Source organism: Typha angustifolia, chromosome 4 (genome assembly GCF_048772165.1).
Source record: "Typha angustifolia cultivar Huaian chromosome 4, ASM4877216v1, whole genome shotgun sequence".
NCBI lineage: Eukaryota > Viridiplantae > Streptophyta > Magnoliopsida > Poales > Typhaceae > Typha > Typha angustifolia.
Genome location: NC_133242.1, coordinates 535,551 through 801,115, shown reverse-complemented (window position 1 = coordinate 801,115; position 265,565 = coordinate 535,551). Strand labels below are relative to the sequence as shown.

The window sequence follows — 265,565 nt, the reverse complement described above, 5'->3', positions numbered from 1 at the left end:
AAATTCACAGAAAGAAAGATAACCAAAAACTACTGTCGTAGTAAGTAGTAACTAACTTCCTGATATTAATTCTGAGAGATGTACATTGTATATCCAAGTTACTGCTGACACCGTTGTAGAATTTGTGATAGCACAACAAAGAGGCAGATAAGAACTATATATCATATATTAATCTTTGTCTACTATTCTTGTATCATCTTCCTCCTGAGATAGCAGATACAGTTGAAACAGAGGAGGGATAAGACATGAGACAATCATCGAAACCTTCGTTTTGAAGCAACGCCAGAACACTAAAGCTCAGATAAGTAGGCGATAACTCAGGAATTGGTGCATTGCCATCCAAGTATTGCATCACTTGCCGCATGCTAGGCCGAGCTGAAGGCAATGGATGTGAACAAAGTAGTCCAAGTTTTAATACCATCTGTGCCTCCTCCACCATGTAGACTTGTTCCAATCTTGAGTCTAATGTGTTAAGGATCGAGCCCTTACGCCAATTCTCTACCACCCAATCCACCAGAACTAGGTGTTCGTCTTGTGCACTCTGCTCTACTGGCCTCCTTCCACAAACAACTTCTAGTATGAAAGCACCAAAGGCAAAAACATCAGTGAGAGTGGTTGCCTTGCCAGTTCTTGCAAGCTCTGGAGCGAGATAACCCATGGTTCCGACCACATGGGTGGTTTGCGGATCAGTTCCATGATCATATAATCTAGCTAGACCAAAATCACCTAATCTACCATTCATCTCACTGTCTAGTAGAACATTGCTGGCCTTAATGTCTCTGTGAATCACTACTTGCTCCCACCCCTCGTGCAGATATAGAAGACCAGATGCCACCCCCTTGATGATCTGGAACCTCCTATCCCAGTCCAGAGATGGCTTAGTGCTGTCATATAAGTATTTGTCTAAGCTACAATTTGGCATGAAGTCGTAAACCAAGAGCAGTTCTCCTTTACGCCGGCAGTAACCCAGTAATTGCACTAGATTTCGATGGCGAAGGCGGCCCATGCTCACAATCTCTGCTACAAACTCCTTCATCCCTTGCCTTGACTCATGAGACACTCTCTTTACTGCAACCTCCAATTTTGAAGTGGGTAGCACTCCTTTGTAGACTCTTCCAAAACCTCCTATACCAAGTAGCTCTTTGTCCTTGAATCCATTGGTAGCTCTGAACAGATCTTTGTACAAGAAGCGGTGGGGACCATATTCGACTTCCCAATCTTCAAGCAGCTCTGCGAATTTGACTCTTCTCCTCAGGACGAAGAAAACAACAGCGACAATCACTAGTACAAAAGCAGATGAAGCCAAAGGCAATGAAATATCCAAGGCCTTAGATCTTCCTTTAGGTCTTGTGCGAGGAAGGGAAGGTAATTTTGAGTAGTCGAGTTTTTGAGCAATTCCATTCATCTTAAAGCTCCATCCAAGAACATAGTGAGCTGTCAGGACAGAACCAGTTGAAGAGGAGAATCCAACATACATGGTTTCCAACAACACATTTGAAAGATTGACAGTGGAAGACAACAAAGGCTTACTGGGTTTGGGAATTCCTATAGGAGATAAGGTGACATTTACTTGCATCTTTTCACCATCATAATCCACCCATATTTGCATGGCTTTGCCACTGATAAGGGTCAAGTTATTAAACAAGCCAGTATCAGCAGCATAATAACCAGCTGTGTGTGAATTGTTGGATCTCAAGCCATTGATATCAATACCAACATGGTTATCATCAATATCATGGAACTCAGAGCTATAAATCGTATCAAGTTCAACGGCGAATACATGATTTGTTAGGTTGCCGTTGTTGTTTATATTGAAAAGGCCTAAGTACTGGCTCGGCAAGGCATTAGAGAGGTCTGTGGTTCGAGAGATCAAGAAGGCAATTCCATGGCCACTAAGGTCCACATACTCGGAGAGGATGGCGAAAACAAAGGTAGTGGAGAAGGAGAAGATTTTACCATCCGAGGAGTTCCGAAATTTAAGAGGGGAAGGATGGAAAGCGTGGCCCTTCTTCTGCCTTGTGTCGTTGGTCAGCCTTAGGAGGCCATTGGATGTGATTGATGCTATGCCATCAAGCTTCAGTTTTGCACCAGGAAATCCATTGAAGATTAATTCATCTTCACTTGCAGAGACTGCAAGAGTTAGGAGGAGTAGTTGGAGGAAGAAGACGGCCCAAGTCCTGAGGAGCATTGCTATAAAGGAACCTTTCAAGAGAAACACAGAGACAAGTTCCCTTTATAACTTAAAGGCAAGCTTTCAGACTTCGATGGATCAAACTTTAATTCAGTGAAAACAGTGAAAATGAATGAGAACGTGCGGCGACTAATGGGCTTTCAATCTTGATGGCTCGACCTTGTTTTTAGTAGGTGATCGAATTGAAGAGCCAAGACTTTAGGACAAAGAAAAGTAGTCTACAAGTCTACAATCTAAACAATTTTTTATTCCCTGGACCAGCCCAAGAAAAAGACAGCACTGAAGCTTCGATGAAAATAATTGAAAGAGGTCAAATACGGAGTAGACAATCCTGTGATCTAGAAAGAATGTTAATCAACTTCATTGCTTAGTTGCAATGAGCACTAGCTCAGATGGGTAAGGGGCTTATTGACATACAAATGGGGCTTATTGACATACAAATGCTCTTTATTAGCTCAAATCTCAAAGATGCTTCTCAGACCTATTCCACGATGTAGGAATTATTCATCAATCATGAAGTCTTCTTAAAATAATAGCGCTAGTCTCTTTTCTTACCGGAAAAATCACATCACCGAGTTGTGACAATGGATAGAGAAAGGATTCCTGACACGATATATCGTAGATTAAAATAATCCAGCAGCAGTGACAGAATTTAGTCATATGCACGCACTCTTAGTTACTTATTGAATTAAAAAAAAGTAATTATATAATAACTAAAGAATGACTTAGACTTACACTAGTATAATAATTATTATTTCTTTCTTCTTTCACTTCATACATCCAAATTGTTTTAGTAGAGTATTTTGTCTATTGGATTAAAATTTCACCAATTTATATTATAATAATAAAAAAAATTTAATTACTTTAACATTAACTTTATATCACATATATAGGGTTAGTCAAAAAGATTTGCACCCTCGTGAGGCTTGTAAACTCGGCTCTAATTCTAAATAAGCCGAGCTTATTTTCTTAACTCAAAAATTTAACTGGTCCAAGCAGAGCTAGAGTCAACTCAATATATATATATATATATATATATATATATATATATAGTTCTGCTTATATATCTAAAATTATTCTAGCACATAGTTGGTTAAAATACTTTTATCCTTACCCAAGGCAATATTATGTAGTATTTTAGATATAAGCCACTCTGAGCTGACCCAAGCCAACTTGGTACTTGTGCAAGCCGAGTCGAGCCCCTATTAGCTAGCTCGTCTCAAGCTCAGCCGAGCTAGAGCATTCTCCATCGTATAAATGTTTTCATTATTTAATTGTTTAAAATGACTGATGAAAGATGCATTCATAAGCCATAATGCCTACTAATCAAAACCTCGTATACTTCAACCATGTAATATTATTAACAAAATATGTACAACTATCAAAAATCTTGCCCCACGAAGAACTTGCAGAGACAAAATTAAGTTCAAAAACAAGTCCAAAGATTGAGCAAGAATTCCTAATTAGGCACAAGCACAACAAATATGGAGTTTCCCTGTTCTAAATTTTTGAAAATACATCCTATACAGAGAGATGAAATTAAAGGTCATGACATCATAGCCTTCGAGTTCTAGGTAGACCCACTAATTATCCAACTAGTCAACCAAAACCACTCTTCTGTCGTATGAACTTCCTTTCAGTCAGATACTAGTTGATGGCCTAGTTGACAAAGAGTACTTTCCTCAATCTATACGCTGGTCCAGCTCAGTGTTTCATCAATCATCTCAATTCATTTTTCTGTAGAGAGGCTGTGGGTAGATACTTAATAAGATGGCAAAGTTAATTACGGCTTTGAACGACAGGAACAATCTTCCGTAGATCATATCTCCTACCTTAATATCCTAACTATCATCTGCCCCCCGAAAGAACAGATCCAGTTGCCACCGAGGAGGGAAATGATGTAAGATTGCAAACGAAATTATCATTTTGAGGCAATACCAGACTGCTAAAGCTCTGGTAAGCTGGTGATAATTCAGGAAGCTGCATTCCACCGTCCAGGTATTGCATCACCTGGCGAATGCTGGGCCTAGACGTGGGCAGTGGATGCGAACAAAGCAGTCCAAGCTTCAGCACCATCTCTACCTCTTCCAGCACATATTCTTCTCTCAACCTTGGGTCCATTGTGTTGACAAGTGAACCCCCTCGCCAATTCTCTAACACCCAATCCAATAAAACAAGGGGTTCACCCTGTGCAGTTGGCTCTACTGGCCTTCTTCCACAGGCAACCTCCAAGATGAAAGCACCGAAGGCAAACACATCAGTGCCAGTACTGGCCTTGCCAGTCCTCGCAAGCTCTGGAGCGAGATAACCTATGGTTCCGACAAATCGGGTAGTCTGGGGATTGGTTCCGTGATCATATAATCTAGCTAGACCAAAGTCACCTAGCCTGCCATTCATTTCACTGTCTAACAGAACATTGCTTGCCTTAATGTCTCGGTGAATGACAACTTGTTCCCAGTTTTCATGGAGATAAAGAAGACTTGACGCCACTCCTTTGATGATTCGGAACCTCAGATCCCAGGCAAGAGTGGGTTTATCTTGGTCATACAAGTACATGTCAAGGCTACGATTGGGCATAAAATCATAGACCAAGAGTAGCTCTCCTTTTCGCCTGCAGTAGCCCAATAGCTGCACAAGGTTCCGATGACGAAGGCGACCGATGCTCACGATCTCAGCTACAAACTCTTTCATCCCCTGTCTTGATTCGTGAGAGACCCTCTTCACCGCGACCTCCCTTTTAGATGTGGGCAGCACTCCTCTGTAAACCTTCCCAAAGCCTCCTACACCAAGAAGCTCGCTGTCATTAAATCCATTGGTGGCTCTGCATAACTCCTTATATGAAAATCGGTGACTCCCATAGATGACCTCCCAATCATCTTGTAGCTCTTCATATTTAAAACTCCTCCTCATGGTGAAGAGAAGAGTGAAAACCATCATTAGCACAAAAGCAAACAAAGATGAAGGCAACCAAATTCCCAAAGTATTTGGTCTGTCTTTTGACCTTGCACGAGGGAGTGAAGGTAACTTTGAATAATCAAGTGATTCAGCTATTCCATTCATCTTAAAGCTCCAACCAAGAATGTAGTGTGATGTCAAGACAGAACCTGTTGAAGAGGAGAAGCCAATATACATGATTTCGAATAACACAGTTGAAAGATTGACGGTGGAAGACAATAGAGGCCTTTTAGGTTTTGAAATCCCGATAGGAGATATGGTGACATTTATCTGCATCTTTTCACCATCATAGTCCACCCATACTTGCTTGGCTGGGCCACTGGTAAGGCTCAAGGTTTTAAACAAGCCAGTATCATCAGCATAATAGCCAGCAGTATGAGACTTGTTGGATTTCAAGCTATTGATGTCAATTCCAACATGGTTATCATCAATATCCTGGAACTCAGAGCTATAAATTGTATCGAGTTCAATGGCAAATATATGGTTTGTTGTGTTGCCATTGTTTTCTATATTGAGAAGGCCCAGGTATTGGCTTGGCAAGGAATTGGAGAGATTTGAGGATGGAGAGATCAAGAAGACAATTCCATGCCCACTAAGGTCATAAGACTCAGGTATGATTCCAAACATGAAAGTGGTGGAAAATGAGAAGATGTTACCATTAGAAGAGTTCCGGAAGTGAAGAGGGGATGGATAAAAGGCGTGGCCTTTCATCTGGCTCGTATTGTTTGTTATCCTTAGGAGGCCATCTGATGTAATTGATGCTATCCCATCAAGGGTGAGGTTAGCACCAGTGAACCCATTGAACGTAAATTCACCTCCACTTATAGGGACTACAGGATGTAGTAGGAGAAGAAGGAAAGCGAAAATCATAAGAAGCATAGCTAAAACCCTTCAAACTGAAAGAATCTTAAAGAATAAAAGTGGTGAAAAACAGTCAAAGATCCATTCAGAATTCTAGGCTTCGATATTGGATGGAGAGGAGAGGTATTGATTCCAAATGTAGGAATAAAATTATGAGAAATGGACCCACTATTCAGTGTATTATGAACCTGCAAAGTTCAATCTTAACTGCTTTGATATCTGCTGCAGTAGATGAGCTAATCTAAAATTCAGACCTCGAGGATAGGAACAATAGTTAATCCCTGAGGAGGTATTGCTCCGACATTTCACTGGAAGCCAACTCTAAAAATAAAAGATTATGACAACCGATGGATCAGTCTACAACAAACTTAAGGGCCTAATAGAAAGAAATTGAGGTCTATAATCTTGTCAACTTAATATATGTTAACTCTAGTCATGGCTGGTTGAGTTGTGACAAGGGAAAGCGAAAGGAGTCCATATATAACATTGCACTTCATAAAATAAGATGACCAGAAATTGACCTAAAACTAAATATACAGAGGATCAGGTCATCCAACACGCATTACCTGCTTCTAAGAAAATTTCTTGCCTTAAGAAATCCAACTAAGATAAGTCTTTCCATTTTCTAAACATTTCTAAGAGTTATAACATAAAGATGAGAACATCCAGTAGAGCTTAGAATAGTTGCTCATGCTATCTGTATTGTCATTTTTGTCCCATAAAGAGCCTGTTTTCAGCATTAATGTGAATGGCAATGAACGGCTTCATTAGGTAAACTATCTACAGGTCAAAACCATAACATTACTGAGAATCATATGTTCTAAAATAGATTTGTGCCCATGAAGAAACGGAAGATGCCAAATTAAGCAAAAGAAAAGTATGAAATATTCAGCCAGAATTTCTAATTAGCCCTCAAATACATAATGGTATTCATTGTTCCATAGATGCCATTATCTTTGTGAATATGTAGCATAATAATATGAGAGAGACACAAATTACCCAAGAGAACCAGAAGCCAAGAGAATACTCGATTAGAGGTGCTACTCAATAGCAAAGAATGTGTTATTTACCAAATCAAGTAATCAATCATGCTAGTCATGAGGGCATTTATTGCAACACCTGAATGACTTGAACAAAGTTTTGCACAAATTACCTGTCTGCTCTGCAAGCATGTCCATCAATGTCTAGAAGATTTGCTACGGTACCGTGAGGTTGATGAGCGTTTACATTCTTATAGCATCAAAATGTAGAGGTACCTTACAAAAATAACAGAAAAAGAAAAGCACTCATAAAACAGATGAATTACTCTAATAGAAGAACATCCTTACAGTTAAAAATAATGTGTAGCAGACAGTGAAAATAATAGACCTATATGCCTAAATTTGATATAGTTTTTGAACCAGTTGGTTAGAGCTCAGACAAACGCTAACAGGATTTCTTGCTTTACCTTACTTGAAGCGTCTTAACTTTCTTCGATGAGATCCCGAATGTTAATTATAATTGCACTGGATAATCTTAACTCTTCAGACAACCTAGCATAGCCAGAAAACTTCCGACACCCCCCACAAGAAATTGTACAAAGGCTTGATTTCAAAGTAAATTCTCAGAATGAAGGACACAACTTCAGAAGATTCAGATAGGAAACAAGTATGGACATATGTGACAGTATAAAACACGACAAGATGCAAGGGATCCAAGACACATCTTATCCTCAATGATATAACTCAATAGAATCCAATATGCATGCTACAATATATTCAATTCTGCATTCATCCATGAGATGGCAGTATAAATGACTTCTGTAACGGATCCTAGGGAAAGAGATGAAAAAAAAAAAAAAATAGCAGCCTCACAATTTCGACATATATCCACGCCCTCACTTTTACATTATAATTGATTACATTTAGCAAAATTCCATGCCGTTCTCATTAGCGCATTTCCTCATACCACTAAAATGCAGGATATCAGTCGTCCCATTGCATGATAGCAAAACGAGAGTTGTAAACAATACAGTACTTCCCCTAGTTTCTAAATCCTTGTCGACGTTTTCTAAGCCTTAAAGAGGCAAATATAGCACTATATGAGATCAAAGTGACTCACTCGATGCTATGTTATAATTAAATAAATATGTAGACAGTGTGACGAACGAGAGAGAAAAGAGAACGAACTGTTGTTTATGGAGAAGACTAGCGAGACGAAGGGCCCATAAATCGAGAACTCAAGCCTTTTCTAGTCATATCTCTCTTTCTCCTCACAACCGAGTCGTTGGACAGGTGATAGGCGCAAAAGAGAGATTTGATCTAATGGCTCCGATTGAAGAACTCGAGTCGCTTCCAAGTGGCTACCTTCGATTTAATCACACCGTCCCTTCCACCCACCTGTCAGCCTTCACGGTGGATCCCTTGCCCGCTCAATCTGATGGACGGTTGAGATGGTCACCAGAGAGGAACCATGTAATTTTTTCCGCGTAACAAGAATCCGATCGGTCCATTTAAATCTTACGAATTCCTAATCATGAGATTGATGCACGATAAAGCTAAAGTACACGTGGCTACATGCCAAAGAACCACCCAAAATATTTTTTTCAAAAAACAAATTGTCCACGTGGAGTTTTGAATCGTAATCATGACATTTTGGTTCGAAAATCCCCATAACATATACGACAATAATATTTTGTACCATAATTTGGACCCAAAGTGGATCAATAATTCAGGAATAGCAATTAGATGTGCTCCCAATTATTCGATGTTATGGTGGTAGAATGAGACGTGTCAACCTAAAAACGATGGCTCGAGTCCCCATTCCACAGCCCAAAAGGCTGAACGACACACGTGGAAAGGGCGGGAGTCATAGCTGCTTACCAACACTAATCTGCCCAAATTAGTGGTCAAACTTTTATTGTGGATCGACTACATTACAAATACATGGCTAGCCCACACCATTTTGTACTAAATAGTATGACTATGGTTTGTCTCCATACGTATCTCACTCAATTAAACTCTTCTTTTTCCATATTTATATCATTTTAGTTCAAACATTATTTAGAAGTAATCTAAACAATCTACTATAAATGCTACTAGTTTGGTTCTTCTTTGGATTTTTATGGCATTGTCTTATGTCCTCCAAAATTGAAAAAGGCCCCATGGAACAGCCCTACCCACATGGATCTTCCTAAAAAGCAGTCAATGGATCCAATAGCTTCAATCTAGGCCAACTCCTCAATCAATCATGGAAGATGGATAGATCTTTCTGCATCTGGACAGTGGGGAAGAAAATTATATGAACTCTTAATTTCCAGCCAAAAAGTTTGGGATTTTTCACTTTTGTTGTGAAAGATAATGGTGGTTAGAGGTGGACTGCACCACTTTTGGCAGTCCTTGATTAGATCCAGAACAGTTAAAACGTTTCTTAGCTACTTGAAAGAATATATATATATATATATACATATAGTTAGAAAGATATAATTAAAACTAAAAATAGTAATAGGTGGTACCTAGTAGACATCAGTGAAAAGGTTCATCAATGCACTTAAAGTCTTGACATATATATCACTCAAAAGAGTGGAAAGAGGAGCAGAAAAGGGAATAGATGAGAAAGATGAACAAGTTCCTTTCTAAGAAACTACATCTCTGAGTACACATGTGGGATTAATTCCACACCTCCCCAAATCGTCCTGCCAATCTATGATTTGCTTGCAATGTGGAGTCTGAGATCACTGCAGGCTTTTAATCTTATACATTGATAGGACTTTTCATGGTTTGTACTACCTTTGTCGCATGCTATTGTCTGTACCTTGAAGGTATTATAATTCACTCTTCCATCTACACTAGCTGATGTACAATTGCAATCAATATTTCAGCTAATAAACTTTTGCTTTACATTATGTCACAGAAGCATTACAATTCGCACCCGAAAGAAGGGAACAGAGCAGGGATCAAAAACACAAAGAAGAGATCAAAAGAATCTCACATTCCCAAACTATATATATAATCTATGCACAAAAATCCATATGGGTATTGGTTCTCATTGTGGGCTATGGATCAAAGATCAAATTCCCACACTTGCATTTCCAGCTCAAAGGCTTGTAATTGGAGTGGTCATCAACTCGGTAAGCCAGTGTTGCAAAGATGTGCTTGACTCCAATCCTCAGTTGAGGGACTATGGGCACCTGAACTGCCTCACAATGCCCACATGACATGCATCTCCCTTCACATCTTGGTGGCCTTGATCCTATCAGTGCTCTCACTGCAATCTTATCTCCTCTGTCCTGCTTCCAATCAACCCATCACCCAGTAAAACAACTGAGACTACCAAAAACAAGTGTTTTGAAGGAATTTGGAAGACTGGAATTAATAAAAAGGGCTCACCTTGGCAAGCTCTAGTAGAGGAAGCAGCGATCTCCCTGCAATAGGACACAACACTTTATATAGAACTCAGAGAAGGAGAGAGATGATGGTTGGTTGAAACTTGAAACCGTCTTACCTCCAGATGAATAAACTACTTGAGTGGAGCTCAAGAGGAGAAGCATGGAGAATGTATTGATGCATTTTAATAAATGGCCCATTGTAATGAATTACAAGGGGAAATTAACAGGAAAACAGAGAGAAGAGGAGGAATGATGTTCTCCAAGTTGCTCCAGAGAGACAGAGAAGAGAATAAATAAGATGATGGCCAGGTACCAAATGCAGTTGAAATAGCTTTATAAAGAGAGTGCGAGACAGAGCAGCAACAAAAAGGACAAGAAGATTATAAAACCAAAGAATAACCTCAGGACCAGAAGATAAAAAGATAAAAGTAGAGGAGGAGTAGAAGGGCCAGAGTTTGTACATAAAATGTCATTGCAAATGGGCAAATGGGCAATAGCATTACCACAGTGGAGAGTATAAGAGAAAGAACTCGTGCTCAGATATAGCAAAGGTGGGTCAGTTGTGCGGAATTCCTCCAAGCAGACATGGAGTCACAGCTGTTTCCTTTCGACTGTACCAATTCCCTCACGCCAAAAATAATAATAATAATAATTCTCACTTCTATTCCAGCAAACAGAGAGAGGAATCTTTTGAACATATACATGCATATGCTATCTTTTGAATGTAAACGCAATGTAGCATCTTTTTTCATGAACAGCATAGTGCATGCTACTGCTCAAATGGAATATTATGCGCAGCTATATATCTTAAAATAATTTACACTCTTTACCATATGGCTTTATAATTATACATTTTTAATCCTTCATATGCTATCTTAGATTTTTTTTAGTTTTTTCATTACTGAAAAGAACAGAATATTCTATATGCAACATGGATATTTAAAAAAAGGAAATATAAGGGTCAAATAATAAATAATCTTGCAGTAACTTTGTTTTAATAATAATAAAATTAGAAGAGATTCTTTATCTTTCTTATTGGGCCGGGCCAAATTCGTAGCGAACATTGACTGGGCTCTGAGCCTAGGCCTGAAAATTTGGGTTAGAAATTTATAATGGATGTTCTTCATTTACCATTAGTGAATCATCAATTTGAAATTTTTTTCCATTACAACAAAATTTTGCTTTGTTTCGAGCATCAATGGGCTTTTACAGTATTATGAAAAATTACGATGCTAAATTAGTTTATTGTTCACAGAGGCTTTCTTTGGATACCTGATGCGCTTGATCTTATGAGTCTTGTTAAAGGCCGATTATTTAGTGCAAAGCTCTAGTATCTATCATAAAATAAAATTTCTTTGTACAGATTATGCTCCTGTGTTTATTATGATATAGTATGTTTTACTTGTGATTGTAGACCTTTTAGGGAAGGCATTTCACCATTGCTCCTGCATTTGCTGCACCCAAGTAGGTGCTTGCAGATTTTATGCTCTTTTATATTTTAGTTTTATATATGTTTTATAACCATTTTATGCAACTATCCATCTTTATAAGGCTATGTTTATGAGTTGCAAATAGGATTTTGTTGATGCGTGTACCATAAGATTGCAACTGATTCAATGAGTTTATATAATTTGTTAAGTTGTTAGGTTGTAACTGATTCAATGAGTTTATATAAATTTGCTATGAGATTGCTGTTTCTTTAGGGAATTCTCTGTAACAGATGGTCCTCTGCTGCACTGGACTTAACATGCTTCCTTCATGAAGGAACTAAGTTGCTTTTTTTTCCCCATCACAGACCATTTTCCTTTACTCCAAAGGCTCGAGCTCTCTCATAGAACTCAATTACTTACAAGTCTCATGAAACAGGGGAATTTAGTGCATAATCTTAGAATCTAAAGTCTTATATTAGAATGCAACAATGGGATCATGAGAGAGAAAAGAGCTCCAATATCCAAATACTAAGCTGAAGTAACCATCCACTTTAAGAAAGGATCTTATAACCAATATCTAATATTAAACTTCAAGCACTGCCGCCTCTAGTTTACTTGCAGTGTCAGTATATTTTGGTTGGTCGGTTAATTGGTCTCGTGCTCTTTTCTTTTTTCCTTAGATCTCACTTGAAACCAAGACAGGGACAAGGATCTCCCGAAATGTTATATATTTGGAGGTGGTTCCAGGGCCATTCACCCATCAGCCATTTGGTAAGTCTCTCTATTGCTCTTGCCCTCAGTACCTGAGCAAAATTTCCAATATCCTATGGCTGACACACAAGGAAATAGCTGCAGTGTGGAAAGTTCAAAGGTAAGCGTTATGTTTATTTGTCCCTGTTTACTCTAGTTCACAATTTGGTTCAAGGAGTTGGACCCATTGAGTCATTTAGGTTGAGCCACTTGCATTATTATCTTTTTTTTAATACAGTCTGTTTGATAAGTCCTATATTCATGGAATAGTGATAGATTTTGAGCAGTACATGAAGAAGCATGAAATGTGCTACTTATTATTATGAACCTTAATTAGGCAAGGAAGCAGGTCACTTATCTGATATTTGTAGAGGGGAGTGATGGTGCTAAAGAGTAATGCTAAACGGAACGTAATATCATGAGAACTAAAAGGTCAATCTGTTCATAATTTTTTCAACTCAACCAAATAACAACTATGCTGCATCTGTTTCTTGTTTAAAGCAAAAGGAGTTAAATTCTAGTTGCATTGCTGATGGAGATGAGAACATCATACTGAATCCTGACTTTGAGGATGGCCTGAACAATTGGTCTGGAAGAGGATGCAACATAGTTCTGCAGGACTCCATGGGAGATGGTAAGATAGTTCCATTAAGCGGTAAGCACTTTGTTTCGACGACCGGGCGGACACAGAACTGGCATGGAATTCAGCAAGATATTACAGGCAGGCTGCAAAGAAAGCTTCTTTATGAGGTCACTGCAACTGTAAGGATAATTGGAAATGTTAGCACATCTGATATTCGCGCTACGCTGTATGTTCAACCAGCAAACGGTCGTGATCAATACATAGGCATCGGCAAGTGAGTACTAATCCTCTGAAACATGTCAAATTATTCATCTTCTGCTTAACCAGAGAAGCATCCATATTTGCTTGCAGACATTCTATCTGACTATGTATAACTTTCGATTTTATCTTTCAGTCTGCAGGCATCAGATAAGGATTGGGTGCAGTTGCAGGGGAAATTTCTACTGAATGGTGTTGCTGCCAAAGCTGTTGTATATATAGAAGGCCCACCTGTTGGTACTGATATTCTTCTGAACACTTTAGTGATTAAACATGCACAGAAGCTCCCACCATCATCCCCTCCTGACTTTGCGGTCAGTTTATTTACATGATTACGAGTTTTTTTTTTTTCTGGTTAAGTCTTTGTCGTATCAGCTAACTCAATTTAATTGTATATTCTCAATTTGTGCTCTGAAATAATATACTCTGTTAGCTAGAAATTTGGATTGTCAATTGGTTTTTTGAAATGTAAGGGAAAGTTCTCCCGCCGTTTTCTCATTAATGAGCTCTGCTGTGACAGAATGTTCTATATGGAGTAAACATTATTCAAAACAGCAACCTCAGTGATGGCCTAAATGGCTGGTTTCCTCTTGGTCCATGTAATCTAAGCATTGCGAATGGCTCCCCTCGTGTTCTCCCTCCAATGGCAAGAGAATCTCTCGGGCAGCATGAGCCTCTAAATGGAAGCTACATCCTTGTAACAAATCGAACCCAGACTTGGATGGGGCCTTCCCAAACAATTACTGACAAGTTGAGCTTATTTGTAACATACCAAGTATCTGCTTGGGTTCGAGTAGGCTCTCAAAGAAATGGTCCTCAGAATATAAACATCGCGCTCGGAGTCGATAGCCAGTGGATCAATGGTGGCCAAGTTGAAGCTGATGATGATAGATGGTATGAGGTTGGGGGTGCATTCAGAATCGAGAAGCAACCATCAAGGGTCTTGGTTTACGTTCAGGGTCCTGCTGGTGGTGTTGATCTAATGGTTGCTGGGCTTCAGATCTTTCCGGTCAATAGGATAGCAAGATTCAAACATCTAAACAGGCAAACAGACAAGGTAGACTTCCTTGCAAATCTATTCCAATATAATTTGACATCAAAAGGTGTAATCCATTTATTTCTAATTTGTTTGGAAATTTACCCTTTTGGGTTCGACTTGGATTGACGACACTTACTTTAATTTGTTTGTCGATCATTTGATTTCAAACCTGAACCTATGCATGCAGGTGAGGAAGCGTGATGTGGTTCTAAAAGTTACAAGCTCGAACGGTGACGCTCTAAATGGCGCAATAGTGAGAGTGAAACAGACGCAGAACAGCTTCCCCTTTGGTTCCTGCATCATGCGAACAAACATAGATAACGAAGATTTCGTCGCCTTCTTCCTCAAAAATTTCAACTGGGCAGTGTTCGGGAATGAGCTGAAGTGGTACTGGACGGAGGCACAGCAAGGAGTGTTGAACTACACGGATGCTGATGAGCTTCTTGATCTGTGCAGCAAGAACGGCATAGAGGTGAGAGGCCACTGCATATTCTGGGAAGTGCAAGGTGCAGTCCAGTCCTGGGTCCAATCTCTCAGCAAGAACGATCTGATGACCGCCGTCCAAAACCGGATTAATGGTCTTCTATCGAGATACAAGGGTAAATTCAGGCACTATGATGTGAACAATGAAATGCTTCATGGCTCATTTTATCAAGATAGGCTGGGTAAAGACATCAGGCCTACAATGTTCAAGACTGCAAGCCAACTTGATCCCTCTGCCACACTCTTTGTGAATGACTACCATGTGGAGGATGCAGCTGATGTTAGAGCAACCCCTGAGGTGTACATAGAGCAAATACTTGGTCTTCAAGACCAAGGTGCACCTGTGGGAGGAATTGGAGTGCAAGGCCATATAGATTACCCTGTAGGACCTATTGTATCCTCTGCATTAGATAAGTTGGGGGTTCTTGGCCTCCCTATCTGGTTCACCGAGGTAGACGTATCGTCGACGAACGAATACGTACGAGCTGATGATTTAGAGGTTATGCTGCGGGAGGCGTACGCGCACCCGGCCGTCGAGGGTATCATGCTCTGGGGTTTCTGGGAGCTGTTCATGAGCCGGAATAACTCACACCTGATTAATGCTGAAGGTGATGTCAATGAAGCTGGCAAGAGGTACCTAGCACTGAAGCAAGAATGGCTATCACATGCTCATGGACATACAGATGACCAAGGGGAGTTCAAGTTCAGAGGCTTCCATGGAACTTACACGGTTGAGGTCTATAGCTTGAAGAAGAAATACTCTCAAACTTTTACTGTGGACAACGGTGACTCTCCTCTGGAAATTGATGTCAGCTTATCATAGACTTACGTTATGATGATTTATACTATACAGAATAACGAGCTCCACGCTTGACTTACAAGCTTGGCATGCTCTTGCTCATGACTATCAACAAGATTTATGGACAAGTTATGTTTGTGCAGTTTACAAAAGAAGAAATATTGTGATCATAATTGTTTGATGGTACGTCTCATATCAGCGAGATATGATGTGATTATGTATCAAAGTGTTTATTACTTCAAATCGATTATATCAACGGAACAACAACTTGAAGGAGAAAATTTCAACTTCTTATAGAATGAGATAATTTCCAAATTCACTTAGCTGCAATAATAACGACAAATTATAGGTAACATTACCAACTGCGTTAACATCACAAAAGAAGGGTATATGCATTTCAGAACTATAAATACAATCCAAAATAACAAAGATCAAGCATACCACTATATTCTGTGACTTCAATACTGCGTATGTCATGGAGCAAATCGGAACATGGTATCACCCATAAGTTGCCCTTCCATGTAGAAACCAGCAGCAGCATTATTCTGAGGACGGAACCCATCCATTACAACAAATTGCATGTCCTCTGATGGCTTCCAGTGCCGCTTCCTTTGGTTTATGAACCAATTGTTGATCTGCTTCTGATCAAGGCCAGTTAGTTCAGCCAGCGCAACCTTCTCCGTCTCCTGCAACCACTTCTAATATGCTAAAAAAAAGTTTGGACATGCATATAGCTAACACAAAACCAAAGACATAACAAGGACATAGTAAAGGAATGCATATATATCTACTTTATGAGTTGTAGAATAATCCTCCTGTATGAATAGGTAAGTAATTGCTACTAGCTACTTAAATTAAGCTGCTTATATATCTTGATCATTTAAAATGAGTCATCTGGCAGGAAATATATGCCAATGACCAAAGGAACTCAGATACTTATGAGGATCTGAGCTAGCGCTGGTAGCAATCATTGTAGTTATCTAAATAGGATAGGAATTGTGCTTGCGATAGTGTCCCAAGCACAATTAATCCAGTTTATATATTGTGAGAACATTAAAGTGAGGTATGTTTGCTCATACTTGCTAGGGCGAAAAAAAAAAAACATATCATAGAGGTATGTTTGATCATATCTACTACGGCGAAAAAAAAAAATATATCATACCGATGGATATGGCCATTTATAGTGCAGCTCCCACCAGTTGAGTAGCTTTTGTCGTGCCTCTTTTGGCAGCTTTCCTTTCTTCTTTTTCTTCGAAAGCTCTTTCCTGAGGCTACTTAAGCAGCCACTGTACTTCTTTAGAAGGTGGTGCTTTAGCTCTTTTTCCTCAGTGCAAGCATCAATCTCAGGGACTTCACCTTCTCCTCCGCTGCCATCCTCTTCAGAGGAACCAACTTCGCATTTCGCATCTGCAGAACCCAAACAATGACATTACCGAGTTTGAACTAGCCTAGAGCAGTTCCATAGTGACTTCGTTAGAACTTTAGGGTTTCTAACTTCTATAAGTCCAGGCAGAAATTTACTATTTTTGGAAATTTCCGATAAAATTTGTTTGTTTCAAAGGTTTCTACAGAAGAGAAATTTTATCCATCTATTCCAGCCTGATTAGGGCCTTCTAAGTAGAGATTCCAAAATCTAGTCGGAATTTTACTACTGTTGAAAAATTCACTCTTTCCAAAATATGGTTAGTCGTCATTCAGTTTTCTCCATGCATACTCGTGGTTCTGCAACCAAAATAGTTTATATAGCTTCAATTTGTCTATCCATCGTATGGATATTCTACTCATTGTAAAGCAGCAGAAGAATATAACCAACAGAAGCAATATTATCAGTTCTTCATTTGCTTCTCTACATCAGTAAAATGTTCCATTGAAATGTAACGACAAATACTTGCATATGGAAGTTACTTCGTGACAAATCATTTATTGTTATAAACAAAGCAATCAACCAGATGTCTCCTAAGAATATTTCAAGGGAGCTAGATAAGCACTCTTGCCAAATATCAACTTTTTTCATATACTTGCATTGCTATTAGTATTATATATAATACTTCTATCTGAACTCTCTACATGCATGAACCAGTTCTATAATTATCACTTGCCACAACAATCAATAAAAAGCTATGAAATTGTATGGTACAAAGTATTAGTTCAACCTCATTAAAGATAAGGACGAGCTGCATTAGAATATTAAATCACATGAAGCTAGTCAATTTTTTCACATAATTCCGTGCTCTACTGAGAACTAGCTACAAGAAATGGCACGCCTAATACCTCAGTGAATTTTTACCATTATCATTACAAAATCTTTTAATTAGTATAAATATTTATAGATGCTCTAGACTTTCACTAAACATTCCCATGTCCACGCACTGTATATCTCATTCTAAATAACTCTTTATATATGCTTTAAGAATGCCTGGCCTACCATTACACGTGTGGTGTATTCTCAAAGAGCTACAGCATGGCACCATTGACCGCAATGGCATATATGGTACTATAATAATAGTATAACTAGCTGGAAGTGTTGGTGGATGGGGGTGTTGGGGTGTTACTGATTAGAATAGCATCTCATGCATGTACAACCTAATGTTGCAGATAAATATACTCGAGGGAGAGAGATGGACACAAAGTTGATTAAGATAATAATATAAGATAAGAAGAAAGAAAAGGCAAGTGATGCATATATTCTCGAGGTAGGATTCTCTTTGGAACCCTAAAAGATGGCATTTGTCACTTGTCAGCACCAAAATCGCCAGCTTATTGCACACAAACGTCTGTTTCCCTCATAACCGACCCTATCTTATTAGCCTTAGATTATTCACAAGCAAAGTCCTTTGGCTATTATTAAACGAAAGAAGGAACAAGAACGAGAGGCCGAGACGTGAGCTATCTTTTAGAACTAAGTGCAGTATCTCTGCAATAAAGAAGAAAAGATTTCGGTCAATGCTTTAATCTGTCTTTCCATTCCCAACCTTGCTTGTAATGTGGGGAGCAACCTTTCACATCGGAAATATATATATATATACGTACGTAAGTACTTGGTTTTACCTATATATACTAGACCATTGCGTTCAAAATAGATACTAGTGCACCTCTCATGCATCGAATATATAATAGTATTATTGATATAAGTTATAATACCAGAAGTAAAGAAGCGAGCAGAAGCGCCATTGGTGAGAGAATTGAGTTGGGTTTCAACTCGTTTGAGGAAATCCATGGCTTCTTGGATTGGCCTCGACAGCTCTTCTCGGTACTTAATCAGCATGTTACAGTACGCCTCCTATATATAATAATGAACAAGTATGATACAATTAAAAGCTAGAAAATCCATTATCAATAATAGTGTAGGAAACGAGTCAAGATGAATACTACCATGAACTGGTCGAGCTCCGGGTCAGACGTAGGCTCGTGCCGGCGGCTCGGACACGACTCGACCCTTCTCGATATGGCAGTTAACCTCTCCACCACATCCGGTGGTGCTCCCACCTGTAGAAGAATATTAGGGCAAGAATTATGTACATATTATTAAAAAAAATTAACCTGGCTAACCTTTTGGCATTCCATGAAGGCAACAAGTAGGGTGGAATACTGTGGGTGAGACATGATCTTGGCCTTGATGGCTTCCATATCTCTTGGGGAGATCTCTTCTCCTACATGAATTGCTTCCCTTTGAGGTGGATATTGAGAAGGTCCAGCTTCGGATTTGAGAGGTTGTAAAGAAGTAGGACCGTAGCCGTAGTAGCCTGGTGGTGGTGCAACCATTCCAGGTGGTGGATTAGTTGATGTGCTTGTTGTGTTCGTTGTAGACGAAGGGTAGTATAAGAAAGAACCCCTTGAGTTGCCTCCTCCTCCACCAACACCACCACCACTACCACCAAGATGGATGAATTCCTCCATGTTTGGAGGTTAACAGGTGGAGAGGAGCCAAGAATTTTATTTGAGAAGGGAGACGAGGAAGAGACAAGAAAGAACCCTAGAAACCCAAATAGAGTCTCAAGACCTGGAAGAGAAGAGGTGGGGAGAAAGGAAAGCCATGTGTGGTGTCTATTGTCTAACTTTTCTTAATGTCAAATCAAGTAGAGGGGAGATGTCTGATACAGGTGGTGTTATTACACATAAAAAAGAAACCATTTTTACCACACACACACACACAAAATTAAAAATCAAGTAAAATTTCTCAGAGAATGACACAAAAAGAAGGGAGTTAGCATGAGATGATCTAACTGTCAAGAAGTTAGAAAGAAGAGGAGGCGCAGATCATGGAAGATACATAGCATGTAAGGTATGTTAGGGTTGCACCGTATGAGATCACACGTGCCATCATCAGCTCGTCTTCTTCTTCTTCTTCTTCTTCTTCTTCTTCTTCCTTGGAGGTTTAAGAGCTTCTCGTTGGGGCCTTTAAGATAACGAAGAGTAAGATCGATCGGGAAGGGGAATGTCTTTTGTTACTTGTTCTCAGAAAGGAGAGGGTTGGAGATTAGAAAGTTGAGCCTCAACCAAAGGGAAAAAGAAATCCTGTGGCAGTTCCGATCGTAGGAATTTCGTACATCAGGAACGTGGCACCTGCTAATTTGCTAGGTCGACTTATTTTAGGAGCTTTGTACATCATTTAATGCAGAGAATCGATTCGATCTATGAAGCACCAGGGTGTAACAGGTGTTCAGATATGATTTCTTCTGGCATTTAATGGGATTACTTGCTTTGTTTTTTCTCTTTTTTAGGGTGTGAAGATTCTTGGGAAAGTAAGAGGCTGCCATTTGCATCTCCACTAACGTTTCCACTGTAGTTCGCCCTGAGCTTTTAACTAATGAGCCTACCTATATATATACACACACAGGAGGAAGCTCAGCTCAGACTACAGGATGGTATTGTAGCTTATTAGAAACAATAGAAGAATGCTTGGAAATCTCGCATCCTTTTTGTTTTCTTTTCCTCGTCTACTTACCCTATTACGTTTTAAAGTACTCTCATGCATGGTAAAATACTTGCAACTTTTAATGTTACAGTGCAGTGCTCCGCAGTAGTTTTGAACTGGGACATGTTGGGATGTGAATTACGTAATTGATCCAATACCTCCATGCCATTAATTACCATCCATTACGTGGGACCCTGTATTACGGAATTATACTACACCACCCGTTACAAAGAAGTCCTACCCTCCTACGGTGGTCTCAAATTTGAATAGGCAAGGACATAAGACAGCGAGGTATATTTTTCGGTATATATAGGAAATATTAAACGCATGGGAAGTGTGATTCGTTACTTCTAGTTGACCTGTCGAGCTTGAAATTATGTTTGGATTAGTTATCTAACACACTAGTCGATTAGAAAAAAATAAATAAAGAACCAACTATTAAAAAACATATCGAAATCTAATCAATAGGTTTAGCATTTGGATTAGTCATCTAACACACTCATTAGCTTAATAATTAAGGACCGAAGAGGTGGCTAATTGGTTCCTGGAGGTCAAAGATCGAGTGCAAATTATAATAACGGTAAACAGTGTTTCTGTCAGTAGCCTCACGTGTTGAGCTAGAGAGAGAGAGAGAGAGAGAGAGAACTCAAGAACGACTCCTTTTGCTCGGAGCTTCGATCCCATGGAGAGGAAGAAATAAATAAAAAGAAGGGAGAGAGAGAGAAAAGAAGCAGTCCGTGTTTTCTTCTCGTCTTGTCCAATCAAACGACAGCGCCTCTTGATGGGCCCCACAAACATGCCATGATGATCTTTGTTCAAACTCTAGCATGTTTTTTTTTTTTTGAAAAGAAATGGGACACGTGTAGGCCCCAACACGTCGAGATGAACCTGAATTTAGTAGGTAATTTAATAAATATTGCCAGTGTAAAAGTAACGGTAGTCTGGTAGCGTGTCATATAGAAATTATAGGTAAGAAGAAAACACGATAGCTTACTACTTATAAAATACTAAAATATAATAATGCTCTTTTGAATATTATCTGCAGCCTTATCAACTATCCAGCGTCAAAAGTTGAGTTTATAGAATTTGACAAGCAGAATGTAATGATTAGCTTAAACATATATTTTTTTTCGATATATGTATCGATAAAAACACAATATTATATATTATAAATATAAATTATTTTATTCTCCTTTTTAATTCTTTTTACAGAAAAATAAAACACGTGTGGGTGTTGATGAAAGCGGCATGGCCCCGGGCCCGGGCCAGGGCCAGAGCCCGAGCAATCTGACACAGAGTTTAGACCGCGCGATTCGCGCGAGTTCTGTTGTTTCTAAATCCCAACCCGAACACGTACAAAAGGGACCGAGAACTAAACCCAGCACCCCTCCCTCCCCCCAGTGGCAGCTGGACCCACCACTATCGCCTCGAGTTGACCTCATTTGTCTTCCCTCCATTTGGCTGGCCCACCACCGGACCCCACTTCGTATTATCTCTTCTCTCTTCCTGTTAAGGATGGTACGTATCACTGGTGTGTGCATAGTCGAAGGAAGGAATTGGATTACTATCAGAATTAATCCGTCTTTAATGTGAAATCGGACCAATTTGCATATAAGACCCTGCCATATTTTATTTACGGAAATGGAACTGGGTCAAGAAGACCACTGGGTGACCCACCAATCACGTGACGTGGGGGAGCACGTACGACGGTGGGGCCAGTCGTTTCGGGCAAACTGTTTGGTGGCGGTCAAATCAACATCAGAGTTAGATGGGTGTAGACAGCGGCAGGAGCATAAAGCCATGTTTGGGCGAGATGACAGCGGGAGGTGTCAGCCCTTGCCACGTTTCGTTTCCTCAGAGGCTGATTTAGTACAATTCCTGCGTCCACTCGCGCAGGTGATTAGACCCAGTCCCGAGGCAGGCCCAAAACAGTACGATTTCGTTCATGGGCTATATGAAGGCCCATTAAGGATGAGGCCCATACCTATAAGTAAAAAACCGTGTACGAAAGTTTGGCAAGTTGACTCCAATAAAAACTATCGTCTCTTCTTTTCTTTATTTTCAATTTTGTCCAAAGTCAAATTTTGTTGCAACTTGCAACCGTTTTGAAAATGAAATTAGAGGAGATAAACTAGTTTCTCTCATTCTGTTCGGATTAGTAGCAAATAAATTATAAGGCGTTGTTGTAATCAACTACAACGTCAAGGACGCCCCAAGTATAAGAACAAGCACCATGTTCGTGGTTTTTTCTTCCTAGTTAGGATACCATTAACAATTGACAGAACTAATTAAACATAAGATCAAATTACGTCTACAGATGAGCTAAGCATCATCGCGTGTGCATCTATATGTATGTATATATTAATTTAAACCTAGACACTACCTATAAATACTCCCAACTCTCGCGTCTCCTTATTCTTCATCTAGGACTGGCTTCCAAAGAGAGAGAATATAAATAGAGATGGCTTTACTTTCCTCTTCCATGCTAGCTTTCTATTTAATCTTCTTCTTCTCCTTGTTCTCCACCACTACCTTCGCCCAAAACTCCCCCCAAGACTTTCTCGATCCTCACAACTCGGCTAGAGCTGACGTCAACGTCGGCCCGATGTCGTGGGACGACACGGTAGCGGCGTACGCGCAAAACTTCGCTAGCCAATTGGCTGCCGATTGCCATCTGGCCCACTCCGGCGGACCCTACGGCGAGAACATCTACTGGTCGTGGGGCGTCGGGACGGCGGCTGATGCCGTGAATTATTGGGTGGCGGAGAAGCAGTACTACGACTACGAGAGTAACTCGTGCTTGGCACCACCAAATGAGAGCTGTTATCATTACACTCAGGTGGTTTGGGCCAAGTCGGTGCAACTTGGATGTGCTACGGTTACGTGCAGTAACGGTGGTGGTACCATCATCGTATGCGACTATAACCCTCCTGGCAACTATAACAACGAACGCCCTTATTAGAGGGACCTACGTACTATGGCAATTTGCGTGCATATATATATATATATATATATATATATATATATATATATATATACACACACACACACAGAATATACCTAGTAAATGGAGCGGAACATGCACGCATGGTATATACATAAAATAAACATGCATGTTTATGTTTGCTCTTGTATCGAGTGCGTGGAATTAATATGTGTTTGAAGATCTGTTGGTTCCTCTTCTACGTCGTTTTCTTTTCCTTCCATGGCAGACTTTGTCGTTTGTGGTTTCCTCGTGATCTCAGAAATATCTTAAGTTCTTAAATAGTAGGTTATGTTTTATGAATAACAACGCTAAGCCCAAATAATAATAGGTTTTCATGGGCTCTAAGATGGCCCAGTTTCGGCCTAACAAATTGGAACGATGGAGGATGGGCTCATGGGGTCAACCGGTCAAGGAGGTGGTAGAGATAGACCGTTGATTGAGAATGCCCAGATATAGCACAATTACATTGGTTGGGCTGATAATCAGGAATTTTCCAAATCACACCTTATATATTATTTAATTTTTATGAGGATTTTGTGATCTTACCATTATATTTTTTTCAAAACTAAATCCTACCTCACTAAATCTAATCGCCTTCCTCAAAACTAAACTTCCCCTAACTAAATTATAAATTTTCTTACTCAAAAATAAACCCCACACCACAAAATTTAAATCTCCTTCACCAAACTAAACCCTCTTTTCCAAATTAAGTCGGCGAGACTCTTGCAACCTCGTAGGACAAACTCCTTCAACCCAGAGCATTAGGCAATAGTATCCATGGTTTGGAGAAAGGCAAATGACTAAGGTTAAGTATTTGAAAAATTATTAAGTATATTTAATAGTGTAGTTAAATTAACTCAAGGTGTTATATAATTTTCAAACAAAAGGGTCGCATTATAAAATTCGAAAAGAATGAGTATTAACTAGAAAATAAGAAAATATAAGGTTTGATTTGTAAAATTCTCTAATAATGATTTAGATATCTAACTATCCTTTAAATGAAATATGATTTAGATTCGAGACAAGTATTGCGGCGAACAACAATAATAATCACACATTAGTTATCAAGTTTAGGCACATATGTCGATGCCATGGTGTGGAAATTGGAGCTGATTAGATTAGCACACCGTAGCACGTACGTATCGTGCATGCAGTTCAACAATGCAAAGCGATCGACGGTGTGGCTCTAATAAGGGCGTTCTCCGTTAAAGTTGCCAGGCGGGTCATAGTTGCAGGTGATGAAGGTTCCACCAATGTTGCATGTAACTCTAGCGCATCCAAGCTGCACCGAGTTGGCCCAAACCACCTGAGTGTAATGCAAACAGCTCTCATCTGGCGGTGCCGAGCACGAGTTACTCTCGTAGTCGTAGTACTGCTTCTCCGCCACCCACCAGCCCACGGCGTCGGCGGCCGTGAATTCCTCGGTCGAGCCCCAGTAGATGTTCTCCCCGTAAGGCCCACCGGAATGGATAAGCTGGCAGTCGGCCGCCCTTTGGCTGGCGTAGTCTTGCGCGTAGGCCGCCACCGTGTCGCTCCACGACATCGGGCCGACGTTGACGTTAGCCCGAGCCGAGTTGTGCAGGTCGAGGAAGTCCTGTGGGGAGTTCTGAGCTAAGGTAATGGTGTAGAACAAGGAGAAGAAGATTACAAAGAGAGATAGGAAGAAGAAAGAGGAAGGTAAAGCCATCTATATTTCTCCCTATGAGGGAGTTAATCCTTGATGGAAAGGAAACACAAAAGGTTGGAAAACTTATAGGTGGTTACATTCTTTTAGCCTAAGCTCGCCATAAATGGATAGTTATCCTTTCAATATCCTCAATTATCGCTTGAAATGTTCAAACAATTGCAGAGCTATTCTGGCCGCATAATTTTCGCGATTATTGTGAGTCAAAAATCTATGATGGCTAAAAGTAATTTATTTTGGAGCTCTAATAGTTGACCCCTATTCTGTGTTAATAATCTCTATATACATTAATAACAACTTGGGACGATTATTCTTTGTTGGACAGCAATAATTGGCTTTTGTCACGCGAGCATTAAGTAGATGAATAGGATTTAACGAGTTGCTGATATTTTTTGAATTCTAAAGGAGTTCCCCCGAAAATAGCATTCAACTCGAATTCTAGAAATAATTCCATCTCATCTTGCTTGAATTATACAACAATGAAATACTATGATCTGTTTTGGTAGTACATCGATCTCTTGGAGTTCTCATATTAATTGACCAATTCTTGAAAACGTATTGCAAAATGAATAGGAAAGCCAACGATCACGTTCCTATACAGTTGGTTTTAAAATGATCCCTTTAATTTGTTAAAAATTGGCTCAAATTCAGTTTTCAGAAAAATTCAGCATGTATCAGCATTTCTGTGCCGCGCATTCGAACGCGCCCTGAGGGCGTTCGAACGCGGGCTCCAGACAGAGAGCAGTTGTGATGTAGGCGTTCGAACGGCCCCAGCCGCGTTCGAACGCGAGCCAACCTGAGAGCAGACTTTCTGCAGGCGTTCGAACGGCACCCTCCTGCGTTCGAACGCCCCTTGAGTTTTGCTGTATTAACACTGGGTGCGTTCGAATGCGCCCCGAGGGCGTTCGAACGCGACCCTGAAAACCCCCTTTTTCTGAACCTGACTATAAATACTAAAGTGGGGTTTTAGGACTTGGAGGTTGGGAAAAAACATTAATGAGGGTTGAGCCACCATTGTATTGAGAGTGATTAGAGTTGTTAAACTCTTTGTAAGTGAGAGATTTGCATAGTAATGAAGATTGCTCCGCCCGTGGACGTAGGCACATCGTCGAACCACGTAAATCTTGTCTCTCTCTCTCTCTCTATTGTCTCCATTATTGGCTTTGTTGATGCTTGCATATTTTAGGGTGTTAATCTGTGATTAGAACTTGCTTAGGGCTTTTCTAACACCATTAACATTCCTATTGGAGTATTTGTATGCTTTGCATTTGGTTGTCTTTCACTATTCCCATTTGAAGACATTTGAGGGTGAAGGTATTGCTTCCGCTTCCTTCACCCATTTGGTAGATTTGCACAACAAATTGGTATCAGAGCTATTGGTTTCAAACCTAGGCTATTGAAGTTGGGAATAGTGAGGATTTGAAGAAATTTTGGCAAAATGGGGGAATCATCAAGATCGGGCAAACTTATCTCAAATGCAAAGTTTGAAGTTGAGAAGTTTGATGGCACCAACAATTTTGGAATGTGGCAATGTGAAGTTATGGATGTGTTGTTCCAACAAGAGTTAGACATCACCTTGGAGGAGAAGCCCGAAGACATCTCCGAAAAGGATTGGGAAAAAATGAACCGGCAAACTTGTAGCTCCATTCGGCTTTGTCTAGCAAAGGATCAAAAATATTTTGTGATGAGGGAAAATTCGGCGAAGGGCTTGTGGAAGAAACTGGAGGACAAATACATGACCAAGAGCATTGAGAACCGGCTCTATTTGAAGAAGAAGTTTTTCAGATTTCAATACAAGATAGGAACGCCAATGGCGGAGCACTTGAATGGCTTCAACAAGTTGCTTGCTGATTTACAAAACTTGGATGTTGAAATTTCAGATGAGGACAAGGCATTGGTATTGTTGAATTCTTTGCCGGACACCTATGACCACCTCACTACTACCTTACTGTATGGAAAAGACTCAATCCATTATGAAGATGTTGCAAATGCATTAATTAACAATGAGTACCGGAAATTGGACAAGCAAGCTACTCATGAGTCATCTTCAGATGCATTGATGGTGAGGGGTAGATCTGAAAACAGAAAATTTGGGAAGAGAGGCAAATCCTTCTCAAAGTCAAGGGGTGCATCCTCAGATAGAAAGTCAATTGCCAAAGACCAATGTTCCTATTGCCGCAATAAAGGGCATTGGAAGAAGGATTGTTCAGTTTTGAAGAACAAGGACAAGAAACCCCAAAAGGCAAATGTGGCACATTCGGATGATGAGGACTCAGAAAGCGCCTTGGTAGGCTCGGCTCTTGCATGTAGCACGGATGAATGGATCTTGGACTCCGGTTGCACATACCATATGTGTCCAAATAGGAGTTGGTTCTCCACTTTTGAGAAGATCTCAGGTGGAGTTGTGTTTATGGGCAATGATAGCCCTTGTAGAGCTGAAGGCATTGGCACTATTCACTTGAAGCTCCACGATGGATCCGTCAAAGAGCTAACAGAAGTTCGGTACATACCGGATTTGAAAAAGAACCTCATCTCTCTTAGGGTCTTGGAATCAAAGGGCTTCACCGTTACTTTGAAGGGTGGAGCATTGAAGGTGACTTTGGGAGCACTAGTGGTGATGAAGGGCGTATTTCATTTGGCTGAACAAGTTTCTGGAACATTTTATAGGTGATATTTCTCATGGTTGGATAATGGAAATGTTGTACTTGCATGACTTCCTCGAAGGATCGATTCTTAAATTAATTAGGTCGTAAGGTCGGTATAAAGTTGATCGTCTTTGATTAATTCGTTGATCAGGTGGTAAGAATGTTTGATTTCCTGCAGAACTGAAGGGAGAGTTCCTTCAGTCTAACATACCTGGTACCTCATTATTTGGCTGACAAATTAAGTGGAATATTTTACTCAGATTTTTCTGTAGTAAGTTCCACCAACTGGCGTTGCAGATACGCTTCTCCCATCCAATGTGCATTTTTCTTAACAAAAATAAATAAATAAATAAATCCTGTGTGCTTTAGTTTAATATTGTGAAACAATGTCGATCAATCAACATCACATTATTTTCTATACCATCTTATTAATTGAAGAGCTACCTAACTTGTAACCTTTTAAACTGCCTATTGTATGCATTAATTAACGCCTACTAAATTAATTAAAAAAACTTGTGAAACGAAGGTATCTTTTTTATTTTTATTTTTTTTAATTTTACCTTTTAGCAATTTGTTGGCACATCTAGGTCATATTTCATTTTGAACGCAGCCTTTTGTCTTTTTTCTTCTCAAAACCGAAGGGTCGTTCAAACGGATTCTGGAAGGATATTATTGTTTTTTCAAAAGAATCATTGAAAAGGATAATAACAAGACCGTGGTTTTAATCCCCCAAAAATTGAATGGACTAAGATAAATTGTCCGGAGTGAATGGCCTAAAAATCCAATTTGGTCTTGATCACTATTTATTTTGTTTTGGAGAAGGTGATAAATCAATCGGATTTTATAGTTCCGCGTAACTCAAAATCCAAATCACATAAATTTTAATTTCCTCAAAAGAAAAATAAAACATATAAATTTGAAGAATAAAGAAATAATGTTTTATTCCATATAGATCTAAGCTTTACATGGATATGCTTAATCGAATGTATCCAAATATATATCCTTGACTCTACAACCTACCGCTGGTCAATTTTTTTTTTATATAAAAAATGAAGGTAATATATAATAAACAAGTTTGAAATATAGTAGTAAATGATTTACATGTGTATTACATTATTCGCAAATTAAAGGATTTAAATTAACAAGATGACACGAACAGCGAAACAATAACCATCTTTGTATAGAATCAGAATTTCTTTCTCATATCATCATAGGTGATAAGAAAATTGGCAGAGTATAAACTGAGGCAAAGGTGAACTAATTCCTACATAATTAAAGATGGTAATTAATTAAACTCGGTCTCTAGAAATAATTCCATCTCATCTTGCTTGAATTATACAACAATGAAATACTATGATCTGTTTTGGTAGTACATCGATCTCTTAGGGTTCTCATATTAATTGACCAATTCTTGAAAACGTATTGCAAAATGAATAGGAAAGCCAACGATCACGTTCCTATACAGTTGGTTTTAAAATGATCCCTTTAATTATGCGGTGAACTAAAAGTAAACCGACTATTTGATATCTCAACTAATTTATTGATATTTATCTTGATTAGCTTGGTTTAGCAGGATCTTCTTCTTTTTTTTTCTTTTTTTTTGTTTTCAAATGTTTTAATTGGTATATGTATACATAGCCATATTCGAATCAAAGTCAGTATTCGGTGCCGATATTAAACGGTAATTTTACTTTTCAAAAAGACCCACCGAGATGAATAATGAGCCATGGCCGGGCTTTATCTAAACAAACGAGAAGAAAAAGGATAGCCATCTATAAATTGCACAGGCAAAGGGGGTGAGCTTCCGTTAATGACGAGGCTAATTAATAGCAAGGTCTAAATCTTTCATATTCCCAATTTGTAGGTAATCGTTGCCGGCCCCTCGTTAGGGTATTAAAAATGAGTTTAATCTAACTCGCGTTTACTTTTGATCGAGCTCAGTTTAGCATTGTTCGACTAAGGAGTACGTTCCTTTGATATAAATTAAGACGGGGTTTGTGCCTAACAACTTGGGCCATGTTAGGCACAAACAATATAAAGACAGGGTTTTTCTACTTCTTCTTTCTTTCGTTTTTCTTATTTTTGGCAACCAGAAGTAAGTTCTAACAATTTGCTAAAAAGTAGGTCTGGTTGGTTTGAACTTTGCTATCATGATATTTCTCAATCCAAAGGCGAGATTGGCACGTTGGACACCAAATTTGACTTTAGATGCATGGACATTCAACTGTTTGCTATACGATACGAATGTTAACAATGCGATGAAACAGGTAAGGAAGCACTTGGTGATTTCTCTTGTTCTATGCATTCTATTAATCCTTTTGGGCTTTCCGTCAAAAGTATTGAGCTACGATAGAGAGAGATGTAATAAGCTAACAATTAAGATACGAAGTAGGATTTGCTTATCACTATTTCTTGCTACGTACAATGGCGGTTTAAGCTTGAAGTTAAAATAGTTAGTAGCAAACCAAATAAAGCTATTAGTTTCAGATCGAGCCATGCAGAAGCCGCCATCAAGTTGCAAGTTGCCTTTCGCGCGATTTTCCACGAAACGTGCTTGCATATATGCTTCAAAGAATACCATGACCACTTCAAAGAAACAATGGAAGATAATATCAAATTACGTACGTCTGCAAATGAGCTAAGCATTCTCTTGCGTCTGCTACAAGCACATTTTTCATTTATTAATTTTTATTTAAACCATATACACGACCTTGCACCTATAAATACCCCAAACTCTCCTCTATCTCTTTCCATCAGGGATTAGCTTCTAATTAAAGGGATAGATAAACAAAATAGAGATGGCTTTACCTTCCTCTTCCTTCTTAGCTTCCGTTGTAATCTTCCTCGCCTTGTTTTCCACCACTACCTTAGCCCAAAACTCCCCGCAAGACTTCCTCGACCCTCACAACTCGGCTAGGGCTGACGTTGGCGTCGCCCCGATGTCGTGGAACGACACGGTAGCGGCGTACGCGCAAGACTACGCCAGCCAAAGGGCGGCCGATTGCCAGCTCGAACACTCCGGCGGGCCCTACGGCGAGAACATCTTCTGGGGAGGGGGCAGCAGCTGGACGGCGGCTGACGCCGTGAACTCATGGGTGTCGGAGAAGCAGTACTACGACTACGAGTCTAACTCGTGCTCGGCACCACCAAATGAGAGCTGTGGGCATTACACTCAGGTGGTTTGGGCCGATTCGTTGCAACTTGGATGTGCTGCGGTTACGTGCGATAGCGGTGATACCTTCATAACATGCAACTACTACCCTCCTGGCAACTATGAGGGGGAACGCCCTTATTAGAGGGACGTTACGTTACGTACGTGCTTTGCAATTTGCATGCATGATGTGTCTCTATATACCTAGTGCATGAAGCACACCATGCATGCATGGTATCTTCTTAAATAAAACTAAGGGCAATAATGTTAGTTTCTTGTTGTTATGCTTTACTACATGTTTATGTTTGCGCTGGTATATATAATATCGTGTATTCGAATGCATGGAATTAATGTTTTAAAGAATAATGAGTATGGTTGTTATCATATCTTCTATGTCGTTTCATTTTTCTACAGTACCAAATCAAGCTCACAGTTCTTCATTCCCGTTCTTTATAATCTTTATTATATATTCTTCTTTCTCAGCGTAAAGCTTTTGAAGACAGAACCATAATATATATACTGTTGTTGCCGGGAAGGTGATACTAAATGGGATTTATCAGTTCTGCATAACCCGAAACACATAAATTTAAAGAATATAAGAAATAAATCGTCTTCTTTCAAAACCTAGAAACCCTCGCCCATTAAAACGGTGTGTCTGATATTTATAGCGATATTTTAGGAGTGACGAAATGTTCTGACAAAAGGTTTTCTTAGTTACAAGGAAGGACAGAACGTTGTTTGAAGAGGTCTAAGCTTTACGTGGATATACTTATTCGAATATATCCTAATATCCATCCTTGACTCTACTATCTACTCTAGGTCAATTCCAAATAATTGAAGGCAGTACATAATAAACAAGTTTGAAATATAGTAGTAGATGATATGCGTATACATTATTGCAAGTCAAATGTGAGGATTCAAATCATCTCACACGATGACACAAGCAGTAAAACGATGACCATCTTCGTATAGAATATATCAGAGTTAATTTCTTTCTCGTCTCATCATAGGAGATAAGAAATTGGCCTAGTATAGACAAAGCCAACAAAGGTGAACTAATTCTTACATAATATATTAAAAATGGTAATTAAACTCAGTCTCTAGATACAATTCCTTCTCATCTTGCTTCAATTATAACAACAATGAAATATTATGATATGTTTTGGTACTACATCGATCACTTTGAGTTCTTATATTAATTGACAAGTTGGTCTTAAACGAACCCTTTAATTATGCGCTGAACTAAAAGTAAACGGACTCTGATTTGATATCTCAACTAATTTATTGACATTTATCTTGATTAGCTTGGCTTAGCAGGATCGAAAAGAATTATTGGTTATATATATATATGGTCCCCTCCATATAGTCTATCTTTTATATACCTATGCTTCCATATGATAGATTAAATTATTTTTTTTTAAAAACCAAAAAGAGTATAGTCCCGATGAGGTGTATTAGGCTTTGATCGACGTCCCTAAATGGGGATTATCAGGCTCGTGATTCTGTCTAACTTCGTTTATATATGCCGGACTTAAGAAGCCCATAAGTCCATTAGATTCTAATGATGGTTTAGATTTTACACAGGCGTAAATTGTATCATTTTAAGTCCCCATTAATAAGTAGAATTAATCAAGATTATTTAACGAGACTACAGGAGACTATAGTTAAGTTCCACAACGATTTGATTTATTAAAAAAACACGCAATACTACATGTGGACTTTGTTATAATGATTAAAGTAAAACGAGCAATCACCATGAGTTTTTAAGTATATTAATTTTTTCAACGTATATCGAGATCAGAGGAGCTCGTTACATTAGCACATGTACCACAACACATACACTTGCTCCATGCATGCAATGTGTATCAACAACGTCGCTCTGATTTGGGGTGGGTCATAGATTCTCTCTCTCTCTCTCTCTCTCTCTCTCTCTCTCTCTCTCCCGTTGGGAAGTAATCCTTAACGGAAAGGAAACAGAAGAGGTTGGAGTAACGTGAAATCCTATTTATTCTCTCACCATGCGTATTAATATATTATACAACGAACAGTACGTTTCGGAATGTAATGGATTCTACTTACGTGCACAATTGACAGTACTTAAAAACTCAAAAGTCTGAAACAACGAACTCATGAGCAACATATATAAATATATATAACATTGCGATACAAGATAAATATCACTTTATTTAATAAATAGAAGCCACGTACACACTTGTCTTCGTGAATTTATTCATGCAGATAATTAATAGGCATGGTATTCGCGTTGGAGCTTATTTGACACACATCAACACATGCTCGATCCAAATCGTAGGTATATATTCCATGCATGCAAATTGCAAAGTACGTAACGTAACCTCCCCCAGCCCTAATATGGGCGTTCTCCCTTATAGTTGCCAGGTGGGGAATAGTTGCATGTTATGAAGGTTCCACCATTGTCGCACGTAACCGCAGCACACCCTAGGTACAGCGAGTTAGCCCATACCACCTGTGTTAAAATATTAAAAGTTAAAATAGCTTTTAGATCTGTAAGCTTAAAGTTAAAATAACTTTTAGAGTAATTAGAGGTGTAAGAGTAATCTCGATGAGTTAACAATTAATTAACCTGAGTGTAATGTTCGCACATCTGGCCCTCCACACAACTGTTGCTATTGTAGTCATAGTACTGCTTCTCTTTCACCCACAAATCCACGGCGTTGGCCGCCGTCCAGCTAGCCCCGGCTGGCCCCATGTAGATATTCTCGCCGTAGAGGCTGGTACCGGAGTGCTGTAGCGCACAATCGCCGGCTCTTTGGTTGGCGTAATCTTGCGCGAACGCCGCCACGTTGTCGTCCCACGACAACGGGCCGACGTTGACTTCGGCCCGAGCTGCGTTGTGTGGGTCGAGGAAGTCTTGTGGAGAATTTTGGGCTGAGGTGGTGGCCAATATGGTTGCAAGAAATATAACATAGAAAGCTAGGAAGGAAGACGAACGTAAAGCCATCTCTAATTAATAGAGAATATTGCTCTTTGATTAATTGGTTTGCTCGATGTTGATGAAAGAAAGCCTCGGAGTCGAGAGTATTTATAATGGAAATGTACTTGCTTGCTTGCTTGCGTTCGCAAACGATTCTTTAGTTTATTTTGCGAATATTAAACTTTATTGGATTCGATTCATTCTTCCTAGTAGCACGAGCTTTTGAATTTTAGGTAGTAAGAAGACGATAGCGTGCAGAACTGAATGAAGGAGAAGCACTTAACATACTTGGCATGCATTTGGCAGTATTTCATTTGGCTGAACAAGTTTCTGGAACATTTTATAGGTGATATTTCTCATGGTTGGATAATGGAAATGTTGTACTTGCATGACTTCCTCGAAGGATCGATTCTTAAATTAATTAGGTCGTAAGGTCGGTATAAAGTTGATCGTCTTTGATTAATTCGTTGATCAGGTGGTAAGAATGTTTGATTTCCTGCAGAACTGAAGGGAGAGTTCCTTCAGTCTAACATACCTGGTACCTCATTATTTGGCTGACAAATTAAGTGGAATATTTTACTCAGATTTTTCTGTAGTAAGTTCCACCAACTGGCGTTGCAGATACGCTTCTCCCATCCAATGTGCATTTTTCTTAACAAAAATAAATAAATAAATAAATCCTGTGTGCTTTAGTTTAATATTGTGAAACAATGTCGATCAATCAACATCACATTATTTTCTATACCATCTTATTAATTGAAGAGCTACCTAACTTGTAACCTTTTAAACTGCCTATTGTATGCATTAATTAACGCCTACTAAATTAATTAAAAAAACTTGTGAAACGAAGGTATCTTTTTTATTTTTATTTTTTTTAATTTTACCTTTTAGCAATTTGTTGGCACATCTAGGTCATATTTCATTTTGAACGCAGCCTTTTGTCTTTTTTCTTCTCAAAACCGAAGGGTCGTTCAAACGGATTCTGGAAGGATATTATTGTTTTTTCAAAAGAATCATTGAAAAGGATAATAACAAGACCGTGGTTTTAATCCCCCAAAAATTGAATGGACTAAGATAAATTGTCCGGAGTGAATGGCCTAAAAATCCAATTTGGTCTCCCGAAGATTTTGGCTTGGTCTATCACTATTTATTTTGTTTTGGAGAAGGTGATAAATCAATCGGATTTTATAGTTCCGCGTAACTCAAAATCCAAATCACATAAATTTTAATGTCCTCAAAAGAAAAATAAAACATATAAATTTGAAGAATAAAGAAATAATGTTTTATTCCATATAGATCTAAGCTTTACATGGATATGCTTAATCGAATGTATCCAAATATATATCCTTGACTCTACAACCTACCGCTGGTCAATTTTTTTTTATATAAAAAATGAAGGTAGTATATAATAAACAAGTTTGAAATATAGTAGTAAATGATTTACATGTGTATTACATTATTCGCAAATTAAAGGATTTAAATTAACAAGATGACACGAACAGCGAAACAATAACCATCTTTGTATAGAATCAGAATTTCTTTCTCATATCATCATAGGTGATAAGAAAATTGGCAGAGTATAAACTGAGGCAAAGGTGAACTAATTCCTACATAATTAAAGATGGTAATTAATTAAACTCGGTCTCTAGAAATAATTCCATCTCATCTTGCTTGAATTATACAACAATGAAATACTATGATCTGTTTTGGTAGTACATCGATCTCTTAGGGTTCTCATATTAATTGACCAATTCTTGAAAACGTATTGCAAAATGAATAGGAAAGCCAACGATCACGTTCCTATACAGTTGGTTTTAAAATGATCCCTTTAATTATGCGGTGAACTAAAAGTAAACCGACTATTTGATATCTCAACTAATTTATTGATATTTATCTTGATTAGCTTGGTTTAGCAGGATCTTCTTTTTTTTTTTCTTTTTTTTTGTTTTCAAATGTTTTAATTGGTATATGTATACATAGCCATATTCGAATCAAAGTCAGTATTCGGTGCCGATATTAAACGGTAATTTTACTTTTCAAAAAGACCCACCGAGATGAATAATGAGCCATGGCCGGGCTTTATCTAAACAAACGAGAAGAAAAAGGATAGCCATCTATAAATTGCACAGGCAAAGGGGGTGAGCTTCCGTTAATGACGAGGCTAATTAATAGCAAGGTCTAAATCTTTCATATTCCCAATTTGTAGGTAATCGTTGCCGGCCCCTCGTTAGGGTATTAAAAATGAGTTTAATCTAACTCGCGTTTACTTTTGATCGAGCTCAGTTTAGCATTGTTCGACTAAGGAGTACGTTCCTTTGATATAAATTAAGACGGGGTTTGTGCCTAACAACTTGGGCCATGTTAGGCACAAACAATATAAAGACAGGGTTTTTCTACTTCTTCTTTCTTTCGTTTTTCTTATTTTTGGCAACCAGAAGTAAGTTCTAACAATTTGCTAAAAAGTAGGTCTGGTTGGTTTGAACTTTGCTATCATGATATTTCTCAATCCAAAGGCGAGATTGGCACGTTGGACACCAAATTTGACTTTAGATGCATGGACGTTCAACTGTTTGCTATACGATACGAATGTTAACAATGCGATGAAACAGGTAAGGAAGCACTTGGTGATTTCTCTTGTTCTATGCATTCTATTAATCCTTTTGGGCTTTCCGTCAAAAGTATTGAGCTACGATAGAGAGAGATGTAATAAGCTAACAATTAAGATACGAAGTAGGATTTGCTTATCACTATTTCTTGCTACGTACAATGGCGGTTTAAGCTTGAAGTTAAAATAGTTAGTAGCAAACCAAATAAAGCTATTAGTTTCAGATCGAGCCATGCAGAAGCCGCCATCAAGTTGCAAGTTGCCTTTCGCGCGATTTTCCACGAAACGTGCTTGCATATATGCTTCAAAGAATACCATGACCACTTCAAAGAAACAATGGAAGATAATATCAAATTACGTACGTCTGCAAATGAGCTAAGCATTCTCTTGCGTCTGCTACAAGCACATTTTTCATTTATTAATTTTTATTTAAACCATATACACGACCTTGCACCTATAAATACCCCAAACTCTCCTCTATCTCTTTCCATCAGGGATTAGCTTCTAATTAAAGGGATAGATAAACAAAATAGAGATGGCTTTACCTTCCTCTTCCTTCTTAGCTTCCGTTGTAATCTTCCTCGCCTTGTTTTCCACCACTACCTTAGCCCAAAACTCCCCGCAAGACTTCCTCGACCCTCACAACTCGGCTAGGGCTGACGTTGGCGTCGCCCCGATGTCGTGGAACGACACGGTAGCGGCGTACGCGCAAGACTACGCCAGCCAAAGGGCGGCCGATTGCCAGCTCGAACACTCCGGCGGGCCCTACGGCGAGAACATCTTCTGGGGAGGGGGCAGCAGCTGGACGGCGGCTGACGCCGTGAACTCATGGGTGTCGGAGAAGCAGTACTACGACTACGAGTCTAACTCGTGCTCGGCACCACCAAATGAGAGCTGTGGGCATTACACTCAGGTGGTTTGGGCCGATTCGTTGCAACTTGGATGTGCTGCGGTTACGTGCGATAGCGGTGATACCTTCATAACATGCAACTACTACCCTCCTGGCAACTATGAGGGGGAACGCCCTTATTAGAGGGACGTTACGTTACGTACGTGCTTTGCAATTTGCATGCATGATGTGTCTCTATATACCTAGTGCATGAAGCACACCATGCATGCATGGTATCTTCTTAAATAAAACTAAGGGCAATAATGTTAGTTTCTTGTTGTTATGCTTTACTACATGTTTATGTTTGCGCTGGTATATATAATATCGTGTATTCGAATGCATGGAATTAATGTTTTAAAGAATAATGAGTATGGTTGTTATCATATCTTCTATGTCGTTTCATTTTTCTACAGTACCAAATCAAGCTCACAGTTCTTCATTCGCGTTCATTATAATCTTTATTATATATTATTTTTTCTCAGCTTAATTTTTTGAAGACAGGACCATAATATATATATATATATATATATATATATATATATATATATATATATATATATTATATATATATATATATATATATATTGTTGTTGCACAGAAGGTGATACTAAAGTGGATTTATCAGTTCTGCATAACCCGAAACACATTAATTAAAAGAATATAAGAAATAAATCGTCTTCTTTCAAAACCTAGGAGTGACATTGTGTTCTGCCAAAACGGTTTTCCTAAGTTATGTTTGAAGAGGTCTAAGCTTTACGTTGATATACTTAGTCGAATATATCCTAATATCTATCCTTGACTGTACTATCTACTATAGGTCAATTCGAAATAATTGAAGGCAGTACATAATAAACTAGTTTGAAATATAGTAGAAGATGATATGCGTATACATTATTGCAAGTCAAATGTGAGGATTCAAATCATCTCACACGATGACACAAGCAGTAAAACAATGACCATCTTTGTATAGAATATATCAGAGTAAATTTCTTTCTCGTCTCATCATAGGAGATAAAAAATTGGCCTAGTATAGACAAAGCTAACATAACTAATTTTTACATAATATATTAAAAATGGTAATTAAACTCAGTCTCTAGATATAATTCCTTCTCATCTTGCTTCAATTATAACAACAATGAAATATTATATGATATTTTTCGGTACTACATCGATCACTTTGAGTTCTTATATTAATTGACAAGTTGGTCTTAAACGATCCCGTTAATTATGCGTCGAACTAAAAGTAAACGGACTCTGATTTGATATCTCAACTAATTTATTGACATTTATCTTGATTAGCTTGCTTTAACAGGATCGAAAAAAATTATTGGTTATATATATGTATATATTCGTCAACACTTAGTCACTCTTGAAAGATCGCTAGAAATATATATTTTGGAATAAAACATTATTTCTTTATTCTTCAAATTTATATATTTTTATTTTTATTTTGAGAAAATTAAAATTTATGTGATTTGGACTTTGAGTTATGCGGAACTATAAAATCCGATTGATTTATCACCTTCTCCAAAACAAAATAAATAGTGATCAAGCTTTAATAGACCAAGCCAAAATCTTCACGAGACCTAATTGTATTTTTAGGCCATTCAATCCAGACAAATTATCTTAGTCCATTCAATTTTTTGAGGATTAAAACTACAGCCTTGTCATTATCCTTTTCAGTGATTCTTTTGGAAAAATAATAATGTCGTTCCAGAATTCGTTTGAACGAGCTGGATGTGCCAACAAATTGTTAAAGATAAAAAATTTAAAAAAAATAAATAAAAAAGATACCTTCATTTCCCAAGTTTTTTTTTTAAATTAATTTAGTAGGAGTTAATTAATGCATATGTTAGGCAGTTTAAAAGGTTACAAGTTAGAGAAATCCGAGGCAAAGGCTCGGGCTCTGATATCAATAGCAGCCAGCCAGTTAGTTGAACCAATGCCAGTTGACTGTGTGAAAGACAGTTAGTTGAACCAAAACCAAATAATTTATTGATATTTATCTTCATTAGCTAGGCTTAGCAGGATCTCAAAGTATTATTAGTTATATATGGCCCCCTCTATAAAGTCTCTCTTTTATATACATATGCTTTTTCATATGATAGATTAAATTATTATTCTTTTGAAAAAAAAAAGTATAATTTCGATGAGGTGTACTAGGCTTTGATGCACATGGATTTTAAAGTACTTCCCGTCAAAAGTATTGAGCTACGATAGAGAGAGAGAGAGAGAGATGTAATAAATTAACAATTAAGATACGAAGTAGGATTTGCTTATCACTATTTCTTGCTACGTACAATGGCGGTTTAAGCTTGAAGTTAAAATAGTTAGTAGCAAACCAAATAAAGCTATTAGTTTCAGATCGAGCCATGCAGAAGCCGCCATCAAGTTGCAAGTTGCCTTTCGCGCGATTTTCCACGAAACGTGCTTGCATATATGCTTCAAAGAATACCATGACCACTTCAAAGAAACAATGGAAGATAATATCAAATTACGTACGTCTGCAAATGAGCTAAGCATTCTCTTGCGTCTGCTACAAGCACATTTTTCATTTATTAATTTTTATTTAAACCATATACACGACCTTGCACCTATAAATACCCCAAACTCTCCTCTATCTCTTTCCATCAGGGATTAGCTTCTAATTAAAGGGATAGATAAACAAAATAGAGATGGCTTTACCTTCCTCTTCCTTCTTAGCTTCCGTTGTAATCTTCCTCGCCTTGTTCTCCACCACTACCTTAGCCCAAAACTCCCCACAAGACTTCCTCGACCCTCACAACTCGGCTAGGGCTGACGTTGGCGTCGCCCCAATGTCGTGGAACGACACGGTAGCTGCGTTCGCGCAAGACTACGCCAACCAAAGAGCCGGCGATTGTGCGCTACAGCACTCCGGTACCAGCCTCTACGGCGAGAATATCTTCGTGGGGTCAGCCGGGGCTAGCTGGACGGCGGCCAACGCCGTGGATTTGTGGGTGAAAGAGAAGCAGTACTATGACTACAATAGCAACAGTTGTGTGGAGGGCCAGATGTGCGGCCATTACACTCAGGTTAATTAATTGTTAACTCATCGAGATTACTCTTACACCTCTAATTACTCTAAAAGCTATTTTAACCTTAAGCTTACAGATCTAAAAGCTATTTTAACTTTTAATATTTTATCACAGGTGGTGTGGGCTAACTCGCTATACCTAGGGTGTGCTGCGGTTACGTGCGACAATGGTGGAACCTTCATAACATGCAACTATTCCCCACCTGGCAACTATGTGGGAGAACGCCCATATTAGGGCTGGGGGAGGTTACGTTACGTACTTTGCAATTTGATGAATGCAATATATACCTACGATTTGGATCGAGCATGTGTTGAAGTGTGTCAAATAAGCTCCAATGCGAATACCATGCCTATTAATTATCTGCATGAATAAATTCACGAAGACAAATGTTTACGTGGCTTCTATTTATTAAATAAAGTGATATTTATCTTGTATCGCAATGTTATATATATTTATATATGTTGCTCATGAGTTCGTTGTTTCAGACTTTTGAGTTTTTTAGACTATACGGTTTCTTACGTTCACCAAAGTTTGGTGAGAGAAATATTTCTGTCTCAACTAATTTATTGACATTTATCTTGATTAGCTTGGCTTATCCTTTCAATATCGACTAATATTGCTAACTACTTATTTTCAAAGTCACACGCTTCCATAAAAGTAGAATTAATCTAGATTATTTAACAAGACTAGAGGAGACTATAATTAAGTTCCACGACGGTTTGATTGTTAAAAAGGATGCAATACTACATGTGACATTGAAAGTAAATGGCGATCTCTCTTTCTCCATCGATGTATTCTAATCTTGTGTTCTTTTTCCGTTACAAATACTGGGCTACGAAGAATATAGAGAGAGATACGACTACCTATTTGTTCATCTCTTCATCTGTATTCACAATCCCTAGCGAAAGATAATTTAACGACAATTATATCTTCATCTATATGCATACAATCCAATAACTACAAAGTTATCTCTTCATATCTATCAACTCAACTCCTCAAGGTAATTCACAAACCCCATGGGAGGAGCTACGAAATAGTAATTGTGCATTTGATGCATTTATTATATCTTCCGGAATTATGTGATGAGCTTTTGACTAATAAATTCTTTAATAGCGTATCAAAGGCTCTTACAACGGGTTCTATATTAGTTAGTAAGGGGTATCGAAGTATCTGAAAAATCGGATATTATTAAGGCCGTATCCAATGCGTCTTCGAGGAAGCTGCAAGTAAGAGTCAAGCAATAAGATTGATGCCTTAATTTTCCATGACCGCGCTTACTAATACCTAGTTTTCCTCTAGCTATGGGCGTACCTAGTAAGCTGTAACTTCTCTTCTAGAACTTTTGTTGATCAAAGAGGACATGAGGCCACTATAGTTCATTAATTAGGTTTTTAATTGTCATTACCTAGAGTCTTTGTTCAAGTAAAATTCGTCTCCCTTATGTAGCTTATCACCATCAAATTCGACGGCATGGAGAATATGAAAAATGAAGCCTCGATCGGAAACGTCTCTTTAATTCGGCCTCGTTTATTTTCCATGGAATTGTCGCCGAGTTTGTCGTTGTTCAAGACTTTCTCTTAAATTTCTACATGTCTATGACACGACTCATAAACGGATAGAGCACGGAATGGTAGTTACATGCAGGCCATAGAAATTAAACTGCAACAGATTATCCCTTCATTTCCACGAAAGTAGTTATTATACCATGACCACTTCAAAGAAAGAATTTACTAGAGATAAGATCAAATTACGTCCACACAGGAGGAAAGCATGCATCCTTACTTGTGGATATATGCCCAAAACTCCCCCACAAGACTTCCTTGACCCTCAAAACGCTGCTCTGGCCGACGTTGGCAGAATTTCTTTTCTTCTTTACGCTCGCTCAAGAGAATCCTGCAACGATCATTTCATTCTTCGAGAAGAGCCACCCAAAGACTAATGAACAACAAACGGTAAATTTTAGGCCCAAAAGAGTGGCTGGGGAGCTCAGGAATATTGGCACAGAGGCATATATCAACCACTATAAAGGAACAAAATTCGATACATACATGATCTATGACACGTGCAAGGATATTGAAACTTAAACAACAAACAGTTTTTGCGGGAGAGAAAAAGATCAACTCGAATCATTTGTGAAAGAAGAGTAGTGATAACACAGCCTTAACTCACTTATTTACGAATTATGTAAATCAAGTTTATCAACGTATGTAGAAACCAAAGGAGCTTATTACATTAGCAAACCACAACGTACACACCTGCTCCATGCATGCATGCATGCAAAGTGAGCAACAACGTGCATGACTCTAATAAGGGCGTTCTCCGTTAACGTTGCCAGGTGGGTCATAGTTGCAAGTAACTCTAGCGCATTTAAGCTGCACTGAATTGGCCCAAACCACCTGAGTGTAATGCCCACAGCTCTTATCTGGTGGTGCCGAGCACGAGTTAGACTCGTACTCGTAGTACTGCTTCTCCGATACCCATAAGTTCATGGCGTCAGCCGCCGTCCAGCTGTCGCCCCCCTCCCATGAAGATGTTCTCGCCGTAGGGCCCGCCGGAGTGGACGAGCTGGCAATCGTCCGCCCTTTGGCAGGCGTAGTTTTGGGCGTAGGTCGCCACCGTGTCGCTCCACGATATCTGACCGACGTTGACGTTGCCCCGAGCGGAGTTATGCAGGTCGAGGAAGTCTTGACGGGGTGTTCGGATCTAAGGTAATGGTGGAGAACAAGGAGAAGAAGATTACAAACAAAGATAGGAAGAAGGAAGAGGAAGGTAGAGGCATGTCTGTCTATTAATTTTCGTTTGGAACTCTGGTAGAAATCATGGGAGTTATTTATAGGTGAGTTATAGAAAATTAAATGGGGGCCAACTAAGCCCATTTGTAGACGTAATTCGTGTTCGACGTGAGCTTAACGTCCCAACAAATGGGGGCTTCTTTGTGGACAATGTCTTTCGAACAACAATTGTCGGATTATGTTATATAACGTCATTTATTAATTCGTTGAATTGGACACTATGAGTTCGTTATATATATATATATATATATACATTACATTGAGAGAGTAAACCCATCCAACCCTGATGACGGGTCATAGCTAATTTTTCTTTTAATCTTACAAAATTGTAAATTTTATACCTTTAGTTTGATATTTTTTTTTGTTGACTACTGACTGGAATTTCTACTGTTTGACTCGAGCATTGACTACTATTGACTGCACCATTAGATGGGCTGGGCTGCAAATGGAGTCCATATCAGAGCTTGGCCCAAATGTTGTAGGAAATTATGTGACCCAAATATTTGCAAACAATTTAGGTACAGTGATCAGTGATGCAATGCCTGTGGGCCATTTTGCTAGCTGACGAGGTCTGGCGTGGCCTTTCATCAATATTGCGTCACGCAAAGTTAATTCCTGATAATAATTAAAGAAAAGATAGGGTTCTTTTGTAAATAGCCACCTAAGTACACTTTAATTTGAAAAAAAAAAAACAACCTTACGTTTTCAAATTTACAACTCGATCCGCCGGTCTTTGAATATGGTCAGCACGTACGAGATAATTCAGTCATAATCTTTTCCTTTTTTTTCTCATTCGTTTTGGATAATTAATTGGAAAATATAGATGGTTATTTGCAGTGAAACCCCTGGAAAAGATAAAATTGCAAACAACAACAGCATAACCAAATTTATTTATGAAACTAAAACACCACGCTGGGCCATACAGACAGACGTCTTCCCCGTAGGTTCCACCAGCTAGATCTTCTCGATGGCCTTATTTAGAGAGAGAAAGAGCTAGTGTAAACATTATATATAGCCTATGTAGCTATATAATTGACCAAGTATCTTCATCAAAAGGACGTCCCCCATTGATGTTACCAGGAGGATCATAGTTGCAAGTAATAAAGATTCCACCATTGTTACACACCACTCTCGCACATCCAATCCTTACCGAGGTACGCCACACCACCTGAGTGTAATGCCCGCAGACCTTTCCGGCGGCGCACGTGTTGGCGGCGTAGTTGTAATCCTTCTTCTCCGACACCCACAAGTTGACGGCGTCCGTCGCCGACCAGGCTTTACCGGAGCCCATGAATATGTTCTCGCCGTAACGCCCACCGGAGTGGATTAACCTGCAATCTCCTCTCCTCTGGTTGGCGTAATTCTGCGCGAACGCCGCCACGGTGGCATCCCAAGTCACCGGGCCGACGCGGTCGACGGCGCGGGCAGAGTTGTGGGCCCTTACGAAGTCTTCCGGAGTGTTTTGGGCTAGGGTGGTTTGAACCATGGCTACTGCCATGGCACAAATTAAAGCAAAGGCTAGGGTTGATGAGTACCCCATTGTTGAAGTCGAACACTATTGGATGGATGAAGTTTTCCTTTAGAAGGAAGGGGGTATATATAGTTGATGAATGTTGAAGAAGTCTAAGCTTAGCCTGGATAAACTAGTACTCGAATATACATACTATTCTCGAGTATAGTATATATCTACAGGAAGTCAATTTTAAAAAACTGGGATATAATAGTAAATGATACGCAGATATATTATTACAAGTTCCATGTGACGATTTACCCAGATGATCATAAAACTAATCCTATAATTAATGCAATATGAAACTTATTAGGACTCCTAATAGATCTCTTTATGAACCTAGCATAAACCAGGCAAACGTGAAATAATTCTCACATAATTTAAGATGCTTAGTTATCTCAGTATAAATGTACACACAATTCTATCTTACCTTGCTTCAATAATACAGTAGTGCACAAATTCTTGATATGATCGATCTATTAGCACAACAATCTCGTCGTACGTTCTTATCTTAATTAAAATTCTTAATTGACCAGTTCTCCTGAATGGTGACAAGAACTTGTACCAAAATAATTAGAAAAACCGCAACAATCACGTTTCTGTATAGTAAATTGGTCTTATAATCCTTTTAAATATGCCGAATCAAACGGACTCTGATTTGATATCTCGAGTAATCTATGATGTTTATCTTATCTTGACTTAGCAGGATCTGAAAGATATTAAATCATAAGTAACAGTATAATAGTATAATCCACCATAATATGCTATGTCTTAATTGTTAAGTCTTTCGCTTAACAACTTGCTTTTGGTCCCCTCTAATCCTCTGATCTAGTTTCTCTTTTCTATACCCTTTGCTTCCCTATGATCATAGTTAATTTGGAAACTAAAGAAAAAAAACTATACTATCTATCCTTCTTTTATTATTTTAATTTTATTTTAGCAAGTTGTTCGCCTATCTATCGGAAGTCAAAATTCGTGCCAACAAATAACTGGAGAATAAAAAAAAAAGTCGATACGTGGACGAGTAGCTATTGGTGCAAGAAATCTAGGTCTTGTATTAGCCATCCAAGAGACCACAGCATATAGTACTCTAGTCTGAACTTTTCCACATATATAGTTAATAACCGACCTAGCATTAATTTATTGCTTATAATTTTTTGGGCTAATCGCTTGTAAATGAATGAAACAATCTTAGTTATTTTAATCTAATTTGTAATATAGGTTTGGTATTGCATGTGATACGTATGTAAGTTTTTAGATAGTTACAGGTGTAGATTGCGTAATGATATCGAGAAGGTTCACTTGGTAAAATTTTCTGAATGTTATCTAGTTTGAATTTGAATGGTTTGTTCATCATGCAGTTATAAGAACGGGTTCCAAACATGAAACAGCAAAATTAAAATTATAGATAGATGCAGGAACTTTCTACTGCCAGGCTACAGATCATCCACTCCAAGATAGCAGAAACAATAACAGCATAACTTATTCGCCTTATTCGCTATAACACGTAATGGCCTAAGTGAAATACTTATTCGAGAGAGGTATAAGTATATATTACCATACCAATCTTCTAGCTATAGGCCTTGTTAGTAAGGGCGTTGCCCTACTATATTACCTCGAGGATAATAGTCACAGATAATAAAGATGCCACCGTTGTTGCAAACAACCCTAGCACATCCAATATTAGTGGATGCACGCCACACCACCTGAGTATAATGCCCACAAACTTTTCCGGCCGCGCAAGTATTGGAGTTATAGTCGTAGTACTGCTTCTCCGCCACCCATGCATTGACGGCATCCGCCGCGGTGAAGGCGGCGCCAAAACCTTCGAAGAGGTTCTCGCCGTAAGGGCCCCCGGAGTGCACCAAGTTGCAATCACCAATCCTTTGCTTGGCATAGTTCTGCGCGTATGCCGCCACGGTTGTGTTCCACGTCACCTGGCCGACACCGACGGCGGCGCGCGCGGTGTTGTGGGCTTTGACAAAGTCTTGTGGAGAGTTTTGGGCTAGAGTTTTGTGTACCATGGCTAGAGCCATGATACTAATCAAAGTGACGACTAGGTTTGATGAGCATGCCATAGTAGAACACTAGATAGATGGTGGATGATGTGCACCTTGTGAATGGAGTGGGTTTATATAGCTGATGAATGTGGAAAAATTGCAAACTTTGCGTGGAAAAATGGTTGCTTGGAATGATCAAAACCACAAACTCGTTTCTGGAGTACTGGGAAATATCCATGCGGAAAAGCCTAGAGAAGCTGAGTCTCATGTGGATTCATAGATAGGGGATTTTGTCTAGATACGTACCGTGTCGCTGTTACTTTTCTTCTAGATCTTGTTGATCAAAGAGGACTAATAAACACTTTCAGGAAAGTCCAACATTGGTTAATTATTAGGTTTTTAATTTTTCATCACTTAGAGTCTCAGTTCAATTAAAATTCATCTCCCCTACACGTCTAATCAGCACCACCATCTTCAAATTCCATGGCGTGGAGATATATGACAATGAAGGCATCCAAACCATCTCTTTCCCTCGTTCGTTATTCCATGGACGCATGCATCTTCAGGGAGGACTTATCACAGACTTTGGCGTCGAAGACTAGCTAGCTCTTTCAATTTCTTCGAGTCTAGGATACGATTTTATTTAACCGACGGAGCACAGAATAGTATATATACAGGAGAGAAACTATAAAGGAAATTCATCGTAATACCAGTATACCTATACCACCCAATCTATTTGGGGGGCTATAATCCTGCCTGGTTTAGTCCTAACTTAATCGAGATGGGGAGTCTATTCTTTGGCATCCTTTGATTGGGCCGGGCCTAGTTCTCTCTACATATGGGCTGGGCCTTACAAATATAACTTCTCAAGCCCGACCCGACTCGACCCGACCCGGTAAGCACTTTATCCGTTTCGAATTCCCCCAGACTCGGTCCAAGATAAAAACCAATCAAGCGGACTACGTCCAGACGAGTACGAGTGGGCCCAACCAAATCGCCACCCGTCGCTTCCCCCGTTACGATAGCCGGCACTAGCGCCATCTTAGTTAACCAGCCGCAAAAACGAAGGCACGAGAACAAAGAGAAGACGTCGAAGGAGAAGCAAATTAGTACGAGTTTATAAAGTGATCAATCGAGATTAGTAGTGGTAGTGGTAGTGGTAGTGGTAGTGGTAGTGGTAGTGGTAGTGGATGGCGGTGGAGTACGACTGCTGCGGAGTGGAGTTCTTCGAACACGTGGCGATCATCGTGGTGCTGGTCCTCTTCGCTGGTCTCATGTCGGGTCTAACCTTGGGTCTCATGTCGCTCAGCCTCGTCGATCTCGAGGTCCTCGCCAAGTCCGGCACCCCGCAGGATCGCAAGCACGCCGGTGACCGATCGATCCACCACCTCCTTCTTCTTCTCCATCTTTGGTAGATTCCACCAATGTAATTGTTTTTGTTTTCTTTTCTTTTTTTGTAGCTAAAATATTGCCTGTTGTGAGGAAGCAACATCTGCTCCTATGTACTCTTCTCATCTGCAATTCCGCTGCCATGGAGGTAACCTTTCTTTTAAACTCATGACAGAAACTCTGGATGTTCTTGAATTAATGTATTTGGATTTGATTTCTTTTCTTTTCTCCTGATCCAGGCTTTGCCTATCTTTCTCGATAGTTTGGTTACAGCATGGGGTGCGATTTTGATCTCGGTCACATTGATACTTCTATTCGGTGAGGTGAGCCTTTCAAGGTCACAAACATTCTTAATGGTTGCAGAATAATCAATAACATCCTAAAGATGCAAAATTTTCTTTTTTCTCTGTGTATAAACAGATCATTCCACAGTCTGTTTGTTCTCGTCATGGATTAGCAATTGGAGCAACGGTTGCTCCGGTAGTTCGTGTACTTGTCTGGATATGCTTTCCTGTGGCGTATCCAATCAGCAAGGTTCCTCCTATCCTTTTTCTAATGGGGCGCAGTTGTGAAGAGTTGAGTTTTCTCAGCAACAACTATGCATTGCAATGATCTCTGAATTCAAATCTTTAATTCTTTCAGTTATTGGATTATATGCTAGGGGATGGTCATGTAGCTCTCTTCCGCCGCGCAGAGCTGAAAACACTAGTTAAGTTGCATGGAAATGAGGTGACTTTAGGTTATCTAGGCTCATGGATTCTATTCGCTCTCTCTCTCTCTCTAGCATTCTATTGGAATCAAGAAGCTAATAATGTATTTGTGAATTCAATGCTTTCGATTCTGCGAGCAGGCTGGAAAAGGAGGGGAGTTAACCCATGACGAAACAACCATCATCGCTGGAGCACTTGAGCTCACTGAGAAGACAGCTAGGAATTCCATGACCCCTTTGTGTCAAACCTTTGCCATTGATGTCAACAGAAATCTTGATAGGCCAGTTATTCATTTGTTTCTTATTTAGAATCAAGGGAAGCATGATGGCCTTGTTAACTGAATGTTAGCATCATTGTCATTTATCTAATTTTGTGCAGGATTTTAATGAGAGAGATTTTGGACAAGGGTCATAGTCGAGTGCCAGTTTTTTATGAGAAAAAGACAAACATAATTGGAGTAATACTGGTAACACATGCATTAACACTCTGTTGGAATTGAAATTGTATGCACTTGTTGTTGTTTGCAGTAATGTTGCATCATTGTTTAGGTTATGACTGTTGTGATTTGATTTTGAACATTTAGTGTCAACTTCACTTATTTACTTGCCATAACAACTTAGTCACAGTGACCCCAGGAATCTTCTTTATGTAGGATGGAGTTGAGACTATACAAAACTAAACATGAATTTCACTAGCGGACTGATATGCAATAGAGTCGCTGAAAATTGTTAGACAAAAGAAGCTTACTTAAGCAAGTATTGGAATGATGATGATCAACAAAATAGATGAAATTATCATCCTTGCATCACTCATTATGCTTGAATATATATTGCCACTGTTGCCAAGTTTCTTTATCTATTGAAACAGTAAAACTTCTGAAAATTAGCAGCAACAATATAACAGTGCAGTGCCGTGATTTTTTTTTTGTATCCTAGAAGTATTCTAACATTTCAGTAAAATTTTGATAAGATGTGCATGTGTAGTCCCATAAATTTGCACATAAAGTGTTCAAATGCATTCATAACCTGATATATCCATAGTTGTTGGTATGCAAATGGATAGCTGTTTGTTCTAATATACTATTCATTTACTCATTGAATTCCAGGGGATCATTTCCCCAGATATTTTCAGCTCTGTGTTTTTCCAGTGATTGCTCCTAGGAACAGGGCCACAATATTACAGGAATATTTTATGATAAGGACACATTAATTTTAAGATGCTTAGACTGAGAATGCCGACTAAGATTGCTGATTTATTGAGCTATAATGTGTATTTTGTTCACAAGGATGAACTAATCTTTGATGCTGTTCTCTTTTAGTTCTACCATGCTTTTTAGTAGATGTAAATCTGTGTATACTCATATGTTCTGGAATGTCTTCACTAAATTATAGGTGAAGAATTTATTATCCATACACCCTGATGATGAGGTTCCGGTTAAGAATGTCACAATTCGCAAGATCCCACGGTATGGTTTTTAGTTGAAAGCGATCATACTTGGATTAGGTTGGTTTTGGTGGACATATACTTCATGATTTAGAAGATATATATATATATCTTTAACTGATTCATCTATATACTATATCTGTTGATTCGAAGGGTTACAGAAGACATGCCTCTATATGACATCTTAAATGAGTTTCAGAAGGGTCATAGCCACATGGCGATCGTCGTTAAGAAAAACAATCTGACTGAAAATAACAGCCTGGATGGTGGTAAGATACATATAACCTTTTATAGAGCTTACTTATATCTTTCCACGTGTTAATTTTGAGCTGGCTACTGTGGAACATTCAGGCTTTCTTTTGCTTGATCATTATGTTCCTAATAGTTTTCCTGGTTTTGCTCTGGAATACTATATCGGGACCGAAAAAAAATACAAGATTTGAGTCTAGACATTGATGTCGATCAGAAGCCTGTTGACAAAATGGTGAAAATTACCAAACCGCTGCACAGGTGGAAGAGCTATCCCAACTCTCAGATTTCTAGTAGAGGCAATAGAGTTAGAAGATGGTCAAGGGATTCTGCAGCAAATGTTCTGCATATAAATGACACAGACCTACAACCATTCAATGAGTACGAAGAAGCAATCGGGATAATAACAATGGAGGATGTCATTGAAGAGCTATTGCAGGTATTCTAATGAATCTTTACTTTATTATGACTGGTAGCAAATAAAAGAAAGAAAATTATTCATCTGCTATTTCTTATTCATGCAGGAAGAGATCTTTGATGAGACGGATGTTCACGAGGATCAATAGCATTCCTTTCTTCTGTTTTTTGGGGGAAATTGTGTGCTCTAAATGCCTCTTACTATGTGTAAGGCAGTATGAGCATGACAGTAAAGCTGATTTTTTTATTTCCTTTTCTTTTGGGCGAGAATTTATGTCCAGTGGTGGCAATGACTAGGAGTTTCATTTTCCAGAGTTAGTTTTATGATAACTTTTAGCTTCAGACATGTATATATATATATAAAAGCCCCACTGGGATAAGAGGTCAAAATGCCGGGTGCAACCAAAATCCATGTGTGGAATTCTAGCTCAAACTTAAAAATCACACAATTTTAAAGTTAATATGCGTTTATTTTTATTTTTTTTCTTCCATGGTTTCATTATTTACTAATCGATTAGATTTAGCTCTTTAAATTTATTATTTATCTTTTCTTTTTCATGCTCTTGGATTCTTTAGGGCTTTCACTGACTAGCTCTTTTGCCAAACGGTCGAATCAGTTAAATTCATCAGATGTGACCACATACGAATCTATTTTATGAACCGCTCCGCAGAAATCTTTTATGCGGACAGATGCACCTCCTTTTCCTCATCACTGCCCTATTTATTTAAATTTCTTGTCCAAAAAGCCGCTCCAACGGCTAGTTTCGGACCAGTGGAATACATTCAAGCCTCTTTAGATTTGAAACTGAAGGCAAATCTGGAAGAGGAGAAACCCCATAAGGAAATTACCCATTGAATAAGTTCCAAAGATCCCTTCTTTCTCTGGTTTCTTGTTTGCTTTGGAATGGAGGATCTAAGGCTAGACTTGATGAGGAAATCGGCAGTAATCGAAGAAGATGATGAGATTTACGAGGATATCGAGGCTCCGAAGTTCGTCGATTTCACCGTCCCTGATCGGTCTCGTCCAGACGATAGCTCTTGGTTCTGCGTTCGTATCGGTAAGTACTCCTCTCGCTTGGTTCTCTGAACGATTTGAACTGGGTTTTTACCTTGTGACCAATGAATTCTTTCTCTTTTCCTCTTGAAAGATTCAATTCTGATGCTAGGACACTTGAATTGTATATGAGATTTGTGACACTGAATTTTTCTGTTTAGGGTGCGACCAAAATCATGAGCAAGTCGACCCTGATGCTTTGCATAAACATTTCGTGCTTCGGGTTAGTTTGCAGTTCTAGCTATATCTTTTATTCTCTATCCTTTCCAATCATTTTGCATCTCATTTAGACCAAACCCACGAATTCAATAGGTGATGGCAGCAAGAAGCCCCAACGTTCGACTTCATAAATCTCTATATCGACAAGATGGAAGGTACCATCTACTAACCTGATTGCCTTTTTTATCTGAAAAAAAAATGTGATATGATCTAGAAAAAAAATGTAAAAAGGAATCGCATCTCTTTCAGATCAAGTGTAAAATGCCCTCATTCTGCACCTGCAAAGCCACCCAAGTGTAGAATTATGAGAGTGAGCACTGTCACTTCCATTCCCGAGAAGATGGCGAATGCCAAGATCAAGAATCACCCAATTTCCAGCTTGAGATCCACACCAGCCCAACCAAAGACAAGAGCTCAAGCCTCAACTGCAGAGAAGGCCTTAACGACGCCACGGAACAGAAAATCCCTAGCCAAGCAGGAGCCTTTTCTTAGTGTAAAGTATCAAAAGAGACCAATTGCAGCACCTAGAAATGGAACTGTCGTTAAGGCATTATTTGCCAACATGCCAAAGGAAGCAACTGAGAGCACTCCTCCTCCTCCTCCTAAGAGCCAAATCCCAGTGTCTGATGTCTGCACCAAGATGAAGAAGCTCAACTTAGCTAGCAAGAAGAAGATTGTACCTAGCCGATACCTATCTAGTACAAAGGGCTCCAATAGAGGTGAAGAATCGACAACGAATTTGAAGAAGACAAATTTGAGTTCTTTACGGAAATGTATTCACCCGGGGGTAGAAGAAAGGAAGAACAAAACAAAGATTCCCCCTTCTTCTAATACAACAGAATGTGCAAGCTCCAATGACTTGACAACACAAAACTTCAAAGAAGATTTAGAAAGTAAACATTTACTTCTGCGAGATCCCAAAAATGTGGAGCACGTTAATGAATTTGATGACGATAAGGAAAATGTTTCGGTTAGCGATAAAACCAGGTAAATGAGAGCATTATGACTTCATTGGTTTCCACTTTTTAGTCTTTGGTTGAAGATGAGACTAACCATACCAGGTTGATATAATCTGCAACCAATGAATAGGGTATGATAAATAGTTTCATTACTGCACTCGCAGCTTTGATATATCTACATTTTGATGATTTTCTCTTCATATCCCCGATAAAATTATACTTACTCTTGTACTGTGAAATGATGCCAGAGATGTGATTCCAAACACAGCGCATTATAAAAGTGAAAACTTGCAGTCCAGGACGAGTGAGAATGTTCCTCAAAAGGTTTTAAAGTTTATTCTTTCTTTTGTTCTTTCTTGCATATTAGCTTCATTATCATGTTCACTGTTTCTGAAATTTCATCATGGTGTAGGTAATAAAAGCACAACACAAGTCTCATGGCAATTCCGACAACGGGGGGAAGCAGAAGAAAACTACGAATCCAAAGCCTTTTAGATTAAGAACTAATGTGAGTTCCCTTTGAGGTTATATAATCAACTACTACATTTGGCGCTTTAGATGAATTTAACAATATAAGCTGTATTCAGGAAAGAGGGATCCTGAAAGAGGCAAATTCAGAAAGAAGGCGGCTTCAGATTGAACCACAGAAAGAGACTAAGACTGCGTTCGGGCATGGAGATGGAATATGCGTACGTTTACCAATTCACTATTCCCTTTCTTTCTTTCCACAAGTTAATTAAAAATATTCACTTGATGCAGCAAAATAAAAGAACATCTCACGGAAAGAGCAGCAAGCTAATCAAGCAAAGACGCAGTGCAACAGCAAGACAAGTAGAAGAAACCAAATTGGGTTCAAGCAATCTTCAATTGCAGAAGGTAGGTAAATGCCCTTATTTTAGTTCTTCAGTGAAACGGGATTTCGAACATCATTAGTTCAATACAAATTGCAGCTGGAGACTTGCAAGGAGACAGCAAAGGCGGCATCATCAAAAAGAAGTGTAAAGACTGCAAGGTTCTACTTCTCACAGTATATCCCGTGAACTTAATCCTCATATATAGACCTTAAATTGTCACCATTTCTTCCTTTCTTGCAGCTTGACATCAGGAAAGAGTAGACCATGTCCTCACATGGAAAAAGACGAGAGAAGAGAAAAGCACCAACCAAAACTCCTAAAGCCTGAAAGAGAAAAAGACGGCAAGTCTTGTACCAAAATCTAAAAGTGTGACTGACTTCTACTTGCCTTTTACGTTTCAATTGTTTAATTGAATTCATTTGTTGTTGGCTACTTCAAACGTAAGCTACACAGTATAATACAAAGCAAAAGATACTCGGGTTTCAAATGATTTTGGGCCCAATGGGCCAAAACACGTGCGAAGGTCTAGCAGAGCAGCGAACCATCTGGCGTGTCGTCCGATTGCCACGTAAAAACCTGGGCCTACGTGTACCAGCGTAAAGACAAGCGGCACATGGTTTAAGCTTTGTCCTTTGCTTCGATCCGGCTAATTAACCATTTAAACACCCATCCATCGCCATGATTCGGACATACAAACAAAACCTCATGTGCTCAGCCCACATTTTCATGTGGTTACATGCACGAATTATTAGTGTACAAGACCCAAACCGAACTTATTATTATACTTCAAAGAAAAAAATTAAGATCGGGTTAATATGGGCTCGAAAACTTCATCAAAAGTTTCTTTAAAGTATTTATAGAGAAGTTAAATTACGTGCTTCCCTTACCCACCTACCTACCTCCCTATCCCCCCTATTTCAGGTGTCGGTGGCTCTAATTTCTAACCATCATCTCTATTATATGCCGACACAATTTTATGCAACCCACGTTTTTGAATGGCTGGAATTGTGGATTTTTGCTTATCTTTACCCATTTTATCTGCCTATTTGTCGGAATCTCCAAATAAAATTTGAAAATTGGATATTAATTATTTGTATTTATACGAATCAAGTTGGGGCTAAAAATAAAATCGAGCAGTATCTCAATGAGCATTTAGATCGCACTTGCATGTGCCTTGTCGGAGGATGCGCTGCAATGCTGCGAGTCCTTAACCTCATCCGCCCACTTGATTGATGCTCAACTTCTCTCTCTCTCTCTCTCTCTACTTCTTTCGAACATTTTTGTTCAATACTACTAACAAATGAAAATTGAGTTGAATAGTTTGCGTTAGAGGGAGCATCTGCAAGTAATTAGGGCCAGCATAGTGGGGGCCATTTAGTAGCGAAAATTTAAACCCAAACAGGGAGAGGGCCAAAAGACAAAAGGCAGACAGAGACATTGGCACCACAACATCAACTTTATTAGTGCAGTGACTTCATAAACCCAAGCAACCAGCCATTCTTTTTTTATAACTAAATACTCTGAGCACCGACGCCAAATGCTCTCATAACAATGCGTTTCCACTTAATTATTATTTTTATCAAGCTTCCCCTTTCACTTTGATCAAAAAGATAAATTATACGGAATGGGAGGGACTAAAGTATATTTTTTATTAAAAAAAAAGAGAGAGAGTAAAATAGGGGGAGAGTTGACGTGCGCGGCCGCTGATTAAGCCCGGACCGGGGTGCACGACAGGGGCCCCTCGCCGGCCGCCGGCGCCGATCGTGGAGAGATAGAGGGGCGTGTAAACGACGGACACGCGGCGGTTTGCTAAGAGTTGGGTTCACGTTCCAATTGTAATTTAAAAAAGAGAGAGCGAGAGAGATGATATTGTTTACGTGACTGTAGTGTCTCAGCGTTATTATACTATTTTATGTGTATACTTATGTTATATAATAATCTTGTGTTTAGGAATAAAGGATGGCATTAAATGATGGTACGCTCTTATTAACAACAATTGTTGACGCTTCTACTACAACCTACGCCGATATAAATTTTTCCCCCAATTGACAAAAAAAAAAAAAAAACGAGTGCTTATTTGCAAATTGCCATGTGGAAATTTGCTCTCTCTTTTTTTTTTTCAAAATAAAAATATCAATAAAGCAAGACAATAATTACGTGTTACCTGTAACACGACCCGTGCCACTTTGGTATTTTAATTGTAGATAGGAAAAACAAAAAAGAATTTTGGATGACTAATTTGAATGAAAATTATATATGTTATGCTTAACCCTGAGATCCATCTTGGTCTTAATCACCGACAGAGAAAGGTAACCTATCTGCTGTGGATTTAAAATGTGAACAAAGGTTATTAATGACAGGGCGCGAAGGGAAAGGGTGACCATATCATTAATCGAATCAACTTTCAAGTTTATTTTAAAAAAAGTAGTAGGGTGCGATTTGTAAAAAGACGTTAAAAAGGTGGAGGACTAGGACTACGAATTGGCTTAAATGTGGGGTGTTTAATTCGAAATTTCCTTGTTTTAATCCTAATCCACTAATAATTTGCGTACGGTCAAATAAAGGTGGTCCTCCTCTTGCTTGCTATTTTCCATTCAAATTCTGTTGAGGAAAAAAACAAAGAACCGACCAAAATTACTCTTCTCCATTACCGAACTTTTACCTCGAGGAGAGGATGAGGTTAATTCGAAGCTAAAATGGTGAAGACGAAGAAGGAAGGAAACGTCGTTCTCGTATATACAAAAAGGTCCTCCATTTTCTCTCCCCAACCTAGATCACCTCCTCATTGTTTCCCTTCCTTGTTTAATCCCAACAACCGCGTGGTGATAGAAAGATCCCACTTTTGAGATAAACTACTCCATTTCCATTTCCTTCTCCTGCTCCCCCTTCCCTTTCCTCCACGGTAATCATGGGAAGGAAATAGTAGATAAAAGAGACCTTTTTCCCTTTAAAAATCGTTTTTTTTTTTATTTTTTTTGGGACCGATAGACGTGTTGAGCTGTTCTTATTCTTCTTCGAAGCCCTTCTTAAAGCGGCAGCTTGTCTCCAAGCTTCCATCTCGGGGCTGGGCATTTAGTCGAAGTCTTATGCGCTAACCTCTGAGAACAGAGATTGGTACATTTGATACTTGTAATGGCGCCATTCTTCGATTGGTGGGGGAAGGAGACCCACCGGGGAACGCCGGTGATCGTGAAGATGGAGAACCCCAACTGGTCGATTGCCGAGATCTCGTCGCCGGACGACGAGGACTACGTCGCCGAGGCCGGCGCCGGGGACTTCCCGGCGCGCCCGAGGAAGGGCGGAAGGGGGAAGAACGCGAAGCAGGTCACGTGGGTCCTCCTCCTCAAGGCGCACCGCGCCGCCGGTTGCCTTACCAACCTAGCCTCCACCGCCGTCGGACTCGCCTCCGCCGTCCGACGCCGAGTCACCGCCGGTAGGATGGACACCGACGCCGGCGCATCTCCGCCGGGGGAGAGCCCTGTACTCCGGAGCCGGTTCTATTCCTGCATCAAGGTCTTCCTCTGGCTCTCGGTTCTCCTCCTCGGCTTCGAGGTCGCCGCTTACTACAAAGGATGGCATCTCACCGCCCCTGACCTCCAAAACTTCGTGCTTCCTTCCTTTGGCGTCCATAGCCTCTTAGAATCCATCTATTCCGGTTGGGTTCGCTTCCGCGCCGATTACATCGCTCCCCTGCTGCAATTCCTCACCAATGCTTGCGTCGTCCTCTTCCTAATCCAGAGCGCAGACCGCTTAATCCTTTGCCTCGGTTGCTTCTGGATCCATTTGAAGAAGATAAGGCCTGTGGCCAAGGTGGCCAATTTCGCCGACGATCCCGAATCCGGGAAGCATTTCCCCATGGTGCTAGTCCAAATACCTATGTGCAACGAGAAAGAGGTAAGCTGGAATGTGAACTAAAGATTGGATTTTGGGAGTTAGCGTTGCGAGTTTTTGTCTAAATTAGCTGCCTTTGGTGGTGGATTTTGGATTTTTCAGGTGTATCAGCAATCAATCGCCGCAGTTTGTAATCTGGACTGGCCGAAGTCCAACTTCTTGGTTCAGGTTTTGGATGATTCAGATGAACCTGCAACGCGGGCATTGATCAAGGAGGAGGTGGAGAAGTGGCAGCAGAATGGAGCTCAGATTGTGTACCGTCACCGGGTAATCCGAGATGGGTACAAGGCCGGGAATCTCAAATCTGCCATGAATTGTAGCTACGTTAAAGACTATGAATTTGTCGCAATCTTTGATGCTGATTTCCAGCCAACACCGGACTTCTTGAAACGCACCGTGCCGCATTTTAAGGTAGAATTAGAGGGCATCTTGTTGTTGCTTCAACTTCTTTGTTAAGTAGTGAATTTGAGTTCTAACGAGATGCGATTAATGAAATTTGCAGGACAATGAGGAGGTGGGGCTGGTGCAGGCAAGATGGTCATTTGTGAACAAGGATGAGAACTTGTTAACCCGGTTACAGAACATTAATCTTTGCTTCCACTTTGAGGTGGAGCAGCAGGTGAATGGAGTGTTCATTAACTTCTTTGGCTTCAATGGAACTGCGGGTGTGTGGAGAATTAAGGCATTGGAGGATTCAGGGGGATGGATGGAGAGAACTACTGTGGAGGATATGGACATTGCAGTCCGAGCGCATCTCAAAGGATGGAAATTTGTTTTCCTCAATGATGTAGAGGTACTAAAAGACATCTTGGTAAATGGACTAATTTTTTGTTTTAGTGAGTTTTCCTAAATTGATTTGCCATCTTGGAATCTGGTGACAGTGTCAATGCGAATTGCCGGAATCATATGAGGCTTACAGGAAACAACAGCATCGATGGCATTCGGGCCCAATGCAGTTGTTTAGGCTTTGCTTACCAGACATTATACGATCAAAGGTACCATCAATACCACCATCGTTTGAGATGCTAAGTAGTAACATGAGGTGAAAGGCCACTTGCCAATGTTCCTTTATATTCTATTCTGCGTTATTCCAGTAGAAAATCAACCTCTCAGCAGACTGACATCTATTTATCTCATAGCATAGATGTTGTCATCAGTGATAGGGAACTGGCATGTATTAGCTAGATTAACCCAGCTATGCTTATATTCTAGCTATCATAAAATGTGTTCTCCTTTATGAAGTACTTAATCTATGATCAAATACTTAGCCTAGCTTTTTATAGATATCTGTTTCATTCTTATACTTCTTTTTTAAATGTAGTTGATGAATGTTCCTTGTCCTAACGCTCAGCACTTCTATTGCAGATTGCCTTCTGGAAGAAGGCTAACTTGATATTTCTATTCTTCCTCCTCCGGAAGCTGATCTTACCTTTCTACTCCTTCACACTTTTCTGCATCATCCTTCCTATGACAATGTTTGTCCCTGAAGCCGAGCTTCCTGCTTGGGTGGTTTGCTACATTCCCGCCGCAATGTCCCTCCTCAACATTCTACCGGCCCCAAGATCGTTCCCCTTCATCGTACCCTATCTCCTCTTTGAAAACACCATGTCAGTAACCAAGTTCAATGCCATGATCTCAGGCCTATTTCAGCTTGGCAGTGCCTACGAGTGGGTTGTGACAAAGAAATCCGGTCGTTCTTCTGAAGGCGATCTCATCTCCTTGGTGCATAAGGAGCCTAAGCACCAAAGAAGTGGCTCCGTGCCTAACCTTGATACCATGGCAAAGGAGCAAGCCCTTCCCAAGAAGCAGTCCAAGAAAAAACACAACAGGATTTATACGAAAGAACTAGCACTTGCCTTCCTTCTCCTGACTGCTGCAGCTCGAAGCCTGCTATCTGCCCAGGGTATACATTTCTACTTCCTTCTCTTTCAAGGAATCTCATTCTTGGTCGTCGGCCTCGACCTGATAGGGGAACAGATCGAGTGAAGGAACAGAAGAGAACACGAAGTATATGATCAGAAGGACTCTGCAAATATCAAATTAACTGCTTGTTAGGGGAAGGCTGCCTAACTTGGTGCTCCATCCCAGAACATCACCATCCCTCTTCCAGGGTTGTTTTTAGTTAAAGGTCCTCTCTTTAGAGGTGTAGATAGCTCTGCTTTTCAGCCTGCAGAAGCCTAATTCCTTCAGGCCATATTCTTTTGTAAGAAAATTTTGTTCAGATGGGACCATACATACAGTTCCACATAGTTTTACCTTTCTTCAGAAGTCTTAGAATAACCTTGGTCCAGATGCTGCATTGTGAATTACCAAGATTCCAAGGATTTCATATTGACAATGTCATATGTTTCTTATTTGTGCTGATCTCACTTGGAACAGTTGTTGTGATCTTTCAAATGGAACCAAATTTGAACATTCTGTGGGTCGTTGATAGTCATGAGGAGAGGGAAAGAAATTGTCATCAGTGTTGGTTGCAGGGTCTATTTTCCAGTATCATGTACTTGAAATATTCAACAGCTTATTTCAAAAGGATCAGAGCCTTTTCTGATGGAGAACTGATGTGCTTCATTTGGTATCTCTTATATTAGATGTACTAATTCTGCCACAGAAAGCTACAAAAAAAATAAGCCAGAGATGCTGTAAGCCTGTAACAACATCATAGAGGGAGCTTTCTACTTCTTTTTTCCAAAAAATAGTAGGGTCTCCTTAGACAAGTCCAAATGGCAGGGGTTGGATGGAATCAAGTTTTGTATATTACCCAAATAATGGTTCTAGACTATTGTTTAAACAAGTATTCCTATCTAATTACAGAATAAGTTTGTCTGTATTGGTCAAGACGATGATATCTCCAGCTGTATGTGTGATGCTTAGAGAAGACTATTGTCTTAATTTGCATCAGATCAGGAGGTTGATTTGTCTTAATCCAGTTTTGGGTGAGAGATTCGGTGGAAAGACAGAGCATTCTTATTAGGACTAAGTGGAGCATTTGCATCTTCCAGCTAATACTAATCACAGAGTTGGGTACAGCATGCATGCATCATCTTTTCTGCATGCTGAGCTAATTACCAATTTGCCCATTGGTTATGATCATTATCATCTTCTCATGTGATGACTATTGGCGTATGGACCATTCCACTTCGATTCCAGCTATCATCACCTCATTCAAACGTACGCGTGTAAGAAATTTGTATAGAATTCTTAATCAAGTTTCTTTTTTAACACACTAAGAGCTACAGATTTTCAGCCCTCTTATATATAAATACAAAATTTTAAAGTGAGTCATGCATAAATTAATCATCTCATCTCATCGAGCTGCTACTACACTGAACTAGACTCTCAAACTAAACGTTCTAATCTTCTATAAGCTATTGCGCGGCCCAATTGGACCAAACCATTGAGCTACTGAAGCTAGCTCCAAACACAAATACACAAGTGGTAGGGTTTTTTTTTTATGTTGTCATCTGACCATGCTTGGGCGGGACCCCATACTACCTACTGCCGTTGGATAATACCAATCATCTGTGGTTTAATTCTTAATAAGTGGACCGTTGGGTTTTTGGCTTCTCTCAAGTACATAGTAATGTTTATGAATATTATATCCCATGGATAGTGGGCTTAAGACAAAAAGTGGGGGCTATCAACATCAATAGCCTGGCCCATTTTAAACTATAGTTGGCAATAATGGTCCATTAACAGCCCAGGTGCTTTAACTAAAGAAAAACTTTATATGTTCATGTTTTACAAATCGCACCCTGCACTTACGTTTACTTACTTAACAGCCAAAAGGAAAAGTTTACTTAACTCAGGATTCGCAAATAAGGAATATGCAAGGTCGTAACTGTAAAGTATATCAGTAAAATATGTAGGGGTTAAATGCAAATTGACCACCTTTGTCGCTACTCGCTAGTAATGGCAAGAAGTAATTCGGATGAAGCCGAATGGCAAAGCCGCAGCTGATTGGGGACCGATGGCTCGCTTCAAATGCATGGAGACAGACAAGATCCAAAGGATGGATTCTCCCAGCTGTCAATGGTCAAACATCGGCCGTCAACGGATGACTGGACCCACGTCGCGCGGCATCTGCTGACGTGGTAGTACTTCCCTACTCCTAAAAGATTCGACGCTAGATCCCCTAAAGGCTGCCGTCCACCTGGGCATCAGTACGCGTCCTGTTTAACGCACCACATAATGTGACTCGTAATTGGGACCCATCACATGTTTGACAAGAGTTTCGTTATATATTTTCTTTCTAACAAAAAAAGATAAGCTTAATTTATCTAGTTATTACTTACATATTTAGAGTAGATTAGATTGCTTCTTTTATTAATATCGCTAACAAAATTGGATAATATCATAATCAAACTCTTCAATCTCTTCCAAATAACTTACTTGTGGTTCTCTGTGTCTTTCTCTCCGTGAGATCTTAAGGAACTGTCCACCAACTGTTTGATAAAAAGGTAAGCTAGGAGAATAATATTTGATAGGGTTAAGAGTCTGGAATTTTAGGTAAGAGAGGTAGTATCACTAATTACTACTATTAATGTATAGAAGAATATTATATGTTCTATGTAAATATTTCTTTTTAAGCTTTCGATTGTAGAATATATTTATTTCTCTCAAAAATATACTAAAACGTATTTTATTGAAAACAAAGAGTATATGAAAAACATTTTTAAATATAAGGGGAGCCAATTACTACTATTTATAAAAAAATTACTAAAAAAAAATTCTAAATCTAATACTACTCATAAGTTTTAATGTAAAAATTATTACTAATTTGCATAAAAATTATTTTACTAAGTCACTCTTAACTTTGTCTGTTTCAGATAAAAGCATAGCAAGAAGATAGATGTGGCGATACAAAACAAAATTTAGAATTAAAATAATTTTAATCCAGAGTGGGATAAAATAGATTTAAACTCTATTTTATAGTATTTGATAAATGTAGGTTAGTATTGCATCTGCAACTTGTTTAGAAAAATAAAATAATTTTTGATCCAGAGTAAGATAAAATATATATTTAACTATATTTTATAATATTTGATAAAAGTAAGTTGGTATTGCATCTGCAACTTGAGAAGAGATGGCTTGGATTGTTTAAGCATCACAACAATATCCTAAACAGTGAAGTGAATGAAAGACAACTAATAACAGAACTTTAAGGCCATGCAAGATAAGAACAAGACTAGGATAAATATTACAACTTCAAATAAACTACCTAATTAAAAGTTAGCAGTACTATTTCAGGGAGTGAAATCTTGGCCTCTACATTGCAAAACCCTTGTCCAAATGGCCCCAGCAGTGACAAAAAGCTAAAGCCACTGGAAAAGGATAGAGGCCTGATCCACCTTTGGAATCCCATGATCACCAATACTAACTGCAAACAGCTAAAGACCTACCACCCCATTCCCTCCTTTTTCCAATACATCATGCCCATCTCCTTTCGCCAGCTTCTTTAGTCCTTGGCCATGCTTAGGCATCAGTCCATGAAGCAAACAATGGCATATGAGCAATCGGCACTGTTGGCCTAATCTGGTTTGATGGCATCCATGAGCTCAATGGTGGAGGAGCTATGAGCTTTGATGGTGGCTTGGCAAAGAGCATGGCGAGACCACCGCGGTCGGGACTCTCTTCTCTAGAGTTGCTCAAGCTATTAACCAGGGACGACACATTAGAAGGATCGTCGGCAACATGTGCTGAATTCACTCCATCAACACCAACCAGGCCATGAAGAGCTGAAAAAGATTCATTTCGGAATTCACCACTAGTTGCTACTATATCCTGGTTATGTTCATCAGAATGCGATGGAGTTTGATGAGGAGATTGATAGGAAGTCATCTTCCAATATGAACCACTGCTAGGATTATCATCTGGTAAGCCTAGCTCTCTGCTGCTATTTTGGACTAGGGGAACATCACTCCGAGCTTCCACAACTTTGTTTCGCCTTGCAAGTTCACCCGACAGAAGCGTGCTACTTGCCATGATTTTTTCGACGTCATATCTTGTTATGTCAAAGTTTGTGACTGCATTCAGCCCACGGAATTTGATCGCCGCGACGTCATATGCTTCAGCAGCTTCCTCTTGTGTACCTGAGAGTTCATCCTCCAACTTGTAACACTTAAACATGAGGTGCAGAATGAGCCTTAAAGATATTGTTGAACACAATCATATCACGAGGCAGTAGAGTGCTTTTCTTTTTCACCTTTAATCTTGAAGACTAAAGTTTCGGTCAAACAAGAAGCTTAAGCTACTGCTGAAATCAGCCTTATGAAAAGAGGAACTAAAGACTCTTTAGGATAAGGTCTTGGTTTGCTATCAAAAGCATCAACAACATTCTCTGAAAGGGCCTGAGGAATCATTGGCTAAGGTTACTAACACTGTGATTGGATATCTGGTTTCCAATCTTCATAACAAACTCTGAATGATTTCAGAGGTCACACCTCAATGATGGAAGCATGCAAAAATATGCAACAAAGATAAACAACTTGTACAAATTGAAAACTTACTAAATGTTCCAAGATAAAGATCCTTGTTCCCGGATACCCTCCCTATTCGTGCTTGCCACCTTCCATGTTGGTGATGCCTAAGCACAAAGAGGAACAATAAATTGTTAACCAGAGGAGAAGATACTATCCGATACTGAAATAATTAGTGATATAAACCTCGTTACTCCACGGTACATTGAAGCTCCTCTAGAAAATCCACTACTTTTTCTGCAGGGAAACAAATTATAGATAGGATTTCAGAGTTAGATAATTTTAAAACAGTTGTATTAATACAACAAGGAAAAGTTAATAGATTGACCTTCTCAAGTGAGCAACATATTCTTGCCTAGTCATGTTCTTCATCTCTTCCATTTCGTCCTGATAGTCCTCCAACTGAAACAAACCATTCATAAGCAATGTTTAAAATAAAACATAATTCCTTCCAAAGAATTATAGCTTTTAGTGAAACGTCAGTTGATCAAACATACCGGGAAGTTGATGTGCGTCGAAGGACCCCAGTATTTGAGCGCCGCCAAATCATAGGCTCTCGCCGCTTTCTCTTCCATGTCATAACCCCCTGGAACCACATATTTAAATGGCTTTCTATAGTTAACAAGTATCCGATAGAAGATTACAAGTATCCGACAGATGAGGGAAAAGAAAACGAGGGCTCTTACCCAGATAAACTGCAAGAACACACGTTTCATCCATGACATCCCAAAGCACAAGCATGACAACCCAATTATAACATAATAGTTAGCAAAGCATGGACTTTTTGGAAATAGAATCTGAAGGATAATTAAGTTGGTAATGCCAGTTTTTATTGTTTTACTAACCTTGCCTTCCCTTTCTTGTCTGGCCTTCCTTCTTGCAACTATTGTCCCATAGATGGGCTTCATATCTACCAGTCCACCTATGCCTGTTGTAGATAGATTTCACCACTTTCTAATATCAGAATATGTTAAATAGGCAAGAAGCATTATACCAAATGTTAAATAGCAAGAGAGCAGAGAGAGGTATTACATTACAAGAGTAACATATGCAGACAGACAGTAAAATGATGCAAAAGAAGATTAATACTAACCTTGTAACACCTCTATACTGAGATGTTCTTTGGCCAAATGTGTCGATGGACTTCCTATGAACAGGCTGCTTCTGGCTTCCTTTCCCAGTCCCTCTCTTCTTACTTGCATCTAAGGTCATGTAGTCAGTCGTTGTAGCAGGAGAGGCGTGCTGTGGAGCTGTGACACAACTAGACTGTGAACCTGAGCTCATGGACAAGCTCAAAGAATGCAAATCCCAATAGCCAACATGACCAGATGTAATACTCCCTTCATCACTCATACCACCATTTGCACCAATGTTGTAGTTCCTTGAGACCCAGTTCTTGAGGCTTGGGATTCCATCATCAGCCATTGGTTCTTCCACCATTGTTGCCTGGTACATCCCATGGCCTGTGAGCACACCGCACTCTCCTTCCTGCAATGGCTGGAAGTACCTCATTGGCTGTTGTTGGAGTTCTAAAGGATTAGTTTGGTTGCCCTCAGAACCTGGGTTTTGATGGTAGTACATGCTGTCTAAGCTTAATGCCATTGCTCCCCTGTCATTGTTACCATACTGATGGGTCCCCATGTTAGGACCACCCCCTAAGAAGTCTTCCAGTTTTGGGGATGGAGATGGCACCATTCCTTCAACACAACACATTGAATAGAAAAAGGAAATGATGACAAGGGCTTAAGAAATGACCTTCTTGTTTGGAGGCCAGAATAAGCTAAACAGAGAGGAAAGAGGTGAGGCAAACCTTGTTCTGATGTGGTAAGGGCTTCCATAATGCAGAGAGACCCATCAGACTTGAGTGGCATGGAGGATAACTGAGAATAGTATCCTCCATTCTCCCCTACACCATAGCAGATACCAGAGCCGCCCAAGTGAGAAGAAGGGAAGTAGACGGTGGAAACAGAAGAGGAGACAGCAGACATTGGCTGGGATTGGTGATGATGGCTCTGATCATTGAGTTGGTGGTCTGGTCCGGCAGAGACCTCCATGTTCATATGAGGGGAGAGAGAGAAACCCAACCAGTTGTTATTATTGTTCATGGACTTCATCTTCCTCCACTACAAGAAATTTTTAACAAGATCCAATGTGAGGAGGCAGTTTCAATCATTGGAGAGTACACACTCTAATGATGCTTGCCATTGTGGTTTTCCACCATTTGAGACTTGGGTTTTTGTGTTCAACCAAAATGGACTCGCATGGTGGAAACACTAATAACAAGCTCCCTTGTGGAGTGTGAGTAGCAAAGCAAAAGCACTTGGGGATGATACCACTGCTAGTCCCTTTAAACTAAGCAAAAGGAATGAGTTCCCCCAAAGAAATGCTGGATAAATTCTACCCTCCTGCAATCCCATGGGGATCTGTGTTCTGAGAAAGACCATCTCTTGCTCTCTTTTCTTTCAAACCCATACATATCCGCCTTTTTGTTAATCCCCTTAAACCCCACTAAAGCCCCTGATTACAAGTCCCAAACCCAGACAAAGTTGCACCCCAAATGGGGTCTCAGAGTGGCCATTGTGCCAATAAAAAGACTTGGGAAAGCCCATATAATCAATGGAGAAGTTTCCTTTCCTTCTCTTCCTTTCCTATTTGTTCTTACTATCAAGAATGGGTGGTGATCTGATGGCCAAAACAAGGCTGCTTTTTTTTTTCAGTCTTGGCCATGAGATAGATTGATTGGCAGCAGGACTGTACAACTAGTCACTTCACAACAGTTGTAGCTCTGTGCAAGCCTATAGTGTCATTGAAGTATCTACCTAAATCTAGTCTTTTCTAGTGTAATTTATGCCACTAGGCCCACTGGAACAACTTCCTCTTTAAAAAAATAATAAATCAGAGAAGAATAAAAAACAAGGGAAAGGAAAAGAAGGTTGTATTAATTATACCCAATATTGATTTTTCATCGTAAAGGGAATGCATATACAAGAACAGGTGCGGTGGCAGAAAGGATAGAGATACTGGTTTTGCTATATGGTTACAATCCTAGGGGTAATTTGTCCATGGTTGCTTTCAAAGATTTTGAATGCAGTCAACAGCTGCAGACAAAAGGAGAGATGTGGGTCAATAGGATGTGCTCCATATATTCCATGAATGATGTAGAAGGGCCAAAGAGGAACTTGGAAAAGCTGCTGCTAATTAGGAGCATCAGTACAATTTTATCATCTCCTCCTCCTGCTCTGATGGCAAGTATACAACTTGCCAGATGAGCTGCTTGTCTCTATTTTGGTTACAAAATATAAAGATCTCATTAGATTCTCCAAGGGCTTCTCATTTAGTCTTGAAAACTACTAGTCTGGCTTAATCTATCTCTGATGCATGAGGATGTGCATGGTGTTAAGTAGACACATGCTCTTGTAGCATGATTGTGTAGTGGAAAAGGTGCTATGGGGATGATGATGAGGGGCTGGTTCTGAGGGAATAAAATATACTAAGTAACTGTCCTGCTCCACTTTGATTAATGGAATGATGAAGAATTCAAGATACCCAACAGCTACATCCCACACCAACACTTTTGTTTGGCAACTGTTGCCTCCTTAGTAAGGAGCAAAAAATACTAACATCTCCTTCTGCTTCAATCCATATCTCCTCCTTTTCTCTTTCACAAGTCCCTCTCTATGCTGCAGGAGTGGTCAGATTGGTTTAAGACTTGTGGCCTTTGTCTTCTAATGTCTTAACTTTCTCTTCTTTAGTAGCCGAGAAAGGCAAACGGTGATAATATATAAACAACAGAATGGAGTGTGATACCAAGTCTAAGAATAGTATTGTAGTAGAACAAGGACTTGTCATGCACTAAACTGTCCCAAAGTACCAGTCCACAGATGGCAGCAATTGATGAATGCCCTGCTTCATGCATCATCTACTCTCTCTCTCTCTCTCTCTCTCGCTCTCACACACACACACACACACACACTCACACACAGACGCACAGAGAGCTTGGATTTCCAATTAATTGGTGAAGTCAAGACGATCAGAATAATCCGTAAATACACAAGCCTAAGCTAAAACAAAAGTTTACTTATTACATAGAGAGTTATATAAATTCGAGTAAAGAAGTAAGGAACTTATCCCTAATGTGGGCAGGGGAGGGGTGGGGGGACCTCACATTGCACGTGAAGTAGCCAGATGGGAATACTGTGCCTTCTCTGATCCACACGTGTCTGCAACTCTGCGTGTGTGCTTAAACCAAACCCCCCAACTCTCTGGAATTCTTATAGTGAGGCCCACATAGGTGAGAGACTTAAGTAGACATGCTAATCCCAATATTTAGCTATTCTAAGAGTTTTTGTAGACTAATCTGAAAGTAAACTGATGAATTATCTAAACTCCAAAGTAGCTGGCATGCAAGAGGGGGAAGGATTCCTCACCAATTGGCACTGATGGTTCGATTCGAGTCCAAAATAGACAAACCCATTTGTCCATTTCAGAGGATCACACTGGTGGAGTCTCGTAGGGCTCTGAGATGGTAATTGGTGTCACATACACAGATCACAGATGAGGGCCAGAGTCTCTTTACATATGTGACAAGACAATACATAGAGAGCTTCCCACATTATGCACTAAAAAGTTATCATGCCCATACTAAATCAAGGAAAAAAGAAAGAAGATAAGATTGATAAATAAACAAACAAAAAGAAAAAAAGTGAATTGCGTGATTGTGATTTTTTGTAGAAGATCCAAGATGAGCTACATTAAAACAGAGAGGAGAAATGTCACTCTGTCCTTTTCATTGACCCAATTTGTCCAACAGTAGAACTTCTAAGACAACCAAATATCTAATCTAGATATGAACTGACATATAAAAAAGCAAGTGGAGGAAAACCCACAAGAAGAAACGAGGCTACAAACCCACCCAACCCTCTGCTACTATGCACTCTACAGTGGTGATGCATTTAAGTGGTTGTTCTTGTCTTTCACGAGGGTATGCAACACAGGATCTGAATAAAATCCAAGCTAGATACCAAACAAGGAGGTGCAAGCAGCCCAAAAAGAAAGGGAGTAAAGAGCTTTTAGATAGCAACTAAACGAGACCAACACCAGAGAGAGAGAGAGAGAGAGAGAGAGAGAGAGAGAGAGAGAGAGTGTGTGTGTGTGTGTGTCATTAATAGCACCAATTGGATAGTGCTAGGATAGGCTAGTTAAGGAGGCTCATATTGGACCAACATTTTTGAGTTTAAATTTCAATGGTATCAGTTTAACTAGGACATCCTCCTACCTCTTATTAAAGTGCTTCATTAAAAGCTTCTAATGCTTTTACATTACTAACTTATTCAATATTTGACTCTTTGTACAACAGACATTATTGAAGGTGCAACTTCTAAAGAGTTTTGGGTAAAATCCTCTCTGCATTAATTCTCACTTTCAGAAGGATGGGGCACAGCAAGATGGATCACAAAAATGGAAATAAGCCTAAGACCAGGAGCCTAATCCTACCAACCCTCGGAATTCAGATTGATTCATGGCGGTTGAGTTGTCTCCACGGTTAATTGCTTGCCTCCACATTCCCCTCTCTGCCATGTTTGATTAAAGGAACACGGTGGTGGGGGGAGAAAGAGACAACCTTCAATGCAAAAGTTGTCCTTGGGTCTCTGCTACAAGGCTGAAAATTTACTTGCTTTGTTTCCATGCTTATGCTTTTGCTTTTCTTTTCTTTCTTTCTTTTTTTTTTCTTTCCTCCTCACCCTTGTCTGCATCTGAAAATCCCAAGTGGCTTGCTTATTTGTTCACACTGGTCCTCAACCTCTGGTTCTTTTTTGGTTGTGGAACCTTCAAACAATGCCAAGTTTGGTCAAGAAAATGAACATGAATTGTCTTAGTGTTTTTCTTTTTCTCTCTGGTGCCTTTCCTGACATGATGCTATTTGAAAAATGGCCAAGTCTCTTGCCAAAGTAACAACACTAGAGTTCACATATTAGATAGTCTTCCCTTTCGGTACAAAGCTTGTAAAGAATACAGAGATCCACCTTCGAAGATGAATTGTAGTAGTCTAGATGAACTTTTAGATTAAATTTATAAAAGAACTAGAATTGTAAAAAATAGACTGATATCCATTTCCTCCAGATAAGACGGAATTGACAGTAAAGATAGAGGTTATATTGTTACTTTTTCTATAATACTCCACACCCACTATCTTCCTAGTTGGATGCACATCAAAGGAATGGAATATTAAGACCTTGAGTGAGGACACCTGAGAAGTGATCATGCTTCCAATTAAGTCCACAATTGCTGGCTAAGATTGTCGTTCTCTACGTGGTGACGTGCCCCTCAATCTTGAGCACTAACATGGTGTCTTGTCATTGCCCTAGTTGGCTTGGATATCATATATAAGTCTAGATGTAACAGATACAGAGAATTTTCATCAGATGGTAAGTTTATGCAAGCGTTAAAAGAGAGCCATAGGGACAAACATTGACAATTGGGTCATTCCATGCAGCCCTAAGAAATTGTAAGATTTTCTATGGGCCCATATGTCTCTAACCTATATGGACTAAGAAAAGATGTCACAATATGGTACTGATTCGTTCGATAGAGACTTTGGAATGAAATGCCATTGGCATTATCTACTTAAAACTAAATGGCACTGTTGATGCATCTTATGTTAAAAGAACTCACTAGCTATTCTCATGCCAAGAAGAAAACCCCGAGTCCATTCACTGCCCTATCGAAGAGTCTATTCCTGGCCAAACTTTTGCCTGTCATGTAGAGTGCATCAAACTCTTTCTAATGTGATCTAAATATCCAAAGATTGACAATTAAACAAGAAGGGCAGAGCATGATCAAGTTCAAAACCCATACAAAAGTGGCATGATGCACAACCATTAGGTAAACATGAACACAAACGGATGATTAGACTTGTTACACAGGAAAATTACAAGAAACACAAGGATGAAGCGCGAAAACCCTAGTTGTCGGACATATATTAATCATCAAACAAAATTAGTTCTAATCCTTTCTTATGAAGCCTATATCTCTATAACTCAAACCTGCCACCACAGAGTCCATAATAAGCAATTGCCTCTAACCAAAACCCAACCTTCATGGCAGAATATAGTAACTCACAATTTACAACCTGTGGGAAGGTGTAGATCAAACAGCAGGTGTATAGTGTGGCCGGAAACTCCCATATTTGCTGACTCATTCCGTATCCTCTTTATTAGCAACACATACACTGTCTACAGACAGACATTCTTCAAAGTTCAAACAATTATTTCAGCGATCAATCTAGGTTGACCAATAGTACCGAATAAATGGAATCCTATCCATCACTGTGGCTTCATCAGCAAACTACCAATGAACCATTTGAATCAATTTCTTAGGTAAACAAAAGACTTAAGAAATGGAGACATTTCAAGGGACCATCCCTGGGTATTCTGGCCTGTTGTCTTCAGGGTAGAAGAAGTTATCTGTCAATCAGTTTCTGCGACCTTAAGCATTCAAATTATGAAAGACATAACGGGGTACATAACAATTAAAAAATTAATGGTCCAACTAGGCCACCCATCAAAGCACGAGGTAAAGTTCAGTGAACAATAGAACACACTTATCAGAAGGAAAAGTCAAATAATTTCAATGGTATGTCGCCATAAAATAATCTACACTCAGGCTTCGGAATACCAGCTTCACAAAGGAGAGACCCAACACCTAGTGCACTTGAAAGTCATCAACCTGTTACCAAACACAAAACTTGGTTAAAAGTGTTATGCAACCAAAAAGTATAGGCAAGTTGTACCACATTTTCCCCACACAAAATTGACAACAGAAATTGGAGCAATTGATTCTAAAACCAGAAATATGGATAAAAAATACCAGGTATAAAAAGTTAAATATTCACTTAAGAATTCCAGACAGTATATTCCAGAGAATCCATTATACTCAGTTGTATATGGAAGTAGAATAGCTGAGGATGATAATTTATCCCCAGCCTTTTCCTTTCACAGTGACAAAGATAAATTGGGGATAAAAGTAGTTACTTTATCACCCTTCCAAAAACAATCTTAGTTGATACATCTAGCCAACTCAATAAATTTCTTCATTTCACCTATAGCAGTATGGTGCTATTCATGGATTAGAAAATCGGTCAATCATAATCTGGATCGAGATCGACCAGTTCAGGTTAGATCCATAATAGATTCATAACGGATATGGCCAATTCTTCAATTCTCTCTCTCTCCTTCTTCACTATGATAGACTTTTTTTTCTTTCCGGTTCTTCTACCCTCTTTCTCTTCACTGTGGCAGATTTTTTTTCCTTTTTTTCTTTTCATTTCTTCCACTCTCCCTCTTCTTCTTCACCGTGGTAGAATTTTTTCTTTTTGGTTCTTCAACATTCTCTCTTCAGTACAACAGAATTTTTTTTTTTCTTCTTAACTTATGATGATTACACAAATTTACGAGAACCAGCATATACTCATCAAAGTTTTGAGAAAGTTAATACTTCTTTTATTTTTAGATTTTATATGTGTGCAATTATTATTTTAATTTTTATCATTTTTTTCTAAATTTTTCAAAAAAAAACCTATATTTTTAAATAATATTTATAATTTTATGTAATTAAAATTAGTATGATTTGCATGCGGCCGATTTCGATCCCATGTTTTCAAACCTTGGTGCTATTTATGATGCAAGCGATGGTCAAAAGATAAAAACAATGTATTGTGCAATAAGACGACCCAAGTACAAAGGCACACAACCTCTGATGTTTTATAAGGATCAACTACATGTCAAGGATGTTTGGAAAAAGATAACCTAATAATACGTGATTAAGATGAAGATCGAGTGTCTATAGAACACTAGGTCAAAATATTGAGACAAGAGGTTAAAAGGTCATCAATATAGAATACTTCCTCCATTCATCGAACTGTTCAAGAATCAAGAGGTTAAATCGCCATAAATATAGATGTTATCAGCACCTTAGAGAAGCACAATCCTTATAAGATAAAGTTTTGCAGTTCTAAACAAACTTGAAAAGAAAACACTGTCCGATAGATGAAACAAGAGGAACTATAGTCACGATCATGATCCATTCAGTTCTAAAGCTTATGATAAAAACTTGGAAATGCCACGCGTTCAGGAGATGGAAGGATACAAAAAGGCTTAACTTCCACGTTTTCTTACTTGCACATCAAAAGATTCAAGGCTAAGCGATATGGATTGCCTGATTGCAGATATGCAACACATTGACCTAGTTCATCAGTAAAACTTAATAAATTCAAAAGCCAATGGGAAACTATACAAAATGTGCCCAATGACAGTAGGATTCAGTTAGATGGACACATTTAATTAAGCAAATTAGCAATTCACGTTCCTAGTCAATGCCAGAGGCATTTTTCAGAATGGCCTACAATTTATTGACAGTAGGATTTCAGTTAGATGGACACACATTTTATTAAGCAAATTAGCAAGTCATAATGTTCCTAGTCAATGCCAAATGCATTATTATCAAGTGCAAATTATTGAACAGAAATCACAAAGTAATCTGCCTCTTTCAACATAACCACAGATACTACATGTTGTCTATTGAGCGAAAACTTATCTCCTCATGCAACTAGGGTGTAGAGGATTGAACAAATAATTTGTTTGTTCTCCCAAAATATGTTAAGTGATCTAATTGGGAAAACGTTGCTTTTGCACAATATTGATTGGTTATACAAACTCATCCTGGTTACTTGGAATTACTTGGAAAAGGAGCTAGTGTCATCATGGAATCATATTACGATTTACAACTCTTCTATATTAGCTATATTGACAACCAGAAAAGTAAAAGAAATATCTGAAGAAAAAAAATTACAACCTATAAAGAAAAACTCTATCACAAAATAAGCCAAGTGAGTTGACAAGACCATACCAAAGACTGAGTTATTAAGCATCCAACTTGACAGCCTCCATCTGTGTTGTAATTGCTCCAGTAACTGTTGCTGATTGCACATCTTGGCCGGCTTGATTTCCTTTGCCATCACTGAAACTAGAAACCCCCCGATGACCACCACCAGGCACATTCTTGTATCCTCCTCCATTTACATAGCTTGAATACGTGGTGAGATTGCCATAGGGCATCATACTCCTTCTGGCCATCATACCATGGCCACTCCAAGGGCCCCTTGGGCCTGGAAACACATTTCCATAGTTTAGTCCACCATAGCTTCCGATACCGTACCCTGCATAAGGATATGAAGGAATAGGGGCTGACATATAGCCAAAAGGCCCAAAACCATATCTATGACCATAAGGTGGATATACTCCTTGATAAACAGCAAATGACGGCCCTATTGCGCCCAACATTCTAGAATTGTAACTTCCATCATTATGATTGTTGTTATTGCTATGGTTATTGCCATCCTTAGGCACTGCTCTCTTGACCTCTACCATCTTCCCATTCAATTCATGGAAATTGTTCTCTGTCACTACCCTCACAGCTTCCTCTGAATCAAAGGTAATAAAACCAAAGCCCCTTGGCCTCTGCGTAGAAGGATCGTACATCACAACCACATCAGTTATCGTACCAAACTTTGCAAAATAATTTCTAAACTCAGACTCCCTAATATTGTCAGGCAAACCACCTACAAAAATCTTCTTTAAAGTAGAGTGACTCCCATTGTCATTATAGCTGTTAGTGTTATCCCTACTTGGCACTCGGTTTTGATGTGGACTCTGATCTGGATATAGGTTTTGGGAGGATTGGTGATTTTGATTCTGTTCACTTCTTGGTATTGCTCTCTTCACTTCAACCTGAAAAGGCAAGATAAGGCATCAAGAAACCAAACACTAATTATCTGACGGCCCAAAGTTTGACAAGAAAAAATAGCAGAAACAAATGATGATTAATTATTCATAACATCAATTATGCAATAGATGTGATCCATATCTAAGTAAAACCTATCAAAATCGATGACAACATCTAAAGATATGCATGCATTACTTAGTAAATAAAATAGACTACGAGAAACATTAGAGGCTCCAAAAATGTCCTTTATTCAGAATGATGTCAGCGCGGGCTGGATTCTTAATTTTGGCAAGTAATGTTGCGTTAAATTATACTCATCAGAGGTCGAACATCGAGCATTATGATTTTCCTGAATAAATATAAAATGAAAAATCACGTCTTGAATCACAGGAAATCATAAGCTAAACAAGAATTTGGAAGAAGAGAATAGAGATTTCAAGGCATCAATTTGAAATCACCAAGAACGAAAGAGAATACAAAATAAATTTTTTATAAAAAAATGATCCAGTTTTAACATCGATTACACCTCTATCTCAAGAAACTTCAAAAATTTAAAGAAGGAAGAAACAGAACTAACCGTTCTTCCACGAATCACATGCTTTTCCTTCTCCTTCTCCTCGAGAGCTCTCTCCGCCGCCTGCGGATCCAAAAATTGGACAAACGCAAAACCCCTTCCGTTCCCGGTGTTCCGATCCCGCATAACCACCACCTCCTTAACCTCCCCGTACTTCTTGAAGTGCTCCATGAGCGCCTCCTCCCTCGTCTCCGACGAGATCCCTCCGACGAAGAGCTTCCCCTTCTCAGACGATGGCGAAGACGACAAAGACGAAGAAGAAGACGAAGGCTCCATTTTCCCGACTCACCGAAGCCGAAACCCTCGAGCCCCAAGAAACCCTAAAAAGGTTAGAGCGGGGGAGAGGAGGAGGGTAGTTAGGGTTTGGACTCTGGACAAACCCTAGAGGAAGTAGGAAGACAAGGGTTTTAGCGTTGGAGTGGGGTTGGGAGAGATCTAGTGGGGTTCTAGTTCGGGGGAGCCGAAGGGAAATAGACGGTGGATGTGGGATTTGGAATCTTACGGGTTGATTTGAACCGTTGATCTTAAGCGAACTGGATAGTTACTGGTCGTTATACTACTGCAGAGCTCTCAGTTTTGAAGATATAGAAGAAAAATACAACAGTTTTTGAGGATCTTAAGATTAGAAATTGCAATCTTAACCAAATATTCTCGTAAATTTTTTTTATTAATTCTATAAAAAAAAATATAAACTAACATTTTTAAATTTATAACGCAAACTTATACGAATTGTATTCGCTAATTAATGAAAATATAAGACCCTTTTATCCAATATCTTATCTGCTTACAGTACAGATAAGATGATAAGAATAATCCGATCGAGTAGATGGCCCAATAATATGTAGCTAAAAGGCCCACGGATTACATGGGCCTGGCCCAAGTCAGACCTTAGAGAAATTCTTACGCACGAGTAAATAGATAAAAGAAGAAGAAAAAAAAAAAAGAGAGTATTATTTACCAACATGTAGCCAGTAGCTATCATAGGTAGAAGATAATTATTTTAAACAAGGTTGTGATAAATAGAGGCCATGTGCAAAATGGACTCCGAGATAATAATTTTCGACGCCGGGGGCCATTAGGTCAGACGTGGGGTACTCCTCCTTTCGACACGTCGCCATCATCCTAGTGTTAAAATAGCTGTCTCCACTGCCACATGTCAACGGTATTCTCCGCCGTCAACTAGATCATGATGGGTCGCCATTTAGAGCCGATGATTAAACGGCAGCCGCACGATTCATATGCCCTGTTTGGCCCAAAGAGAGCACGGTGGAAGGACAGCCGTCGCTTTCCATCGAGATTCGCGTCGTATGTAGCTTCTTTTCTCTTTTTTTCTCCTATTTGTAGTGAGGCCCATTAAGCACAGCCGTCCAAATTGTGGGCCACTGGTGCATCCAAGTGGATTGGGCCCATTGAGTCTCTGGACTAATGGTAATTCCACTGAAATAAAATATTGGCAAGTCACAGAATAGACCCTATCAGTGATTTCCTCTTGTGTTAATAAATAAACTTTACACCGTTACGTTGGATTAAAATCACTTTTATCCTTCTAAGACTTTATTTTACATTACTATGCATCAAGTGCCCTCAGTCTTTTTTTGTATAAGTTGGACAACTGTTAAGTGAAAGCAAACTCATAATGTTTGTTGTCACATATTAGTTGGACCCCATCACTGTGTTTGACTTATAATCTGGATAATTAGATGAAGTGAGGATCTGAAGTTGGAGATTGTTGGGCCAAGTTAAAATCTGCATTGCTGGTAGTTTGATTCGTAATCCGGACAGAGAGCCAGTCTGGATCATGGTGTATCTATAAATCCGGACAGAAAGCCAGGTGGTGAACGAGATGGAATACAAGATCTGTGGCAGAAACCTGAGCTTCTAGGTTTTGACAATCTCAAACAATTATTCAGAACAAGTTTTTGGTTATTAGACCCGAGAGCAAGCAACATGTGATGCTACTAAATATCCAGCATAGCCTACTCATGGAGTTTTATATTTATTAGTCTCATACAAAGGACAAGAAATGTCTCTTAACATGCAACTAAATAACTAATGCTTAATCTAGTTTATCTAGTTTGGATGTTTTTAAATTTTCTTAATCTTTGGTCTCTCTCTCTCTCTCTCTCTATCTACACGCGAGACGCACGAGAGTGGCGACCTAAAAATGGGTAGTATAATAAATGGCCATGAGTTAAGTTCTGGAGGCATGTCTTGGTATGTGCATGCCACATCAGGTGATGTATGGATCTTCTCCAACATTCTCACACTAGTATTTACTAATACACCACCACTACCACCACCACCATTGAAAGGTTTAGCTTGTACCTTCACCTGTAAAATTAATGCTCCCTGTGCTACTGGTATTGATTAGAAGCTTAGCATTCTCCTCTCACTAGACCCTCGTGACCTAGCCATCAGCCATGGCAGTCAGTCCTTTTGGGTTCGTGGACAGTTGGACTTATTAGATAACAACACCAATTCAACTAAGTTATCCCTCGTGGAATTTTTAACATGACGAGCAGCAGTAGCATGAGAACATCCATAGCAGCGAGTGTCATTATACAGAGGACAAGATGATAAGATTTTTTTTTATTTTTTTTAATCTAATGATTAAGATCTTCTAGTGCTGCTCATTTTGACTTTTATACATGAGAATAGATCAGTGTGTAGTTCAGTTCAGGCGTTTTTCCTTTATTGACTTGATAAAAAAATGTCTTCCTTTAGTTATCCAAGCTCACCAAGATAACCTACAATATTGTCTCTCTTGAAGGCATCCTCTTCTCTTGTCTCCCCAAAAGAATAACGTCTTGCTTCTCTGTACTCAAAATCACACTAATATCCATCCCCTTCTGTCCTTGCTTCTCAAAGATACCAACGATGCTCACACTCCTCTCCTTGTCCGTCTCCTACTTCTTCTTCTTCTTCTTCTTCTTCCTCATTTCTCCCTCTCGTGCCTCATGAGCCCACTTCCATTGGTGCTTGGAATGGAGCTTGGTTGGGTGGTGGGCATGAATGGGTTTTCTGGGACCTCTTCTCTATGTGGTGATGTGTGTACTAACTCCATGGCTTCCTCAGAGACTGAAGCCAATAGGCAAAAGGGGCTCTTTTCCTCTGGTTCTGTGAAGCAGGGGAAGTCTGCTGGCTTTGAGGACCATGAGTGGAGATGCCTCAAGATGGCCAGGACTGGATCTTCTTCTATCTTCTCTTATGAACAACAGTTGCCCATGTTTTCGTCATCCAAATCAGAAAGTTTCTTGTTGAATAGTGATGACTCCTTGCTTGCAACGTTGTCACCAAGCTCTTGGGAGAATGCAGGTAAAAACAGAATATAGGGCCTGTAGGATTGCAAGATTCTGTCTTTTGGGGGTTTATTAGGTCTTTAAGCACATTGCAAGATGTCATTTTGCTAATCTAGTTTATTGCAATGCTGAGAGGGTTTAGAAGGAAATCTTTCATGGCATCCTATTGCTTCTTAGCCTGAGTCCTCTCAGGTAGAAATTGCCGTCTTTCTTTTTCTTTTGCCTCTCTACTGGCTATGATTTGAAAGGGAGAGACAGTCTAGAGCAAAATGGCGTTATGCACAGTATTTTCAATGTAGATGCTATGGGATACTAGTTGTTCTCCTTCTTTACAAAGAAATGAAGATTAGGGGCATGCATAACAAGGGAATAATATGAAGAATAAGAATGGCATTTCTTTAAGTTTGGTGTGATCTCTCATAGTTGCAGTTAGTCTTTTTTTTTCCTTGATTTTTTGCTTCATTATGGGGTTCTACTAAGAGAGGTGTGAGTTTAGTTTATCTAAGTTTCTTATGAAGCTGTAAAAGGAAGAGTAGATAGCAACAACTTGTGCGCTTTATGCCTTTTGATATAAATGCAAAGTTGTAGGCAAGTCATGAATGTTTCTTGTCTCTTGTATTTTTTTCGTTGTTATTTTTCCTTTCATTCCTACTTGCTTGTACATATATGATAGCCTTGAAATCTATGGCTTGTTCTGTATCAGGATTGGTATCTGGAAACCTTAACATTAATGTGCATGAAGTTATAGCTCGGGCCAAAAGGCCTTTCACTCCCTCACAATGGCTGGAACTGGAACAACAGGCCTTGATTTACAAGTACCTCAATGCTAATGCTCCAATACCATCCAACCTACTCACGTCTATCAGAAAAGGCATCAGCTCACCATTCTCAACAACATCTCTTGGAAACAATACATGTAAGAAGGCCCTCTTCAAGAGTACAAACTGAATATAGTGCATTAGAGCACATTTTGTTTCAACATTTCCTGTAACAGTTTCTTTCTTATTTCCTGCGTCTCTCGTGTTGTTGCAGTGAGATGGAGACCATACCAACTTGGCTTCTCCATGAATACTGATCCAGAGCCTGGAAGATGCAGGCGGACAGATGGTAAGAAATGGCGGTGCTCGAGAGATGCAGTTGCTGATCAGAAGTACTGCGAGAGACACATGAACCGAAACCGCCATCGTTCAAGAAAGCCTGTGGAAGGCCAAACTGGCCATGCCGGGAAGGCAGTGCCTGCCATTGCCAATGTACCATCAGCCTCCGTTGTTTCTGGCAGTAGATCATCTAGCATATCCACAATTCATCAGAAGAATAACTTGCAGCCAGGCATCATTAGTTCTCCCCACAGGCATCTTAATTGGTAAGATTAACACACTATTACTTTTCTCCTATAGTGAGACGATTTGGATAGTTTCTGCTTCTTAGTCAGCTTTATCATCATAATCATTTTAACCAAATAGTTATGAGACTGAGAGCTAAATGCAATATAATCTAAATGATCAACAGTAATTGATCGGCCATATAGACAAAACAGTTCTGGACAATTGCTGTTCTCATAACAAACAAACCTCTGAGCTACGTCATATTTGTGTTACAGATTTTGTATTGTTGTGCAGGAAACAAATAAGCGAAGAGAACATGAAGAGAAATGTGAAAGATTTTGAAGAGTCGACAAAGCTAAATTCTGTTAGCCTGAAGCCTGTGGATACCTTATCGCTGATACCAACAGAACCTAATCCATGTGACAAATCCTACTTTTCATCACCATCTTCTTCTCCGATGCTGCTGCCGCAGGAGCTACTTGCACTTTCACCACTTGAAGTATCAACTGAAGAGTGCAAGGTACACGAAGATTGGATACCATTCTATTGGAAGGCTTCACATGGAGGGCCACTGGGGGAGGTCTTAACGAACTCACATAAGCAAACCAGAGCTCTTGAGCTCTGAAGCTCGACAGTTAATGGCTCGGACTCGGTAGAAGACTAGCCCCTGCGTGTCATCAATCACCTCATTGTAAAAAATCAGCAGCAACAATGAGAGAACTAGGAAAGACAGAGTACGAATCCAGATACTCTGATGGAGTAACAGACATTTCCATGAGAGCATTGTTAATTCTAGGTCTATGTTCCTTAATTCTTTCTGAGTTTGAGCTTGTGATGCCTCGAAAGGATGAACAACTTCTGCTGTGCTAATTTGTTGTTTTCTTTATGTTACTACTTGTATCATGCAAGGATACAGTCGGCATCCTTGATGCACTCCGTTCATCTCCTGCGGCTATATCATGTATAAGATGTTGATGTAACTGTGGAATGCTTCTAAGTGCAGATTGCTGCCTAGATCCTTTTCGTATGTAAAGAATACAGTCTAGATGTTTGGGCCACTTTCAAATCTCTAGTTCAGGCTTCAATTGCAGAGACTATTTTGCTTGCTTATCATAAGATCATTATTAAAGAAAGCAGTCGGTTATCACTATCTGTGAATGATTGGGAACAAAGATAGATAAGAGCACTCTTTTATGCGCTAAAAAGCCTGACAACTCCACTGCATTCTTCTTGTTATTAACTGTTCACAGAATAGGATGGCATAGTACCTCTAGCTATAGTGGAATTCCTTGAAACTATTAGCGAAACTCAGTTAGGATACATCCATTTCGTCGGCAGTACTCATGCAACAGCAACGGCATCTCCATTATTAGGAAAGTTAAATGTTACTCTCTAAATTATCTAAAGGTACTGTCTGTGTCTGGTTCTTTGAGTAGGAAAAATGCATGGCAAAATAAGACTAAAAGAGTACTTAACAAAGCAAAAGAACTGCACTGCAATTCTAGGGGATGGTACTTGCAATGGAATGACAGAGGAACATACTTCTTAAGCTACAAAATGAACTGCTTCCTACAATTAAGTGGAGTAAATTTGTTAGGAAATGAAGACCATCTAATTTTTATATTCACATGACAATTCTTCAGAAAAGAAAAGAAAAAAAGTTGAAAAAAGCTTTCTAAGGATAACTAAAAGTTGAAAATCGATTAAATTTGTAATAGAAAGGGATAAAGGAGTAGGTGCTCATATAACATATTCTATGGGTATAGAAAAGAGTCCATCACTGCACCAGCACTTACATGCCTCTCGCAATCAGATGATCAAAAAGGTAATCCCGAAGGAGAGGAGGACCACGAACGGACCCCTCACTCGTCACCCACAGCCACAGCCTTTTACAAACGTCCCCAACGAGAGATGAGCAAAAGAGCTCAGATCCGGCGCTCCTCGGCAGGAAAAATAATCATACCTGGAAAGCTTATCAAATTAACACAGAAAAGTAAGGAGAAAACAAACATTTGAAAGAAATTTTAGATTTTGGAAAAATTTTGTCTACCCTGCTGAATTATACTCAATTTTTAAGAAGAAAATTGTTAAACTTTTTTAAGTTACAATATTACTCTTAATTTTTTTAAATTTTTTTTAAAAATTAAGCAAGTCAACTTATGTGTTAATTATATTACATGTAATTAATTCCAAATTACCTAAATGCCTTCATAATCTTTATATGACTCATTTATTAAATTATAATAAAATATATTCTAATAAAAAAAATCATTATTATATTCAATCGTCTTTCACCCTTTCATTTCATTATCACCACCCTCATCTTAATTCTTCCTTCTCTTCTATTCTTACCCTCCCTCACTTCTATTCTCTCCCTCCTCGAGTGAGAGCACTAGCATATGTTCTTCGCGAGCGAACTAGCTGTCGCCCCGTGTGGGATGGAGAGGCCCTAACAAGCTCACTTCTGCACTGCATGGGACGAAGAGGTTGTGGTGAGCTCGTTGCCGCCCCACATGGGACGGGGACGGGAGGCCACAACGAGCTCGTTATCATAGCCCTATCTCTCACATGCCAGCCGATGCGAACGAGTTGGGACGAGAGAGAGAGAAGAGAGTAAGTTATTTACTATTTTAATTTAAAATTTAATAATATTGTGACATATTAATTAGGTGTGTAGTTAGATATTACATGATTTCTATCGCTTACTTTTTTCACTCTACGCCTAAAGTTCAAGGGTGACATTGTAAATTAAAAAAGTTTAGAGGGTCTGTGTGAAAATCGGATATAGTTTAGAGAGTAACCATAATTAATTTTATGAATCCTTCTTATTACATTTTTGTAATCCTAATTCGAACGATTAGGAAATTAATACAGCCAGATTCTAGGCTCACTAACGACTCGCTGTGATTGGTTAATGAAGTCTCATGGGACGAGCTAAATGGGCCAGGTGTGGCCTTGGGCTTGGAGAAATAGAAATATCCACATAAATTGTTATATTCATTACTAATCCAATCCATCACAACTTGAAATGACAAGATACATCATTAGCCGCCTTAAGCACACAAAAGTTAAGGTCGCATTTTTTTGAGGAAATTAATTCCCAGACGTGTACTATGCTTCTTATATTCCTCTGTTTGATGGATCCATTTAATTATTCAATGACCACTAATTACAAATCAATTGCAAGGGAAAAGGGTAAGCGAGAAGTAAAGTCCACTTTGAAAACTATGTTTTGCAGTTCTATTTTGTTGGTCAAAGTTTGGCATTTATACGTCTCATTTGTTATTAGTTAGTCTTCTCAGCTTCTTGTGGACGTTTATTTGTCGTTTTAAATATGATATGAACTACTTGTATCTTAATGACAAAAGCAATAATGCAAAGTGGACAAGATTAGAATCCTTTTCCGCATAAGACATGTAAAGAAATGATGAACGTAGCTTACTAATCAAACCTATAATAGGACCTGGTAACATAAACTATTAAGTCCACAAGAACATTATACCTGTACATTGTATCTCTTTACAAGCAACTTAAAACAATGACTACATGTATAATAAACGGAAATAATTTTTTAGAGCCTCTCTAATTAGCTCTCCTAATTCATCTACGATTCCACCTAATTTTCCCTTAGTCTTCCCATTCCACAAAATACAAGTAAACCAAGTAGTTAGCCTTCCATATACGTAGACTAATAACAATTTTGATCACGTACGTATCCTCCTCTCTCATATCATATCATATATATATATAGTAGTGAAACATCCATAACTTTTTCCTTACAAGTTTTTGTTCCCCCACTTTCCAAAAAAACTACCACCAACCGTTGCCAAGCATGGATTGCATGATGGGATCTCCTCCTTAAACCACTTTCTCTCACTCCCATAAAATCTCCACCACTTCATTTCAAGACCATCAAGAGAGAGAGAGAGAGAGAGAGAGAGAGAGAGAGAGAGAGAGATGAGCCACCAAAGTCAGCAATCTCTAAGCGTGCCCTTCTCATGGGAGAACCAGCCAGGGATATCAAAGGTGGCGCCTCACAGCGACATAGAGGAAGAAGAGTCCCTCGTCATAAATGGGCCGGGACAAAAGCCCATCAGGCTGCCGCCGCCGCCGCCGTGCTCGTCGGACAGCCCAAAAGGCCCGTTCCGGCGAAGCTCGGGCGCGAAAGGGTTCCGGCGAGATGAGGACCCTTTCCTGGTGGCTTACATGGAATGCACCAAGAGTGTGAAGAAGCAAGGGAAGAAGGGAACTGGCAAGGAGAGGTTTGGGCTGTCGTGTAAGAGTAGTAGTCCGGTGAGGGAGGATACTCTGGTGAGGATATCCAAACGAGGCGAGAGTGTTGGTAGAGAGAGATTGGGGAATGGAGATGGAAGAGGGATTTATAACAGTAAGCATTAATGATTTGTTGGCTTTTAAATTATTAGTTTGTTTGTTATTAATGAGGTCTATGAGTGTGTTACTTAATTTATAAATTATATAATAAGATGAAAGGGTGGTTTTGGTATTATAGACATCATTCCCAGCCTAACAGAATGTTCATGTTTTACCTAACACAGGTAGTTTTCATAAAAAATATACATATTTTATAAATAAAATTTAAAAGAGAGAGAGAGGGTGTGATTTGCAAATACATGCCAGAAGCATAAAGGGTATACGGCAAAATAGTAGGGATATATAGGGTGCTATTGTAAGCTAGCCGACATTATCCACTAAAGTTATGCCGCCATTGAGGGTCAAAATGAAGCAAACGTGCATTGAAATCACCAACCCACCAACAAACATGAGCTCCCGCCCTTTCGACGTGGCGACGCTGATAGCCTAGTATATATATATATACAAGTTAACAACATAAGAGAGAGACGCACACCAAATCAACACCTAAAGCTAGCTCATACAAACAACCATGACACCACCTTTAACCGGTAATCATGTCATTAATTAGGTCAGTAAACTACCTATTATAATTAGGTCTCTTAATCTCCCTCCATCTAAATCAACATGAATCTCGACGTTACTTGTTGTCCTGTGATCCGGAAAAGTATCTCGTGAGAAGGAGTTTTGGTGGTATAAAGTTGTCGAAAACGAGGTAGAATGATAAATCCCACGTTAAGATTACGGATATTTACATATAAACCCCTTTATTTCACTCAAAAAGAACCCCGCAATTATATGAAACGCCGGTTTCGAAAACTAATTCAAATTTACAGGTGAAAAGGACGGTTCTCTCCTCGTCAACAAATTCAAATCCCTACGAGATGAGCGACGCCCAGGTCTGCTCGAATCCCGAGGCGTGCATCGACATCAGCCTTTGCAGCCGCCGCAATAGCAGCACTCGGCGAGCCGCCAAGAGACGGCGCCGGAGGCCGTCGGACTCGGTCCGGAGCCGGTGGTTCTCGCTGTGAAAGAAGAGGCACTGTTGAGCGACGCCGCCGAGCCGCGACGTCAGTTCTTGGTTCTCGGTCCGGAGCCGGGTGAGCCGGCTCCGGAGCTCCTCGAGGTGGCGCTGCTTCCTCATTCTGGATCGGCGCGCGGACTCGCGGTTCGACATCATCCGCCGGATGCGCCGCTGCTCGGCCAAGGAGAGGCCCGACTCGGGAGTCGGAGTCGGGTCCGTTTCGGGCCACGGGGTGCACTCGAACCCGGAGTCGAACTCCGGGTCGAGGAAGGGGAGGAAGGCCTCGTCGTAGGACTGCATCGAGAATTTAAGCAAGCTATAGGGGTAAGAAGGGAAGCGGGAGAAAAGGGAAGGAACAAGAGGAGGGGAGGAGTATTTATAGGCCGGAGAGGGAGAGAGGAATGATGTGGCCCACAAAAGTGTGATTTGCTGACATGGCGACAGTTGGGTGGTCGTTGGGTTTTATTTTTTTTCTCGCGGCGAGGAGGATCTTGTGATGCCACGTCAACGCATCCGAGTCATCCGGCACTGACGGCAATGCGACTCCAGAACTCGATACGAGCGTTCGTATAGTTCGCATTAAAGATGGAGGGCTAGATGTACACGATGGGAGTAACTGGAAGGTCGCATAGGAGGGAAGATCTATGGGTTCGTGATGTGGAAGGAACGAAGGAAGGCACTGGGACCCAACTGAGATTTAGCTTAATCACGAAGTAATTGAGGGATGGTGCTGGACAACACGTGTCAACTGCTTGCTGGCTGACACGAGTGAGCTGGCTAACAGGTCGGCCATCCTACAGGCTCGAGTTGGCACGTACAGTGGCAAGGGTATAAACGTAAATACACTCTTCCTTTTTCACTGTTAATTATATATAAGACTAACAATAGTTAGCGTCATTGGTTAATTGCATATTTAGCTCTCTGTTAATATTGCTCCCTACTTTAGGCTGAAGAAAAGACGTGATGAGATATGAAAAGATATCATGGGTTAGTGGGTGCCACGAGATCACCATGAAAGATTCGGACATGAAGACCCAAATATATTAATTACCTCTTCTTCTTCTTCTTCTTTTCTTTTTTTGTTCTTTGTCTTTCTTTCTTCCCTTTAGTTCTTCAAACTTCTAGTGGTTAAGTAAACTAGTAAAAGCTTTCTTTTAGGACGACCACTGTTAAGTGCTGTTCTGTTGGCCAACTACGTACAGCATTGCCACATGGAGGTCGACTTAGATAAGATATGTATATGAATAAATATATGTATATAAACATATAAAATTAAGAGACCAAGAGCAAAAGCAACACTAAGGAATGTTTAAAGTGGGAGATGATGGGATTATTCGGCTGTCTTAATGCGAGTACATGATTAGTAGTTTATATTAAAAGCTGTTTAGTTATAATACGTGTGGATAGGCTTTATTTCCAGGTCTTTATGTGTAAGAGGAGGCATGTGTGTGTGGGGGAGCTAAAGGCATGCAGGCAGACACATGGGATGTTTGAACGGCACGGTGATAAAGCTAGTTGCTTGGCCATGGGAAAAAGTTGAGCTTCTGCATGCAAGGATAAGTAGACTTCGTTCCCATGCATGTGGTCTTCAAGAGGGAGGGGTATGGATAAAGTGAGAGACTGGAGAGGGTTCTCTTTTTCTTTCGTTGTGTGCAACTTTTCCTTTAGGTTGATGGAGAAAAAGATATAGGCGTCCACTACTACTATGGATAATGATATGATATGATATGGCTACTGGCTTTAATGGTTTATGTAGAGATATGGTGACATCGAGACTGAGAGGGTATTCAGAAATTTCATCCCACATATGAATCTTTCTTTAAATTAACGCATCTAAGTCCTACGGTCTTAAACTATATATCTATATATATCTATATATATATATATATATATATATAGCAAGAGACATATATACCCATCAAGCTTTTATGTCGATCGACAAAAGACCCCCAAAGTTAAGAATAATGGATTGCTTAACTTTGCTTTGTTTCTTTCTTATTGACCAGATGCATTCCTCAAATCTGGACGATCTTCTTTTTCATGTCACCATTCATCAAAATTGTATGCTTCCTGGGGATAACTACCCACTTAAAACAAAGCATGCCAAAATTCACTAAGCGACTGTGATAACACATCAAATATGCATGACTATTAATTATAAACAGTTTTCTTTTTTTTTTAAAAAAAAAAATCTAATATAAGCGAGTGTCTGTGTGATAGCTAGAATGATCAAAACCATCTACCTTACCAAACTGTATACACACTGTTTATTCGTTTTTAAGGATTAAAGAATTCTCATCAGTTTCTCTAACCAATTCCCTACTCTAAAATTTAGAGAACAAAAGACTAGTCATTTCCTAATTTCTATAAGTGAAAATTCTTCTCTACATTAAAATAATTAGCACTGTAGTTTCCATATCCTTTAAAACTAATTAAATTTTTTTTTTCTCTAAAATATAAAAATGACTCTTTCAAAACTGTTACTTTGAAACAATTAATAGTACAATCTTTTCAGTTGTACATAGTAATGAAAGCCCAAACTCGAAAAGGCCCAAACTATAGCATAAGCTTTAGTTGGGCTCAATTATCCTTAGCTCTCATGTGTGTATATATATATATATAGACATAAAAATTATCAAAATAACTAATCAACTTGCGCTGGACTCAAATATAAATGAGTCTAAGCTTGAATTATTAGTATCGACAATTACAGTTCAACTTAACTAGTACTCGGCTCGAGTATAAATAAGCCAAGCCCGATCTAATTATAGGCTCCAAACGAAATCCATGCTCGATTCTATAAACTCAAAAAAAGATTATTTATTATAATTGATAAGAGCCGAAACGTGTGGACAAATGTGAGAAGGAGAACTTGGCTACGTGGCTTAGAATTGAAACGGTGTGCTCCTAGGAATAGGTTGGCTACGTAGCTTTGGTATCCAAGTGGCACGCAGGATAGTCGAATGAGATAGCTACTTCCAACGGCGATGGAGAATTAATATCACGTCACTGTTAACGAGCGTCGATGCTCTTCCGCCTTGTCATTAATTACGTTTAGTCTCCTAACAAAAAGGGTTTACCTTGTCGGCTTGACATAAATTAACCGATAAGAAGATGTATTGCTTTCAAGCCTCCCATCACCTTTCCGTAGGAATAATTATCGTAGCTTTACTTGGGCCCAACTCGTATGAATGCATTATTTGCCCTTTTTAGTACCACAGTGGGGTCGCTGTGCGCGTGATCGTCTCGTGGTTGTCACGTGATGGACGGCCATCCTAACGATAACTACGTAATTAATGCATCCATCCGATTGCAACAATTTCCCAATTAATTCTTTTTTTCTCTCTCTCTCCTTAATCGTGGATTTAGCACGTTGATACTGGACCACAACATAATTATATTCATAAAATTAAAATATATTAAAAAAAAACTGACCTTCTTTCATATAAAAGTTAAAAAAAAAAATATATATATATATATATATAATAGTGCACTGTAGGTTAATTGTTAACCGATTTCAAATTATAAAGAAATATTGTATAATATATTGTAAACGATTACCCAACTAATATAATAGTAACATCAGATGCTATACTATATATTTATATATATTATTCTTTATATTAATCTTGTTGTAAATATGTCACTTCATAGACTCTAATCGTGTAAACGCGGGTACAGAAAATAATAGAAAAGGAATCCTGTCAATCGATCTAGAATGATACGTTCTCTAGAAATTCGACGAAAAAGGAGACTTAGTCGACTTTCACGGCTAATTATTCCTTAATTAACGACTAAACAAACCCCCAATTTGAGGCTGTTTGTATTTATTAGGCTGGGGAGTTACTAATTAGGTTGGCTTGGATTAAATTAACTGAATTAATTTTCTGGCCAAAATCTTAGGCCCCACATTCGTCCAGCCTACGTAAACGCTGCAATTAAACAAAGCCACAAAGTCGTACGAATTTTCTGGTAATAGCAACGACACATTTCCCCCCTAAATTATCTTCCAAACGAATATATTTATCAGATTAATTACCCAAATCTCTACTCCCTCCCCGGCTATATATACCCAATTAACACAACCTCTTCCTTTGCCCAAACCAAATTAATCATGTCGAAGAGGATCACCCTGGTGCTGTTCGTAGGCTTCTTGCTCTTCTCTGTCTCCATGTCCGAAGCTGCAAGACATGAACCAATGGAACCCAGCAAGGTATATTAAGATTACCCAAATAAGGTTTTCATATGTCGATTTGATTTGGCTTATAACTTGCATGAATCATTGTAGGGTTTGGAGAAGGAGAGCTTTGGGAGAGACGAAGGATGCGAGGGAATTGGGGAGGATGAATGTTTGATGAGGAGGACTCTCTCTGCGCATACTGACTACATATATACCCAAGAGAAGCATAACTAGTGGCCGCTTTTTATTAAAAATTTTCGGATTTAAATAGGATTGCTAGTATTTATTTGCAATCCCATCTGTTCCGTATCTAATTTATATATATATATATATATATATATATATATATACACATCTAATAATTATATTATTTATTCGCATGGTTCTATTTTCTTTTTCTTTTTTAATTTCTTGTTTGATGTTTCGTGGAGCACCGAGTATAAATAAGCCGGGCGTGAGCGAACTAGCTTGTGCTTAGCCTTTGCACGATTGATTTTTAAGTCAGAGCGTAAACTAGCCTAAATTCGAACTTAATTTAAGTCAAATTTGACTCGTTCACAACTTATTTAAGCTTATCAAAATAAAATTTGATTAAAGCATGAAATTACCAAGAGATATGAGTCGCAAACTCGTCTTACAAAAATTAGGGTTTTTATAAATCACACCCTATATTTTGCATAGTTTATAATTTGCACTCCGTATTTGAGGATTTTATAACACGATCTCTTCCTTTCCCTATAATATTCATTTAACACCCTGAGTTAACTTAACCTAACCATAATTAAACTTAATGATACTAGAAAGAGAATATTTTGTTATAATCCACTATGTAATTTATAATATTTCTAAATTACTCTTGTATTTATCTCTAATTTTATTCATAACATGAATATCTTGTTTTTTTAAAACCATAGAGAATATCACCTAAATGCTAAGCCAATCTTAGAGCTTCCAAACTATAAGCCATGGAGATTTTAGAGCTTTTCAAATGCCAAGCTGATTTTATTGCTTGTGATCTCAAAGATGGGAATAAAGAAGAAAATTTGGAAAAAGATGGAAAAAAAAAAGAGTTTGAGCTAGAGAGATAAAGAAAAATAGATAAAGTTAGGGGAAGCAGGCTTGTACGTGGTGGGAATTTTGGGAAATTCTTGTGGGTTATAAATTTTGATATTATAATTTATGCGGTAGGGTTTAGATAAGAAGATTTAGATTTTGTGAGGATTTAAGTTATGTAAGAACTTTTAAAGGATATTTTAGTAATCTTTGAACTAGCATGGCTAATGTCAGTTAGCTAAAGTAATGTTGGGGTGTTAAATGAATATTATAGAAAAAAAAGAAAAGTCGCGTTATAAAATCCCAAATACGATGTGCGAATCACAAAATATGCAAAATATATGGTGTGATTTATAAAAATTCTAAAAAAATTTGATAGCGGGAGGTGAAATAAATTTAGAATTAACTATAGGGAAATACAAATAGTTTTTTCCTCTAAAATATCATACCATATATATAAATCGACAAAAAAAGAACAGTGAAATGATTCCAAGACTTTTAATGCTGTTAACATCGGAGATTATAGAGAGATATCCAAATAAGCATAGCATCTTAAGTTTCCTTGAATATGATGTACATGGAAGTGTGGGTGGAATCATCTTTTGGGAGATCGTAGAGTCAAGTTGTCATGAGGTGCATGTTACTGGAAGCCATTAACCATGCATGCGCATTGGATAAGCGGTGCGTGGCAGGCAACCACCACCATCAGATGCTAACTTAGTTGTCTGGAAACAGCCATTTATACATTTTTCATGTGAATTTTGTTATTATGTCGTCCATGATCATACGTTGATATATAGTGATGGATACTGGATACTATTTGTGTAGACCCATCGCCAGAGCTGCATGAAAGCTACACTTTTGCTGTTTCACCCCATCTATCTTCGGTAATTGATGAATAATGAGAACAGTGGATTTGAGAAACGTAGATTCGGTTAAAAGTAGGGTGCTATGTGCAAATTTACCGAAATAATTAGTGTTAGTGCACCGATCACCGAGTCCAGTTGCAGCAGTGTCTCCACCCGTCCACCGTCGCCTGTTCCCTCTCCTCTCTACTATTTAACCATCTCGATCTCTTCTTCTCATATATATTATTCCAAGCTGATACTTCACCAGATCGGTCTTCATGAAGACCACCACCCTCATCTTCATATCCCTTCTCCTCGCCGCCGCCGCCTCCGTCGCCACGTGTCGTGACCTATTCCATGGCGCCGGCTTTACTATCCCCGGATTCGGCGGCGGCTATGGCTATGGAGTTGGATATGGCGGCCCAAATGGCGGCTACGGCAGAAACGGCGTGGTGCCGACGTCGGTGGTGTGCTCAGAGAGGGGCCCATGTTACAAGAAGAGGGTGACGTGTCCGGCCAAATGCTTTACCTCCTATAGCCGGTCCGGGAGGAACTACGGCGGCGGAGGAGGTGGAGGTGGATGCAGTATTGATTGCAATAAGCACTGCCTCGGCTACTGTTAGTAGTAAATCGATGTTTTGACTTTTGATGATGTAGTGGTGTGTTTCGAATTTTAAGATCTGACGATAAGTGCGAAGCTTTTGTCAAAAACTATCGTAATGCAGCTAATTAAGATGCCACGAAATTATTGTATATATCTACCATTCTGATGCTTCCGAGTATAATTTTATTGCTTGAAACTATAACCATGTTGGGAATTTCAAACAAAAGAAGCAGATAGATGATATTTCTGTCGGTCTGTATACGAGAGAATAATGCTATGCCTACAATTAAACACTTCACAAATATTTTTGATGTTATATAATTTTATTTTGAACGTTTAGTTAGAAAAATCGGAATAGGTAAAAGTATTGAATAAGAATTGTATTTAATTGTAATTGGTGGGACATTACCATTTTCTTATTGTAATATAAACAGATATTTTTTTTTGTTATTTTATCCTAAAAAGATGAGATTATTAAATGTAAAATTTATGTTATAATTATTATTATCTTCTTATGATTGATTTCTAGAATGTAATTCTCTATAATTACACAATATATAAATACCATCACAATAGCATCACAATATTTTACTACAAATATATAAGAAAGCATCTGATAATCATCATATTAAAATGCGAGTGCTCGAATCTAACTGAGATAAAAAAAGAGTCATTCTTATATATCACCAAGACAAATTAGTTATTATTTATTTGAAATAAAAGAGTGAGAGAACTCGTTTCTTCATCCCAAACGGGCCCTAGAATTGCATCGAAGATGGACTCAGAAGTGGAAACGAGCACCATGTCGAATAGAAGGAAGGCGACAATAACTCCCCTCCTGCTGATCCACCGGGAGAATTCACACCAGGATTACTCTTCACGACTTCAATTAAACTGTTCCTCAAATCTGGCGGCGGCGACTCAAGCGGCAGAGGGTTCTCCTTAAGCTGTCGTTCTACATGTTCTGGTGCTCCGGTAAGCCTCTGAACCAGCTCGCGAAAGCCTCGCGGCTCCACTCGGTATACCTTCGGCTGCGCCGGCTGTGACGCCGAGAACCCCGGCTTCCTCCACGGCTTCGCCGGCGATCTTTGGATAGAATGGAGCGCTGGGTGAAACGACTGCGGCTGCGGCGGCGGCAGCTCTGGGGCTTGCACCATATGAAGAGGAAGAGAAAGAGGAGAAGTTTCCATTTGCAATTTGCAAAGGCATACAAACTAATGAACGTAGGAGAGATGGCGGAGATGATGATAAATATACGACACATGATGCGGTGGAATTAGATAGAGAGCATGACCCCTCAAGTTCACGTCAACGTGGCGGCTAGGTTGGCGACCACGTGGGTGCGCTGGTCAAAGTAAGCGAGATACGACTATGTAAGTCATCCAGTCCACGGTGTTCACACCAGCGGAGATGCCGTCACGTTGTCTTAGACTGAGTCAATTTGTGTGTATAATCTCGTATTACGCAGTAAGAGAATGTACGATTAGAAACCCAAACCCAAACCCAAACCCAATCCCAAACCCAACAATAGAGACAACGAATAAGTTCGTAAGCTGCTAATAATACATAGAAGAAATCGAGAAATACTTTAGACAAGCCGACAACTTGGGCCCCACGACGCCCCCCGAATAAGGGGCTCTATCGCGACTCTACCGGATTTGGATTTACACTGAAGCAAACACAACATTGTTATAGTAGGAGCAGTGATAGGAGGGTGGAGATGGCGACGATGATGATTGTAACAAGGAGACGACGATGATGATTGTAACAAGGAGGTGGGGGCTGAGAGTCTCTCCAAGAGAAAGAAACCCTAGCTTAAGAAAGGAGACAGCTGAAACCCTAGCTTAACAATGAGCCGGAACTGTTGGTATTCCACCCTTTGGACAGGGCCTTTTGGCAAAATTGTGGGCTTTAGAACGAGCCTTCTAATATGTTATACAGCGGAGAAGAGAATGCCAAAACTAGCCCAATCCATCTTAATAGGTTAACAGTATATTATCGTAAAAATATATATATAATATTAATATATCATGAGTTACTAGGTTAATTACTAATTAAATTAGACAAAGAGGATAACGCAGGCTAATATTTAAATTTTATATTTTTACTAACCGTCCAAAAATGATATAAACACAACTTTACTAGAGAAATTAAACTCGCGAACTCCGGTTAAGTTAATTTATGTATGTTGGTCATTGAAACTTTTAAAATAAAAATATGAAAACTCCCGTATTATCGGTAGCGACGGTTGATTTGATGAAATCTCACATTGGAGTCCAATAACAACACTAGTTCAGAAAATTATTATAACATATGCTCCTATTAAAGTTTTGTAATATTGTTTGCACGTGATCATGGAAAAAGTCCTTTTATCAATATCGAGCATCTTCACGTGGATCCTAGTCACCATTTTCTTCGAATCAGCGGATATAATTAGTGTATTACTTATGACGCGATCTATCGGGCTTTTCCGATAATTTTATCCACTCCTCGGCATCACATTTGATCAGGACCGTCGGAAAACCGACTATGTTGTCGGATTATTTGACCAGGCGTCATTAAAACCAGGGGAATCAATTTGCCGGTTCAAACTTCCAAACCAACCATGAAGTCAAAAAGCGTGACTAGGCCAACGTTGAATTCAAAATTAGCCCTTAATTCGGTCAATTCCTCTGCCTAACACTCACAATCATTGCTGTAATTTGGGGGGAAAAAAAAAACCATTTGTTTATCTTCCAAACCGAATAAATAAATAGTTGTAGTTGGCCCATTGATTAAAGTCAAATATGAAGCATTGGACACTATGAGCTCGTGGCGGTTGCCCGTTGATGAGATCAAAAGGTCCAACCACCTAATCTTGATTAGGTCTCGTCGACAAAACGCTAAACCCTGGGGCTATGAATAAATGCCGCGGTTTCAGGTATAGCGTGAGTTATCCGCGATACTTTTCGTCCTTATCCAGCCACCAACTAAAGAAAACTACACCGAATAAGTCCCCGGAGGAGAAAAAGTAACCGTCGCACCTACATAATTATCAACTATCATTAATTATTATTATTATTATCATTATTATTATTGGTATTGTTATCCCCACCAACTCATATCTCCTATAAACTTTATCCACTATATAAACGCTCCTCTTCTATTCCATCTCAAATCTTCGCTCGATCTCCTGATACGATAAACCTCTTTATCTGTGTATTGTTTTGTTTTGTTTATCCATGGGAAGCAGGGGCAGCCGGTGGAGCCGGTGCCTGAGGGCGCCGCTGCGAGTCCTGGGCCGTGCGCGGGACTTCTACGTGAGGAGCATGACCGGGTGCGCCGGTCACATGAACTACGGCGCGCCGATGGGGTACCCGGCGCTGGGATCGGTGCCGAGGAGTTACAGCATGAACAGCACAAGCGACGACGATCTGAGGGAGCTCATACGCGCCGCGTCGCAGCGGCGAGGAGGAGGGGGAGGGGGTATGGCCGGGCACGTGCCGAGGAGCCAGAGCGTCGCGGTCGGCAGGATCGACGAGGACGCGCCGTTGGAATTCAACGACCGGGATTTTAAGATCGGGTCGGATTTGCTGTTTCCGAGGAGCAGGAGTTACGCTGCTGGTGCCGTCGGTGGGATTAATGGGGGAAAGAGGAGGAATATTAGGGCATTCGTTTAATGGATAATTTGTGAGACAAATCAGTTCTTTTGTTTTTAAATTTTAAATTTTGAAATCGTTTACTTTAGGGATTAAACCGCAAAGTGGGCTAGCTCTTTATCTTTATCTCATGTTTACGATGTAGATAAAACGATGCTTATGGTTTTTTTTTTTTTTTTTTAAATTTTAAATTCTCTAAAGATTGAGTGCACACTTGGAATGGTAATAGCGTTATAAAGCCACCAACTTATAGTTGATAGCGAACGCTTCAATTTGTCTGGGGAGCAATAATTAATGCAGGCTGATATTTTGCTCGATAAATTCAACAACATCGGCATCTCAGTCAGTCCCAGCATCCACTGATAAGTAATCGTGCAGCGAATCAGAAATAACCTGTCCATAATCTTCTAGATAGAAGTGCGATAAGATACCCGCCACCTAATTCAATTTTGTGGCTTATACTACGTACGGCCGGGGATGCACTAATGGGGAGTGTCTGAACTCTACAGTCAGCCAATGTTGTCCCGACAGCAATAAAATTCTAGAGTCAAAATCCGCAGGTCATCCCGTCTGCCTTCCAGAAAGGAAGAAGATATGAACTGGGGACTGGAATTTGGAAAAAGATACACCAAACACGAGCGATAAAGGGGCTTTCCTAGGCATATATTTTCCGCCTCTTTCATCCTGACCATCTCTCTAACTTTGTCTGGTCTAGGTACTTGTAGATATCCTTCTCTTACTGCCACTGCAAATTCACCGTATTTGGCCTTTAATATTCTGACACGTGGAATCTCAACCCGGCTGAGGACCTTGAGAGTAAGTTTGCCCCAAGAGAGCACACCGGACCCACCTGAGCCTTCTAATTGCCAAACCACCTTCTTCCTTTGATAGAGTCCGAAACCAAGTGCTACCTAGCCAATAAGTGGAGATGGCTAGGCTAACAAGGTGGCATTGTTAAGACAAGTCTGTCGGTCATTGAGAGCAGACTTCTGTTCTAACCTGCCAGCTTCTTCTCTACTTTGTCGATCATCGGTCTGTGTTCCATTGCCTTGATCCTCCAACCACTTATGAGAATACTGAAGCTGGATTGGCTTAGCAAATATGGAAATAAAGGAAGTCGCTCGTGTTTGGTGGTGGTGCAACAAGCCCAAAAGGTTAGTGGCACGAAAAGCTGTCCAATTGGCCAACGATTACTACAGTATGTCAACTCCCTCCCGGCCACTAGAAGCGAGTCTATGAGATGGACCCCATCCTTAATTAGGGATGGTGAAACTTAACTCTCATCAGCCAAGGTTGGGTAACGGATAAATTTTATGATAATGGAATTATTTTGAAAAATATATATGTCTGGGTGGTGTAGTTGGTTATCACGCTAGTCTCACACACTAGAGGTCCCCGGTTCGAACCCGGGCTCAGACATTTATTTTTGTATTTTTTGGGGGGGAATTTTCGACCCAAGTCTCATCCTTTTGTAGCCTCACAGGCCAGCCCAGACAGCCCAGTTAGCTCATGCGGGGCCCACTATAAGGCTCACCAATCATACCTTCACACCTGTCACGTGAATATATGATGGGAGGAGGAGGGTTATAGGAAAAATATACCAAACCCGATAACTCTTGAAAGATCCAGGACAATGAAGGAGGATAGCCGGAGAGGGGTGGAAAAGATCTGGAAGTTTCCATCTCGGTCGCCTTTTCTTCTCTTTCGCTCATGCCGTCATAGACAAGGGAAGCAAAAATAAAATATATGAGGAGACTTCATGTATTTATTTAATCTAGGTCTTCTTTGAATCGATTCGAAGCTTTTGCATCTCTTTGGTGATCTCTGCTCGGTAACGATCTAATCTCTCTCTTCTTCTTCGATTAAGAGTTGGTAATTCTCTACTTTAATCTCGTCCTAGCTTTTTTTTCCTCGCCAGGAATTGATCCATTCCCGCGGATAATTTCTTGATTTCCTCTTCGATATCTCGCTTTTCTGTTTGTAGATTGATTCCGTGTATTAAATTTTCGCTTTGCGTGTTCGATCTTATAGACGACTTACCGATCCTTCCCTTTCTGGGTGGAATTCATCCATAGTACCTGTTCGGCCTTGATCGATTTTGGAATTCCTTCATCGTCTTGGAGATAAAGTTGGTTTAGCTTTTATTCGAGAGTTTGATTAGTTTTGATTATATATTGGTTAAAGGTAGGGTTCCTGTTTGTTTGTGCATGATTTCCTCAAATACTCTTTGATGTGTACTTCGTCAGTTGGATGTTTTTTTTTCCCTCTATATTTCGCTCTTCTGTTTGCAGAGTGGACTTTCGGATATAATTCCTTCTATGATATAATCTAAACGGTGCTTTATCTAATCACTAACTTACCTGCCTATAGAAAGGTGAAAATTTTCATAAAAGAAGAAGGTTTTTTTTTTTTGTTTTAATTTGAATTATTTCCTGCGCAGTATCATACATTATTCAAACTGGCTTCCCTGGTAATTTAACTATATATAATTATCCTTTATATTCTTTCTTGTTAATGCAGCGTATTGCTTGTGAGGGTACAAAGATGGCTGGTGGTTTTGGGGAATCGGCAAGCAGAGACCCCCAGAATGCATCTTCCTCTGGTAGTAGCAGCAGCAATGAAGCTGGGAGTTTTGCATGCAACATTTGTTTTGAACTAGCGCAAGATCCAATTGTCACTCTCTGTGGGCACCTCTACTGCTGGCCTTGCCTTTACCAATGGCTCCATGTCCATGCTCACTCACCCGAATGCCCAGTCTGCAAGGCTTATATTGAAGAGGAGAAACTAGTACCTCTTTATGGACGAGGAAAGAATCCAACTGACCCACGGTCTAAATCGATTCCTGGTGTTCAAATTCCAAATCGCCCTGCAGGGCAGAGGCCTGCAACTGCTCCTCAACCTGATCCTAACCAGTACCCAAACACAAACCCATGGTTCATGGGTGGGGCTCCGGATGCCAATGGTAGATGGGGAAACTACACATTCTCAGCTGCTATTGGTGGTTTGTTCCCGTTGTTGAGCTTCCAAGTGCATGGTTTTCCGGATGCAACTGCTTATGGGCCAGCTGCTGGATTTCCATATGGTTATGGTCATGGCCACGGCCATGCATTTCCTGGTGGGCATGCTCATGGATTCCCACGACAAGTGCCTCATGGACAGCAGGCGGATGTCTACCTAAAGGCATTGTTAATTCTGGTTGGTGTTCTTGTAGTTGCTAGCCTTGTTGCCTTTTAGATAGTTTATGCCATGCTTTGTTGCGAGCAAATAATGCTGATTTGTCCTTTTTGATTTCTGTATGCATTAATGTGCTTCCTTATCTACCTGCACAAATCTATTATCCTTCTTGATGGAAATGTTCATAAAGTGTGCATGTGCCGTGGCTCAACAGTTATCTATACTGATGTCATTCTCATTCTGCTTCTTGCTAGAAAATACACTCTGTATTTTTTGTTTGTTTAATCTATGAAGTTCTTGTTGTTTAATTAGTGGTTGACCAAGTTTGTTGCATATTGTACCATGACTTCTAGTTTAAACAACTTGATTTCCTACATGTTTATATGATGGACACTTTAGAGATTGAGGGACAAATATTTGCGGTTTCATTTTTACAAGACAACCACTACATTTGGCTGGTTTGGTTATTAAGTGTGTGAAAAAGCATTTTTAACTTTCAAGTACTTTCACAGTTTCAATACCAGAAAGAGGCTTTCTAGTATGATTGTAAATCAGTTTGTTAGTATAATATTCTCTTGGCATGCACATACATGAATGCGCACATATTTTGCCGCCTACAAGTTTGACATTTTGATTGTCTGTCTCTGGATTAAAATACCAGAAACTCGTAGGAATATAAGACATGTAAATTAAAGAACTATTCATTTTGTGATGCATGTGTGCTAGGTATAGTATAAGACAGATTATGCACAATTGCGAAGTATGTGGGCTTCTCTTACTTTTGAGCAATGAAGAAGAGACCAGCTGGGTCTCATATGGGCCTTGTTGCTGTAGGTTGTGATAATTTGCATGCATAAGTCATGGTTCTGATAATTTGGTTTTTAGACTTTTGTTCATGTCATCATGATTTGAGATGACTGACTGGTTAGCATTGTTTTACTGAACTAAAGCATCGCATCCTTCGTTTGCATGAAGTCTGTAGAGCTCAATTTTAAGTGAAAAAAAAATCTCAACGGAGATATTGAGGAGGTCTTCATAGTTATTTTACAAAACCTAGCAAATCCAGGATAGAGGATTATCTTTGAAGCCTTCGATACTACTTGGTGAATGAAGTATCTCCTTATTATTTTATTTTTTTGTCAAAATAGAAGGAAATGACAAGTTACATAAATTGTATTATGTACTCTTCTGTACTACATTGTCTTAGTGTTAAAATGACAACTGAAAATAGCCCTTATTCAAAATCTTATTCTATTTTGTTTATTGGATCTCATCATGGTTTCATGGTAATGAAAGATTTCCGATAGATGGTGCAGACACCAAGCATCTTGGGCAAGTTCTGCAGCTACACGCCTCTGCTGTAGCCAAATATAAAATTAACTGGACTTAATTTTCTTCTTGTGTTCATGATGAGCTGTGGCGCTAGCAAGTGCAAGTGAGATGTAAGATGTATGATATTATGTTTATGTGGCTGGCTTTTGTGACCATATGCTGATGGAATAGCTGAAAGGAAATTGAGAAATTCCTGGTTTTTGTTAAGTTTACTTGGAGGTTCTTATACATCTCTTACGTTTTGGGTCTTATACATCCCCACTTACAACATAATGCAAAACTTATCAAAGTTTGTATTTTAGTTATTACACTTATGTATGAAACATATTTTTTTAGGTGGTGTTTGGTCGTTTAGCTATGTCTACTTTTTAAAGGTCGCATAGGAAAGCTTATATCAATAATGTTTGGTTATATATCAATACATTATTACATTTGATGTAATATAAAAAATAATAAATTTAGAAGATATTTTAGCAAATGATTAAATATTCTTTACTAAAGGATGGATGATGAGAGGAGAGAAGAGAAAGAAAGAGAATGATTGAAATGATAGCATGTCTTTTGAAGGTTAAAATATTGATTAGCTGTTAGTAAATATAAAATATTGGATGGAAAGATGAGAGAGAAGCAGGTATTAATGAATGCAAGATTGGGATATGTTCTTGTTTGATTATTATATTAGTTTAAACTTTACTATAGCAGCACAAGCTTATGCTTATTTTTACTTCAACGTAGGGCCCTAATCTTCACACTGGTCTATAATTGGACGCCTTCTTATTTTGTATGTTTGTGTTACAATGTCTGAATAACTTGTGTGTGTAATAGATATTTTTAGATGCCTATGTACTTTCTGCACAAAAATTACAAAAGCTCAGTCTCAGGAGTCCCACCTTCCTTTTAGAATAGGGCCATTGTCCATTGTCCATTGGTTGGTGGACAGAGGGAGAGGGTTAGGCCGAGGGTGGGGGCAGTCTTCCATATGTATTTTCCACACCATGTACTCGTCTCCACTTACAGCTATAAACTTGTGCATGTTAATTATCAGTATATGCTTATCTATTGAAGGAGATTCCATTTGATTGAAAGATTAGTGTTATTTTCAAGTTCTACATGTAATCATCTAGATATGGAGATCGGTCAACGATGTAATAAGCAAGATCTGATGTCTTATCTCTCCAGATTGTCATTGACACGCTTCCAAAAGAATCAAGTTTTAAGAGTCCATTACTAGATTGGCAAACATTGTCCTCTTCCTCCATTTGCCTTAGTAGGCAGTCCATAGTCTCATATACGTACAACTGCATATGCCCTTCCTGGATATATATATATATATATATATATATATATATATATATGATTGTTATATCCTTTGTATTACAAGTTGACGAAGTACAAACACTCAACTTGCTTCATTCTTTTTGAAACTGTAGTGATGCTCCAAGTCAAATGTACATATTAATGCATGCCATAAGATTCCAAAACTTGGGATAAGACTCCCCTTCTTCCTACTTCGTTCGGCACGCGATGCACTTCAAAAATATCCAACCTATCCTGTTCATATAAGCTCATAATTTCCCAAAAAGAAGAAGAAAATAGTGGCAGGTTAATATCGAACAGATCGAATCAAACTTGTTATAAATTTAGTTCTTTGGGATTATAATTTATTCATATTCAATGGAATAAATACTCTGATACTCTCTCTCTCTCTCTCTCCCTCTGATAATTTATTCAAATTTGTCTTCTTTTTTTTTTTTGAAGAAGAAGAATAATAATGGATTCTCACCTGCTACGTGGACTAATAATCTGAGATAAGTATAAATTATGCACTAACTCCATCGAATTGCTCGTGCACAGGTTCTAATTTTGAACTAAACGCAAATAATAAAGTGATGCAACAAAAGGTCTATTCCTAGCCGTAGAGCATATATGCTCCTGTTTCACATAATAAAGAGACAAGGAGGCATAACAGCACATGGACTGTGGTCGATCTCCAAATGCATCAATTAATGTGGTAAGCATATCCAAGTATCCAACCATCACTCAATGCTAAACAAATCCCTCTCTTTAAGAGAGCCCATGCCCATGACAAAGAAGCACACCTACTTTATAAAAATAAATTTAGAAAAAAAAGAAAAAGAATATCACTTTCTCATGTACCTTGAAAGAATTTTACATTTCTTGTCAGAGGTTTCACGGAAGCTAAGCAACCCAATGCTACCAAACCTCCTCCCCTGTGGGATGCACACACTCGAAGCAAGAGAAAGGGGGAAGTCACTTTTTGGTGATTGGCATTCAAGAACTGAAAGATGTGCTCTTCTCAGCTACGAGTAGCCTGAGAGAAGACTGAACCCAGACCTAATTCCGAGTTCTGGTGATGTTTTACAATCTATAAAATGGAAAGTGACTTTTCATCTTAGTTTTGAAATTATAAGATGCAAAAGAGAGGAGTGGGCCAATCAGGAGTATGACACTATAACTAACAAGCTAAGTAGTTGTAGGAGATATAGTCGGAGGGAGAGGAAGAAGAAGGGGAAAGATGCCCTCTTTTGTGTTAAAGGGTCTTTTTCGCAAAGAAGTTTTTACTAGCACATGGGCACTTGTGCAAATTGGGGCAATTGACACTTGGTTTTGTTCTTATTTGAGACTTGCGAGAGGATTTATGGTGCATGCCGTTAATTTTCATAACCTAAATATCCGATCTTATTGGACGTACATGCAAAATTACATGCACGGTCAACCTTTCAAAACGGTCAATTTGGGCGCATAGCGAAGGACCATCCTGTGGGCAAATTAATAATTTCAAGTTCCTGTTACCAGTGGTAATGCCACGCGTCACGCGTTTCGACTTGTCGGCGTCCTATTTGGTTCTATCCCGTTTTCGTCAATCCTAAGCAGCCTAAGCATTTTTTTATTTGGGTTCTTTTGCAAATATATAATATATAATATTTTACAGAAAAACCTCCCCTCTTTCACATATTTACAACTTGACTAGTGGAAACCACCTCCACAGGAAACAAAGTTTCCATTAAGATAAATATCTTTATAAGATTGAAATTTGAGACAAATGCATTACTAATAAGCTAGTAAGAGCCAAAGAGGTGGTGGTTTGCAAATCTACATGTAAATGGAGAAGGCTATTTGTGAAAAATATGCATAAAAGATCATGCGGTTTATGACTTTATACTCAATTTTCCTCTCAACTTTGACTTCCCTACTCCACCCTCCCTCCTCTCCCTCTCCCTCGTATAAAATAATCCCAGCTCCCACTTCCCCCTTCCTCTTCCACTCCTCGACGCGATGGCCTACGCTCGTCTCCTCCTCTTCCTATTCTTCACCTTCTCCTCCTCCGCTGGTGCGCTCACCGCCGGCAAAAGCCTGGCATTCCACGAGGCCCCTCAGTTCTACAACTCCCCCAGCTGCCCTCCGCCTCTCCCGCCGTCCTCCGCAGCTGCGTGCTCGCCGGATGCGGCCGTCCACGTGGCGATGACGCTCGACGTGGCGTACCTCCGCGGCTCCGTGGCGGCGATCTTTTCCATTCTGTACCACTCCTCGTGCCCGGAGTCGATCCAATTCCATTTCCTCGCATCCTCGGCGATCTCCTTCCTCAACTCCACCATCTCCTCCTCCTTCCCCTTCCTCTCTTTCCAAATCTACCCCTTCGACGAGTCCCGGGTTTCGGGTCTCATCTCCACCTCGATCCGCGAAGCCTTGGATCGCCCGCTCAACTACGCTCGATCCTATCTCGCTCGCATCCTCCCGGATTGCGTCCGCCGGGTCGTGTATTTGGATTCGGATCTGGTTCTAGTGGACGACATCGCGGGTCTGGCCTCGACTCCGCTACCCGATAACACCGCCCTAGCCGCCCCCGAGTACTGCAATGCTAACTTCACGTCGTATTTTACGCCCACTTTCTGGTCGAACCCGGCTCTATCGATGACGTTCGAGGGGAGGACGCCGTGTTATTTTAACACGGGCGTGATGGTAATGGATTTGGAGCGGTGGAGGGAAGGCGGGTACACGGAGCGGATCGAGGAGTGGATGGAGCTCCAGAAGCGGATGCGGATTTACGAGCTAGGCTCCCTGCCTCCATTTTTACTGGTCTTTGCGGGTCGAATCGCGGCGGTGGACCATCGGTGGAACCAGCACGGCCTCGGAGGCGATAATTTTCGCGGGTTGTGCAGGGATCTGCATCCAGGACCCGTTAGCCTCTTACACTGGAGCGGCAAAGGGAAGCCGTGGGTTCGGATCGATGCAAGTAGACCCTGCCCACTCGACGCCCTCTGGGCCCCCTACGATCTTCTCCGCGCACCGTTCTCAATAGATGACAACTGAAATCACCACCGTTCCTTATTTTATTTTAATTGTATTTTACATTTTTTTTTTCTTTAACGCTCGACGCTCAAATAAAAAGGCTAATATATAATATCGGTTGATAAGGAGGAGATGAGGTGTAGATAAGTGATTGTGGGATGGACTCATGGAAGCAAGAAAATTAGTAATATTTTTTGACCTATCTTTTAATCCTTTGCCTTTTCTATTATTAGCATGGCCATGTGCAATGCATGTGTGTACCGAATCAAGTACATGGCAAATACTGAGCGAGGGGCTTCTCTCACAATTATTAGAGCTCTCCTAGCACATGCTCTACTAGTACTTTTAATATAACTAAGTATCCAAAGAGTAAAAGGTGGCAATAATAGTAGAAGCGGTGGGAAATTCCCATAATCCCAAATCTTAATTAGCCTAAAGTAGTTTTGATATCATTTTCCAAGCCATGTTATTGTGTCTCCTTCCAAATTTCCCCTCTCTTTCTAATTACGACCTCCTTTTCTTTGATTGGAGATTCCAGTCCGTTGTTTTCCCTCAAAACAATTTAGGGGACAACTCGTACAAATCCTCTACGGACTTCTTTCAAAACATAAGAGAGAGAAAAAAAAAGGAGCATCCGACTAAGATATGATCGGTTGTTATATTACTATCAATTAATTGGAAAACGAAGAAGGAGCCCACAAAGAGAGTGGGCTTTGCCTTGAGATGGACCACTAGTCCGCCCATTAATTTTGAAGGCCCAGGACTCCAGGAGGGATCTTAGTCATCCAAAAGACTAATTTGCCCTCCCATGCCTCGAGACTCAGAGTCTCAGTATGGCCACGTAGAAATCGGTGCCCCTATCCGCATCCGCATCCCCTCCTCACCTTATCCTTTCTCCAATGGCAGAGACCCGCGTCACTGCTCTCCTCTCCGATGTCTTCCCTTCTAAACCCCGCCAAAATCCTAATCGCACTCCCGATCTCCAAATCCAAATCCCCTTGCTCCCTCCTCTTCTCCGACGGTCGAATTGTGCTCCGGAGCAGCCACTCCTATGCCCTCCGAGTCGGATGTAAGCTGAGGACCTCCCGGGATAGCAAGAGGGAAACCCTAGCGAAGAAGGAGAAGAAGGAGATAGTCCTCTTCGATGCGGCCCCGCCCGTGTCGGAAGTTGCCGGAAATGGCGAGGCTTCCGATGGGAAGGGGAAGGTTGCTGGGATCCCGTCGTGGGGTTTCCTGAAGCGGGCGCCGAAGAGGGCCTTGGCGTTGCTCTCCAACCTCCCCTTGGCAATCGGCGAGATGTTTACTATTGCGGCGCTGATGGCTTTGGGTATGTTGGGTTGTTCTGTTTGTATTGTTCCCTATGTTTGATGATATGTGCGCAAAAGCTTGATATTTATGAACCCAATCTTAGTTTAGCTGAGCAAAGTACTTTTACGATAAAAGGTGCAGAGGAAGGGAAAATGTATTACTAGGTTTTACAATTGCTTATTCTTCCTCTCTATACTCTTCTCTCACCTTCCTTATAGTTCGACAGATGGTGATCTTATCAAGCTACCTCTTTTTTTTCTAGAAAAACAATGATTGTTGAAGAACTATATGTTAGGTAACATACCAATAATGTTATATTATGCCTTTAACACTATCATAGGGGACAGACCAATGATGAGCCATCAACCTACTTATTACTAGAATCTCTTGTTGAAGCTTTGGGACCATTAATTTTAATTATTGATTCTGATGCTTAGGAAGCATATCTGGGGAACTGTTACTTTGTTCGAATGAATAGTGTTTTGTTCCTATGTCCACAGGTACATTTATAGATCAGGGGGAAACACCAGATTACTATTTCCAGAAGTATCCAGAAGACAATCCTGTTTATGGATTTGTTACATGGAGATGGATTCTTGGTCTTGGGTTTGATCACATGTTCTCTTCCCCTGTTTTCTTAGGCATGCTGATCCTCCTCGCAGCGTCTCTAATGGCCTGTACCTATACAACTCAGATCCCTTTGGTTAAAGTCGCTCAGAGGTATTTTCTTTCTTTGATTTTGGAGTCATAAGCAGGAATAAACCAGTCAGAAATAACTAACTCAATTTTTTATTGTCCCATTGTGCAGATGGTCTTTCACGCAGTCGGCAGAAGCTATCAGCAAACAGGAGTTTGCAGATTCTCTTCCAAGAGCATCCATTCAGGATTTGGGCATTATCTTGATGGGTGCAGGATATGAGGTCATTTTTCATTTTTTATGCTCACTGCTATTATGTACCCTTGCAACTTACATACTGTCATGTCTATGCAGTTATATAAGTTTGCCTATTATGTTATATGAGCCCTTAAGAAGTCTTATCCTATCTCTACAAAATAGCTACTTGGGCTACTGTACTAAATTGCATGTTTCTAGCATTATCCTTCACATTGTGCCCATGATTTCTTAAGACAGCATTCTTCAGGGTGATCTTTTATGTATCTTGCAAAATGCTTCACTGTACTATCTGTTTTGGTGCTTTTTCCTGAAATTTGAAATGTGAACTAAAATCGCAACCAGCAAAACTTCTGAAATTGAAAGTCTGTAGGTTCAAGTAGAACAGAAAGTTAAACTGAGTAGTGGAAGCTTTGCTTTGCAAGAAGCAATTTTTCGGAGTCTGTTTTTAGTAAAATCTTACCACATTAGTTTCACAAGACAAATATTGAGGCCTCTTCTTGTCTTTGGTTGCTCTTTAATAAGTCAGTAATCGGTATTAATCTCAGAATGCTTTGTTCCTCGTATGGCAGGTATTCATTAAAGGGCCATCTTTATATGCTTTCAGGGGAATGGCAGGTCGATTTGCTCCCATTGGCGTGCACTTAGCAATGCTTTTGATCATGGCAGGAGGTACACTTAGTGCAACTGGAAGCTTTAAAGGTTCTGTAACTGTGCCCCAAGGACTCAATTTTGTTATGGGGGATGTAATGGTTCCTAGCGGATTTCTTTCTTTTCCACCACAAGTTTTCAATACTGAAGTCCATGTTAACAGATTCTACATGGATTACTATGATAGTGGGGAGGTAATGGCTTATAAACAGGAGTTACTTTCTTTTGTCCTCTCTTGCTATTTGGTGCTTGCCTTCACGAAACTTAAAATGATTCTGAATACCTCATTTGACATTCCTATGATGCATGATCAGGTTTCACAATTTTACACTGATATTTCACTATTCAACCTTGATGGTAAAGAAGTGATGAGAAAGACAATTAGAGTTAATGATCCTTTAAGATATGGAGGGATTACAATCTACCAGACAGATTGGGGGTTTTCTGCACTCCAAGTATCAAAAAATGGTGAAGGTCCTTTCAATTTGGCTGTGGCTCCCTTACAGATAAATGGTGACAAAAAGCTTTATGGAACATTCCTACCTATTGGAGATGCTGATTCTCCTAACGTAAAGGGAATGTATGTTAGATTTTTCTCTATAATCTCATTTCCCTCTTTTAAATAATTCCAGGTGATAAATCAACTGTTTTTGACCCTTCTTCTGTTTCTAAAATTTATCAGATCAATGCTTGCTCGTGATCTGCAGTCCATTGTCTTGTATGATCAAGAGGGCAAATTTGCGGGAGTTCGCCGACCCAGCTCAAAACTTCCTATTGAAATCAATGGTAACAAAATTGTGATTGAAGATGCCATTGGAAGTAGTGGTCTTGATTTGAAGGTGAGGGATCAAAGTAGTGCCTTGGTAGATAAATTTCCAAGATTAAGCTTCACTCTCTTTTCCCTTTCATTCCTCTGAAATGTGTCTTATTTTCAATCTTATCAGACTGATCCAGGGGTGCCTGTTGTTTATGCTGGATTTGGTGCTCTGATGCTCACGACTTGCATTAGCTATTTATCCCACTCACAGGTGCTGCATCTCTCTCTAATGTCTTATACTCATAAGTGCACATATATCTACATGTACTTTTTTTTTTCTCCCTTGTAAGAAGCAAAATTGTCCAACCATAAGATATGTATCTTTGCTCATCTTAGATATGGGCCCTCCAAGATGGGAGTACAGTCGTTGTTGGAGGCAAGACCAACAGAGCAAAGCTAGAATTTCCTCAGGACATGAATCGCTTACTAGATAAAGTACCAGAGCTGATTGAAGCTGATGAAATCTTGGATACTTAAACTGATTGATATAATTCATAACTCCAGTTGAGATCAAATGCCTTGATGCTCAGTTTGTTGCTGGGTCGAGTATGGAGACTATTTTTGAAAGAAGTGTTCCAGGTTACATTTTGGATCTGTCTCAGAATTTTTTAACAACTGTGCTGCTTGAACACTCTGGACAAAATTCAGCGCGTTATCTTCCACCGGAAGAATACACAGCAAGTTACAATTGTAACTTTATAATAGACTTGCTGCATGATTGCGAGGATCACCGTTGTATAATTTGTGGCTTTTCCAAATCAAAGCCCATAAGATATAGTATGGTTGTAATTTTTGGGCAATGGAAACCTATCTAGGGCGATGTAACTAGATAACTTTTTCTTTTTTCTGTAAAAGATTTATCCAGTCTAAAGTTATTGAATGTAATATAAAGAAAATTCCTTTGGCATACGAATTATACATAATAGTTTGTTTCGATGTACTTTGCCGTCGAGAAAATAATCACATTCTTCAGAAGTTTCAAGGATATGCATTTCGTCAATCTTTTTTCTTGTAGCATTGCCGGGGGGAGCGAGTAAATGATGAATATATTCGTAATTTATACTCGATATCTAAATCCAAATCAATATCTTAAAGAGTGACGGTATGGATCATGTTGTTTTGCTCTGTAATGGTGTAAAATTGCCAACTGACATTAAAACATAATATCATGAACATTCAAATGAGCATATCAGTGGTGATAACTAATAAGATTGCATCGCACCAAAGTAAGCAAAACAAACAGAATCATTGCATCAGCAAGCAATCCAATATCGATTTTGATGATAGAAAATGAGAAGTCAAATCTTGTTAAGAATTCAGAGAATTTCACATAGCTTAGGGACCTTCACATCGTTGCATGTCGAAAAGCACTAACAGATAAAGAACTCTGGTGCATGCAACAAATTGCAGACAAGCCAATTACCACCAAAATCCTGTACAATGCATCTAAAAATAAGAACAGAAACCTTAACGAGTTGTTTCCCTCTCTAGGAGGCAGTCAAACAGTATCTTCTGGTCAACAAACAAAACCTCTTCTGTTATTGTTTCACCCATCACTCAAACTTTTTTTTTTCTACATATTAAAGCACGACCAACTTATTCTAGTCCAACTGATCAACTTCTATCCAACTGCAAAGTTTGACCTTGCTTCTCAGTGTAAGGCCTTATGAAAGTCCTCCTCCACCAGACCTCAAAGGCTCTCTGAAGATTAGGGCAGTTATCGCCAACTTTCAAGAAACTTCCCAGCCATGAGAGCAATATAGTCTGCTGGTCTTCCAACGGAAGTGTCAGGATCGTTCGGCCAATTCCTTCTTCTGCAACTTTTCGGTCGAATGATCTGCAACAATGCTGCAACCAACTGTAATCATCAATCAGTGGCTGCAACCAAACATGCAACAGAAGCTGTCGGATGTCCTTTGAAGGAAGCATCTCTCCTCTTCCAATACCAACAAAAAGCCTAGCTGAGACACAACTAACAAGGTGACGCGACACAATTGGTATCTTTGAATGCAACCCGGCGAGCTCATTCTGGCTTGCCCATATGACTGCGAAATCATCGGCTATATGCCTATCGGCCAATATCTCAACCAACCAAACAAGATTATCTGCATCAAGAGCTATCTGCCGCATAACAATATCTTTGCTTTCCAAAGATGTATCAGCAAAATCATCATCAGATGCTTGCCGAAACAGAGCTAGCAGCGAGTCCAAGCAACCCCGACATGAACTGTATAAAGTTTCAATACATATGTCTGCTGATCCATTTATCCAAATGTTATTTTCCTTTAAGAGCTTCAAGACTAGAGATTTCATCTCACGTCGCCCTTTGTCCTCACTGCTTTTCAGCACCAGCTCCATGATACGTGAAAGCGTATCATTAGGGGGATTGGTGATATCGGAACACACTCTTTTCAATAAAGGACTGACTCCATAATTATCACTATGAAGATGTCTTATAGACGATATCACACTTTCTTCTTCTTCTCCAACCCACGGAACTGCTTCTAGGTAATCCAAGCATGATATTACACAAGCACGGAAGCCAAGTGATTCAGCAACCTACAAAATGCCAGCTTAAATCATGTAGAAAGGCTAACAAAATTTGATTTTTTGATTAATAACTAGACAATAACAAGAATCAGCTTAGAGCAATCTATATACTAAGATTGAGTCATACAAAAATTACTTTCCTGCTAAATGAAGTGCTCAATCTATATATTTAGCCAAACGCAAACAAAAAAAAACTTTTCTCAGCTAAATGGAGTTTTTACAAAGTCATAGATCCTATTCAAGATAATTCAAACATGACTCCATATTGTGGTTAAGCACTTGAGTACCAAAAAAAAATAACCAGTAGCCCAAATAAAAACATATCAAATTTGCAGAATATGACCCAACAAGGGCATGGCAGCCATTTGTTCTGGTGACAAGATTAAGGATCAACTACTCACCAAATGAAAACACACAAATCAAGATATAAATGGAGAATTTTAGCAGAGAGATGTTTAATATAAGAAAATAGGAAGACAGAGAAAAACAAATCTTTCTTGAAAATGAACATAAATTGAAGACATCATTAGAGGATACACCTTCAATATGCGGAGTACACGTGGAACAGTTTGCTTGATTAATCTGTGCTTCACTTCCTTACAGTACATCAATCCCACTGTCTCGACGTAGATCTCCACATCTTCACAATCCAGTATCTCAACACATGATACTGGAGACTGTCTAGAGAGTCTATCTGAAAAGTAGCTGCTGTTCTCTGCAAGAATATTACTGTGAACAGTCATTTTTACTGCAAGCCCCTCTTTCCCATACAAGATAACCTTCAAATCGCTCGTTTCAGGTTGACCAAATCCAACAGATATCTTATGTTGCTGACTCTCTGCAGTTGGCTTCGGTGGTGGTCTCTCGGAGGCCGTTGTTGGACTTGAAGCAGGATTATCAGTAGTTGGACATCTCTGATCATCTGAAACCGGCCTAGACCTTGTCGGTGTAGAACTCGTTCTCTTTTCTGATGCAATATTTGGTGACTTCTCTACTGAGAAGGCCTTTGATGTTGGAAGAGATGACCCTTTATGCTTAGTTTGGTGGTTTTGATTCTTTAAGGTCTTCTGCAGCACAGCCGGCGAAGGGCAACACCAGAACCCTTCCGGCGTTACTGCAATTGGTACATTTCTTATCTTTGTCTGCCCTGCCCCTGGTTGAAGCCTTCTAACCCTAAAATCTTCCATTTCTTAACCAACCCTCTCTATGGGATTTCAGATTTATGGACCCTTCTCAAGAGCATGTCAAGTATGAAACTTGATTTCCCCCAAAAAGCTTTAATTTTTTCTCAATACATGACACTCATGTGTAAACCTAAACAGTGAGAAACAGAATTCAAGAAAAAGGAAATTAGTTGTCTAGTTGTTTGGCCGCCTTCGCCTTCAAGATAACAATACTTCTTCCTAAATTCTAGTTTGAAATCAGGAAAAAAAAAAACCCTGACAGAGACGCTCAAAACTAGCAAAGGAAATGCATCCAAACTCATGAACAATGTCTTTCCGTACGGATTCCTTTAATAAAATGCAAACGCATATCACCATTCCGCGAGGCACAATTAGAAAACTGAAATTTCTCATCGCATCCATGAAAAGATCCAAACTTTTGGCAGACGGACATGTGGGTCGTCTTCAAAAGCCCAAGAAATCGCACCAAATTCCAAATGCAACCAAATCAACAAGCACGAAACTCTAGAGAACGAAGCATTCTACGAAATAGCCAACCTTGACCGAAAAATAAGAAGAAAAAAACCCACTTACTCCTTATCGCTCAGCTCCTTTGACCTCCCATGGCGTACTCCTGCATTTCTTTCCAATTTAAAGCAGAGGAAAATAAAGGAAAATAAGAGGAGTAAGAAGAAGAGAGAGAGGAACCTTGGCAAACGAAGAGGTTCGTTCCAACTTTTAACAGATAAGCATGTCCTTGCTTTTCCCATCGTAGAGATTCGACGACATCATCATACCAACTCCTCCCTCCTCTCTTTTATTATATTTCTTCTCTCTCTTCTCTTATGATTTCCGGAGCGTAGTACTCACAGTCCCACTTCACGTTTCAGATGCCCAGAAAATGCCCAAAAATCTCTGACTAAGATACTGCAGGAGTGCTACAATTCTAACATCTTTCGCATATATACCCTTCCAAATTGCTTATTTACAGATACATCTACATGAACAAAAAAATAATTTATCCACACATTTTTTGCAAGTATATTTTCAAAGTTTTGTTTCAACTTATTTAACCGCAAGATTACATTAACCATAATAAAAGGATAATAAAAAAACCAGCTTGATTATTTTGTGTTGGCTTTTCCTTTTGGAAGTATGGGAGTGGTAAAATCTCAAATGTAATATCCGAGTTGAGAGGATAATGTTTTAAAACATACTCCAGTCGTGTGCTTCATTATGTTTAATGAGGAACAAAGAAAAAGGATCTATAATGGAATGACCGACTGACTTCTAAATTAAGCAGCTTTGGATTGCGAGGATCGATGTCGTACTGTTGGAACGATGTTGACTAAACCACTTTGAGCTCCATCGTCCGATAAAAGGTAAAAGCCATGAAGCATTAAATAAACACACAGTTTAAAATTTTGTTTCAGAGAGTATATTATTTAATTATAATTTTGCATTATACGGTATATTTAAATATAGCATGCATGCATGCATGGGTGCATGGATGTATGATGGGGGTTACATGGGGGTGGTTGGGGTATGTGGCATGATGGAAGAAAGCGACAACATGATGGGACAAAGAATGCACTGTGTGCTCGTGGATGTGTGTGGTGATCGAGGTAGGAGGGAAAAAGAGATTTATATGCGAATAATTAAGGAGGATTAAGAAGACGACGAATTGGTATTTTGTATGGGAGAGAGGAACGAATTAATGATTTGGTTCTGCTGTTTGGTGGCGCCTCGGCTTCACGCGTGATAACATCTTTATTATTTTTGGGTAACATGTAGATATGATGATGATGATGATGATGATGGTTCCTGCATTAGATAAAAGAAACTTTATTAATCATTGCTCACAGTTGGTTGGTTAGGCTAAAAAGAGAGTAGACTATATAGATATTATTAGTATGAGGATTGTGCAATTTGAAGTCATTAGATATTATCAATTAATTGAATATCCGGATTGACCTGCACGAAGATATGAGATTGATTTGGACTAAATCTCGGATTAGTCCTTCTAATATAAATGAAAGTCCGTTGACATAGATTTCACTCATTCATTAAAGATAATTTTTTATACAAATTGAGAGGGAGATAGAAAGACTGAACGTCTACATCACAACAAAAAAATAAATATAAGATATCAAACACTACCTGATAAATTCATAAATGCAAATGACCTAAGATTAGCTTATGGTCCCATTGCAATCCAACAGTTTAACTAGATTTGAGGACTCGCCTAAATGGGCTGATGATATCTTAATTTCATCAAGTGAATCTCGATACACCATGGGCCGGGACGACCAATTCGAAGACTGGCACCAAAGGGCCCGAGTATACATTTGGAACATCCATCACATTGTCCTCCAAGGGCCCAACTTTCTCACTATTCGTACTTAAATTCAATGTATGAAAATTCAATACAAGGCAATATAAGCAAACATTTTGAGTAGGTTAGTGAAGGAAATAGACATGCCAACAATGCACAAGACAATTAATACAGTTGATGAGAATTTATGAAACATGTTCTAGTGAGGGAAGCGTGGATTACAAATGCTCCCACCTAAAGGTGAAATTAACCTACTTCCTTCCTGTATAGCAACCTTATTCAACAAGAAAGTTGCAAACATTCTTACACCTACTAGATGATGCAAGCGAGGTGTAATCTGAAGCACCAAAAAAGCCTAACTGAAATTTGAGAAAAATCTAATGCTTCTCATCCTTAGGAATGTCTTTCTTCGCAGCCTGAGAATCCAACTCCTTGGGTGCTGATCGCTCTGCGGTTCTGTGCAAAGAAAAAGGAGACAAGTTGAAACTCATGAGTGAACAAATATAGAAAGAATCAGTGTGTCGAAATTGCAAATTTACCTTAGTGCATCAAAAGCTAATGAAACAGAGGCAGTGAAAAGACAAGAAAACCATTTTCCTCTGACCAACGCAGTATTCAGCCGGAGCAAATTAAGATTGGCATGCGAGTACATGAACTTAAAAATTAAACCTTATATAAGAATAAGTAACAGGTTGCAACTCCCGCAAAATGCTCTTCAGGCAATTCTATGATAGACGATCTATGAATATTCAGTGATCTCCGAGACTACAGCATGATCACCAATGTAACAAGACAATCCACTTAAGAGTACCGATCACGGAACTAATCAATGATTTAAAAAGACTATAGGTGGTTAGGTATGTGGAAATAGAGCCTCAGAGAACCGACTATGTTGCTAGAGCAGACAACTCCAGCAGCCCTATGATTGGCACATACCAATAAGAAGTTCTTGATATTTTACATTTTTTAATTCATGTTCCGAACCTTCCTTTTTCACGTTCTGAGATGGTGAACTACACCATTAATACATTGTCAATATCACCTAAATCTAAAGTGCTGTTAACTCCTGGACTTTCTACTCCATGATCTGCAACAGATCGAGCTGGGTCACTCGAACTGAACAAGTAAAAAATCTACCCAGAATTGGTCTCTCAAAACTCAAAAGTAAAAAATCTTACAAGAAACCCTAAGTAGATCGATAGCTCATTTCTGCTCGATTTGTTATACAACGGTGATTTCAAAACCTCTGCATGGCATTTTGCAAGTGTTCTTAACATATCCACTGAATCTTAAAAGAACAATCGCATCATCTTCGTTATGACTTATGAGATGATTCTTTGCCCACTTACTAGTAAGAACCGAGATCTAATCATTCTCCAACAATCATGATGCAATTGGAATTTGCAGATCACAGAACAACTAATCAAACCAAAGCATCAACAAAAAAACATAGATGTTATGAATCCTGAATCATCATGAATATTACCAAGTATAATTAATTCTTAAATATAATCGACCTGATTTGTCAAAAAGAATTCTTAAAGATAATCTCCAGTAGGAAGTACGACTAGTTAAAGAAATCCACAAAACTAAAGAAAGAGATTTAACTTCAATCCCAGTCCAGGAAGCGCAAAACGAATTAACTAAATATACTAGATAGGCATCAAGTTAGGGTCTTGTACTTCCTCTATAGCTCAGGAAAAGACAAGGAGGAGAGGATATTTTTGGGAAATTACTTGGCGGCGGAGGCGGACTCCTCTTCGAGCCAGTTGCGGATGTGGCGGACGTTGCGGCGGAAGACAGCTGCGGACTGCTTGACGTCGCTGCGGAGGAGGAGCACCGCCGCGCTCACCCCAACCACCGTAAGTATGAAGTTGGTCAAAGCCATCGTCTTCCTCCTCTCGAACAAGCCCTAGTAGTTATCTCGCTTCTCGTTTCCAAGCGGGAGAAACAATAAACTCCAGAAGAGGCTTTCGGGTCAAGCCCGGCCCAATTCGGATCCGAGAATATCGGATTCTTAATGGACCGAATATAGATTGCGATTAAGATCGGAATCATACCAAACTAAACGGGTTCGGACCCGCACCCGGTGGTCTCTCTCTCTCTCTCGTCCCACCCCGCTTAAATCCTATCCCACTCTTATCTCCCAAACCCAGAGAAAGCGAGGAAGCTAAGCAAACAAACTAAAAATGGCGATCTCTCTCTCCTCGCTCACCTCCTCCTTCGCTTCCCTCTCCTTCTCCTCCAATGTCTCCTCCAAGCCCCCATCTTTCTCCATCTTTCTTCCCAAATCCCTCCCACGCATCGCCGCCATCCGAAGCAACACTCCTCGCGTCGTCGTCGCCGCCTCCTCCTCCACCACCGTCGCCGCCGTATCCGGCGGAGGAGTCGCCTCCACGGCAGATTTGGAGGGATTGACCCTCGAAAAGTACGTGAAGTCGAGGCTCCCGGGGGGTTTCGCCGCGCAGAGGATAATAGGGACGGGGAGGAGGAAGTGCGCTATCGCTAGAGTTGTTCTCCAGGAGGGAAGCGGGAAGGTCATCATCAATTACCGCGACGCTAAGGTACGAAAGAATCTTTCTCGTTTTGTCCCTAAATTTTGGGTTGTTTTTGCTTATACCTTTCCGGTTTTCTCGTTTGTTTGGGTTAAAATTGGATTCGAAGTGTGCATCTTGGCGAGAAAAAGGGAAATTCTTTTTGTACTAGAAATGTGAGATTGACGATTGCAGAATTCCCCGTTTATCTGCTTTTAAGGTTGCATTTCAACCGAAATATATACATTTTGTTAGATGGATGCAAGTTTACTTTGTTATTCTTAAATATGTTTTGATTTGTCTGTGGCATTTCACTAGTTAAGCAAGATCTGAGCCAGATTGGTCTGAGAATTACGCTTATCTAGTTATTCTAGTGAGAGTACTATAGGATATTGTAGTATTGTAAATTTACTTATTTCAGTTTAGGACTAAAACCTAAAGAGGATCTCGTCTCTCTTAATCTGAACTTTGTTGTTCTCTTTTGTTGCTGACTGCTAATCTAAGACTGATAAAATCTGGGACTTTTTTTGAGGGTGGAAACTGTTTTTTTTTTTGGATGTCTTTAACCCCTAGTGGTGGGTTACTGCCTTTTGTCACAAAAAAAAACACATATTATTATTTTATTATTTAACAAATTCGAGGTGCTTGGGTCTTATAGGTCCATGAGTCCTTAAGATCATGAGTTTACAAATGAAAACATGGTAAGATTGGACAGAGATATTAGTTTTGCCTGAAAGTAAGAATATTGTCAAATGGATATAATTGAACATTTAGATGACTTGAGGAAGTATGTGTTAACGATTATGCTGCTTGGTGATATATATATAAAACTTTTAGATGGTTGTCTAACAGGTCCACATTGCATTTCATTAACTTCCACTAAAATAACTGATGGATGAAAACAATTCATAGAGCCAATCCAAAACAGAGTTGTTCAATCCGATGCTTGCATTGATATTATATGATCGGCTCACAGGATTCCTGTCTCCAAGACGAGAATTGGTTGAAGAACTATATAAAGAAGATTTGTAAACGAAAGGACTAATCCACATAAGAACTTGGAAAGGCTTCCATCCAGTTGGACTAAAGCCTGATCAAGCCTCCCCATGATAAATAACTGGGATTAATCGGTTGCTATTCCTGCTGCCACATTGTTTATCACAGGGAAAAAGAGGAAATTCTCCAGAGGTTTTGGAGGGGAAAAAGGCCATCAACTAAATTTCTTGATAGCAGACTTGATTTAAGTTATATCCCATTTTAAAAAATGAAAGGTGAACTTGAGGCCTACTACCTGACGACCCTCAACAAATGATCATCTAAGCAAGTGCCCAAGTCTACTCTAGCAGCTCGTTGCAATTAAAGTATGAGGATACTTGGCAAATGCACCATCGTCCTCTCCAATGGTTATGAAGTAAACATTAAAATTTAATTTGGTTATAAGGCCAATAATCAATTATAAGCATGATTTGTGTGACCAAACAACTCTAAGTTTTGTTGAGTTTTAAATTTGTAATGCATAATGCTTGATTACATTTGATATATTATCATTGTCAATTTTCACAGTGCCATCTATTGACTCTATTAGGTTTGTAATCATTTTTTTTTGGTTTCTCTGATTCAAGTTTTTGCTTAAAATATAGTAGAGAACAAGAATTTAAAGCATGATGATATGCACAGTTCTGTACTTGGTTTCCATAAGACCTTTGATGCACTTGAAGAAGCAGTCTTGTAATCTTGTCGATCTGCTTGCAGGAATATCTTCAAGGAAATCCATTGTGGCTGCAGTATGTCAAAACCCCATTGCTGACTTTAGGGTTTGAGAGCAACTATGATATTTTTGTTAAAGCTCATGGGGGTGGTCTGTCAGGCCAGGCTCAAGCAATTTCTCTTGGTATTGCACGTGCATTGCTTAAAGTCAGTGAGAATCACAGAGGTGCTTTGAGGAAGGAGGGCCTCCTTACAAGAGATTCTCGTGTTGTTGAAAGGAAGAAGCCCGGCCTTAAAAAAGCACGGAAAGCTCCTCAATTCTCAAAACGTTAAGAGGTAGACTATGAACCAACGGCCTCTTACTTTTGAACTTCTTAAGTGAGTTTCCTCAAGTGGTTTATGTCTTCCTTCTGGACTGATTCTTATGTGATACTCACCTCACCAGTTGTAATTTTTGGCTTGTGGGCGTATTTCTTTACCATGTTAAGATCATCAATGAAAATTTCCTACTAATTTCCTTTAGCTTGTCAGAGTTCTATGAATTATTAGACCAGGTGGGCTACCAGATCTAGTTTCATGATCATATATACTAATTTCGAACTCCCATGCAGAGGGCATAAAAACTTATCTGTTGAGACCAAAATAAAGAAAAAGAACGGAAAAAAAAGAGAAGCAATTGAAAACCACGGCATTCATGTATCATAAGTTTTGCACAATTAGACTTATTCTTGACCCTTCATGTTTTGATACCGCGGCATTGATGAAGTCAAATAGGAGCATAGAAAGAATAAGGAAAAGAACTCTATTTACTTGAGAGCTTCCAGAACTCTTATATTGTTTTTTTACCTTCTTTGCACTGGTTTTATGAATCCAAGGGGAAAGGGAAGCTGTGAACAAGTTCTAATTATTGATTTTGGAACTAAAATTTGTACTATATGCCTTTGTTTGGAGTTCTCTGACCTCATTCTGGTGTGCCCACTGCAGATTATTTCTACTTCTCAGTCTGCGCTTAGGATCGGCTACTTATTTGGGCATCTGAAAGACCTGTATATTAAGTTACCAATTGGCTGGATTTTAGCAGTGATACATTTGCATGATTTTTAAGGTTCTGTCAGAACCATCAGTCTATTTAGTGTATCCTTACAAGTAAACTATTAATTTTTTTACCTTCTCTCTCTTGCGGTGTGTAGCTATACTGGATCGTTTATTTGCTCGAGAATCGTACTTTGGTTGCAGTACTTCTCTTCGATCCAAAACATAGTGTGCTAAATCGTTTACTAGCTTGTGACATGGGTTCCAAATTTTCGTGAATATTAAGATTAATATTCAGTGGATTTTAACTAAAGCATTATTGTATGGTTTGAGCAGTTGTGGTTTATTTGTTAAGAGGCTGATTTAGTCCTGTAATCTAGGATTAACCCTTTTATTTGTCGTATGGTTAGTCAAGGCTCTTGATCCATTAAGAAAAACCTACGCATTTGGAAATAAAAAATTATAGACGAAAGTTTATATTGTGCTGCTGTAAATCGTAGTGATCACTTTTAGCCATAAGTTGGTCGGACGCAGCCAGTGTACTGGACCGACCTGTTTCAGAGATAAGTTGCTCGGCACGGCTGCTGGAGCAATAGCTCTGCGGTAGACTTAGAGATTAGATTAAATAATTATATTTATTGGATAACAGTTTTATAAGGCCTATGTGTCTTTATATTTATATTATATAAGGTTCTCTTTGTCCAGCTCACCTTCTAGAGTTTAAAGAAAAAAGTAAGCTACTCCATCTCTCTCTTCCATTCGACGCATGCAACACCCGGTGGCCGAGTCCAATTCCGATCTCTCCGATCCGCGCGACGTCTTCCTCCATGATCCAAAGCATCTCGATCTCCGTCTCCGACGACGACGAGGACAAAGTCTGGATCCGCCCTAAGCGCAAGAAGCGGGCCCGCCGCCGGCGGCCGGAGCTCTTCCCGCGAGTCGTTAGGAAGGCGATGCGGTGGTGGCCCGTCCTACTCTTCTTCCCGTTGCTAGCATTGTTCTTCTTTGAATTCCCCAAGCTCGTGCGTCTGCCACGCGAGCTGCCCCAACCGGATCCGGTCACCGTCACACAGAAGTCGGTTCCGGCCCACGAGGAGGGGAAATCGCATCCCGCCTCCATGGGAAACATACATAAACCCGGCAACACTTCTAAAATCGTGAGAAAGCGTAAGATCCGTGGAATTTGTTGGCTTTTCTATTACTTTTGTATAATGTTATCATGGAATTACGGAATTGCTATTGCCATCTGATTTACAAGCTCCTTAGAAGTAATGGAAGAAATTCGTTATTCATGATTGAATTTGCTACGATTATAAATTGAAATTTCTCTAGTTCTTCAAATTGAGCTCACAAAATTAGCAACATTTGTCAGAGAAGTGTACAACGCGACGAGTAGGGAAAGTATGTTTTGAACTAGCTGGATTCTATAAATAATTGGGTTACTAGGCATTCTAAACCTTTCTGCTAGATTTCTAATAATAAGAGATTTTATGCGAATTATGTACATTCTTGTCTTTTATAACTTGGAGATGCAACTTTAAGAAACTCTTTGCTTATAGACTTGTAATATGGTATTGACAGCTTGTCTGAAAATCCTTAGTCCAGAAAAAATAGTTACTCTGGAATTCCCTGCAACTGGGGGTTCAAATTATTCCGTAAAGAGAGTTTTGTACAGATCTGATGAAGGCAATGCTACACAATTACTGCAGCCTGAAGAAGCGGCAAGATTTAATCTATTCACTGGTTATCAGACGCTTCATGAAAGAGAAGAAAGTTTCAAGGTTCTATTTTTAACCTATGCAATCCTTTAATTTTAGTTATTTGACATCCCTTTGGAAATTCATCGCTTGTTTTATGTGATCTTGCCTATTAGTTTCTTAGTTGATGATTTTTGCTATCCAATGTAGTTAAATGAGCATGTGAGACTCGGTTGCATCTTTCAATGCCTCTCTGTTTTTTTACCTCATCTCACTTTGTCTTGACATATATGAGCACACACGATTGTTTCAGGTGAAGGAAAGTGCTGTGGTGCATTGTGGCTTTTACAGTGAGATGGGAGGGTTTACAGTTTCTGACAATGATAAACGTTATATGCGAACTTGCAAAGCTGTTGTATCTACTTGTGCATTTGGCGGTGGGGATGATCTTTACCAACCTATTGGGATGACAGAGGCATCTATTGAGAAGGTAACTTTAATTTGTGCTCATTGCTGTGTCATGATATTTCTTCTTTTTTACGAGTAATCTATTTCCTGCTGTGCAGGTTTGCTATGTGGCATTCTGGGACGTCGTCACTCGCTCAGCCCAGGAAGCTGAAGGAAAAGTAATCGGTGACAACCACATGATAGGTAGATGGCGCATTGTTGTTGTCAAGAATCTTCCTTTCTCAGATCAACGGTTGAATGGGAAAATACCTAAAGTAAGTTACATTTCATTTGCTATTATATATTGTACTATATTATTGCTAATATTTGCTTTTATTGTCTAGATGAATTATTCTGTATGAGTAGTAAATAGTCCAGAGAGCTTATTTTACTAATTACTAGTTGTTTGGAGTTTTCATGCTATTTTAGTTGGATATGGTACACAGTAGCTCCATTGTTGTGCAAGTAGTTTATCTAGTTCACTCGTTACTCCTGATTTGCCGCTAATATTGTTGCAACGGTATTTCACTGCATAAAAATACTTTTTCTACTTGTTTGCTGATATCTTCTCGTCATGTATCCAAATGCATTTAGAAATACTCGGTGCTCATCAGGATGACTGAATCTGTTTTTCCACAACTTGAGTTACTCACTTTTAGAAAAATGGTAAACAGTTAGGCCCTCTGAAAATTGTGCTTGGCAATCTTCTTGTTTGTAATTTCCTTTGTTTGCCTAATAAACATTGGTGAACAGAGAATGATTTTATGAAGTCTAAAAGCTGTTCTTTTCGCATTCCTCTAGATATATGTTAAATTTGCTTCTTTTAACAATGTAGCTACATGCTTTCTTAGGAGAAAGGATGATTGACTACGTCACATCATTGGACTTTTCTACTTATGGCTTTGCAGATTGAATAGTCCCTTGCTAGGATTTCGTTGTTTTCTCCTTTTATTTCTTTTTAATATTTACTTTGACGAAGTATTTGTTGATTTCTGCTTCAGATGTTGAGTCATCGCCTTTTTCCTGAAGCAAGGTATTCGATTTGGGTGGACTCAAAATCTCAGTTCAAAAGAGATCCAATAGGTGTGCTGGAGGCACTTCTTTGGCATACAAAATCTGTTTTTGCTATTTCTGAGCATGGAGCACGAAGTAATCTGCATGATGAGGCAAAAGCAGTTGTGAAGAAGCACAAGGCAACTTCCGAAGAGGTAGAGGTGCAGTTAAATCAGTATAGCCGAGATGGTGTTCCTGATGACAAGAAACTGAATGGAAAGAAAGGTTAGCTCCTAATTGTGCCTAATCTGCCAATCTATAACAAATGCACAAGAACATGCATACTTTCTAATGTGTTAACCCTTAACGCTAACACTTCAGATTGATATGATAATTTGGGTGTATTGGGTGTAAACATTTTTTTTCCCTTTGGTGACTCTAGAGTGTAAGATTCACTAGTAAACTAACATCTTGATTATATTGGAGCAAGGGTAGTAACTAGCAAGAAGCAGAACCATAAGTCATGAAATGGACCTCCAGCCAATTGCCAGATGAAGTAAACATCAAAATCTTTTCATCATGTTCACTTGGATGTTGAGTGTCTATTCTGCACAGAACTCTTTAAGAAGATACCAAATACAAATTTAGTATGAGTTATTGATGTCTATGCAAGTTGTTGCTATAGTGATTTATTACCTTTGCAGCTCTAGCAGAAGCCTCAGTGATTGTGAGGGAGCACACACCATCAACAAATCTCTTCATGTGCCTTTGGTTTAATGAAGTGGTTCGGTTCACATCTCGAGATCAACTTAGTTTTCCTTATGTTTTGAGGCGTTTGAAGATACCAGGAGTCAATATATTTCCAGTATGTGCTCGCAAGGATCTTGTGAACAGTATGGGCCACAAGCGCAAGGTGAAACCACTTCTTCTAAGGCAAGGTAGTTGAGGAAATTGGACTTTACCTCCATGAAGCATATTTCTCATTTTGTTGGTGGATAAATGCATCAACTGATAACCTTCATGTAATTATCGATCTTTCTTACATATTTTAGGGTCCACAATGTTAGTCTAGTTGTTTAGATCTAATGTTCTTCGTTCAATTGCATATAACAAATTTTAGTGTTAGGGTGACTTTTACCTGTAGAAGAAGACTGGCCTACCCAAGTGATGCAGGAGAATGGTTTTTGAATCTCCTTGGAATGTAACATGAATTTGCCTATTAACCATTTATTCAATGATGTGCATCAAGGAAATTCTCAATACATGCTGGTCAGTTTGTATTTCCACTCGTGCCAAAGGTGTCCTATATTGTCATCTGGCCATTATCTGTGCAACTATAAGCTAGTCAGCATTTGAATGCATGTCTTATTCCTCTTGGAAAGTTCTCTCGTCGTTTATGTTGTACAAATCTCTACCAAACTCACGTACTCCTTTATTTATTTCAAGTGTCTCAGCTTTTGGAAAAGATGATGGAAATAGTATGGCTTTCCTGCAAATTTTTTTGTTTTTGTTTTCGCTTCCTTCCTCTTTTACCCCCACTGTGCTTTCAATCACTGTTATATCAATCAAGCACACTTACCCTGGCGGTCCTTTTTGCACACACAACTCCGGGAGAAGGGAACCCTGATTCCCGCCGACGATGCTTGTTAATCTTGTAGTATAATATTAATTCTGTAGCCTCTATTTTCCCCTGTCTTTAGCTTTATAAGTGTATTGGATTTGGTGGTGGGTGGATGGGCTTTTAAAAGCTATGGTTTTCTGCGTCGGTTCTTTTATATGTTCCTACTCATCTCTAGACATAGTTTATCTAAATCTATTTTGGTCATGTAATTTACGGTCATATTTGTCGGTCTTCTAGTCTTCTTGCTTGCGTTGAAATAGCATAGATTTAGGATGTTCTGAACTGTTAGTGCTTATTTTATTCAATATTTATGGAGTGATTTATCCTCCCATAATGATTATTAACTGCACGTAAGTATGGATGACATCAAAATTAAGATTAAGCTTAGTTGTGAACCTTGTTGTGAATTTTGATTAGAAAGGACATTGGATTCTGATGGCTTTTGACCTTGCAGTAAAGAATAAGAAAAGGTTCAAAAACCTAGGTAGAGAGTGTGATGATGAATGGCATCAGACCTAGTATGTGGGCACATCACACATGGGCATCTTTTCCGGATATCAATCTCAAATTAGGCAAGAAAGTGTAGCTCATCCATGTGGCATTGACATATATATAACAAAGAAATTTTATTTCACAGCTCCATTATTGCATCAAACTTCGAGCATGTCTGTTAATCTTGTATTATCTTGTAGTTGTTGGGCTTAGGGCACATCATTGCTATAAAGTCATTAATTGTGCAGCTTAGAGACCAGCATGGTAATCTAGAACAGAAGTACTGGATATTGTTTGCTGATCGTGGACTAAGTATTTACATTCCCCAAACATTAATTAGAGTTTTTTGAATGATGGGCTTATTTATGCAACTTCAGCTTGTTCTAAGCAAGAAACGTCTAGTTTTCCCCCCCTTTTTTTAATTTCTTAAGCAAGAAATGTCTAGTTAACAAATAGAATACTTTGGGGTTGTAACGTTAACGGTCAGAAAAAGAAAAACATCGCCAATATTTTATTCAATAATTAGTATGTTTTTACTTTATTCCTCTTGAAAGCGAAATTAAGATGCGAAATTTTAATGATTCTTTACAAAAATTATATTTAAGCTTAAATTTCTCACATGTTTGGTTGATAGAAAATAACTGGGAAAAAGTGATTTTTAGATGTGAAAAATTTTAATAGTCACTTTAGTCATTATTATTAGTGTTTAGTAAAATTAAAAGTGTTTGATAATAAGTATAGTCATATGTAATATATAAAGGAAGTGAAACGAGTTCAAAATTATATATATATATATATATATATGATTTTAAAGAAGATATCCGACTTTCTGAATCCAAAGATTAGAAAATTTAAACTGATAATATCTTGCAATGGGAAATTACATATGACCCACCATTTACTACATTCCAAAGGACCAACTACCATTCCACTCCATTCAGAACCATTAACCAACCACATAGAATAAGCTTTATTGCATATTCTATTCCATGAGTCGTCTCACCGTTGAATAGAATACTCAACGTGCAAAGCTCCAAACCCAAGTGGTTACAGGAAGACTTTGGTTTTCTTTCTCTCTTCTTCTTCAACCCACTCCATTAGTACTTTAGGAAAAGGTAATCCTTTTCCTGGTAGCTCTCATGGGAACGGGAAAAGTGTGTAAAGTTATGGTGGCCACTTTACCCACACACTTGCTTCTCGCCTTGGTACTGCAGAAGCCCAACCAGTGGCAAATCGTATTATTACTGGATTCTTTGACAAGCATTAAGCTCTTGGGAACTGAGGACAACTTGGGTATCCTGGGTTTTCTTTTGAGATTATATTAGTTTCCAAACAAGAAGAAGAGCCCAGTAGAGCCAGCTTCCTTGGAGTACAGAATACCTCCTTTATCCCTCACTTTCGTCCCTTTTGAGGGTTGTTTTTCCTTTTCTTTTAGCCTTTAAAAAAGTTTTAAACATTCTTTGGACAAAACCAATATTGTCTTTAGTGCTGAATACTCTACTTGGGGTCTACCATTACATTAATCTAACCACATGTCTTGTCCCTGTTTCTGTTTGTATCAATAGACATCAGTACATATTTTTTGTCTTGTATTGAACTAATCTTTCATTATTAGTGGCAGCCATGTCTTAACAAATTGGAGCTCTTGAGAGTAGATCTGCAATACACTCGTAGTAATTCTGGGAAGCTGGATTTTGGTCAAGAAAAGAAAGGAATAAAGAGAAAGGAAAAATATTGTCTAAACTATGGTATGCATAATGCATGGCTTCATACATAAATAAGAGTGAGGCTTAGGTACATAATGGCATCCCATGAACTTGCATTAATGCAAAACGTGTGTGTGTTGAGATGTCCTTTCTTTCTGATCCTCTGCTACAAGTAAAGGAAAAGCGTAACGAATTGGTCTTTGATAATTAATGCCCCCTACGTGACCTCAACAAAGTTCCACTGTTCACTATTTTATCTGCACTAAAGTAAATTAAAAAGCTAAAGCGTTTTAGAATTTGTGATGGTCAAATGTCCTTTTCAGAAATTATTGAGTGGTTGTGCGAGTGTGAGCCTATAAAAGCTCTATGGTTTAGCAGTTAAACTCTTTCCTTTCTTAGGCTCAGAGCTTTTCCAAATGCTTGTTGATTCTTGAGAATGAATTGGTTGGTAGCTCAGCAAACTGGAAGACATTTTGGAAATTAGTGGGAGGAGAGATATCTGAAGCTCCATTTGACTTTTGTGATCATTGGTTGTTGGGCTATTCCACTTCTCTGCAACTCACCAAGGTAATCTCTTACCTCTTTAACAGGCTCTTACTTTTCTTTTCTTGAGCAAAAAATGCTGTTATCTTTGTCTGCATTTGATAGTATCACTATCTATTGGGTGTTTGTTAACGATTTAGCATTGGGAAATTTCAGTGATGCTTGCAGAGCTCTCTTTCTGAAAACATCATGCAAATGGAGCTTGAGGCAAGCCATGTTATCCAAATGCAGGAGGTGAAAGGCCATAATCCCTTTGTCAAAGCAGTGGATTCCATCGATGAATCTCTTAAGAACAAGTATTCCAGGAGGTAGCTTGATGTTTTTACGGATATATCTTTCTACCTACTTTTGCTTCTGTTGGATTAGTGGTTATATGTACACCCTACGAATAGATTTGGAATTTCTCGAATATACCCTTTCCTAATTGTTGTTAGTTCCTAATGACAGGGTTTCTGATGAGGTGGTTAGGAAAGATAAAATGGATTCTTCCCCTAAATACAGCAATCATTCTGAGTTGGTAATTTCTTGTCGTCTCTCTTCTCTTCAAGCATAACTTGGATTTGTAATGCTAGGTACTCTTGCCATTTGGATGCTCAAGAAACATTAGCATATATATATGTATATATATTAACCAGGGTTCTGTTGGATTACTTGGTCATTATAATCTTAAAGTGGAAATTTAGATATCATATCACTGACTTCTTGAATTTGATGAAACTCCTAGGGTTGCATGATAGGTGATTTCTACTGAATTATGCTTCAGATAATTGGCATTACGGAATGTTCCTTACTGACTAAATCTAGTTTCCTTTCATAGCGGAGTTACTGAGATGTACTTGTTTATGGATTCTTTTTGGTTGCCAGGATACTGTAAATATGGAAGGCCAATGTGGTGAAATAAAAAAGAAAATATTGCCTGGAGCAGAGGTCCAAAGCTCCTTGAAACAAGAGGTATTCAGAGATCTGATATAGCTTTGTGAAGTAGTAGATCACCTTCCACATAGAAAGCACTTTAGACTTTAGACTTCCAGAGTACATCATGTGCTATGCCCTGCTAATCACTTGATAACTCAGCTCTTCCTTGTTAGACAATTCATGGAAGTCATATTCTGCAGCAGTTCCTTGACTTGATTTGATATTGTGCTGCAGATTTTACAACTTGAGGGAAGGCTACAGGATCAGTTGGGGGTGCGCGCTGTTCTAGAAAAAGCAGTGGGATATAAAGCATCTGCAATTAATTTGTCTCATGATAGCTCAATGCCAATGGTAACTCTTACTTAATTCTATGAATTGGAGCTAAAATATTTAATCATCCTCTATCAAGGAAGTTATCTTTAGGAAGTAAATTTTAACATCTGTGGATTGGAAGGATTTCTGCTTTGAACAGGACCGTTTAAATTACTTGATTATCAAATGTAATTTCCATGATATTCTACTATATGATGAAGGCAGGTTCATAGTTTATATTATCATTTTGATTTTGGCCATTGAGATATTTCAGTACCTCTTTTCTTTGTAGGCTAACCTCCATTAAGTTTTCTCTGTTTTAGTGATTATTTATATTTGCTTCTGTGATGTTTCAGCCCGCCAAGGAATTGATAAAGGAAATTGCTGTTTTAGAGATAGAGGTTATGCACTTGGAGCAATATCTCTTATCACTCTACCGTAAAGCTTTTGATCAGCAAATATCAGCATTGTCTCCCACTGGAAAAGACTCTTCGAAGCAGCCATCAAGATTCCAGTCAGGGCAGTTTCAAGAAACTCCAAAGCTTGACAATTCTTCCAAGGGAGGAAAGCCAGCAGTTAAGCCTAATCATCTAAAGCTTCCTAAGAAGCAGATTGACCCAGATATGGAACGTTCTTCTGTACTTTTATCAGAGAAGCAAGAAGGACCCAGTGTTCAACGTAGCCATTCGTCACTCTCACAGCGAGCAGTTAGTTCAGCTAGAATATCACCGTCAGAAGGAAGTCTTGCTAGAGCTCTCCGCTCGAGCTACTCACAGCCTTTGTCCTCTATTGCGGTAAATTGATCTATAGTTTATTTGATCTTCAAGCTTACTTGATTAAGAAGCTCAGTTCCATGACAATACAAATTATTCTAATTCCTTTTGGTTGTGGTTTCCATTGCTCAGAAGCCTCAGAAGCAGGAGGGAGAAAATGCTAGTTCAGGGGTGATAAGCTTAGCTGATTATCTTGGTACAAATATTGCTGATATCATCCCAGAGACTCCTAATAAACTTTCTGAAGAAATGGTTAGATGCATGGCTGGGATATACTGTAAACTTGCAGACCCTCCACTGATCTATCATGCCACCACATCTTCCCCTACCTCATCTTTCTCATCAATGAGCGGAGTTTCTCCCAGAAATATGGGAGAAGTGTGGAGCCCTGGATTTAAAAGAGAATCTACTCTTGATGCTCGGTTGATAAATCCTTTCCGTGTTGAAGGATTGAAAGAATTCAGTGGACCATACAGTGCAATGGTAGAGGTGCCTTTGATTTGTCGGGATCGTCGAAGACTGAGGGATGTCAAAGATTTGCTACAAAATTACAAGTGAGTTGCTTTCATTTTATAGGATATCAAACGATTATATTATACCTCATGCTTGTAAACCAGTGCAAGTAATATTGATTAAGCTAGTTTTTGTTGCATGCCTACTCTCTTTTTCCACTATAATTTATGCTAATTATGAGAGACATTTCAGTATGCACTTCAGGTGGTAACCGAACAATATACTTTGATGGATCAAATGATCCTTGGTGCACATAATCACTCACTGCAAATCAGTGATGTGAGCATTCTGCTAATACTTAAACAACCATTCGATTGGATCTAGAAATTTAATTATTAAGTTATTCCTTATTAATAATTCTCACAAGCTCCAGACTGGATCTTTTTGTTTCAGTTCATTTATTCATCGCCTCGAAACAGTTGATCCTAGCAAGCTGAACAATGATGAAAAGATAGCCTTCTGGATCAACATACACAATGCTTTATTGATGCATGTAATGGTTTCTCTCCTGCTATATATCTTTTTTACACTGCACTTTCTTACGGATGTATATTCTCAATTTGCCTAAATAAGTGATTTTGTTTCTTGGGGTTCCTGCAGGCATATTTAGTATATGGTATGCCACAAAATAATGTGAAGAAGACGTCACTACTTGTAAAGGTAAGGTTACACGCATAAATACAAGGAAATGGTAAAATGAGAGGAAGCATTATTTACACTATGTTCAGAGACGAAGTATAACCTTATGATAATTGTCTTGATCTCAGGCCACATTCAGAGTAGGTGGACGGTTCATAAATGCAGCCACAATACAGGGTCTGATTCTGGGATGCCATACATATTCTCCTGGACAGGTATGCGTCTCATCTTTCTCAGCTTCTAACTTACATGCATAAAGCTTCTCAGGTTTTCAGTCATAAGCACCTAGAGACTTGGAGATCTAGCATTTTATGCAATGATCATGGTTGTTCTCATGCCACTTGCCAGAATCGAGACCTCATTGGTCATACAGCCATCGTGGACTCTTGGAATCTAGAGAAAACAAACACTTGCATAGATTATAAATTAGAAAACGACGATGTTTAATCATCTTTAAGGGAAGTCGTTTATGATGAAACAGGCTTCCTCCTACTATGATCACTGAAAAGAAAATTGTTTCAACAGTCTATTGCAATTTTCTTGTCACTGATGAAACCATGAAACATCTTCAGCTAAGTGTTTTCCAGTGAAGTTAATGTAGCACTTCCTTTCCTTGCAGTGGCTCCGGACTTTACTTTACGCAAAGATGAAGAAGCACAAAGCAGGAAATGAGTGGCAAGCGTATTCTATTGAGCAACCCGAACCTCTTCTACGTTTTGCACTTTGTTCGGGAAGCCACTCTGATCCTGCGGTAAGCCTCTTAACTGCATTTTTCTCTCCTAACGTTTGATGAAAACTTGAATGCATGACCACCACCATGAGAACAAAAAATATCAAACTTCATGTCTTTAGCGATGTTTTACATTGCATTGAATTGGCTACGAATAAGAAAGTCTTCAATAAACTATACATAACAAGTGGCGTGGTGCTTCGTTTTGAATTTGTCTGCAGGTCAGAGTATATACGCCTAGGAGATTGTTTCAACAGCTTCAAGCTGCCAAAGAAGAGTTCATTCGGGCAACTGTCAGTATATGGAAGGAACAAAAGATCCTTCTTCCAAAGGCTATAGATTCATATGCAAAGGAAATGAAATTAACTTCAGAAGCTATGGTGGACATGGTTCAGCGTTATCTTCCCGAGACTCTACGAATGGCAATACAGAGATGCCAACAGAGGAGATCAAACAAGATCGTCGAATGGGTTCCTTACAACTCGAGTTTCCGGTATTTGCTATCAAGAGATTTGGTATTTCCTCATATAAACTGACAGCATCCATCTATAATTAACACAACAACTCCAGACGGATCTGCTATCAAATTGTGCATGTCAGATTGGATGAAGATTGTTGTTTTCATTCATTTTTTGGCCCGAGTTTTCAATTCTTCTCGTGTACATAGGGACAGTGCACACTGTAATTTCTGTAAATAAACAGAAAGAAAAGGAAACCATGTCACATTTTGGTATGATCTTTAATGAGGAAGGTTGACATTTGCTTTTTGATGGCTGTTCAAATTAGTCAACCTTAGTGAGCATCAACAAGTTCAGATTGACAACTTGAACTTTTAAGTCTTATTATGTTCATCAAAACTAGTGCGAGAAGTTTTTTGACATCCTCTCAGACCCAATCCTATCAGTGGGAAAGGGGAGGTGCTCTTTTGCAAAAAAAAAATTTTAAAAAAAACGGAAAAAGGAGTTCATCTGCAAAAATGTCATTAAGACTAAGACCCAGGTGATGATTTATAGGATTTGCAAAATCTTATAAATTCTGTAATAAGACTAAATTGCAGGAGTTAATTTGCAAAGAATTAACGGACTGGTAGGGGGCCAGCAAAGATCCTTTCACTTTCACGGCCCCCAGAAGAAACACCTTTACCGTGTTGTAGCAATTAAGCGAATTTACGATGCAAACCCTGTACTTCTACTATCTTGAAATCACACCATGGCTCAGCTGATGTGAAACTAAACAGTTAACACAATGGACCATGGAGGTTGTTTTGCTGAAAAAGATGGGGTTCGAATTGCAAATTTGCATTACAGGGTTTATAGACCAAAAAAATATATGAAGGATAGGGTGTTTACTGAAAAGATTTCGTAATTAGATATTTTACTATAATACTACCAAAGAGGAGGAGGAGAAGTGGGGTTTAAGCTATGGAAGGAGAGGGGATAGGTTTGGTTTTGGCTCGGGCGTCGGAGTTGCGATCCAAGATCGCAGATTACAGCCACGGGAGTGATGCCAATAAGCAAGTAGGGCAGAAAGAAGAGGAAGAGGACGAAGAAGAAGAGGACGAAGAGACGGGGAGCCTTCTCGGTATTCGAGCCGCCCTCGAATCCCTGGAGCACCAGCTCACTGCGTTGCAGGTCGAAATCTCGTGTAGTCATGTCTTGTTTGATGATGGAATTGTTTTCTTGTGCTCTGATGGATTTAAGGGCTTTCTTAGATTATGATTTATTTGCGTTTTATAGGGAAAAAAAAGGCATGTATTGATTCTCCGGATGCTAAATTGGATTTTAAGGAAAGTTTTTCTCTCTTGGAATCACGTAAAAAAGATCTTTTTTTTTCTTTTTTTAAAAAAAAAACTTTTAGAAGCTGCAAGATTTGATGATATTATCATGAAAGATGCAATTTTGTTCTGATAATGATTGGCTGGCGGAACTGTTGGTTAGCCTTTTGCTAGCAATCTATGATGATATTATCATGATGGCCTTTCTGATTTAACTATAAGCATCCAAAGAGGCATTTATTCCTTGGTACTTTGCAATGTTAATTTGCTGTACGTAACGCGTATGTAGACCTGCAGTGCTTCCTTTTTTTTCTTCACACAAATTTGTATCACTTAATTTACCGGTGAATTGGAAGGTAATAACATCAAACTTTGATGTTGGCAGGCTCTTCAACAGCAACAAATATATGAGAGAGAAGCAATTCTGAACCAGATTGACTGCAGTCGCAAGATCTTGCTAAGCAAACTGAAGATATATAAAGGGCAGGATTGGGAAGTCATTCATGAGGCTGCATCCTTTGCTGGTGAAACAGTTGATCATGACAATGGCCTCATCCTCCCACCGTACACAGGCCACCTTAACAGCTCGTTTGTTTTGGACGATCTATATACTCCAGACTATGCCCCCAAGAGAGCCATACGTAAAGCTAAGAAGAGCTCGGATGAACCAGAGGAGAATCATACCTCTCGGCCTTCTTCAAACAAGGCTGCCCCAATAAGATCTGCCATAAGATGGGTTGCTAAATCAGTGATTACATTTGTTAGTGTCATGTCCATTCTAAGCGTTGCTGGCTATAAGCCAATTCTCAGAAAGAGTGGCATCAAATTTGACATTCCAGGGCTGTTCAGTAATCTAGTAGCTGATCAAAGACGGTCTTCTCTTCGCTGCCCTCCTGGCAAGGTTCTGGTTGTTGAAGATGGGACTGCCCGTTGTCTCGTGAAAGAAAGAGTTGAAATCCCATTTGAGCCGGATGTTACTTCTCCCAGTATAAGATACGGCTTTGGATAATGTGAATCTTTTTGGGCCAAAAATTACTCTCTTTTTTAAAACCCTTTTCGTCCCTCTAAGCGAAGATTAGCCTTTTGCTCAAGTATTAATCTTCTCTTCTCTTGTACTCCTTAGCAACTGAATAAGTTGAGTTTATATGTTCTGTGGTGTTGTATGAAGTTTTCCTCCAGGGGATTGTGTAAATATTTTGTTATTGCGGACTCTTCTATGAAATATGAGGTATTTGCAGTTTTATTTTGCTTATTATTTTGTTTTTATGCGATACAGGAAAGCTGCTTGCTAGTTGATTTTTAAACTTCCCATGGGGTATGTTTTAAGAGTTTTAACTCAATATATTTACATTAACAAATTTGTAAAAATAGAACATATGCAAAGGTATTACAACAGCACTTTCACATCTCCTAGTCAGTGGACATATATAAGGCATCCAGTAATTTGGTTTAATTTGTAGATATTGTAGCAGATTAAGCTACCTGTGCCATAAGAAGATCTAGAGAGCAAAAAGTTTAGGGATGCAACAGAGAAAATGATCTGTTTGATTAACAAAAATGACCCACTTCCTTGCATGATACATGTACCCACTTAATTATTACTCGTCTCCACGTCTCTCTCTCTCTACAGTAGTGCAGCTGCGTGGAGGGCACAGTAGTCCCAGCTTAGATTAAGAATCATCATCACCTCCAAAACCAGCAACATCCACTGGAAATGGATTTTGTTAATTTTTAATCCTTCTAATGCCACTCACGTACATGAACTCATCCTAGATGCCCTCTAATTTAAGCCCCACAGCTGATGCCCTAAGCTTTGACCTACTATATTAATTTGCCATGATGTGGTAACCTTTGCCATATTGGACAGCTCAAGTCCTGTGCCATCTGCCTATATAAACACTTCCCCTGGAACGGAGAAGAGCATCAAAGCTAAGAGCAAGACACTAGTGTTTTATTAATCCCTAAGCTTTGTTTAGCTACTCGCAACTTTAGCAACATTAGCAATGGCTTACAGCAAGGCTCAGGAGACCCTCGTCATTAACGCATGGAACGAGATGAAGGACGACGCTGCCACCTTTGCTCTCAAGTTCTTCTTGAGGTGAAACTTCTCATCCTACGATTACCAAGTAGCATGCAGCTTTCTTAACAAAGATAAATAGTCTTTGTTTACATTGACATGTGTTCATTGTAGACTCTTTGAGATCATTCCATCTGCTACCAAGAGGTTCTCGTTCCTGCATGACTCGAGCTTGCCCCTTGAGAAGAACCCCAAGCTCAAAGCCCATGCTATGTCGGTCTTCGTCATGGTATCTATACGACAACTGAAACTTTTGTAGTCTATTTCCTGATTCATTTTTATGATGCAAATTTGGTTTCGATTGCTCCGAATGCAGACATGCGAGGCAGCTACGCAGCTATGGAAGACTGGGAAGATCAGCGTGGGGAACACAACCTTCGCGAAGTTGGCTGCTGCTCATGTCAAGGCTGGCATTACTGACGTGCACTTTGAGGTATTCACGGAAGTACAAAAGCTCGCCAAAATTTCATATAAAGTTTGTATAATATATATTAACTTAGAAGGGTTTTGGATTGGATCACGCATGCAGGTTCTAAAGTTTGCACTACTGGAGACTATCAAGGAGGCAATTCCATACATGTGGTCTCCGGAGATGAAGGAAGCATGGTCAGAAGCTTATGATCATCTGGTTGCAGCTATCAAGTCCGAGATGTAGATCGATTTCGATTTCTTCGACGAACGTCGACTAGTCGTCGGACTATGCACTCTTTGCTTAATTATATCTTGTGTCCTGTTCTTCAAGTGTTGTGATGCACCATTGTGGTGATGTCGAGTTTTCTCACTTCTTGTCTTGCTTCATTTAGTTTTGAATAAAAGATTCATATCATTTGTACTAGCTATTCAGACTTATGCTGTGAGTTTCTTCTTAATTTTGATTTTCCTTACTGCCTTAGTCATCAAATACATAATACAACTGCAAACAAAAACTTCTGTGAAAAATAAAAACAGGGAGAAAGTGAAGAAAGAAAAAAGAAAGTTAAAAAACAGAGCAGATTGCACAATATCACATCTGGAAATTGAGAACTAACCAACCAACTTCCTAGTTACTCCTCCCTCCCCACCTCAAATTAAGAATGTCATAAGACTCAATCTTAAATAATTATCATAGAAAAAATTACTTAATAGCTCGACTCAGTGACTTGGTTGTTAATTCGGCGTGTGATGATTTAGAGCAATATCTGAATAATATTTAATTATACATATTAGCTCTCTGCTGTGCACATAGTTTGAGTCTAAATTAGACGGTTTAGTATCAAATATTCTTGTATTTAATCTTGAGGCTTTGAATAATTAAAATAAGAAAGTGAGTCCTTCGGAAGTGTCTATGTATGTTTACCATGTATTAGCATAAGAATAAGCATACAAATAACACCGAATATTTATTTTTCTGCAACAATAGAAGACAGCATACCACTCAATTATTCATCCTTTTAGTTTCTCTATGTTTCACAATTTCTCCTCTTTTTAACCATTAGTGTTTCACTTCCTCACCCATCCATCAATGAAGGCGTTTGATGCCCATAACAACAGCAGTCCTTGCTTTCTTCAACCCATTTGATGTTGACAATTGAATGCATGGCTTGTGTACAACCTGCTCAAGCAGCTAGTAAGATAGTTTTTTGGTATTTGCACCCACAAATTGCAATTAATGTGATATAAGGTTGAAAATACAATTAATCATAATTTAATATGAGGTAAATTTTTGTATGTATACTCTTTAAAAATCTCTTATTTATTTACTTACGTACGCCTCTAAAGTTAATATATTTGTATGTATGCAGTAAATCTCTCAAAATATATAATTTTTATATTTATAAGTTAACTAACGCGTTAGATATAAATGAATAAAGATATTCTTATTCTAGTTTTGATACATTTCTCTTAGTCAAGTGTTCTTTGTCTTTTACATATTAAGTTATTGAGACATAATCTTATATTTATTGAAAAGTAATCACTAGGATATCTATAAAACATATATATTGAATACCTTCGATATTTTAAGTCCTCTCGCATCGTTGACTTTTCTATAACCTCACTTTATTGAATCGCTTAGATTTAAATATCACATCATATAAGCCAGGGCCGCCGGTCCAGGCCCAGTTTGGTCTCGGGCCGTGGGGGCAAAATGGGCACTCACATTTTAGACGAAACAAAAGAAGTGATTGCATGAGGCTGAAAGAAGCAGGAAGACAGAATGACATGAATAGATCTTTTATTCACTGCTAAAAGAAGCAAGACAAGAAGGGATAAAACTCAACATCAAACACCACCAAGATCAGGAGAAATCTCAAGTAAAGAATGCATATTCCGACGACTCTATCGACGTTCATCGAGGAAATCGAAATCGATCTACATCTCGGACTTGATAGCTGCAACCAGGTGATCATAAGCTTCTGACCATGCTTCCTTCATCTCCGGAGACCACATGTATGGAATTGCCTCCTTGATAGTCTCCAGTAGTGCAAACTTTAGAACCTGCATGCGTGATCCAATCCAAAACCCTTCTAAGTTAATATATATTATACAAACTTTATATGAAATTTTGGCGAGCTTTTGTACTTCCGTGACTACCTCAAAATGCACGTCAGTAATGCCAGCCTTGACATGAGCAGCAGCCAACTTCGCGAAGGTTGTGTTCCCCACGCTGATCTTCCCAGTCTTCCATAGCTGCGTAGCTGCCTCGCATGTCTGCATTCGAAGCAATCGAAACCAAATTTGCATCATAAAAATGAATCAGGAAATAGACTACAAAAGTTTCAGTTGTCGTATAGATACCATGACGAAGACCGACATAGCATGGGCTTTGAGCTTGGGGTTCTTCTCAAGAGGCAAGCTCGAGTCATGCAGGAATGAGAACCTCTTGGTAGCAGATGGAATGATCTCAAAGAGTCTACAATGAACACATGTCAATGTAAACAAAGACTATTTATCATGTTACTTAGTAATCGTAGGATGAGAAATTTCACCTCAAGAAGAACTTGAGGGCAAAGGTGGCAGCGTCGTCCTTCATCTCGTTCCATGCGTTAATGACGAGGGTCCCCTGAGCCTTGCTGTAAGCCATTGCTAATGTCGCTAAAGTTGCGAGAAGCTAAACACAGCTTAGGAATTAAAACACTAGTGTCTTGCTCTTAGCTTTGATTGCTTGATGCTCATCTCCTTCCAAGGGGAAGTGTTTATATAGGCAGAGTAGATACCCTGTAAGTTTCTATACTGTCTTTTAATATTAAGAAGATTAGCACAACATGGGGGACGAATAGCTTACAAGATGAGTTGTGGACTTAAACTATAGGACATGTACGTGAGTGGCATTAGAAAGCATCAGAACCAATAGTTGTAGGTTTGAAGTTGGCATGACAAATATAATAACTATAACAAGAAACCATTTCTAGAGGCTGTTGCTGGTTTTGGTACTGCTTTCATTAATCAAACTCTTTAGATGCTTTAGAAGTATTTTAGTATCCCTGTTGTTAATAAAGATAAGTATGGCCAGATATAATTTGAGATAAATTTCTTCAGGTTGTTATTATTAATTACTCAAGGTTAAATAGCGAAATTGACCGTCGACAAAGCCTCAGCTACAAGGCAAGGACTAAAATAGAGTTGTAGCTTGCTTGAGATCTTGTTGTTCCACTTAAAGTTTGATCCTACTTATCTTAATTAAAAATAGGGACGTCATTTAAAAAGAAATTTAATACATTTAAACAGTTTGAGGATTGGTTTTAGTTATAGCTTATATTAAGGATAGGCAGCAGCTCCAAAACCAGCAACAGCCTCTGGAAATGGTTTCTTGATATGCCAACTCCAAACCTTTTGACTATGGGACATGGGTATCCTTCGTGCCCTCTAATGCCACTCACCTACGTGCCCGTACCCTTCATATCCTATAATTTAAGTCCACAACTGTACTCACTATATTCATCTCTCATGTTGTACTAATCTTTCCAATATTAAAAAACAAACTCTAAAAACTTACAAGGCATCTTCTCTGCCTATATAAACACCTCCCTTTGGAGGGAGAAGAGCATCAAGCAATCAAAGCTAAAGCAAGACACTAGTGTTTATTTGATTCCTAAGCTGTGTTTAGCTACTCGCAACTTTAGCAACATTAGCAATGGCTTACAGCAAGGCTCAGGAGACCCTCGTCGTTAGCGCATGGAACGAGATGAAGGACGACGCAGCCACCTTTGCTCTCAAGTTCTTCTTGAGGTGACAACTCTACTAATTCTCATCTTAGGATTACTAAGTGACATGTAACTTTCTTACAAGCAATAGTTTTTGTTACAATGTCGATCTGTGTTTACTGTTGTAGGCTCTTTGAGATCATTCCGTCAGCTACCAAGAGGTTCTCTTTCCTTCATGACTCGAACTTGCCTCTTGAGAAGAACCCCAAGCTCAAAGCCCATGCTATGTCGGTTTTTGTCATGGTATATATATTTAATGTCAACTTAAACTTTTGTAGTCGATCTATTTCCTGATTCAATTTTATGATGCAAATTTAGTTTCGATTGATTTGAATGCAGACATGCGAGGCAGCTACACAGCTATGGAAGACTGGGAAGATCAGCGTGGGGAGCACAACCTTCACGAAGTTGGCTGCTGCTCATGTCAAGGCTGGCATTACTGACGTGCACTTTGAGGTATAGATGGAGGTTTAAAAGTTCTCAAAATTTCAAATAAAATTTGTATAATATATCTAAACTCAGAACGGTTTTGAATTCGATCGTTCAGGTTCTAAAGTTTGCATTACTGGAGACTATTAAGGAGGCAATTCCATACATGTGGTCTCCGGAGATGAAGGAAGCATGGTCAGAAGCTTATGATCATCTGGTTGCAGCTATCAAGTCCGAGATGTAGATTCCGATTTCTTTGATGAACATCGTCGAGTCGTCAGAATATGCATTCTTTGCTTTATATCTTGGATTGTTGTAATGCGTCATGGTGTTGATGTTTGAGTTTGTTCGATCAGTTCTTGTCTTGCTTCATTTGATCTTGAATAAACAGTTACTAACGGCATTTCTTCCAATTTAACTTATAAGGAGTTCTTCTCTTACGAAACGTTCTGTGCACCATTATGGATGTGTAAGATTCTATATTTCCACAAACCCATGAATCGAAGAGAAAGTTTTATAGTTGAGTAACATATAAATTAATTTGCATCCACATCTTTGACAAGGGCCAAGGTTCTGCTGTCTCACTCTTGCATTTAGTATACATCATCCAGAGCCCTTTTCTCATTAATGATCAACTAGATTTTACAACTAAAACAGAGCAGGTTGCATTTAATTTACTTTTCACCTACTCAATCATTCATCTTCCATTCAATCCATCGCCCACCATCATAGAAATAAAACTAAAGAGAGTAGCATTGTAAGCTAAAAATTAGGAGGAAGATAATGGTAAGAATTAATAAGATAACATGGATGGTAAAAGGCTAATCCTCGAGGCCTTGATTCATATAACAAAGCCTTTCTGGCTTCAAGCCATTCAATTCAGTAGCTTATGTACAGCCAGCTCAAGCTAAGCCAAGACAAGCAAATAGCTATTATTAAACTAATATTATTAGCTTATTAATAAATATAACAGTTAGTTAAGTTTACTCTCTAACTGGTATGGGCATCAAATTAAGAATCTTTAGAAAGGGCATAATGATCTTATTAAAGGAAAAGACTTTTAAGGTTTAACTTTCAAGATGACCTTTGAACAAAAAGCAACTACTTTCATATACTCTTCAGATATTCCTTCCAGGTATTAATTTACTGAAAAAATGCTCAAAATATCTTTACTAATCCAAAGATTAAGACAGTAATAAGTAACGAGTAAACCAGAGTCAAAAGGCAAGAACACAATCCAATCTCCAAACTGTTTAAATGTTTTAAATTTCATTTCAATGTCCCTATTTTTAGTTAAGGCAAGTAGGATCAAATTTTTAGTGGAACAACAAGATCTCAAGCTATAACTCTGTTTTAAGTCATTGCGTTGTAGCTGAGGCTTTGTTGGTCGTCAATCTCTCTTAGAATAAAATTACTGTTTTACTCATTGCTTAGTATAGGTTTAAACTTGGATTATTAATAATCTTAACCTTGAGTACTTAATAATAAATACTTAAAGTAATATATCTCCAATAAAGTAACAGGCATACTAAAATGACTTCCAAGACATTTAAAAAGGTTTAAGGATTAAAGCAGTTCCAAAACCAGCAACAGCCTCTGGAAATGGTGGTTGTTATAGTTATTCTACTTGTCATGCCAACTTCAAACCTACAACTATTGGTTCTGATGCCTTCTAATGCCACTCACGTACATGTCCTTACGATTCATGCCCTATAATTTAAGTCCACAACTCATCTTGTAAGCTTTGACTCACTATATTCGTCCCCCATGTTGTGCTAATCTTCTTAATATTAAAAGACAAACTAGAAACTTACAATGTATCTACTCTGCCTATATAAACATCTCCGTTGGAAGGAGAAGAGCATCAAGCAATCGAAGCTAAAGCAAGACCTTAGTGTATATTTTCTAAGCTGTGTTTAGCTTCTCGCAACTTTAGCGACATTAGCAATGGCTTACAGCAAGGCTCAGGGAACCCTCGTCATTAACGCATGGAACGAGATGAAGGACGACGCAGCCACCTTTGCTCTCAAGTTCTTCTTGAGGTGAAACTTCTCGTCCTACTATTACTAAGTAGCATATAACTTTCTTAATAAAGATGTAGTTTTTGTTACGTTGACCTGTGTTCATCGTAGACTCTTTGAGATCATTCCATCTGCTACCAAGAGGTTCTCTTTCCTGCATGACTCGAGCTTGCCACTTGAGAAGAACCCCAAGCTCAAAGCCCATGCTTTGTCGGTCTTCGTCATGGTATCTATATGTCAACTGAAACTTTTTTGTAGTCGATCTATTTCCTGATTCAATTTTATGATGCAACTTTGGCTTCGATTGCTTTGAATGCAGACATGCGAGGCAGCTACACAGCTATGGAAGACTGGGAAGATCAGTGTGGGGAACACAACCTTCACGAAGTTGGCTGCTGCTCATGTCAAGGCTGGCATTACTGATGTGCACTTTGAGGTACACGTGAAAGTTCAAAAGTTGGCAAATCTCACATAAAATTTGTATAATCTAAGCTTAGAACGGCTTCGAATTCGATCTTGCAGGTTCTAAAGTTTGCACTACTGGAGACTATTAAGGAGGCAATTCCGTACATGTGGTCTCCGGAGATGAAGGAAGCGTGGTCAGAAGCTTATGATCATCTGGTTGCAGCTATCAAGTCCGAGATGTAGATTATCATTTCTTCCGAGAATATGCGTTCTTTGCTTTATATCTTGAAGCATTGTGATGCTCATGGTGTTGATGTTGAGTTTGTTTGATCAATTCTTGTCTTGCTTCGTTTGATTTTGAATAAAAAAGTTAAATGTCTTTTAATTCCTCTATCAAGCCTTCTGTGTTACATTACGGATGTATAATATTCTATATTTTTATATATCCATAAATCGGAGAGAAAACTTTATAGTTGAGTAACATATGAATTGATTTGCACCCACATCTTTGACAACGCCCAAAGTTCTGGTGTCTCACTCTTGCATTTAGTAGACATCATCCAAAGCCCTTTTCTCATTAATGATCAACTAGATTTTACAACTAAAAACAGAGGAGGTTGCTTTCAGTCTACTTTTCACCTACTCGGTCATTCATCTTCCATTTCAACCTGTCGTCCACCATCATAGAAATTAAACTAAAGTAGTAGCATATTAATTAAGCTAAAAAGTAGGATGAAGATCATGGTAAGAATCAAGAACCTAACATGTATGATAAAAAGCTAATTAATCCTCGAGTCCTTGATTCCCATAACAAAGCCTTTCTGGCTTCAAGCCATTCAATTCGGTAGCTTATGTACGCCATGCTCAAGCTAAGCCAACACAAGCAAATAGCTTTTTATTGAACTAAAAACATTATTAACTTGGTAATAAATAAAATAATCAGTTAAGTGTGCTATCTAACTGGTACGGACATCAGATTAAGAATCTATAAAAATGGCATAATCGTCTTATTTAATTTCTCTCAGAAGGGAAAGGACTTTAAGGTTTCACGACGACCTTTGAACGAAGAACAGCTACTTTCATGTGCTCTTCAGATATTACTTCCAAGCATTTACTGGAAAAAGATATTCAAAATATCTTTAGCAATCCAAAGATTAAGATACTAATAAGCAACGAGTAAAACAGAGTCAAAGGCCATTAGTTGCAATTATTGTTATTCCAGTTAAGATTCTATCATACTAAGCTTTGGTAACGACTAATTAAGAAAACTACTCACTTGTTTGCATGATAGTCTCATAAAACTAGCTACTCGTTCCCACGTCTATCTCTACAATATAATGCACAGCTGCGTGGAAGCCACACAGTACACTTATTCTTCTCAACTTTTTACTTTAATTAAAGGATCAACCACAGCTCGGAAACCAGCAACACTAAAATGGTTTCAACAATAGCCTTTAAATTAAATTAACTTCGATGCAATCTAAGATACCCCAACGAGTTCTCTCAAGTTCTTCTTAAACTAAGGAGTTATATAACTACTAAGAAACACCATCAAATTAATAATTTGTCTTATAAGCTATGTTACATACCATGCATAGGCTCTCTGAGATCATAGAGGTTCTCATTTCTGCAAGACTCCGATCTGCCTCTCGAGAAGAATCCAAAGCTCAAAGCCCACGCCATGACTGCCCTTATCAATGAACAGAGAATATCCTATATTTTAAAATAAATAAATAAAAAAAACCTCTTATTTGACATTAAAATTTGGCTCCGGTTTATTTTTAAAAAATCACTCAAGTGTACGTATAATCTGTGTAGTAACTATCTATTAAGTAAAATAACGGCAAGATATTTTGGGAGTGAACAGTGGAATAATAAATATCTTGAATGAGAATAAAGACAAAAATGTACAGTATTCTTTTGCACCACAGACTTATCTTGATATTGAATAAATTAGCATTTGTTTTATGCACCACAGACTTAAGATGCAAATTAAATTTGTTGAAGTAGATAAGACATAGAAAGGTTTGGTGCGCCAGTGGTTGGCAAAAGTTTGCATAATTCATTAGAGTATGTAACAAATCGCCCATGTGGAAACTATGCATTACTTGGAAACTAAGCAACTAAATATATATACTCTCTATGGCGACAAGACTGCCAAATAGTTGCTTAGTTTAGGATGCTGCTTATTATGCTTAACTCGAACCATTAATTAATTCGATCACTAGTAACGCTTTGGGATGTAGTAGCATTGCGCTCCTTTCGTCCTGTGTGGAATCGCACGCCACCTTTAAACCTTTTGTTGGTGTGAATCCTCCAAAAATGTCCTTTGTATTATATTTTATTTAAACCAGAAGACTAGATATAATTATAATATTATTCACAATGTTTTAATCAAGTGTGGAACTATAGAATTATTTGGCCTATTCTTCCTCCCGTATCATGTCGCCCTACACCCCCACCCTATTATGCGTCAGGTCACAGCCTTATCCCCTTAAAAAAGACAGCCTCTGTACTTTTAATATGTGCTTCTTTTCTTTTCATTGTAATTCTCATTTGTTTAGTTGTTCAAAGCTGTTCAAATTTATATGCAGTTATCTTTCCTGAAAAAGATTCCAGACTTCAAAATTGTGCATCTTTTCGCTGTAATATTTATATAGTTATTTTTGTGCATTTACAAATGGAAGGGTCTAATTCCAAATTTGTCCTTGCTCTGTACTCGCTCTCCCTCTCACAGAGCACCGGACGAGACTACGAGAGCTCTCGAGGTCCATGCAAAATCCTGATATACACATCTGACGGTCCAGATGGTCCTTTGGAATCTGATAGCGGCGTTCCAAAAATGAATCCACAAAACATTCATCCCAAAGAATGAATACTACTCCGGAATCGCACTCAGATCAGGGGAAAATTTACGCCCTCTGCCACCAACCCTCTTCTTCTCCCCCGTCTTCACCGCCACATTCTCCTCCTCACTCGCTTCAGCAAACGCCAGCGGCGACACTAACCCTCGGCGTCCGCGGCCTCCGCAGACGCCGTGCGCCGCCTTCACGAGGGCGGCACTGGCTTTGACGGCTAGCGCCGCCAGCTCCTCGGCGTGTAGCGGCCGCTTCAGCATCGACCTCGGGAGGAGGAAGTAGAGCTGCCCTAGCCTCAGCTCCTCGTCGGCGCCGATCGCCGATACGAACCCGTCGATCTGCATCACATCGGCGTCGCAGACGAAGAATGCGTGATCCCTCTCCGTCACGTGAGACGCACGCACCGGCGTAGCGAACTCCCGGAGCTCGCCGTCCGGGAGGATGAGCTTCGCCGTCGCCGCAGTACGTGACACCGCCGCCGCCGCCGCCTCGCACGAGGTGCAGATTCCCATTGCCGCCGAGGAAGAGAGAAGGTAAAGTTTAGAATAGCGATCTTTTACTGCTACACTCTTGTTCGTCTTGGGTTCTGGGTTTGGCCTCAAAAGAGGGTGGGGGGAAGTATTTATAGTCTTGTAGAGAAGAGTGACGAGTCGGTGATTTGTCGTCTAGCGAGGGGGCCGTGACAGCCTGGAGTTGGTTGCACAAGCTTGGTGAGGTGCGGGAGAAGGAGACTGGTCGAGTGGTAGTTAATTAAAAAGGACTTGGATTTGGAAGAAAATTACGCAAGAGGGTCTTTCTCTGCTCTGGTGGGCTACGTCGATAGCTCCGCAAATGCCATCCAGAAATGGACCAACCGTGCACTAATAATAATGCTAATTAGTACACGCGTCGGTCTAATAAATCCCCCTCCTATTCGTTCCTACGGTAGAGATCACATGTGCTAATCACGTGCTCCCTTACGAAGGCCATACACTTGTGTTTAAACTATGGAGATCTGGACGCGTGGCATCCCATTGCAACACTAAACATCATTTTGCTATCGTGTCCTCAACAGTCTCCATGATTGATCACGTGGGTAAGTTTGTGAAAGAGGTAAAAGAAGGTTAGTAACCGCTAAAATACGATAGATAATACACGCAACGTGGCACTATACTGGACGCTGTGTAGCTTGGTTGCAAAGCCGTATGCTGCCACGAGTAGATTAAGGGGGAAGACCTAGGGAAGCACAGCTCCTCGGGAGTGGAGCTCAGGGACTGCTGGTCTCGAGGCCACGTGTTTGTGATGAACCTCAGGATTAATTTAATCGCCCTCATGTCTGGGCCACGGGGTGCCCAATGGGCCCCCCCTCCTCCCCTGTTCACCGGATCATTTCGCAATTTTTTCCGGCAACCTGCCAATAGAATTCAAACAATGCACCACCCTGTGAACCTTCTGCTGCCACGGTACAACAGAAAGGGACAGTATTTTCTATTCAACGCTATACGAATTCTGTCGTCGTGTTATATGTATCTATAGAATCTCCAACGCAGTGGTAGAAGAAAGGAGTCCCAGAATAGGAGCACACGGGCCCACGGGTCTTGATTGATATGGGCCCGTTCGAATTGCGCCAGATCAGGTTGGTGGATCCCATTTACTTTGTTGTATTAACAACAAAAGGGACGACAAACCAGGCTGGAAAGCGAAGAGGATAGAGAGAAGGTAGAGGTGCATCGAAATGTGAATGAATCCACGTGTGCTTTGTGGTTTGTCGTTGTTCCTGAATAATTCGGACCATTGTTGAAAAAGGAAAGAGAAAATTAAATGGAGGACTGATCTAGAAAGACAGTTCGAAATTTTTGGTGCAAACCATAATAAATGAAAGAATACGGTGCAAATCGAAAGATTCCCTTTGGATTAGAAAACAATGACCGGGCCGATTCAACCCAAGCCAATGTCGAACCGGGCAGAGTCATCCACTCATCGGCCATGTGCATGTTTAGATAGCCGTTGCAACATCGCACAGGTCATGCCCATCTGATGTTCGAGTAATTGCCTAGTTGGTTTAACACCGTATGTTCACATGATTTCGAAGGTGGCTACAACTAATCTCCCGCGGCATGTTTGCCTCAAGTTTTTTCAATCTTACTTGAGATCTGGAGAACTGGACCGAGCACGAGACCTGCTCGATAAAATTCCCCAACCAGATCTCCGCTCCTTAACAATCCTGATCTCTGCTTATACCAAGCAAGGACTTCCTAAAGAGTCGATTAGGCTCTATTTCAGACTCCGAAATGAGAAGAAACTCGAGCCTGATAGGTTGGTTTTACTGTCTGTTGCAAAGGCATGTGCGTGTGCTGTTGATCTTGTCAATGCCAAGGAGATACATCGAGAAGTTAAGAACTTTGGGTTCAGGTCTGACCTTCTATTGAGCAATGTTGTGATTGATATGTATGGCAAATGTGGATTTAGTGAGGGTGCTAGAGAAGTCTTCAAAGAGTTACAGGGGAAGGATGTCATATCTTGGACTTCATTGATCAAGGCTTATGTGAATTGTAGGCTACCAAGAGATGCATTACAGGTTTTACGTGAAATGTTGTTCTCAGGACAAAGACCCAATTCAGTTACTCTTTCGACAATACTTCCAGTGTGCTCGGAATTGAAGTTGTTAGATATCGGTAGAGAGATCCATTGTTTCACATTAAGGAATGGATTGGACAATGATATCTTTGTAAATAGTGGGCTTGTGGATATGTACGCCAATTGTTTGAACACCAGGGAAGCAAGGATTATTTTTGATAGCATCAAAGACAAGGATGCCATCTCATGGATCATAATCTTGGCTGCTTATTTTCATGCTGGGGAATGTGAGGAGGCTCTGAAGCTCTTTGCATGGATGAAGTCACAGAATGCTGCAGTCACATCCGCTTCATGGAACTGCATGATTAGTGGGCTTGCACAAAATGGAAGAGCAGAACAAGCATTTGAAGTGTTCAACAAAATGCAAGAACTGGGATTCAAACCCAACCAGGTCACCATAGCTTGCATATTGCCAGCCTGCATCAATACTGAGAGTTTAAGAGGAGGTAAGGAAATCCACGGATACGTTTTTAGGCACTTGTTTGTGGAGGACATGATGGTTGTAACATCAATTGTTTTCATGTATGCCAAATGTGGGGACTTGGACAAGTCAAGACAAGTATTCAGCCAGATGCGTAGGAAGGATATTATTGCTTGGAACACGATCATTTTCGCAAATTCCATGCACGGTTTTGGCGATCAAGCTCTGTCGCTCTTCCATGAATTGCTAGAATCCGGCATAAAACCTAATTCTCAGACTTTCACAGGAGTTCTATCCGGTTGCAGTCACTCACAGCTCGTCAATGAGGGCCGTGCGGTATTTGATTCAATAAAAGATCATGGTCTTGTACCTGATGCTGAGCATTATGCCTGCATGGTTGATGTCTTAGGCCGTTCTGGTTATCTGGAAGAAGCTTATCAGCTAATTCAGAACATGCCTATGGATCCAACAGCTAGTGCATGGGGAGCTCTGCTTGCTTCTTGTAGAGTTTACAAGAATGTTCAGTTAGGAAAAATTGCAGCCGAGCATCTGTTTGAGATTGAGCCAGAGAACCCTGGGAACTATGTGCTGCTATCAAATATGCTAGTCACTGCCAAAATGTGGGATGATGCAGCAAAGATTCGGGTGTTAATGAGGGATAAAATGCGAGACAGAGGGATAGTGAAATTGCCTGGTTGCAGTTGGATCCAAATAAAAGGCAAAGTCTACAATTTTGTTAAAGGTGATAATAAAAATGTCCAAAGAGATGAGATTTATGGTTTTCTGAGAAGAGTTGCGGAGAAGATGAAGCTCGAAGGTTATCTTCCTGATACAAACTTTGTTCTGCAAGATATTGACAAAGAGGAAAAGGAGGAAGTTTTGTGCAGTCACAGTGAGAAGCTTGCAGTAGCATTTGGAATCTTGAATCTGAATGGTGAGTCAGTTGTCAGAGTGTTCAAGAACTTGCGGATTTGTGGAGATTGTCACAATGTTATCAAGTTCATGGCTAAAATTATTGGGGTGCAGATCATTGTGAGGGATAATGTGAGGTTTCACCATTTTAGAGATGGTTCTTGTTCATGTCGGGATCTTTGGTGAGTTGTAACTTAACTTATTTATTAATCAATTTAGATTACATTCATTTGCAAATTTCTGAGTGGCTTTGCAGATTTGGTCCAATTATATGCTTAATCAAGAAGAGATAATAATGAAATCGATACTGTCGATAAGCTCAATCAAGTTACTTTATTTTTTTAATTTCTTCTTATCTCATTTGAACCAAGAGTAACTTTACCAGTTACAAAAGCGTTATGTTCTATTCTGCAGTAGCTAATCAATTAGCAAGAACAATGCAACCACTAGAAGTCCAGAGATTTAAGACAGCATTAAACTTCCAGCAAGTATTTGATTCCTTAAGAACAGTGTAATAAATGAAGCCATTAGATGTATACATGAGAAATTTATCTCCAAATCCTGTAATTGCTCAACATAACCATGAACATTCTATCAAAAGACAGGTACAAAAGCCCCCAATAACTTCTTGCTTGTATATAGCACCTTGTTGCCAGCTTGAATCTTGCCTCTTTCATCAGAGCATCCAAATCTGTCATTAAAAAAATCCATCAATTATTGAGCAACTGTATAAGAGAGAAAAGAAAAACAAAATGATTAATTATATTTAGCTCTGTTAGACTACCACCCTTCTCCCTCTCAACTAAAAATATATTTACATAAAACCTTTAATTCAGGTATCTATGTCGTAAAAAAAATTAGTTGAAAAGACCTATATGGTTTACAAAATTGAGTTGAAAAGATACATATAAAACCACAGTAATAATTCGGAGAATTAAGTGTAATTAACACAGAAAAATAGTGATGTGGATTATTGTTGAAGAGCAGCTTTTGTTGCCAATAAAAAGTTAGCTAATAGTGATGCAGAATATTAGTTTTATTAACTCCAAATTCTGGTTGCATCTTATTTTACCATTAATTAACTTTATTATTACATTTAAACTCAACATTTGCAGAATTGCCAAATTGTATTCCGCTTACAACCTCAATCTCTGTGACCTTTAAAAAATTAGTTCTGCTTCAAGTCCTCCAACTCTGTACCTTTATTTCTTTGGAAATATATCATGGCTTGGTTTGTCCAATAATACCAAGAGATTTGCCCATTTATAATACAAGCTTAACAAGGGCATCTATCAGTCAGTGAGAGTAATATAGGCATCTACTGCACAAAAGAGTCTGTTTTAGATTAAAAATCTCATATTTTCCTTTAGATTAATAACAAAAATAGCTGGCATTCAGAATGAGTAGGAGGATTATTCATCAAATATGAAAATATCAGAGAAAAGCTTCATCACAATGCCACTACTTGATCCAAAATCAAAAGTAAAATGTACTAAAAAAAAGAATAGGAAAGAATAGCCCTACTAAGAGAGTAAAATCAAAGATTAGAAAACCCCCCAAAAAAACCGTCAAAAGAAAATCCTTTTGGTGTTCCTCTCAGACAAATGCCTCGATTTGTCCTCATATAGAATGGAATTGAATGGATCGGACTCGTCATCTGTTTTAATCATCACTGAGGAACCCTTCACCATAAATTAGAAAACTTTTACAACCCAACCTCTAAATATTGAGAAATTAGAGGCTATATTAGAAGCATTGCGAAGAGAAAAGAGAACGAAAACAAACGAAGAAATCCCAGAAGTAAAGAGAAGACATCTCCCAATCCCGCCCCCATAGCAGAGGAGAACGAAAGATTATTCGAACGATTGGGGGGGGGGGGCAGTGCGGAGGGTTTCAGCGGCACGGCAAACTTTATATAGGTGGTGAAATCTAGGGTTAGGTCACGATTTAATCTCCTTTACATTTATATATATTTACAAAACTGCCCTGCTCTTCAATTAATGTATATTTTAATATTTGGGCTCGAGGCGGTTTATATATAAAGCTCTTAATAGACGAGTCTGCCCCTAGGCCTGTACTATTGATAAATGGGCTAGTAGTCAGATTGCAACCTGTAGGTTAGGTTACGGGTCCAGCTACAAGATCGGGTTATGGGTCACAAGGGTCAGGTTACAAGCTTGAGTTATGGGTGGGCCTCAAGTTTTAGGTTTCGGGCAGAGTCGAATCTGAAAAGGCTAAGCCCGAACTCGCCTGAATTGGCCCAGGTTGTGGCTGGATACATTTGAGCGAGCATTGGGCGATCTTTGGGCTATCAGATGAACAATCCGAACCCGCACTATTTGAATTAAAAGAACACTTAGATTTTAGTGATAAATAAAATTAGGGTTCATTTTTTTTTTACATGCGCTCAATAATTCCAGTAAAATTTTAAGAATTTTTCTAATGCAGATATCTCTCAGATTATAATTTTACCCTTCAGCACTCTCAACTATTTAACCCCGTTACAAAAATGTCGTTCTATCTGACAAGTTATGTACGGAAGTCCAATAGTTTAGCTCTTGAAACCATGGAAGTTTTCAATTCGACCCTTTTCGCCTATCGAAATCATGCCCTTCTCTCCAATATATTGAAGCAGGATAATGACAATAATATCCGCTCATGAAATGGGGCCAATAAAATGAAAATGGTTCAAATATATTTCCTCTTGATATAAATCACCCACCAAATGCATAAACCGAATTAAGAAATAACTTTGCGATAGTGTTCGGATACAGGAAAAGACAATAAATTATCGTCTCATACTCATATAACAACGAATAATAACAAATTTAAGTCCTGAAAACAAATGAAAGCACACTAGTTTGGCATCTAAGATAGCCAGAGCCACAACGGAGCAAACGAGATAAATGCATATTTGCAACTGGAAGTATGACTTAGATGAAATGCAGCACCAAGCGCCATACGGGGTAAACAAACAGAAGGACGATGCCGATTGTGTTTGAGATGCCATGGCTCTTTGTCAGTGCGTTCCTAAATCCGCCTGATGCCCGGATGTGCTCTTGAAGCAGGTAGCAACCAATGAATAAGCATACAAAGACACCGATCAGGCCACCACGGACGGTGTCGGCAAAGAAACCAGGAGCAACCACCAGAAGAAGGACCAGTGATCCAGGCAACTCCAACCAATCTACTCCACCAGACAGAATAATCACCATAAGAAACAATCAAAGATGAATTCTTTTTCATAATTTTTTGAAACACTGTTGATCTATATAAATAGATATTTTTACTTGCATCACATTTGTTTAGCAGCAGTAGCATACATTTCTTGGAGAACCTTTTCTATGAAAGGACCAATCTTTAACACTTAGAAAAAGGGTATTCAAAATACAAGAAACAATTGTCATTATATGGGTAACCTCATTTTTGGATTGTAGAAATAGAACGTACCTAGGATGAATACTGAGACTACATGGGATAAGGACCTTGTACATCGTTGTACAATTTGCAACGTTGAACTTAACATTAATTGACACACAGGTCTAACACGTCAAGAGAGATTGGCTAAAACATGCAACTTATTTCACTAGGAAAGAACACATGTTCCGCTGGTCTTTCTAATACCTTAGGCAGAGCAGTAAAGAAGAGAATCAGGGATAACCTGAATATGAGCAGAAATTGGAAATCATGATTAGGACTTTTCTGCCACACTCCGAGATCTAGGTAGGAAGAAACCCCAAATGCTCAGATGATTACAACACAGTGACATCCCTAAATTCTTATTAAGTGAAATGGCATAACATCTAAGTATCAGCAATAATTGACCAGATAAAAATCAAGACATCCCATTAGCAATTTTTGACCCACAGTAACGCCAACCTAGATCTTAAACTGTGGTACTCCAGAGTCCAGAGGAAACGAAAATACATAAAGATTTCACAGATACAACCTTTTCTTTCTGATTGTAGGAACATAAGAATGAAAAAAATGATCGAGAACAATAGTGGTTGCAGAAATCATTTACCAGAAGTGGTTGCATGACAGCCACTGAGAACAATAGTGCTGCACATAATTAAACTAGCATATGATCTAGATGTGCACAACTGCACATTATGCAAGAACAGACAAACTATGATGAAGATATTGAGTGCAAAGTAAAAGCAATTACATAGTTAATAAAACTAGAATATTAACAAAAGCATACCAGGGAAACGGTGAGGAAAGAAGAGTCGCAGCACAACCGCAATGAATGCAATCCATTTCCCAACTTCTCCTCTGCAGAGAATTTGATAATTAAAGAAGTGCAGTAGGAATTAAATTTAAAGATATGAGTAATCCCATAATAAAACTAAACAACAAAATCTATTTGGAACAACTTTATTACAGCATTTAAAGTTTCACAGAATTTCACAATATGCATTTTCAAATTAGGTTTGTGCCTATCTCGCTATAACAAATTTCACAATATGTTCTTTCAACACACCACTTTTTTGCAGTCATAGTGTTTAAAATTGTTACACTTACTGCAGTTGATGATCCAATAAACCAAAAGAAACATTTACAATCTCTCAACTCCGCTGTCTCCCTGTGGTATATCATCACTTTAATCATTGTCTATAACAGAGTTGCTTCAGATATCAGATATTACCTGTAGCTTTTCTTTTTTCTCAGTTTTGATTAGACCTTCCACTCCTAATATCTCCCACTAATCACTTACTTTAAAAGATTGCCTAATATCCTAACACAATGAACTTTGAAACATACATCTAAAGAAAATATATAAGAGTGATAACCTCAAAAGTGAAAATAGTACAGAGGGGAGGCTCAGGAAAATGTAAGGAATTAAAAGTGAAGTCAGCATATTGGTCTTCCAGTTCGTCCGATCCAATATCAAAAGATATCTGCAAGAACAAAAATAGAACGGGTTGTTAAATATGATTTATAATTTATATCAGAATATATGTGGCCTCATATGAAAATATACTGTCATAATCTTGATTAACAAGGATTTTTTTGTTTAAAGAGAGCAGAAACTTATGTTCTGTGTTAAAAGCTATATTCCATTGGATATTGCTTCTTAACAATATTCACCTTAGAAAAAATAACGAACTACAACCTTTTCCATGTAATCTACAAACATCAGGAGGATTTCAGGCGGTTTAAATCCCTTGCCATCCATCTCCGGAATTAAAATGGTCATTAGGATCCTAAAAACAAAGCTCATATAAAAATAGTTGTTTTAGGAGTCGAAAAAAAATATTGGGAAAAAAGCGGCCCGAATCAACAAATTGATGTAAAAACAATTACACAAGAATACAAAATTGCCAATATGTCATGCAATTGACTAGTTCCAGCAAATGAGAATTCACATAAATCCAGACAGTATCCCTTTTTTCCCTTAAAAAGTGCCATCTCTCAGAGTAATGCTATGCCCATATAGGCTAGATCTATTGATATCGCAAGAAGAATTATACTATAATATCTACTATTCCATCTTAATAGACATTGATGAAATCAAGCGACTCAATTGAAACAACCAGAAGATCACTCTAGAAGAAAACTAGCAGTACAGGTAAATCTGACAGCTACGTGATCAAAAGTGATTTTTTGCTTTATTTAACTGAAGAAATGGAAAAACAAAGAAAGGAAGTTGACATCTCCCTAAAGCGAAGCTAAAAACCAATCGCTTTTTCCAAATCGCAACCGATAAAGCGACAAAAAGTTCACCAAATCAAAAACTATAACCTGATCTAAACTTCAAATCAACAAATTCTGCAGCCGTACAACGAATCGAAATCCTTACATAGCCGCGAAGGAAGCGAGAAATTTGAGGAACGTGGTGCCGAATCCGAGTCCGCTTCCGAGCTGGAAGGCGTGGTTGGTGAGTTTCCTCACCGCGGCGCCGAGCTCCTTCAGATCCGACTCGATGAGATTGCCGCCGACCTCGTCCGTCTTCATTGCCAAGTACGCCATCTTACCCATCGCCTCCCAAAACCTCTATCGAATTCCAATTACAAGGGTGAGAGAAGGAGAGAAGTTGATCGACAAAATTCCCAAGTGAGAGAGAGGTGTAAGTAGGAAGAGGAGGGGTCGTTTTTCGTGCTGAGATCTTTCACGGTTGCCGACGGCCACGTGGAACGATAGGAAGAGGAGCGAAATCGACGTTTGTCGCATCCCGCGGGCTTCCGATCCGTTTGACTCGCTTAAATTCTCATCCATCTGATCGTTTTTTTCTCCAGGAGATCCGATCAATTTTTTTTTCTTCCTACCATACGGACCGTTAGATGTAAGAAATGCCGATCCCCTACAGCCTAAGTCGCTGAAAACTGTTGCATCCGCAATATGCCAGCTCTTAATTAGCTGTTTCTTGATCGGATGAAATGCGTTTAACTCTTTGTTACTAGTTTAGTAAATAAGATAAAGTTTGTCGTTAAATGACATAAGATCTGGATAAGCCCAGCAAGCATTTGAATTCCGTACTTTGTTTCTTATTTAGCTGTCGCACGCTCGAGAGACTCAATTATTCGACGACAATCGACATAACACGTGGCCGCAAGTTATTCATTTTCAAGCGCATAGGCCAGGTGGCAGTGTAGTTTCGGTTTGTCCTTTTCGTAATAAAATAGCTGGGAATATTTTGCCCCCACACATTATGGACTTATGGTCCCTTGGACGTAATCGTTGTAGAGGAAATGTCCTTATGATTGCTGAGAGCCTTTTTGTTGTCACATAGTTAACGTTTCCGAGAAAGATATTTAGGCCTTGTACCAATCCACCTAGCAAGTGGGCCCCTTTTAAACTAGCCTCTCTCCATCGTCTAAGGATAAGAAGTGGGCCGGCCCATGTTGGGCCTATCGGTCTCCCTCCCTAGACAAAAAGACGTCTCACGGGCTACGGCCCATTTAATCTCACATCGGGGGCATCGAAAATGGTAGTAAATCTAACCTGTCTCCGATTTCTTACCCCGTCTTCACCTTACGATTCCAAAGACGAGCCGCACCGCCGGAAATTTTCTTCTTTGGGGGTTGTAAACATCCGTGGATTCCGGCAAAGTGAGGCGAGTGGATCTACTGTCGTAAGCGATCACCCAAAGAGGAGGTAAGTGTTTAGATAACTATGTGCATCTTTGATCAATGGATATGGTTAAGAAGCTTAGTAGCCTTCTATTCTATTCCTGAACAGGTGCGAATGTCTTGATCTCTGCAAGCAACTGGTTCCCTATGTAAAGGCTTGGTCTTGGCGGAAGTCCATTGTAAGAAGGAGGCATTGGTTGATAGATAGAGACGAAGACCACTCTGATATGTTGATTGTTCTTCAACATCCTCCTGTTTATACTCTGGGTACTCGTAGTCTGGAGAAGTACCTAAAATTTGATATGCAAAACGCTCCTTATGATGTTTACTGAACTGAACGCGGGGGGGAGGTCACATACCATGGCCCTGGACAGGTTCTTCCTCTACTCTTTCTCTCATATACTTTGTTCTACTTTTATTTTGGAGAATTTAATGTTGTTGTGCTAAACTAGAGCTTGCTTTCCTCTTTCTATCAATTTGACAGGTTGAACTCAAAACTATAACCTGATTAATTGCATTTCACATCTGACGTATTATATGAAAGGATCAATTGGACTGTAATATATTGATTGACTGAGAACGATGATTTTATGATTTCTCACTATGTAAGTGAATCAAATTCTATATTTTGACTACTATAAAAGTATAGAGCCAACAATAGAGTGGCTGAGTTCTTCCATTGATTACATTTATTAGGTCATTGTAGAAGTACTCTATAAAGAAAATTAGTCCCTTCTCCATTATTTATTCATTTTTAGAAGAATTTCGGGTATTACTATGTAATAAATTGTGTATGTGCATACCTTGTATAATTTTATTGTATTTCTACTGAGGAAATGAGTTGTTTGTCTTTCTTGTTTTGTCCAAAGTTTACTTCTTTGAACCCATTTCCGATACTTCTAGTTTGACACTTGATGTTTTTCTCTAACTTGAACTCCTTTTAACAAAAGTATTCAATTGAGAAAATAGAAGTTGCCAGGGATCAAAGAGAGAAAGAAAACAAGAACGTTATAGGCTAATACTTTATTTCCAAAAGGAAAGAACAAGAAATAACTGGTCATGATATAGTCGTCTTACTTTGTTTTTTTTTGTTCGTTTCTTATAGTGTTCCTTTGTCTTTCTCCTTAGCTTGTTATGTAACCTATCCTCAATCTGCGGTATCACAAAATGAATCTACGTTGGTACCTTAGGTCGCTTGAAGAAGTAATTATTCGAGTTCTTTCATCAACCTTTTCTATCAAGGCATCAAGAATGGAGGGTCTTACCAGAGTTTGGGTAGGTACGTCCATGTTCTTTTGTGAGATTTTTTGTCCTCAATTATTTATTTATCGATCTTTACGTGCCTCTCTAACCGGGGACTTCAAGTTATCTAGACTAGGGAATGAAAAGGGTTCCAAAAGAAATCATGAACTTTTACAACCAGGTGCCTTTTGACATGAACCCTCTTCAAATTGATAGCATCATAGCATATCCCTCATCAAACCAAAACAATTATAGAGGTACTCTTCACAAAAGGTACCACACTTGTTGGGGATTGAGTATAACCTTAAACTCTCACCGACAGAGTTAAAGTTCAGTTGTTTGATGTTGCTCTTTTTTATGCCTCCTACATTTGTCATCTTGAAACATAAAGTTTGTTGCTTCTTTGTCTATAATCTTATGATAGAGCTTGAAGATAGAATCCTCATAATACATGCTTTCTCCTTCCCCTTCGTTTTAATTTTTTCCCCATCTTTTTCCTGCATTCTTATGCTCAGTAACTAGGTATTAATTCAATAAGGTTGCTTCTAACAGTTTCATTTTTTGTGTTTTGCTATGAAATTATCAAGGAAACCAGAAGGTTGCTGCAATAGGGATTCGTGTGTCTCGATGGGTAACTTATCATGGCTTGGCGGTGAATGTTACCACAGACTTAACCCCTTTTCAGTATATTATTCCCTGTGGCATACACGATCGCCTGGTTGGTACTCTTAAGGAGTTCCCGCCAATGACATCCGATGCAAGCAAAGATAAATATAAGATATTAATGGACATCACCCATGACGCCTTAATTAAAGAATTCTCTGAAGTTTTCCAGCTTTCTCTGGAGTGCAAATCAACCTCTGATTTAGACTTCATTGTAGATCATGAAGGTTTCTCACTTCAGGAAGACCAAAAAGCAAACCGAGTTGCATAACAGTTCAGGTATATGGTCAGTGATAATGCTGTATGGATTCACAAATTTTGCCAAGTATTTCAATATGCTGTGTACACTGTGCAGCTCAAATATATCAGACAGAAAAGTAAAAAAAAGATCTTTGCTTCCACGCAAGAAAGGGAAGCAATCTCTTAAAGCTTAAGTTTCTTAGGAAATTATGACGCTGCAAGCTCATCTTATATGGTCACCACTTGTTGCTCGCCAACGCAATTGATATTATAGAGCAGAGAAAGAGAACATTCCAAGCTCTTGAGAGGAAAGAATACATGGAACGTAGAACATATATGAATTATTGCACGTGTTCTTCTTTGAAATTTGCAAATGTAACAAGCTACAGACTGAAACATATATCCGATTAATTTACATTATATGAATTCCTTTCAGATTTGGATCTCATTTCTGCAGCTCTAATAATATCAATTTGTTGATTTATTTGTAAATATTTTGTTTTACCTTCTATTGAATATTTTGAAGGGAAAAATTGTAGCTAGGCGATCTTCTTGCCAGAGTCAGGTTTATATTCATTTGATTATCGGATTATTTTTATGATTTAATGAGAAAAGAAAATAAACAAATAATAATCTTTAGCCTTTGTAGATGTCTCGGCTGTTGGAGGTTATTTTGGTAATCTCCTTGTAATCAATCTATCCATAACATCTTGCAATTTAGACCCCAGACGCCGCTACTGCTTCTCCACCCTCCTGTGACATGATTACCGGTTCTGCAACATCTCGATTTCTCCATTTCCTTACGCCTACCAAGGTGGGCACTTTGGAATCTCGCCCATCAAAGCGCACAAGACACCGCCCATTCTGTTGCTTTCCTCAAGGGAATACAACTCCTTTAATTGTAGCAGATTCCAGTTCCACGGCTACTAGGAATTCGCCGCACAAGCTTTATCACTCGAAGGGCGCGTATCTTTCGAACCATGAGCTGGAGAGCCTGTGCATGGACGGGAACGTAGAAGCTGCCCTTCAACTGTTCGATCAATTGCTCAAGAAGGGGGCTCCAACCCAACTGCCGACTCTTTTTCTACTTCTCCAAGCTTGTGCAGAATCCCGCTCCTTGGCCCTCGTGAGGAGAGCCGACAAGCTCATCATGAGATCCCAGTCCAGAAGTAATACGTTGGTCATCAACAGGTTAGCATCTCTCTACTGTAAACTGGGTGGTACTGCGGACGCTCGCCATCTGTTCGACGAAATGCCACAACGGAAGAGGCCTCCTAAAGTTTCTCCAAATGGACAAGGTAGTGTTGATCCAAAGAGGAGGGAGGCATATGAGAAGGTGAGAGAGTTACATGAGGAGATCAGGGCTGCCGGGTACGTGCCGGACACCAAGTACGTGCTGCACGACATCGACGAGGAGGCAAAGGAGAACGCACTGATGTATCACAGTGAGAGATTGGCCATTGCTTACGGGCTAATTAGTACGCCGCCAGGGACGACGCTTAGGATCATGAAGAACCTCAGGATTTGCGGCGACTGCCATAATGCCGTCAAGTTCATGTCCAAGGTCGTGGAGAGAGAGATCATTGTGAGGGATAACAAGCGTTTCCACCACTTCAGAGATGGGATTTGCTCTTGTGGGGATTATTGGTGAGATATTTACGAAGATGTCAGCTGCAGCATTTGGTAAAATTGTTTCCCCTCTTAATTTTCGTTGTGCCAAAAATCAAAATCAATGAAGTCTGCTGACAAAAAGTAACGAGTTGGTCCTTTACATTCCACCATTTTACCACTTGTTTAGTCTGAAGAAAATATGCATTTGGGCTATTCTGCTGTTTCTTGAATCTGATGTACAACAAGAACCATCTCATAGTCATAGATACCCTGAAGAAATTAACTAATTCTTTTCTTCCATAAAAATCTGAATTCAAATAAGTAAATTCTAATATTACAAAAGTGAACAAAAAAGAAGGAAAGTGAACAAAAAAGAATTAAAGGATTTCGAAATCATGGACTCTGCTCAACGTGAGGTTTCCGGGGCGGCGCCACCACCGTTCTCTGCTGTGAGTCACAGACTTGGGTCCGAAATTTGCACCCGAACCTTCTCGTCACCATAGAACCCCAAGTTCCCTCCACGGCGGCGCCACCGCCGCCGCCTCTGCGGTCCATCTTCTCTATCGCCTTCCTCATCAAGGAGCACTCCTTCTCCAGCTCATTCACCCTGCTCCTCATGCTATCCATATCCAGCCGCAGCACTTGGCTTCCCCTCATCGCCGCCCGCCTACGACCCGATCCCATATCCCCTTCTTCCTCCTCCGCCGCCTCCGTTGCCATTATCGTCCCCGCAATGGCCCGCCGCAGCTGCAGCTGCTCGAAGAAGAGGACCTGGACCACCGCCCGCAGTGGAAGCCTCTCGTTCTGCGCCGCGTGGGTGCACGCCTCCAGCGTCAGCTTCTGGCAGTCCATCACACCGGCCACTCTCTCCCTCTCTTCCTCCGCTATGCCTGGGTGCGCCTAATGGAACCAACCGATAAGACTACCGAGTCAACGTTTTTTGAAATCCAAAATTACGGGTTGAAATGTAAATTCCAAAACGTGCGGGGTGTGAACTGTAAATAATGATTCATCTAACGAACCTTGAGGTAAATATCGACGGCCCGATAGAGCCCATCATCGAATACCCTTGCTTGATCCGGCAGCGCCAGCGCAAGGTCGCAGAACTTATCCGGCTTCAGGTTACCGTCCGACGCGATCTCCGCCAGGTACCCGTCCACTAGCTTCCCCACCGCTGTGAGAGCTCGGGTATCGCTACCCCGCTGTGACCGTACTGAGCCCTCCTCGGCTGCCCCGGTCGCCGCGCTCTCCTCCAGGTTATCGAGGAAATGCTTCAAGATCCTCTCCACGCAGTCCACGTCGTAGAGCGTCTCCACGAGGTAGGAATAGCTCGGCAGCAAAAGATCGTCCACTGTCGCCTTCTCCAGCTGCCATGCGATCTTCCGCTCCAGTGCGGTTCTAGAATCCTCGGAGGCGTTGAGTATACTGACGGTTCGAAGCAGCCCGAAGAGGAATCGGACGGTGGCGGTGGGCCCGGAGGTCTTCTCCTGTGGAAGGTTGGAGATCACGGTCTCCAGGAGCTCTCTCTGCTCCTCCTCCGATGGTGTGATGGATGGCGCGTGGTGGCGATTCGATCGCGAGAGGCCCGGGAATGATCGCTTAGCGTAGGAGATCAGGGTTCCCTCTATGAGATCGGAGCTCAGATCCCGAGATCTCATGGCAGAGATCACGCGCTTGTAGATGGGGAGGCTGAGGACGGCGAGGTCCTCGAACCACGTGTCGCCTGCGGCGGCGGCTACTGCGGCAGAGGAAGACCTGGTCCCGCTCTTGTGGCGGATCCCGGCGTCGATCCCGTTCCAGATCCCGGCGACGGAGGCTGAGATCTTGGACTCTTCCCCTGTGATCGGCCAACCGAAGAGGTAGCTCGGATCGGAGGAGCCGGCTTTGGCGGCGATGGCTTCAATGCATCGCTGCGTGATGCCGAGGTCCTCGGCCTGGGGGACGAGATCCTCGCAGGACTTGAGGGCTTTCAACGATTCCTTGATGTTCCGAAGCACGGACTGGGCGAGGAATCGCTCGGTTCGGGCGATGAGGTTCTCCTCCGCGAATTCTTCCGTCATCTCGAGGTACTCGGCAGCGCAGCGGAGTGGAGCAACGTTCACCGCCGTCATCTCGATCTTGACGCCGTAGCAAAACTTGGCGGCGATCTCAAATGTCTCGGAGCCGCCGGGGAAGTCGGGGAGCGCGATGCTGTGTAAGTCCTCTTCTTCTTCTTCTTCTTCTTCTTCTTCTTCTTCTTCTTCTTCTTCTTCTTCTTCTTCTTCTTCGATCTCTTCCTCGTGCTGCTTTCCTTCCTCCTCTTCTTCTTCTTCTTCCGTAGTTTGCCATCGAGCTCCAACTTTAGGGTGTTGCTCCCGCTCAGTTATCAACTGGTTCAGCTTCTTGCTCTTAGACATCAAAGGGAACTGTAACAAAAGAATCAGCATTGGGAAATAGATATCCTAAATGGAGTTTTCGAATTAGAGATTACCTTGTGGAGATGGAAGCTCATCTCTCCCACTTCGATCACCACATCGCTCGGCAATCCAGTAGTACAAAACCTAAAGAAGAAGAAAGATGATCAAACGTTACGAGAAAACGAGAAAAAGATAGATAGAGAAGAAAAAAAAAAACAGAGCATACCACGCCTGGCCTCTGGAGCTGAGTTTCTCGGACGCCATTAATTCCTCTCCACAAATCCCGAACCTTTCCTTCAAGCTTTAGCTGAATCCTAAGCCATTACTACGTCTCACATAGGAGGAGGAGGAGAACAAGGTTGTACGAGTAATGGCGGGGGGATGGTGCGCCTGGTGCGAATCAGAGAAGAAAAGCAAAAGAATTCGTTTTCTAAGTGGAAGGGGATTCCAAACGAGAGAAACGGGACAAGGGCGCTCGAATAACGTCGCATTAAAAGCAATCACTCTACTTAATTTATTAGTAACTATATTAATTTTTAATGTTTTTTGGCGTGGTAAAAGAAGTTACTTTTATCTGCCAAAGTTACTTCACTATGCTTACTGCTCTTCTATTTTTGGTGTAAAATAAATAGAACTTTGTGGGTCTTTTTCAGGCAATCCAGGGCTCATCAATGCTCATCCACCACTGCCGCAGCGCATTAATGGCACTAGTCGAATAAAAGCTTGAAGCTTTAAAAGACGGGAAGAGGGAGGAAGGAAAGCAAGGATGAGAGAGAGAGAGGAGGTATTGATCGCGTTTTCCCAGCTCGTGTACTTTTTATTACCCCTAATAGTACATATGTTAGATTAATTTAACATAATCCGCTAATAATATGTTTATTGACTGTTCACAAACTATCACATGGCAGCATATTAGAGGTTGATGAGAGTAGGTATATAATGGAGCAAGCTCTATTCAAGCTTGGAATAAAATTAGTTTAAAAGTCTAACCTAAAATATCAAACTTGAATTGATAAAATTCAATTCTAGCCTATTTCGATTTGGGCCGGCTATTTTGAGCTGCTTTAATAAACAGATTTAAATATATTTCAAATTAAATTTGATTCTAGCATGAATCAAGCTCAAATCAAGTTTGTCTTAATTTAGTTTGAATCAAGTTTGAATGGAATGTTGGATAGCCTACACTTAATTAAATTAAATTAAGCATATAACTATATTATTATTATTATTATTATTATATCGAGCTTTATCAAGGCGAGCTACTTAAGCCGGCATGAACTCAAGCTTGGCTTGAAATAAAATTCGAGTCTAATCTAATTAATCTAAGTTTGATTCATTTTAAATATGAGACTTAGTTGAGAGAGAAATTATTATGTGCAACATAATAATCTGCAGTGTGTCTCGCTAATCTCATCAATAAATACAAGGGGATCACAGGCTTGGACAACTTTGACGATGAATTATTCGTGTGCTTTAAATATACCTATGTGATCATTAACTTCCACGAGACCTTTCAACCAAAGATTTAGTTCTCCGAATTCGAGTTTAGATAGTCTAAATTATAGCCTGGCAGAAAGATTAGCCGCGATCTTGGTTTATTGTGGCACCAAGATTCCGATGTCTCATCTGAGACAGCACAACCTGGACACACAGTATTAATAATATTCTCTAAACTTACTTTAACGGTCAACTTGACCGTTGTTTTTGAGTTTAAAGATAAACAATACTCATAAAGAAGTAAAAGAGATGTATAACTGTTTGCCTAATATGTCATTGTTCTAACTCTTCTATCAACATCTATCGTGCAATTATGACATATAGTATTAGTTTGTCTTTGCCAAATCGGATGCTTGATATCGCTGGGCTCCAAATGAATACAATTCACGTCTCAGTCAAGATCATGATCAATTGAGATGCAAACCATCCATGGATACATCTTAGAATTTGGAGCTCTCATGAGTTGAATAGCTAGCTAATAAGTCCAAAAATGCAAGAAGGAAATTTTGTACAGGTAATATTATCGCAATGGTTGTGCTGGCTGCAATTATTTCTTGTAGTCAGAGCAACCAAAGAGACTGGGAAGCAAACAAGATGTGGGGATAAGTGTCTTTACTTTTAGGAGCCTTGGTAGAAGAAACTGCTACGACCTACTTGGTTCTAAAGTGCTTTCCTTGTTCTTTCTTTCTCGCAATGATAAGCTTTCACTCCCAACTTTTTTGCACACCAACGAGTCATGCAGTTATGCATGCTTGGTGATATATCATCAAAAGCTTTATTGCGAACTCATAAATATTCTGTCAGTTTCCACTTTCTTTTCTTTTATCCATATGACATTTTTGTGTCTTCCCTACTTCCTATGTACGATTATCTTGGGAATCATGCAGATTATGAGTGATTTTGCTGTTCTTTTATGTTTCTTTATGATCAAGCTATTCTTTGCAGACGATGAGTTATTCTTTCCTTTAGAGAGCAAAGTTTTCTTTTAGAATGTCAAGTGACAAGTTGCTGTAAACTAAATATGTTGGCAAGTTAGAATCGATCATATTGGAAAAGTAAATAAAAAGTTAAAATAGAAGAGGTTTATACCTTGGCAAAGAACCCAAAACATGTGGACTCTAATTTATGTTACTGCCGTTGATAAAAGCTGACTCATTTTGTTTGTTCCTCGGTTACGTTTGAATCTTGTCTTTTATGTATTAATGTGTAAAGTGATCTTTTAACCTTCACAGCTGACCCCGGATGAACTTGACAATTCACGTCTCACTGGGTAACGATTATGCCTAGTTTGGTGAAACTCCTCGACAAATTAGGCTTTATGTGCTTATGCTAATCATTTTTTTCTTTATCTTATTCAAAATATTTCAGATCATATGTAGTATTCTTGTAAATGCTATCGACAAGTAAAATATCTTATAAGGCAAGTTTGTATCTGATTATTTAGTTTAAATGATGGCTATTAACTTTCCATGTACTATAATTTTATCTCCGGTAATAGTCATCACTCACCACAATTTTATGTACTATATTTTTATTCATGTCACTTAAAATATATATTTTTATTGTATTTATGAGTACACTACAAAGAACCAGTAACAGTAGGGCTACTCTATTAGCGTCCACGTATTAATCACACAGCTGTTAATTAACTGAGCCAATCAAATAGTGGTGAAAGAAGGATTTCCAAATCTAGCAGCTTTATACAATTTGGATCTTTCTTTCTCAGCCCTATTCTCTTGTATGGATCTGAGAAGAGCCTATTATTGCTGAATTTTTTCAGACAAGGGGAAGTGGAGACAATTTTTCCAGACAATCAGGGAAACAACTTGACATGCATAGGTGGCAACCAACAGCTTCGCCAGGACCGTTCATGAGCAATATAATTTTTTTCAGGTATGCCTTGTGAGCAAACAGTGATTACTACTGTTCTTTCTTGTCTTTTAGAGTCACACCTAGTTATTTATTCCTTGCTCACTGTTCATATCAGGTGCAAATTGTGAGTAGGAGTATTAGGTTTTTTTTGAGAATTTTATAACCAGGAATGCAAACGTACGCCCAAACCTAAACACTTGAACAAATAAGTAGAAGATTAATTACGTATTGATCGCTTTTATATTAAAGTGGACAGATACATCCCTGAAACTTTTTGATGTAGTTTCTTCCGTTAATATTTTTTATTAAAATTTTGATAGAAATGATTTAAAACATTTGACTAACTTCATACTTAAATAAAATGCCCCAACCTTCTAACATTTTCTTTCATCTTCTTGCTTAGTAGTATTTATGACAACTTCTCCGAGTATCAAATTCTAAATCGATCTTTTATAATTTCTATATCTGTCTTACCAAGAGGTTGGTTAGGGATTCAAATGCCCATCTATATCTAGAAAAGTTTTCTACATGAGGTAGTATGGGTATTTTGTGATTAGAGTTCTCTCGTTATCCAACCTAATTATAGGGTTGATCCAATTATTCAATCTTATTATCATAAAAAGCTAATCTCATTGTCCCATACACAGTTTAAGGGCTAATAGATTATTGCTGAAATCTATATCCACAATAAAGAAAGAAAAGCATGATAGTGGAGAGAGCAAAATGAGCTATCTATTTTTTAGAGAGAATTTTTTTTTACATTTCTTGAACCATTGAATTTTTTTAGAGTAAAATGAGCTTTCTTAAACTTTTAAAAAACTGATTCTCGACGGGGAAGAAGATAAAAAGACAAAAGTGCTCCTCCACTTATAATAGTATTTGGATATGTTAATATATTTTTTTCCATCTAAAATAAGAATATAAACATTACAAATTTAGTCAACTGCATATGCAGCATAACAACTTAAGGCTGTCAAAATAAACGAGCAGCTCGGACTTGGCTCGACTCGAATAAAGCTAAGCTGAGCCCGAGCCAGATTAGAAGGCTTGAAATCAATTTCGAGTCAAGTCCAAGCTAGAGCCCGCTCGCTCAGGCTAAACTCGATAGGCTCAGTATATAAGGTATTCTCAAATTAGAAACTCTAGCCTCAACTCCGTAGTCCCAATTTCTAAATATAGTCACTCAACTCTTGCTAGCTCTCCCTCAGTCCTCACTCGCTCGATCGCTCCGATCCTCCTTCTCCACTATCGGCCCATCGCCTTGTTCTTCTCCACTATTGGCCTGTCGTCTCATTCTTCTCCACCGTCGGCCCACCTTCTCTTCCTTCTCCTTTGGCAAGCTAGCTCCTTCTCAAGCTGTTGCTCGACGCTCGTCTTCCTCCTCAAGTCATCGCCTCGTCCTTCTCCATCGTGGACTTGTCACCTCGTCCTTCTCCACCGTCAGTCCACCTCCTCCTCCTTCGGTAAGCCACCTCCTCCTCAAACCACCGCCCCGTGCTCATCTCCCTCCTCAAACCTCTGCCTCATCATCGTCCTCCTCTTACAACTTATTTCAACTTAAATAGGTTGTGGCTCGGTTCGGGCTCAATCTGGCTCAATCTGGCTCGGCTTGAATAATGTTTGATGATAGGCTCAATTTAGGCTTAGACTTCATCTATCCCGGCTCGAGCTCAATTCGAGTTTAGTTGAGCCGAGCCTGAGAGCCAGCTCACTCAGCCTCGCCTCGTTTACACCCGTATTCACCGTACTTATAATACATTCGCGTAATTCTTGCACTTCACATTCACTTGCATTTTAGGCATGCATACATATTTACTCTCAAACACAGGTTCACATAATGATCCACTAAAACATGATTAGGAAAACCTCTAATTATTGTCCACTAATTCGCATATTAATATAACAGTAAACTAATTTAAGGCTAACAATTATAATTTCAAGTATACACCATTAGGGGTGTAAATGAGCCGAGCTTGATCGAGCCTGGCTCTAATCAAGCTTGGATTGAAATTAATTTTGAATCTGTCTTTGTGAACAAGTTTGAAATAAAATTATTTTAATCCGAGCCAATTTCGACCTCGAGCTAATTTCGAGCTTAAACGAGCTGCTCAATTAGCAATTTCAAGCCTTATTAATTTCAAACCATTTTCGAGCCTGAGCAATCTTGAATTAATTTAGGCTTGAATCAAGCTTGAAATAAAACTTAATTCAATTATAAAGATATAAATATTACTAAAATATAAATTACAAGCAATAAAGATAAATAGGTTAGAAAACTACAAGCAACCAAAATATAAATTACAAGTAACAAAGATAATTGTGTCAAAAAACTACAAGCAACCAAAATATAAATTACAAACAATAAAGATAATTGTGTTAGAAAAATAAAATAATGACTGAAATCTTGAATGGGTGAAAGGGTTTTAATCTGATGGTTCATATTAGTTTGATATTATATATATTCGAGCCTTATCAAGCCGATTCGGGATCAAGCTTGACTTGAATTTAATTTCGAGCCTAGCTTTAATTAAATTCAACTCAACCAATTTTTTAGCAGAACTCGAGCTGGCACAATTATTTTGACGGTCTTATACACCATCCACCACTTTCAGATCGATTGCACGATCGCTGTAAGAAAGAAAGAAAAAAAGAACCACCACAGGCGTCATTTCAAGTCTTCTACCTTACGAGACCAAAACGCATGGGAAGGGAAAGATGGAGACGAGGACGAGGAAGGTCGCCACAACGCCATCTGGAAGGGAGACTTTTCAGATAATAATGTGAAAACTTTAGATGGAGGCGACAAAAGTGTCCCGTGAGAGGTTACTCAAGCTTGTAAAAGTCTTCAGCTCTTAAAATTTACTAGACATGAGTCGGGTTATTTATTGTGGCCGGTTAGAACATTTATTCAATCAAAAGATAAATATTCGTGATAGACTTTTCTGTTTTTCTTATAACACTTTGATTTTCTTAATTATTTAAATCTTTTTAGTGGCCCAACGATATTAATAGAAAACATAAGATTATTATTTTATTTCCAACATTTATATATTTTTTTTTCCTTCTAAAATATGGGTAGGCGGTGTTAACAGAAAACATCATTACAATTTTCTCTTAATTTTATCTTTCTTCTTCTCAAAATAATAGGAAAATTAAATCTTATAAAAAGGGTCAATGTGTTACAAAAATAATAAATAGAAAAGGTCTTGTAGTTCAAGTAGTCTAGGAATAATAACCCTTTAATTAAGCCCACATTTATATGAGTTACAAGAAGAGATACTTGTTGATTTATATTTTACTTTTTATTACCTAATAAAAGAAGTAAGACAATAAAAAAACAGCAAGAAACGAGATGTAAACTAATAGTTCTCACCACGTATTCGTACCCAAATTTTGGTGGATGGCTTTTTGACTTGGAAGCACTTGATCAAGCTCGGATCATGGACGACTAAGAATAGCCTATTATATGCAGCCAACGCACCAATTGGACAATGACATCTGTGGTTTCTGAAAGATTATTTTGAATACAGTTAATTAATTGCATGTTGATCTATAGAACTATTGATTTTTCCTTCACAAAGCTTCTCTAGATTTATTTATTTATTTTGTGATAACACAGGGACTACCTAAACTAATAAAATATCTCTAATATCTCTTTCATTATATTTACATTACATTTTCTATTCATAATAATTTTCAATCCATAAGTTAAAAGCAATTGATTTTTCTTTTTCTATGACATATGACAGGAAAAGATAATCTTTAATAATATTATTCTCCATGTTTAATATGCATTTCTGCTATCTCATGCTGTCATCAGTTCACATCTTTATTTATTTCTTTCTTCTTCTTGTTCAATCTAAATGGCCGCTTTGGTGAGTAAAACACTACAAACGGCGAACTAGTGGGGAAGTCGATGATTATTTCAGAATTAGTTGAGCCGTACTTTCTCTTCCTCCATTCAGGGCCACCTGACTATTCACACACGTGCTCCGCATAAATAACTTTTGCCTTCCCATTCACAACCCCATGTGACTTAGAAAACATTAGCACACCTTTCGCGACCACTGGCCACTCTGTCATCTTTCACTTACTATAAATTAACCCCCCCGATCAGGCCACGACGATATCCAAAGTTAAGTATTAGATTACAAGTTGAAGAAGAAGAAGGAGAAGAAGAAGAAGAAGAAGAAATGGCAGCCACGGCTTCTGCCTCTTTGACCTTTTCTTCCATCCCAACTCCCTCTCGCCGCTACCGCCGGATCACCGGATCCGTATCGGAGAAGCCCGCAAGTACCCAGGCCGGATCTAAGAACCTCCCGATCCGCAAGATACCGGGAGATTACGGGCTTCCTATCCTCGGCCCGCTCCGCGACCGCCTCGCTTACTTCTACCACGAGGGCCGCGACGACTTCTTCAAGTCGCGGATCCGTATCCACAACTCCACCGTGATCCGTGTCAACATGCCGCCCGGCCCGTTCGTGGCCGGCGACCCACGTGTTGTTGCCCTCCTCGACGCCGCCAGTTTCCCGGTCCTCTTCGACACGACCCTGGTGGAGAAGCGCGACCTCTTCACAGGCACTTACATGCCCTCCACCGACTTGACCGGTGGCTTCCGGGTGCTCTCCTACCTCGACCCCTCCGAGCCCAACCACGCCCCGCTCAAGAAGCTCCTCTTCTACCTCCTCTCGTACCGGCGCCACGCCATCGTCCCGGAGTTCCGCAACACCTACGGCGGTCTATTCGATAGCCTCGAGTCCGACATCGGGGAGAAGGGGAAGGCCGACTTCGGCGAGGCGAACGACCGCGCGGCGTTCGATTTCCTCGCGCGAGCGCTGCTAGATCGGGACCCAGCCGAGACCAAGCTCGGTCTCGACGGGCCCAAGTTGATCGTGAAGTGGGTTTTGTTCCAGCTCAGCCCGATACTAACCCTAGGTCTCCCGAGCCTTCTGGAAGACCTCCTCCTCCACTCCTTCCGCCTCCCTCCTCCTCTCGTCAAATCCGACTACAATCGGCTAGCCGATTTTTTCCGCGAATCGGCCGGCTCGATCCTCGACGAAGCCGATCGGCTCGGGGTCTCGAGAGAGGAGGCGGTCCACAACATCCTCTTCGCCACCTGCTTCAATTCGTTTGGTGGTATAAGGATCTTGTTCCCGAGCCTGATCAAGTTGATCGGGCGGGCTGGATCGAAGCTCCACGGCCGGATAGCGGAGGAGGTCAGGTCGGCGGTGCGAGCTTGCAACGGGGAGATCACGATGAGGGCGATCGAGGAGGCGATGCCGCTGACGAAGTCGGTGGTGTACGAGGCGCTGCGGATCGAGCCGCCGGTGCCGCTGCAGTACGGGAGGGCGAAACGGGACCTGGTGGTGGAGAGCCACGACGCCGCATACGAGGTAAGAGCGGGGGAGATGCTGTTCGGGTACCAGCCTATGGCGACAAAGGACGCGAGGGTATTCGAGAGGGCGGAGGAGTTCGTGGCCGATAGGTTCGTCGGGGAGGAGGGGCAGAGGCTGCTGAAGTACGTGGTGTGGTCGAACGGGCCCGAGACGGAGGCGGCGACGCTGGGGAACAAGCAATGCGCGGGGAAGGACTTCGTCGTGTTCGTGGCCAGGTTGCTGGTGGTGGAGTTGTTCTTGAGGTACGACTCTTTCGAGATCGAGGTGGGGACCTCGCCGCTCGGGTCCGCAGTCAAGTTGACCTCCCTTAAGAAGGCCACCTTCTGAGTGCTGAGGTGGTTGCCGCCCTGGTGGGCTACTATTTCTCCTTGCCTTTCTTTTTCATTTTCGCGGTTTTATGGGGGGAGGATTTGGAAATATGGAAAGTAGACGAGGGTAGTATTAATTTAGCAGTTGGCAGGTACTCATGTTTCATATAAAATAAAAATAAAAAGTGGGTATTGATTGGAAGACGATGCACGTTAGGACGTGCGTACAGAATACCTCTCTTATTATCGATCCGTATGAGTTGGGTTTCATCTCACTTCCTCGTTGGTTCACCAACTTTAACATTATAAAGTAACCCTAATATATATATATATATATATGTACAGCCCTAAATTAGGGATGCACCCCTTGTTGTTAGACATTATAAAGTAAATAAGTTTTCCCGAAAAAAGTTTCACAATTAAAATCAGCTAACAGTTCACTGGAATATGCTCTCGATATTACGATTTAAGGTTGAACTGATAGTGAATCGCTTTCACAAAAAAAAATAAAAAAAAGTAATTTAATCTATCACTCTTGAATAGTTTAGACCCAATTTCTAAATGTATCTATCAAAATAGATAACACTAAACTTAAATATTAAAAGAAATTTATTTTAGCCCTAAGTTAAATATTTAATTATTAAGTATTTTATTCATCGAAAAAGTAAAACACCCTAGCCTATCATTGTTTCAATCTTAGATAAGTAAAACGCTTACTCATTAAACATTTTAATTAGAGCTACAAGTAAAATAAACCCTCTTTTAATATTTAAAATTAAGTGTTATCTAATTTAATAAATAAATTTAAGAATAGAGCTACTTATATAATAAGCTTAAAAAACAGACTTGTTTTATATATCGAAACAATTTGAGATAACGAAGCGATGTGCATCATGCACGTTGCCAAGAAAGGCGAAGCATTTTGACAGTACGTACAACGACGAAAAAGCCTCAATAATGCCAAATATCAATTCAAGATACAATGCTGTCCAAAAATTACGTCCTTTTCCTTATTGGCCTATCTATCTTTATCAGGGCCTCCTAATAGAGATAAGATGAGCACAGGCACACTGCTCGGCCAATCTTTATCCTATACCTTACTCAAACCACCAAACATGCAATTATATTCCTCTTCCATAAACTCCAGCATGCTATGCGTTCGCTCTTGTACACCAAATCAAAAGGGTGAATCGATAAAATGATACGATATTCTAAACTTAGAGCTTCAAGAATAACTGGGTTTTACTATTTTGATAGTTCTCCAGTCATCATTTAACTTTATTATAAACTACGCAAGACATACTCTCGAGGTAAGTTAGATAAATATTTTTGCATTCTTTCATAATTCAATAAACTTGAATTCACATTTAACATAATTGGACGATGAAGAATGAGCACTTTCTCCTTTAGTAAGAGACATCTCACCGACTACCATCCACTAAAGCAGCCTAGAAAATTGACATATCAGGAGGTGGTCCATATACTGATCTCCACGACAATGGTATTACCCACTCGCTCTGCCCATGGCCTGGAAATTTCCAATCAAGAAGCTTGTCAACAATAATTGCTTAAATAACTCAACAATAATTGCTTAAATAAATGCAGAATTGTGAAAATGGAAAAGGTGCACAATTACAATGGCACTATTAGCTGCGACTTTAAATTGTGAAGCTTTTCTTTGATGTATACAAGCTCTATCTTATGGTTTCCACAAGTCAGAGCTACGAAACAAAAAAATGAATAACGGATCTACAGAACTGTACCATGAAAGTTGCCCAGATTAACACCCAAAATTTTGCAAGCTGCCTCAGCCAACTGGAAGGAATCTGAGATGTTGTCCCCTTCAGAGCAATAGCACAGTAAACAAGTAACTTGCAGACCTTTTGCCTGATTAAATATAAGAAGTTTCCAGAAATAAGATAAAAAAGAAAATGAAAAAATATATTATTTTGACAAAGAAACAAAATAAGATACCTTGCAGCAAGAAAATAGTGCAGCAAAAGGCAAGCCTGGATAATAGTCTTCATCAGTCAGTTCATCTTCATCACTGAGCATGTCTTCCAATAAAGAATCACCTTTAGCAAGACGAGCAAGATACTTCCAGCGCCTTTGAATTGGGTCATATTCCTCAAATTTTTTCAACCCCAACTTTTCACAATCAGAATCAGTTCCATCAGAATTGATACTTGAAACATAATACACCTGCAAATGACTGAATTTCCACAGCCATATCGTCAAGAAAACACATACATCTTATGATAGAATAGCATAATGGGAAAGACTAAGAGCATGATGCACATGTACAGCTCAGATACCTGGATGCATCAATCTTTTTCCTTCTACCAGCATCTAAACTTGAAAGAATAATGACATGCTTCTTTCCAATGCTGCATATGAAGTTGGCTAAATTCCTTGCATATGCAACCATCATTCCCTATTTTAGTATCGAGATGGTTAGGTAAATTATTGTGCGTACGCGCGCGCGCGCACACAAAAACAAAACAAAACAAAAACTATTTAGTAAAGCATGTCTTTGAAAATCTCAAGTAGGTATTTTGCTATAGGCGCGTGAAAGCTTCCGCAGTGGAGCCACAGCATTATTGTCTAAATAAGAAAAATCAATAATGCTTCCAGGAGAGCAGAAAGTTTTTTAAAAAAATTACTGGAACATTAAGGAACTTTATGAGATGCTTGTGAATGTTGTTTATGGAAGGTTATGTAGGACTCCTGTCATCAACATTTAAATTTTTTGGCCCCTGTAAAATGCCTATTAAGGAGTAATAATTTTGTTAGGTTTTTAATTGTCGGCAATTGTGTACAAAATATTCTAAATACATTTTTACATGTATATGAGCTTTATACAAGTCTAAAAAATCTCTGGTTTGAAGAATTGCAAGATTATTGGAGCAAAGTTGATGAGTTCACACCGTGTTCACAAACGCGTTCGAATGCAGTGCGTTCACAAACGCGTTCGAATGCGATGTGTTCACAAACGCATTTGAACGCGAGTACTGCGTTCACACAGAACAAGAACTGCGTTCACAAACGCGTTCGAACGCAGATACTGCGTTCACACAGACCGAGAACAGCGTTCACGAACGCGTTCGAACGCAACCTGAAGAATTCAAGCTGTCGCGTTCGAACGCACCCGGACCGCGTTCGAACGCACCAACGAAGTTTGAAAATCTTGGACTTTCGTGAATTCGGATAATACTTGGATTTTGCTTTATCTTGGAGATCATATATAAGTATTGTGATGCCCTAACTAGAGGGTGGTTGAAGAAGCATTATTGAAGGAGACTTCTAAAGGCTACATCGGTTCTTCAACTTATAACGTCCTACTTTTCTAAAAGCTTAATCTTTCGTCTTAAGGGCTATCTAAACGAAAGATCAATCTCGAGGGCTATTGAGGTTGGATATCAATCACGAGAAACAATGAATCGTGAGTTCTAGCGAGTAAAACTGAGAAGAACAAAGTCGAGAGGATCGACGGATTGTCTTGTGAGTCAGTTTTGTAACTGCTACTATTCTAATGATTGGTTTTGATCCGAGTTTGGATCCGTGGTTTTTTTCCGTTTTGAGTTTTTCCACGTTAAAATCTTGGCATTCATCTCTACTCTCGTTTTTAATATTTCTTCCAACTTTTATTTAAGCGAACGAGTGATATCATTACCTAGTGTTTAGATACATACGTGTGTCTAGGGGTTTTTCAAATTTAATACCTAAATATAGACTTCCTATAAGCTAAATATTCCTGAAAGTGTAAATATTATATATGTACACCTTTTGGCGCTTGTAGACCTATAACCTAGTATACATCAGATCAGACGGTCACATAAGCCACTGCAAAGGTAGCTCGACTAAAAAGGTCCTTGATGAAAGTAATTAGAGAATAGAGCAGTCATTTAATGCTTCAGTCCAGATTATCTTCATTAATGAACAATAAGTGTACTTTTCTAGGTAAATAAGAATATGAGGAATAAAGAACAGGTATTGCCATTTAACACCTGTCTCTGCGATATCAAACATACAATGAACTAACCCATTTATAAACTATTTTAATCTCTAGGGTATCTAGATAAAACTTCTGCATTTGATTAAAAATATTCTCCAGATTTATCAGCATAAATGTTTGCAAATAACCTAACAGTGGAACATCCACTATTCATAATTCAGTCATTAAGCGTAAATGAATATTTTTTTGACAAAAAGTGTAAATGAATATTAAACAGCAATAACAAGAAGCAAGGACAAATGATAAAGATATAGTGAGCACTGCACAGGCATAAATTATTTTGCAAGATAAGAAGTCAAATTGGCAGAACAAATAGTGAGCACTGACCCTGATGAATGCCTCTATGTTCTGAGTATGCGGCACACATGCATTTCTATACTAGCTTTTCTATCAGGAAAATCTAATCATTTGAGAAGTTACACATTTACACCTCTACGTTACAAATGGCAAGAAAAATAGCAACAAGAACACTAACAATGTCAAATTGCTTGTTAACTAAAAATTAAGTTGTCTTACCTTAAGAACTGGAGATCTTTGTTGAATGAGACCCAGCGCATGAGACGGAGACTCATAAACTGCACTCAGAAAGCATTCTCATTGAGTGGAATTTGTCATTTCAAATTTAATTATTGGATGTAGGAAGGCAAAAACCAAGAAAACACCACTATTACACATATCTGAAGAAAAGACCAGTGACCTTGGAAACAAACATATTTGTCAAGTACCCTTAATAATTACCTCTCATTCTTAGTGAAATAGAATTTCGAAACCATATAGTCTAATGTTCTAGATAACCAACTACCGTGAAGCATTCTCTCAAACACCTGGCAGCCCTCACACAAAATGGAAAACCCATTTGAATATGATTCCATTTCAATCTTCTTACAGAAAAAGAATTTCAAAACCATATATTCTACTGTTCTAGATAACCAACGACAATGACGCATCCTCTCAAACACCTGGCAGCCGTCACACAAAATGGAAAATTATACAACAAAAAGTAGTAAAGCATTACCTTCGAGAGGAAGCGAGAGATCACCGTCGGCAACCGGTCCATACGCGTCATTTCCAACGCAAGGAAGAAGGGATGGATCATCCAAGTACCCAACTCTTTTCGCTCCAAGAGACGAGACCAAGAGATCCACGGCCAACTGCCCCACGTTCCCGATCGAGAGAGCCGGCTAGGGAATTCCACAAGAGTAAAAAAGAAAAATAAAATGCATCAAGAGAAATAAAAAATAAAAAATAACCAACAAAAACCCTAGAAAAAAAAATTCAGATGTTAAAAGGAAAACGACAGGGTTAGAAGTTACGAACTAGAAGAAGAGCGGAGCAACTGGGGGAGAAGGCTTTGCCTTCTTCTTCGGCGGCGAATTCCATCGGACGACTACTATTTGTGCTTCCTTCGCTGCTTCGCTAGTCGGCTCTCTGTGGCTTTAGACTTTAGAAGCAAGTTAAAACTTGGGCTCCCTTTTTAAAGGGCCGGCCCACCCAAGCTCAATAGTTCAGGCCACCGTCGGATGAGCGCCAGCCAACGTATCATGACCGTCCAATAGGCAGCATATAGGCTAGCTAGTCTTTGAACAGCTGAGCTAACTTTATTATATAAAAAAGAGCCACAAGATACACATAATCTTTATCATGAGTAGATAAAAACTAACCAGTATAATTATACCAGTAGCTTAAAAGCTTAATTTTAAGAACTGTAGCCCTAACATTTTTCGATTAATAATTTTTTTGTCATAATATTCAAAAATTAGTTACAGGAATTGAGACAGACTTAAAAGATTAATTACATGTACATCAAACTTCACGGGAAAGATTAGCAACACACCAAAACATTGATCAGCATAAAACTATACATCAAGGTAATTAATTTGCTCAGCTAGGGGCAAATCGGTCCATCAGCATACACACAGCAGCTTCAGAGAGAGCCCCCCCATCATCCCTTCCCTTATTGGCTCTAATGGATTCCTTCTTTTCCAAAAGTAGCCTCCCTTTCGCACCACTCTCCTCTTTCCTTCCTTCTTGCTTGCTATGCTGCCTATTCGCCTCAACGCTGCAGTTGGATGGCATCGAATGCCACTTATTCCCGAACTTGGCGAACTCGCCCAGCCATATTCCCACCAATCCAGACATTATTCCGCTGTGGATATTTTATCGGCGATGTTGGTAGATAAGAGGAATAGTTTATCCATGGTGTGTATATATAATGAAAAAGGGAAATGAAAACCAGGGGTTACAGGAAACTGGGATCGATGTATTCATGCACACGGTTTAGGAGAGGTCCCTTATTCGCGAAAAGACCGAATAAAACCGGGCCCAACTAGAATAGCGGTCTCTTATCCGCTTTGTCGTGACTGACGAGGCCACGTGTTGGGCATATGGTCCTGTGGATAACTACGAAGAATTGTCTACACTTATCCTGGTTGACCAGATATCTAAATATATATATATATATATATATATATATATATATATATGTGAAAAATATCTATCTCCAGATTATAATTTTCAGCTTCACAGCCCAATAAAAGGCCCAAATATGCTAACAAAATGGAGGAGAGGATCCGAATCCGAAAATATAGCCCAGTGAAACAGAAGCTGGCCCATGGCTTTAGTGTTTGCAAATATGGACCATAGAGATGGACCCATTGCGCCAGACTGCCAGTTTCTAGACATCGACGTTTTCCAAAGTTGGAAGCATCTTACTGTTCTGCGGGCCTGAAAACGTTTTGACTAGAAGGCAACATTTTCCAGCCATCACTCCAACTGAGAAATATATAGTTAAGATTATTGAACTCCAACTTCAGCAAATTAGATATATAGAATCACTGCACTTCCATCTCTAGAGCCATAGATTGTGCACTCGATTAATTACAATGACCTTCTACCACTCATACAAACATTTTTTATACTCATATTTTTGGGTTAACTCAGAGTTAATGGCAAGATATGTTCAAGAAAACTTACAGCAAACCAAACCTTTCCTTTGAAACCCAGGAGACTTAACCTTTTTATTAAACAAGAAAACAAGAGTAAAGAAGAAAAAAAAAATCACAAGCACTTGAGAAGGGTCAGTTCGTTCGAAGATTCGATGTTCTCCATATGCCAACTCTGCCTTCCTAAGGTGATTTCTAAGTCAGGGGCTGTTTGAATCGTCTTGCTTGGATCAGTGGCTTGGGATTGCAAACTCCATGGTGTTGAGTTGGTAACCTCATCGCATACTCCTTGAGGAAGTTGAAGGTCTTGCCTTTCTTCTTGCTCCACCACCTATTCCAAATGCAGAAGAAACAAACCAATCACCTCAATGCATCTCATATCTTCAGTTCAAATCTTACTATAACCAAAAACTTTACACTGACCAGTCTATCATAACATCAGCAACAATATACTTTGTATTAGTCTAGCAATAGTAAAAAATCACTCCCTAGAGATGATGTTATACGACACGAGTTCTATCATATGTGTGACACATGCAAGTCAGAACAGTAACACTGACATTATTTCACTGTTCCGCGGCAAGGGAAAAGTATTGGACTAGAGTCAACAAGACAATGCTATCTTTTCAATGTAAATAAAGCTACTACTGTGTCGGCACCCTTTAAAAAACATCGCATTTTCTATTTTTGGTGTTACAACTAAAGCTCGAGATGAAGTGTTTCAGCTTTAGCTAGCATCATCTATATCTTTAATGGATCTTCTTAGTTGAAAATGCAAAAGAGTGTGACATATCACTAGTGGTTAATAGAAACTTATGGAAAATATTTACCTGATTTTCTCTTCTTCCAAAATAATCACAGTTTAGATAAGGGTGTGAAAATTCATCTTGCTGTGTTTGCCGGTTCCAATCACTTCCCTCCATTGATAGGCAGATGCTGCAAATAAGAAAAAGATTAAAGTTATAAACTTGAATCAAAGACAAGATTTAAATGATGAAAGGAAATAATTATACTTCATGGCAGGTGTAAATGAATATAATAGAGGTAAAAATAATCTAAGATATGGAAAGAAGGAGTAAATTAGTACAATGAACTTTGTAATTACATTCTTCTTAGGGTTTTAGAAGTTCACTTTTTCACTCTAGCTGTGAAAGTTAAGCAAGATATAATATGTTTCATGTGGGGGTGGTTTATGTATAGGTAAAAATGCAAAAAGATATATCCTAATTTTAACCAACCAGCATATCTGCGTAACTTGCTTTACAGTACATGAAGGTTAGATCGATGTACAATATGTTGGAGAAAATCAATGAGAAATGTCTTGTCCTTTGTTAATATTTTCTGCTTGATGCCATCATTGTGCATTCCAAATGGGACAGGGACAATCTGGCATCTGCCACAGGCCTCATCAATGCAAAGTTAAGTCTCTAGCCATCATTCTTTTCTTCCCTCTGGTCTCATGTCTCTCTCTGCCTAAGCTAATGTCATGGCTTTCATGGCTAAAGGACCAACGCCAGTGTGGGCCCTCCTCTCCTCTCCCTCTAGGTTCTATCCTCTTCATTAAGATCGAGGACTTCCAAAAAAATTTAACTCGGCGTGAATTCATCAAATTATGATCAAAGTACATGCATGTGCACACCGACAAATAGAACTGTCACAAAGACAAAATCAATCTCAGAGATGAGAGAGAGAGAGTTTATATTCTTCATCTACTTGATGATGCATTCTACTGCTCACTGACTGCAACAGCTGCATGCACAGTAGCACTACAAAGTTAAGAGGAAAGAAGTGACAAACTAATAATCACATAAATCTGGATCATAGATGTATAATAGCTAATTTTATCATGAGAACTCGACAATATGTGTGTGTGTGTGTGTGTGTGTGTGTGAAGAGGTGCAATATTCAGGTCAAATCTTAAGTGGGTGAGTCGGTGGTATCTATTTCTTTTCAGAAATTTGTTATTCATATAGCGATTAGCGTCTAGGAATAGGAAGCTTATATGTATGTCATGACTATAGCTTACAGATATTCAAGTACATATAGAGAACGTTACCTTGATTCTTACTTTGGTAGTATACATCTTTACATTTACTAAAAAAATATACGGAATAGATTCTTTCGGTCAAGAAATAAAGGAAAGAACTCTTTTTCTAGGAAATGTATCTAGAAACGTGGAACAAAACAACCGTTGCATCTAAAAAACAATATCACATTTGGCACATTCATAAGGGAAGACCTCACCAGCCAAATCTGGTAATAGGAATCAACTACAGTGGTCAAATTCGAAATTGAATGCAATTATATAAAATATATTTTCCAATGCATTTCCCATCCTTGGGTGTTCAAGGCATTATTGTTCTGAATTATCACGTATTTATTATATACCATATTGCTCTGCAAACCTTCTGCCTCTTATATATATATAATATTATTCCATCCCAACCTCAACATCAATGTCAGCAACTAGCGGTCAAATACTTGGAAAGTCTGCCATGAATTAAATATCCATTCCCCTACCTAAAACTATAGCTTAGACAAGCAAAATTAACCACTTGACCAGCTACGTTCATCTATCTTGATACACTAACGATCACAGGTAATAGCATTAAGTTGGAAGTACTTCCACATGCATGGTTGCACTTACGAGTGATGTGCTCGATCGGCTACATACGCAAGTGCTATTGATTTTAGATTTGATCTAATTTTTTTGCTTGTTTTAAAGTTAAATTTCTATGTGTTTTTTATGTCATTTAAGTTGATGCAATGAGAAGAGGAAGGAGTAGTACACAAACCCAGATAGTGGTGTGGGTGGAGTTGGTGTGGTGACGGAATAAGAAGGGTTATTGATCCCAGCTTTGTCACATGGCAGTAGTCCTCCCTCCACTTCTCTTATCCCTGTCCTCTGGTGCAAGCCCATATCTGTCTGGCTTTGGCCTGCAACAATTTCCTCCACCAATGAGTCACAAATGGCTACATGCACTTTAAAGGACAACGCTCCTAATAATTCACCAAGGTAGAACAAAGTAGACCAATCCAAGCCAACTTCCTATAGCTTGCAAGAGAAATGACTGGGTGATATACTGATATGTCATCTGCTACCTTTGAAACAAATAGCAAAACCCATGTAGCTAGATGCACTAACAATAGAGAATCTAAGTACCTGATGCCCCTCTTCCAGTGCTCCTCACTGTTCTATACATCTGCAAAAATAAAGAAGAAAGAACCCACATCAAAACTCGTTAAAAGAGAATAAGATGAACAGAGTGAATTCTTCACGGTTAAGATACATAGATGCCATTTTGTCCTTAGTGCTTGTATGGTATAACCCACTATCGATCTCACCCATCTCAAAACCCTAACCTTAACACTTAGTAGGACGAGTAATGATGACCACAACAAAACAAGCAGCAAGAACAAAAGAGAGAAACGGATAGCATCAAAGCTAGCTCCTTTGGCGACTTCCAAGTTCAGATTTCAGATGAGAAAAAAGGTAAAGAAACTTTATAATCTTCTCTTCTATACCTGCAGGTGGCTCTTCACATGAGCCAGCTTTAAGTCCTTCACGTTCATCAGCTCCAAGACCGATTTCGGCGTTGCTCCTGTGGAGATGGAGAACTTAGCGTCCATATATAGAATTACCACATCATGAGAAAAAAAAAAGGAAAAAATAATAATTATAATAAAAAGAATTACTCTCATGGCCTCCGAGGAGCTCGACGGCGTGGACGAAGTGGGCGTGTAGTGTTGTAGTCCACCTCATCCTTGGTGCTCTAATGCTCCTCTTACTGCCGTGCGAGGACGCCGAACTCCTTTTGAATGCATAGATCTGAGGGTGATGGTGGTGGTGATACAGTTGTTGATACGCGGAATCCGACGAAGGGACCTCAAACCCTAATTTTAGCGCCGGCTCGCCGTGGTGCAACAAGACTTGGTCGTGGCTAATTATGTCACTGCTTCCGCTGCTCCCGGAGTCCGTTCCAGAATTCTGACCCCCGAGAAATTCCCTCCTCATCGACACATCGATCGTGATCGACGATGACGACGGAGGGCTAATCTGGAGGGAGAGATCAGGGAAGGTGGTCATTGCAATAATACTTTGATCCCAGATCAAATCATGATGAGTTGTTTGGTGAAGAGAACTTGGTAAAGGGAGAAGAGTGTGGGGTTGGGGCGAGAGGGAAGAAGGAAAAGGCAACAGCGGTACAGTAACTGGGGAAAGAGAAAGGGAAGGTGGAGTGGAAGATACAGATGATCAAAAAGGAGAGCTTGGTTTGGGGGTTGGATAAATAGGGCAAGTTTTTTGAGTGATTAGGTCATGAGTGGCTTATGATTTCCATGAGAATGGTGCTTAGAGATATTATTAAAGAGGCTGGAGAGAGAGAGGGTGTGTGTGTTTGTGAAAGGGTTGGATAATAGAGGAAGTGTGCAATGAGGGATAAACTATGCTATTAAAAGCGAGGTTGGATAGGAAGGAATTCCAGTGTCCCCAGGTAAGAATAAAATGCAAAGAGACTAAAGATCTCGACAGAGTATAGTTTAAGTAAGCAGAGGTATAATACCTAGAGAGAGAGTGTGCGAAATCTCTTTCCTCTTCCATGAAATTGCTTGGAAGACTGGTGCAGCTAATAAATGGATGATAGGGAGAGACTGCAGGTGGGGTGGGCATGAGAGAGAGATAGTGATAGTGATAGAGGGAGAAGAGAGAGAGAGAGAGAGAGAGAGAGAGAGAGAGAGGGTATTGGAATTTGTGACCCAATAGAATACCAGCTCATTGACGTCAACATTATTGAGAGATAAGTACCTAAATATACCCAGTCAAAAATACATTGTAGGTGCCCCTGAAGTGGAAACGAGCAGGAGAATGATACTAGGAAATATATGAATATGAATTAGACTGCTAATTAACTCTTCTATAGTTCAATGTATTTGATGAAATATCTCAAGTTAGCTAACAAAAAACGAGGGTCTTTTTCCCCTAGTGGCGCCGCTCTCCCTCTTAACTTTGTTCCATAATAGAAGTCACTTTAAGACTTTGAGTAAAGCGTACTACTTCTCCCCTTTGGAAAATTCCCAGTGGTCCGACTTCTTGGCATCATGTCGTTGGTCATCTTTGACTCATTTAGTAGTAACTTCATGCACGTCAAGTGTGACGGTAAATTAAGTGTAGTATTGTTAAGGTAAGGTTATTAACTAGATCAAAAAATATTAACAGTATAAATTCCCATGCACACGTGCGAGGTGAAGCGTCGGGCATGCACGAGGGAAAGCTCCAATTCCCACCCACGAACAGTATCTATAGTCCGGTTGTCCGGCGACAACGGGGCTGCGAGACCACGTGCATGGCATCACTCCCCCTCTCCTCCGGCCTCATCCTGACCCCACATCCCGCACCTCAACGGCTAGCACTTGTCCTCTCCACGCCTTCCCCTGTATTCCCTCTCCTGCGTCCAAATATAAATATATATATATATATACTAATAATATTCTCGAGCCCCTCGAGGGCACGTCCCCACTCCATCCCTCACGTGCTCCCCCTCACGTGACAGCTGGAAGCGACGTTTTCATCTTTTAACCTGAGGGGTGGATGGAAACAACAAAGAGAAAGAACTTTTGGGGGAGAGTGGCGAGGGGAGGGGGGGAGGGGGGATTTAAGTTTAAAAAAATTAAAAGGGTGGTGGGATTTGTTAATGGATTCCGGAGTAGCGGTCAGCGCCTGATGCGGCGATCCTTTGGCAAAAAAAAATGCAACTTTATTTGGTACTAACATGCATGAAGCTCCGGTGCAGATCGCCTTTAGAAAAGAATATATACACGGTGAGCTTTAGTGGTACATCTTGCATGAAGGGAGAGCAGATCCTTTATACGTGGCTCCTTTTCATTGGGTCAAAGGTCCAACCCGACCAACCCACACAAAAGGCTTACAAAGAGTGTCTAGGGATCTTTTACAGCTCTCCTACGTACGTATATAGTAACATGTATTAATTTGCTCCGTAATTCTTTAGCTTTTGATTCGTGTCCTAAAAGTCTCCTACGACCTGCAGTGTGGAGGATCCGCACTACAAAGCTTCTACGTTACACAGCTTTCCTTTCGCTTTGCCGGTTTGCATTCAAAGTAATACTCGATGCTCACAGCGAAGACAGCCTACAAGACAAGATGGTTGCTATATATATATATATAATGACGTAAGTTGATTAATGGAAGACGAGGTTCCTATCTGAACAGTATAAACTTTTACTTACCAGAGGCATGCCTAATTCGTCGACTGATTACTTTTAACTATTTATTGGACATTTCACTGGTCAATTATCTAATTACGCATGCTGGATAACGTACACATTGTTGGTCAGAACGCATGACATCTTGAAAAGTCATATGCTGCCAACTTTAAACATCTGAGAAGAATCATTAGATATTATCTCCATAAGTCGATCGTAACTTGATGCACGATTTCTGTTCTGATCATTGCTAGCAAATGGTTCGTAGTTTCCAAACAAAGATTGAGTGTGTGTGTGTGTGTGTGTGTGTGTGTGTGTGTGTGTGTGTGTGTGTGTGTATACTTGCATGCATGGGATCATACTGCTACGCATCAGTTGATTCATCTATATATATATAGTATATCTTTGGCTAGTTAGGGATGAATTCCATGTTTGGGACGAGAGGAGATCATATAGCTGAGTAGACTGGAAGGTGGAACAGTTGAAGGCAGCTTTCCTTGTGGGTGGAGCTACGGGTGGTCTCCTGGCTCCATGGTCGGTGCTGACACGAGTTAGACATCACTACAACTTGTTGAGGTGTACAGCTAGCACGTGAGCTAGCTATATATGCAAGATCCAGAAAAGGGGTATCATTACGTTAGGGAAAGGGCTCATCCTGCTCCTCCTTGGACCCCAGTACTTCTCTCTCTGAGGCATGCAAATTGGATCAATGAATGGATCATTCATTGGGGTCGGTCTCTCACAAAGCTCCGTCTTCGTAGCAATAATCGGTCCTACCCTTCTGAATTGCTTTGTTTCCTGACGTTGTCTTTGCATCTAATTAGTATACGCAGAGCATGCAGTCCAGTCGCAGAAGCTGCAGCTCAACCAACCCACGATTGGAATTATGTAGACACTTCATCTACTTGATCAAGACATTGATTTGAACTCGATCGTGAGCAAATCACTCATGATTACTAGCAAAGAGACTATATTAGAAGGAAAGATTCTTTATTGTTTACAACGCCAGCAACTTTTAGAAAGCGATCTGAAACACGATTACGGATCGATCGTTTAATGCGTAGGCATGCAGACCGGATCCATTGCTCGATTCCTCGAAATCTTAGCTGGTATTAATCGTGTCATCCTCTAGCTCGGGGGGTGCGCAGGTGTCTAGTCTTTTTTACTGTGGAGAAAGATCAAAAAGGACCACCGAGACTAGAGCCCAGGACTAACGTGCACCCATAAGGTTTATTATAAGATATAAACCCAGTCAAACCCCACATCAAATACTCAATAATTGAGCTAAAAAGCTCGTCTCCTTTCCACCTCCTTTTAGTCCTTCCACAAAAAGAGAACCCCACTCCTTTTACCTGCCTCAGCTTAGCCCTTAAAGCCATATATAACCTAGTATATAACTATTGCATTATAAGTGCTCTCTCTCTCTCTCTCTCTCTCTCTCTCTCTCTCTCTCTCTCTCTCTCTCTCTCTCTCTCTCTCTCTCTCTTTATATATATATATATATAAATTGATTAAACTCATATTTCAAGAAGCTAGAAATGGAAGAGTAAGAACAAAGGAACATGCGTTTCATATCCAATGCCATCTGTCGCCTCGAAGGTGGAAGAACTTTTTAACCTTACGTAGGGCAAAGCCCAAAACCTAGAGAGCCCAACGCCGTTGTTTGTTTATTGTGGTAAGAGATTTTTGTTATTGGAAACAACGCTACGACGTGACCACCTTTCGTTTTCCAATACTTGGTGCTACTTGGAATGTCCTTAAGTACGTAAAGTGACGGGGGCTCAACAAAAATTGCACTCCTTAATTCCCTCCTCTAAATATCTTTTGTCATTCTTTAATTTCTTTTAAGACCCCACTTTAGGCAATAAACTACTATGTTTATGATAATAATTAAGTTGATTAAACCGCCAAACTACAAACCAAAGAATACTTTTTCTATTTACTTTTTTCCATCAGTTTGCACATTAAATCTCCTTTATTTATAGTGAGATAGTCGACCATAGAAGCAAGGTAAGCATCAGCTATATACATGTCGCTTTCATAATACCAAACAAAACGGATAACAGTACTACCTCGCATCAATTAGGTTTGCCTGTCGTAGTCTAGGTTTCAATATGTACAAGTAGTCTATAGTACTTCCCTGTTTGCTTTTCTCAAGACATTTTAAACCCTATCTATGCTTTGAATCATGCTTAATTTGACTAATGTGGATGTAATGCATATAATATCATATGAAAAGAAGAAGAAAGGAGTTAATTACTATGATTTATTGGAATAAACTATGTCACGAAAATAGCACGGAATCTTTCACATTGCTGACATAGGGTGGTCCAGGAGGCAAAGTTTTGACATGCACTGTTCGTGCATAGTATCCGACTTGATTGATAAGGCCTCGATCATTGGATGATAAAGAAGATAAAGTGAATTTTGAACCACATGAGGTCATGGAGACAATGATTAGCATCAGAGGATGAGATGACAAGTAATTGATAGCTAAGAAGAGACTCCTATTATCCTCGCTAATGTGCAATAACTATTGCCTTAATTCTTAAATCTTACTAATATGCAACAGCAATCGCCTGTCATATAAGACTTTGGACATCCTAGTCACCAACTCACCAATAATAATAGAATTTGTTTTACATATATGCTCTCCTAACATCTACTATTTGCAAGTATACCTCTTAAAGTTGATAATTGTGTGAATGCCTGCTAAAAGCTTCAGTCCAATTTGGATGTGATTTAGGCATAACTTTAAACTAGCTTAGCTAGTATGTGCACCAAAATGGTTTAATATCCTAACAACAATTTATCCTAAAACTAGTTTCGGATAACCTACTTAAAATCATTATTCTTTTTGCCTTTCTTCTTCTTCCTTCCAATAATTTATATTTGTATCATTTCAATTATTCATTGCCTCAATATGGTTCTATTCTGTAACTAGTTCAGTGCTCCAGATATTTATAAAAACACTTCACCTTTTGCTTTTGTTACGGTTTACGTCTTAACGATATAGATATTTATCATTTGACCTCTATCTGTATTTTGTTTAAAAATATATGAAAAACACAATACTATTAGTTTTCTTTATGATAAGTCACCATTTATATGAGTTAAATAATTATAGATGCAAAATGACCTTAATATCTTTAAATATATTTTTTAAGTTAAGTAAAATAAATGAAAAACTATATTTAGAATCAAATGACGGGTAGTTTTTCTAATTTCATATTAATTTTGTAGACTTATAAAATAATTTCTACTTAGTTAGCTTCTTTAGGTTAAAATTTATAGGAGGTATTTTATGATCATAAAAATACAGGAGTCGAATGATAAATATCCATTGCCAGGGTGGTGATAATAAAGGTAAAGTATAGAGTGTGCTTAATAAATGTGTCTAATATTAAAGATATTTAAGTTTAGCTAAAGAACAATTGGCGAAACCTCTAGCACTGCCGGCCACCAAAAGGCCCATTTAGAAGAACGCTGAATATAACGATCCAAATTAAAATCTAAGTATAAATTAAAGTTGAGATTACGGCCCATACATCTCACAATTGGGCTCAATTGGGCCAATCTTATTAGGCCCGCTATTAAATTGGGGCTCGGGCTAGAAAGATGTATAAATGAACAAAGTCCAAACTCGAACGAGTTTGGATCCGGCTCTCCTCCTCTTGACGTCTCGACGACCGGTCGACTACGACGAGTAGGGTGGAGGAGAGAGAGGAGAGAAGATGACGGTGTTCCACTTCTTCAACTGCGCTATTCTCACCTTTGGTCCTCACGTCGTCTACTACTCTGCCACTCCTCTGTAAGTCCCACTTCTCGTCTCCACAAACCTCTTCAAAGATCCGATCGTGGAACCCTAATCTGTGGTCTCTTGAGTTCTATAGTAGATGTCTCATCTGAAGAACAATTAGGCATCTTGGTGCATGCCTCGTGTTGATGCGCCAACGGATCTAACAGGATCTTTTCCTGTGTTAAGCGAATTTTGATCGCTCTGTTAGATTTTGTGCTCTTGAGAGCTGAGATTTGGAGTTAGATTTGGTTGAAAGTGTTTAATTTTTTTTTTCACTTCTAATTTTGATCTAATTGGGAGGTGTTCAAGCGAAACAATGTTCTTTGGTGTTACTTCTATAACTGTCATCTAGTAGAAAGATTTGGTGCGTTACATAGTTCAGCATACTTGGTTTTGGGAATAATAGGATGGTTATAACAAGATTTTCTTTGAAATAATATATTGGTACTGAAAGAGAAGTGGTAGAAATAAAAGAAGGCAAAAGAACACAGAAATCAACTAAAATCTTATTCTGTCCATATATATTCTATCTTCCTGTTACTCTATCTTTGGACTTATATATACAGATCAGAAAATAAAGCTATTTTTTTCTTTGACAAAAGGCCGAGGCCCTGTTTCATTGAAACAATAAAACAGACTCACAGAAATTACATGAATTTGATAGAGATATCCATCAAATTTCCACCACAGCAGAAACACTGCCAACAGAAAGAAATTCAGAAAGAACCCATCCTAAGGGGCAACTCGAAAAACAAGTAGAAATTGTTCCAACATCTAACAACAAAAACATTCCGAATTCAAGACACCCACTTCCCAAAATTAGTTCAAAAAAAAAAAAAAAAAAAGCTGTTCCAATAACATTCGAAAACAAAGCATGTTATACATTTTCAATTCTAAAGTTCTGATAAAATTCAATTTTATCGTATGCAGATCCGAATATGACACTATTGGGACTTCTATAAAAGCAGCTCTTGTTTATCTTGGAACAGCACTGATAAAGGTCTGTTGTCACTCTGCTTTCATTAACCATTCAGAATGCTTGTTAAGAATATAATAAAGTGCAGACTTGACAAATGAAACTGCTAACTTCCTCATTTGTTGGTGTTTTAACTTCGATGGACCTTGTTTTAACATATATGGTGCGTATTTTTGTTGTATATATGAATTTAGTTTGTCAAGTAACTTCCTGAACTTTGAGTGAGCCCCTATTTAATCTTATTAGATTTCTTTTAAGATTTTGGAGTCAACTTCCTTTCTGTATTACCAAGGAATGAGCAGTTACCTTTGAATTAAATCTCTTGAAGGTTTTTTTAGCTATTAGTAAACTAGCATCCTATTGATTCATATTTGCTGTGGTTCTGATTCTTTCATTTTTTTGTGAGAGTTCTTTTTAGATCACTGACTTAATTATTACATCTTTGAAGCTTGTTTGTCTAGCAACATTTCTCAAAGTACCAGAGAATGATAGTTTTGATCCCTATCAGGTAGTTTTTCATGTGTTACTTTTTAAAATATTGTTTGAGCGTTCTTTTTTCTTAAAGTATAGATGTTTTATCTCGGGTTTGTGGATATCTTTGATGCTTTAACAGGAGCTACTGAAAGTACTTATTGGCTTTATAGATGTTGCTGGCATCTATTTTGTGTTGACACAGTTGACTCATAGAAACATCTCCCAGAATCATAAGTTCCAGGCTGTTGGACTCGGTGAGTAGGGAATTATATTGTTAGATTACTGCAATATTGGTTGAAAACTTCAGTAGTGATTCAACTGTATCTCACTTAGCACCAAACTGTATATCTTTCCATTTGTGAATAGATTATTGAGTTGTGTCGGGAGGCCTTCTTATTAGGCATTCCGCTTTCCTCTACTTTTGCTTCCTTTTCTTAAAATTGTTTCAAAAGAAGACCATTGGTCGACCCATCTATGCTTCTGTTATTAACTTATTCTTACTTCTTAGTTGCTGTAACTGTTTAGTTCAGGACATTTATATCTGATGATGCCATCTTATCCTGTGAGCTGCAGGTTGGGCTTTTGCAGATTCTGTTTTGCACCGGTTGGCACCTCTCTGGGTGGGGGCTAGAGGGTTGGAATTTACATGGGACTATATATTCCAAGGCATTGAAGCAAATGCAAATCTTGTATGTGTTTTATTTCTTTCCTGCTTTGCAATAGTTACTTTTGTGAATTACCAGCAGGTAAAATTTTCTGTTTGTGAGCTTTCAAGTTTTACTCATTTAAGAAAGTCTTCAGTTTTTTGCTTCAACTTAATGTATAGAATCCTGAGCAACAGATCCTTTTGTGCATCCAATAAATTTATTTAACAGAAGAATCCTTTTTGTTCTGTCGCAGGTGATCAATTTGTCACTGGCTGCTCTAGGTTCCTTAATGTGGCTTAGGAAGAACAAGCCTAAGACTCTGATTCCAATCATTTATGCATGTGCTGTGCTTCTCGCAACAATGCCATCTATTACCAGGTGGAGTGGTTGTCCTTTCTCGTGTTATTGATACTTCATAATGAAATTGCACTCATACCTTTTCAATTGACAAATAGCTCTTTTCAATGTGCATTTTAACTAGATTTTCGGATCTTAAAACTTTGATATTAGCATGCGAAGTTTCTTGAATATGTACTCTTGGCTACATATTTACTGGAAGTGTTGGAACTCGCAGTTATCTGAGGAGATCTTTGGAATGGCAGACCCCAAAGGTGGTGGGATTTGAACTATTCTCCTCGTTGGTGATGGCCTTCATCAGTTGGCAGCTCTTCTCCGCTTGCCAGAGACCAATATGATGAATGAGAATAGCACCATTCACTTGGAGGATATCTTACGATTGCCTTCAAAGTTACCTTGTCGGAAAATTGTCACTAATTCTAATTGGGATTTGTAGAAGAATGGAGCAAACTCCTAACCTTTTAGGAGTCTATCGTGTCATATTTTGTAGCCTGTCGAGTATTTGCAGTTCAGAGGCCCTTGTTCTTTCATCTTGTTTTTCGTTTTCATCTTTTGCACGGACATGCTTATCCTTGAGCTACATAAATTTAGTCCAAATTACCAGTTTCTTATTGTTCCTTTTCTTCTATTGTGACTGCTGCGAACTGTTTCAATCTGAGCCATTCCATTCAGAGGAACTGGTTAATTTACTCCCTTCAAAGTTAGGAATTGCCAAATTTCTTTGTATCAGGAAATCAAATCCAACATCGGAAGGCAATTAACTAAGAAATTGCATGCTTTCAATTGAAAATGATTGTTTCAAAGTATTCAATACAATCCAAAACAAATTTATATCCACCATAGACGACCGAATCCATTTACTGGCCACCCTTTTACTCCGCCTCCTCCACAGACGCTTCCACTCGAAGCAGAACGAACCCGACGGCGACGCCAACAAGCACGAGCCCGTTCATGACGGCCGCAATCCGGAAGATCTCGGCCGCGGCGTTGCACGTGGAGGAGAGAGCTCCACCCCTTCCCTTCTTCTTCCCTTGAGACGACGCCCTCAGAGAGCTCACAACGTTGGCAAAGGACTGTGCAGTGCACGTGGGGAGGCCAAGGGATGTAACTTTGTTCTGGGCTTTGAGTCCTCCAAAGGAATTCATCCCTTCAATGTACGTAACACCAGACTTCCTCTTCATGGTAGAACTCAAGCTTGAGCCAGAGACAGCAGCAGCTCTAGGGAGTGTGGATGGAGTTAAGATTGCTGCCATTGTTGTGAGATCCTGCAAGTCCACAAAAGAAACTAATTAATAACGTTGGTCTACGTAATAATGGTCAGAAGTTAGTAGAGTGTTAGTAGTTAGATGGTGGTGGATTTGATTACCTGGTTCTTTTGGTCTGGCTTGAAGTGTAGAATGATGGTATGAGATGAGAAGAGGGAGCTTTGTATGGAAGAGATAGAGGGTTGGTGTTGGATAAGGTAAGGGAGTTTATGGTTGGTTGCCAAGCGGAGAGGAGAGGATTCTATCCTTGTGGAGAGTCGAGAGAGAGATGCTGACCAAGAGAAAATGGAGGTCCGAAATTGGCATCTATTGGATTGGCCAAATGGGGTCCACATTTTTCACCAAATCATCACCGTTCGTTTGTTCGATTTGGGCCTCAGGAATAAGTGCATTTCCTGGGCTGGACTCAAATCCACAGCCCATATAGAATGGGTTCTAAAACCCTAAACCCCTTCCTTCGTCTTCCCGCCTTTCTCCAATGTTTCGCCTCTCCCCCTCCGCATCACCACGCAACCACCTCCTCCTCCTCCGGCGACTCATCCACCGGAGGAAGGAGAAGTCCCGCCCGCCTCCACCGCCGCCGCCGCCTTCCCCGCCGAAACCTCCCCAGAAGCTGGCTCCCTTCACCGTCCACGGCGTGACGTGGCACGACCCGTACAGCTGGATGTCGTCCCTCTCCGACGCCGTGGCGATGCGGCACATGGACGTGTACGTGGAGCAGGAGGAGAAGTACATGGAGGCGGTGATGGCCTCGGCCGGCGCCGACCGCCTGATGCGGAAGCTCCAGATCGAGATGGCCCCGCGCCTAGCATCGGACCTCTCTACGCCGCCGGTCAGGTGGGGCCCGTGGCTCTACTACCGACGCGTGGAGGAGGGGAAGCAGTACCCCGTGCTCTGCCGGAGGTCGGCGAACCTCCATAAGGAATTCATCTCTTACAGCGATCCCTCGGCGGGATTCGATTTCATCGCGGGGAAGAGGATCGAGCAGAAGCTGGTCGATTACAATCAAGAAGCCGAGCGCTTCGGAGGTACAAAAGAAGTAAAAAGATCTCTTTTTTTCTTTCTACTAGTAATCTAGGAGACATTAGACATATTTCAAGTTTTCTTTTATGCAGGATATTCCTATGAGGAACTTTCTGAAGTGTCTCCAGATCATCGCTATCTTGCATATACTATGTATAACAAAGAGAAAGACTCCTTCACTTTATCTGTGAGGGATTTAACAACAGGTGCACTTTGCGACAAACCTAATGCTGATCGAGTTGCCAATTTGTCCTGGGCAATGAACGGGAAAGCTTTACTCTACACAGTCACGAACAACGATAGAAGACCATATAGGTTATTGCATTGACCTTTTACATTCTTGTGTCTTACCTTTTTTCTGTCATTGTGCTGTAACTAAAAATGTTCTTGCCTTAGGATCTTTTGTAGCATTCTTGGGTCTGGTAAAGATGATATTCTGATTTTGGAAGAATCTGATGAGAATGTTTACGTGAACATTAGAAATACTAAGGATTTCCGCTATGTAACTGTAAATATCTTTTCAGACACTTCTTCAAAGGTATCAGTTGATTTAACAAAAAATTCTGTCTTACTTGTTCGGTTTATTACTAGCCCAACTAAGGCTCTTATTGTAGGTCTACTTAATAAAAGCCGCTGAACCTCTTTCTGGTATGAAACTTGTATGGGAGTGTGAACCGCAGGCTCATTGCATCATTGAGCACCATCGAGGATATTTGTATTTATTTACAGATGCTGCAAGAGGAGGTGTACCTGTTGATTCGCATTATCTGCTACGATGTGACACCGAATCGTCCGGTTCAAAGAACTGGGAGGTGTGTGTTATGCATCTGTTTGTGTTGTACCTTCCATAGTCATACCAAAGCCATTATTCTAACTTGTGATTTATTTTCTTGAAACAATTACTTTTACAACATGTGGAGGAGTCCAGAGGTATCTATTGCTTAAATTTTATTTAATTTTGAAGAATTTTTTATGTATGTTTCAATTGCAAGACCCGAAGATACGTTAAGGACTTATGTAGCAAAGTTATGCAATTTATGCCACCTCCCTTGATAGTTTAGAGTCTGCAAAGCTATCAATTGTCAAAAGTTTCCCTACAAATATCTGGAAAAGGTGATACAACTGATGCTTATTAGCATATGGGGACTAGTTTCCCTTAATGTACATTAACTCCTCAATCAGTCATATCAAGTAATCAATTTTAGTTTTCTCCCATAATGTTGCACCAAAATATTCTTCTTAGTGATATGAGAGGATTGATTGGTTGTCAAAAGGCCTTTTCATAATGAATTTTAGGAACTTGATGTATGTTTGTTCTATGTTTTGGAGGTTCATCTTACTGATTCATCATTTGTGCATTGTTATTATTTTCTTTTCTAACTAAAGGTACTCCAGAATTATTTTTGATAATGTATATACTTCTACCTAATGTGTTACCATTCTCTTCTTGCGGACCAGATTGTTTTTGTCGAGGAGCCAGGTGTAAGTATTGAGGATGTGGATTTCTGTGATAGTCATATGGTGCTTGTTCTTAAAGAAGCAAAGAATTTGAGAATTTGTTCGGTTATACTACCTTTGCCTGTGGATGTAAAAGTAAGTTACTGCATTTTGGTCGTTTTCAAGAGGGTGCAGATATAAGGACTATCCCAACTTACCAATGTTGATGTATGGATCTTCCATATGCAATTCAATGTTAGAAATCATCAAAATACCTGTGTTGACCGCTTACAAATTATTTTTTATGTCATATTTCAATATTTCTCAGTCTCAGCATATGCCATCATGTGATCAGTTTTGGGTAATATTATCTCAAAAATTCCTCTCTGATTTCCTGCCAGGTTCCTGTTCATCTATCAGCTCTTAATCCCCGAAACTTGCCTCTTCCAGGTCATGTCTGCCAGATCACACCTGGTCCAAATTATGACTTCTATTCCTCAACAATGCGTTTTACCATATCATCTCCTTTGGTATGTGATATTGTTCCACTCCCAAGTACTGTATATATGGTTTCAGTTCTCAGCATTGCGGAGCTTCTGTGTTATTTTCTATTATATGTGTTAAAAGGTTTTCTCACACTTTTCTCAATAGACTTTGCTTTAGTTCATCATACGCAGCATTTCTTGTTATTGCAGATGCCTGATGCTGTTGTTGACTACAATTTATTAAACGGGAAGTGGCTCATAGTGCAACAGCAAAACATGCTTCATGAAAGAACAAAAACATTATATGGAAATTCTTTTTCTGCAAATAACATGGACAAACCTTCATTAAAGAGCTCTGTTGTAACATCTGAGGATCATCTAGATAATAGTTGGAATGAGCTCTCTGAGTTGTATGCTTGTGAGTACTATGATATTCCTTCAAGCAATGAAGTTTTGGTTCCGTTGACTGTTGTGTACTCGCGGAAGCACAAAGAAGAGGGAAGTCCAGGATTACTTCATGGTCACGGGGCTTATGGTGAGCTGTTGGATAAACGTTGGCGGAGTGAGTTAAAGAGCCTTCTAGATCGGGGTTGGGTCATTGCATATGCTGATGTAAGGTTTGTTCAGCTCGCATATATTATTCTCTTTGTTAGATCCAACCATTCTATTCACTGGAATGCTGCTTGTGGACAGGAAGGAGCATTTATTTGCATTCCACTGCATTGTCGTGAACAAAATGCATCTGAGTTAAAACTGTAATTTTGTTGTTCTGCATGCTACAAATTATGGATGATTTATTTTTCACAGGGGAGGCGGAGGTAGTGGTAAGAAGTGGCACCATGATGGCAGACGCACCAAGAAACAGAATTCTATAAATGATTATATTTCATGTGCGGAATTTCTAGTTGAAAAAGGTATCGTGCATGAAAATAAGCTTGCTGGTTGGGGTTATAGTGCCGGGGGCCTTCTTGTTGCTTCAGCAATCAATAATCGACCAGATTTATTTCGAGCTGCTGCTTTGAAGGTACAAATCTTGCTATATCCTGACTCATCTAAGCTTGTTTCTCTGAGTTATCTTATGATTTTTTATAAAAAGGATTTGATGAATTCAGACACCTTATATGGGCATGTTTTGCTGTGAAATTTGGCTACAAAATGTTTGCTTTATCATATGATTGGAGATGTATGCGATACTGTCCTTTAACCATTTCTCCTCTTTTCAGGTTCCCTTTTTAGATGTATGCAATACTCTTCTTTACCCTATTTTACCTCTCACTCCTGTTGATTATGAAGAGTTCGGCTATCCTGTGGATCTTGAAGATTTTCTCGCCATCAAGAAGTATTCTCCATATGATAACATTCAAAAGGACGTTCTCTATCCTGCCGTGTTAGTGACATCGTCTTTTAATACAAGGTGCGTTTTCCCCTAGATGTAGGTTATAGCGTGTTCTTTGCCATCTCTTTTCCTATTAATTTTTAGCTTTTGATAACATCCCAACTGAAGTTGTGCATCTTCAAATTTGTCTTACTCATGCTGATAGTTGATATCTTCATACAAATAATTGGGGTGACTTTTTTTTCTCAAGAGAGCAAGAGAGGGAGAGAGAGGGAGGGAGACAAACTTTCATATTCCCATTTCCTGATGGTTAGACATATATTGATGTGTACAGGCTGGTGAAGTAACTATTCTGTTAGCGTCCAATACTTTGGTCATACATTGTTCCAACATACAAGGAAGTTAGCCTCTTAAAATTTATTTATCCCTTAACATGTGCTGATTGTTTCTATTTGATCTGTTGCCAAAAGAAAAAAAGATAAGGAAAACTTAGCACTTATTTTGATGTAGATTTGGCGTATGGGAAGCTGCTAAATGGGTTGCAAGAGTCCGTGAGCTGACAATATATGATCCACAACGTCCTATAGTGCTCAATTTGACTACAGATATAGTAGAGGAAAGCCTGTATTTGCAGTCCAAGGAATTGGCACTGGAGACTGCTTTCCTGATCAAAATGGTTGACAATTCCTAACTTCTGACCGAGTTAAGCATCTTTTTGGAGGACAAAGCTCTTCATGCAAACAGGGAAATGACATCCAACAATTGTTTGATAAGCTGACATGCATGCTAATTCCTATTTATATGAGGCGCCTACATTTCACCGTGAGGTCTAATGCAATTGTCAGGTTTTGGAAGAACCGTTCTATTTTAAATCCAACATTACTGGTGCATCAGCATTACAAGATTCATGGTTTAGTTGGCCACAACTCTAACCAGCTGCTTTCAATCTTACGAACCAGTGCTTCCCGTTTTCCTTTCTTTCCATCAACATGCATGCTGTTCTTTTTGAAAGAATCCGGGAGGGAGAATGAGATCTCTTCAGTTGTGCACATCTATTTCAGATTGTATAAGTGACTACAGCTGCTTTAGAGGAAAGCAAAAGGAAGCTCACAAAATATGTTTGTTGTATATAATAAGATTTATAAAAAGAGACCAAACAGAATGAAGCAGATGAGTGTAATTTCCGTTCTCTATTGCTTGTTAAACTATTATGTCGTCCTATGAAATGATAAATTTCTCAATAGATGGTGTTCAGAGAAAAGACCAAATATTGATACTATTGTACATGCTTGTATTGTAAAAATATTTCTTTTTTTTCTGATTAAAGAACCTATTCTATTTCGCTCGCCAGATAGCATTTCCTGCGACCAAAGAGTTTAATATATTAGATAAAACGCCAAGGGTCATAATTATTTACATTTCATTGATAAATTTGACAACAGGGACTTGTCATGGATCAAATAGTAGTGACTCAATATATCGTATCTGAAATCAATGGTAGTGCTGCCATTCAGAAGGGAAGAACTGAAAAAAAAGGTAAAATTGCTTCATCTTTCTAATCAAGCAATAAGAATCATACAACCAAAAGAGGGGGGACTACTTCCAGACCATTAGCTGTTCTACTGAATATTTCCATAGAAAAGAAAGCTCCACTTTTTGACACCGTGGTACATATATCTTAAGCAAACTCTACACGACACAAAAAGTTACATACTTGAGAGAAAGGGCAAGAATGAATAAATTTAACCAGCCGACTGTAAGCTATTGCTCCTTTATAACAGGGAAAAAATGCGGATGCAAAAGAAACAGGCCAAAGATTCGACTTCTTCCCCTGCTTTTGTTATCTCCATCTCCCAAGCAAACCATTTGTCACCGCTCACAATTTATGTATGTAACTCGGAGCTGCAGTCGGCATTGGCCACTTGCAATCTTGACAGAATATACAATCAAATTCTTAATGGCTATTCTTCTGGAATCTCAGGAACTGTAGGCAGCTTCTCACTTTCAATAAATGATGGATCCAGAAATTTCGAAATGAAAGCCCATATCCTGTACACATCTTCAAAATTTGTGAGAAAACCCAGTGATGCAGTGACAACTTCCACTCTTATTGTAGCGCTCTTACTGTCATGGCGGCCATTTGATGTAGGCTTGCAGAAGGATGCATCAGTCATATCCATTGCCCCATGTAACTCTTTCTGGTTTTCCATGACCCTTATATGGCTGAGGAAGCCAATGCCCAGAGAGATGCCATTTTGCTCAGCCATCTTCTGAACAATTTCTGGGTTAACCCATTTCCCGTTGCTGTCCTTCACGTTGAACGCCACAGCTGCTCCCCTTTCATATTTAATTTTTGGACCATATATTTGAACAATAGGCACACCATTACCACCTCCTGAATCTGGTAAGCGCAACTGTAGTAATGATGTCACTAACCAATTGATCAGATACCGCAACCTAAGAGTGGTTTTGTTGAGACCCATCATATTCACATGATCAAGATGTCTACAAACTATTTCAGGCTCTCTTCTGTTCCACTCTTGAGCATCATCATAATCATCATCACTTATGGCATCATCATCGCGAACTGCAAGGCCAGACACTTCACCAGCATCTGATTTATGATACAATCTGTCTGCAGTGGTGCTGTCCTCCATGTTGAAAGACACCCTATGTCCCATGCTTGTGACTCGTTCCGTTTCTTCCACCCCGAAGAATCTGCCCCCAGTAAATCTGTTATTATTTCCTTCTCTCCGCCCCAATAGGCGAAACTCTCCTTCTGTTTCTCTCCTTATGGCACTTTCTTTAGCCTCAACATGGCATCCCGAGTCTATTTTTGAAGTAGAACCATTTTCATGAATGGTGTGATGCCCAACAACAGAGGTTGAGCTAAGTGTTTTTAGACCATTAGCTGAAGATGATATTACTGAACGTGCATAGGCTGAAGCTTTAATTTCCGGTTCTTCTTGAATCTCACTTTCTTGCCAAAAATTTCCATTCTTTCGGCCATTTTGTGAAGGTTCTCCTTCAGGGATTTCCTTAACACGGTCTAGCTCTTGGGAGACTGATAGTACAGCTGCATCAAAAGATAGAACATGGTCATCATAAATAGGGCTCTTTGATACCTTGGATGCTCCCTTTGCAAATGCCTTCTTCTGATTTTTCCTTCCACTAAACCATGAAGGTGGTAACGGAGATCCCAACTTCCCTTTGGTCAACTGTCCCGAATTGTCTGAACCAAATGGACTCTGACCCAAATCAATCCAAAAGGAGTTGTCCGACGACTCATCCTCACTGAAAACAGGGCTCTTCATAACTTCTCCAACTGAGATGCTTTCATTTTCCTCAAAGATGGTACTGGCCCCATCCCTATCAGAGCTGTTGTCCTGATCAATCTCACTCTCGAACACATCTCTCACTTGAGCAGATGTGAATGCTCCTGAGAAAGCAGGCAACTGTGATCCCTTTTTGGTATTAGAAAGGGACCCCTCTTCATCTCTGATGATCGTATCATCTTCGAGACCATCCAGTACATCTAGTCCATCAACTGAGTCGCTCAGATATTGAGGAAATACTGGAACTAGCCGCACCATTCCAGAACCAGTGCCACCGTTCTGGTTCTGCAAGCTTCCCATGACAGACTTCTTGATGAGCAGACAACCAAAACCTGTTGGGTCAGAACCAAAAACCCGATAGAATGATGTTATGATGAAATCAGGCCGGAAAAGTGAAAGCCCAAGTGAATCCATGTCTTTAGGACCCAAAGACCCTGCATCAAGCAAAACATGCCAATTGTTCTGCTGTGCCAGTGCCATCCACTGATAAGAGTACTTGGCTCCAGTCACCCTCGACTGGACAGGAAACACAAAAAGGCCCACGGCTGAATCCTTCTTCCTCCTCTTCTTGCTTGAGATCTGCTTCCTCAACTCAGTCGAGCAGAGTCTGAGAGTCGGCCACTTGAACCCTGCAGTATGCACCTTAGCCCCCTTCTCCTTCGCACTCTGAGCCATCCAATTAACAGACTCGCTTTCATGATCAAACATCGTCAATAATTTCTTGTTTGTTTGGAAAGGGTAGCATCCTGCAAGCAACTTAAATGCATACCCTCTACTAACAGTAAAGACTAAGCCATATTCATTCTCAGGAATGTTCAGATAATCCATTATCCGAGTCTTGATATCATGTTCAACCGTGCCCTTCTCGGCACCACCATACAGAGCATGATTGCTCAAATTAGCAGTTATCTCCTTAAGGCTAAAGGCTGATGATTCCCAGTATTGCAAGTTTTGTAGATAAGAGAAGAGTCCGAAGCCACAGTAATCTAGGCATACCTTCCCGCCGTCCTCCAACAGGTGAGAATACTCATCAGACCGGAGATTGTCGATCTGGTTTGATGATTGGTACTTCGGGTACATGGTGAGGAACTTGGAGAAGGCCTCCTCGAGCTCTGGGAGGGCATCTGAGGAGTGGAACACGCGCTCCGCGGCAAGGGCGGTGGCACGAAGGAATTCTTTCTGGGCATGGAGGCGTGCAAGCGATCTCGACCTGCCGATCAAGCTCGGGTCGCCACCGCCAAACACCTCCGGGTCCATGTCCTGGGATTTGAAGAGGGATCCATCTTCCGACGCCTCCTCGAGCGCCTCCCGGAGCTTGTTCTCCTGCAGCTTCCGCAGAATCGAGGGCCTAATCTTGCCGCCGCCGCTTCCATTACCCAAGCTGGATCCCTTCTTCTTCTTCTCCAGGATCAGAGCAGCACAGTGGGATATGGGCTTCCATAGAGACAGATGCATGTATGCAGATCGGTTCTTTACTCCTCGAGGACCACTAAAAGACCATCAATTACATCCAAACCCTCGTCCAGTGCGGGTGTAACGATGGACGGAAAAGATCGGACCTCTCCTTCGAAATCGAACTCAAATAGGAGGAGAGGGGACGTGGGAGTGGTGGAGGTGGGGGGGGGGAAGACGAAAGGAACAAAACCCTAGAGATTCAACGACATTCTCGCGCTTTTGGCATGAAATCGAGGGCTTTTACTTTTGGGTTTGAAGAGAACGAAAGATTAAAAAAAGCGTATTCAAACCCTAAAGCCTGAGATTCCCGCTGAAGGAAAACAAAGATAAGAGTTTGACAGGAACTAAAACTCAAATTAAAGGAGAAGAAAAAAAAAAGAAAAAAGAAAAAGGAGAGAGAGATTTCGATTCCCTTCTCTTAGATACAAAAAGAAAATTTTCAATTCGAACTAAAAACCAGCAGAAACGCAACGACCGAACCACGACCCAGAAGCTAAAACCACAAAAGGAGTTAAGCAATGAAGTCAAATAAGCAAAAGCCTCAGGCCCTCAAGTCTCAAGAACCCTAATTTCAGAAAAGAGTATATCTTCCCCCTCTCAATCAACCCCAGATCCCTAAATCCCTGCAAATGAACGGTTTTTTCAACTCCTCTCTCTCTCTCTCTCTCTCTCTCTCTCTGCTTTAAGCTTCTCTCACCACCAACCTCTCCTGCAAAGAATTAAAAGCTAGCCACCTCTCCCACCAGCTCCATTACTCCCATGGTCAATCCCCACAAGGATGCATTGATTACTTTGCTACTGGACTTGGGCTCTGCCCACCATAGCATCTATCCTGGAACTACCCACTTCCTCAACTGTTAAAAAAAATGCCAAGGAGAAAAGAAAAGCTACAGGTGATCTTAAAGCTGAAACCAACATTTAACAATTAAGAGAAATCGCAATCATTGACTTCTCCTAGATATATTATATATCTCTACCAGAGTTTTTAACATATTTTCTTCTGACAATTTCATAAAGGTCCCTTTTACAATTAGGCCCTCAAATTTAGCATTATTGGACCATAAGTCAGCCCTCACTGTTTAATTAGATAGCAATGTCTACATTTAACTTCCTTTCTCTCTTTTGGTCTAAAATGACACCCTATTTGGACATAATTCATGAAGTGGTCTAATTAGACTGTGAACCAAAAACTTCTTATCAGATTAAAAGTCTAGCTAAATAAGGATTTGGAGTTCCCTTTTTAATTTACTTTTGATAAAAAAATTCGGTATACATAAAAAAAAGAAGAAGATAATTTGAACAAATCTCCGTTACTTAGTGTAAATAATAATAAAAATTATATTAAGCTCAAACGTCACACAAAATTTAAAAGAAAAATTGCCTCACATTGACTCTAGTTAGGGCGTTAGACGCCAAAGCAAATGACTCCATTTTTTTTACTTAAACTAGGGCTTAATTTGTCATCTCTCTAAAGCCCTGCTTTCATTTAACCTTTTGCCCGTGAGACTCGCTTTCACATCATGGCAATTACTCCAGTATTATATTTAGTTTTCTAGATCTTATCAAAGATCTGCAGAGTGATGATTATTAATATATAATTACATCTATCTGCCGGTCAATCATGGCTTAAATTGAAGGCATACACGCGAAAGCAACGTTATCAGATGGCTGATGAGCATATCCCTCCATGATCTACATATAAAAAACTTGGATAAAAGTTTAAAAAATAAGATCGTTAGTTGATCTAAAGTTTAATCAGAATAGGAGCATCTTTTGAAATTGGAATTGTATTATCTAAAACTAATCCTGGCCCTAGTTGGCATTTAATTATACTGACCTACTGTGGCACTGTGTCATGAGATGGATAACAATGTGAAAGACTGATTACTAATACCATGAATTAGCTTCGCATAGCACATTTCAATGACTAATCCTTTGTTAGTCTCTCTATAATATTATAACTTCCGTCTGATTATGTCCATTTGATGATACTCCAATCAACTCTGTACAATTAAAAATGAATAAAATCAATCTTAGAAGGCTTGCATGGTGCAGTGTGCAGCCAGACCGGTGAAGTTGTCAAAGCTAAAACAATTTTTGGTGACTACTCACTTGTCCTCTTCCAGCTCACAACACCAAATAAAAAATTTGGACTATTTCATTGAGTGGACTTGTGGGCACTCCAATGTAAGCATGTCTAAAGAAGAACAAAGCTCACCTTGAAGGATTTTTTTTTCTCTCTCTCGGTTTGTAGTCCTTTATTATTGATCTGGAATTCCTTTAGCTCCATTGTCTCTTCTCTCTCTCTGTCTCTCATGTGTTAATTTGCTCATTTGGGTCTCTGCAACTTTCCTAGTCAGTGCCTCATTTCCTAAGCAAAAGGTAACGTAAGCGTATGGTTTGGAGCATCGAACAATAAAAGGTGGGAAAGATTGTATAATAGCTAGTGTGCAGTACCCAATTCTGGGGTTCCCCACTTTACTTGTCTTCCTTAGAGGAGATAGCAGTAGAGCACCCACTTGGGCTATTATTATATATAGGGTTTTCTACAGTGTTCCATTACTTGGAAACTGGTAAAATAGTACAGAAGAATGGTTTAGTTTATGGAGCTAGCAACTTTGCAAACCAAACAAGAGGAATCTATCTTTCTCTGGAAGTGGAGCTGAGACCCCAGCTGAGTGCAATTGAGTTGTTGTATCTTTTTCATCATTTATTTTTAAAGTGTATGTTACTTATTGTTCTTATATCACTCAAGTTTCAGAAGGTAGAATGTCTGAAATGGAAACAATAAATTAGATTAATCAGCTAGCCACTTAAATATACCCCTATTATCATTCACAATCAATCATCTGAAATGATCATTTTCAAGTTCATTAGTCATTACCTTTTTGTGGGTCATAATTATCTTTGGGGAAGAAAAAAAATTAACAAGAGGCAGGTTTGGCATTTGACCTCAACCCCTCTCAGGACCTTGGACCTAAGTATCTGTACTATAAAAGTGGTCTCATTGTCTACTCTATTAGACATAAAGGTGATTGGTTGGACTTCTCAAGATGATTCTTTATGTAATGATATCATAGTTGGTTTATATTTGTCTTAGTCTTCATATACCCCACCTCCTTTTAGAAAAAGTATTTCTTAATCATCATCTGCACTATGTATAGATAACTACTGATAACTATTCACCTTGGATTTACCCAAATGAGCAGAGATGTCAAATAAGTAGATTGAGTGAGTTTTTGAGATTTGGAAGAATAATTAATAAATCTCATAGTTGCCATTTGTTTATACAAATTAATTTCAATGTTTGGATGCCGCTCAAATAATATATGAGATGCTTGGATAGGCCTTTTCTGCATGCTTCAGTGTAGTTTATTCAGACGAACAGAGACTGTAAGGACCTGCACAGGCCAGTCATGCTTAAACAGGTGTGCCAATAAATTCAATGTGACCCAACTTGGGCCCATGAACAACTACCAATTCTTAACTCAAGCAGCAAGCAAATCCAAGTCAGATTGCATCAACTTCAGTCTTTAGGCCATTTCATGACAATCCTGTGGGCAGACAGATGATCCACATTGTGAGTGACTGGTGGACCACAGCATTTATAAATGGAGTAGCACATCCTTGCTCTCAGGAACAGCAATAAATGATGGTGGAGGAAAAGGTCTAATCACCAACAACAAGATAGCAATAAGGTATCAGCTAATCTGGGCATCAAATTATAGATGCCACCTGACAGTGTTTATTTCTTTCCTGCTGCTTTACTAATTTTCACAAAATTTACTTCTCACTTAAGAATGGATTAATAGTTCTATCATTAAGAGAAGTAGCACTCCCTTGCTAAATCTTTACAGCTCCTTGGCAGTTGCAGCATTTAATACCGATAGCATCATATCCACTGGCATGTTGGTATGTCGAAGAAAGGAGTAACAGAATTTTTGAAAGCTTAAGATAGTGGAAGAATCTTCTAGGATTCGGCCCTATAAGAAGGTCCACCGCCGACTACTTAAATGTTGAGGCGTTCGTCGACGAGATGGCGATCTGAAGTCGGTGGAATTACAGGTCTCGTGAACGGCTTGAGAGGACAGCTGCTGATTCGGCAACGTAGAGGCTTGCGTTGCAGAGTATCACTAAACAGCGACGACTTGCAAATACGACGACGACTTACAAAAGGCCACCTTATCTATCTATTGGGCTCATTCCTAGGTGGCCGAAGCCTTCTTTGCCTCGCGTCCATAGTTCCAATCCCTGTCTTCCATACTTCTCTTTTATCATAATATTCCGTAACAATGGGCGTATACGCCCATTAGCCTCATTATACCACCGCCAAAGTCAACTTTCATCGATTTTATTTTTTATTTCTTTTCCAAAAATAATTTATTATTAACTATTAACTTCAAACCCACCTGTGTTACTTCACACAAAATAATATTATATAGCAAAATACTTTAATACCCCCTTTAAAATTTATAATTTTAATCTAATGATTATAATAACTAGTTTTCATATCCTATATTAATTTTTAAATCACATTACGTAAAGAAAACATACTAGTAAAAAAGATTTGATTATGTGTGCCTAATTTCTTATATTAAGATTTCTCTTAGATATAATTGTCATAGATCCGATTATGCCTTAATTAAAGAAGATATTATTTAATACTAAATAATATAAATTTGATCGTTCGGAGATAAACTTTAATTTAAATATGATTCTTAATCTCTATCCATTATTAAATTTAATTTAAATCAATAAGAGATATATTTAAATAATAGAAATAATTAAAAAGATAAATTTTAGTTAAACTTTCATGGAGTTAATAATAAAAAAGACATCAATATATAAGATATATATATATATATATTAGTTTCAGTGGATAGATATATCTTTTACATGATAAATTATTAAGATAATATAATGTAATATAATAATATATTTAAATAATAATAATTAACTATGGAACCGATAATATCTTTTAGATATTTAACATTCCTATTGTATTATAATTTTGAGGATCTCGACCATTAGATTTGATTGAAAGATAATTACTGTACGAAAGAAAGAAGCGCTCATATTATATTTACGATTAAAACTCTCAAATAGAAATCAGTAGGCTCACCGCTCTCTGTCTTTGAAATCAGTTGGAGCTTGGATAAAAAATAAAGATCGTATCTATACGGTGGGCAGTTAAATCTCACCTGAAGGTGACCCGATCGGTCTTAATCCGGTGGAATCGCCCGCAGTTCTACACGTCGCCTCATCCCTCCTCCCAATCTACGGCTTCGATTTCGCGGCTCCTCGCACCCACTTCCATACCCTCCAACACGTCATCAAACTCTTTACATAGGTCCCCTTTCATGGTTCTTTATCAGGTCTGTATTATATTAGTATATTTGTGATCCTTATCCGATATAGTTCTCTCTTCCCGCTTTCCTTGCGTATAAAGATTAAAGAAACGAGTTCGTCTTTACTTCCACCCTGAGTTGCCCTAAATCGAAACGAAATGCTCGGATCCATCGCTCTCCGATCCACGAACCCGATCTCCTTTTCTTCTCGCGCTCTTCAATTCGAGAGTAGCGCCGCTGATCTATTGAGGAGTAGGAGGAGATCGAGCGTGGTTTGCGACGCGAACCAGAGGAGCGACGCCGCCATCCCCAAGCTCGAGCCCTTCAATAGGAGCCGGATCGATCGCGGAGTCAAAGACCCCCCTTTCTTGCAGAAGACCGAGAACGATCTCATCGGTATGTTCCTGTGTTTGTAATTTTCTTTACTATTTTTTTCTTTGGATGGTTTGATCGGAGAAGCGAGTGGTCTTTGCGTGTTATACCGTTTAAAAGTTCCGTTTTTTGTGTATAACTTTTGTTAATTTCTTTTCCATGGATCAATTAATTGGCTCCTACTTGAATCTCTTTCCTTCCGTAGTTTTCTCTATCGCTAGATTAGATCGATTAAAATTGTTTGCTTGTCCCTTCTAATTTTAATCTCCGCATGTCATATGAACCTTTAGAATGATAGTCTACTGTAAGCTGTGTGAGCCATTAATGAGAAATCTCTTGAATGGTTGGGAGATAGACATCAAGAGTTAGTTCTCTAATCCTCAGTGGATCATTGAAATTTCCATCTTGAATATTCTTTTCCCAACAAATATACCCTTTTTAGTTTACCCAACAAATATATTTCCACGATTGTAATAAACTTTACCGTATTATAAACTTTCTTCTTCTTTTTTGTTGTAAATATAGATTATAAGTCTTATACTATTATAGGCCGGACATAAGTACTCGCGATTTCCAATATATAAGGAGCGCTATATGAGCATTATTTGGACATAAATTCACCAAATATTAATCTCATCAAGAAGGGAAATCAAATCCATGACCTAAGCTAAGTGGCGGCCCTAATTGTTTTCTTTCTTTGCAGAATATTGCACTACGCTTGAAGGTGATAAATCCTACAGTTGTTGGAGAGCCTACTTTGAACTTAAAGATCTCGAAGTATGCAAATGATCCACTTGTTGTCAGAACTTTTTAGTATCATTATCATTGTGATCTGATATCACTATAATTAACGTTCTTTATGATGTTTGAAACAGGAAGAATTGCCTAAAGAAGATGTCGAAAAGTTTGTGAGGCAAGCTGGGGGAGTGAAATCTCTAATTGATTGTGTTCATGGAATTACTGCACTCCAAAAGAAGAAAGATCAAGGAACTCAACAGCCAGCATTGGCTAATTCACAATCACAGAGGGAAAGGCATTGCCCTATACCTGATGGGTTGCCAAAGACCCTGGAAGAGATTGAGGAAGAAGAGAAAGCTAGAATGCCAGACTCTCCTTTCACCAGGCTACTAAGAAGCAAGGGGAGGCTTCCTGCTTGGTATACTGCAGCCCCAGATCATGAAACCGACTGAATAAGTTCTGATCATGCTTAGTGTTTGGACTTTGTAAATATGTGAATGATATTAATAGTTTGATTATTAAAGTTGTGGTCTTTTTGACACAATATTAGTTTTTCTTTTCTTTTTTTTTTTTTTCTGTAAGCCAATCTACTAGAGTTGTCTGTAAAAAAAGCTCAATTTCCAGAAGCTATGAATATAAAGAAACTAGCGAGCAGGCTCTAATGCTTTGTTTAGCTTTCATTAATTTCTAGAGCTTATTTTTTGAAGAGGCAATTGTTTATCAATGGGCGGAGTTAAGATTCTTCAGGTATAATATAGTAGGAATATAATAAATTTAAAAGATATTATGGGTTTAATATGTAATTATCATATTATCTTTGCACATTATTTTTTAATTAATTATATTATCTTACTAATTTATCAAGTAAATGATGTAAATAATTTTAACGGTCTCTTGATAGAAGTTTAATTAAATTTTATCTCTTTGATTATTTTTATTATTTATATATATCTTTGGCTAATTTAAGATTAATTTAAATTAAATTTAATAACCGATAGAGATAAAGAATTATATAAATTGAAGTCTATCTCCAAATAATTAAATTTAAATAATTTAATATTAAATAATATCTCTTATAATTAAGGTATAATTATACTTATCACTCTCATAAAAGAGAAATTTTAACAGAAGAAAAGAATGTGTAATCCAAAAATTAGGCACACATAATTAAATCTACTTGACTAATATGTCTTATTTTTATATAATATGGTTTGAAACCGGTACTGAAGAATCCTTATCCGGTGTGAAGACTGATTATTATTATAGCCTAAGATTATAAATTTTAGGAGGGGTGGTATTAAAGTATTTATCTAATTTCTAATGATGTGTTTGTTAGATAATGCCAAGTTTATTGTTGGGCCGGCTTTTAACCCCGGTCTTTAGTGGGCTTCTGTGGGTCCCATTCAAAGCAAACAAGAGAAAACAAAAGATTCACCTGATTTTATTAAACCTCTTTTTTTTTTCTGTGCTTAATTTATACTTTTATTATCAGATCGGTAGACAAACTGTATGTTTCTTTATATATAAAAGAAGCCGAGAAATCACCTCCCAAAGGTGGCTGTTGGATCGTCCATCTTATCTTCTTCTCGTATAGAGCATCTTTTATGTTATGTTTGTTAAAAGAAAAATTAATGATACACATAACCCCACCTTAGTGTTAATCGGAGCCCAATCGGAGTTGATTTTTTTTTTTTTTTATCTATTTGATGGCTGCTCTTATCCCACATATGATGGACTACAGATAATAAACTTGTACAGGTGGTAACCCTTATGATCTTATCCGAAACAAAGAGGAGATTTATATTTCACACCTTATAGTTTTTTATAATTTTAAGATTTACACTGTACATTTTTCATTTTCAGTACTACTTCTATAGATATATATATATATATATATTATCCCAATGTTTTCAGCTGAAGGATACTCTGTTAGATTTTCCAAAAACATTGGATTAATAAACTCCCCTAAAATGAATATGAGGAAATATGTTTGCAGAAAAATGAAATTCGAGGTTAGTAATATTCTTCTCAGTTACTGTGAGTTGTGAGGTGTTTTTAGAGGGGCAAACTGGAAAATGGAAAAGGACATCTCATGGTCCTATAGTTAGCTACTTCTCTACGCACACTGTTTACTCCCCCTTCACGTGAATAATAACAGCACGCCATATACCATACATACACAAACGCCAACCAATCTCTTCCCCTTCTCTCCTCTGTTTACTTTTATCAGTTTCTACGTACCATCATCTAATATCAACACCACCATCATCTCTCTCTCTCTCTCTCTCTCTCTCTCTCTCTCTCTCTCTCTCTCTCTTCTCTCAGTTTTTGCATCGTGATGATATACCAGAAGTTGCATCCCAGCCCAGCAAAATGGTTTTCCAAGCAGACCAAATATACTCGCCCGTACAACCTCGACGCCTCGTCGTCCGGTCCGAGGGGCCCCACTCCACCCTCCGAAACCGACACGTGTTGGCGCCCCCGGATGCGCTGCCCCCTTCTCCTTTCCCTTTCCCTTTACTGTTTCCAGCCAACAGGGGCATTAGCCGATAGCCGATAGCCGTAGCAGTGTGGGTCCGACAGGGGCAGCCGGCCACCTGCAGCGGTCCGGTCCGGTCCAGGCCCTCGGGAACCGGGCCCGGTTTCTGCTGGTTGGTGATTCGTTGTCCGTCTCGGCGGCTCGACCGAGGAGCTAGCCCGTGAACGGGGATTACTAAGTCTACAGCGCCCTGCAGCGAATCAATCCACCGTGCCGTACCGCACCTCGTTCCGATTGATCGATCCGCTGCAGTTCCTTGACCGCGTCGTTATAACTCTATTATCTTTTAATATATATAGATGTATATATATATAACTCAATTATTGATGTTTGATAATTACTTGGATCCCGTCACTGCCTCCTCCTGCTGAGAGAAACACAGCTCCTTTTATATGAACGAGACATTCTTCGACATTTGTTTAGAGAAAAAAAGAGTAAACAAAAAAACCCAATAGATTTGAGGTTTTTCTCGTTAAGGAATATTAGAAAGCTACGAAGAAGAAGAAGAAGAAGAAGAAGAAGAAGAAGAAGAACTGGTAGTTTAGTTTACATGACTAGGTGAGGAAGTCCTTTACCTTTCTTTTTTCTTTTTTTAACTTTTTATTGCAAGCAAAAGGAGTACAACAACAAAAGGAACCACCACAAGGACCCAAAGAGTAAGTTGTACCTGAGTCCAGAGATATGTTGAGAGAAATACTAGACTGCGTGCTTTAATTTGTTGGGTTAGAGTACTTGGTTGTGTTTGTCTACACTCTAGAGTTGGGGGACAAAGGTGGCCCCCGATAGTTATTCCACAGGACAAACTGGGGCGAATAAGTGCTGCTCTATGCCAGTGGTAGCTGCAGTCGATAGCACTGCGAACGAGCTCAGCCCCGCCAAAGAGCGTATAACTTCGTTCCATCTTGATCAGAGTATATACTACGAAACAGTTGTATGTCATTGTCGAATAACTTGATCCTTATCTTTATAAAATCACAACGCATAGGTTGGTAGTTATTCCATAAGCCCGAAGTCTCGTACAACCCTCTGGCTGGAATAAAATTCAGAGTATCTTTTTTGAACTTTTGTTCGTATCGTCTCAATTTCTTTACTTAAAATATTCCTCTCTTTTTTTCTTTTCTTTTTCTTTTTAAATACTAATCCTCTAATCTTTATTCTTGTTTTTACAAGTTTAATAACTTGTATCCTTATTTTTGGACGCAGAAACTAATAGTTTACACATACATTGAAATATAAGTGAGTTAAGTGACATTAAAAAAAAAAAAAACCTCAATATATTTTGTCAGCCTTATTTTGTGCGGTGGGAAGAAAGATGGGAAAGCTAATGAAGACAAAATATAAGAATATTTTTAATAAATATTCTAAGAAAATAATTCAAGGGATCAGTTCGATCCTCTCTCTCTCTCTCTCTCTCTCTCTCTCACTCTCTTCCCGTATCATACGTACAAGTAGCTTCCCTCGATCTGAGGCACCAAAAGGTTCCAAATGCAAGTAACCAAGAATGGCATCAGTTGTGCCGGCTACCGTCCGAGCAGGCTGACAGTTATAGCTGCTGCCGTGTCACAGGAATGAATATATTTTTCTTTAGGAAGATGACATGTCCATGGATCAGACTAGGACCCGACCATGGCTCGCAAGCCCCACCGACAATTTTCTTGGGAGTAAATAGTAAAATTTATTAGCAGCCAAATGATTATGATTACGGTAAGAGTCTGATACATAAATGACAGGAGAGAGATAGGGTAATGATTATTTGACCCAAAACAAAAAAAAGGTACTTCACACAGTTGTCTTAAGTGGAATCACAAATATAATAACGGAGTAATCCCGGGGCATTAAGAAACTATTGATAAAGAGTGTTCGTATATGGTGTGACTGTAAATTTTTAAAGATAGGAGAATGAAATAAATGAAGAGAATAAAAAACATAGACAAACATGATATATCCACTACCACCGACCTCATGGGAGCAGGGGGGGGGGGGGGGGGGGGGCGCCACAAAAACTCTCTTCCTAATTGTCTTCAATGAGAGGCGAGTAAAAAGAGAGTGATTGAAGGTGAGAGTTTGGACCCCATGCTCCACTAGAGATCGGAGGAGATATTCTCGGTGACTGTGTTGAAGAATAACAGAGAGAGGAGAGGAGGGAGAAATGACTGTGCCTTGGTGCGAAAGAAAATTATCCTCTTCTCATGTAGCCAAGCACATATATGAAATATTTGACGAAAGAATATGTCACACACACAACTATATTTAAGTAGTTATTCAAAATGCATGTGTTGGCACAATAACAATAGTTCTTTCTTCTATCTTTCAGCATGGATGCCATCCTGGAAGAAGAAAAAAAAACTTGTTAGCTATTACCAAAACATCATAATCAAATGGTGACTCCTCATAGTCTTTTTCAACATTTCTACAAATTGAATCGCAAATATAATGATGAATTAATTAAACCCAAGGACATTAAGAAAATATTAATAAAAGTGTAGGCACATAAATTTTTAAAGACAGAAAAATCAAATATCACCGATTTACAAAAATAAAATAAATAAAGAGTAAAAAAGACAAACATAATATATCCACTACTGTCAGTGGCTGCTCACCCACTACTATTGATGAAGAAAGATTTTTCTAACTAAGCTAATGATCACAATAGGGAGAAACTCCCTCTTCCTACTTTGGCTCTCTACAGTTGTTTTCAATAAAAGGTGAGCAAAGATGAGTGAGTGAAGGTGAGAATTTGGACCCCATGCTCCATGAACATGGGTGACCTGAGGAGACATAGCCGTGCCTTATTGCAGAGAAAATTATCGTATCCTCGTCTAACCAAGCATATATATAAAATAGTTAAAAGGACTGTTCCATTTTCATGACGTGGAATCGGTGATTTTGCCCTTAGCAATAGGTTTTATGTCTATGGAAACAATCTTTGTCTTTGAAACATTCTCCTGAGACATGACATGTTGTGTCTTATATCATAGACCTGCGCGACATTGCACAATCTTGCTCATATCACTAGCGTTTTGAGAAGGCTACGACTTGTTCTCTTATAATAAATCTGGATACAGTATATTGGATGAATAAATTTTTACTCGTAATATCTCAAAACATTTCTATTGCAATTTTTTTTAAAAAAAATAGTCGGTTATAATATCTTTTTCTTTTTTTCTGGTTAAATTTGAGGGCTCTCAAAATTCGAATCGGCTAATGCTAGAAGGTTTTTACAGTCTAGAGTCTATATAGAGTATGCTGGAACCTAATAGGAATCTTAGCCCCCCTACAGTCCTACACACATATATCACATATGACATAACACAGTAGGTGTTGCCAAATAAAAACACTTGAGCAGTCATCTCTGTCTATCCCTACTGAAAGAATTCCCTGTTAACTCCTGTTAGCTCTCCTCTTCATCAACTCAGCCTTTTTCCCCCCGCGGTACAAACCAAGACAATGACCTCTCTCTTCCTCTCTCCCTATTTATACCGTTTTAAAACCCATCCAACACCATCTCATCTCAAACTAACGGAAACCCAAGAAACCCAACATCTTAAAGACAGAGAAAAAGAAGAAGAAGAAGAAGAAGAAGAAGAAGGAATAGAGGCAATGCTAAAAGAATCCGGGGAAGGGAGGCGGAGGGCGGCCGAGTCGGCACCCGAGTTGGACTCGAAGCGGGAGCAGTGCCCGCGGTGCGAGTCGCATGACACCAAGTTCTGCTACTACAACAACTACAACACCTCGCAGCCGCGCCACTTCTGCAAGGCGTGCCGCCGTTACTGGACCCTCGGCGGCTCGCTCCGCAACGTCCCCATCGGCGGCTCGTCCCGCAAGCGGCTCAGGACGGCTGCCTCCGCGGCCAAGGCGAGCTGCGGGGCCGTGCACGGGTCGGTTGGGTCGTCGGCCCTCGAGATCCCGGTCGGCGGGTTCGGGTCGTTCCTGGCGGAGCCGCTCCTGGCGCTGGGCGAGCCGTTTCTTGAGGGCCGAGCTGGGTTCGAGCTCGGGCTCGGGCTCGGTCTTGGCTCGTGGGCTGGGCCGGCTTCGCCGGGTATGGACGACTTAGGCCTTAGCTTTGGTCTGGGGACTACTCAGCTGCTATGGCCCACCGCGCTGCTGGAAGAGGAAGGAGGGGACACGTGGAAGATGAGGAGCGGCGGCGGGGAGTGTTTTGCAGCTCCGTCGGCGGCGATTTGGCAGGATCTTGCTGTGTCGAGCTCGGCCGAGGGGAACAGCGGGCCAGGGGCCCGATTAGCATAAGGTGGGAGGAGGGCACATTCGTGAATATTTTATCTTCTGAGGGTGTTTTTTCGACTTTTCAATTTCTTTGGTCGGGTCCTTCTGAGCTAAATTTTTGAGATAGACAGACGTTAAGATTTGAGCGCCCGAGTGTTGTATGATTCCTACTCAATCTAACGTCATATGTTAGTAGATATTGTTATTTCTTCCATCAACTAATGTCGCAGATTTGTTTACTTTGTGAGTATCTGTCTTTTATTTTGGATAAGATAAAAGTTATAATCCCGTGTCTTTAACTCATCTGGTACCATTTCATTAATAATAATAATATATATATTACTCAGCTAGCACTTTGAAGCAAAAAATAATAATATTTAGGGTTTTATTTTTATTATTTTGTTTTTATCATTTATGAGCACATAGAATAGATATCGGTTAAACAAAGAGACTAACTTTTCTTAGATATACATAGGCACTTATGTTCTTACTTAAATTTTTACCTGACTATTTTAAACTTCAAGTTATATACGTTACTGAACAATTATTCCGGATAAATCAAAAAATCTGCTTAAAGTATTGTTAAGTTATTTTTTTAAACTAACTAATCAATGAGTTAAACTAAATTACCAAACCACCGAATAATATTTCCGGGTTACTCTGGGTTATATTTATTTTCTAAACATCCAAAGAAAAGGAAATCTATTAGTAGAGAAAATTTGGTTAGCCGACGAAACTATTATGATAAAGATGGTTCTGGCACCTACTCGAATGATTAATTACATCAATGGACACCTGTAGGCTCCACTAAATTTGCTACAACCTATAGCTTGCAGGCGATCCGCTACCCTTTTTCTAAAACCTCCCAGCCGCCAAATACTTTTTCTAAAAGACTAAAAGAGCCTAAAACCTTTGGGAAAATCACCATGCATTACTCCGATCTCATTTCCGAGTTCCTTCTCGTTTTAAGGGTAAATGCGTCCATTCCATAAATCCGGTCCCAAAAAATTTCGAACTCCTCCGAGGGTTTAAACGACTGAATCCCTAACCCTAATCCCGATTCCACCGTACTCTTCCGAGTTCCGACCCGTTCTCCTCCGATTCGCGGCTGGAATTGGACGCCATTGCCTTCAATGGCCTTCTCCTTCTCGTCTCCTGCGCCGCAGCAGCAGCTCTTCCCGCAGGGCTCGCCGTTTGCTTCAGCTACTCAACAGCAGCAGCAGTCGCAGTTCCAGTTCCAGCCACAGCCTCAGCAGCAGTTGCAGTTCCAGCCACAGCCGCAGCAGCAGCAATTTCAATTCCAGCAGCAGCAAGCGGCGATGGCGGCGCAGCAGCAGTTGCTGCTATATACGGCGGATCGGTCGCCGGCGGGGTACAATACCAAATGGGAGGATCTGCATCCGGATTCCCAAAAATTTCTGCTTCAGATCGAGTATTGGTTCTTTGCACTCTTCTCTCTTTCTTTGTTTGCCTTCTGTTCGTGGAATTTGGTGATGTAGGAAATCCCCGTAATTTGCTCATAAATATCCATCGATTGCTTAATTAGTGTTTATAACTACTTCGTAAGTCATAAAAATCGATCCTTGGAAACGTTAGACTGGCAATTTACAGCTTTTGAGTCACAAGGTTCGCCAGCTCCGGATTTTGTATGGAACATCTCATTTTGTGATTCTTTCTTTGAGGGGGCTTGTTTGCCCTACCTTTTCCGTTAAGTAACTTTAATGATTCTTTAAAGGCTGTGTTTTTTTTTTCGGTGGGCTTTTGGTACTTGGGTTCTTTGCAATTTTCCAGATCTCGTCTTTATTTATTTTTATTTATTTTTTACATTGTCATTTTCATTTGTTCTGCAAAAACTGTTTATTTTGAACAATATTATTTATGACAGTTTGCATGTCCCGGTGCTAGTGGAATTAAGCAATTGCCATGACTTCTTATTGTATGACTCCCACATACAGCGATGAAAGTGCGACTTGTGATATAACCTTGTTTTCTTCTCCAATTTATCTGTTTTTTGGTCTTTCAGTTGTGGGTCATTTAAATAGCAGAAAGCTCTTGCCTTTTCCTCTTTTAAACTCTTGACATGGTGAAATACTGAAAGAACCGGAATTTTGTAGACAACGGATACGTGAATACAAGGACGAGAGTGAGAGGTTGGATCTGTGTAGCCGCCTTTATGATTCTTCAGTGTCTAATGACAGTTTTGAGCTTGACGCTAGTCGTATCATCCAGGTTTTCTTCTTCCTCCTTTTCTTATCTCACTGTTGAGTTTCATGCACAATATATTTGTGCTGTTTAGATTTTATTTCCAGTCGTATGATTTTAGTTGTGAATTTACAGATTAGATGCTTTTATTCTTTCATTCACATGACAGAATCACTTATCATGGGAGTGATATGAAATCTTTTTAGTTCGCAGAGGAACACATGTAGATTATGGTCTTCTACTCTCATCAGATATTTAGATCAGCTATATGAATTGACTTATTATTATTTGACTGCCTATATGCACATTATCGTAGTGTCTATAACTTTCCTGGAATGACACCGTGGATTCTTATGCCACATCACAGGAACTTGGAGGAACTACAACTGCTATGGAGAGAGAAAAAGTTTCAATTCAAGGACTAGCTAGTACTGTGAATGATATGATGTGGAGCACGGAATTTGCCATTCGTTCATACATGATGCTTAGGCCAAGATTTGTTCGCCCAAATATTGGAACTACCACTAGTTCTGCAAGTCCTATTGGAACGGCTGTAGCTTCCAGCCATCCCAGCCAACTGACTGTAGCACCAACTTTTGATTTCTATAATGGGTTTCCAAAGAGGCCTTCTCCTTTTATGCAGCATACAGCTGCTAGGTTCGAGAAGTATCTTGGAGAGTGTTGCAAGTGGATTGAAGAACTTGAGCAACTGGTTCAGATGGATACCAACAAACGATCTTTGGATTCTTTAGAAGCTTTGCCAAAAGTACTCTCGAACGTGCATGACTATTTTGTTCATGTTGCTTCCAAGGTAAGGTGCCTCATGTTGTCTCTCATCGTCAATGCTCAAAATATGAAACTGTAAATCCGTATTCATTTCTAGCCATGCAAAATTAGACTTCTGTTAATGCTTCTTTAGAATATTGAATATAGTTGGCCCTAATTTGTTGTTTTCAGAGTATCTGATTACCTGTATAGTTCTTATTACATCTTATTTGTAATACTAATTTGAATTGCATCAACTGCTAGCTGGATGGGGATTCCTAGATGATTACTATAGTCTACTGATTTCATTAGCATCGCAAGTCACCATAACAAGGAATGTGGGGTCTTAATATATGCTACGTCAATTGTTTGTTTGTAAACTAGCTTACCAGCTCGGGCCTTGTAGTTGGATTGCTACACATGCTTCTGTGTATGCTTTTGATAGAACTTGTTATGGTAACACTTTTTTATTCGATTGATTTTTGCAGGTCGAGAGCCTTCACCAGTATATTGAGTCTATGAAGACTGCATATCTTAATAACCAGCGTCGACGTGGTGATGGAAATGATCCATTTCTTGAGGCCAACAGAAGGGAAGTAGCTAAACAAGAAGCTGCTTCTAGAAGAGTCCATCCTACACTGCATCTACCTGCAACTCCGCAACCAACAACACAAATTGCTGGTGCATTTCCGAACTCAGCAACATCAGTGCCAACCCCACCACAGCCATCTTCTGGACCCTCTGCAGCTACTGCTGGTAGTGGATTATCACTTTTTAGCACTCCATCTCCTGCTGCTACTTCTAGTTTTCTCTTTTCAACCCCAACACCATCTGCTCCATCATCTACTCTATTTGGTTCATCTGGATTTTCACCCCAATCCACACCATTTGGAACTGCCTCTACATCTCTATTCGGATCAAGCCAGACTCCATCTGGGTTTGGAACTAGTACCCCATCCTTTGCATCCACACCTGCCATGGGTAGCTCTCCACTCTTCTCCACACCGTCTCTTGGTGCAGGTACCATAAGCTACTTCTACTAAGTGTCTAGATAATTTTATCCGTTCATTTTAAATTAATAAGGTTATGTTCATGGCTTCCAATGGTGGGCTAACTCAAGAGTTGCCTTAACCTTGGTGCACTTATCAAGCTTTTAGAGGAAAAATCTATAGAATCAGTTCCAGCTGATTGTGAATTATTTTTCTGTGTATAATTCAAGTTATTGCTCATTCATCCTGGTTTGGGAAAAGTTAAACTATTTTGACATTTAAATTCTAGTTCTTTCTGTAGGCTAAATGTGTATCTGGATAAATCTACCTTTTTTCTTAGGTTTACATCTGTTTTGAAATGAAGTGTTTGCCTACTTTTTAGGTATTGCCACTGGTTCTGGATCCAGCTTCGGTGGTGCTTCTGTAAGTAGAGTTTTTTTATCCAATTTGTTAAAAAGCTTATTCTCTTTGGTGTTTGCTTTCCTTTTCCTAACCTTTATTTCTTATCTAATGTCTGGCAGAAGTCATCCAGGCCCAAGTCTCGTACCACCAGGCGTTAGTTGCATGAACAATGCATGCCTGGTATCTTGTAACAGTAATTCTTGCATCAATCTCTGTGGTTATTCTGTATCCGGTCGTTCCTATGTACTCTGCGATGTGTTCTTATACAAGCACCTTGAAACACCAAGATTGTAAATAACTTTTCTTTGCATCATCCCTGATTCATTCTCTTTTTCCTCCACCGGACATATTGGGCTGCAGGTTGTGATATTAGTATCGAACTCCAGTGGCCTAACAGTCTTCTACTTCTCACTGCTATTTCTAATTGCCGCTGTGTTCCACTTGATTCTTGAGCTTGTTCACGAAGAGGCTATCAGTTTTGCTACTAATTACAACTTTTTATTTATTTATTTATTGATCACATATCTCCATTTATTTAAGCAATATTTTTTTATTCTAAAATATAATTTTTAGAATATCTCCATTTATTTCAGCAATATTCTAAAATATAAAAATGAAATATTTCACTCTTATCATAAAATATAAGTAAATATAAAGATAGCTATTTCTATAATAAAAAAAATATACTCATTCTAAATTTAATTTTATTCCTAAAATAAACAAAGTTCTCCTAAGAATAAACAAAGAGATGGGACAACTAGCCAATCCTTCTAGAAAGTAGAAACTATAATTGGATTGGCTAAGAACTATAATGAGATTAAAATATATATATATAGTGGTTTAATAAAATATTTATTATAAATCATATTATAATATTTAATATGCATACGGCGATCGAATTTATTACTATCAACATAAATTAGTAATAGTCAACTAATAAGCTACAAATGATGACTTCGAATCATCAGTTAATGACTTCGAATCATCAGTGATTCTGAGGTGAAGTTCACAAAGGTATAGAAATGTCATCTAATCACTAGGTCAAAAGAATCCAGCAAACAACTGAAGAAATATGGTGTATCCCAAGTCAATTCTTATCCTACATTGATGGATCTTATTCGAGACTTGTTCTTGTCTACATATAACTAGTAAACGACTTGCTCTGTTGTAAAAGCCAACCCCTGTCTATTTATGTACATATGATATCTTTACATACTTCGTACTTAAGGAATTGGTTCTTGGCATTCTTCTATTTTAAAAGTAAGAATTTATCTTTAATAATAGTATAGTAATTATTAAAAAAACTATAATTTACTTTTATAAAATTATTATAAATTAATATGATAATATTAAAAATAAATTAATAATTACATTAGCGTGCGGTATAAAATGTATTTTAAATAGAAAATATTCTTAAATGAAGTAGGGTCAAAATAATTTCTCTCTAATAAGTTATTTGGTAAAGCTCTACATGTTAAGAGAAACAAACGAGTTCTACTAGTTGACCATGTTATATAATAATAGCATAAGACGAGTGTGAACACCATATTTATTAGTCAAACTTATTATTTCTCCTATACGTACGCGCTTGCGTCACTCAGATGATCGAGGGCCCACCAACTAAAACAGCCACGTCATTGATGTTGACTTTAAAGCATCCAATCCCTGCCCAGCCCGCTGATTTTCTTTTTTTTTAATCTTTATTTTTTGTTATTTTCTTCCTGCTATATTCTCTCAAGAAATTATATAAAGTTTTCAGATTATTTACTGGATAAAAATTACGAATAATATTTCTAGTATTTGTTGCAAATTATTTGCCTTCCTACTACCGTTGACCATGTGTTCTACTCTCACCCGATAAATTTTTTAGTGGACGAGGAGGGCGGAAAATTATTTGGTAGAAATTTACTCAACTACGACTTAATAGACAACCGGTAAACGTGGCAACTCGGCAGTCCTAACTGTTCGATAGGAATTGTTACTAATAATTTATGTGCTTTAATTATAAATTATTCTATAGATCAATCAATGATAGGTTAGATATAAAAAGTTATCTTTTTAGATACATAAGTTAGACATCAACTAATTATCCTGAAAAATTGGATGACAAATGGGGTGCTAAAATAGATAGACTATAGATTAGGGTCGTCAAAAAACAACTTATGCACTAGTGGGCTTGACTTGTTTAACCCCAATTTAAGTCGATAAGCACCTATCGTCATTAGATTCGTCACTGTTTTCACTATCTTAAAGAAGTTGCTACGCTCACTCCTAAACCGATGAGCATCTATCGTACTGTTCTTATCGTCTTACTTTCTTACAGATGTCGACTGTCTCATAACCGCGGTGCTTATACTTTCAATGATATCACGGTCTCACCTCCTTTTAGAATTTATTTTATTATTTATATCAGCCTTCCACTCATTAACTCACTATTAAGCCCAAATAAACCAATCTGGGTATTAAGTTTTGTTAAGCTAAAAATGAGCCGAGCCTAACCAAACCTTTTCATCTCAATCGAGTTGGGCCGAGTAGACTCATTTACGTCCCATCAGGGACGATCTATTTTAATTTATTTACAAAAAATTGAAGGTGTAATACTTTTCCTGCCACAGAGCGAGCTCCCAGAGAGCGGTGGTAGTCTTAATCGGACTTTTGGGCTTATGCTTGTCCCGGAAGCTACTAGGAAGCACTGAACCAACCTCGAATAATAAAAAATTAATACAAATGAGATGACCTTATGACTGCATTTAATTACCAAACTAACCTGTCCCACCACGATTACCAGAGACTATGAACCTAGACACTTCTCACGCTGCGAAATCTTGAATATTATTATGTAAAATTATGAATATGCCGTAAAATTAGGAGGGCATAAGAAATAGTCAAAATTTTGGAGTCAAACTATTGGATATATCACACGTGTCGAAGAATTTGCAGTAGAAAAGATTGAAAGGGAGATGGTGAAAATAGAAACAATAGAACGATAGAATCTTAAGGTTAGCCTAATATGAATTAGTCAATGGGAATAACCTACCGAACCACCAGTTATTTTGTAAATATCTCCACAATCGTGGTCAAGGTTCTATCACCCGGCCTATAAGCTTAGATCTTTTCGTGAGGCTTAGCTGTTTCGTCTCTCTCTCTCTCCTTTCGTCTGCCTGCTGAGTCCCTGAGCTCCTCTCTTTACGAGGGAAGCTCGGGATCGCAATCGATCAGAAAACTGTAAAGCCTAACCCTAGATCGTCTTCCCCACCTAAAACAAGCCTTATACCTCTCCATCGCGGCGTCCTCGGAACACTAGATCTCGGCGAAGCCCTTCGATTCCCCCTTCCGGGTCCCGGTTTGGCTTTCTGCTCCGTGGAAATGGCATCCGATCTGTGATCTCGGGGGTCTCCCGTATCCCCTCAGGTTCTTTACCCTCCCCGGTGCATCCGATCTTTCGAAGGTTCTTTAACCTCGCAGGTATGGCGATTCGGGTCACCATCTCCTACTCCGGCTTCTTGGCGCAAAGCTTGGCCGCTTCGGCCGGGATCCGGTGCGGGAACGGGAACTGCCGCTTCTTCTATGAAGCCGGCCGTTCCTTCGCCCTCCTCTCCAGCCACCGATCCGATCATGAACCCCCTGACAGCCGCAACGGCGATCGGTGCTGGTCCCGCAATTGGTCCAAGAGTACGGCGTTCTCCAAGCTATCGTCTCTTGCTGGAGACTCTTCCAAGAAGGTCTCCTCTTCCTCCTCAGATTGCTCGGGGTTAAGATTGTTTTCCGCTATTGCTGGAGATTATTCGTCTGCGAAGGGCGGGAAGTCACGGCTGACTGCAGGATTGCTCTCAGTGATCGTTCCGGGCTCTGGCTCTGGGTCAACTGCCGGAGTCGGAGGATTTGGGGTCTCGTCTTCTATGAGCTTGGGGTTTAAACCCTCGTCACTGTTTCCGTTCTTGGAGACGACTAAGTGGTTGCCGTGCAGCGAATTCCTCCCGGGGTCATCAAGAAGTGCCCCAGTGGATAAGGGAGGGACAGCGGCTGCCCCGGATAGGGGGAAAAGTGTTGCTTCCCCTGTTGTTTGCGAAGCTAAGGCGACCTCTGGTAGTGTGGTGAGTGCGAATGTGATGGGTGGCATCGTGTCTTCCGCGAAGATGAAGGTTGGCGAGAGGAACAGCTGGCTCTCGCGGTGGGTGAACTCTTGCTCGGATGATGCGAAGACTGTTTTTGCTGCGATGACTGTTCCTCTGCTGTATGGGTCGTGCTTGGCTGAGCCGAGATCGATCCCTTCTCGTTCTATGTTTCCGACGTTTGATGTTGGAGACCGGATACTAGCAGAGAAGGTAAACAGATTATTTGTTCTTTTCTTATGCTAGCAAACTTGATTTTTAGGTATTAATCCACCGACCTTTGGTTTACATGTTAGTATTGATGTTGATTTTGTCACGGAGAATAATCTTGGTAATTAACTTCTTTTGCTGTTGTTATTTTTCTTGTAATTGCAGGTATCCTATTTCTTCAAGGAGCCAGAGATCACAGACATCGTTATATTCAGGGCTCCTTCGCGTCTTCTGGTAGAATTCTGTTCTTTGTGAAGCAATTCTACAAACATGCGCGTTACGATTTTAATTGAGTTTTCATCTTTGCAGGAATATGGTTTCAGTTCAGGTGATGTCTTTATCAAGAGAGTTGTTGCTAAAGCTGGAGACTTTGTTGAAGTAAGCTTCTATTGTAACAAATAGCACTTTTATCTTCCTCCATTGTATTCTTGTAAACTGACCTTCCATTTCATTTAATGACAATGTTTTTTATATTGTCCATCATGATAGGTCCACAATGGCAAATTGCTGGTGAATGGTGTTGTCCAGGATGAAGAGTTCATATTGGAGCCCCTTAACTACGAAATGGAAACAGTGGTATGTTCTCTTGATCCTCATCTGGAATTATTTTTTGTTACTGAAATAGGTATAATGAATACAATTGATGAATTTATTACTGACAGATGAGATGCTTGACAACATAAGTTAAATTCATCTTGCTACATATGCAGCAGATGCTAGAGCCTGTTTCTATTTCTCTATTTGATTATATACTGATTACTTGCTTTTGTTGTGTATATAGCTTGTGCCTGAAGGATATGTCTTTGTGCTGGGTGATAATCGAAACAACAGCTTCGACTCTCATAACTGGTATGCCCTGAAGCCCGATTACAAGCTATCCTTTTGTTTTTTGTTGTTTTTGCACACCAACGTTTTCCTTAACGATCAAGCTACAATGCAAATTTTCTTACAGTTGGTGGTTTCTTGATGTTTCTTTTTTTTGGTATCATTCTAGGGGACCACTTCCTGTGAAGAACATTCTTGGACGATCGGTGCTTCGATACTGGCCCCCGTCAAGAATATCAGATACTGTCTATGAAACTGGTCCAGTACACTATGCACCGGTGATCTCATAATGGTGCCTTCTTGGGGACATTAACTGAAAAAAAAAGATGGATTTTTTAGGAGCTCTTACAAGGAGCTGCTTTACTCATCTGTTTTTTTTTTCTTTTTAATGTTGTTTATGCTCGAGAGTTATTCTCTGATTATTTGTTGCCTTTGAATTCTGTTTTGCCTGCCTTATCGGCAGATGATTGTTTAAGGCTTTCAGAATCCTGCAGAAACTTTCTGCTACTCTTGCCATTCGAATGCATCCTCTTATCTGTTTATAGCCAATGGAGGAGCATTGCATTATTAGATCATTAAAGATCATCTCAGAAAACGTGTTTTGATGGTTCTCAGATCTTAATGCTGCTGAGATCTATCAGTTCACTTTGACGAATGCTATCATATCTAGCAACTGTCTTGCTCAAATGGCTTTGCTACGTGAGAAACAAATTGGAGAGCTTACGCTGCCGAAACATAGCTGCTGGAACTGTGTCATGTAAGCAAATTGTTGTTCTGCTCTTAATCTTTGGTTCGACAGGAGAGTACATCACACAGATTCATTTCGCTCATGTTAAAGTCCTCTTGGTCCTTCCGAACTTTGTGAAGATTTTTGAAGGAGTAAAATCTCTCATTTATTCTGTCTGTGCTTTGAATGTAACGTTGATCGAAAGGAGTAAAATCTCCCTTATTCTGTGTGGGACGAATGTAACTGTGACAAATATATGCAAAATAAGGGGGAAATTGTAACATTATGCCCCAAGATTTGGCTATTTCATCATTTGTTTGTGAGCATACTGGTACGCTACTATTTTTCTGTTCTGCATATTCAAATTGTTTCAGCATTCGTTGTTGGCTTCATATCAATGGCCATTATCGCTCATTTGGTTCCTTATATTTGGCTGATGTTTTGAAACCATAACCTAAGAACAACTTAAGAATATTATTGAGCTGCATGTTGTGGATCTCAGATTAAAAAAAGAAAGATTTTGCACCATATGCCTTGGGGATCAATCTTTAGAAAAGAAAAAAGAAAGAAAGAAAGAAAGAAAAGGAATACATAATTAAGAATAAAAGATTAAAAAAAAAAAGAATTACTTGTTCTTTTTCCGCTGCTTTCTCTTCAGAAAACAGAAGCATGCGAATTAGCTATCCATCCGATTCGCAGTACTAGTACTGCTTCATTTGGGCACGCCGTTCAGTAGCCACGCTTGAGCACCACCACCCACCATTATATAAGCGGAGAAGCGAATCACCTCACCTTCACAAACACCAGCCAACGCACCATCCCACCCCCTAATAGCAAAGGCGAAAAAGAAATGGCGCGCATCTCTCACCTCTGCGATCTCACGACGAGCTCTCTCCTCTCCTTCCTCGTCAGTGCCCTAATCTTTCTCTCCTTCTCCTCCATCTCACTGCGATCGTGAGTACTTTTTCTTACCCGATCCTATCTCTCTCGCACAGGAATCCAAGCCCTCTCCACTGACGAAAGAATTCGAGAAGCAGATCCTTCTATCTCTTTCTCGAGTAATTTCTGCTCTCATCTCTCTACCTCTTGCTTTTCGTATCTTTCCCTTCTCTAATGCGTTTCTTAGGTCTCCAAGGAGATCCGGCAATGGGGAACCGAACTCAGCTGCACAATAGATCTGGTATGAGCTCGCATGCCTTCGATTCCGGAGTTTTTTTAGGTCTTCTTAGTTGGTTTCTGGAATTCGAAAGTGTTGAAACGTCCGGATAAGTTTGAGAGGAGCGGTTATGGTTTAAGTTTGAAAAATAGCACTGTTAAATTTTTGCTGAATGATACGGTTTCTTAATATCCTCCGGAAGCTAAACTACTGCGTTATTGCTCTTCTGCAAAAGGTGAATATATTAGTAACAGTAGAAGATAATTGAGAATTATCTACGCGAATGCATTTCGTATTTTTGCTAGGTACCCCATTTATATATCCTATGTCAAAAAGAAAAAGAAAGAAGCTTTTGAGAAATGACATCTTTCTATATAAATATTATAGGACAAAGTGGATGACTCTCATTCTGTTCACAATTGTCTTATTCCCTTGGAGCAGCCTCTTAACGGTGGCTGCAAATGCTTGGCTAATATTATTTCCATAATGGTAAGTCTTCTGGAAGTAGGAATTAAAAAAAGATGTTTACTCTGCTTCCGTTGCCTGCAAATCTTGAATGTACTTATGGGCGGCTGCTGATAGTTCAGCAATCGAAGCTCAGCTTGCGTGTAGTGTTACTGGGTGATAATCTTGCCTCCTTTTCATTCTTTCAGGTTGCTTTCATGGGTTATGACAGCAGATACGTTCAACATTTGGCTGGAAACATACTCTTTGCAATCTCCAATTCTCTTATTAACTTTGTATGTAGTCAACTTGTCTAGAGTATTTGGTCTGTTCTACGAGTTTGTACTTTATTCTGCTGATTCTTCTAATGTTTCTCTTTTCTGATCCCTCAGGAAAACATATGGGTTGAGTTTCTTCAGTTGATATGGTTTACCCTAGATGCAGCGATGTCACACATTTGTGGCTGCACATTATCAGGTTCAGCAGTTGGCTCCATTACTCCTCGAGACAAATGCTTGATAGAGCGTTACTCCCTCACAAAAAATATGGTGTCTGGAATTGAAAGTTCAAGTTTTGACATGGAAAGCTTTGTTGCAGTTTTGAAGTTAAGGTCTGCAAGCATGAGCTGGCAAATGGTGGCTGGCCTTTTCCGACTTTTACGTAACATTCTGAAGTCTCTTAAACATGACTATGGTGAGCTTGAAGACAGGTACTTACATCTTGCTGTGCCTTTTCTTCAAAGGATGCCTTGGAATTTAATTGGTAAGATAAATGTTAGCGAGGTGATTAGAGCTGGCAGCGATAAAGCACTTGACAAGAGTAATGGTTCTTCAGGGTTCAAAAATTCTCTTTCAGGGGCAATCCTTCAGCTATTCTGCTCCCTAGTTGAACAAAAGGGTTTTGAAAATGTGAAGAATGATTTACTGGATGAGCACTGTATGTATTCCAAACTAGCTGATCTTATTCCTGAGCTTTTGTCTTGTTTCTGCAATCAGCTGGGAGGTGATGGCAGTTGCCTTTCCATATATCTGAGACACAAAATGCTGGTAATTTTTTTTATCTCTAAATGAAGTTACATTATTATATTCATAACATCAGGCAGGCTTTCTGTTACTACCATATATTTTCCGACTATATGGAAGCTGAGGGTATTAATGTCTTGTGGAATTGACATATGTTCTGCCAGTTATCCATGAGGCTCTATGCAACTAATTATGTTTGGTCCTTTCTGCAGATGTTAATGATAAGAGTTAGCTCCCACATGCGGTGGCAAAGTTCTCGTCTTGTTTCGTGGCTTAAATTTCTCAGGCAATATTTCCAAGATCTTCTATGTGAGTCTATCTCAGAATCTGCTGTTGACTCTGGAAGTTCTTTAGAAGGATCCCCATTTTTATCTAGTATTGCTAATGGGTTGAAGGTGTATAATTCATGCACCCGACACTTGCAGAGACAGGCTATATTTCTACTCTTTAAATGTTGCTTCATGTTGGCACGTATTAATGATGTAACTAGACAGCAATGTTCATGTTCAAAAGAAGCTTCTTCTTTTGCTTGTGAGTCACAACTCTGCAGTGATTGTTGCAGTCATATTGGTTTATCAGAGATTTCTGAATGGCTCCAGAAATGTGGTCAAATAAAGAAGTATGGCGATAATGAATCATCTTTAGATTTTGCTTTATCCTTCCTGGATTTATATATGGAGGAGGTAAGGTGCCCTTGCATCTACAAATTTCTTTCCCTCATCTGCTGGCATTGCTTAAAATGCATTTCCTGAGGATCCCTTGCTTGTTTGATTGTTCTCTTTGGAACTCATCATTATTCGAGCATTATACCTAACTTTTTCATCTTTAGTAGATATTGTAAATTCTTTCATCTCTGGGCACCTTCTTGATTAAGAGTTTTCACTTCAAAACTGCAGGATGATATGTTATTTGGTATGCTCTTGGAGCTTTTGGATGCTCCATTCCTTACCATACATATGTGAGCAAATCTATCCTAAAAGACAAAGGTTACACTAAATTTCCTGGGATATATTTTTATTCATTTTTCTTTAAAACCTGCAGGGAGGACAGAGAAAAGAAATTGGCTCCTAAAGAAACTACTAGAGATGCATTTTCAGCCATTTTTAATCCCGTTTTCCTTTTCCATCTTTTTCTTTCATTGGTGAGTATGTTAAATAGCAAATTGAGTATGTCCTTTCTTTTGATGTTTCTGTTGTTCGGAGGCTATAATCGTAAATTATCTTATGTAACACCAGGTCATGCTGATGTTTATGTATTGGGGCCGCACTGTATGTGCTGGACAACATGGTTTATGCCACCCCACAATTTAATTCATTCATGATGACTAATATATAAAAGAAATGTGCATGCTTTACTATCATTTCTGATTATTTTAGGGTAATAGGCCAAAGCACAGCAATTTGATCATAATACAAAATATTCTTTCATTCTGCAGTTACACTTTGATCACTTGGTGCTTGTTGATTATCTTATATCGAAGGATACAGGTGTACTCTGTGCTCAATATCTATTAAGGTGCATTTCTATTCCTTACTCTTTTGCTATATTTACATTGTTATTATATAGGAGGTGCATTTCTACTCCTTATCCTTACATACTGTCAAAACCCATTTCTATTTTTTTTTCATAATTTCCTGTAGAAAAAAGTAAGGACCTTTTACTAACTTGAGATGCAAATGGTTAGTGACAACCGACACTCTGAGTAGCTAGTTGTTTGTAAATTTATGCAGGCATAAAACATGAAAATTTTGCACCGTCATCTCTCTTTCCTTCTGATGTGTTTCCACTTTTCACCTTTTTGGCAAATATCTAGCTAGAAGATTATCCTCTAGACCAATCTCAAAAGAATGATGAACTGTTAGTTTGATGAAAATATTGAAGGCAACGAGTTCTGGTTGCTGGACGCTATAACATTCTTTGTTATTTCTTGTCACATTTTAATCGCCTTTTCTCAGATGATGTCTAGTTGCTGCATGCCTTGCAATCTGTCATTTCTTATTACCTTTTTAGTTGCCTTACCTTCAAATTTAACTTTCGTGATTCGTTATCTTATTGGGTGTGTTCATGTACTTGCTTTTCTTTTCTTTTCTTGCGATACATGATGGCTTGACTTTTTGCCCTTGTAGGTGCTTACGTGTAATTTCTCGCTCTTGGTGTATCTTTGTGAATTTTTCAATTTCTGATACTGCAATTAAGGAGCCATGCTACAAGAGACAAAAGATCTTTACGCATGATAGCAATTTTAAGGGGAATTTAGATCCTTCAGCTTCCGCAGCATTGGTGGCTGGTACCTACAAACCAGAGCAAAAATTTGGTAGCATAACTCAGACAATCAATCTGCAGCCTTTCCAAAAGGCTAAAGAATGCTTGCTTTCTTTAAAGAAGACATTGGAAGATCTTCATCGGAAAAACCTGTTTCCTTACAATCCAAAGCCCCTTCTTAGAAGGTCCGTTATCTCTGCATGCGGTACTTACATTATTTCTCATGGAAAACTTCTTTTGTCACTGAAACTTTTATCTTGTCTTCGGAACTTGATCTCTTTGTCAGCTTACTGTAAAAAAAGCCTTTTAAATTGAAGGAGATCTAAAAAGAAAAAAAAAACGCATTACGAGTCCTCATTCCTAATTTCATTTTATATTATAATTTTCTTAAAGGTAAAACCTATTTAACTCTAATTCTTGATATTTAATGTACTACAACGCATCTTGAGTCAAAATACTGAGGAGATGGTCCCATGAATTTTTTTCTTACCATATTAGATGTGGCCACATATTTCCTTGGACTTAGTCTATTACTCTAATAGTTTTACTGCTGCGAGTCATTTCTGGATTATTTTCTGGCGTTCTGTACACTTGACTACATCAAGGGTCTATTGTAGAAAATAAGAAATTTATGCTGTATGCTTAACTACTATATATTGTTTCAGCCTTTCCAGGTTTGAGGAGCTTTGTGAGCAGTAGAAACATGTCAGGTGAAGAGAGTGGCGGCGACGCCGGAGGAGAACACATTCTTTGGCAGGTGGAGCCATAGTACCATGTAAGAGCCACGTATTGTAGCTGTATTCTTTTTGGGGTCTCAAAGTGGTATGTGGATCACTGTCCCGTTACATGTACCCACTAAATTTATCACTCGAATATAAATAAATCTTACATATAACACCCTATATTTAGATGAATTTATAGTTTGTATCTATATTATTCTCCGAAGGCACATTATGTTTTTAGTTCACAGCCACCCAATTAAATAACAAATTTCTTTTCCTCGTCTCTTGTCTGTCATCCAAAACACTGCTAAGTTTTATTAAATATTGAGTGTTCTGTGTAATTTTAGTTGCAGGATTGCAACTGTGAAAGCCTAAGATTGGAAGGTGATATATGCAAATATTTTACCTTTCCTTTTTCAATAAAGAGGATGTGAAAAGTCTAGATTCAAGGTACTCTTTCCCCAGCCTCATCTACAGGTCTATCCGATGGGTCTCGAGGTAGATCCCGCCTTCTTCCAAGAACCCGAGCACCGCCCCAACGACACCGTCGTCGAAGCCGGTGGCATCCCACTCATCGACCTCTCCCCTATACTCCACCTCTCAATCCCCGATGCCGACTTCGGAGAAACAGCCGCCATCCCGGAGCCATTAGCTGCTATGCTGGCTGACGTGGAGGCGGCGTGCCGGGAGTGGGGGTTCTTCCAAGTGGTCAACCACGGGGTGGCAGAGGAGGTCGTTGAGAAGGCGGCAGCATTGGCGCGGGGTTTCTTTGGATTGGAGGAAGAGGAGAAGAGGCGGGTGAGGAGGGACGAGGTGAATCCGCTGGGTTACTACGAGTCGGAGCACACCAAGAACGTGAGGGATTGGAAGGAGGTTTTCGATTTCGCGGTAGAGGAGCCAATGGTGATCCCCGACTCGGCCGAGCCCGAATTGGGAGGATTGCTCCAGCTCTATAATCAGTGGCCAAGGTGCCCGATCGGATTTAGGTGAGAGTTTTAACTAAATCCTCCGCTACTGTTTGATATCTTGGTCTGGCATGTCTTGCTTTCAGTTATACTTTATGCAAATAATCTACAATTGATTCATGGAAAAAAATATTCCCAGTATTATATATATTATTTTATGGACTAAAATGTTTTCCTATCATTGCAAGCAGGGATAGATGTTCTTTTCGAAAGTATATCTAAAAAGATGGAAAAGGCCGGTCTTTAGAGAAGATTTAAGAAAAAAAGGTTTTCTTTTGCTATAATATCAAAATGTAGGTGGTGATACAAAGAAAAGAAAAGAAAAGAAAATCATAATGGGATTCCATTCGTTGTTAACGGTGGCACGTAGTTTTAAGATGCGGATTCCTCCTTATTTCACTGGGAGCCTTCCAGGTTTCAATATATTGGTTAAGTCATGTATTTTTACATCTTTCCTCTCTTTCATTTGAGCACTATTACTGTACTTTGTCAGGGAGGCTTGTGAAGAATACGCCAAAGCAGTGACAGAGCTGGCTTTTAAGCTGTTGGAACTGATAGCACTAACACTGAACATGCCCACCAAGTGCTTGAACAACTACTTCAAAGATCAGACCAGCTTCATCCGCCTTAACTACTATCCTCCATGTCCTTCCCCACGCTTGGCACTCGGTGTTGGCCGTCACAAAGATTCCGGAGCCCTAACCATCCTCCAACAGGACGACGTTGGTGGTCTTGAAGTCAAGCAGCGGTCCGATGGCAAGTGGATCCGTGTCAGGCCCTTCCCCAGTGCTTTCGTTGTTAATGTGGGAGACATTGTTCAGGTACGTCAACATCACACTACTAAAAAGTTTATAAATTTGCTACTTAAATATAACCGCGATTGAAAATAATTTGAAGTAGGTCTGGAGCAACGACCGGTATGAAAGTGTAGAACACAGGGTGGTGGCAAACTCCGAGAAGGGGAGGTTATCAATTCCTTTCTTCTTCAATCCTGCACATTACGTGACAGTGAAGCCATTGGAGGAGCTGGTAGACGAGGAGAAACATCCGTCTAGATACAAGGAGTACAACTGGGGAAAGTTCTTCAAGTTGAGAAAGATCAGTGACTTCAAGAAACTGGAGGTGGAAAACATCCAGGTCCACCATTTCAGCAAAAACTGAGCCATAATCAGTAGAAATGGATAAGATTGTGTAGATACAAATAAAGTTGGGTTCCCTGAATTGGTTGCAAGTTGTGTTGTAGTCTGTGGGTCAGTAGCAACCATTCTATTAATCCACAATATCTCTGAACCTTTGTATGCTTCTTTTATGTGCCGATGTTCTGCATTGCTTTAAAGCAGCTGCCTTTGATTACTTGAGAGCAAAATATCAATTAATATTTCGTGTTCATGAAAATTCTGTGTAAAAATATGACCCCATCAAGAACTCCGGCTAGCGTTTGTCCAATTTGGAACTTTACCACGTACAGCGTAGCTCCAGAAAGATTCGACAATGCAATAGGAAACAACATTTAATTCTTTTGAAGAACAGTAAGCATCTAAAATAGCCCAACCTGCAGGATGGTGATACTAGGAAACAATCACATTTGCATGCATCTCATATTTACTCTAATGTATAAAAAAGTTATTCTTTTTCATAATGTATACAAACTACAGCAATACAACCACTAAGAATGCTAGCCACTTTCCAAATATTAATACAGAGCACACTGACTTCTGTCACCAAGATTGCGTACTTATTTACAAACGCTGGTGTCGGTTGAAACACTTCACCTCTGACTAGAGGAGAAAAAGAGCTTCTGGTAAGTAACAACAATATCCCTCTACAGCAAAAGAAATCAATAAAAACACTGGAAAGATGGTCTTGTGTACACCTTAAATACAAATTAATGAATGCTGTTTTACCACTTGACATCCAATGTCAATGTCTCAGGAGGGACAATGAAAGATGGAAACTGAGTGAAAGACACGTTTGACATTAGATTGCTCCAAGCAGTAGAATCAGAGAGATAAAAACCTCCCTTAAGTTTCTTCACTAGTATAACCTTCAGCCTCCCACCTTCAACTTTAGCCACTACCTGAAGCCAGACATGTTGGATCTTAGGTTTCATTTTCCACTCTGAAACATTTTTCCAGATCCTATCATCTTCTGTTATCTCTCTCTCTAGCTTCAATTGGAATTTCACTAACAACGATGACACGATCTTAGCTTGGAGGAAGCGTATGGATATATCTTCTAAAGCTTTCTTGTCTAGCAAAGTTCTCACAACTGTCCCCACCAAAGCTAGTTTTGGACTAACAGAACAGAATAAGCATCTTGAAATCCGTTTCCCATGCCCATTGACAAAACACTTTTCTGATAATAACTCAACGGTATCATGGGACTCAAATGAAGCTTTGAGAAAAGCTCCAGATCTGCGGGTCCTATCTGCAACAACCATGACAGATCCCTTAACATGCATTGAAAGTAATGGAGCACATGAGGAATAACCGAGGGGCCAAATCTGGTTATCATCTTCACTGTGAGTGACCAAGCTGCCATTTGTCGTCAGGCCAATATCATAGGGGTGGATGAAGGAGACTTCCTGAGCACCCACCACCTTTAATGTGATGCCCTCAGCAACAAGTATCCGCTTTAATCTTGTGTGTGTAATATTTAGCTGCATAACAACATAATGTGCTGTTCAGATTCTATAGTACAATTACAGCAGCATATTCTTCCTGATAGTAGAAATGCAGGAAACACAAGTGGGATAAAATCAGAGAGTGGGTAATTATTAAGTATACATATGAACAAGATGGATGATAAAATAGAAAGCAGAAGACACTTAACAACTGCGAAGTGATCACAATTATATGGGATCATATTTATGATATAATTATTGAGAGAGGATAATCAAAATAATGAAATACTCATAAATGTTAGAATTCTCTTCACTTGGAAACAAGTGTCCTATGATTCCAAGGCTAGAGAATAGAGATGACGGCAATACTCTAAACCTGGATCCACTCTGGTTAGACAAAAGGGGCAAATATGGCAAGAAGCACCAGAGGCTTTGTTATAGAGGGAATAATATTAAGAACTTTTGTTGAAAGGAGACTAGAAGAGGAGATGTTTAATTTGAGTATCGAAAAGCAATTAGATAGAATCACTAATTTGCACAAAAAGAGAAGCTTATGTAAAAGAGTTGACTTTCCATTGGCAACAGGAAGTAACTAAACATCCATATCTTTAATTGAAGCCTATTTAAGATGCTTAAATCTGCCTCTGAAAAAATCCATGAACTTGGTTTGGCAAGTAAACTATAAAATGATTTTCTAGTCCTATGCCATCCTACTCTTTGGAAAGGAGATGTCATCTTACAGTTCAGGAGCACATAGCATGTTAACTACCTATACATATAACTAAACAGAAACTTCCGAAAATAAAAGAAAGAAGAAAAGTAATAACTTCTTTGACTTGCCCTTCGTTATCATGTCACTGCCTTCCTAAGGAAAATAGTCCAGCAGCTCCTCTAGATTAGGTCCTTCTGAATTGATAAGATATGTAATGTACCACACAACAGCAAATTCTATGGTCAGAATTACGCCACAAACTCATAGCACTTAAATCTCTTCACTGATCTAACATTCAAATTGGGCGAAGCATGTGTCCAAATTTGAATGCCTGACAAAGAAATACCTCAAACGAAAGCTATTTCTACTATAAATGTACTACATGAGAAGCATTCGAGTACAATTCCAGAAGAATTCCTATACTATCTTACTAATCATCACAAAACAAGTTCCTTTCCAGTTCTACTCCCTCTATATCATAACCAACCAGAGAACTCGTAATCAATTGACGATTAAAACGAACTAATTAATAACTCACCGCGGTCAAATGAAGCGAGATCTCATCATCCACCTCACTGTCGACCCTCAAATCGAGCGGCCCCGTCAATTCCAGATCCCTAACCGCCGGTCCAATCCCAACCAGACCTTCTCCGGCCACTAAATCCATTTCCGACTCCACCACCGCCGGTGCTCCACCGGCCGCTCTCCTCCACTCCACCGTCTCATCGGAGAAACTCAACAGCAGCGTCGTCTTCCCGGCCTTACCTTTGAACTCGTACCTCTGCAAAACCCCAACCCTAGCTTTCCCGCCATCGAGATCGGAAACCCTCACCTCTCCCCTCGGATCCCACCGCTCCTTCTCCGCGATCGCCTTCACGATCTCGCCTAGGAACGAAGGAGGAGATGGGACGGGTGAGGAGGATGGGAAGGCAAATAAGGAAGAGTTGGAGGAGAGGAATAGGGAGAAGGATGGAGAGGATAAAAGGAGGAATAAGAGGAGAATAGATAGGGAAATTAATGCCATTCTCAACGCTGTGATCTTCTTCCTGCTCTGGGAGTTGAAACGGAATAAGAGGATAGCGGGGGCGGTGACCGGAATCTCGGTGTGTTGTTCCGCAGGGATAGATAGGCATCCGTGGTTATCGACGGATCGGACGGCTAATATAACGATATTTGAGGTAGCTTCTGATAAGATCGGGCGGCTGCATATAGATTGTATTTAGAGATGCCACGACTGCGAATAGGATGTGCTAGTTGTGCCGGAAGTTAAATCGGCAACTTATTAGACATCTTAGACTCTAACCCTAGACAAATGAAAGAAATTAGATACATATATAACTTTATCCACGTCACTTAAATATTTTTTTACAAATAACCTTATCCACATCTCATAAATATAAATTAGATACATATATAACTTTACTTATATTTTATTATCTTTTTTTATATATAAAATTATCTAAAATATAATAATTATTTAAATATATTAATGTAAAAGTTTACACTTTTTTATTAAATTATAAATAAATATGTTAACTATAATAAAAGATTTGCTTAGAAAATATGCATGCATTAGACCTGTAATAAAATTTATGCATAACTTATTACGTAATTTATTTTATACAAAATTTAACTTATATGTATAAATGAATATTTGATTGTAAAATATATTTACGAGAAATCTAATTTATGAACAGATACTTTTTATGCGCGACTCGACCACCACTTCAATCATCAACTCTGTAAGATCCAGACAATACAATATCACCATGTATAATTATTCATTTCATATAAGTATATATATATATATATATATATAAAAGATATATTCATTGCCAGGTCCAATACATACAATGACCCAAAAGACTATGCAGAGGCTTTTATAACCAATTACACGTCTAACTTGCTTTCATTATTCAACCTAGTCCCATCTAAATTCACCTTAAATCCTCGAAGCTCTAAGAGCAGAGGTGCAAGTTTCGTTAGTGTAGGGATCTACAAGAAGAGCGGCGCATCTTCTATACTTGCATGCAAGTATGGTGTCAGGATCATGAAGTCAGCTGAGCATTGTTGGATGCCCTCTTTGCAGCATTCTCTTGAGAACATCAGTGTGCCACCCAAAAGAAGAACCAGATGAACTGTGGAGAGATATGAAGCAAAGCTCATCAAGTGATAGTGAGAAAAGGTTCAGTTTAAAAGGATCCAAAGCATATTATCTTAAACATGAATGAATGGAGAGGATATAAAACACAAACCTCGGGATTGTGATTTCATAAGGAAACGAGGCGCCCTCTTTATTAGGAGGTATGGGAGGCAAGTGGTCCTTTTTCTCATTGGCGAATGTTATAATCTGAAATAAAACTTCATGCAGTGATGACCCTAAGGCAGCACGCCGCGAACTAGTCTCCTCCAAAGAACATTCTGAAGTTAATCAGCAGGCAGGTACGTCACATAACAAGTCGAAGGAAGACATCAGATAATAGCGAAAATCATGGGAAAAAACACTGCCACTGGTTGATGGAAAAGATGGCTTCTATAGTCTTACCTCCTGGGTCTCTAACTACTTTGTTTTGATGAGACTTGCCATGTGGTTTTCGATTAACCACGTGCAAATTAACATACCATTGCTCCCAATCCATGTGTTCAACTTTGTTGCCAAACAATGGTTGCTGCTTATTCTTCGTCTCATAGAAAGAGACGCATATCTGAATGATAATATATATATGTTAAATGACATTTGGTTCATCAAGCTTGTCCGTGGTAAGTTATATACAAAAGAATATGTGGCTATGTTCACATAGACCTAAATTTGCTTATGAATTTTACTGCAATTTTAGAACTAAATTCAGCATACATAGTTGTTGAGCTGAGTGCGCTTCGATCAACTTGAATTCAGAAGTAATAATAAGAACAGGGTAGGCTAAATTGTCATAAACAAAACTTATTATTTAAAAGCAAACAAAAAGATGGCACAAAATTCTTGAATTCCATTAGGAGTGCCTTTGGTTTCAACTTTAATCAAACCACCGTAACATGCTCATTTATTGTGATTGCAGGTTTTTGTGCAACTTCATACTAATGACAGATAGGATCCAGAGTTACAAACCATATGTATTCAGTAATTGAGGAGAAAGATATGTAAACCTGGCTCCTCCTGTTTGGATGTTTGTCAACCTTACTGATGAACTCCTCAATCTTTCCCTCTATTTCCTTTTCTAGCTCAGATATTCCACATTGTACCTGTTAAGAAAAATTTAGTCCAAGTACTAGAACAAATGGAGCTACCTACATCAGGGCAAAAGGTTCACTTATAGTGAGACTCAAACTCAAGGGTTACATTAAAGAGCAAGGACTCCAAGTAGAAGTGAAAATTGCAATGTTATCAGTTACTCTAGTCACTAGGTTCACCACTCTATATCTTATTTATACAAAGTTAGATCTGGTTGCAAATGTGAAATAACCTTTCTCTAGGGTTCCTAGAATGGTAACTGGCAATTAATGAAGTATTTTGGCTGAAGATAGTATTTCCAGCAAAAAACATGTCAGGTCAACCAAACCCTTCTGTGGTGCCAACAAATATGCAACTATATATGCTCATGTTTGGAAGGTATGATTTATGGACAAAGAACATTTTGGTCATGAAAAATAATTTTGGCAAGATTTTACCTGCCAAAGCTTTCAGACATTTACGAAGCATCAGTTCTGTTAAGTTGTGATGGAAAAACCAATAGTTGTATACCGGTTGATTCCATAAAGGGGTTAAGAGCAAAGAACAAAGTTCTTGGAATGGTTTGTTTTCTGGCAATTAAATGTCTTTAACTCTTATTTCAATTCTGGATCTAGTTCAATATGCATTTCTTTTAGACCTTAAGATAGATTAAGTACAAAAAATAAAGGTTTAGGGAGATGCATTTCAATGTACTAACTCGTTCTTCTAAAACAGTGTACAGCGAGATACATAACAAATCAGCTCCAGAATGGAAATTTCAGTCCAAAATTGGCCAGTTTTAATAAAAGAGATGTAAACACACATTACATTTCCCCAAAAAATTCAGCATGACAAACTGTAGAGAGCGGCAGTTGAAACCCTCATAACTCATAAGGTCTAGAGGTCTGTACCCCAACTTTTTCCAGAGGATTCCAACTAGCCAGTTCAATGGATCAAAAATTGTTTCCTTCATGTTTTAAGAACTTAAAGTCCTCATTCCAATCACGCAAAGTGAAATAATGTCATGAAAATTAGATGAGAATTTTTTTTATTGTCTCATCCAGTGTGATGTGCCAACATCTCTTGGTACTTACGTAGGTTATTTCGAAAAGTTCACAGTCAACATCCTTCGGCCGAACGAGACCTAAAGCTCTGTGAAATAGAATTGTATGCAGTATGCCTGCAGCAAGATGTAAACATATATCAGAAAGAAACAAATGCATTATATAAATTCCAGCAAAGATATTTAGAAACAAGGACTCTGACTAAAACCTATCTGCGTAGCATGTTGAAAAACAGTCAAACCAGTTGAGGAAATTGAAATATAATACGTATACTATTAAAGTCTATTTTGAGAGCAGCCTAATGCTCCTACTCTTAGTTATGCCATAGGTATATAGGCGCATCTAGGGTTAGTCTGATACTAAATACTGAGTATGACACAAGCTGAAGTCTAAAATCAAGATTCTGGGGAACTCAAACCACAAGATATAATGTTTCTTCAAGCACATTCTCATTCTTGGACTAGAACATAATATCTGAATATTTCCATGAATTATACAAGGATACAGGATGAACTGTAGCTTGAAAGGATCAAGCATTCCTCGACACTATGAAATTCTAGTTCATCTGGAAGCTCGGCACTTATTACACTTTAATGTCAACATACCAGAATCAGAACAAGTTGCCAACAATTAGGGTCACAGTGCAAAGAGAGCAAGAGATAAAGCTACAAAGGTCTATTAACTGTGTGACTTAGAACAGAGCAGTGAAGTATGAAATTATCAAACCACAAATGGAGTAACCCTTCAATTATACGGGTTTAAGATTATTTCTGCTACAATCAACGTGAAAACCCAACTAGAACGAGTACACTCACATCGCAAAACATCTCGAATCTCATCGTGCTCGACCTCCTGCAAAAAGGCATGCAACTTTATCTCAAATCTTGCTCTCTAATGCAAGTCAAGGAAGAAGAAATAGCATAGCAAATACCAAGAACAGAACCAACCAGTTCTTTAAGTTCGCAGACTTCGCAATTCATGGTGCCTAAGAACTAGCACTGGCTACGAATCCAACAAGATAAAAGTTAGCGCAACAAATCATTTTCCATAAATGAAATCGTCTTCGTTAGCAGAAGAAGCAAGAACGAGATCGATCGCAAGAAGTCGAGCTACATAAAGGCACAAAATATCGACGATCGCGAAGAAGGGAAGAAGAATAGATTAGGGTTTCTATCGGGGGAAATAAGAATAGGTGTGAATTTAATCTTCTCTAGGTTTCGGAGAATAAATGGAATACGAGACTCAAGGTTGATCTGTAACCAAAGGGGAATTACATGGGAGTTTGGGGGGGTTATGAGCCGTGTTGCTTCTAGAGTAATTTATTATTAGCGTAAAGAATGCAGCAATACAAATAAAATGAATTGTTCCCTGTGCATATATATATATCCATGAGAATTAACTCCAATATCTAATTTATAATTAGATTAACGAACTCTTTATCAATAATAATACATAAAATTAGAGAAGAAGATAGTGGATATTAAGACAGTTAAGTTACAAAAATAACCTCTCTTTATTCCTTTCTTACTGTTTAAGCCAAAGTCTCTTGGAATGATTTCGATTACATATCCTTCTTTTATCAAATGAATGAACGCCTGATATAGATGGCCTACCATACCATCTGTCGATTAAACTAGTTTAAACTACAGTTTGCTCATATGCAATTTAGACTTTGTATTACTTTACTCTCCTTAACTATAATAGCGTATAAATAATCTTTTAGGCTTTTATTATTGTTTACAAATATTATGAAATTAACCTCCCATCTGAGTACATTTTGAAAGAAAAATATTTTGTAATCAGAGCTCTTGAAATGCCCAATCAGACAATTAGGCTTTCAACTCCTTCCTACCAACCGAGGCAAGAGGAAATCACCCAACATTAACATTAGAGATTCTTGAGGCTTGTCCTCTAATTCACCAAATAATTCCTAGGAGTGTAACTTTGCTATGTACGTATCTTAAGATGAAGATAATTTATAGAGGATAGCAAAGAAGAGGAGTATCTGGGATAGAGAAGTTACTAAAGACATCCATATCATAGTCTCTTATTGAACCACAATAAAATTTCTTCATTGCGGAAAGAAGAGTTACAAGTTACAATGCAACGTATCTTCTGATGCTTGATCTAGACAAGCACATTGTTTATAATTATGTGCACTATCACCATCAAAGTTGAAACTATTACGAGCTTTTTCAAAAGATATTCGCATATATATGGTCATCCCTCCATTAACAGCGCTATAAAAGAAATCTCTTCATGACCACCAACATTTCACTCACTGCAACTGCCAGAAGGGTCTGCGTTCTTGACAATCCAGGGATGCTTCAAGATATCTCGAAGAGAAAGCCTCTTTGATGAATCCTTCACAAGAAGCTGCATAGCCATTAGCCAGACTCAGAAAACAGGCACACCTTGATCTCTTTGCAATGCAAAATATGGATGCTTTCTTAACTTACTTTGCGGATGAGATCCTTTGCTTCAACAGAGACTAAATGATCAGAAGGGAACTTTAAGTCCACCTTCATTATCCTGGTCCAAATTCACATTTACTGTTACATACAACCGAATGCAGCATAGGAGGTGGTAAGTAATAGTTCTTACCTCCTAAATGTATCATACTTGTCAGCAGCTTCAAATGGTGGAACACTATAAAGAAACTCATAGCAGAGAATGCCTAAAGTCCAGTTATCGACAGCATGGTCGTGTGTTTTCCTCTCCAACATTTCTGGAGCGAGGTAATCAATGGTGCCACAAATGGTGTGCCTCTTAGCGTTTGATTGAACTGCCCATCCAAAATCTGCTATTTTAAGTTGACCCTGGAAAATAAAAACCCATCAGTACAACTTAAGTTCTTGGGCTTTCTTATAGTATGATACTATGATATAATTCTGGTTAGCCTAGTTAGACAATACTATGACTATCCCTTCATACACCAACAGCAAGTCAATTGATCCCAATGCTTTAAATGTCCCAACTATTGATCATATGATGTTTACATCTTATAGTTAATTTTAAAAGGAAACTCATAGATGAGTCGATTTTATACCATGGATTGCTATCTGTAAAATCTTTTCACTAATTTTGGACCTCAACTTAGTAAAACTATTAGTGCAAATGCCAAACTCAAGCTCATTATTTACTTAAAACTAATCTGTGAACATTTCAGCAGAACACTGAACTTGATCAAAAAACTATCAAAATCAGTGAAACCACTAAGCAAAATTGCAAGGACCAATCAAATTCCAAGAATAAGTTCGTACGGTGGAACCTAATGAAAGAAGTATTGCAAAATATCCCAAAAGTGAGAATAAATGAAGCCTTATGTTCAATTCATTTGTGTTGATGATGAATTTTTTTTCACCATTCAGCTCTATCTTTAGTATTCTCCACCTATAAAAGGGTTTGCCATTTCTTTCTCATCATTTCAGACCAAGTGGTTTTTAAGATTTTTCTTCTCTCCTCTCCCTTGGAATGTCTCCCCTATAAACAAATCACTTCCTACTGCATTATATATCTATTCCAAACATACTTGTAAACCACCTTAAAGAACCTGGCATATGATAATCTTAAGTTTTACATTTTTATGTGAGAAGTCAAGCCAAAAAAGGCTTCGAGTATAGAGAGAACTGAAACAATAAATTACATCATAAATCAGCTACAATTTTTCTGTTAACTCATTAACTACTCTAGAAGCTTAAGTTGAAAAAAAATATAGTTTTTATATTTTAATACTCTCTTACTTCTATACTGAGCTCACTAAGTAGATTTCATTTAAATGGGTATAATTTTATATTTTCAGGCAAAGATAAACATAACAAGAATTTGAATCCACAACATTTGATACCATGTTAACTTATCAACTACTCTAAAACTTAAATTGTTAGAGAACAATAGTTTTTATATTTTATATTTTAATGTTATGTACGTATCATTCGCATTACTATCGGCATGAGTGTTCCATCCCCTCTCAATGAATACAAATGCCACAGTACCCAGTTGAAGATTTTTCAGCAGATTTCCTTCACTATCCAATCCAAGCAGCATACAAATCTCTTAGTTTTACCATTTGGATGGCCCAGCAAGATAATTTAGCACATCCTGAGGGTAACAATTTAATAGCGATCTAACGTGATACAAAAGAAACCTAGGACGTTGGTCTAGGACGTCCAAACCAAACACAACGAAGGGAAGAAAAGATAAACGAGTTGCTAACCTCAATATCCAGCAATAGATTCTCCGGCTTGATGTCTCTGTGGATCACATGCTTCCCATGGCAATAAGCAAGTGCCCCCGCAAGGCTTGCGATATACTTGTCCCACCATCAAATCCCACAGAGACAAGATTAGAGTAAAATCAGAAAATTGTAACAAAAAATAATAATAACGAAAATTGCAAAGACCCAAAACTCACAGTGGCCGCTCTCTTCTCGGAGAAGTGATGAAGACTCTTGAGAAGCTTATAGAGCTCTCCTCTTGCAGCGTACTCAAGTACCAAGAAAATTCGCGTCTCGTCGTGGAACCACGCGAAGAGGCGGAGCACATTTGGGTGGTTGAGACCGTGCTGGATCTCGATCTCTCGCCGGAGGTGAGCGTGGTGCCGATGCTTCTCTAGATTCTGCTTAAAGATCACCTTGAGAGCCACAACGAAACCGCTCTGGTATTGCCATTCGACATTAGTAGATTAGGTTTTGGATCAAGGAATCGAGAGATGGAGTTTGCGGAGGAGAATAGATCGGACCTGCTTCTCTCGGGCGAGGTAAACTTTGCCGAATTTGCCCTCGCCGATGAACTTTCCGATCTCGAAGTCGGCGAGAGTCCATTCCTCTTTGGCCATGGGAGAGAGTAGAGATTTGAGAGAGAAGACAAGGGGGAGCAGGAGACGGGAGGCGGGGGAAATGGAGTGCTTTGAATCGCGAGTGGGGAAGGGTCGGGTCCGGTTGTGAGTATTTGGTCCATATTTGCTAATATATTTATAAAGTGGAATTATCATGCAAATCATTCTAAAATTAAATATAGAACTTTATCCTATTTTTTCTCGAGCGGCACCATTTTAGCTGCAGCGGCGGCGCTCAATTACTCGCTCTCCGTTCGATATGATCCTTCTCTCTCGCTGCGTATAGAAGCCTTTGGTCTCGGACACATTAGTAGTTGGAGATGTCATCCCTTCTTCGCCTTCCTCCTCTTACCGCAGCACTCAAACACCCTTCTCCCAAGTTGGCGCCGGCGAGGCCTTTCCGCTCGTCTTCTCTGCAGAAATCCACGGCAAGTCGCCCCCTTCGCGAAAACTCAGTTGTGAATTCTCATTGCTTTCTTCTCTTCTCTCCTATTAACCCTTTGCTGCTTCTGTTCTCCATTGGCAACAGGGGCTATGGCCAATCCCATTTCGATCACCACAAGCGATGCCCAATGGGTTTAATTTATATCGAAGGAGTCGATTTGTCGTTCCTCTTTCTGTGAGTGCAACTTCTGGAAACTCCGGTAGCCATGAGGAGTTGAATTTGGAGTGGATGGTTGGTGTCCGCAAGATGTTTGACAGTTTACCTCAGCCAGTTAAGATTTTCCCATGGGGTAGATTATTGGGCATCTATCAAAATTTCATCTTTGGGCTTGCTCTGTTTGTTGCGAAGTATCTCTGTATTCCGCTTCTGGCTATTTCGTCTCTGAGTGAGATGTCGTATTGTGCTCACGAAAGAAAGATGGGTGTGATACCAATCCCGTTTCTTCTTGGGTTTGCTCTTGCTGGGATTGCTAGTAATGCAGCAGTCGACCTATCTCCAGAGCTTAAGGTTGGTTAATTTTTCCTTTTTGTTTTTATTTTTTTTAAGCTCTTAAACTTCTTGTCATTTAAGATCTATACTTTGGCAATAATGGTACTCATGACATGCAAATTGCCATGAACAGGAAGTTGAAAACCCCTGGCATTTAATTATGATCGCAGCTTTCTTCTTATTGTTAAAATTGCCTGGCCCATATTACCCGTATTGGGGCCGCTTGTGTATTCCTCATTTTGCTAATGGTGGACTCTGGAGGACTGCTTGGCTTGCATTCATGTGGCATAGAAGGCGTCATGAGACAACTGGTGTGACTACGCAGGCATCCGTAGTTTGATTAAGGTTGTTTACAAAAACTGTGTTGTTTATGTAACATAAGGAGCAGGTATTTCTTTTTTCTGAACCAGCAACTAAAGTTTGATTTTTTTTTTCTTCTTCTTGCTTTCTTCGTCCTCTTAGATTAAGGTTTGATAAGTTCTAGCTGCAGCTTTTGATTATTCACGAAAAACTACCTTGTGATTTTTGGAATATTGAGGATCAGTAATAGAAAGTATGCATAATTTCGTAGAGATCATATTTGTTCTTCCCTGACTTAAGTTATCAGTAAAATATCATAGGACCTTTGAGCATTAGTAAATAAATTCATCTCGTATCTTAGTGCTTCCTAATCTTCTATTAGACTATTTGATGCAAATCTGGGGAACTTTCTGTAAATAATCCTATTCAGTAAGCGATGTTCTTTTCCATCTACTTTGTTGGAACTAGCAAGAAACATAGCTTCCAGACATGTATTTCCAAATATTTCACAACTTAGCGTAGATTCTCATGTCATGTATTGGATGATGTTACTACATGTCCATTTTATGCTTCTTTCTTGTTATATGGTACATACAGCAAGGGTGTTGCTTATTATTGTTTATTGTTTCTTACTCTCTTCTCTTTCAAGCAGTTGGTACTGGTCTGCATAGTAGAGAGAACTCTCCTCCTATAACCCAAACCCTATTTCCACAGCCCAAATGAATCTTGAACTTGATTGCATGTTACTTGGTACCATCCAGGAACTTTTCCAGCATAATATGTTGGCTCCTTTTTTCCTCTAGTTTAATGTCTGGTAACATCTTCTGTTTTTTACTCTTAAGGTCTTCACTTTTCGGATTTTTCCTAGTTACACATTGCTTCTGTTAAAATAAGCTCAATCTTATTGAAAGGTATTGTATCCATGATTTCTAATGGGTGAAGGATTTAATTTTGCCTGTGGAAGAAGTAGGTCTTCCTATTTAATTCTGCAAACTTTGAAGTAGGTCTTCCTATTTAATTCTGCAAACTTTGAAGTTATTAAGCAATAGGTCATACTATTCTAGAAAGGCTTTGTATTTATGCTGTATGTTCTTGGCTACAGTCAATTTCCTGTTAACCTAATACCTTGAATAATCATATTGAAGTGGAGGTACAATATGTATAGGACCGACCTAACCTTGCCTCAAGCTGAATGCTGTCATAAGTGATATTTCAGCCTACCCCTATCATGACTCGCATTTTACTTATTATCCTTCACAACTACTCTTCGTGGCCAGAAGTTGAACTATTGATTGTGTAGTTCATCCCACATGAAGAAAATGAACATGAAACAAACATGACTATTGACTATCTGTCTTTTAAAGATTGTCTTACATGGTTCTCCCATGACTATTATCTAGTAAATGTAGTAAAGATATCCTACGAAAGGGATGAGACGCAAGTGAGTAAACTGCTGCAAGATTACTTCATATCATTTGACCTCAACAATATATTCTCCAAGATGAATTAGTGGCTCAGCACTTTCATCTAAATATCTGGTTGTCTGATAATACTCTTCTGCTATCTAAAAGCATCGCGGTTCATGTAATACTCAAAGATGAAATTTTCGTTTTCGCCTTAACTCTGATGTGGTGATAGCATGGGTTCCACATTTTTGATACAATCAGTGAGGTGTCTTACTCTGGTACATGGTGTCACAACATATCTGTTCAGTGTTTGATTCTTGGAAACGGTTTAAATGCCGATCAGGAAAATGAGATGAAAACAATGCCCTGTAACATCAGTAGAAAGATTTGAAGAACATCTATGAACAAAAGCAGTTTCTTTTTGTAGGAATTTAACATCTCAAATTTTACTTGCTGATGCCTTGTGATCAATCATTTGGTAAATTAGAATGGCAGTCTTATAATTCATCATGTGAGTTTGATCTGGAACTGCAATATACACTCTGATTCCTTGTGATCAATTGTTTTAGAATTACAGAAAGCACAGGTTGTACCTCCATGGTAAGAACTCTAATTAGAATGGCTTTCTATTTTGATATTCTGGAAATTTGTCTTGTTTATCATAGTAGAGTCCATATTTATGAAAGAATTACTTTACAATTTCCGACCTTTGGGTAGTATATGGATAAGAAATTGAGAGCTTACATGTTCTAAGAACTTGTTAGATGATGAAAACCTGATGGCCTGAAGATGTTAGCAGAACAGAAGGAAAGGCATACATTCTTTATGGGGAATGAAGTTATTATACAAGAATAGAACTTAAACCATATCGTTGCCTTTTGTGATGGTGAAGTATTTGTTTCCATGCAGCTGGAAATAAGATGTGCAGAATGTAGAAGGTTTTTTTTTTTTTTGGGCATGTACACACTTCAAAAAATCTCTTATAACATTATATATATATATATATCCTTCAAATATTGATATTTATATGTATATCCCTTAAAATATATAGGATGAACTAACTTTTTCTTGTGTGTAAATAACATCCAAATACCATTCTCTCATTAGAATTATGCATCGTAAGTCTAGTAAATGTGTGAAACTATAGGTTATGCATGTTTTTCTATCTAAGATGAGGTTATCACTTTTATTTTCCTCTCTTATTTGCATTTAAGAAGATCAATACACTAATCAAACACTAGTATAGTATATATATTATGCATGTATATTCTTTAAAATTCTTATATTTTGTATGAATACTTTTTATGAGTTAATGAATCGTCAAAATTTGAATAATATAAAAAAAAATCATTTTCTAGTTTCATACATTTCTTTTTGTTAAGAAATTTCTTTTTACTAAATTATTGAGATTTAACTGTATATTTATTAAATATTAACTGGAAAAGTTATCTGCACAAACAAATATATCTCAAAGGTATAAATATTAATGTCAATGTTAATATTAGAGAGGTATACACACAAAAAAAGAGTTTTTTTTTTTAATTATAAACACAAAATAATGTCAAGAAGTTGAGGATAAATGGCATAATAATGTGTAGATAACCTCCATGTTATAGCAATTGGGTAGTAGAGTATTGAGGTTAGACATATCAGCTTTACAATCCAATTATCTTCCTCAATCCATGCAGGCAAATATGGTTGTATTTTTGAAATTTTGCATCAATGATTTGAAAGACACTTGTGTAGATGATAGAGATATTTCTCATGGCTAGGAGATGAGAGTTCTACATGCACTTCTGCCTTCTAATAATTGAACGATCCATTTGCTCTCAGCTTAACACTTTGCAGTAGGATTGATGGGTGCATCGAAATTCGCGCCATATACATCAAGCCAATGGATACATTAACTTAATATGTGCCAATGTAATTAGCAAAGTATAATTGGAATTTGGATGGATCGTCGTCACTTTCTCTCTTGTGCTCCAAACTGTTTGTTTGCGGTGGGGCCCAGAGCCACTTTTATTCTCTCCTCGGGCTCTGAGCCAATGACCACTTTGGGTCCCACACCTGACACGTGTCATTCTGTCATCTCATTACCACATAACACTTGGATTCTCTAGTTCTAGGTTTGGACTGTCCTGAGGGCTGATTGACCATAGGGGTCATCCTAGGCTAATAATGAGTGAAGACCAACTTCTTTGTGATTTGAGTTTATTCTTCTTTCTAGATGTTCTTTTCCCCCCACCCAAAATGCTTCACAAGAAATATAGAACTAATTAGGTCATAAAAAGTAGTCCTTATCTCATCGTTTTACGTATAAGGACAACAAGATCATTGGGTAATGAGACCACCCTGAGCCTCAGGGATATATCTTTTATATATATATATATATATATGTACGAACTCAGTTGAGGAAGGGAAGAATGAATTAAAATGCCATGACATAGTAAATAGAGAAAGTAAAATATTTTAGCGAGATGATCTTCTTATCAGAAGGTTGTCGAGAATATTGGCATGCTTTCTAATTAGTTAATTAATTACAAGGTGTGCACTTCGAATCTTGTCTTCATCGGCGTGCTTCTCATGGCATGGAATCATTTCATTACTAATGCTCTAATCTTATAGCCCAGATCTTTTTACGATTGGTGTGATCCTTTTGTTAGGCTAATCTCCATTAGAGAAAGCTGGAATTAAAAAAAGTAACCAAGTTTACACTTACACTTACACCGTATATGCATGCAAAGCTTTTGCATGCCCATAGTTCACAAGCCATGCAAGCATATGGTGTGTCAGTGTCATGTATGTATGTGTGTATGTGTGTGAATGGAGGTAGTGGCAAAGGGTAAGGGATCGATGGAGGAGTTGCCTCCTAGTAAGGGGACATAGAGATGTAGGGCTCCTAGTCATGGAATAAGAAGAGAGATGGATAAGGGAGTGCATGAGGGGGGGTATCATGTCACGTCACCTCATGTCAGGTCAGGCAAGGCATCATGCACGTCACGTCATGTCATGACAGGCACTGACATGCATGGCCATCTTGGCATGTACCCCCCCCCCCCCCCCCCCCCCCCCCCCCCCCCATCTCTTCCTTACGCATTTCTCTTCCCCTCCTTCCATTAAAGAAGGTATGAAAGCGAAAAAGATGGAAGACCAGAAACGAAAAGAAGGCAAAGGAATCTCCCATGCATGACCACCACCAACCACTGAACTAAAGTGTGATATGGATATCGAGAGCGGCTGACGGATAAAGACCGAGAATAGCGCGAGTTACGAGGAGGGAGGGACTGCTTGGATAACTTTATTCCTTGTTTGCTTTTGGCTGGGTGAGGAGAGGAGAGGAGAGGAGAGGAGAGGGGGTTTTGGTCCCAGAGAAGGGTCTGAGAAGCGAAAGTACGTACAGGAGAGATGGGAGCTGCGGGGTTGGATCGATCGGCGTTGCGACACGAAGCCGGTCGCTTTCGCGTGCCGGCACGGTCGGCTGCGGTGTTCGCGGACGGCACGCGCGATCTGCAGCCTTGTTGGACTGCCACGTGGACGGGAATAGACATTCCTCTTCAATAATTTTTTTTAAAATTGTTAGTTTAAGATACAAATTAAAATAAGAATTAAGGTACTGAGATATTTTCAAACTATTTAAAAGTAAAACATAAACATAGATAATATATATATATATATATATATATATACGTTTCGTAAGTGGAATTATACTTTATCTGCTTCGCTTTATTGATCTATATAGGTAGACAGAACAATAAATATAGATACTATGTATGTGCTTTAATTACTTTAGTCTTACTCGTTAATCACGTTGGTCATCCAAGTCACCACTAGGATACGTTTACATCTCCTCTCTTATCCGGATGGAATCTTTTAACAAGCTAGTGGTGCTTGATATTATTGATGGCTAACTAATATTAATTTTATATAGCTCCATTAAATCAAAGATAAATCATGTGAATATATAAAATTATTAACATGCCAAGATTCACGGAACATTCTACACGACACATCTCTATCTACAAGATATATTTTTTTTTTCAAAAAAAAATAATAAAAAACATAGTACTCTAGTTGAGATTACAAATTGGAGGACTATTGCCATTTTATATCAATTTAGACATACACAGCCTAAAATCCAATTGGCAAAGCTATATGATTAGAACTTGGCAAAGTCCAAAGAGAGTGCCATGGTTGCATTAGAGGTCATGACAAATGTTCATCTGGATTTGTCTTCCAACATGAGGTGATGATCCATTTGAGTGCAATGCATGATTGAGTTCCCTCAGGGATTGAGACAAACTTGTTGTCATCCTCTATGGCACTGGATCAGGAGCCATGATCTCCAATTGGCCCTATTCAGTACTCAACTTGGAGTAGTTGAGCAGTTCCCTGTGATAGCTTCCCTGTGCTCTTACCGACAAAGTACTCAGTGGCTTGTAGAATAGATAGTGCATCATGATTGTGCTTGCTTAAAATACCAAGGGAGAAACTAGAGTTAGTTACATATTAGTAACCTCAACTATTGCTCAACTAATGTATCACTAAGCTCCACTTTTCTTAATATTTTATCTAAAAGTTAATTAACCAATGCACTTTCAATGGTTATATTGGTAAGAAGATTTAAGTTAGTTAATTATTATGAAAAGAATAATTATTAAAAATATTATAAAAGAAATAAAGAAGAGTGATGGAACCTTTTTAGAAATAAAGAAGGCAAACTCCAGATCACTTTGCAGTGCAAAGAGACATCCCACCTACTTTTATAAACCCCCCAAGCCTCCCCACAGCCAAAATTCCTGTTCTTACTCCAACTTCTTGCACTCTCATTCAAATCTCCCAACCCTCTCTCCTCCAATAATTAAACATCGGATCCCATTCTCCTCTCTGCCAGCCTTCCTCCTCTTTGAATCGATCCTAAGGGAAATCAAAGAGATGATCCAAGAGCTACTAAGTGGAGCAATGGAGGAGAGAAAGATGCAAAACATTAGTATCCCACGAGTAGTATCTTCCACCACCTCTTCGCCTACTACTCCCTCCTCTCCCATGATCTCGTCCCCCTCGCCGGCGGCGGCGCCGCCCCCGGGGAACGCCGAGCCGCCACTGCGGTGCCCGCGGTGCGACTCGTCCAACACCAAGTTCTGCTACTACAACAACTACAACCTCACCCAACCGCGCCACTTCTGCAAGACATGCCGCCGCTACTGGACCAAAGGCGGCGCCCTCCGCAACGTCCCCATCGGCGGCGGCTGTCGCAAGGCCAAGCCCGGCCCCACCTCCGTCCCCGCCAAGTCATCATCCCCCGCCGCCGCCAAGCCCAAGCCCACGTCAGCAGACTTGTTCCAATCCGCCCCTCTCTTCTGGGCCAACGCGCAGAACACCGCCCACCTCATGTCCCTGCTGAGGGCTAATACTAATACTAATACTAATTCTAATTCTAATTCTAATACTATCCTCAGCTCCGTACGGGCGAAGGAGGACGGTGGCATTTTGGGAATCGGCTCATTAAATGCGCAGAGCTTGAGCTTGTATCCTTCCATCCCGTACTCGTATAATCCTCCGACGCAGTCGGGGAGGGATCTCGATGTGGCAGGCTCGGGCATGCACGAGTTATACCAGGTGATCAAGTCCAATTCGGGTAACAATTACTACAACGATCAGTTGCAGGCGATGATCGGCAATGGTGGCTGCTTTGGTTCTTCTCGCACTTCGTCTTGTTCTTCTATTGATACGAGTTTGGTGAGCACTAGTAGTGCAATGGTGGGTAATACTGCTACTGCTACTGCTACTACTTCTATCTTGGAGCCCATTCCTTTCATGGGAGGTGATCAATTTGGATGCTGGAATCATGCGGCTTCCTGGGCCGATCTCTCTACTACAAACGGAGCATTCCCCCTTAATTAGAGGAGTAAGCAAGCTAATTAAGTTGTTGGTCTTCTTCTTGTTGGGTCGGTGTAATGTTACTTAGTTGGTTGTGGTTTTGGTAATTAATTAATTACATCTTTACAATGTGTGTTTAGCTTGTGACTTCAAATCTTTGTTATAAGTTAATGGGTCTAATGATGGGATCGGATGGTGGTGCTTGGAGATGCGTGCTGCTTGTGGAGCAGTGGGAAAGTTTAATTGGAATGTGTGTGTAGTTTAAACAGCAGGTGGATTCGATTCTCTCATAACCCAAAACTGCAGCCTTATGTTGGCAAAGAAGGGGTTTTTTTTTTCCTGTCACTAGACTCCCCATCCATCATCAGGAAGGGGGGGGGGGGGGGGGGGGGGGGGGGTGGGGTGGTGGCGTGATAGAGTGCATGAGTGCCTCGAAACTTGGAGCTTATATTCCATTCCTTCCTGCCTCTTGTACGTACTTCTCGAGGCCCATGTAATGCTTACAACTACATTCACAACAACATCGATCGAGAAGGCATGCGATCTCATAATGCCCACGTTCTGAGTTCTTTTTGAGACTGATGGAAGTTCGGATCACAGATTCTTTTGTATATGTTACTACTTTGTTATCTCCATTCTAGAAGTGAAGAGTAGAGTATAGTATCACTCCGTATGGTCTATACTCGTGACAAGAGGTTCCTTTTAATATAATATGTGTGGGGTATCCAAATATCCAAGTGGGATATGGGATATGGGGGAATTCTCTCGCATGAATCGAAATAATTAATCCTCAGTGGGCACATCCTTGTTGCTTCTTTGGGAAATTGAAATGTGTTTTCTTTTTCTTGATAAAAGGAGAAGAATATCGACGTATCAAATACCATTTTCACCAATATTATATATTACAGTTTATGAAGGATTACGCCTGCAAGACTTCCTGGAAAGTACAACAGACTACAGACATCTCCTTGTATAACAAGTGTGCGATAGCAACAAGGATGGAGATCTTACTCCTAGAAAGCTTCATAAAAACCTGGGAAGTATGTGATCATCACATGCTTTGTTTATCCAAGCAGCAAAGAGACTAATAGTTAAATGGCAGACCACAGCGAGGTGGGGCAATGGACAAAGCCATCAGAAGGAGAACATCTCACCAAACCTATAGACGTATATAGAACACTGACAGCATCAAAAGTGAGCACTAAATACAGACCCTCTTTTTTTTTTGACTAAAATAAATACAGACCCCCACTAAAGCCAAGTTATAGGGAACTTGAATCCACCATCCAGTTCCGGCAACGGAATCACATAGCATACACTATCTCGCCACTACTGTCCACATCTAGTTCAGGATCAGAGTCGAGATCCTCCATGTCGTCGTCATCAATATCAAGGCTGTCGTTAAAGAACTGGTTACCATGAGTACCTGCTGCTGGTATAGTTGCCTCGGTTATAATCTGCATTATCTCATCTATACTTTGCATAGGTTGGTCTGGCTCCTCGTACTGGTTACTCATCATGTCATCATCCATTAGACCAGCAGGAAGGTCCTTCAAGAACCATTCATGGTTTCGTATCTCGGGGATTGTTATTCTCTGCAAATTCAACATGATGGTGATGTGCAGAAAGAATAAAGTATCCATCATCAAAGTACAGAATACATGGACATCAAGCATTTCCAGAAATTAAAGCATTATAAGCTACTTGTTTGATAAATCACAAGTAAAAACAATTATCATAGCAACAGAGAAATCATCATTGGCAATTTAATATTGTGATGTCTCTGAAGATGAGCTTTGATGAAAACAAACCTCATATTTACATATAAGAAATAACCCTCAATATGAAAAATAATTTGAAAATTGAGCAGCTAAATATAACTTTGTCAAAAGGTCAAGAGATCATCTTTTGTGCCATTCAAGTAAAATCTACAACTTAAAACAGTGCATCTCTTATGTGCATATCAGCTTTTCCAACAACTTATACATATCATAGGGTCAAGTAGTAAGAGATACAACTTAATAAACAATTCATCTCTTATGTGTATATCAGCATTTGCCAACAATTCATAAATTTCATAGGATCTCACGTCCTTCACACCCTTCAAACAAATGTTGTTCCCCTACTTCATATTATATAATTTTCTCCAGACATTATCAGGATTCCTTAAAGTAAAAGCCAGACTTTTATTATCAGAATATTTGCTATAAGATACAACATGGTAACAAACTTTAAAAATTACATTAAGTTTAACTACCTAGCAAGTGAAGCAAACTACTCCATCCCTTATTCAAGGCTTTTAAGTGTGTCAAAACAGAATACTTACCATAGCAGGATTTTCAACAAAAATCCTCGATATTAGTTCTCGGCATGTGGGAGATACGTGAACACAGTCTGGAATTGAATACTGAACAGCCAATATGCGCTGCAATTAAGAAGTGACTTCCTCAGCTACAATACAGAAGTCTCGTGATGAAATATCAAGGACTATACCTGTATAGTACTCTGAAAGTTCCTAGGTTCTTCTGGATCCTCAAAAGGATATGCACCTACTAACATGACGTAAAGTGTCACTCCACAGGACCACACATCAGCAATCTGCATTAGTAAAAAAAATAGTCGCAAAGATCATGACATTGCCTACATTCTAAAAATGCACTTCCTCAACCAGATGAGATGGCAATAATAGTACCACAGAAATCATAAATAGTTAACTGATGGCAACACAAATTTAACCTCTGAAAGGATGACTCATAAAACCTGTCCAAATGCTTGAAAGTCTACACATGTATATGTCATCTTTACTAGGTCAAATAATTTGTCAAATAGTTGCTTCGTATCAAACTAAACTAAAATATAAATTCTGCAAGTTTGAAATTTTAACAAGTAGGAACCATGACTAACATAAATGGAACTCTAGCTCAACCTCCATTATGCCACTAAACAATCATTTCCCCTCCAGCAACCCACCTCCGCTGCCATTCAATTATGAATCTTTCAAATGACCAACAAGCACCATTTTCCTAGTAAGCACATTCAACTATTTGACTCCAATTTCTATTTCAAGAATCATCAAGTCTTCCTCATTTTTATCTTTAAATAATTCTTTCATGTTATCTTCATCTTCAATACATTGTCTGATATAACAACATGGGAATACTACTCACTGATTCAGTAGGTCTTCATTAAATGATTAAGGATGAAAGGTGATAACTGATAACTGCAAGAGTTCAACGTATTAGATTTAAAAATAAAGGGTAGAAAGGAAGAAACACCCTGGTATTAACAAACAGAAATAAATTTTCTTTTAACAATAGCAAAGTTGATCGGCAAATTCAGACTTCACTCTTTACTAAACAACAGCATGACACTACAAAAATTAGATCATAACAAACTGAAGAAATCATGTAATCTATATTCTATAGCATTTTCATTTTCTGTATAATGACAACTACATCTAGATAAAAAGTACTCGAATTACCTCAGAATTTTTCCGGTGCCAGAAATTCTAATAACTTAAGAACAGGAAAATCTAGAATTTGATACTGAAAGATCAAATATCTAATTTATCAAGAATAGAAATTTGGCCACCAAACTAGAGAGAAAAGAATTTCAAAAATAGACATACCTTGCCATCATATTCCCTGTTAGTTAGAACTTCAGGAGCAATATATGCGGGAGTTCCAACTGTTGACTTTGGCTGTGAATGGAGAACTGATGACTGTAAATACAGTATGAAGGTTATAACAAGACCAAAAAAAAATTGTGTGACAGATATATAGGTTATTTATACTGATTAAACAAGATGTTCCCAATGGACATTGACATTCACACAACCAGCAGTCAATTATGTATATGACACCCTAGATTTCGTTTGTGATGGTAAGGCATCACTATATACATGACACATAGTACATTAGAGAAAGAGATTCTTAAGCCTTAAAAGTAAGTCAATACACAAATATTTAAGGTACAAAAGTACAGATTTCCAGTAGCTTGGTGTCATTTACCTTAGAATAGCCAAAATCACATATCTTCAGACGAGGAGGATTTCCATCCAACAATGTGTTCTCCATCTTCAGATCACGGTGACATACTTGCTTGACAATAAAATAAACCACAACATAAGATTATCTAATAACATGATGAACCAAAGATAGATCGAATGTGATCGGAAGAACATAGTATAAGTACCATTGAATGGATATAGCTGACTCCTGATATAAGTTGCTGGAAAAAGAATCGTGCCTACAAGATGAGACCACCAAAAAATCAGTTCAGCTCAATATATGATATGAATGATAAAATGATAAAAACAAAACATATATCAGGTTGATAAGAACCTCATCTTCATTGAAGCGGCCAGCATTGCATATGCGTTCAAAGAGTTCACCACCAGAAGCATACTCCATGGCGATAGCAAGATGGGTCGGAGTAAGAATAACCTAAATATGGATGGAGGACAATCTACATGACTGAGCAGGTATTTTTATTCTTTAAAATAGAAAATTAAATTTAAACTTACCTCCTTGAACCTAATTATGTTAGGGTGCCTCAAAGACCTATGATTAATAATCTCACGCTGAACATTTTCATCTATCTATACAAAAGAGAAAAAAAAAAGCATAATTAGTATGGTGTTACCATCATTGCTGAAGATGTGATAACTAGCAGATTGATACGGTGATATAATCTATGGATGTGATCAAGCATATTCAAGAGAATCAAAAGCATGTCATCTTTCTAACCATGATTTGTAGCGAAGCAACATATTCTAAAGCACAGAGACATCCTTCCAAGCTAGAGCTTGTAAATCACAAAAGCTGGATGAATAGATAAATTAAATAAGTCCGTGTGGAGGGACTGTGCCAAGTTCCAAGAGTAACAGCAACTAGAGCTTTACCACTACCAGTTAAAACTTAAAAATGGCTTAATTGCTTATAAACAGTAAATAAGAAGAAACCTCAAGTCAGATTTCTTTAACAGGACAATAATACAGAGCACGCCAGAAGTTCTGAAACTCCTCAATTGAACCAGTTTCAATTGTATAACAAAATTAACAATTCCAGTAGAAACCAGTTCCAGAGTATCGTATCTGCTGCACGACGCTCTAGCCTAAAGAAGCAACTTTTTCCAAAATCTTCAATCATAACAAACCAAATTTAGCAACAAAAAAGAAATGCAAACTTTCAACTCAGATACGCACTAAGCTCAGAAAAGAAAGCACCCAAGATAGGAAAAAAAAAAACACATGCCAACCAGAAAGGATCTCCACAAACAATAAAAGCGCAATTCGCTAACTAGGTTCTCTGTACCCTCTCCCCCCTCTCGATGTACTTGACGGCCACGAGCTCCTTGCTCTGCTTGTCCCTCATCAGCCTCGCGATTCCAAAGTTTCCCGATCCGATATCTCTCACCAACTCGTACTGGTCGCTGTCGTGCATTATCGGTAAATCCATCCCAAACCGGACGGTCAACGGCGCCCGCTCCATCGTCCACTTCCTGCTCCTCTCCCCCTAATTTCAGACCAAACACCTCTCCTCCGAAACCCTACCGTAGGAGATCGAGAGCCGAACCCCCGGCGACGCGCCTTTCCGATACGATTCGCCTCCTCCGCAAAGATCTCCACCTCGAATCTCTATATCAGTCTCTTCTTAATCTCGTTTACTCCTCTAGGGTTAGGGTTTTGGATTGGCAGTTACCAGCGACAGCGAAAGCTCCGCTCCCTTCGCGACCTCTCTTTCTTCTTCGCAGCGAAGAAAGCTCCCTAAAGAATTGAGACTGGAAGAATTTAATTATCCGGGGGGGTGTTCCCGCAAATTAAATATAAATATCCCGTCAAATGTAGAAAATGATAGAATTACCCCCCCAACTGCCCCACCCCTAAATGCGTCGGGTTATGATCGTAGCCGTCGGATTCGGATCGGGCGGAGGAAATTAGTTGACTACGGACCTTACAGGCGCATGAATAAAGATCCGACCAAACGGTTATAATTCCTTGTCGGTTTTTGCTTTTAGTGGCGAACTCGCGCATCGCGGTAGACTTACCGTCACTAACGAGATGGTTAAGACTTCAGAAGATGCACAATTTATACTGCACAGTCCCATGCTGACTGATTCTATTTATTACTCTACATCTAACGATCACTAAAATGGGTAAATATGAACTAAGATATGGCTAAATGATATATACCCAAAAATTAAATTCAAAAAAAAAAAAAAAAAGAGATGAGGAGAAAGGATATACTCCACCACATAAATGACCGGTTGCTTCTGAGAGTGAGGACGATCAAGTAATTTCCAGAGAATTTTAGTGAGCGGTCCTATAAAATTGGAGCGTTTTTATCCGAATGAGATGAAAGGATAAGCGATTGTGACGATGCGACTCCGGACTAATTACTATAAATAGAAATAGGCGTTATCTTTCAAAGCTACCCTTCTTCATTTGGGGGATCGTTGGCCAATACTTAATAGAAATACTAATAACAAATATAGGGATGGTTAAGGATTTTTTTTAATGTAAGTTATTAAAAAAAATATAGGGGCTAAATTATAATTATCGGAAAGGACGGACCTACTCCCCAATGTATGCTTTAGGTAGACAGAGGGGCATAAAAAAATAAACTAACTTTTATTATTATTATTATTATTATTTATGTGCTTAAGGTTAAATATAGCTCAACAAAAGGTCAGGAAAGTTAAATATAGCTCAACAAAAGATAAGCCTTCCTGAGCTCTACTGAGTTTTCGTTAATATAATAAACTATTTAATTTATATTAAATTATAATTATTTTAAATTAAATGTCACTGAAATATACTCTAAATCTTCGTACTGTGAGGCTGTTTCTCTAATTTAATTATACCCTTAAGTTATCAATGAAATCAAATTATTGAGCCAAGTTACTAAATAATTTTACTTGTAATAATTATTTAAAGCTAACGTATTATAAACTTCTTGGTTATAGGAAAGAAATAATATCAGATGACTCAGCCTCAGAGAGAAGAACACCTCATCTCAATGGAAAAATCTGTTAGATCTTATCTCTCTCTCTCTCTCTCTCTCTCTCTCTCTCTCTCATGGGTTTTACTCCGTTGTAACGCATTCTTAGATTTGGCTCCGCAGAGAATCCACTGCTATATATCCTCTGACTAATATAATTAAACCGTAACCGTCATTCCACCTTGCATTATATATATATATATATGAAGTTATTCCTCAGCTACGGCCCATTTCACCGGCCCAAACCATTACACGATAGAAAGCTAAAGTAACATCCGAAGCCCAAAGAGGAGACAAAGCATTGAGTCTAGACTCGGGTGTGCGGGCGAAACAACCGAGAGAGAGGAGAGAGGAGGGCAATGGTGTCGGATTCGGAGCTCGTGGCTCGTCTTCGGGAGTTCCTCCGCACGTCGGACCTCTCCACCACCACCACCGCCATCGTCCGCCGCAAGCTCGAGGAGGACTTTGGAGTCAACCTCTCCGACAAGAAGGCCTTCATTCGGGAGCAGGTCGACCTCTTCCTCCACAGCGAATTCAACAATAACGACAACACCGAGCCTGAGCCCGAGCCCGAGCCCGAGTCCGAGGATAAGGAGGAAGTGAAGGAGGAGGAGGACGGGGACAATTCAGGCGAAGCGGAGGAGGAAAGGGCTAGTGGAGAGGAGGAAGAAGAGGAGGAGGAAGAGGAGGAGGAGGAGGAGGAGGAGGAGAGTAATGGGGCAGGAAGTAAAAAGAGACGGTGAGCTTTTTATTTAGTGCTAATCCTTGATTGGGTTTTAGTAGGTTTCTTTGACTGCATTAAGGATTTCTGATAACTAGGGTTTCCTTGTCAAAGGTGATAACAACTTTTGTTTCAAAATTAATTGTAGATATGTTTCTTAGTACTTAATCGCTGAAAGCAGCCTTTTTTAATGGCAGAATCTTGCGTTTATGCATGGTTTTGGTTTCGAGGTTCTTCTTTTGCTGTTGGATGGGGGTTTTTGTTCTCTTGCCCTTAATCGCTTTAATCAGTTTTTGTAGGGCAAACGTAATGCTTCTCATTCTGCAGAAACCATAGGTTCTTTCCGTTTTTGTTGGTTATATAATTTCTGTTACTGTAAAGTTTTCAGGGAACCTTGTTGAGAGGTAGAATGATTGCATGGTATTTACCTTATCGTCAAAATTATTACTTGTAACATTTATTTGTAAAGATGGAATGTGAAAATAATAAGAATGATCATACGTGGGCCACTTGTATCTGAATATATCAGGATCCTAGTCCATTATTTCCTCAGTTTGAGCAATTAGGATTAACCATTTATGGGTACAGTAAAGATGGTATTTTGCTTAGACCTCTGTTGCGTTATAAATAGTTTGTATCATTGAGCAAACTGCATGTCTCTAACCACTAAGGTGCTAGTGAATTTTCTTGGATGTTATCAATATGGTCATGTACAAGTACCAACAAATAGTTTATTTTATGGCCATTAAATTACAATGGAATACATTTCCATTTCCCTTTTTCATAGTTGAATTTGTCAGATTCTGATTCCATCAGTGTGAGTTTTCAATAATTCAATTCCAATTCACATGCTGGAGGACAAAATTAAAGTGATATTTGGTTTATCTCAGTCTGGATATTTTATCTTAATCATCTTATCCTTTCATTAGGCTACTCTAAACATCTCTGGAATTTTTTTCCTTGTTTTCCTGCCTCTTAATTTTATAAGGTTGAACAAACTCAATAAGGAGGTCAAAAGAAGGGGCGGCGGCTTCACCAAACTATGCAGCCTTTCCCCAGAACTGCAGAATTTTGTTGGTGAATCTGAGTTAGCAAGAACTGAGGTAATGGCATAATGATTTCCGAACATGACAATTACTTTTCAAAGTCATATCCCGTCGAAATTCTCTCAGCTTAACAAAAGGACTGATGAGGATCTTAATTGTTCATGCTTGTTCTTCTTCTATGTTTTCAGGTTGTCAAGAAACTCTGGGCTTATATCCGAGAAAACAATTTGCAAGACCCAAACAATAAGAGAAAGATAATATGTGATGAGAGCCTTCGAAGTCTTTTTAATGTAAATTCCATCGACATGTTTCAAATGAATAAGGCTCTGACAAAGCATATCTGGCCGCTGGCTTCTGAAGATGGTAAGTCTCTAGGTGATCTTGGTCTACCTGATTTAGGTTGGGTGTCACTTTCCTGCAAATAATATGTAGCAAACATTAAGCTGCACTTTTTTTAAAAAAAAATTTCCCCCTCCACCTATTGGATTTTCCTCGGCTAAATGGCGGCACCCTTATAGTCAAATAGAGTAGAGTAGTGCTGATGGTCTGGACTGCAACAGTTAAATCCTATAAATGCACTAGTCTTACTAAAGGAAGACATAGACATTATCATTTTGTAAGTATACAACTCTAACCCTAAATATTAATGAATCATCTTCATTGCAGGTGATTGCTCCAATAATTGCCTATCAATCATCGAAATATGCTCATCATGATCCATACAGGGTTAGAAAGTTAATCAAGTAGTGTTTTCTGTGCTCTGCTCATAGACACATAGTATCGAAATACATTGTTTCATGTGCCTGCATAGATTTTCTAATTCTTCATAAATCTGCAATAGTATCTTATTGGATATGTTTTCTTATTCTTCATAAAACCTACAATAGCATCTTCTTGGTTTGACTTTACTTAGTGGTAATTTGCATGCCTGCATGCTTCCACAAGCATGCATGTGTACAGGCTTTGGAGTATGTTTTCTATGTGTCGGGGCATGTGCATGCGCCTATATATGTATCTATGCATGTATGCTTCTTTTCCATTAACCTTCATATACAGGTAAATACAAGATCGCATGGGCTAAATTTAAATATGGCATTAAATATTCCGTATATGTACATATGGATGTATACATTTATGTGTTGATGTATAAACATAAACAAAATTGTTTGATTTATCAAACTTTTCTTTAAATAGTTTTTCCCTGTTTACCAAAAAAATTTCCCAATGTTAATGCACAAATTCGTGCATTTCTCCTTATGCCTCAGGATTTCATGTTACCTCATCAAGAGAATATTTAGGCTCATGCATGGTGCAATTATCTTTAAGTTTCTATTTTTGTGAGACTTAGTTCTAACTTTTAGCACACTGATGATCTATGACATAGCTGGTCCTCTATCTCCGGAGAGTTCAAAATCAAAGGACAAGCGGCAAAAGAAAGGCAAGAATGAAGGTTAGGGAACACTATCTCTTCCTTTGCTGTTGGCTTACTATAGCAGCATATCTCTTCTAGTTCTCATCAGGTTTAGATGATATGCCTTGTACAGGAAAAAGACAGAAAGGGGGGTCTTCTGGCCTTCTTATACCTATTCCACTTTCCAATGATCTAGTGAAGTTTATTGGTACTGGTGAGAATACCCTATCACGGTCTGATGTTGTGAAGAGGATGTGGGAGTACATAAAGCAGAACAACCTACAGGTACATTGATGTCTTTATCTTGGTTTTAGATATTTGCATAATTTTTTTTGTAAATGGTATCAAGTTCTATTAATCTTTTGTCAATCACAATTTAAATAGCTCTTTGCCAATTGTTACCAATGGAGAAAGTAGCACTAGACTATAAGCAGATCTTTAAGTTCCTCCCCGATATAAGCCCTTGCTTATTAACTGCAAAAGATTCACTTAGTATGTCTGAGCTATAGTAATTTAAATTTTTTGCATTTACATGGTAACATTTTTTGGGATTTGCATCCAGTGCAATTTGCAAGCCTCTCATGGATTCTTTTTTAAATTGGTTTATAATGCTTAATGCATGCTGTAGATCAATTTCAGATTTTTGGTTGCATCTATTGGTGAAAGTGGTAGATTTACCTAGAAGTACTCTGTTCCCAAAAATCAGTCATCATATTGATGAATAACGACGACGACGACAACAACAACAACAACAACAATCAAGCCGTTAGTCCTGAGTCCCGGCTATTTGGATTGACAATCAGAAGAATGATGGGACATCTGAAGAAAATCTCATAATGAATGCTATAAAAAGAAAATTGGCAGTGAACAAGCCATTTAATGTGCTATCTGCTGTTAATGGAGGTTTGCGATGCACTACTTCGTAGAATCTGTATTGATGTTTGGAGGGCCAACTTAAAATATTTCTTGTTATTCCATGCATGCTTCCCAGATGCCATCAATTTCACATGTTTTGCCCTAGTTTTGTCATCAGTAATCAGCTTCTGTGAAGCCTTTGTTGTCAGATCAAGGTACTTGTCACCTGGAAATCTACAGCTTTTCCATTTGTTAGGAACATGCATTCAACTATTAATTCAACAAATGAAGTCGTGGCAATACTTTTAAAGATTGCACCAGAATACCTTTCTTAGTTAGAGGCACTAGCATTGCAGGTATATAAATACCTTGTTAACAGTTGATGTCTTTTAGTTGCAAATCCTATGCCTTAATATCTTGACTTCAATATGAAGTCTATCTGAACTTCTTTTTTATTTGTGGAAGGATCCTGCTGATAAGAGGAATATCCTATGCGATGACAAGCTAAAAGAATTGTTGAAGGTTGATTCGTTCAATGGCTTCTCAGTTGCGAAGTTGTTGGCTCCTCATTTTATCAAGACCAAAGAGTGAGCTGCCTTTCTGGTACTTTATGTTAAAACCCAAGGGAATGGGAAATTTTGTATTACAGTGTAATATTAAATTCTTTCTAGTAAACTGTTTTGATTAGCCTAGTCTACCATATAATATGGGAATGAAATCATAATTTCACCTGCATATCTTAATGTAGTGAATATTCTTTGATCTTATTTTACATTGAACTACTAAGTCAAGGCTTTATCGTTGTACCAAATGGTCAGAGATTGGAGTAACGGGGAACGATCTCTCCAATAAATTTGGTAAGGCTGCATATTTATTTATATATATATATATATTGCCTTCCCAGTCACCACAACGCCAGGGCCGTTCATTTGGACACCTTTTGATTTTCTTATTCATATAAGTTGCAATTGCAGATAGCAAGAGGAGGCCGGTGAATTACAGTGCTTTTGGCTTTGAGAAAACTAAAATAATGTATGCTTTCTACAGTGGAAGAGTCTCTTTTGACAACAACAACAACCCAAAAAAAAAAAAAAAGGGTGCTTGAAACTTTAGATGGAAAATGACTTAGAATCGGTTAGAGGAAGATAGAAACTTTTGGTTTATTTTTTTCATAGCCGGTATTTTATTGATAAAAAATGGTGAACTTGGAATTTTGCACATATCTTTGGATAAAGGTTTCAACCTTTTTATCTCAAAGAAGTATACTAAATGAATAGTGAATAAGCCTATTGATCATCTGAGTTGTTCAGTGATGAGTCTCTCTTAGTTATGCTGCTTAACTTGAGCTGTAACTTTATTAACATCCCGCAATTTGTATGCTACGCTTTAGGGTTCTTTCTTAGTAAGTTAGGAATGTTGGATCGATGGTTAAAGGATTCATAAGCAAGACATGCTATTTGTCTTCCAACTCAGAAATAGAAGCTAATTTTTCATTACTCATGCAGTTTCCTGTTTGTGTGATTGCTTATTGTATTAAATTATCTCCAAAAATGCTACCTGAGTATCTTTTGTATATTCAGGGAAATGCTATACTGCATCAATTTTCTCCCTTCAAACTTGTAATTGTGTTCATCATGCTTTGATTCCTAAAGTTAAACTAGATTGATATTTTTCACCGTTCCTTTTCACTTCACATGTCCCCCAGTTACTCACTGCCAAATCTAAAATCTTGTACTTTTTTTGGCTCTTACATGATGGCAAAAGTCCAAGTAATTGTCTACTAGCTCTTGTGGTTCCCAGGTCTCTTTCCTTACAGTCACTCCTGATCCAGAATCTATTTAGAAGATTGGGATCGAGTACTGCCAGGTGAGCTACTTGGTAGTTGCATTATTCTGATTCATGTATTCCTTGTATGTTAATTCTCACTGCAGACAGGATAGGGCCCAACCCATGTGAAGTTGGGTCCTCAAATGGGAATCCTGCAAGAGAGAATATGAGAATTTAGATTTGAGGCATAGGAAAGTGATCTTCCTTGCACGCAATTGGAAACAGACAGGTCATAAATGCAGTAGAGTTGGGCAGGCATCATCAACCTGTGTCAGGTTTCATTTGCTAGAATTGCTCTCACCTTCAGGTGTATCTGTGTGTTAATTTTGTGTGTACATCACTGGATTGATTCCACACACCATACGATCAAATTTAGTAAAAAAAAATCTACCATGTTCTTCTTGAATTATATATATATATATTGTGATATACAAACTCAGATGGTTGAATTCCCAGTTCTTATAAAGATTTAGACCTCCTGTGATGCTACAATTTGAATCCAGTTGTCTTTATATAAGT

At 39.2% G+C, this 265,565-nt stretch overlaps 60 protein-coding genes, 1 long non-coding RNA gene, 2 other non-coding genes and 1 pseudogene across 87 annotated transcripts; 36 read left to right on the top strand and 28 right to left on the bottom strand.

Moving 5' to 3' along the window:
• Positions 1–19: 19 nt before the first annotated feature.
• LOC140759372 (L-type lectin-domain containing receptor kinase SIT2-like) lies at positions 20–2,281 on the bottom strand. The gene has a single exon (XM_073095917.1). It carries the CDS (start codon positions 2,186–2,188, stop codon positions 194–196), a length of 1,995 nt encoding a protein of 664 aa, XP_072952018.1. The 5' UTR covers positions 2,189–2,281; the 3' UTR covers positions 20–193.
• A 986-nt stretch (positions 2,282–3,267) lies between these two features.
• LOC140759244 (L-type lectin-domain containing receptor kinase SIT2-like) lies at positions 3,268–8,443 on the bottom strand. Of its 4 annotated transcripts, none has more exons than XM_073095750.1 (3): positions 8,176–8,443; positions 7,161–7,263; positions 3,268–5,295 (listed from the first exon to the last, which is right to left on the bottom strand). In XM_073095750.1, exons 2-3 carry the CDS (start codon positions 7,183–7,185, stop codon positions 4,040–4,042), a joined length of 1,281 nt encoding a protein of 426 aa, XP_072951851.1. In that variant the 5' UTR covers positions 7,186–7,263; positions 8,176–8,443; the 3' UTR covers positions 3,268–4,039. The 4 variants fall into 4 exon arrangements, with proteins under 4 accessions (XP_072951851.1, XP_072951849.1, XP_072951852.1 ...); XM_073095748.1 differs by lacking the exon at positions 8,176–8,443 and adding an exon at positions 7,955–8,038; XM_073095751.1 differs by lacking the exon at positions 8,176–8,443 and adding an exon at positions 7,455–7,710.
• A 1,398-nt stretch (positions 8,444–9,841) lies between these two features.
• Positions 9,842–10,743, bottom strand: LOC140759430 (EPIDERMAL PATTERNING FACTOR-like protein 2). Its single transcript, XM_073095996.1, has 3 exons — positions 10,490–10,743; positions 10,375–10,409; positions 9,842–10,274 (listed from the first exon to the last, which is right to left on the bottom strand). The coding sequence occupies exons 1-3, from the start codon at positions 10,569–10,571 to the stop codon at positions 10,041–10,043; spliced, it is 351 nt and encodes a 116-aa protein (XP_072952097.1). The 5' UTR covers positions 10,572–10,743; the 3' UTR covers positions 9,842–10,040.
• Positions 10,744–12,535: 1,792 nt separating this feature from the next.
• Positions 12,536–15,987, top strand: LOC140759755 (endo-1,4-beta-xylanase 1-like). Its single transcript, XM_073096400.1, has 5 exons — positions 12,536–12,674; positions 13,055–13,410; positions 13,531–13,708; positions 13,915–14,451; positions 14,621–15,987. The coding sequence occupies exons 1-5, from the start codon at positions 12,630–12,632 to the stop codon at positions 15,737–15,739; spliced, it is 2,235 nt and encodes a 744-aa protein (XP_072952501.1). The 5' UTR covers positions 12,536–12,629; the 3' UTR covers positions 15,740–15,987.
• Positions 15,988–15,989: 2 nt separating this feature from the next.
• On the bottom strand, positions 15,990–20,168 carry LOC140759756 (homeobox protein rough sheath 1-like). The gene is made up of 5 exons (XM_073096401.1): positions 19,265–20,168; positions 19,088–19,201; positions 18,857–18,995; positions 16,878–17,122; positions 15,990–16,401 (listed from the first exon to the last, which is right to left on the bottom strand). Exons 1-5 carry the CDS (start codon positions 19,610–19,612, stop codon positions 16,189–16,191), a joined length of 1,059 nt encoding a protein of 352 aa, XP_072952502.1. The 5' UTR covers positions 19,613–20,168; the 3' UTR covers positions 15,990–16,188.
• A 3,067-nt stretch (positions 20,169–23,235) lies between these two features.
• LOC140759064 (pathogenesis-related protein 1-like) lies at positions 23,236–23,592 on the top strand. The gene has a single exon (XM_073095529.1). The coding sequence runs from the start codon at positions 23,236–23,238 to the stop codon at positions 23,590–23,592; it is 357 nt and encodes a 118-aa protein (XP_072951630.1).
• Positions 23,593–24,775: 1,183 nt separating this feature from the next.
• LOC140759061 (pathogenesis-related protein 1C-like) lies at positions 24,776–25,303 on the bottom strand. The gene has a single exon (XM_073095526.1). It carries the CDS (start codon positions 25,301–25,303, stop codon positions 24,803–24,805), a length of 501 nt encoding a protein of 166 aa, XP_072951627.1. The 3' UTR covers positions 24,776–24,802.
• Positions 25,304–30,695: 5,392 nt separating this feature from the next.
• Positions 30,696–31,480, top strand: LOC140759213 (pathogenesis-related protein 1A-like). The gene has a single exon (XM_073095711.1). The coding sequence runs from the start codon at positions 30,744–30,746 to the stop codon at positions 31,239–31,241; it is 498 nt and encodes a 165-aa protein (XP_072951812.1). The 5' UTR covers positions 30,696–30,743; the 3' UTR covers positions 31,242–31,480.
• A 1,782-nt stretch (positions 31,481–33,262) lies between these two features.
• On the bottom strand, positions 33,263–34,124 carry LOC140759321 (pathogenesis-related protein PR-1 type-like). Its single transcript, XM_073095852.1, has 2 exons — positions 33,699–34,124; positions 33,263–33,581 (listed from the first exon to the last, which is right to left on the bottom strand). The coding sequence occupies exons 1-2, from the start codon at positions 34,074–34,076 to the stop codon at positions 33,462–33,464; spliced, it is 498 nt and encodes a 165-aa protein (XP_072951953.1). The 5' UTR covers positions 34,077–34,124; the 3' UTR covers positions 33,263–33,461.
• Positions 34,125–37,135: 3,011 nt separating this feature from the next.
• LOC140759685 (pathogenesis-related protein 1A-like) lies at positions 37,136–37,926 on the top strand. The gene has a single exon (XM_073096316.1). It carries the CDS (start codon positions 37,190–37,192, stop codon positions 37,685–37,687), a length of 498 nt encoding a protein of 165 aa, XP_072952417.1. The 5' UTR covers positions 37,136–37,189; the 3' UTR covers positions 37,688–37,926.
• A 2,240-nt stretch (positions 37,927–40,166) lies between these two features.
• LOC140759684 (pathogenesis-related protein 1A-like) lies at positions 40,167–41,083 on the top strand. The gene is made up of 2 exons (XM_073096315.1): positions 40,167–40,596; positions 40,714–41,083. Exons 1-2 carry the CDS (start codon positions 40,219–40,221, stop codon positions 40,831–40,833), a joined length of 498 nt encoding a protein of 165 aa, XP_072952416.1. The 5' UTR covers positions 40,167–40,218; the 3' UTR covers positions 40,834–41,083.
• Positions 41,084–44,251: 3,168 nt separating this feature from the next.
• LOC140759554 (pathogenesis-related protein 1-like) lies at positions 44,252–44,974 on the bottom strand. Its single transcript, XM_073096142.1, has one exon. It carries the CDS (start codon positions 44,929–44,931, stop codon positions 44,416–44,418), a length of 516 nt encoding a protein of 171 aa, XP_072952243.1. The 5' UTR covers positions 44,932–44,974; the 3' UTR covers positions 44,252–44,415.
• A 1,301-nt stretch (positions 44,975–46,275) lies between these two features.
• Positions 46,276–47,013, bottom strand: LOC140759555 (pathogenesis-related protein PRB1-3-like). Its single transcript, XM_073096143.1, has one exon. The coding sequence runs from the start codon at positions 46,977–46,979 to the stop codon at positions 46,488–46,490; it is 492 nt and encodes a 163-aa protein (XP_072952244.1). The 5' UTR covers positions 46,980–47,013; the 3' UTR covers positions 46,276–46,487.
• Positions 47,014–48,002: 989 nt separating this feature from the next.
• LOC140759806 (DUF21 domain-containing protein At2g14520-like) lies at positions 48,003–51,824 on the top strand. 7 transcript variants are annotated; one of them, XR_012104264.1, is made up of 12 exons: positions 48,003–48,269; positions 48,362–48,438; positions 48,530–48,613; positions 48,711–48,824; positions 48,933–49,019; positions 49,141–49,280; positions 49,379–49,466; positions 50,392–50,465; positions 50,597–50,712; positions 50,881–51,131; positions 51,217–51,316; positions 51,686–51,824. XR_012104264.1 is itself a non-coding variant. In XM_073096483.1 (11 exons), exons 1-11 carry the CDS (start codon positions 48,092–48,094, stop codon positions 51,256–51,258), a joined length of 1,248 nt encoding a protein of 415 aa, XP_072952584.1. In that variant the 5' UTR covers positions 48,003–48,091; the 3' UTR covers positions 51,259–51,679. The 7 variants fall into 7 exon arrangements, 4 of the variants coding, with proteins under 4 accessions (XP_072952584.1, XP_072952580.1, XP_072952581.1 ...); XM_073096483.1 differs by lacking the exon at positions 51,686–51,824 and having other exon boundaries at positions 50,597–50,682; positions 50,854–51,131; positions 51,217–51,679; XM_073096479.1 differs by lacking the exon at positions 51,686–51,824 and having other exon boundaries at positions 51,217–51,679.
• Positions 51,825–52,004: 180 nt separating this feature from the next.
• Positions 52,005–54,720, top strand: LOC140759804 (uncharacterized). Its single transcript, XM_073096478.1, has 10 exons — positions 52,005–52,167; positions 52,325–52,386; positions 52,476–52,537; positions 52,632–53,369; positions 53,590–53,665; positions 53,754–53,849; positions 53,929–54,030; positions 54,101–54,217; positions 54,292–54,353; positions 54,436–54,720. The coding sequence occupies exons 1-10, from the start codon at positions 52,014–52,016 to the stop codon at positions 54,557–54,559; spliced, it is 1,593 nt and encodes a 530-aa protein (XP_072952579.1). The 5' UTR covers positions 52,005–52,013; the 3' UTR covers positions 54,560–54,720.
• Positions 54,721–56,951: 2,231 nt separating this feature from the next.
• On the top strand, positions 56,952–61,059 carry LOC140759309 (probable xyloglucan glycosyltransferase 9). Its single transcript, XM_073095834.1, has 5 exons — positions 56,952–58,089; positions 58,189–58,497; positions 58,589–58,879; positions 58,968–59,081; positions 59,452–61,059. Exons 1-5 carry the CDS (start codon positions 57,328–57,330, stop codon positions 60,070–60,072), a joined length of 2,097 nt encoding a protein of 698 aa, XP_072951935.1. The 5' UTR covers positions 56,952–57,327; the 3' UTR covers positions 60,073–61,059.
• A 2,128-nt stretch (positions 61,060–63,187) lies between these two features.
• On the bottom strand, positions 63,188–67,099 carry LOC140759299 (AP2-like ethylene-responsive transcription factor CRL5). Its single transcript, XM_073095820.1, has 10 exons — positions 66,896–67,099; positions 66,373–66,685; positions 65,656–66,259; positions 65,408–65,490; positions 65,249–65,257; positions 65,060–65,148; positions 64,891–64,964; positions 64,749–64,799; positions 64,593–64,669; positions 63,188–64,175 (listed from the first exon to the last, which is right to left on the bottom strand). The coding sequence occupies exons 1-10, from the start codon at positions 67,004–67,006 to the stop codon at positions 63,559–63,561; spliced, it is 2,028 nt and encodes a 675-aa protein (XP_072951921.1). The 5' UTR covers positions 67,007–67,099; the 3' UTR covers positions 63,188–63,558.
• A 4,937-nt stretch (positions 67,100–72,036) lies between these two features.
• On the bottom strand, positions 72,037–76,350 carry LOC140759700 (heterogeneous nuclear ribonucleoprotein 1-like). The gene is made up of 3 exons (XM_073096332.1): positions 75,919–76,350; positions 74,466–75,346; positions 72,037–72,287 (listed from the first exon to the last, which is right to left on the bottom strand). The coding sequence occupies exons 1-2, from the start codon at positions 76,189–76,191 to the stop codon at positions 74,480–74,482; spliced, it is 1,140 nt and encodes a 379-aa protein (XP_072952433.1). The 5' UTR covers positions 76,192–76,350; the 3' UTR covers positions 72,037–72,287; positions 74,466–74,479.
• Positions 76,351–78,610: 2,260 nt separating this feature from the next.
• On the top strand, positions 78,611–81,588 carry LOC140759415 (growth-regulating factor 7-like). Its single transcript, XM_073095972.1, has 4 exons — positions 78,611–79,230; positions 79,918–80,130; positions 80,247–80,577; positions 80,834–81,588. Exons 1-4 carry the CDS (start codon positions 78,873–78,875, stop codon positions 81,162–81,164), a joined length of 1,233 nt encoding a protein of 410 aa, XP_072952073.1. The 5' UTR covers positions 78,611–78,872; the 3' UTR covers positions 81,165–81,588.
• A 4,199-nt stretch (positions 81,589–85,787) lies between these two features.
• On the bottom strand, positions 85,788–86,234 carry LOC140759059 (basic leucine zipper 4-like). The gene has a single exon (XM_073095524.1). The coding sequence runs from the start codon at positions 86,232–86,234 to the stop codon at positions 85,788–85,790; it is 447 nt and encodes a 148-aa protein (XP_072951625.1).
• A 7,143-nt stretch (positions 86,235–93,377) lies between these two features.
• On the bottom strand, positions 93,378–93,809 carry LOC140759058 (uncharacterized). The gene has a single exon (XM_073095523.1). It carries the CDS (start codon positions 93,807–93,809, stop codon positions 93,378–93,380), a length of 432 nt encoding a protein of 143 aa, XP_072951624.1.
• A 2,031-nt stretch (positions 93,810–95,840) lies between these two features.
• On the top strand, positions 95,841–96,278 carry LOC140759057 (uncharacterized). The gene has a single exon (XM_073095522.1). It carries the CDS (start codon positions 95,841–95,843, stop codon positions 96,276–96,278), a length of 438 nt encoding a protein of 145 aa, XP_072951623.1.
• A 1,324-nt stretch (positions 96,279–97,602) lies between these two features.
• On the top strand, positions 97,603–97,676 carry TRNAV-CAC (transfer RNA valine (anticodon CAC)). Its single transcript has one exon. It is a non-coding gene; the product is annotated as a tRNA-Val (tRNA).
• A 203-nt stretch (positions 97,677–97,879) lies between these two features.
• Positions 97,880–99,754, top strand: LOC140759674 (uncharacterized). Of its 2 annotated transcripts, none has more exons than XM_073096302.1 (2): positions 97,880–98,129; positions 98,778–99,754. In XM_073096302.1, exon 2 carries the CDS (start codon positions 98,802–98,804, stop codon positions 99,489–99,491), a length of 690 nt encoding a protein of 229 aa, XP_072952403.1. In that variant the 5' UTR covers positions 97,880–98,129; positions 98,778–98,801; the 3' UTR covers positions 99,492–99,754. The 2 variants fall into 2 exon arrangements, with proteins under 2 accessions (XP_072952403.1, XP_072952402.1); XM_073096301.1 differs by having other exon boundaries at positions 97,881–98,088.
• Positions 99,755–103,896: 4,142 nt separating this feature from the next.
• On the top strand, positions 103,897–105,205 carry LOC140758948 (probable galacturonosyltransferase-like 1). The gene has a single exon (XM_073095366.1). It carries the CDS (start codon positions 104,061–104,063, stop codon positions 105,093–105,095), a length of 1,035 nt encoding a protein of 344 aa, XP_072951467.1. The 5' UTR covers positions 103,897–104,060; the 3' UTR covers positions 105,096–105,205.
• A 706-nt stretch (positions 105,206–105,911) lies between these two features.
• Positions 105,912–109,678, top strand: LOC140758947 (cytochrome c biogenesis protein CCS1, chloroplastic). The gene is made up of 8 exons (XM_073095365.1): positions 105,912–106,401; positions 106,883–107,102; positions 107,191–107,302; positions 107,847–108,119; positions 108,240–108,505; positions 108,608–108,764; positions 108,870–108,953; positions 109,079–109,678. Exons 1-8 carry the CDS (start codon positions 106,008–106,010, stop codon positions 109,217–109,219), a joined length of 1,647 nt encoding a protein of 548 aa, XP_072951466.1. The 5' UTR covers positions 105,912–106,007; the 3' UTR covers positions 109,220–109,678.
• A 350-nt stretch (positions 109,679–110,028) lies between these two features.
• LOC140759693 (BTB/POZ domain-containing protein At3g50780-like) lies at positions 110,029–113,357 on the bottom strand. Its single transcript, XM_073096325.1, has 4 exons — positions 113,164–113,357; positions 113,050–113,089; positions 111,832–112,606; positions 110,029–111,301 (listed from the first exon to the last, which is right to left on the bottom strand). Exons 3-4 carry the CDS (start codon positions 112,477–112,479, stop codon positions 110,357–110,359), a joined length of 1,593 nt encoding a protein of 530 aa, XP_072952426.1. The 5' UTR covers positions 112,480–112,606; positions 113,050–113,089; positions 113,164–113,357; the 3' UTR covers positions 110,029–110,356.
• A 1,573-nt stretch (positions 113,358–114,930) lies between these two features.
• Positions 114,931–116,746, bottom strand: LOC140758897 (uncharacterized). Its single transcript, XM_073095287.1, has 2 exons — positions 116,527–116,746; positions 114,931–115,246 (listed from the first exon to the last, which is right to left on the bottom strand). The coding sequence occupies exons 1-2, from the start codon at positions 116,676–116,678 to the stop codon at positions 115,168–115,170; spliced, it is 231 nt and encodes a 76-aa protein (XP_072951388.1). The 5' UTR covers positions 116,679–116,746; the 3' UTR covers positions 114,931–115,167.
• Positions 116,747–116,932: 186 nt separating this feature from the next.
• Positions 116,933–120,168, top strand: LOC140758896 (small ribosomal subunit protein uS9c). The gene is made up of 3 exons (XM_073095286.1): positions 116,933–117,354; positions 119,077–119,367; positions 120,016–120,168. The coding sequence occupies exons 1-2, from the start codon at positions 116,980–116,982 to the stop codon at positions 119,362–119,364; spliced, it is 663 nt and encodes a 220-aa protein (XP_072951387.1). The 5' UTR covers positions 116,933–116,979; the 3' UTR covers positions 119,365–119,367; positions 120,016–120,168.
• Positions 120,169–120,312: 144 nt separating this feature from the next.
• LOC140758895 (probable hexosyltransferase MUCI70) lies at positions 120,313–124,511 on the top strand. Its single transcript, XM_073095284.1, has 6 exons — positions 120,313–121,230; positions 121,645–121,844; positions 122,074–122,250; positions 122,327–122,482; positions 123,209–123,485; positions 123,905–124,511. The coding sequence occupies exons 1-6, from the start codon at positions 120,891–120,893 to the stop codon at positions 124,144–124,146; spliced, it is 1,392 nt and encodes a 463-aa protein (XP_072951385.1). The 5' UTR covers positions 120,313–120,890; the 3' UTR covers positions 124,147–124,511.
• A 2,907-nt stretch (positions 124,512–127,418) lies between these two features.
• Positions 127,419–132,224, top strand: LOC140759242 (uncharacterized). Its single transcript, XM_073095745.1, has 12 exons — positions 127,419–127,586; positions 127,719–127,870; positions 128,010–128,079; positions 128,427–128,513; positions 128,712–128,828; positions 129,146–129,583; positions 129,695–130,116; positions 130,469–130,568; positions 130,676–130,735; positions 130,843–130,929; positions 131,334–131,465; positions 131,666–132,224. Exons 2-12 carry the CDS (start codon positions 127,752–127,754, stop codon positions 131,978–131,980), a joined length of 1,947 nt encoding a protein of 648 aa, XP_072951846.1. The 5' UTR covers positions 127,419–127,586; positions 127,719–127,751; the 3' UTR covers positions 131,981–132,224.
• A 615-nt stretch (positions 132,225–132,839) lies between these two features.
• On the top strand, positions 132,840–134,473 carry LOC140759016 (plastid division protein PDV2). The gene is made up of 2 exons (XM_073095465.1): positions 132,840–133,075; positions 133,604–134,473. The coding sequence occupies exons 1-2, from the start codon at positions 132,866–132,868 to the stop codon at positions 134,225–134,227; spliced, it is 834 nt and encodes a 277-aa protein (XP_072951566.1). The 5' UTR covers positions 132,840–132,865; the 3' UTR covers positions 134,228–134,473.
• Positions 134,474–135,205: 732 nt separating this feature from the next.
• LOC140759536 (anaerobic nitrite reductase NSHB1-like) lies at positions 135,206–135,959 on the top strand. The gene is made up of 4 exons (XM_073096122.1): positions 135,206–135,316; positions 135,410–135,524; positions 135,612–135,728; positions 135,825–135,959. The coding sequence occupies exons 1-4, from the start codon at positions 135,222–135,224 to the stop codon at positions 135,948–135,950; spliced, it is 453 nt and encodes a 150-aa protein (XP_072952223.1). The 5' UTR covers positions 135,206–135,221; the 3' UTR covers positions 135,951–135,959.
• A 1,600-nt stretch (positions 135,960–137,559) lies between these two features.
• Positions 137,560–138,413, bottom strand: LOC140759533 (anaerobic nitrite reductase NSHB1-like). Its single transcript, XM_073096118.1, has 4 exons — positions 138,262–138,413; positions 138,071–138,185; positions 137,867–137,983; positions 137,560–137,770 (listed from the first exon to the last, which is right to left on the bottom strand). The coding sequence occupies exons 1-4, from the start codon at positions 138,354–138,356 to the stop codon at positions 137,645–137,647; spliced, it is 453 nt and encodes a 150-aa protein (XP_072952219.1). The 5' UTR covers positions 138,357–138,413; the 3' UTR covers positions 137,560–137,644.
• A 914-nt stretch (positions 138,414–139,327) lies between these two features.
• LOC140759496 (anaerobic nitrite reductase NSHB1-like) lies at positions 139,328–140,299 on the top strand. The gene is made up of 4 exons (XM_073096077.1): positions 139,328–139,501; positions 139,605–139,719; positions 139,816–139,932; positions 140,024–140,299. The coding sequence occupies exons 1-4, from the start codon at positions 139,407–139,409 to the stop codon at positions 140,147–140,149; spliced, it is 453 nt and encodes a 150-aa protein (XP_072952178.1). The 5' UTR covers positions 139,328–139,406; the 3' UTR covers positions 140,150–140,299.
• A 1,465-nt stretch (positions 140,300–141,764) lies between these two features.
• LOC140759105 (anaerobic nitrite reductase NSHB1-like) lies at positions 141,765–142,715 on the top strand. The gene is made up of 4 exons (XM_073095581.1): positions 141,765–141,947; positions 142,038–142,152; positions 142,246–142,362; positions 142,449–142,715. Exons 1-4 carry the CDS (start codon positions 141,853–141,855, stop codon positions 142,572–142,574), a joined length of 453 nt encoding a protein of 150 aa, XP_072951682.1. The 5' UTR covers positions 141,765–141,852; the 3' UTR covers positions 142,575–142,715.
• Positions 142,716–142,965: 250 nt separating this feature from the next.
• LOC140759680 (uncharacterized) lies at positions 142,966–143,985 on the bottom strand. The gene is made up of 3 exons (XR_012104256.1): positions 143,921–143,985; positions 143,388–143,445; positions 142,966–142,999 (listed from the first exon to the last, which is right to left on the bottom strand). It is a non-coding gene; the product is annotated as an uncharacterized lncRNA (long non-coding RNA).
• Positions 143,986–144,942: 957 nt separating this feature from the next.
• LOC140759340 (uncharacterized) lies at positions 144,943–145,789 on the bottom strand. Its single transcript, XM_073095874.1, has one exon. The coding sequence runs from the start codon at positions 145,699–145,701 to the stop codon at positions 145,210–145,212; it is 492 nt and encodes a 163-aa protein (XP_072951975.1). The 5' UTR covers positions 145,702–145,789; the 3' UTR covers positions 144,943–145,209.
• Positions 145,790–146,901: 1,112 nt separating this feature from the next.
• Positions 146,902–149,358, top strand: LOC140759104 (pentatricopeptide repeat-containing protein At2g29760, chloroplastic-like). The gene has a single exon (XM_073095580.1). It carries the CDS (start codon positions 147,249–147,251, stop codon positions 149,322–149,324), a length of 2,076 nt encoding a protein of 691 aa, XP_072951681.1. The 5' UTR covers positions 146,902–147,248; the 3' UTR covers positions 149,325–149,358.
• A 1,371-nt stretch (positions 149,359–150,729) lies between these two features.
• On the bottom strand, positions 150,730–150,816 carry LOC140759821 (small nucleolar RNA SNOR75). Its single transcript, XR_012104274.1, has one exon. It is a non-coding gene; the product is annotated as a small nucleolar RNA SNOR75 (small nucleolar RNA).
• Positions 150,817–151,864: 1,048 nt separating this feature from the next.
• Positions 151,865–155,251, bottom strand: LOC140758703 (cold-regulated 413 plasma membrane protein 2-like). Its single transcript, XM_073094956.1, has 4 exons — positions 154,942–155,251; positions 153,932–154,039; positions 153,343–153,413; positions 151,865–152,325 (listed from the first exon to the last, which is right to left on the bottom strand). Exons 1-4 carry the CDS (start codon positions 155,118–155,120, stop codon positions 152,072–152,074), a joined length of 612 nt encoding a protein of 203 aa, XP_072951057.1. The 5' UTR covers positions 155,121–155,251; the 3' UTR covers positions 151,865–152,071.
• Positions 155,252–155,869: 618 nt separating this feature from the next.
• On the top strand, positions 155,870–158,857 carry LOC140758700 (octanoyltransferase LIP2p, chloroplastic-like; annotated as a pseudogene).
• Positions 158,858–159,013: 156 nt separating this feature from the next.
• LOC140758701 (pentatricopeptide repeat-containing protein At4g14050, mitochondrial) lies at positions 159,014–160,146 on the top strand. Its single transcript, XM_073094955.1, has one exon. It carries the CDS (start codon positions 159,117–159,119, stop codon positions 160,005–160,007), a length of 891 nt encoding a protein of 296 aa, XP_072951056.1. The 5' UTR covers positions 159,014–159,116; the 3' UTR covers positions 160,008–160,146.
• A 66-nt stretch (positions 160,147–160,212) lies between these two features.
• Positions 160,213–162,913, bottom strand: LOC140758698 (BTB/POZ domain-containing protein At5g66560). The gene is made up of 4 exons (XM_073094953.1): positions 162,590–162,913; positions 162,438–162,507; positions 160,990–162,372; positions 160,213–160,867 (listed from the first exon to the last, which is right to left on the bottom strand). The coding sequence occupies exons 1-4, from the start codon at positions 162,625–162,627 to the stop codon at positions 160,361–160,363; spliced, it is 1,998 nt and encodes a 665-aa protein (XP_072951054.1). The 5' UTR covers positions 162,628–162,913; the 3' UTR covers positions 160,213–160,360.
• A 6,883-nt stretch (positions 162,914–169,796) lies between these two features.
• Positions 169,797–171,638, top strand: LOC140758699 (allene oxide synthase 1, chloroplastic-like). Its single transcript, XM_073094954.1, has one exon. The coding sequence runs from the start codon at positions 169,926–169,928 to the stop codon at positions 171,453–171,455; it is 1,530 nt and encodes a 509-aa protein (XP_072951055.1). The 5' UTR covers positions 169,797–169,925; the 3' UTR covers positions 171,456–171,638.
• A 1,022-nt stretch (positions 171,639–172,660) lies between these two features.
• LOC140759562 (uncharacterized) lies at positions 172,661–177,750 on the bottom strand. The gene is made up of 7 exons (XM_073096158.1): positions 176,769–177,750; positions 176,467–176,632; positions 175,968–176,026; positions 173,752–173,870; positions 173,411–173,648; positions 173,200–173,323; positions 172,661–172,964 (listed from the first exon to the last, which is right to left on the bottom strand). Exons 1-7 carry the CDS (start codon positions 176,829–176,831, stop codon positions 172,885–172,887), a joined length of 849 nt encoding a protein of 282 aa, XP_072952259.1. The 5' UTR covers positions 176,832–177,750; the 3' UTR covers positions 172,661–172,884.
• A 517-nt stretch (positions 177,751–178,267) lies between these two features.
• LOC140758631 (probable transcription factor KAN4) lies at positions 178,268–182,968 on the bottom strand. Of its 2 annotated transcripts, none has more exons than XM_073094864.1 (6): positions 182,090–182,968; positions 181,919–181,995; positions 181,557–181,596; positions 181,183–181,330; positions 179,224–179,329; positions 178,268–178,724 (listed from the first exon to the last, which is right to left on the bottom strand). In XM_073094864.1, exons 1-6 carry the CDS (start codon positions 182,478–182,480, stop codon positions 178,509–178,511), a joined length of 978 nt encoding a protein of 325 aa, XP_072950965.1. In that variant the 5' UTR covers positions 182,481–182,968; the 3' UTR covers positions 178,268–178,508. The 2 variants fall into 2 exon arrangements, with proteins under 2 accessions (XP_072950965.1, XP_072950966.1); XM_073094865.1 differs by having other exon boundaries at positions 178,270–178,724; positions 181,189–181,330; positions 182,090–182,961.
• A 5,294-nt stretch (positions 182,969–188,262) lies between these two features.
• Positions 188,263–191,468, top strand: LOC140758766 (uncharacterized). Its single transcript, XM_073095053.1, has 7 exons — positions 188,263–188,423; positions 189,342–189,411; positions 189,836–189,895; positions 190,001–190,115; positions 190,435–190,550; positions 190,762–190,886; positions 191,083–191,468. The coding sequence occupies exons 1-7, from the start codon at positions 188,347–188,349 to the stop codon at positions 191,201–191,203; spliced, it is 684 nt and encodes a 227-aa protein (XP_072951154.1). The 5' UTR covers positions 188,263–188,346; the 3' UTR covers positions 191,204–191,468.
• Positions 191,469–191,622: 154 nt separating this feature from the next.
• LOC140758767 (uncharacterized) lies at positions 191,623–192,480 on the bottom strand. The gene is made up of 2 exons (XM_073095054.1): positions 192,232–192,480; positions 191,623–192,130 (listed from the first exon to the last, which is right to left on the bottom strand). Exons 1-2 carry the CDS (start codon positions 192,463–192,465, stop codon positions 191,738–191,740), a joined length of 627 nt encoding a protein of 208 aa, XP_072951155.1. The 5' UTR covers positions 192,466–192,480; the 3' UTR covers positions 191,623–191,737.
• LOC140758765 (uncharacterized) lies at positions 192,473–197,739 on the top strand. 2 transcript variants are annotated; one of them, XM_073095051.1, is made up of 10 exons: positions 192,473–193,158; positions 193,246–193,468; positions 193,550–193,691; positions 193,768–193,965; positions 194,612–194,746; positions 194,992–195,120; positions 195,286–195,692; positions 195,883–196,099; positions 196,299–196,489; positions 196,922–197,739. In XM_073095051.1, exons 1-10 carry the CDS (start codon positions 192,609–192,611, stop codon positions 197,100–197,102), a joined length of 2,373 nt encoding a protein of 790 aa, XP_072951152.1. In that variant the 5' UTR covers positions 192,473–192,608; the 3' UTR covers positions 197,103–197,739. The 2 variants fall into 2 exon arrangements, with proteins under 2 accessions (XP_072951152.1, XP_072951153.1); XM_073095052.1 differs by lacking the exon at positions 194,612–194,746.
• A 185-nt stretch (positions 197,740–197,924) lies between these two features.
• LOC140758873 (uncharacterized) lies at positions 197,925–202,115 on the bottom strand. The gene has a single exon (XM_073095254.1). The coding sequence runs from the start codon at positions 201,199–201,201 to the stop codon at positions 198,373–198,375; it is 2,829 nt and encodes a 942-aa protein (XP_072951355.1). The 5' UTR covers positions 201,202–202,115; the 3' UTR covers positions 197,925–198,372.
• A 4,536-nt stretch (positions 202,116–206,651) lies between these two features.
• Positions 206,652–208,332, top strand: LOC140759181 (CCG-binding protein 1-like). The gene is made up of 3 exons (XM_073095673.1): positions 206,652–206,945; positions 207,625–207,698; positions 207,797–208,332. Exons 1-3 carry the CDS (start codon positions 206,708–206,710, stop codon positions 208,109–208,111), a joined length of 627 nt encoding a protein of 208 aa, XP_072951774.1. The 5' UTR covers positions 206,652–206,707; the 3' UTR covers positions 208,112–208,332.
• A 5,400-nt stretch (positions 208,333–213,732) lies between these two features.
• LOC140759564 (uncharacterized) lies at positions 213,733–214,626 on the top strand. Its single transcript, XM_073096160.1, has one exon. The coding sequence runs from the start codon at positions 213,799–213,801 to the stop codon at positions 214,444–214,446; it is 648 nt and encodes a 215-aa protein (XP_072952261.1). The 5' UTR covers positions 213,733–213,798; the 3' UTR covers positions 214,447–214,626.
• Positions 214,627–215,449: 823 nt separating this feature from the next.
• Positions 215,450–219,297, top strand: LOC140759795 (nuclear pore complex protein NUP58). The gene is made up of 6 exons (XM_073096465.1): positions 215,450–215,854; positions 216,537–216,651; positions 216,992–217,435; positions 217,878–218,409; positions 218,761–218,801; positions 218,900–219,297. Exons 1-6 carry the CDS (start codon positions 215,556–215,558, stop codon positions 218,936–218,938), a joined length of 1,470 nt encoding a protein of 489 aa, XP_072952566.1. The 5' UTR covers positions 215,450–215,555; the 3' UTR covers positions 218,939–219,297.
• Positions 219,298–221,911: 2,614 nt separating this feature from the next.
• On the top strand, positions 221,912–224,826 carry LOC140758953 (probable thylakoidal processing peptidase 2, chloroplastic). Its single transcript, XM_073095373.1, has 6 exons — positions 221,912–223,105; positions 223,268–223,336; positions 223,412–223,480; positions 223,592–223,678; positions 223,884–223,951; positions 224,097–224,826. The coding sequence occupies exons 1-6, from the start codon at positions 222,248–222,250 to the stop codon at positions 224,215–224,217; spliced, it is 1,272 nt and encodes a 423-aa protein (XP_072951474.1). The 5' UTR covers positions 221,912–222,247; the 3' UTR covers positions 224,218–224,826.
• Positions 224,827–225,149: 323 nt separating this feature from the next.
• On the top strand, positions 225,150–230,748 carry LOC140758940 (uncharacterized). Of its 7 annotated transcripts, none has more exons than XM_073095354.1 (14): positions 225,150–225,561; positions 225,650–225,712; positions 225,781–225,834; positions 226,198–226,299; positions 226,464–226,550; positions 226,647–226,731; positions 226,852–227,300; positions 227,489–227,959; positions 228,173–228,234; positions 228,318–228,417; positions 228,712–228,791; positions 229,403–229,723; positions 230,204–230,360; positions 230,608–230,748. In XM_073095354.1, the coding sequence occupies exons 1-13, from the start codon at positions 225,505–225,507 to the stop codon at positions 230,235–230,237; spliced, it is 1,965 nt and encodes a 654-aa protein (XP_072951455.1). In that variant the 5' UTR covers positions 225,150–225,504; the 3' UTR covers positions 230,238–230,360; positions 230,608–230,748. The 7 variants fall into 7 exon arrangements, with proteins under 7 accessions (XP_072951455.1, XP_072951452.1, XP_072951451.1 ...); XM_073095351.1 differs by having other exon boundaries at positions 226,647–227,016; positions 227,089–227,300; XM_073095350.1 differs by having other exon boundaries at positions 225,151–225,561; positions 225,790–225,834; positions 226,647–227,300.
• Positions 230,736–232,608, top strand: LOC140758941 (protein LATERAL BRANCHING OXIDOREDUCTASE 1-like). The gene is made up of 3 exons (XM_073095356.1): positions 230,736–231,246; positions 231,719–232,046; positions 232,126–232,608. Exons 1-3 carry the CDS (start codon positions 230,747–230,749, stop codon positions 232,384–232,386), a joined length of 1,089 nt encoding a protein of 362 aa, XP_072951457.1. The 5' UTR covers positions 230,736–230,746; the 3' UTR covers positions 232,387–232,608.
• A 230-nt stretch (positions 232,609–232,838) lies between these two features.
• On the bottom strand, positions 232,839–235,762 carry LOC140759768 (protein TUNICAMYCIN INDUCED 1). The gene is made up of 2 exons (XM_073096417.1): positions 235,099–235,762; positions 232,839–233,884 (listed from the first exon to the last, which is right to left on the bottom strand). The coding sequence occupies exons 1-2, from the start codon at positions 235,582–235,584 to the stop codon at positions 233,126–233,128; spliced, it is 1,245 nt and encodes a 414-aa protein (XP_072952518.1). The 5' UTR covers positions 235,585–235,762; the 3' UTR covers positions 232,839–233,125.
• A 562-nt stretch (positions 235,763–236,324) lies between these two features.
• On the bottom strand, positions 236,325–240,162 carry LOC140759800 (autophagy-related protein 101). The gene is made up of 7 exons (XM_073096474.1): positions 239,780–240,162; positions 239,648–239,684; positions 238,863–238,948; positions 237,705–237,800; positions 237,106–237,265; positions 236,816–236,981; positions 236,325–236,698 (listed from the first exon to the last, which is right to left on the bottom strand). Exons 1-7 carry the CDS (start codon positions 239,810–239,812, stop codon positions 236,617–236,619), a joined length of 660 nt encoding a protein of 219 aa, XP_072952575.1. The 5' UTR covers positions 239,813–240,162; the 3' UTR covers positions 236,325–236,616.
• Positions 240,163–240,863: 701 nt separating this feature from the next.
• LOC140759759 (serine/threonine-protein kinase Aurora-3-like) lies at positions 240,864–243,833 on the bottom strand. The gene is made up of 6 exons (XM_073096407.1): positions 243,573–243,833; positions 243,246–243,488; positions 243,049–243,144; positions 241,437–241,651; positions 241,292–241,364; positions 240,864–241,208 (listed from the first exon to the last, which is right to left on the bottom strand). Exons 1-6 carry the CDS (start codon positions 243,831–243,833, stop codon positions 241,107–241,109), a joined length of 990 nt encoding a protein of 329 aa, XP_072952508.1. The 3' UTR covers positions 240,864–241,106.
• Positions 243,834–243,955: 122 nt separating this feature from the next.
• LOC140759761 (uncharacterized) lies at positions 243,956–247,245 on the top strand. Its single transcript, XM_073096408.1, has 3 exons — positions 243,956–244,096; positions 244,198–244,620; positions 244,736–247,245. Exons 1-3 carry the CDS (start codon positions 243,989–243,991, stop codon positions 244,940–244,942), a joined length of 738 nt encoding a protein of 245 aa, XP_072952509.1. The 5' UTR covers positions 243,956–243,988; the 3' UTR covers positions 244,943–247,245.
• A 3,813-nt stretch (positions 247,246–251,058) lies between these two features.
• Positions 251,059–252,314, top strand: LOC140759146 (uncharacterized). The gene has a single exon (XM_073095631.1). The coding sequence runs from the start codon at positions 251,241–251,243 to the stop codon at positions 252,207–252,209; it is 969 nt and encodes a 322-aa protein (XP_072951732.1). The 5' UTR covers positions 251,059–251,240; the 3' UTR covers positions 252,210–252,314.
• An 858-nt stretch (positions 252,315–253,172) lies between these two features.
• Positions 253,173–257,980, bottom strand: LOC140759043 (serine/threonine-protein kinase SAPK10-like). Of its 5 annotated transcripts, none has more exons than XM_073095503.1 (10): positions 257,149–257,643; positions 256,934–257,008; positions 256,711–256,785; positions 256,529–256,630; positions 256,380–256,433; positions 256,196–256,285; positions 255,814–255,906; positions 254,679–254,783; positions 254,512–254,610; positions 253,173–253,780 (listed from the first exon to the last, which is right to left on the bottom strand). In XM_073095503.1, exons 2-10 carry the CDS (start codon positions 256,934–256,936, stop codon positions 253,490–253,492), a joined length of 912 nt encoding a protein of 303 aa, XP_072951604.1. In that variant the 5' UTR covers positions 256,937–257,008; positions 257,149–257,643; the 3' UTR covers positions 253,173–253,489. The 5 variants fall into 5 exon arrangements, with proteins under 5 accessions (XP_072951604.1, XP_072951605.1, XP_072951602.1 ...); XM_073095504.1 differs by having other exon boundaries at positions 257,501–257,620; XM_073095501.1 differs by lacking the exon at positions 256,934–257,008 and having other exon boundaries at positions 257,501–257,980.
• A 1,483-nt stretch (positions 257,981–259,463) lies between these two features.
• On the top strand, positions 259,464–263,986 carry LOC140759515 (uncharacterized). 3 transcript variants are annotated; one of them, XR_012104244.1, is made up of 7 exons: positions 259,464–259,925; positions 260,896–261,010; positions 261,142–261,316; positions 262,338–262,403; positions 262,498–262,649; positions 263,004–263,575; positions 263,685–263,911. XR_012104244.1 is itself a non-coding variant. In XM_073096096.1 (6 exons), the coding sequence occupies exons 1-6, from the start codon at positions 259,546–259,548 to the stop codon at positions 263,808–263,810; spliced, it is 1,014 nt and encodes a 337-aa protein (XP_072952197.1). In that variant the 5' UTR covers positions 259,464–259,545; the 3' UTR covers positions 263,811–263,986. The 3 variants fall into 3 exon arrangements, 1 of the variants encoding a protein (XP_072952197.1); XR_012104243.1 differs by having other exon boundaries at positions 262,993–263,575; XM_073096096.1 differs by lacking the exon at positions 263,004–263,575 and having other exon boundaries at positions 263,685–263,986.
• The last annotated feature ends 1,579 nt before the right edge of the window (positions 263,987–265,565 follow it).

Coding starts and splice junctions, on each gene's coding strand:
- LOC140759700 (XM_073096332.1), bottom strand. CDS start 76,191: ATGGAGCCTTCGTCTTCTTCTTCGTCTTTGTCGTCTTCGCCATCGTCT. Junction 75,347..75,918: donor ATGTGATTCGTGGAAGAACG/GTTAGTTCTGTT, acceptor TTGCCTTTTCAG/GTTGAAGTGAAGAGAGCAAT.
- LOC140758896 (XM_073095286.1), top strand. CDS start 116,980: ATGGCGATCTCTCTCTCCTCGCTCACCTCCTCCTTCGCTTCCCTCTCC. Junction 117,355..119,076: donor TCAATTACCGCGACGCTAAG/GTACGAAAGAAT, acceptor ATCTGCTTGCAG/GAATATCTTCAAGGAAATCC.
- LOC140759684 (XM_073096315.1), top strand. CDS start 40,219: ATGGCTTTACCTTCCTCTTCCTTCTTAGCTTCCGTTGTAATCTTCCTC. Junction 40,597..40,713: donor TGTGCGGCCATTACACTCAG/GTTAATTAATTG, acceptor ATTTTATCACAG/GTGGTGTGGGCTAACTCGCT.
- LOC140759061 (XM_073095526.1), bottom strand. CDS start 25,303: ATGGCTTTACCTTCCTCTTTCTTCTTCCTATCTCTCTTTGTAATCTTC.
- LOC140759533 (XM_073096118.1), bottom strand. CDS start 138,356: ATGGCTTACAGCAAGGCTCAGGGGACCCTCGTCATTAACGCATGGAAC. Junction 138,186..138,261: donor GCCCTCAAGTTCTTCTTGAG/GTGAAATTTCTC, acceptor TGTTCATTGTAG/ACTCTTTGAGATCATTCCAT. Junction 137,984..138,070: donor CTATGTCGGTCTTCGTCATG/GTATCTATACGA, acceptor CTTCGAATGCAG/ACATGCGAGGCAGCTACGCA.
- LOC140758766 (XM_073095053.1), top strand. CDS start 188,347: ATGACGGTGTTCCACTTCTTCAACTGCGCTATTCTCACCTTTGGTCCT. Junction 189,896..190,000: donor ATAGTTTTGATCCCTATCAG/GTAGTTTTTCAT, acceptor ATGCTTTAACAG/GAGCTACTGAAAGTACTTAT. Junction 190,116..190,434: donor GTTCCAGGCTGTTGGACTCG/GTGAGTAGGGAA, acceptor TGTGAGCTGCAG/GTTGGGCTTTTGCAGATTCT.
- LOC140759064 (XM_073095529.1), top strand. CDS start 23,236: ATGTCGTGGGACGACACGGTAGCGGCGTACGCGCAAAACTTCGCTAGC.
- LOC140759105 (XM_073095581.1), top strand. CDS start 141,853: ATGGCTTACAGCAAGGCTCAGGGAACCCTCGTCATTAACGCATGGAAC. Junction 141,948..142,037: donor GCTCTCAAGTTCTTCTTGAG/GTGAAACTTCTC, acceptor TGTTCATCGTAG/ACTCTTTGAGATCATTCCAT. Junction 142,153..142,245: donor CTTTGTCGGTCTTCGTCATG/GTATCTATATGT, acceptor CTTTGAATGCAG/ACATGCGAGGCAGCTACACA.
- LOC140759562 (XM_073096158.1), bottom strand. CDS start 176,831: ATGGAATTCGCCGCCGAAGAAGAAGGCAAAGCCTTCTCCCCCAGTTGC. Junction 176,633..176,768: donor GTTGCTCCGCTCTTCTTCTA/GTTCGTAACTTC, acceptor GGAATTCCCTAG/CCGGCTCTCTCGATCGGGAA. Junction 173,871..175,967: donor AAAGATCTCCAGTTCTTAAG/GTAAGACAACTT, acceptor ATACTAAAATAG/GGAATGATGGTTGCATATGC.
- LOC140759755 (XM_073096400.1), top strand. CDS start 12,630: ATGGCTGACACACAAGGAAATAGCTGCAGTGTGGAAAGTTCAAAG. Junction 12,675..13,054: donor GCAGTGTGGAAAGTTCAAAG/GTAAGCGTTATG, acceptor TCTTGTTTAAAG/CAAAAGGAGTTAAATTCTAG. Junction 14,452..14,620: donor TAAACAGGCAAACAGACAAG/GTAGACTTCCTT, acceptor CTATGCATGCAG/GTGAGGAAGCGTGATGTGGT.
- LOC140758895 (XM_073095284.1), top strand. CDS start 120,891: ATGATCCAAAGCATCTCGATCTCCGTCTCCGACGACGACGAGGACAAA. Junction 122,251..122,326: donor CAGAGGCATCTATTGAGAAG/GTAACTTTAATT, acceptor CCTGCTGTGCAG/GTTTGCTATGTGGCATTCTG. Junction 123,486..123,904: donor GAAACTGAATGGAAAGAAAG/GTTAGCTCCTAA, acceptor TTACCTTTGCAG/CTCTAGCAGAAGCCTCAGTG.
- LOC140758699 (XM_073094954.1), top strand. CDS start 169,926: ATGGCAGCCACGGCTTCTGCCTCTTTGACCTTTTCTTCCATCCCAACT.
- LOC140759181 (XM_073095673.1), top strand. CDS start 206,708: ATGCTCGGATCCATCGCTCTCCGATCCACGAACCCGATCTCCTTTTCT. Junction 206,946..207,624: donor GACCGAGAACGATCTCATCG/GTATGTTCCTGT, acceptor CTTTCTTTGCAG/AATATTGCACTACGCTTGAA. Junction 207,699..207,796: donor TTGAACTTAAAGATCTCGAA/GTATGCAAATGA, acceptor TGTTTGAAACAG/GAAGAATTGCCTAAAGAAGA.
- LOC140758767 (XM_073095054.1), bottom strand. CDS start 192,465: ATGTGGACCCCATTTGGCCAATCCAATAGATGCCAATTTCGGACCTCC. Junction 192,131..192,231: donor AGCCAGACCAAAAGAACCAG/GTAATCAAATCC, acceptor GTGGACTTGCAG/GATCTCACAACAATGGCAGC.
- LOC140759685 (XM_073096316.1), top strand. CDS start 37,190: ATGGCTTTACCTTCCTCTTCCTTCTTAGCTTCCGTTGTAATCTTCCTC.
- LOC140759309 (XM_073095834.1), top strand. CDS start 57,328: ATGGCGCCATTCTTCGATTGGTGGGGGAAGGAGACCCACCGGGGAACG. Junction 58,498..58,588: donor GCACCGTGCCGCATTTTAAG/GTAGAATTAGAG, acceptor TGAAATTTGCAG/GACAATGAGGAGGTGGGGCT. Junction 59,082..59,451: donor CAGACATTATACGATCAAAG/GTACCATCAATA, acceptor CTTCTATTGCAG/ATTGCCTTCTGGAAGAAGGC.
- LOC140758953 (XM_073095373.1), top strand. CDS start 222,248: ATGGCGATTCGGGTCACCATCTCCTACTCCGGCTTCTTGGCGCAAAGC. Junction 223,337..223,411: donor GGGCTCCTTCGCGTCTTCTG/GTAGAATTCTGT, acceptor TCATCTTTGCAG/GAATATGGTTTCAGTTCAGG. Junction 223,952..224,096: donor AGCTTCGACTCTCATAACTG/GTATGCCCTGAA, acceptor GTATCATTCTAG/GGGACCACTTCCTGTGAAGA.
- LOC140758873 (XM_073095254.1), bottom strand. CDS start 201,201: ATGCATCTGTCTCTATGGAAGCCCATATCCCACTGTGCTGCTCTGATC.
- LOC140759768 (XM_073096417.1), bottom strand. CDS start 235,584: ATGGCATTAATTTCCCTATCTATTCTCCTCTTATTCCTCCTTTTATCC. Junction 233,885..235,098: donor TCTCGCTTCATTTGACCGCG/GTGAGTTATTAA, acceptor GTTGTTATGCAG/CTAAATATTACACACACAAG.
- LOC140759340 (XM_073095874.1), bottom strand. CDS start 145,701: ATGGGAATCTGCACCTCGTGCGAGGCGGCGGCGGCGGCGGTGTCACGT.
- LOC140759372 (XM_073095917.1), bottom strand. CDS start 2,188: ATGCTCCTCAGGACTTGGGCCGTCTTCTTCCTCCAACTACTCCTCCTA.
- LOC140759059 (XM_073095524.1), bottom strand. CDS start 86,234: ATGCAGTCCTACGACGAGGCCTTCCTCCCCTTCCTCGACCCGGAGTTC.
- LOC140759564 (XM_073096160.1), top strand. CDS start 213,799: ATGCTAAAAGAATCCGGGGAAGGGAGGCGGAGGGCGGCCGAGTCGGCA.
- LOC140758941 (XM_073095356.1), top strand. CDS start 230,747: ATGGGTCTCGAGGTAGATCCCGCCTTCTTCCAAGAACCCGAGCACCGC. Junction 231,247..231,718: donor AGGTGCCCGATCGGATTTAG/GTGAGAGTTTTA, acceptor GTACTTTGTCAG/GGAGGCTTGTGAAGAATACG. Junction 232,047..232,125: donor ATGTGGGAGACATTGTTCAG/GTACGTCAACAT, acceptor AATTTGAAGTAG/GTCTGGAGCAACGACCGGTA.
- LOC140758631 (XM_073094864.1), bottom strand. CDS start 182,480: ATGACCACCTTCCCTGATCTCTCCCTCCAGATTAGCCCTCCGTCGTCA. Junction 181,597..181,918: donor ATGTGAAGAGCCACCTGCAG/GTATAGAAGAGA, acceptor TTATTTTTGCAG/ATGTATAGAACAGTGAGGAG. Junction 181,331..181,556: donor CACTGGAAGAGGGGCATCAG/GTACTTAGATTC, acceptor AAATTGTTGCAG/GCCAAAGCCAGACAGATATG.
- LOC140758947 (XM_073095365.1), top strand. CDS start 106,008: ATGTCTTCCCTTCTAAACCCCGCCAAAATCCTAATCGCACTCCCGATC. Junction 108,120..108,239: donor ATTACTATGATAGTGGGGAG/GTAATGGCTTAT, acceptor ATGCATGATCAG/GTTTCACAATTTTACACTGA. Junction 108,765..108,869: donor GTAGTGGTCTTGATTTGAAG/GTGAGGGATCAA, acceptor CAATCTTATCAG/ACTGATCCAGGGGTGCCTGT.
- LOC140759496 (XM_073096077.1), top strand. CDS start 139,407: ATGGCTTACAGCAAGGCTCAGGAGACCCTCGTCGTTAGCGCATGGAAC. Junction 139,502..139,604: donor GCTCTCAAGTTCTTCTTGAG/GTGACAACTCTA, acceptor TTACTGTTGTAG/GCTCTTTGAGATCATTCCGT. Junction 139,933..140,023: donor TTACTGACGTGCACTTTGAG/GTATAGATGGAG, acceptor TCGATCGTTCAG/GTTCTAAAGTTTGCATTACT.
- LOC140759058 (XM_073095523.1), bottom strand. CDS start 93,809: ATGGAAACTTCTCCTCTTTCTCTTCCTCTTCATATGGTGCAAGCCCCA.
- LOC140759057 (XM_073095522.1), top strand. CDS start 95,841: ATGGGAAGCAGGGGCAGCCGGTGGAGCCGGTGCCTGAGGGCGCCGCTG.
- LOC140759213 (XM_073095711.1), top strand. CDS start 30,744: ATGGCTTTACCTTCCTCTTCCTTCTTAGCTTCCGTTGTAATCTTCCTC.
- LOC140759515 (XM_073096096.1), top strand. CDS start 259,546: ATGGTGTCGGATTCGGAGCTCGTGGCTCGTCTTCGGGAGTTCCTCCGC. Junction 261,011..261,141: donor CTGAGTTAGCAAGAACTGAG/GTAATGGCATAA, acceptor CTATGTTTTCAG/GTTGTCAAGAAACTCTGGGC. Junction 262,650..263,684: donor TAAAGCAGAACAACCTACAG/GTACATTGATGT, acceptor TATTTGTGGAAG/GATCCTGCTGATAAGAGGAA.
- LOC140759242 (XM_073095745.1), top strand. CDS start 127,752: ATGCAAATGGAGCTTGAGGCAAGCCATGTTATCCAAATGCAGGAGGTG. Junction 128,829..129,145: donor ATGATAGCTCAATGCCAATG/GTAACTCTTACT, acceptor GTGATGTTTCAG/CCCGCCAAGGAATTGATAAA. Junction 129,584..129,694: donor AGCCTTTGTCCTCTATTGCG/GTAAATTGATCT, acceptor TCCATTGCTCAG/AAGCCTCAGAAGCAGGAGGG.
- LOC140759674 (XM_073096302.1), top strand. CDS start 98,802: ATGGCTGGTGGTTTTGGGGAATCGGCAAGCAGAGACCCCCAGAATGCA.
- LOC140759321 (XM_073095852.1), bottom strand. CDS start 34,076: ATGGCTTTACGTTCGTCTTCCTTCCTAGCTTTCTATGTTATATTTCTT. Junction 33,582..33,698: donor TGTGCGAACATTACACTCAG/GTTAATTAATTG, acceptor ATTTTAACACAG/GTGGTATGGGCTAACTCGCT.
- LOC140759244 (XM_073095749.1), bottom strand. CDS start 5,857: ATGAAAGGCCACGCCTTTTATCCATCCCCTCTTCACTTCCGGAACTCT.
- LOC140759756 (XM_073096401.1), bottom strand. CDS start 19,612: ATGGAGGAATTCATCCATCTTGGTGGTAGTGGTGGTGGTGTTGGTGGA. Junction 19,202..19,264: donor CCTTCATGGAATGCCAAAAG/GTTAGCCAGGTT, acceptor ATTCTTCTACAG/GTGGGAGCACCACCGGATGT. Junction 18,996..19,087: donor CGGAGCTCGACCAGTTCATG/GTAGTATTCATC, acceptor TATTATATATAG/GAGGCGTACTGTAACATGCT.
- LOC140758897 (XM_073095287.1), bottom strand. CDS start 116,678: ATGGCTTTGACCAACTTCATACTTACGGTGGTTGGGGTGAGCGCGGCG. Junction 115,247..116,526: donor GAGTCCGCCTCCGCCGCCAA/GTAATTTCCCAA, acceptor TTCTTTGCACAG/AACCGCAGAGCGATCAGCAC.
- LOC140759761 (XM_073096408.1), top strand. CDS start 243,989: ATGTCATCCCTTCTTCGCCTTCCTCCTCTTACCGCAGCACTCAAACAC. Junction 244,097..244,197: donor CTTCTCTGCAGAAATCCACG/GCAAGTCGCCCC, acceptor CATTGGCAACAG/GGGCTATGGCCAATCCCATT. Junction 244,621..244,735: donor ACCTATCTCCAGAGCTTAAG/GTTGGTTAATTT, acceptor TGCCATGAACAG/GAAGTTGAAAACCCCTGGCA.
- LOC140759016 (XM_073095465.1), top strand. CDS start 132,866: ATGGAAGGAGAGGGGATAGGTTTGGTTTTGGCTCGGGCGTCGGAGTTG. Junction 133,076..133,603: donor ACCAGCTCACTGCGTTGCAG/GTCGAAATCTCG, acceptor TGATGTTGGCAG/GCTCTTCAACAGCAACAAAT.
- LOC140759555 (XM_073096143.1), bottom strand. CDS start 46,979: ATGGCATGCTCATCAAACCTAGTCGTCACTTTGATTAGTATCATGGCT.
- LOC140759415 (XM_073095972.1), top strand. CDS start 78,873: ATGAGCCCACTTCCATTGGTGCTTGGAATGGAGCTTGGTTGGGTGGTG. Junction 80,131..80,246: donor ATCTCTTGGAAACAATACAT/GTAAGAAGGCCC, acceptor GTGTTGTTGCAG/TGAGATGGAGACCATACCAA. Junction 80,578..80,833: donor CCCCACAGGCATCTTAATTG/GTAAGATTAACA, acceptor ATTGTTGTGCAG/GAAACAAATAAGCGAAGAGA.
- LOC140758703 (XM_073094956.1), bottom strand. CDS start 155,120: ATGGGTAAGATGGCGTACTTGGCAATGAAGACGGACGAGGTCGGCGGC. Junction 154,040..154,941: donor CTCGCTTCCTTCGCGGCTAT/GTAAGGATTTCG, acceptor TTGTTCTTGCAG/ATATCTTTTGATATTGGATC. Junction 153,414..153,931: donor GTACTATTTTCACTTTTGAG/GTTATCACTCTT, acceptor AATTCTCTGCAG/AGGAGAAGTTGGGAAATGGA.
- LOC140759554 (XM_073096142.1), bottom strand. CDS start 44,931: ATGGGGTACTCATCAACCCTAGCCTTTGCTTTAATTTGTGCCATGGCA.
- LOC140759536 (XM_073096122.1), top strand. CDS start 135,222: ATGGCTTACAGCAAGGCTCAGGAGACCCTCGTCATTAACGCATGGAAC. Junction 135,317..135,409: donor GCTCTCAAGTTCTTCTTGAG/GTGAAACTTCTC, acceptor TGTTCATTGTAG/ACTCTTTGAGATCATTCCAT. Junction 135,729..135,824: donor TTACTGACGTGCACTTTGAG/GTATTCACGGAA, acceptor TCACGCATGCAG/GTTCTAAAGTTTGCACTACT.
- LOC140759759 (XM_073096407.1), bottom strand. CDS start 243,833: ATGATTTGCATGATAATTCCACTTTATAAATATATTAGCAAATATGGA. Junction 243,145..243,245: donor CCGAGAAGAGAGCGGCCACT/GTGAGTTTTGGG, acceptor TGGTGGGACAAG/TATATCGCAAGCCTTGCGGG. Junction 241,365..241,436: donor AAGTATGATACATTTAGGAG/GTAAGAACTATT, acceptor AATTTGGACCAG/GATAATGAAGGTGGACTTAA.
- LOC140759806 (XM_073096479.1), top strand. CDS start 48,092: ATGGCGGTGGAGTACGACTGCTGCGGAGTGGAGTTCTTCGAACACGTG. Junction 49,281..49,378: donor GTCAACAGAAATCTTGATAG/GCCAGTTATTCA, acceptor AATTTTGTGCAG/GATTTTAATGAGAGAGATTT. Junction 51,132..51,216: donor TCATTGAAGAGCTATTGCAG/GTATTCTAATGA, acceptor TTATTCATGCAG/GAAGAGATCTTTGATGAGAC.
- LOC140758765 (XM_073095051.1), top strand. CDS start 192,609: ATGTTTCGCCTCTCCCCCTCCGCATCACCACGCAACCACCTCCTCCTC. Junction 193,966..194,611: donor CCGGTTCAAAGAACTGGGAG/GTGTGTGTTATG, acceptor CTTGCGGACCAG/ATTGTTTTTGTCGAGGAGCC. Junction 196,100..196,298: donor TTCGAGCTGCTGCTTTGAAG/GTACAAATCTTG, acceptor TCCTCTTTTCAG/GTTCCCTTTTTAGATGTATG.
- LOC140759104 (XM_073095580.1), top strand. CDS start 147,249: ATGATTTCGAAGGTGGCTACAACTAATCTCCCGCGGCATGTTTGCCTC.
- LOC140758698 (XM_073094953.1), bottom strand. CDS start 162,627: ATGGCGTCCGAGAAACTCAGCTCCAGAGGCCAGGCGTG. Junction 162,373..162,437: donor TGAGCTTCCATCTCCACAAG/GTAATCTCTAAT, acceptor CTTTTGTTACAG/TTCCCTTTGATGTCTAAGAG. Junction 160,868..160,989: donor CCGTCGATATTTACCTCAAG/GTTCGTTAGATG, acceptor TGGTTCCATTAG/GCGCACCCAGGCATAGCGGA.
- LOC140759043 (XM_073095501.1), bottom strand. CDS start 257,677: ATGGAGCGGGCGCCGTTGACCGTCCGGTTTGGGATGGATTTACCGATA. Junction 255,907..256,195: donor GTGATTTTGGCTATTCTAAG/GTAAATGACACC, acceptor CTGTATTTACAG/TCATCAGTTCTCCATTCACA. Junction 254,784..255,813: donor ACAGGGAATATGATGGCAAG/GTATGTCTATTT, acceptor TTACTAATGCAG/ATTGCTGATGTGTGGTCCTG.
- LOC140759146 (XM_073095631.1), top strand. CDS start 251,241: ATGATCCAAGAGCTACTAAGTGGAGCAATGGAGGAGAGAAAGATGCAA.
- LOC140759430 (XM_073095996.1), bottom strand. CDS start 10,571: ATGGGCCATTTATTAAAATGCATCAATACATTCTCCATGCTTCTCCTC. Junction 10,410..10,489: donor AGTAGTTTATTCATCTGGAG/GTAAGACGGTTT, acceptor GTCCTATTGCAG/GGAGATCGCTGCTTCCTCTA. Junction 10,275..10,374: donor CTCTACTAGAGCTTGCCAAG/GTGAGCCCTTTT, acceptor GATTGGAAGCAG/GACAGAGGAGATAAGATTGC.
- LOC140758701 (XM_073094955.1), top strand. CDS start 159,117: ATGATTACCGGTTCTGCAACATCTCGATTTCTCCATTTCCTTACGCCT.
- LOC140758948 (XM_073095366.1), top strand. CDS start 104,061: ATGGCCTACGCTCGTCTCCTCCTCTTCCTATTCTTCACCTTCTCCTCC.
- LOC140759804 (XM_073096478.1), top strand. CDS start 52,014: ATGGAGGATCTAAGGCTAGACTTGATGAGGAAATCGGCAGTAATCGAA. Junction 53,666..53,753: donor GTGAGAATGTTCCTCAAAAG/GTTTTAAAGTTT, acceptor ATCATGGTGTAG/GTAATAAAAGCACAACACAA. Junction 54,031..54,100: donor GGCATGGAGATGGAATATGC/GTACGTTTACCA, acceptor CACTTGATGCAG/CAAAATAAAAGAACATCTCA.
- LOC140758940 (XM_073095349.1), top strand. CDS start 225,505: ATGGCGCGCATCTCTCACCTCTGCGATCTCACGACGAGCTCTCTCCTC. Junction 226,300..226,463: donor CTAATATTATTTCCATAATG/GTAAGTCTTCTG, acceptor TCATTCTTTCAG/GTTGCTTTCATGGGTTATGA. Junction 229,724..230,203: donor CCAAAGCCCCTTCTTAGAAG/GTCCGTTATCTC, acceptor ATATTGTTTCAG/CCTTTCCAGGTTTGAGGAGC.
- LOC140759693 (XM_073096325.1), bottom strand. CDS start 112,479: ATGGAAGATTTTAGGGTTAGAAGGCTTCAACCAGGGGCAGGGCAGACA. Junction 111,302..111,831: donor GTGTACTCCGCATATTGAAG/GTGTATCCTCTA, acceptor GGCATTTTGTAG/GTTGCTGAATCACTTGGCTT.
- LOC140759299 (XM_073095820.1), bottom strand. CDS start 67,006: ATGGTCTTTCTCAGAACACAGATCCCCATGGGATTGCAGGAGGGTAGA. Junction 66,260..66,372: donor CCTTACCACATCAGAACAAG/GTTTGCCTCACC, acceptor GTTGTGTTGAAG/GAATGGTGCCATCTCCATCC. Junction 65,491..65,655: donor CAGTATAGAGGTGTTACAAG/GTTAGTATTAAT, acceptor TATCTACAACAG/GCATAGGTGGACTGGTAGAT.
- LOC140759800 (XM_073096474.1), bottom strand. CDS start 239,812: ATGAATTGCGAAGTCTGCGAACTTAAAGAACTG. Junction 236,982..237,105: donor AGTAGTTAGAGACCCAGGAG/GTAAGACTATAG, acceptor GATTAACTTCAG/AATGTTCTTTGGAGGAGACT. Junction 236,699..236,815: donor TATGAAATCACAATCCCGAG/GTTTGTGTTTTA, acceptor ATCTCTCCACAG/TTCATCTGGTTCTTCTTTTG.
- LOC140759795 (XM_073096465.1), top strand. CDS start 215,556: ATGGCCTTCTCCTTCTCGTCTCCTGCGCCGCAGCAGCAGCTCTTCCCG. Junction 215,855..216,536: donor AAATTTCTGCTTCAGATCGA/GTATTGGTTCTT, acceptor GGAATTTTGTAG/ACAACGGATACGTGAATACA. Junction 217,436..217,877: donor TTGTTCATGTTGCTTCCAAG/GTAAGGTGCCTC, acceptor TGATTTTTGCAG/GTCGAGAGCCTTCACCAGTA.